This window comes from Oncorhynchus mykiss, chromosome 8 (assembly GCF_057628025.1).
Source record: "Oncorhynchus mykiss isolate SJ-2025 chromosome 8, ASM5762802v1, whole genome shotgun sequence".
Lineage (NCBI taxonomy): Eukaryota > Metazoa > Chordata > Actinopteri > Salmoniformes > Salmonidae > Oncorhynchus > Oncorhynchus mykiss.
The window spans coordinates 57,705,408-57,993,765 of record NC_143029.1 but is presented as its reverse complement, the minus strand read 5'-3'; the positions used below and the strand labels follow the sequence as shown (position 1 = coordinate 57,993,765).

The 288,358-nt window shown below is 42.3% G+C and overlaps 2 protein-coding genes and 3 long non-coding RNA genes across 10 annotated transcripts; 2 read left to right on the top strand and 3 right to left on the bottom strand.

Moving 5' to 3' along the window:
* Positions 1 to 17,635: 17,635 nt before the first annotated feature.
* On the bottom strand, positions 17,636 to 28,935 carry LOC118965531 (uncharacterized). Of its 2 annotated transcripts, none has more exons than XR_005052916.2 (3): positions 28,873 to 28,935; positions 18,425 to 18,571; positions 17,636 to 18,312 (listed from the first exon to the last, which is right to left on the bottom strand). It is a non-coding gene; the product is annotated as an uncharacterized LOC118965531 (long non-coding RNA). The 2 variants fall into 2 exon arrangements; XR_005052915.2 differs by having other exon boundaries at positions 28,877 to 28,932.
* LOC110530183 (polypyrimidine tract-binding protein 2) lies at positions 28,179 to 47,484 on the top strand. 4 transcript variants are annotated; one of them, XM_021613049.3, is made up of 14 exons: positions 28,179 to 28,317; positions 29,014 to 29,044; positions 29,136 to 29,187; positions 30,349 to 30,524; positions 32,622 to 32,765; positions 32,948 to 33,223; positions 33,400 to 33,595; positions 35,611 to 35,688; positions 38,298 to 38,413; positions 41,819 to 41,852; positions 42,404 to 42,496; positions 43,842 to 44,058; positions 45,814 to 45,891; positions 46,060 to 47,484. In XM_021613049.3, the coding sequence occupies exons 1-14, from the start codon at positions 28,310 to 28,312 to the stop codon at positions 46,187 to 46,189; spliced, it is 1,629 nt and encodes a 542-aa protein (XP_021468724.1). In that variant the 5' UTR covers positions 28,179 to 28,309; the 3' UTR covers positions 46,190 to 47,484. The 4 variants fall into 4 exon arrangements, 2 of the variants coding, with proteins under 2 accessions (XP_021468724.1, XP_090038194.1); XR_016482486.1 differs by lacking the exon at positions 41,819 to 41,852 and having other exon boundaries at positions 28,187 to 28,317; XM_090182068.1 differs by lacking the exon at positions 35,611 to 35,688 and having other exon boundaries at positions 28,192 to 28,317.
* A 24,358-nt stretch (positions 47,485 to 71,842) lies between these two features.
* Positions 71,843 to 203,591, bottom strand: LOC110530943 (dihydropyrimidine dehydrogenase [NADP(+)]). Its single transcript, XM_036985742.2, has 23 exons — positions 203,250 to 203,591; positions 192,452 to 192,562; positions 186,601 to 186,683; positions 159,240 to 159,327; positions 158,857 to 159,018; positions 148,655 to 148,851; positions 148,081 to 148,162; positions 146,742 to 146,829; positions 135,344 to 135,451; positions 134,811 to 134,980; positions 130,378 to 130,588; positions 127,135 to 127,319; positions 126,679 to 126,894; positions 111,768 to 111,932; positions 109,472 to 109,540; positions 96,758 to 96,841; positions 88,467 to 88,587; positions 87,969 to 88,088; positions 83,044 to 83,186; positions 81,486 to 81,665; positions 72,951 to 73,100; positions 72,451 to 72,591; positions 71,843 to 72,061 (listed from the first exon to the last, which is right to left on the bottom strand). Exons 1-23 carry the CDS (start codon positions 203,277 to 203,279, stop codon positions 71,891 to 71,893), a joined length of 3,075 nt encoding a protein of 1,024 aa, XP_036841637.2. The 5' UTR covers positions 203,280 to 203,591; the 3' UTR covers positions 71,843 to 71,890.
* On the top strand, positions 188,577 to 196,030 carry LOC149982036 (uncharacterized). Of its 2 annotated transcripts, none has more exons than XR_016482484.1 (3): positions 188,577 to 188,776; positions 194,785 to 195,327; positions 195,453 to 196,030. It is a non-coding gene; the product is annotated as an uncharacterized LOC149982036 (long non-coding RNA). The 2 variants fall into 2 exon arrangements; XR_016482485.1 differs by having other exon boundaries at positions 188,607 to 188,736; positions 195,453 to 195,990.
* Positions 203,592 to 242,085: 38,494 nt separating the features above from the next.
* LOC110530182 (uncharacterized) lies at positions 242,086 to 247,444 on the bottom strand. Its single transcript, XR_002474488.3, has 3 exons — positions 246,888 to 247,444; positions 244,168 to 244,282; positions 242,086 to 243,997 (listed from the first exon to the last, which is right to left on the bottom strand). It is a non-coding gene; the product is annotated as an uncharacterized LOC110530182 (long non-coding RNA).
* Between the last annotated feature and the right edge of the window lie 40,914 nt (positions 247,445 to 288,358).

Here is a 288,358-nt window from a genome sequence, read left to right as displayed (position 1 = left end):
TGGACTGTAATTCTAGTGCTATTAAAACTCTATCGGAAAATCACATAAGCCTCTAACTCCCATTTCCTCCCCTTCTCGCCTTACCGTCTCTTTCACAGTTTCAATTAGAACAAATTGAACAAGAGGGAGAAAAAACGCAAAGACGAACATAAAAAATACACAATTGCTCTCACTCCCTTAGAATTGCCTGTGATGGAGATTGCACTGTAAACCTGCAAGGTACTCCAGAGAAAACATACTCATATAACAGCCACTGAAATCTTGCCATTGTGATTGACATGCCACAAATTTACACAATTGTTCTCCGTGCCTTCGATGGCGTTAAGTTCTGTTAAGCACATTAGGAATTCATGAAACATCAGATCGTAGGTGCATCTGACTAATTACCTGAACACCGTAGTTGGTAAATGGAATGTTTTTCCTCGTTGACAGCATATTTTAATCAAGCACGTAATTTGTTAGCAGGAGTTAACATCAACCTGCTTCACCTTTATCCACCAAGATAAATATATGATGGCGTAACTTTGTCTTCATGGTCAGTGATCGTATTGACAAAAACAACTCTCTCTTTAGACAACATTTTGCCACATTAGTTATCCCAGACGAGCCCCCCAAAAATCTGGAACATGTGTAACATGATACAATGAAGAGAACCAGAGATGTCACCTTATTTTTGCTTGGCTTCTCTTCCACTCATCAATGTGAACTAACATCGCCTACAATTTTGGATGATGTACAGTGTATTCGGAAAGTATTCAGACCCTTTCACTTTTTCCACATTTTGTTACATTACAGCCTCATTCAAAAATGTCCCTCATCAATATACACCCAATACCCCATAATGACAAAGTTAAAACAGGTTGAAAAATTTTAGCAAATGTATTCAAAACAAATAACTGAAATATCACATTAACATAAGTATTCAGACCCTTTACTCAGTACTTTTTTGAAGCACCTTTGGCTGTGATTACAACCTCGAGTCGTCTTAGGTATGACGCTACAAGCTTGGCACACCTGTATTTAAGGAGTTTCTCCCATTCTTCTCTGCAGATCTTCTCATGCTCTGTCAGTTTGGATGGGGAGCGTCGCTGCACAGCTATTTTCCGGTCTCTGCAGAGATGTTCGATCAAGGGCATTCAGAGACTTTTCCTGAAGCCATTCATGTATTGTCTTGGCTGTGTGCTTAGGGTTTTTGTTCTGTTGGAAGGTGAACCTTCAGCCCAGTCTGAGGTCCTGAGTGCTCTGGAGCAGTTGTTCATGAAGGATCTCTCTGTACTTTGCTCCATTCATCTTTGCCTTGATCCTGACTAGTCTCCCAATCACTGCTGCTGAAAAACATCCCCACAGCATGATGCTGCCACCACCATGCTTCACCGTAGGGATGGTGCCAGGTTTCCTCCAGACGTGACGCTTGGCATGCAGGCCAAAGAGTTCAATCTTGGTTTCTTCAGACCAGAGAATCTTGTTTCTCATGGTCTGAGAGTCCTTTAGGTGCCTTTTGGCAAACTCCAAGCGGGCTGTCATGTGTCTTTTACTGAGTAGTGGCTTCCGTCTGGCCACTCTACCATAAAGGCCTGATTGGTGAGATGGTTGTCCTTCTGGAAGGTTTTCCCATATCCACAGATTAACTCTGGAGCTCTGTCAGAGTGACCATCGGGCTCTTTGTCACCTCCCTGACCAAGGCCTTTCCCCCTCGATTGCTGAGTTTGGCTGGGCCCCCAGCTCTAGGAAGAGTCTTGGTAATTCCAAACTTCTACCAAGAATGATGGAGTTCTACTGTGTTCCTGAGGAACATTAATGCTGCAGAATTTTTTGGGACCCTTCACCCAGATCTGTGCCTCAACACAATCCTGTCTCAGTACTCTATGGACAATTCCTTCATCCTCATGGCTTGGTTTTTGCTCTGATACAACTGTGCCTGCCACGCCCTCTACTGCTCATCCTGTGTCTCCCTAACCTGCCGCCGCTCCCCCAGTGCTCTTTCCCTCTTTCTCTCTGTGTGTGGGTGTGTGTGATTTTGTGGGCGGAGTCAGGTGTGCTGGAGTCAGAGCAGATCCCCACCAGCTGCAACCTGTTCCATAATTAAAGACCTCTACAAATATTCAGCCCTGCCATTTCCATGCTGCCAGATCATAACCTCTGCTCAGTCAGTCTGCATTTTTAGCCATTTGTTCCTGCATACATCCAGTTTCCGTGTTGCGGCTGTTTTCCCTTGCCTGAAGCTGCTTTCCTCTCCACTACAGTTCTGTCCTCTCTGACTCTGGTCCCTGTCTCCAGTCCCACATCTCGTCAGTTCTGCTACCCTGTCCTGGACCCCCCCCCGCCACCCCCGCCCACTCTACCGCTTCCTTGGATTCCTCCCCGGGACCTGCTTACCCAGCCCCAACTCCCCTCGCTCCAGCCTCAGCCTCAGCACCTGGCTCCCTGCAACCCGCCCAAGCTTTCCCTGGCCTGCATCCCATCTTCACCCGTTTTTCAATAAATACCTTGGTTACCTTATCCCAGTTTCCTCGTCTGTCTGCTCTTGTGTTCACCTGCGCCACTCAGCGTAACACTGTCAACTGTGGGACCTTATATAGACAGGTGTGTGCCTTTCCAAATCATGTCTAATTAATTGAATTTACCACAGGTGGACTCCAATCAAGTTGTAGAAACATCTCAAGGATGATAAATGGAAAAGGAATTGCACCTGAGCTCAATTTCAAGTCTCCTAGCAAAGGGTCTATATTTATGTAAATAATATTTATGTAAATAAGGTATTTCTGTTTTTTAAATTCAATACATTTGCAAAAATGTCTGTCCAAACGTTTGCCACTGTGGGGTATTGTGTGTAGATGGATGAGGATTGTAACATAACAGGCTGTAACATAACAGCATTTGGAAAAAGTCAGGAGGTCTGAATACCTTCCGAATGCACTGTCTCCGTCCATCAGCACTGATGAAAACTATGTGTGGTCCATAGACAAGTTCTTAGAATGAATGTAGTAGCAAATCAACCCACTCATATGCGGTAGTGACAGGGACATACAGAAGCAAATCCCACACACACACAACCAAAACTCCTACCTCCATGCTCGAGCTGATTGTTTTTGAATGTGATGGATAAATACCCAACGTGTTGAACCACTTTTGGCAGACAAAACTACCAATTTCAAATGAGTCCAAGTGGCACCCATTTCCACTCAAACTCTAAACACTCTTTGGGCCACAAATCTCTGTTTTTCATCTAAGAAATAATCACTCTTGCTCCCTCAATCTCTGAATAGTATTTCCTTGCATGAATCACTTGTAGGCTAGGCACACATATTTGAACTGTATTGTTTAATAGGATTTTGAAGAATGTCTTTTAAATCGTATATGCCCATGATTTAAATATATATCGTCAGTGCGTGCCGACCTTTAATAAACTCTGTGTGAATGGGATACATGAACAGTATAAGGAGTAATGGGAGATATTGTGTGTGCTGTGGGTATTGCTCCTCTCTCCATCAGCAAGGTGGAGTCCCCTCATCATCGTGACCTTTCTATTTCACTGGAAGTGATTGCTTCCTCTGCCGCGATGACTCACATAGCTAATGCACCCGCTAAGTGTGTGTGTGTGTGTCTGTGTGTGCGTGCGTGCATGCGTACGTGCGTGCGTGCATGCATGCATGCATACATGTGTGTACGAGAATAGTACATATGTGGTACATTCTGTGAAAGTCAGCTCTTGTGCACGTGTGAATATGTGTGTGTGTTTTCAGGCGTCCTCTCCTGTGTGTGTGTATCCAGCATCGTCTGTGTGAGTGACACAGGAGCTGATGTGACATGGACTGGCTTGAGGGGCTGTTGGAGGTGTGAGGTGTGAGGTCTGGGTGAGAGGACCGCAGCAGTCAGCCTGCCTGGCAGGACTCAGCCACTGAACACACTCGTTAGAGTCCAGGCCTGGTGAGATGATGTGTGTGAGGCAGAGGATTGCATGTGTGCATGTGTGTGTGTACATATACTGTACGTGTGTGTTCGACTTTGCATGTGTGCGTGCATGTATAAATTCACGGCGCGTGTGTAGGTGTGTGTGTGACAGCAGTGAGGCCCAGTATGACTTTCCTCCACAGTGTCCACTAAGTCAAGGAGGACAGTGACCCCATTTCTCAGGCTGATCTCTATGTCCTCTCTCTCTGTCTCTGCACAGGTTGGAAAACCATAATGAGAGGGAGCAGAGCAGAGGGGGTTGGCTTTGGCTTTATGGGCAGGGTTATGGTGTTATTCACATGGAGTGTCGTGTGTGTGTGTGTGTGTGTGTGTGTGTGTGTGTGCGTGTGCATGCACCAAGGGCCACATAAGCATTTAATTTGATGACATTGTGGTATTCGACATCGATGTTGAAATTATGGCCCTTGGTGCGCAAATACAAATCATGTTTATTACTATGCAGCTTGTGCTGTTCTGTAAAACACACTTCAAAGGACCAGTGCAGTCCAAACATATTTACACTACCGTTCAAAAGTTTGGGGTCACTTAGAAATGTCCTTGTTGTTGAAATAACCAACTTTTTTGTCCATTAAAATAACATCAAATTGATCAGTTATACAGTGTGGACATTGCTAATGTTGTAAATGACTATTGTAGCTGGAAATGGCTGATTTTTTATGGAATATCATAAAGATCATTAGAAAACCCTTTTGCAATTATGTTAGCACAGCTGAAAACTGTTGTGCTTATTAAAGAAGCAATAAAACTGGCCTTTAGACTAGTTGAGTATCTGGAGCATCAGCATTTGTGGATTCGATTACAGGCTCAAAATGGCCAGAAACAAAGAACTTTCTTCTGAAACTCGTCAATCTATTATTGTTCTGAGGAATTAAGGCTATTCTATGCAAGAAATTGCCAAGAAACTGAAGATCTGGAACGCTGTGTACTACTCCCTTCACAGGGAGGCCCCGGTGCACAACTGAGCAAGAGGACAAGTACATTAGATTGTCTAGTCTGAGATACAGACACCTCACAAGTCCTCAACTGGCAGTTTTATTAAATAGTACCTGCAAAACACCAGTCTCAACATCAACAGTGAACAGGCGACTCCGGGATACTAGCCTTCTAGGCAGAGTTCAGCTGTCCAGTGTCTGTGTTCTTTTGCCCATCTTAATATTTTTATTTTTATTGGCCAGTCTGAGATATGGCTTTTTCTTTGCAACTCTGCCTAGAAGGCCAGCATCCTGAAGTCGCCTCGTCACTGTTGACGTTGAGACTGGTGTTTTGTGGGTACCATTTAATGAAGCTGCCAGTTGAAGCTATTTTTTCTTTCTTTTTGACAATTTTAATAGAAAACAATCATAGTTACATACTTGTTACCCAGAAATGATTTGATATTGAGATAAAAACATCTGCATTGGACCTTTAAATAGAGAGGTGTTTTCTTCTTTCTCTGCAATAAAAGGATGATATTATCAAGAGCAATAACCTTACAGTATATGTGACTTACTTACTTCCACAGAAGCGCTGGTATAAACTGTAGTCATATGAAGTTAGTGTTAGATTCTCCTATGACCATAATAATAAAAGGCATGAGGAAGTACAGTATATCTACCATGTTCATGGTATCCTGCCACCAATAGCAAATATTGTATTCCCCTGTGATTGGGTCTTTCTTGTGATAGCCTACAAAGATCTAGTGGACAAAATTACCTTATTACCAGTCAGAAGACAGTTCTGTCAAATGGCACTGGTTTCATGGCAAATAATTCATTTGATACTCCTTGGGGTCCTTAGATCGATACTATATCTAATCAAGTGTTCAGCAGAGATAGGTTTGTTCAAGGTTGTTATGCTATGCTCTTATGTATCTCTTCAGTTTCAGTCAAATAGACGCAAACCTCTGCACTGGACACAGGAAGCTGTCTACCCTGCTGTCTTGGTGCTGAAACCGGGACAAAGCTGAACTATTCAACAGAGCTGCTTAGTTTTTTTACACATATTTTTGATATAATGATTCTTACTTTTCCAAAGGGGTGATTTAGTACAATAGTACATTGTAGTAGTACAATGCTGTAGTACATTCAAAGTACATCAAATAAATAAACAAACATGCAAAAGGAAGAAGTCACAAACACTTGCCCCACACTGTCGATAGTTTCCAGATAATCTCAGCCTGAAGCACAATTTCATCCCTCCATCCATCTTTCCATCCATCCCTCTATCCATCTATCTATGTATGGATCTGCCTTTTTCTGCAGCAGATGGGCCTCTTAGGCAGGATGGGGAGGCATTGCGGTAACACTGAGCTCCTAAGTCACTCCAGTCAATCACCCTGCCACTCAGCCAGCCTGCCGGCCAGCCACCAGAGCCCATTTCTGCTTCTGTTTCTGCCCTACTCCAATCTTCCACCGCCACCGCAAGGGCCTGGTGGAGAGATAAGGGCCCCAGCGAGCAGACAGACTCATCAACACTGCCTCCCAATTAACTGTAACATAACACTGTGTGTGTGTGTGTAAGGTGTGTGTGTGGAAGGTATGTGTGTGCATGTGTGTGGGCGTGCACCCCTCCCCCCCATCCCTAAACCCATCACCGTTCACCAAAGACCCCAGTCAAAACAAATCCAACTTTTGGGCTGCCCCAAAAAAAACAAAAAGCCACAGCACTGATTTAAGCCCTGACAAACAACAGCAGGATATATCAGGACCACTTCAGATGGAGAGATACAAGGCAGAAAGGAAATGAAAGAAGAGAGGGGATGGTGTTTTTTGTTTTGTTTACAACAGTACCTGACGTTTATTAAGAAGTGAAGGCAGGGCTATTGATTCATGAAGACAGAGATAATGTTTGGCACAAAACAACCCTGATATAGCATTACAACTTTATTGACATTGCAATCGATCTATATAAATCAGTGTTTTCTTTCCAAACTGCTAGTTAAATAGTAGATATGCATAACACAGCCTAGCTCAAGGCATTCAGTGAATGTATAAACTGACAAACAGCGGACTGTGAAACGTATGTTTTGCAGGTTTTGCCTGAGGTCGCTGAAACTGTGAAACATGGGGGAGAATGGAAAAGCATTAACTGCTAGGCAACAGCGGAACAGACTGATTTAAATCTCAGGCCCACTAATCAACCATATGTCATGGATTTTACTCCATAAGCTTTAATTAACATTTCCCTCATCTGTGGGTTACCTCCCAGATGCCGGTACATTTCCCTAGAGGCCCAGAGAGGTGCTACTGTTATTTGTTCAGTCTGTTTGGTCCTGGACTTTTCTCTCTGGTGGTTGATTATTATCTACACTACAGCTGTCCATCCCTTGGGTGTCCCCTCCATAAACCCTAACCAACAAACGGAGCACTCCCGCACTCATTCAACAATGATTACGTGTCTGCGTGTGTGTACTTTGGCTAAAACAAATACCCCCAAAAATATACAGTACACAGCCATCTCCATTGTAAGGAAGATAACTTCTGCCATTGCCTTCTACACAGAACAAAACTAGAAGCGCAACATGTAAAGTCTTGGTCCCATGTTTTATGAGCTGAAATAAAAGATCCCAGAAATGTTAATTTTTCTATCAAGTTGTGTGCACAAGTTTGTTCACATCCCTGTTAGTGAGCCTTTCTCCTTTGCCAAGATAATACATCCACCTGACAGGTGTGTCATATCAAGAAGAAGATTAAACAGCATGATCATTACACAGGTGCACCTTGTCCTGGGGACATTAAAAGGTCACTTTAAAATGTTCAGTTTTGTCACACAACGCAATGCTACAGATTTCTCAAGTTTTGAGGGAGCGTGCAATTGGCATGCTGACTGCAGTAATCTTCACCAGAGCTGTTGCCAGAGAATTTAATGTTTATTTCTTGTTTTAGATAATTTGGCAGTACGTCCAACTAGCCTCACAACCGCAGACCACGTGTAACCACGGCAGCCCAGGACCCAGTGGGTGGGCCTGGCTGCCAAGTGTGTGCGCCTATACCCTCCAAGGCCCACCCTGCCCAGTCATGGGAAATCCATAGATTAGGGCCTAATGAATTTATTTCAATTGACAGATTTCCTTATATGAACTGTAACTCTATAAAATCTTTGAAATTGTTGCATGTTGCATTTATATTTTTGTTCAGTTTAGAAATACTGTAGGGGTTTGGGGTCTCCAGAGGTATCCTATTAAGGTCGTCATTAACTCTTCCTGCAAGATCTTTGGAGTTGCATGAGTATACAGGCTAAATGGGCTTTGCAATGAGCTGTGGCCATGTTGGTGTCCCTCCAGTGTAGGTGTCAAACACTAAAGTGTGTCTACGGCGATCTGGACCTGCCCAGAAGAATGTTCCTCCAATTAACTCAACTTCCTGGACCTTTATATCCATATATTTCATCCAGTTCCCCACTACAGTGCTAGTGTTTTCATCCATACAGCAGCTCACAAAGAGAAACCAGAAACCGCCCATGCTTCGAACCCTTCATTCATCTACTAAACGTATAATATGTGTTTTCAAGGGGAGGATGGGTCATCACTGACTATCAGTGGCAGAATTATGACAAAGGAGGCCTGGCTCTCTGCCTTGCCTTACTGATTTAGGGGCCAAGATGTATTCCGAAACTCCCTAAGGAGTGTATGTCACCACGGCAGCTGAGAGTTCGCCCAGGCATTAATGGGTTTCCTCGAGCAAACAGGATTGGCCACAGCATCAACGGCCATGGGCACAGCTCCTGGGAGATTATGGGATGGTCACAACAGGATAACAGGCAGGCAAAGCAGCTTAAAGCTCAGGGTTTCCCCTCTCTGGGAGAACCACTGACCTGTCGTAGGGATGTGGAGATGGGGTGTGTGTGTGTGTGTGTGTGGGGGAGGGGGGGGGGGGTAGGCCAGGGATAGCGGGGGAGTAGGCCGTGTCTTCTTGACTGTGCAACTCCCATTCCCCCTCTGTGCAAGTGCATCACAGGAAACCTTGCCTATACGGGTTAGTGTTTACACCTCATCACACAAACAGATATTCCCCCGCTACTCTCTCTCTCTCTGCCTCTCAAACACGCATGAACACACACACACACACACACCCGTGTTTGTGAGGACTCATCTACTTCAGTGTCTGTGAGGACGCAGAGACACCTTAACAGCTCCTGTTAACAATGATCCTTTATTCCTAACTCTTTTGTTTGGCCGGCTGTGCTTCATTAAGTCTTTGTGGCCCCCGTGGCCCTCCTTAACAAGCTGCCTCGTGTAGCAGGATCACAGTGTGTCACAGCGCAGCTTTAGAAAACCTATCAATGTGGCCTTGAAGGGTTCTCTCTCCTTTCCCCCCTCAACACTCAATAGTTCATCTCTATAATCTATTCTATAACACATCACGTAATCATTTCATTTTTGCTGACTGTCATTGGATTCCACAATGCTGTGCAGTATTTTATTTCGATTTTTGTTCTTTAATTCATAATTATCCTTCGATATTATAGGTATCATCTACATTTCTGTCCTTATTCAACCTTTCCAAAACTGTCATTAATTAACTACTGACTTACAACTCTGGGTGTATACTGTAAAGCTCACTATAGTTAACAAGGACAGATGGGGGAGCAATTAGCTAGGTTTCCATCCAATTGGCGAACAGATTCTCATGCGAATATTCTAAAATCTGCTTAAAAACAAGATGCGCATTTTCCCACCAGAGGTGTGTTTCCATCAAATTGACTTGTTGCGCATGATGATGCAGTGCACGTAAAAATAACTTTAGGTTTTACTGCTCTGGGGTTTGATCACTTACATCTTGTGGTCTTGACTCTCAGATGTGCAGAATTGAAAAGCTTATAGCTGGCTAGCTTATAGCTCGTATAAGCCAAAAATATAGACTTTTCATCCCAAGTCCAGGTAGCAGATAATAATCACATATTTATGTAGTTGCTGCTGCATATAAAAACCATGAAGTCTGCCGGAAAGGCCCGAACCTAAGATCATAATTTTGATGACTGACACAGTGAGCCTACTGTAACCTACTGTACATAAACTGGTGCGCACCAAGTTGTACTTCACGTTATAGTATGGAAAGCGGCTCGTGAGGATTTTTCTACAACATTCACAGCATATTGGCACAATTACAATCTTTATAGAATAAAAATCTAATTGAATCAATTACACGCGGAAAAACGTATTTGAGTGAACATTATCAAGCCAGCAGCAGATTAAACAAAGTGAATTCTCTCCTCGCTCTCTCCCCGGTTTTAGCTTGCAGCTATAACTGTCTAGCTGGCTAGCTTTCGGATATTTACTAGCCCATACCAGTGACAAACTATGTTATTGATATATGGCAGTACATAAACAAAATCTACCTCCCCTCCAAAGAAAGCCTGTCTCCGGGACTTCTCCAAAATGACCCTAGATCCCCGATCAGAACCATGACCAAAGCTACGCATTTGAATTTTGCCTGCAGGCAGGCTCTATAGAAAACTCTCCCGGCGCCACAGACACCATCCAACGAGCCATCCACACACACACTCACACACAGAAAACCCAAGTGCAGACAGCCAGCGGCTTCCAAAACACAACTCATGAGGCAAGCTCCAGAAATAAAACGTTCCCATTGAGCAAAATCCACAATCCACCCCTCTAAAGAAAACCTGTCTCCTTTCTCTTAAATGCCACCAGATCCACGATCAAATACATGGCTGAAGCATGTCTGTTTAGCCAGCCATCAACACACATAGACACGCACACGCAGTTTCGGCCCCAGCCACAGGGTTCTATATAGAACCATTGACCTCCATCACGACCAAAACTACTCTTTTCCTATAGGCTTATACTATCTATAGTATGACAGCACCAGCAGTTAGCTACCAACAGCTGGCAGACATGTTAATATGGTTACTTTAGCGTTCGTTAATCAGTGCTATTTAGATGGAAGACATGAGCTAAATGCAGTAGCTCTACAGCTAGCTAACATTAGCATAGATGTAGCAAACTAGCTCTTTCACTTAAATGGTGACGCCCTGATAATGTTGTCTCTACTGATGCTTCTGGCTGTTTGTGATATCAGCCACACTGTTGGTAGGAACAGAATCCACTTCGAAAAAAGACAGTTTGATGAAGCCCTCCTTCCATTGTTTATACATATAGAAGTTCTCTAGGATGAAATGTGCCCCGCAGATTGACGAGTAGTCCAATTCGGCCGCATGACTCTCAAAAATGGAAAGGGGGATACCTAGGCAGTTATACAGCTAAATGCATTCAATTGTACAAAACAACGTAATCAGCAATTGGATCATCTCTAACCATTCAGAGTAGCAAAGCCAATGACAAACATCCGCTTGACCCACATGTCTTCTGGCTCTGGCCCAACAACACATCGGTTTATGGGACGAATCAGAATGGTTAGAATGATTTGCTATTCTAGAATTCATCATGGAGGTACGTAGATCCAGACTAATTGCGGAGAAGAAACTAACATCCGTGGGTGTGTCGTAGCGTTTGGCTGGAGCAAGGAGTTTGGGTAGCCAGGCAACTGATGAAGAGCTCCAGCCTGTTTGTCAGACTGTCATTGTTTCTTCCTGGCTTTTACAACCCATGCCCTTGCCACTGATGCTACACTGCGCTTCCAATCCAAACTACCTCAACTCCCAACCTTTCCAGCATCTGAAACCCTTACTGACATTCAACCCACTGGGCACACACTGGTTGAATCAATGTAGTTTCCACATACATAATTTCAATGAAATTACATTGAACCAACCTGGAATAGACATTGAATTGATGTCTGTGCCCAGTGGAAATCTTCATCATCTAAATTCACACCTGTTGTTTGTTTGCATTTTGAGATGATTTTTGAGATTATTTTGTGTAATGAAAAGCGCCATGCAAATTAAATAAAGAATTAGAATTGTATGTACCGAATTAAAAATACAAGTAAAATGGGTTTCTATCACATTTTCAACTCTACTGATGGTTTTGGCACAAAACATTTAGTTATAGAAAGAATGTGTCCATTCTGTTCTTGGTATGTGTGCTCTTACCCAACAGCTCACAGATACAGTGCAGGTACAGTGGAGCCTACATTATGAGATTATTATGAACAAAAGAGTGAGATCATTTTTATTTGTCAAACGTCATGCAGCCAAGCATTGATCATCTTGTCACCAGAGTAAAACCCTCAATGAGCATCAAGCTCATCACCGTGCTCTTTTGGACCAAATCAAATCAAATGTATTTATATAGCCCTTCTTACATTGAGCTGATATATCAAAGTGCTGTACAGAAACCCAGCCTAAAACCCCAAACAGCAAGCAATGCAGGTGTAGAAGCACGGTGGCTAGGAAAAACTCCCTAGAAAGGCGAAAAACTAGGAAGAAACCTAGAGAGGAACCAGGCTATGTGGGGGCTATGTGGGGTGGCCAGTCCTCTTCTGGCTGTGCCGGGTGGAGATTATAACAGAACATGGCCAAGATGTTCAAATGTTCATAAATGACCAGCATGGTCAAATAATAATAAGGCAGAACAGTTGAAACTGGAGCAGCAGCACGGCAGGTGGACTGGGGAGAGCAAGGAGTCATCATGTCAGGTAGTCCTGAGGCATGGTCTTAGGGCTCAGGTCCTCCGAGAGAGAGAAAGAAAGAGAGAAAGAGAGAATTAGAGAGAGCACACTTAAATTCACACAGGACACCGAATAGGACAGGAAAAGTACTCCAGATATAACAAACTGACCCTAGCCCCCCGACACATAAACTACTGCAGCATAAATACTGGAGGCTGAGACAGGAGGGGTCAGGAGACACTGTGGCCCCATCCGAGGAAACCCCCGGACAGGGCCAAACAGGAAGGATATAACCCAACCCACTTTGCCAAAGCACAGCCCCCACACCACTAGAGGGATATCTTCAACCACCAACTTACCATCCTGAGACAAGGCCGAGTATAGCCCACAAAGATCTCCGACACGGCACAACCCAAGGGGGGGGGGGGCAACCCAGACAGGAAGATCACATCAGTGACTCAACCCACTCAAGTGACGCACCCCTCCTAGGGACGGTATGAAAGAGCCCCAGTAACCCAGTGACTCAGCCCCTGTAATAGGGTTAGAGGCAGAGAATCCCAGTGGAAAGAGGGGAACCGGCCAGGCAGAGACAGCAAGGGCGGTTCGTTGCTCCAGAGCCTTTCCGTTCACCTTCCCACTCCTGGGCCAGACTACACTCAATCATATGACCCACTGAAGAGATGAGTCTTCAGTAAAGACTTAAAGGTTGAGACCGAGTTTGCGTCTCTTACATGGGTAGGCAGACCATTCCATAAAAATTGAGCTCTATAGGAGAAAGCCCTGCCTCCAGCTGTTTGCTTAGAAATTCTAGGGACAATTAGGAGGCCTGCGTTTTGTGACCGTAGCATACGTGTAGGTATTTACGGCAGGACCAAATCAGAGAGATAGGTAGGAGCAAGCCCATGTAATGCTTTGTAGGTTAGCAGTAAAACCTTGAAATCAGCCCTTGCCTTGACAGGAAGCCAGTGTAGGGAGGCTAGCACTGAAGTAATATGATCAAATTTTTTGGTTCTAGTCAGGATTCTAGCAGCCGTATTTAGCACTAACTGAAGTTTATTTAGTGCTTTATCCGGGTAGCCGGAAAGTAGAGCATTGCAGTAGTCTAACCTAGAAGTGACAAAAGCATGGATTAATTTTTCTGCATCATTTTTGGACAGAAAGTTTCTGATTTTTGCAATGTTACGTAGATGGAAAAAAGCTGTCCTTGAAATGGTCTTGATATGTTCTTCAAAAGAGAGATCAGGGTCCAGAGTAACGCCAAGGTCCTTCACAGTTTTATTTGAGACGACTGTACAACCATTAAGATTAATTGTCAGATTCAACAGAATATCTCTTTAGTGGTCCTAAACAATAGTGGTCCTAAAACGGAACCTTGAGGAACACTGAAATGTACAGTTGATTGTCAGAGGACAAACCATTCACAGAGACAAACTGATATCTTTCCGACATATAAGACCTAGACAAGGCCAGAACTTGTCCGTGTAGACCAATTTGGGTTTCCAATCTCTCCAAAACAATGTGGTGATCAATGGTATCAAAAGCAGCACTAAGGTCTAGGAGCACGAGGACAGATGCAGAGCCTCGGTCTGATGCCATTTAAAGGTCATTTACCACCTTCACAAGTGTAGTCTCAGTGCTATGATGGGGTCTAAAACCCGACTGAAGCATTTCGTATACATTGTTTGTCTTCAGGAAGGCAGTGAGTTGCTGCGCAACAGCTTTTTCTAAAACTTTTGAGAGGAATGGGAGATTCAATATATGCCGATAGTTTTTAAATATTTTCTGGGACAAGGTTTGGCTTTTTCAAGAGAGGCTTTATTACTGCCACTTTTAGTGAGTTTGGTACACATCCCGGTGGATAGAGAGCCGTTTATTATGTTCAACATAGGAGGGCCAAGCACAGGAAGCAGCTCTTTCAGTAGTTTAGTTGGAATAGGGTCCAGTATGCAGCTTGAAGGTTTAGAAGACCATGCAACATATCATCGTGTGGCTCGAAGTTTACTTTGACATGATGGTTATTTCTATCAATATTTGTGCAAAAAGGCATTTCCACCGCCATTTCTCTCATAATTAATTTTACAGACACAACAACAAAAAATCTACCTTGTCTAGCATATTTTGTTTCCATCAGGCCATTTATTTGATTTCTTATCCCGTACTTTACTTGCATAAAAATGTTGGATGGAAACCTGGTTATTGAGCAGTGGTAAAGTACTTAAGTAAAAATACTTTAAAGTACTACTTAAGAAGTTTTTTGGAGGTATCTGTACTTTCCTATTTATATTATTAACAACTTTTACATTCCTAAAGTAAGTAATGTACTTTTTACTCCATACATTTTCCCTGACGCCCAGTAGTACTCGTTATATTTTGAATGCTTAGCAGGCCAGGAAAATGGTCCAATTCACACACTTATCAAGAGAACATCCCTGGTCATCTGATCTGGCGGACTCACTAAACACAAATGCTTTGTTTGTAAATTATGTGTGAGTGTTGGATTGTTCCCCTGGTTATCCACCAATAAATCAAACAAAGAAAATTATGCTGTGTGGTTTGCTTATTATAAGTCATTTTAAATGGTTTATACTTTTACTTGTACTTTAGGTACAAATACCACTTTTACTCAAGTCGTATTTTACTCAGTGACTTTTACTTGAGTCCTTTTCCATTAAGGTATCTTTACTTTTACTCAAGTATGAGAATTGAGTACTTTTTCCACCACTGCTTTTAGACTTTTACTCAAGTAGTATTTAACTGGGTGACTTTCACTTTTACTTGAGTCATGTTCTACTAAGTTATCTTTACTTCTACTCAAGTATGAAAATTGGGTATGTTTTCCACCACTGTTATTGAGACAGAGAGACTGCTATTTATTGAAAGAAATGTAGGAGCTATCACCTCGCGGCGTGCCCTGCTTATGACTTACTGTCTTGCTGACTGCCGTGCTACAAACTTAATTCCCCTGGAGACAGGATTCAGAACCTCTCGTAAATTAAATAAATTAGCACAACATAAAATGCTTTCAAGGTGGCATAATGAGAATAACATTTGAGATGTGGTAGGGACAGCGTTAAAAAAGAAATACCAACAGGTTTGAGGAGTAACTGATCCCTATATGTAATCGGTTACATTTAATCTGATGACCAATTTAGTTTTAACTGTTATCAGTTACATGTAATCTGATGACCAATTATGTTTTAACTGTAATCAGTTACATGTAATCTGATGACCAATTATGTTTTAACTGTAATCAGTTACATGTAATCTGATGACCAATTATGTTTTAACTGTAATCAGTTACGTTACCAGCAAAAATACTGTAATCAGATTACAGAAACTTTTGAAAAACTAGAAGATTACTTCATGGATTACCTTTAAATTCAAAAAGGATGTTTGTGAAAAAAATACATTCCCACCTTTCTGTTTTCTCAATGACTTTCAATTCAGTTTTGAAAAAATGCACAAGTTCATGGTTGCTCCACCGGAGTGAGTCTGACCGCAAGTCAGGGACCACAATGATGACACAGTAAATGCATTTGATTTATCGTTTTTGTCTTCTTCTAATGCCTCTTAAGGGGAAAGTAACTGAAAGTAATCAGATTACTTTAATGAGTTAGGGTAATTCAAAAGTTATGTTACTGACTACATTTTTTGACAGGTAACTACTAACTGCAATGGATTACATTTAGAAAGTAACCTACCCAACCCTGAAAACCAAGTAAAAAGGTCAAGAACACATTCGCTCTTAATAAAAGAAGTCCTAAAGATATCGAGTTCAGGTTCTTGTAAGAATAGCCCTCATTACCTCGGCATGGCAGAGAGGATCACACCACTCATACTGAACACTGCTTGCTGAACCTAGAAGCATAAGTGAACACTTATGTGTAAATTAGATATTTAATTAACTGAAAAGGTTACAGCATTTGTCTATTCAACTAAGCATCCTTGGTATCTTTTGACCAAAGCCGTCTAAAAATCACATTATATGGCTGTGAAGATTGCATGCATATTTCAGTCTGGTATTGACTACAATAGCTACAATATATACAGTGTTTATTGGTTTAGACGGTGCACGCTTCTTTTAAAAGCAAATAGGCTGGCAGAGACCGTGGTGAATGGACACGGTGAATGATGTCTGACATTACTGGCAGACTTTTCAACCTTGCTCTGAAAAACAAGGAAAAATGCTTTCATTCCTAGACATGACCTCACAAAGATATAACCACATCATGATTCTAACTATTGACTGGTATCATCAGTCTGATCTCTTGGCTCACAATGCCACCGAATAAAGAAAGATCTGGGAGAGAAATAGCTCTGGATGATATGATAGACACAGTACAAGTCAAGATAAACTTTGACCAACCCCAGCCCAGCTCCAAGATCCATTTGCAGCCCTTGAGCAGAGCTGCAAACCATCAAACACTTCAAGCCGTCATGGCTGGGGGAAAGTGAGTGGCCATAAGAACAGAACTGTGGACAAAGTGGAATAAGAAGGCCAAATCTCTATGGGCACATAAAACAAGAAGGCCAGTAACCTAGTGTCCTTTTCACACACTCGGCCCACTAAAGGAATCAGGGAGGTAATAAGAGTGGTGCCCTGACATTTTAAAACAGACACTTCACTGACCGAGAGTCCATTTCAAAGGCCACTTGGCTTTGCAAAAAAGGAATGGTTTGTTGACTGAAGTTACAGAGGTCTTCTAGAGAAGCCCTTATGTTATTTGGGAAATGTGTGTTTAATTGATCTAAGGACTGGCTTTGTTCCATTTTGCTTTATTGGTATCTTTATCAATTTGCACCAGCAGATTTCGCCTAATGTTTTGACTCGCTTCTTAAGAAATACTGGCGGCCATGACAGAAGCCAAATGTGAGTTGACTTGGGGGTGTGGTTTGATGTGTGTGTTTCTTGGGTGTATCCTTGCCAGACCCATCTGTTAGAACCTTGCCCACAGCTGTTTCCCCCCAGTCAATAACAACAAACAAACCCCCTGCAGGTTTGAATAGGTTAGGGAGCTTTGAATTGGTCAGTAGCCTACAGAGTCATGAGAAGAATGCAATTGATCAATTTATGTAGATATTCTAAACTAAATGTAGTAACAGGTCCATGTAGAATAAACAACCCTTTACATAATACCATAGAAGCAGGGTTCTGCTAATATAACACTTTTTATTGTCATTCTCAGCCGATACTATGATTATCTGCATTTTGTCTGGTGGTAATGAGGCTACATGTACCTTGGCAAACATGTCAGAGTGGTCATACCTTCCTGTGTGGTGTCCCAACCTCCCAAGGCAATAGCAAAGTCTAGAATCAATACTATTCATCAACAGCTCTCCTGCATTCACTAACGACACAAATTAATATACCTGCCTAACGACACACATCTGTGAAGCAAATTCAACAAATACTTGTCGTACCTTAAAATGGGGGGACCATGTACAAAAGGTGCTGTCATTTCTAAAAGGTTCATCCGATTTGTATGAAAATACCCTCAAATTACAGCTGACAGTTTGGACTTCACCCTCATTGTCAATGTATCCTTTCAAACTCAAAGTGCTAGAGTACAGAACCAAAATAACAAAAAATGGTCACTGTCCAATGAATTATGGTGCTCACTGTATAAGAAAGAAATTCCCTGATCCTCGTGAATACACAGGGTTTCTCCCTCCCCATATTGACCTATACAATTCAATAACAAAAAAAGACAATACAAGTAAATGTTGTCTAGTAAAAATGAAAGGTCTCTCCATTTAGAGACTTTAGTATCAAGCCTGTCACTCCGGACTCCATCTTGCAAGTCTCCAAGTGCTGGCTCCATAAATGCATCTGTGAACACATACACAGTCACTGTTCTATTACCAATGGCAGTTAAGATAGGTGATATTTGACAAACAAACATGTACTATGTTGAAGTTTGAACAGGTCAGACTAAACCTACCCAATTCTGGTCTCCCAATCAACAACCGTTGGTGAGCAGGCAAGAGGTGAGGCAAGGTCTTTGCTAACGCCCCATCTGATGCAGCACTCCATCTCCCTCTTGGTCAAACAGTCTTTACACAGCCTGGAGGTGTGTTGGGTCATTGTCCTGTTGAAAAACAAATGATAGTCCCACTAAGCACATACCAGATGGGATGGAGTGACAGGATTGATACTAAAGACTGTTTGACCAAGAGGGAGAGTGATGGCGTGCTGCATCAGATGACATGGCCTCCACAATCACCCAACCTCAACCCAATTGAGATGGTTTGAGATTAGTTGAACCGCAGAGTGAAGGAAAAGCAGCCAACAAGTGCTCAGCATATGTGGGAACTCCTTCAAGACAGCTGGAAAAGCATTCCAGGTGAAGCTCGTTGAGAGAATGCCAAGAGTGTGCAAAGCTGTCATCAAGGCAAAGGGTGGCTACTTTGAAGAATCTCACATATAAAATATATTTTGATTCGTTTAACACTTTTTTGGTTACTACATGATTCCCTGTGTGTTATTTCATAGTTTTAAGTTATTCACTATTATTCTACAATGTAGAAAATAGTAGAAATAAAGAAAAACCCTTGAATGAGTAGCTTGTCACAACTTTTGACTGGTACTGTAGGGCCTCACTAGTTACCACAGTCACAAAGCCCGGCTATTTCTACAATTTCTCTTTTTAAAATGTGATTTTAAACCTAACCCTAACCTTAAATTGCAATATAGCCTTTTACAATATTCCCATAATTATATGCTTTACAGATGTACTGCAGACTGACTGTAGCTCCAGATTGGATTACATTCCGTTACGGTTTGTTGCTCCTAGTTCACTACATTAGTCAGATTTAAATTAGCTACCACGATAGCTGCATCCATTATTTAGTTTCCCCCTAGACAATACAGAATACACTTGTATGAGTGACGAACTAACTACGCTAACGTTAGCTAACTTGCATCACTATCAAAATATATCTACCTACATAAACAGCAATAACGTTATCTAACATTGTCGTTAGCTAAAATATACCAGAGGTCATTATATCCCAGTTTCTCAGGTTATACTCCCCACAAACGGTTGTTGCACACCAAACGCTAGCATTACTGGTGCAGACTTGGGGACCGACACACTCCAAGCATCTATTCTGCATACTAGATAAGGTCCTTCTTCGGCAGGGCATGCAAACCACAGAACTTTGGCTGTGGAGTCATGATCAATCCGTATAGGGTCCGTTGTCCTTTGAACGCATTGCGGACGATGAAACAACAGAGCCCCCATTCAATAAAGGGAAGTGAAATGGGAGGAGGGGAGATTTGCACGTGGATCTTTACAAAAGGGGGCATGATTTGTTAGACACGGAATTTCTAACAAATATTATCCTATTTATACTTTGTAGACAATTTTGACACTAGAATAAAAGTTTGACTCATATCGATGCCACATTTGCCGTTTTGAAATTGATTAGTTGCTTTTTAGGGGTAGTTGCTCTCTAATGAAAAACATAAAGTTCAGTATAGATTGGAGCAAACTAGTGCTATTATTTAGAGATTGAAATTACCCAGATCAGAAATTAATAATGACCTATCAAATTGAGAAAAATGTGAGCCTAAACTAATGCCTTAATTTGGTCATCAACTCCAGGGCTTTGGAAATGATTACTTAAATGGGTAAAGCCTTAGTTTTATAAAACACCTTCTGAGGAAAGGGGGCTAATGTAATTGGATAGAGAAACTGCCTGGATGAACACCTCTCATTGATTAATGTAGCAATGCTATCTAATCATATACCCACATCACTAAAAGACAACCCTGTGCTGTTTCCCAGTTTAACAGTTCTCACAAAAAAATGTAATAGCTCAGAAATGATAGATTAAACACTTCAACATACAGAGCCACAGCCAATCACTCTATATTCTTTCCTTTGTGGGGAGTGAATTTGCCGTTTTCTGGTAAAATAATTTTAAAAAAGTGTCATACTAAGTGTGTCACGTAAACATACAGTGCTGTAAATCATTAACAGGTCTGTGAATTCTCAGCAGTGAAGGTTTATTTGAGGACATTAATCCACTTGACATTCTCCAGTCCCGTTCATCTTCCCTGGATAAAGAAGTAATCTTCAGCAGTGCCCTCTGAGGTGAGCTGGGGAACCAATGGAACAAAGACAGTGTGGTTTTCGTGAGGCAATAAATGAGAGAAAGCTGTAAAAGGAACTGTGAAAATCTAATTTGGGATAAAATATTAAAATGGTCCAACTCATGAAATGAAAATAAAGCAAGCGAATGGTTTGGAAATTCTGTTGTTCATATGCATTGTATTTGGTTATTTTATGTAATATTATTTTTATGGATTTAGATCACAATAATCAATCTATATTTCCTTGAGTATAATCAGTCTCAAGGTGCATTTTCTGTATCTTGGTAATTAAAACAGAAAGACATTGATTACAAAAAAAATACTGATAATCAATGAAATCCTATTAACCCAGTAAAATGTATTGTTGAGTGGAAACTCCTTCAATTTCTAGGCCTATATGATGTACAACTCTCAGCCTAAAACCTCCCAAGTGACAGATTGCATGGGGGTGTAGACGTAGTGTGTGGGTTTGTATTACCATCTTCGAGGGTACCAGAAATTCTCCCTCGTGGGGACATTTTCCAGGTCCCCAGGAGGACAAAGGCTATTTTAGGACTTAGGGGTTAGAATTAGGGTTACGGTAAGGGTTAACGGTTTGGGAAAATAGGATTTTGAATGGAAATCAATTCTAGGTCCACACAGGGATAGTAAAACATGGTGCTTTCAATACACCGATTCAGAAACAAAAAAGGGTGGACAGAAACAAAAGGGGTGGAATTGCATACTCCCTGTTCACTTTGTGACTCTGCCCCATTGCAATGAGTGTCCTGAAAATTGGAAATCTATTGGATATAATGACCAATGACTTATACACACACACACACACACACACACTGCTGTAACCATTGTGGGCTAGGCCTGGGGTGGTGAGAGAACCCATGGCCAGAAAATGTCAACCAAAGAAAAACAAGTATTATACACTGAACAAAAATATAAATGCAACAATTTCAAAGATTTTACTGAGTTACAGTTCATATGAGGAAATCAGTCAATTGAAATAAATTAATTTGGACCTAAACTATGGATTTCGCAAGACTGGGAATACAGATAGGCATTTGTTGGTCACAGACACCTTAAAAAAAAGGTAGGGGCATGGATCAGAAAATCAGACACTATCTGGTGTGACCACCATTTTCCTCATGCAGCACGACACATCTCCTTCGAATAGAGTTGATCAGGCAGTTGATTGTGGAATGTTGTCCCACTCCTCTTCAATGGCTGTGCGAAGTTGCTGGATATTGTCAGGAACTGGAACGTGCTGTCGTACGCATCTATCCAGAGCATCCCAAACATGCTCATGGGGGACATGTCTTATGAGCTATTGAAGAACTGGGACATTTTCAGCTACCAGGAACTGTGTACACATCCTTGCGACATCAAATCGAATGTTATTTGTCACATGCACCGAATACAACAGTGAAATGCTTACTTACAAGCCCTAACCAACAATGCAGTAAAAAATAAATAACAAATAAAAGTAAAAAATAATTAAAGAACAGCAGTAAAATAACAGTAAAGGCTATATACAGGGGGTACCGGGACAGAGTCAATGTGCGGGGGCACTAGTTAGTCAAGGTAATTTTTATTTTACCTTTATTTAACTAGGCAAGTCAGTTAAGAACAAATTCTTATTTACAATAAGGAACAGTGAGTGGGTTAACTGCCTTGCCCAGGGGCCGAACGACAGATGTAACTTGTCAGCTTGGGGATTCGATCTAGCAACCTTTCGGTTACTGGCCCAACGCTCTAACCACTAGGCTACCTGCCGTAATATGTAGGCAGAGTTTTAAAGTGGCTATGCATAGATAATAACAGAGTAGCAGCAGTGTAAAAGGGTGGGGGGGGGGGGGGGGGGCAATGCAAATAGTCTGGGTAGCCATTTGATTAGATGTTCAGGAGTCTTATGGCTTAGGGGTAGAAGCATAGGGACGTGCATTATCATGCTGAGACATGAGGTGATAACGATGGATAAATGGCATGACAATGGGCCTCAGGATCTCGTCACGGTATCATTAAAATGCAATTGTGTTTGTTATCCGTAGCTTATGCCTGCCCACAGCATAATCCCACTGCCACCATGGGGAACTTTGTTCATAACGTTGACATCAGCAAACCGCTGTCCCAAATGACACCATCTGCCCAGTTGAAATTATTAATCCCTGAAGAGTACACTTCTCCAGATATGACGCCAAACTGCAGTCAGGTCAAGACCCTAGTCAGGATGAGGAGCACACAGATGAGCTTCCCTGAGACGGTTTCTGACAGTTTCTTCAGAAATTCTTCAGTTGTGCAAACCCAGTTTCATCAGCTGTACTGGTGGCTGGTCTCCGAAGATCCTGCAGGTGAATAAGCCAGACGTGAAGGTCCTGGGCCGGTGTGGTTACATGTGGTCTGTGGTTGTGAGGCCAGTTGGACATACTGCCAAATTCTCTAAAACGACATTGATAGAGAAATTTATATTAAATTATCTGGCAACAACTTAAAATTTGAGAGAAATAAGCTTTTCGTGGATCTAAATGTTTTCCTCATAATCCTGGACTATCAGACCACCATCTTATTACGTTTGAAATCGCAACAAATAATCTGCTCAGACCCCAACCAAGAATCATCAAAAGCTGTGCTATAAATTCTTGGACAACCCAAAGGTTCCTAGATTCCTATTTTTGATACTGCCGCAAAGCTAACTAAAAGCAGCATTCCCCAAGAGAGGATGGCTTTCACTTCAGCAGTGATGAATTCATGAACTTCCTTAGATAGCAAGTTACGGACTCCTCTTTGAATCTACGTATTTCTCCAAACTCAGTTGTCCTGAGTCTGAACAGAACTGCCAGGACCTAGGATCAATGGAGAAACTCCAGTTTAAAAAAAAAAATCTTGACACATTCATAAAAATAGCAATGTCCTCTAAACCGGAAAGCTGCATACTGCACCCTATTCCAACTACTGAAAGAGCTACTTCCTGTAGTTAGCCCTCCTATGTTGAAAATAATAAATGGCTCCCTATCCACCGAATGTGTACCGAACTCACTAAAAGTAATAAAGCCTCTCTTGAAAAAGCCAAAACTCCCATTCCTCTCGAACAAAATTGAAAAAGATGTTGCGCAGCAACTTACTGCCTTCCTGAAGACAAATAATGTATATGAAACACTTCAGTCTGGTTTTAGACCCCATCACAGCACTGAGACTGCACTCATTAAAGTGGTAAATTACCTTTTAATGGCATCAGACCAAGGCTCATCTGTCCTCGTACTCCTAAACCTTAGTGCTGCTTTTGACACAATCGATCACCACATTCTTTTGGAGAGATTGGAAACCCTAATTGGTCTACACAGAGAAGTTCTTGCCTCGTTAAATCTTATCTGCTGGAAAGATATCAGTTTGTCTCTGTGGATGGTTTGTCCTCAGACAAATCAATTGTACGTTTGGCGTTCCTCAAGGCTACATTTTAGGGCCACTTGTTTTCACTATACATTCTGCCTCTCTGTGATGTCAAATATATCTGCTGTTGGATCTGACAATTAATCTTGATGATTGTACAGTTGTCTCAAATAAAACTTTGAAGGACCTCAGATTTACTCTGGACCCTGATCTCTCTTTTGACCAACATATCAACAGCTTTTTTCCATCTTTGTAACATTGCAAAAATCATAAACCTTTTGTCCAAAAATGATGCAGAAAAGCTTATCCATGCTTTTGTCACTTCTAGATTAGACAACTGCAATGCTCTACTCTCCGGCTACCCAGATAAAACACTAAATAAACTTCCATTATTGCTAAACACGGCTGCTAGAATCTTGACTAGAACCCCCAAAATTATCATATTACTCCAGTGCTGACCTCTCTACACTGGCTTCCTGTTAAGGCTAGGCCTGATTTTAAGGTTTTACTGCTAACCTACAAACCATTACATGGGCTTGCTCCTACCTACCTATCTCTCCGATTTGGTCCTGCCATACATACCTACATATACTCTACGGTCACAAGATGCAGGCCACCTTATTGTCTCTAGAACATCTAAGCAGCTGGAGGCAGGGGCTTTCTCCTATAGAGCTACATTTTTATGGAATGGTCTGCCTAGCCATGTGAAAAATGCAGACTCGGTCTTGACCTTTAAGTCTTTACTGAAGACTTATCTCTTCAGTAGGTCCTATGATTGAGTGTAGTCTGGCCCAGGGGTGCCAAGGTGAACGGCAAGGCACTGGAGCGACGAACCACCCTTGCTGTCTCTGGCTTGCCGGCTCCCCTCTCTCCACGGGGATTCACTGCCTCTGACCCCATTACAGGGGCTGAGTCACTGGCTTACTAGTGCTCTTCCATGGGTGCGTCACTTGAGCGGGTTGAGTCACAGACGTGATCAGACGTTATATCCTGCCTGGTTGGCCCTGTCCGGGGGTATCGTCCCCCGACCCCCCCCCCATCTCAGCTTCCAGTCTCTATGCTGCAATAGTCTATGTGCCGGGGGGCTAGGGTCAGTCTTTTATATCTGATGTAATTCTCCTGTCCTCAAATCACATTTTATTTGTCACGTGCGCCGAATACAACAGGTGTAGACCTTACAGTGAAATGCTTACAAGCCCTTAACCAACAATGCAGTTAAGAAAAATACAAAAAAATGAAATAAAGTAACAAATAAAGAGCAGCAGTAAAATAACAATAGCGAGGCTTAAAAGAGTAACAGTGACTTAAAAAAATAGTAGCAGCCGTGTAAAAGGGGGGGGGGGGGGGCAATGCAAGTAGTGATTTGATTAGATGTTCAGCAGTCTTATGGCTTGGTGGTAGAAACTGTTTGGAAGCCTCTTGGACCTAGACTTGGTGTGCCGGTACCGCTTGCCATGCAGTAACAGAGAGAACAGTCTATGACTGGGGTGTGTGACAATTTTAGGGCCTTCCTCTGACACCGCCTGGCATAGAGTTCCTGGACAGCAGGAAGCTTGGCCCCAGTGATGTACTGGGCTGCACACACTACCCTCTGTAGTGCCTTGAGGTCAGAGGGCGAAGTAGTTGCCATTCCAAGCAGTGATGCAACCAGTCAGGATGCTCTCCATGGTGCAGATGTAGAACCTTTTGAAGATCTGAGGACCCATGCCAAATCTTTTCAGTCTCCTGAGGGGGAATAGGTTTTGTCCTACCGTCTCACGACTGTCTTGGTGTGCTTGGACCATGTTAGTTTGTTGGTGATGTGGACACCAAGGAACTTGAATCTCTCAACCTGCTCCACTACAGCCCGTCGATGAGAATGGGGGCGTGCTCGGGACTCCTTTTCCTGTAGTCCACTATAATCTCCTTAATCTTGATCACATTGAAGGAGAGGTTGTTGTACTGGCACCACACGGCCAAGTCTTTGACGTCCTCCCTATATGCTGTCTCGTCGTTTTTGGTGATCAGGCCTACCACTGTTGTTAAAACAGCAAACTTAATGATGGTGTTGGAGTCATGCCTGGCCGTGCAGTCATGAGTGAACTGAGCACGCACCCCTGAGGGGCCCCCGTGTTAAGATCAGCGTAGTGGATGTGTTATCTACCCTTACCACCTGGGGGCGGCCCGACAGAAAGTCCTGGATCCAGTTGCAGAGAGGAGGTGTTTAGTCCCAGGGTTCTTATCTTAGTGATGAGCTTTGAGGGCACTATGGTGTTGAACGCTAAGCTGTAGTCAATGAATAGCATTCTCACATAGGTGTTCCTTTTGTCCTGGTGTGAAAGGGCAGTGTGGAGTGCAATAGAGATTGCATCATCTGTGGATCTGTTGGGGCGGTATGTAAATTGGAATGGGTCTAGGGTTTCTTGGATAATGGGTTTGATGTGAGCCATGACCAACCTTTCAAAGTACTTCAAATCAAATCAAACTTAATTTGCCATGTGTGCCAAATATAACAAGTGTAGACTTTACTGTGAAATGCTTACTTACAAGCCCTTAACCAACACAACTCTCTAGGTAGATAGTGTGGTCTACAGCTTATCATGAGATACTCTACTTCCAGCGAGCAAAACCTTGAGACTTCCTTAGATATTGTGCACCAGCAGTTTACAAATATACATAGACCCTCACCCCTTGTCTTACCAGAGGCTGCTGTTCTATCCTGCCGATACAGTGTCATCGTTCAGCCATGACTCAGTGAAACGTAAGATATTACAGATTTTAATGTCCCTTTGGTAGTATATACATGCTTTTGGTTTGTCCCATTTATTTTCCAGCGATTGTACGTTGGCCAGTAGTACAGATGGCAAGGGCAGATTAGCCACACAAGGCAACCCGATCTCTTTCCGCAATGTCTTTTCTGTCTCATCTCTTTCTGGGACGAGGGCCTGTTTGGGTGTCTGAAGTCAATCCCTCTCGTCCGACTCATTAAAGTGAAATTCTTCGTCCAGTTCAAGGTGAGTAATCGCTGTTCTGATTTCCAGAAGCTCTTTTCGGTCATAATAGATGGTAGAAGCAACATTATGTACCATATAAACTGTGAAAAAACAAACAAAATAGCATTGTTGGTCCTCTCCGGCGCCATTTTACACTTATCTGGTGTCCTGTGAGAATTTAAGTATGCTCCCTCTAATTCTCTCTCTCTCCCTCCCGAAGGATCTGAGCCCCAGGACCATGCCTCAGGACTACCTGGTCTGATGACTCCTGGCTGTCCCCAGTCCACCTGGTTGTGCTGTTGCTACAGTTTCAACTGTTCTGCCCACAGCTATGGAACCCTAACCTGTTCACTGGACTTGCCATCTTGTCCAGACCTACTGTTTTTGACTATCATCTATGAACGTTTGATCATCTTGAAGAACAATCTGGCCTTAATGGCCATGTACTATCTCCACCCGACTGGCCACCCCTCAGAGCCTGGTATCCTCTCTAGGTTTCTTCCTTTCTAGGGAGTTTTTCCCCTAGCCACCGTGCTTCTACACCTGCATTGCTTGCGGTTTGGGGTTTTAGGCTGGGTTTCTGTAAAGCACTTTGTGATATCTGCTAATTTTAAAAAGGGCTTTATAAATACATTTGATTGATTATAAATACATTTGATTGATTGTGTATATGGACAATTTCAGCTCATGAAACATGGGTCCACTTTACATGTTACACTTATATTTTTGTTCAGTGTAGTTGTACATTGATGAAGGATCTGAAGTTGCATACGTCATGAATAAGTACTGGTAGTGAGGTCCAGTGGCTTGTGATTGAGTTTTTTTGCAGATGGTTTTATTTATTTAACTAGGCAAGTCAGTTAAGAACAAATTCTTATTTGCAATGACAGCCTAGGAAAAGTGAGTTAACTGCCTTGTTCAGGGGCAGAACAGCATTTTTTTTACCTTGTCAGCTTGGGGTTGTTAGCTCGGGGAATCGATCTAGCAACCATTCAGCCCAACACTAACCACTAGGCTACCTGCCAGCTAACAGCTGAAGCTATTGTTTCCCTTATTTTGTTCCCTTGTTTTCCTTATAATGACAATAAATGCAAGTGCAGGAATGTTTTGTTCAATAAAATGCTTTTAAAAAGCTAAGTAGCAAACAATAACACTTGCCTAAACTCATATTCAAAGAAAGTATATCTTTAAAATGTGGAATTAAGCCATACCCACTGATGCACTGTAGATAAGTGGAAACTCGGTTTTGTTCGGCATTTTCCGTCTCTCCGCACACTTCATGACAGCATTTGCGACCATTTTGCTGACGTGCTTGTGTGTCTGAGTGGAGCTGAGGTTTAAAGAATAAATATATACACGAAAATAAACCTCATTCGGCAATGGACGGGTATGTGTTCACGTTTGCATGTTGCTCTTAATTAGATTCGCTAAAGGTTTTAATGTTGCATGGAAATAGCTATTCAATAACGTTAGCAAGCTAGCTAACTCACTGGGCCACGTTTGCCTTCGTTCTGGACATGGTGCCCGTCTGCCACCCATCTTGTTAGAATTACACTAGCTAGCTAATGCGAGTACAGTAGAATTTGACATCGTGTGTCGATTGGTTTAACTAGCTCCCCAGGAGGTGTGATGACTACGCTAAAATTGAGTAGGGTCAATATTTCTGCAAGTTCGTTTGGCTAACCATTCACAATGTCGTGTTGTTAGTCTCAGTATGTTCGCTACTACCTAGCTAGGCGTGCAGGCACCCCTGCGCTTTGTTATGGTAGAATGGCAGGTTTCCTTTGTCTCTTCCGATGAGTTAGGTGGGCACTAGCTATCGTGTACCGCAAGGTCTGATACTCGAATATACTAAAGTAGAATTGGCAATGCGCTTTTATATTCAACCTGTAAATACGATGAATACACATTTAGCTAAATATAACTGAAAGCCAAAACTCACGCACTCTGGAAGCTGGTTTTAGCCTGGATGGATAACGTTAGCAAACCGGTTGGATAGTAGGCGTAGCTAACTTGATTATTAATTGCACACACCCTAGCAATATATATTTTTGTTCCGTTAATTTTCATGTTTCTTATTCAGCATTGCCACTGATGTTGCAGTTGGCGTGAAGGTAAGTTTGCACTTTAGCACCTGACAGGACACTTTCATCAATTGGGAAATGATGTACCAAATATATTAATGTATGCATTCTTATTTTACAGAGAGGCTCAGATGAATTAAATCTCTACAGCACCAGCCCTAACTCTGTGACTGGTGAGCACTTTTTCTCTCCCACCCAGGCATATAGGAAAGTAAAGCTAGAGCCATTCACATTCTAACATATTACCCAGTCAATTGTCATTGACATGTTTTAAAGGCTCAGTGCAAACAAAAATGTGATTCCTTCCCCTGTGTTTTACATATATATTTCCACATTGCGGTTGGAATAATACTGTGAAAATTATGATGCCCTTTTTGTGTAAGAGCTGTTTGAAAAGACCGCCTGAAATTTCAGCCTGTTGTGGTGTGATGGAGTGGCTCCCGAGTGGCGCAGCGTTCTAAGGCACTCCCTGGTTCAAATCCAGGCTGTATCACATCCAGCTGTAATTGGGAGTCCCATAGGCAGGCGCACAATTGACCCAGGGTCGTCCAGGGTAGGCCAACATTGTAAATACAAATTTACCGCCTGAGGCAGTAAATTAGTTAAACTAATAAGAGAGTTCCAAACTGCTCTGCCAATAACAGCTAGTTTCCCCCTCCCCACTTGTTGCCCAGAAATGATTTGATGTTATGTTTAGTATTGTTGCTGCATTGTTGGGTTCAGGCCACTGTACTTGCAGTAGAAATAAAGATACCTTAATAGAAAATGACTCGAGTAAAAGTGGAAGTCACCCAGTAATATACTACTTGAGTAAAAGTCTGTTTTTACATATACTTAAGTATCAAAAGAAAATGTAATTGGTAAAATATATTTAAGTATCAAAAGTATAAATCATTTCAAATTCCTTATTAAGCAAACCACACGGTACTATGTTTTTATTTAATTTACAGATAGCCAGGGACACACTCCCAACACTCAGACATCATTTACAAGTGAAGCATTTGTGATTAGTGAGTCCGCCAGATCAGAGGCAGTAGGGATGACCAGCAATGTTCTCTTTTTAAGTGTGTGAATTGCACAATTTTCCTGTCCTGCTAAGCATTCAATATGTAACTAGTACTTTTGGGTATTGGGAAACTGTTTGGGGTAAGCAGTACATTTATTTTCTTTAGGAATGTAGTGAAGTAAAAGTTGTTCAAAATATAAATGGTAAATTACAGATATTCAAAGTATTTGTTCTTAACTGACTTGCAAGTTAAATAAAAATAAAAATTAAATTTAAGGGCTGAGGACAGCTGATGCGATATATTCATGCATGATGCTTGATTTCACAGCTAACGGCAATGACAGCAGTAAAAAACTGAGAGTAGAGGACAGGATGGAGAGTCCCCCATCCCGGGTGCTCCACATCCGGAAGCTGCCCAGTGAGGTGTCTGAGACGGAGGTCATCGCCCTGGGCCTACCGTTCGGCAAGGTCACCAATATCCTCATGCTGAAGGGCAAAAATCAGGTGAGTTTTGTGGCGGAAATTGTCTTGGGTATTTTCTTTTATGCCGTTATTGTAGTGGCATGATTAAGGCCAGGAGTTTGTCCTTACCATAAAAAGCAGGGGTATGCAACTATGGAGCGGATGTTCGGGGTGCGGAATAATATTAAAAGTTGTTCACTGCAAATTGACCATAACTATGCACAAAAATGAGATTTTTTTTTTTTAAATATACAGAACAAAAATAAGAACGCAACATGTAAAAAGATCCCAGAAATGTTCCAACTTATTTTTCTCAAATTTGGTGCAAAAATTTGATTGCATCCCTGTTTAGTGAGCATTTCTCTTTTGCCAAGAGAATTCATCCACCTGACGGGTGTAGCATATCAAGAAGCTGATTAAACAGCATAATCATTATACAGGTGCACCTTGTGCTGGGGACACTAAAAGGCCACTCTGAAATTTGCAGTTTTGTCACACAACACAATGCCACAGATGTCTGAAGTTTTGAAGGAGCATGCAATTGGCCTTCTAACTGCAGGAATGTCTACCAGAGTTGTAGCCAGAGAATTGAATGTTTAATTTCTCTACCATAAGCTGCCTCCAACATCGTTTTAGAGAATTTGCCAGTACTTCCAACCGGTCTCACAACTGTGTAACCACACCAGCCCAGGACCTCCACATCCTGCAAGATCGTCTGAGACCAGACAGCTGATGAAAATTCTGTCTGTAATAAAGCTCTTTTATGGGGAAAACCAATTCTGATTGGCTGTGCCTGGCTTCCATGTGGGTGGGCCTGTGCCAACCCATGGCTGCACCCCTGCCCAGTCATGTGAAATCTGTAGATTAGGGCCTAATGTATTTATTTAAATTAACTAATTTCCCTATGATCTGTAATTCAGTGAAATCGTTTACAATGTAGCATGTTTAGTTCATATTTTTTGTTCAGTATACAATCATTTCATACATTGAGACACGAGCACATATTTTTTTCTAAACTTTTATGGGAAAACTTGGTGAGCAGATATCATAAATGGAACCCATTTTTTGCTGAATTCCTGGTGATTTTAGTCTTGAGTTTTTTTTAAACCAAAACAAACTTGGGGCTGGTTTTCGGTTTGTGGTCCGCCTGTTGCCGATCCCAAATGAAAAGGGATTTTTTTGCATTGATTTTGGCCCTTTGCCTACTTCCGCAGAGTTAGAAACTTGTGTATATACCATTTGTATGTGTCTGCGTCCAGTATGAAGGGAGTTTCGAGGTAGTTTCTCGTACCAATAACTAACTAATGTTAGCGCGATGACTGGAAGTCAACAGCAACAGCTAGCATGACTTTTGCGCTACTGCTAATTAGCAATTGCGCTAACCCTAGTTAGCAATTGCGCTAACCCTAGTTAGCAACTTCCTTCAAACTGAAGCAGAGCGGGAACATGGTATGAGTTTCTGACTCATCTAGATGAAGGGCTTCATTGACAATTTTGAAGTTTCCCTTAGCCTCACAATTGTTTTACCATTTTCTTTTCAAGACAACCAGGGCTACAAGTAGAACACAAAACATTTTGACAAACGGTTGCATTCATGACTTTTATTTACAAATAAGGTCCACCAAATCAAAAACTGATGGAAATGGATTCATATGAATGCTGTAAGTACAGAAATTGTTTGCTCACTGGAAAATGAATATCCAACTACTCAGTAACAACTGTGTGGAGTTTGACTGCAACTATGTGAGATTAGTACATTATAGACACTATGTCCTAAGATTTATGTAGAATAACCCCTTACCTTCTCTCAAACCCTGCTCTAGCTAAGCCCTCGTTAATCAGAGGCTAATAGTTGGTATCTACGGATGCAGTAGAAATGGACAAATCCAATTAAATCTGTAGCTCAAACACACAGTTTAAAAGGAGTTAAAGACCAAAATGCGCCTGCGTTACGGTGGGACTCTTGTGTTAAACCTCGCCCGAGCATTCCCTGTTCAGGACAAATGGTCAGGAACTCCTGACCCTAAGGTTTTTTTTTTTTTTTTTTTTTAACCAAGCAATTTAATATTTTAATACTGGGTATAGAACAAATGTTTCCTCTTTTGTCTTTCTTAAAATTTTCCTTTGACCATGTGCAAGGCGTTCCTCGAGCTGGGTACAGAGGAGGCAGCCGTTACAATGGTGAACTACTATACGGCAGTGACGCCTCAGGTCCGCAACGTCCCAGTGTTCATCCAGTTCTCTAACCACAAGGAGCTCAAGACAGACAGTGCTCTCAACCAGGTGAAATTCTGTCCTTTCCCAGAAAATACACCTGTGCATGACTAGTATTGAGTCTCTAGTGTAGACACACAGAAATGTTGTACTAGGCAGCCTTGGCATTTGCGACTAAATCTATAAAAGTGCAGACTGCCATCTTAATTTCTTATTTTCTCTCTTCCTCTCTTTCATACATACCCGCCCAGCGTGCACAGGCTGTCCTCCAGGCAGTGTCGGCGGTTCAGGAGGGTGGCTCTCCCAACTCTGACACCAGTGCGCTGGATAGTGTTCTTGCGCAGGCCCCGAGCCCCGTGCTCAGGATAATCATTGACAACATGTTCTACCCCGTCACTCTGGACGTCCTCCAGCAGATCTTCTCCAAGTTTGGAACAGTCATGAAGATCATCACGTTCACCAAGAACAATCAGTTCCAGGCCCTGCTTCAGTTCAGCGAACCAGTCAACGCCCAGCAAGCCAGGCTGGTGAGCAGGCATTCAAACAAGTAGTATATTCAGTTCTCAGTCAATTTACCTGTTAAAATGAAGGTTGATAACAATTCCGTTTGTCTCCTGGGCTCTCTCTCCAGAATATCACAATGTTGAAAACAAAAATTATAAAAACAAAAAGCTATTTATATTTCATTCATCACTTTTTCCAGTCCCTGGACGGCCAGAACATCTACAACTCATGCTGCACACTGCGGATCGACTTCTCCAAACTGGTCAACCTCAATGTCAAGTACAACAACGACAAGAGCCGCGACTACACCCGGCCCGAGCTGCCCGCTGGCGATGGCCAGCCCTCCCTAGACCCTGCCATGGCTGCCGCCCTCAACAAGGACTCCTCCCTGCTTGGTAAGACCTGCCTCCACCTGTCCAACCATCTTCTCTCTTCTCTTTCCCTCTGTTCTCTCCTCTTTTTTCAGACCTGTCCGGTCAGCTCTCTCCTCTGTATAAAAGTCAATACCACTAAGTGTTTTCTCTCAATGGGAGGCTGGGTATATGCAGTTGAAGTGGGAAGTTTACATGCACTTAGGTTGGAGTCATTAATTCATTTTTTCAACCACGCCTCAAATGTCTTGTTAACAAACTATAGTTTTGGCAAGTCAGTTAGGACGTCTACTTTGTGCATGACACTAGTCATTTTTCCAACAATTGTTTACATACAGATTATTTCACTTATAATTCGCTGTATCACAATTTCAGTGGGTCTGAAGTTTACATACACTAAGTTGATTGTGCCTTTAAACAGCTTGGAAAATTCCAGAAAATTATGTCATGGCTTTAGAAGCTTCTGACAGGCTAATTGACATCATTTGAGTCAAATGGAGGTGTACCTGTGGATGTATTTCAAGGCCTACCTCCAAACTCAGTGCCTCTGTTTGACATCATGGGAAAATCAAAAGAAATCAGCCAAGACCTCAGGAAAAAAAATTGTAGACCTGCACAAGTCTGGTTCATCCTTGGGAGCAATTTCCAAACGCCTGAAGGCACCACTTTCATCTGTACAAACAATAGTACGCATAAACACCATGGGACCACGCAGCCGTCATACTGCTCAGGAAGGAGACTCGTTCTGTCTCCTAGAGATTAATGCACTTTGGTGGGAAATGTGCAAATCAATCCCAGAACAACAGCAAAGGACCTTGTGAAGATGCTGGAGGAAACGGGTACAAAAGTATCTATATCCACAGTAAAACGAGTCCTATATCGACATAACCTGAAAGGCTGCTCCGCAAGGAAGATGCCATTGCTCAAAAACCGCCATAAAAAAGCCAGACTACGGGTTGCAACTGCACATGGGGACAAAGATTGTACTTTTTGGAGAAATGTCTTCTGGTCTGATGAAACAAAAACAGAGTTGTTTGGCCATAATGACCATTGTTATGTTTGGAGGAAAAGGGGGGGGGGGCTTGCAAGCCTAAGAACACCATCCCAACTGTGAAGCACAGGGGTGGCAGCATTATGTTGTGGGGTTGCTTTGCTGCAGGAGGGACTGATGCACTTCACAAAATAGATGGCATCATGAGGCAGAAAAATTATGTGGATATATTGAAGCAACATCTCAAGACATCAGTCAGGAAGTTAAAGCTTGGTCACAAATGGGTCTTCAAATGAACAATGACCCCAAGCATACTTCCAAAGTTGTGGCAAAATGGCTTAAGGACAACAAAGTCAAGGTATTGGAGTGGCCATCACAAAGCCCTGACCTCAATCCTATAGACAATTTGTGAAATAGCGTGTGCGTGCAAGGAGACCTACAAACCTGACTCAGTAACACCAGCTCTGTCAGGAGGAATGGGCCAAAATTCACCCAACTTATTGTGGGGCGCTTGTGGAAGGCTACCCAAAACGTTTGACCTAAGTTAAACAATTTAAAGGCAATACACTCAATTCGTTTTTGAAAGCATGTAAACTTCTGGCCCACTGGGAATGTGATGAAAGAAATAATAGCTGCAATAAATAATTCTCTCTCCTATTACTGACATTTCACATTCTTAAAATAAAGTGGTGATCCTAACTGACCTAAGACAGGGAATTTTTACTAGGCTTAAATGTCAGGAATTGTGAAGAATTGAGTCTAATTGTATTTGGCTAAGGTGTATGCAAACGTCCAACTTCAACTGTACATATCTAATACTTTGTAGAGCTAGTAGGTGGATAATAGAAATCTCTACCAGTCCAGTAACACACCACGAAGTGACAAACAAAAGGAGGAACGAGAACAAAATGGGTCACTATATTATCAGCAGTCTGTTCTAAGCCATAAAAGGGCCTTGTCGATTTGCTTAAGCTTGTCTACATTATAACTACTCTCATCCTGCCCTACCCAACGTCTATATTTTAGCCTTTTCCTGTACACTCTGTAGGTACCCCCTCAGGAATGGTAGCTCCCTACTCTAGCGGTGGAGGGTTTCAGTCTTCTCTTTCCTACTCGCAGGGCGGAGGTAACTATGCTTTACATTATCTTTTCTTTCTTTCACTCTCAAGTCTTACCTGGTGTGTCTTGTCTCGGGGCGAAAGAGACAGAAATAGCTGGTGATATAGCAACCACTCCTGTCAGACCAAGGAAGAAGACAAAATGTCTACTAGCATGTTTGACTTGTTTGAAATACACTGAACAAAAATATAACCGCAACAATTTTTATGATTTTACTGAGTTACAGTTTATATATTTGGAAATTGAGAACTTCATTAGGTCCTAATCTATGGATTTGATATGTTTGGGAATACAGCTATGTATCTGTTGGTCACAGATACCTTTTTAAAAACAAAAAAAGAGAACCAGTCAGTGTCTGGTGTGACCACCATATGCCTCATGCAACGCGACACATCTCCTTTGAGTTGATCAGGTTGTTGATTGTGCCCTGTGGAATGTTGTCCCACTCCTTTTCAATGGCTGTGCGAAGTTGCTGGATATTGGCAGGATCTGGAACACGCTGTCGTACATGTCGATCCAGAGCAACCCACACATGCTCAATGGGGGACATGTCTGGTGAGTATGCAGGCCAGAAGAACTGGGACATTTTCAGCTTGCAGGAATTGTGTAAAGATCCTTGTGACATGGGGCTGTGCATTATCATGCTGAAACATGAGGTGATGGTGGAGGATGAATGGCACGACGATGGGTCTCAGGATCTCGTCACGGTATCTCCCTTGCATTTAAATTGCCATCGATAAAATGCAATTGTGTTGGTTGTCCGTAGCTTCTGACTGCCCAAACCATAACCCCACCGCCACCATGGGGCACTCTGTTCACAATGCTGACATCGGCAAACAAGCATTTCGCTACACCCACTATAACCGCTGCTAAATATGTGTATGTGATTTGAAACCACTCGCCCACACAACGCCATACACGGTACGCTGTCTGCCAGGTACAGTTGAAACCAGGATTCGTCTGTGAAGACCACACGTCTCCTGCGTGCCAGTGGCTATCGAAGGTGAGCATTTGCCCGCTGACGTTTGTTATGATGCCGAACTGCAGTCAGGTCAGGACTCTTGAGGACGACGAATACGCAGATGAGCTTCCCTGAGATGGTTTCTGACAGTTTGTGCAGATATTCTTAGATTGTGCAAACCCACAGTATCATCAGCTGTCCGGGTGGCTAGTCTCAGACGATTCTGCAGGTGAAGAAGCCAGATGTCTCGGTCCTAGGCTGGCATGGTTACACGTGCTCTGCGGTTATGAAACCGGCTGGACTTACTGCCAAATTCTCTTAAACTACGTTGGCGGCGGCTTATGGATGAGAAATTAATATAAAATGATCTGGCAACAGCTCTGGTGGACGTGTCTGCATGACAATTGCACGCTCCCTCAATTTGCATCATCTGTGGCATTGTATTGTGTGACAAAACTGCACATTTTATTTTGTTAAAAAAAATATTTTTATTGTCCCCCGCACAATTTGCACCTGTATAATGATCATGCTCTTTAATCAGCTTCTTGATATGCCACACCTGTCAGGTGGATGGATTATCTTGGCAAAGGAGAAAAGCTCACTAACAGGGATGTAAACCAATTTGTGCATAATTTGAGAACAATTTTTTTTGTGTATGGACATTTTTTGGGTTCTTTTATTTCAGCTCATGAAACATGGGACCAACACTTTTACATGTTGGGTTTTCATATTTTTGTTCAGTGTATATGATAGTTGCTTGAGAATAACCAAGGATGTCGTTATGAACGGACTTAGAACATGTGGAATAATGAAAGGTTAGCTTTAGAGTTGACTAACCTTTCGTGTGTCTTGAATATCTTTTGACGGGGGTTGTGTGTGCGTGAGCACGTGTCTCCGTGTGAGTGCACGTGCTCCTGTGAGCGTGTCCGGCCCAGCTGATGATACTGTGGGCATGTAATGCACACTAGCGCATCGATTCCCAAACTAGGGGTTGCAACCCCACGTGGGGTCGCCTGGTTTGAAAATGGAGTCGTGAGAGAAACTCGACAAAAACAAAGTGCTCGGTTCATAGAACCTCGGTACGTCAGTAACCTCTGGTACTAGCCGCTAGATGCGGTTGTAATAAACAGTGGTGCCTGTTTTCCTACTACCAATATGTCTTTATTTTTAGAACAGTTTAATACTATGACCCCATCACTGAAAGAGAAGACTCTCAGGAACACGCCTGTCTTCTGTTGTGCTTTACAATGCCCACAAGCCGCGCAGAACTCATTAAAACAAAGTGGGCAAGACCAGGCACTAAATCAGACTTGGGGGGGGTGGGGGGGTGGGGGGGGGTATTCCCTATTGCCTGATGATCTTCTAAACTTCCCAGTACCTTTCTGGTGCATTTCAGTCATTTCAAACCACACTTCCTTCAGATTAGAAAAAAAGCCCCAATTTAAAAAAAGATAACATTGGCTGTTGATTGCTTTAGTTTTTTCTTTAATTATTATTATTGATTTATTTACATGGCGGGGTTGTGAACAATGTTTATCAAAATTGGACCAACCCCTGCTGTAGCAGATGGTTGTGTGGTGTGCTTTGCCTGTGCTTGCTCTCTTGTGTCCCCATTTACCATGTTAACGTGCCTGGCTCTCTGGCCATTCCTCCAGGAGCCATCAGTCCTCTGAGTGCTGCGGCCGCAGCGGCGGCTGCTGCGGGGAGGGTGGCGCTCTCCGGACACTCTGGCTGCAGCGGCGTGCTCCTGGTCAGCAACCTCAACGAAGAGGTCAGTAACATCCCCCTTTTCTCTCGCTCTCCTCATACAGGAGGATCTCATGCTTCGCTGGCGTTACACACTTGTTCATTGTTTCTGACATGGACTTAGAGCAGACATTTATTATGGTTGGTATGACTGGTGTTATTTCATGAGTGGAAAGGCTCAGAAGTTTGGCGGGAAATATCCCCATCTGTACAATTTGGCTATTTAGTCCACCCTCACATTTAGTTGCACAAGTACTCAATACCTGCATGGCATTATCTATTACACCCCTTGATCAGTACACAGATCTGAAAATATATTTTATAAGATGGCTACGACTTAAATGACTACTATATTCAGTGTTGCTCAGTATTCCTTGACTGTTATTCTATAAAGCTCTGCTGCACACACATCTAGTTTAGCCCTTAGAAATGGAGACCCAGTTTTCCTTGCATAACATTTTAAGTGATTAAGACTGTCAAGAGACCCCTAATAACCTATTTCTGGAAAAAAGTATAATTGACCTGATTTTGCCATGCAAAACACATTTTGCAACAATTAAAAAATATATATATATTTTTCCCTGCATAAAGACTGACATACACGACGGGTTAGCTGACAACAAATAAACCTCACAAACGATGCGCACGATTCAATGGGCAGAAGTCTATGTTGTGATTCTGGAGGAACGGATAGTTAGCAACAGTGACAATAAGTGGCTCGTCTTGGATAGCATATATTGTTTAGACGTCACGTCTATGCAATAATTCGCTAGCTAACCAACAACTTTATCAATGTGTTTTGAGACAAGTGCTCATTGTGCAAATGTATTTGTTTTCAATAGACATGGGCGACAAATATAGTTTACATGTTGTCAACAATCGAACAGGCTAATAACTACACCGTGCGTGAGCGTTGCAAAATACATTTTGAAATCTGTTTAATTATTGCACTAACACTGCTCGCGCACGCCAACGAGCGTCTGCGTTGCCAAGGGCTAAAATAGAAGTCAGTTCTATTTCTGAAGCAGATCGCGCTGCAAGTTCTGCCTCTCCCATCTCCTCATTGGTTTAGAGAAGCAGGTACCCACGTGCCATCTCCTCATTGGTTATACCCACGTGGGTGATTGAAAGACGCATTACCGCCACTGACCTCATTCATCTAATTTATTAAATATGCCAATCGCAATATAAAGTCAAGAGAAGGAAAAGGCCTGGAAGGAAGAGAGATGACTAGAAACAATCCGGTTGACCGTTTTGTGTGTGGATTAATTGGCGGAGTAGAAGACCTTGTGCATTTCAGGTAAAATAACAACTCAATGTTTATATCCCAGGACAAATGAGCTAGCAACAGCAAGCTAGCTAAATAGGACAAATTAGCTAGCACGTGCAAGCTAATTAGCTAAATTGCCATAAATGTTTAATGCTTCTTGACCTGTCCCCAAATTAATATAATTGGTTCAAAGTTTGTTTTTTGATATTTTAACCTGCATGTCGTGATCGCGTTTGGTGTAGGGGGACAAAATACATTTATGCATGATGGAGCACGCGTGCAGCCGGTTTGGGTTCCGTGTAAACCAACCCAGTCTGTTTTGCCCCATAGTTGCGCACACTGTTCTGTTGCTAAGCAACCAATCCATCTATATAGACAGGTTAGCTTACAACGTCATGAAAATGATGCGTGCGAATCAGTGTCCAGAAGCCGCACGGTATGATTCTGAACGGTCAGATAGCTAGAAACAATGACAAACAGCCATGTGGGGAATCGTAGGTGTCTCGTTTCAGCTCCTTGTATCCTGTTAATGATCTTGTTTTTGACTGATTTCATGTCAATGCTAATATGGCTAAAAATTGCTAGCTAGCTAATCAACAAAGGTAATGATGTATTTATGCTTTCAATAAACATTTGGCGGCAACAGTTAACATGTCAACAGTCGATAAGCCAACCCTGTCTGTTTTGCCCCATAGTTTCGCTGCTAAACAACCAACCCGTCTGTCTATAGGACATCAGGCTTTAATTGAAGGGTTAGTCTGAGGGTGTAAGTACCAAGATGAGTGGATTGTGTTTCTCTGTCAAGCGTCATTCACCATGAGGAAAGACCGAAGGTTGGGAATGAACGAGGTTGCACATCCAGTCAAGAGATGTAATGCGAGGGATGATGATAATGATGATGATGCATTCTCACATCGGTGCTCATTTATGTGAATTTTATGTTAGCCTCAGTGCTTGCATATGTTTTTTGTCTCCATAGCCTAAGTCAACTGAACTGCAGTTACTTCTCAGGCTCTGTCTTAGTGAATGGAAGGGCTCCGTTCACTCTCTCTCTCTCTCTCTCTCTCTATCTATCTGCTATGCATTCTGTGCAAATTTTAACCACTGTCTCCTAAACTCTTTCTCTCTTTCTCTCCCTCCCTCCCTCCCTTTCTCCCTCTTTCATGTCAAGTGATAGTCCTTCCTAACTGTCGTTCTTTTCTTTCAAGCCCCCCCTCCTTCACTCCTCTCTCCCAATGCCTTTCTCTAAGCTATGTCAAGTTGGTATGAACTGTGGGGGCTGTACCAACCACTCCCACCCCAAATTTTCTCAGCCACTGTCTCTCTATCTATGCTATATCTATAAATTCTCGACAGAAGTAATATTCTCTGATCATTTCTCTCTCCAAACACTGGGTTTGTGGACTTGAACATGATAAGTTCTGTTTATGCCATAACTTTGTAAGGTGGTTTTCATGTCTTTACCTGCATGCCCCAAACGCTCCTCCTTTGGAAATTGATAGAGGGTAGCGCCCCTGCCACCCGCTTTAACCAATATTCCTGCATTTCATATGCTATCAAGCCTACTTACGTTACTAAAACCTTAACTTGAGACTCTTCTGCATGCCCAATCCATGCCCCCCCCTCATCACTATTGGCCACAAACTAGGCTTGGGTGTAAATGTACTCTGCTCCCCCTTTGGTCTCAGGTGTTGACATTTGGCACTATTATTTCCTTGTATGTTTGGGATTAAAGCCCCCCACAGCAAAACCAAATCCAGCCATTTTCTGACCAAACTCCTGCATTTCCAATGTACTGACCTGTTTTTATTTTTGTCCCCCACCCCAACTCTTTGTTTTTGATTTACTCCGCATTGCTGCCCCCTCCCACCCCCCTTCCCCTCGTTCATTCCCACCCTTCCGTGTTTCCCCCTTTGTGTCCTGTCCGCACCCTCCTCCTTTCCTCCCCCCTCCTTCCACACGTTCATGCTTTGTGCCTGAACAAAAATGTTCCTCCTCGGACCAACTTCCCCAATTAACTGCCTTGAACCCATGCTCCATGACCACCTCACCATTCTACGGGAAACCACCCTCCGTTATGGATGATCTGTCCATCTCCGCTCTACCTCCGACTCTTCTCTCTACCTGTCTTACGCTGCTTGCTCTTCTCTCCTTCTAAAGATGGTTACGCCCCAAAGTCTGTTTACCCTCTTCGGTATGTTATCGTTAGCACTCTACCTTTTCCGTTTTTAGTTGTTTGTTCTTTTTACTCCATGTTTTTTGTTTTCTCTATCTCATTTGATTTATGGTTAGTATTTCCATAGTTGAGTAACTGTTTCATGTTTTTCTTTCACGTTTTGTTTAATCGCACATATTGATTCAGTTGAGTACAGATTTTGGCCTTCAAGGCCTCTAGTCTCATCTCTCTCCATCTCACTCCATGAAATAATTACGCTAATGCATGGTTGATTATTTGGCATGTTTTTATTTTTCATTTCACCAAGCTTGTTTTTTGGAGGGATTTTATCAGCATATTCTCTCTATTCTCTCTCTCTCTCTCTCTGTTATAAGGCTATTGTTCGAAGACTCTCTTTTGATTGGTTTAAATCATATGGATGATTGCTCCATCCTGTTTCACGTCTCATATTTAAACTCCCTAAAGCACTAACTTTGTCCTTCATGGTTCACTCCTCCCTCTCCTCTGCCTGCCTTTTGCTCTCTCCTCCTCTCTCTTCCTCCCGCCGTCTGCCTATCATTATAATGAAGGGGTGTACGGTGATGCTCAGCGCGTGAAGATCCTCTACAATAAGAAGGACAGTGCTCTCATCCAGATGTCGGACGGGAACCAGGCCCAGCTCGGTGAGTGGGTTCCCATTTGCCTTTCACATGCGTAGGCAACGGTTGGCAGGCTTCAGAGCGTCAGGCATCATGCATCTTGAAAACACGTCATTTAAAAAAATAAATAAACTGATTTCATATTATGAGGCGTCTTACCTGGCTTGAAAGTAGCATGAAGCCAAAATCCGACCATATCGTGGAGGCAATTATTGACTTCCATATGCCATTGCAACCAGTAGCCTCTCTCTCTTATGTTCTATTGGTTTTCAAATCCCCTTTCTTTCATTGTCCGGTAGTCATATTAGTAACCCGTGCTAGTTGTTGCATCTTTACTTGTCCTTTATTTGAATAAATATTTTGAATGGATATTTTTATCTGTCAGATTAAACCCCTCCCATGTGCGGTGTGCTGTTGACAAGTGTTTTCCTGCTAACTGCGTTATGGAATGAACATTTGCGCGGCGTAACCAATTGCTTTTTGCGCATTGCCTGCGCTTATAATGTGAAGACATTAAGCTAAATGTTCTGATCTGTTGCATCAGCCTCAAAGCTTTTTAAAGTTGTTTTGTATGTATCCTAGGCCTGCCTACTGGTTGTTTTGAATTTGGATCTATCGTCCCACGACTGTCCCAGAGTCTGTTTGGAATAGTCATTCTTTCTCGCACAGAATGACTCGTCTTTGCTCATCTTGTTGTCCGAGGAAGAATAACGGTCCACATTTAATTTATCAGGTGCGCATCGAAATGTCGTAAGGACGCACACCGTTGCATCCCGTGCATCTTCGAGTTGCATGTTCTGTTAAAATGAATTTCCACAATTTCAATGTAATTCATTTCTGTCATTCTGAGCAGCACCCCTAATCGGGTTAAGTACCCAATGCATATTGATCCGATACATTTCTCAAATTTCCAGTGAATTCAAATCCTGCTGGTCAAATGTCCGGGGCCACATTTTCCTGACGGAAACCCTGTTCCTAACTAATCAGTTAATGAATCAATCAAGTACGAGGGAGGAGCGAAAGCCTGCAAACACTCGGCCCTCCATGGAATGAGCTCGACATGTCCTCCTAGGTGGATCCTAAAGCAACTCTTAACATTTCTAATACATGGTAGATATAAAGGATATAGACATTTGTATACTGTTAAAAAAAAAATTTCTTTTCTTTTTTCGACAGTGTGCAGGCATCTATCCTTTCTATTAGGCTGTTTTTTAAACCTACGCACTTGTGATTGACATTATTTTGAAATAAGGACTATAAAAGAGCAGACGGCGTGTCATTGTTTCTAATTAATGGCAGAGAACCATCTCCACATTAACCACATGAGAAACATGTCACTGTACCATGTTTCCTATGTGCTTTTCCTCAGCAATGAGCCACCTGAACGGCCAGAAGATGTACGGGAAGATAATCCGTGTGACGCTCTCCAAGCACCAGACTGTGCAGCTGCCCAGGGAAGGGCTGGATGACCAGGGCCTAACCAAGGACTTCACCAACTCCCCCCTGCACCGCTTCAAAAAGCCAGGCTCCAAGAACTTTCAGAACATCTTCCCTCCGTCCGCCACGCTCCACCTCTCCAACGTCCCGTGAGTTTGTCTTGTGGTTTGGCTTGATTCTTGTTTGATTCTGTCTAACATTTCATGTTTGTTGTGTGCTAGCTAGTGCATTAGCATGGTCTATGGAGTTCCTCAAGGCTCTGTTCTCGTACCACTACGGTTTTCATTATATGCTGCCTCTGTTACACTACATGACCAAAAGTATATGGACACCTGCTCTTCAAACATCTCATTCCAAAATCTTGGACATTAATATGGAGTTGGTCCCCCCTTTGCTGCTATAACAGCCTCCACTCTTCTGGGAAGGCATTTCACTAGATGTTGAAACATTGCTGCGGGGACTTCATTACATTCAGCCACGAGCATTTGAGGTTGGGCACTGATTTTGGGCAGTTAGACCTGGCTCGCAGTCGGAGTTCCAATTCATCCCAAAGGTGTTCGATGTGGTTGAGGTCAGGGCTCTGTGCAATCCAGTTAAGTTATTCCACATCTATCTCGACACAACATTTCTGTATAGACCTCTTTGTGCACGGGGGAATTATCATACTGAAACAGGAAAGGGCCTTCCCCAAACCTTTGCCACAAAGTTGGAAGCACAGAATTGTCTAGAATGTTATTGTAAGCTGTAGCGTTAAGATTTCCCTTCACTAGAACAAAGGGGCCTAGCCCGAACCATGATAAACAGCCTCAGACCATTATTTCTCTCCCACCAAACTTTACAGTTGGCACTATGCATTGGGACAGGTAGCGTTCTGCTGGCATCCGCCAAACCCAGATTTGTCCGTCGGACTGCCAGGTGGTGAAGCGTAATTTATCACTCCAGAGAAAGCGTTTCCAATGCTCCAGAGTCCAATGGCAGCAAGCGTTACACCACTCCAGCCAACGCTTGGAATTGCACATGGTGATCTTAGGCTTGTGTGCAGCTGTCTGCCAAGGAAACCCTTTTCATGAAGCTCCCGAGAAAAAGTTATTGTGCTGGCGTTGCTTCCAGAGGCAGTTTGGAACTCGGTAAAGTGTTGCAACCGAGGACACACAATTTTAACGCGCTTCGCGCTTTAGCTCTCGGCGGTCCCGTTCTGAGAGCTTGTATGGCCTACCACTTTACAGCTGAGCCTTTGTTGCTCCTAGACATTTCCACTTCACAATAACAGCACTTACAGTTGACCAGGGCAGCTCTAACAGGGTAGAAATTTGACTAACTGACTTACTCGAAAGGTGGAATCTTATGATGGTGCCACGTTGAAAGTCACTGAGCTCTTCATTAAGGCCTTTCTGCTGCCAGTGTTTGTCTGTGCTCAATTTTTATGCACCTGTCCACAACGGGTGTGGGTGAAATGGCAGAATCCACTAATTTGAGGGGGTGTCCACATACTTTTGTGTGTATATATATATACACACAGTATGTTATTTGTTTGTAGTTTTGCTACTGTATTTAAAGGGATACTTTGAGGTTTTGGCAATGAAGACCTTTACTTCCAGAGTCCGATGAACTTGTGGGTACCATTTTGTATTTCTCTGCGTACAGTTTGAAAGATGTTGCTAACTAAAGTTAGCGCATACTGGATACAGAGACCTAAAAATGGTATCCACGAGTTCATCTGACTGGGGAAGTAGATAAAGGGCCTCATTGCCAAAATCCAGAAGTATCCCTTTAAGGGTTGGCTGTAGTGCTGGTTAGGTCTTGCAATACAAGTAAATTGAAGTAGTTTAAAGTGTATCATTGCATTGACATGGCTGAATGTGCTTGCGTTGAGTTTCGCACACTGTTGATTTTGGATTCGACAGGGAGGACGTGACTGAGGAGGATCTGAGACAGCTGTTCTCTAACGCAGGTGGCACTGTGAAGGCATTCAAGTTTTTCCAGTAAGACACTATCTTTTAACTGCCTGTAACTTCTTATCAAATTTAGTCCCAAGGCTGGACCTTGGAACACCATTTGGAATATGCCATCATAATTTTACCACCTGTGTGTGTGTGTGTGTGTGTGACTTGATCGTGGTTATCTGATCACGTTCTTCTCCCCCAATATAGAGGCCACAAAATGGCGCTACTCCAGATGTCTACAGTCGAGGAGGCCATCCAGGCCTTGATGGACCTCCACAACTACGACATGGGCAGCAACCACCACCTGAAGGTCTCCTTCTCCAAGTCAACCATCTAGATGAACCACGCCATCACAACCCACCCCAACCCCTTCTCTGACAAATCTCAATGTGTGGTGCTCACCTGTTCAGTCCCCTCGGGGAGACCACAATGATACTCACCTCCTAGGGAAAACATTTGAACCAGTCATTCCTTTTTAGACAATATTGATTATCAAAAGCCCCCCACTCTAGATGTGACTGTAGTTTCTACGATGTCATTGACGTAAAGCATCACCTGTCTAGGTCCCCTTATCCCTCTCCACCTTAGTTTGTGTGGTTGGCAAGCTCCCTCCCTATGTTCTTCACGAGAATGAATTGGATTCCCTCTTTTTCTTAGAATGAATCAGCGAAAATGTGCCTTACTCAGCAAAATATTCTCATCGTTTTGCCTCCTTAAGTTTCTAAAAGTGATAGAGGTCTAGGCACATTCTGTTTGGTTGTGGTTTCTGTTTTGTTTTCCCCTCCCCTTTTACGTTACTTGATGTTCACCCATTTGAAATGTAGATTTAATAGTTTTGCTTTTGCGCTTTGTTGATGATTAACCTGATTTAGCGGACTTAGATAAGGAAGCCCATCTCTATTCAGTTGGTTGGGTTGTTTAATCCCAAACAAGTCAAGGCAAGGCCATTTTGTCCGGGTTGAGAATGATTACTGTAAAGGCTGTTGACGCCATTGTACACTTCACCTGCTAAGGATGACTGCTTAGATGTTCCCTTACTGACTGTAAATGCTGTCTAAATGTTTTTCAAACCTTACTTGCGTATGTCAATGTTCCCCTTTTTTGGTCATTTTTTTTTTTTTTCTTTCTTTGATTGAAAATGGCAGTGAATCTTTTTGAGCATGTACTAATGGGTCATGGTAGTAGTGAAGACATGTTGCTGTTGCATGCGTCCTACATCCAGATGGGCAATGTGTTCACTGGTCAAAGTGAAGTATGATTTTACATGAGGACGGACTACCTGTTGGGACCAAAGTAAATGTGCCTATAGTCCTACTTTACAATTTAATTTAAAAGAAACGTATTTTACAAAAACAAATGTGGATTATGTGTTTGAGAGGGGGAACAATACAAATCAAAGTCGAACCCTCGCAGAATGTTTCTCCTTGATTTCAATAATCTTCTGTGGTGTTTTTTGGTCAAGAATTACCCTTAAACTACACAGCTTCAGTTGAAGCAACAACGACAACAAAAAGATTGGAATGTGTGGGGAAAAGTTATCAATATTTTCTACATGGATTGAGTTTTTACATCTTAATTGTAATTATCAATATAGTTTGGAAAAGGCACGATTAAAAGCTCATTTTCTACCGAGTGAGTCCATGTTTGATGGTTCCTGCTGTGTGTACCTACTCTGATTTACATCTGTAGCATGCTCAATAAACTTTCCTGTAGCTCTATTCACCCTCTTCTGTCTCTATGCTCTCGCTTTCTTTCTCCTCTACACCTCACTCTTACTGTTCTGATTTTCTCTGCCCAGGGTGGGAAATCAAAATTAGTTTGTGGCACAAAACTGCAAACCAGAAGATGACTACATTTTAAAACATATTTACTCAATTTGAATTTCCCACCCTGCTTTCCACTCTTGCTTTACTGAGGTCTCTCTGACTCGACTGTCACTGTATGTTCTCTAACCTCTACATTTTCAGCATGATCTCCTGTCTTTTGCTCGCTCTTTTATCTAAATCTCTGAAATTAATATTATATTTGCCTATTTTAATTGAACTGTACAGTCCTGGCACGAGTGTCATACTGGACCATACTCAACCGTAAGGGATGGAAATCCATTCTCTAACATTGTAATCTAAAGATGTGCAAGGAAATGACCTAGACCTGTGGTCTTCAACCATTTCTTGCCCAGGGACCCCCTTCATGCGTTAGTAAAATGTCTCGTCTTGTCAGGTCAATGATAATGGGAAGGAGAAGTAATCAACATTTTAAAATGAATAGATGTGGTATATAGTTTATCATTATTTTCACCTCCACATAATTGTAAGTGGAAGTGTAAACTATTAGCTAGAAAGGTAACTCCAAACCATAGAGATAAAGGGACTCATTATAGACATAGTGTCTGATGGCATGGGCAGCGCCATTGAGGCAATTTTGAAGTAGTCCATTTTCTTCACGATTGGTTGATCCCTCCTGGTGATCACGTTCGAAGTCCCACCCAGTTGACTACATTAAAATGATGGAAGACCTCAGTGGCACTGCTCAGCTAGTACATTCATTCTCTATGGTCAACACATTTTCTCTAACAGGAGCTGCCTTGCTCATTAATCCATAAGAGTCTATTCTAAGTAACATTAAAATAAAGTTAACTAGAGATATGTTTTTGTTGTTGCATGGGCTGTGTCTTAATCCACCGCATCTGCCTATGTCGGCCTTCCATATCTGCGGTGGAAGGTGGCCGAGCTACAGCGGAGTTTGTCAGACCAGGAGACATCCCGAAAATCAGTCTTCTCACCTAAACCTCTAGCGTCCGAACGGTTTGGCTAAACTAATATGAGCACTCTATTGAAAGATGAGACTCGCGAATACAACGGTGTTCTCCGTTTTTCACTACGACTCCTACAAGCCTCGGGACTTGTCTGACGATAACACATACAAATGAATGGAAGAATGGTGGTAGTTTTGTGCTGAGACAAATATGTATCCAAAAAAACATTTTCTGAGCTTTCTTATATCTCCTTCAAAATCTTATTCCTTATGATTTTTTGAATGTATTTTTTACCATTTATGAATGTGTTAGTCAATTTGTTTCTATGGGCTATAGTAGTAAAGCCTATAACCCTATTTGGATGGGATTCATTTTAATCTGAGAGGTAGGGTAACATTATGTGCACGAGCCCAAAACACCACATCCTTCAATTTTTGTCACTTGCTAATCTGCCATGTCAGTAATATTCACATGGGAGAGTAACAATTCCAGCCAGAATAGTTTACTGTTTTTCAGCAAACATAGGTCCTCTGATAGTACTTACTGCGTGTAAATTCAGTGGCCTTGTGGTTAAAGTGTCAGCCCTGCGATTGGAAGGTTGGGAGTACGATCCCCGGCCGAGTCATACCAAAGACAAAAAATGGGACCCAATGCGTCTCTGCTTGGCACTCTCCATTAAGGAGATACTGTAGATTGGGAGTAAGGAGTTAGATTGGGGTTACGGCCCTTCGATAGATTAGCATCCTGTCCAGGGGTGTACTTGTACATCAAGGTGCCTCATGCTACAGAAACAAGTTATACTGTTGTACCATTGAGAGCATTGTGACTGGCTGCATCACTGCTTGGTATGGCAACTGCTTGGCATCCGATCGCAAGGCGCTACAGAAGTTAGTGTGTATGGTCCAGTACATCATTTGGGTTGAGCTCCCTGCCATCCAGGACCTCTATACCAGGTGGTGTCAGAGGAAGGCCTTCACATTTTTTCAAGACTAGCCACCCAAGTCAGACTGTTCTCTGCTACTGCGTGGTACCAATTCACCAAGTCTGGAACCAATAGGACATTGAATAGCTTCTACCCTCAAGCCATAAGACTGCTAAATATTTAACCAAATTGCTGGGTAAGAACATGGGAACAAATTGATCACTCAAAAATCTGTTGCAAAAAAAACTGTGATATGAATGCAGCCGACAAATGAATGATCTGTGCTGTCATATATCAGCTTTACAGTGCCTATTTCTCTTTTAAAAGATGAAGCTGATGACATTGTGGCAATGAATTGATAAATTGCCAAATACATCAGTTAATTAAATGTCTGCATACAGTTCATGGTTCTTATTGAAATAATTTGGACTTTCTCCAAATATTCACATCTAGAACAGCCTCCAGGCTTCCGTTGTCACGGTCAATTTTGAATGAGACATTTTCTGGGGGGACGGGTGAGTTTGGTAAAACTAATCCCGTCCGAATTGTCCTCTGGAAAAACAGATGAGCTGGGGTAATAATTAAATAACCAACGTTCTATAGTAATACAAGTCCCACATACTCCAGTGAGTGTAATTTGCTCAATATTAGGAGTTGAGAATTAAAGTTGATATCATTACAAAGAAGATATTCTCATATTTTCTACTGTAGGTATGTAATTCAAGATGTGTTTATTTTGTTGTTGCTAGCAATATTCATATACACTTTTGGACCCCCTGCAATACCTCAGACCCCCGGTTGAATACCCTTGATGTAGACACACTCCCAATGGACCTCCAGAATTGTAATCTGGCGGTCCAAGAAACAATTCTAGAAACATCCAATGGACCCCCAAAAAGGTAATCTCGACCAATGACTATGGGCTCTTTTCAATCTGTAGAGTTGAAGCATACAAATTCTGCGATAGAAATGTAAATGTTATTTCCGATTGAGCCGATATAAGAAGCGTTTGCCGTGAATACAAACCCCTCTTTAACGATGCGGATTGAATAGAGACTTAAGTATCAACTGTTAAGCAACCCCCAAGAGGTTTATCCAAGTCCAAGAAGTGTGTCCTAAATCTAGCTATTGGCTACTGTAAGTGATAGCAGGTGGACGTTTATGAGTCTTGTCCTGGAGGCAGAAATGATCGATTTCCCCTCAGATAGACCAGCTGTAAAGTCAAAATGGTCTACATTTGCTTTTTGGTCATAATTTAATGTTAGGGTTAGGCAATACGGTTAGCAGTGTGGTTAAGGTTAAGTTAGAAATCAGATTTTATGACTCTGTAAAACGTTAACTTGCTAAGTGGTATTGCAATAATTTGGAACCGATTTTTCAAGATTATGCAAATTGCTAATATTTCTTCATCGGTTTTAAACATGGTTTAAAAATCGAATACACGTTTGTGGAAACAGCGCCACTGTTTGCTCGAGCGCCTTTGTTATTGTTTTTGTTTTGTTGATTAAAATGGAGAGGAGTGTCCGGCAGCATGGTCAAATAAATGGAGGAGCACTAAAGCGCTTTAGATACATACATGTGCGCAGAGGTTGCTTAAAGTAAACTGCATTCTAATGTCACCTTTTATGGAAAACAAGCCAAGAGTTTTACACATGCTCTGTTCTTGGGTCTCCAGTGCTGCGTGAGTGAAAAGTTGAAATGGAAGTTATGGACTCCCTCGCTTGCTTCTTTTATGGGAAAAAGTCCACAATGAAACTGACATTAAATGTGGAGAGTTATACCTTTGCATCTGTTGGCCAGCAAGTAGGCTCATAATTTTGATGCCATTGTAGGCTACTGTAGCCTACCATTTGATGAAATGACGATATCACTGGAGTCATTGTGAATCGATTTGTGCCACTTGTGTAGCATACCTGGAGCAGGCAAACGGATAAAACAAATTGCCTATAACTTCAGTTTGTTGTTGTTGTGGCCTTGTGTCATTATGCTATTATTAAGGGCCATGTTTAATTAATTAAATTGGAAGTTAAATTGTGATCATCGTCACAGCTCTATCGCAAATGTATCATTCTCCACATTAAATGTCAGTTTCATTGTGGATTTATCCCTGAAATTAGATGTTGGTTTATCGGGTGCTATAGGCTACCTGCATCTAGCTCAGCATCTAACTCAGCAAACCATAGCAAAATTGAATTGGAATTACAATCCCAGATTAGCTTCAGCAAATTGAAATAACAAGTCAATCTCGCAAATAGGCCATAATAACAGCCTATGATAATAACATACGTTTTACTGTTCTAATTACGTTGGTAACCAGTTTATATATATTTATACAACAGGTGGGTCTAATCCTGAATGCTGATTGGTTAAAACTGAATTCCAGACGGCGTCTATTCCATAAATTGCCACCGGCTAAATCTATGACATTAAAATGCCTATTTTCTCATTTCCATCTGACTGCGCAATCCATTGTCCATCAACCCAACCAAGCAATTTATGAGCTTGATCTCCAGTATAACAAGCATCTAGACATTATCTCACATTTCTTTTAGACTAACATTTAGTTTTCAACAGCAGAGATTTGTATAAAATCTGTCTCTCCGATATTTGCAACATTGTTTTAATATTCAAATTCGATCTCCTGCTGTCCCATAGTAAAGAACGTTTCGGGAGTCGAGTAAAGAGACAGAAAGGCAGGCAGCGTTTCTCAGCCAGTCAAAAATCATGAATCAGCTGGCAACAATTTTCTGGATATATACAACAAAAATATACATTGAAAAAAGGTAAAATGAAACGCAGGTAATTTGCAGTCTTTCCAGCATCAGTTTGAAGTGATTGTGTTACAGTAGCTGTGTTGTTGGCTAGCTCATCTGAACAACAGTGTCCTGACGAGTGAGCACATTTTCTATGCCAGGCGAAATCGCGCCTCATTAGCTTCTTGTTATGGATGCAATCTAAATAAATGTCACTAGAAAACAAATGCAATTGCAGCTATTTTGCTGTTATTCTGGCTGCACTTTTTGACGTAACTGTAAGGTAGCCGTAGTTGGCATGCTAGCAATCAAGGGATAAGAACGTTGCCAGCCAGTAGGTCAATTGAACATTTAGAACGAACGACTGAGTCGCTTCCATAGATACAGAACAAAAAGACTGAACGACTGAGTCGCGTCTCTAGCAACCATAGATGTGTGTCTGGACTATATCTTCTGGAAGGATGAAATGGTATGAATAAATTCATCACAATATGTCAATTATTATTTGGATATGTTGGTAATCCATTGTATAATAGTGATAATGCCCTTGAAGCCGGTGTTTGGAGGATATATTGGCAGGGGTGTGGTTAGGCCCAAACACCGCCTTCGAGGGCATTATCACTTATATATATATATATATATATACACACACACACACACACACACAGTTGAAGTCGGAAGTTTACATACAATTTAGCCAGCTAAATTTAAACTCAGTTTTTCACAATTCTTGACATTTAATCCTAGTAAAAATTCTCTGTCTTAGGTCAGTTAGGATCACCACTTTACTTTAAGAATGTGAAATGTCAGAATAATAGTAGCGAGAATTATTTATTTATCTTTTATTTCTTTCATCACATTCCCAGTGGGTCAGAAGTTTACATACACTCAATTGGTATTTGTTAGCATTGCCTTTAAATGGTTTAACTTGGGTCAAACGTTTCGGGTAGCCTTCCACAAGCTTCCCACAATAAGTTGGACGAATTTTGGCCCATTCCTCCTGACAGAGCTGGTGTAACTGAGACAGGTTTGTAAGGCCTCCTTGCTCGCACATGCTTTTTCAGTTCTGCCCACAAATTTTCTATGGGATTGAGGTCAGGGCTTTGTGATGGCTAGTCCAATACCTTCACTTTGTTGTCCTTAAGCCATTTTGCCACAACGTTGGAAGTATGCTTGGTGTCCATTGGCCATTTGGAAGACCCATTTGCGACCAAGCTTTAACTTCCTGACTGATGTCTTGAAATGTTGCTTCAATTTATCCACATAATTTTTCTTCCTCATCATCTATTTTGTGAAGTGCACTAGTCCCTCCTGTAGCAAAGCACCCCCACAACATGATGCTGCTACCCCCGTGCTTCACGGTTGGGATGGTGTTCTTTGGGCTTGCAAGCCTCCAACTTTTTCCTCCAAACATAACGATGATCATTATGGCCAAGCAGTTCTATTTTTGTTTCATCAGACCAGAGGACATTTCTCCAAAAGTATGATCTTTGTCCCCATGTGCAGTTGCAAACCATAGTTTGGCTTTTTTTATGGCGGTTTTGGAGCAGTGGCTTCTTCTTTGCTGAGCGGCCTTTCAGGTTATGTCGATATAGGACTTGTTTTACTGTGGATATATAGATACTTTTGTACCTGTTTCCTCCAGGATTTTCACAAGGTCCTTTGCTGTTGTTCTGTGATTGATTTGCACTTTTCGGACACCAAAGTCCTTTCATCTCTAGGAGACAGAACGCGTCTCCTTCCTGAGCGGTATGACAGCTGCGTGGTCCCATGGTGTTTATACTTGCATACTATTGTTTGTACAGATGAACGTGGTACCTTCAGGCGTTTGGAAATTGCTCCCAAGGATGAACCAGACTTGTGGAGGTCTACAATTTTTTGTAATTGTGATAAAGTGAATTACAAGTGAAATAATCTGTCTATAAACAATTGTTGGAAAAATTACTTGTGTCATGCACAAAGTAGATGTCCTAACCGACTTGCCAAAACTATAGTTTGTTAACAAGAAATTTGTGGAGTGGTTGAAAAACGAGTTTTAATGACTCCAACCTAAGTGTATGTAAACCTCCGACTTCAACTGATATATATATATATATATATATATATATATCCCTTTTTTCTCCCCAATTGGTAGTTACAGTCTTGTTCCATCACTGCAACTCCCGTACAGTCTTGGGAGAGGCGAAGGTCGAGAGCCATGCATCCTCCGAAACACGACCCTGCCAAGCCGTACTGGTTCTTGACACACTCCTCGCTTAACCCGAAAGCCAGTCACACCAATGTGTCAGAGAAAACACTGTACAACTGGCGACTGCAGTCAGTGTGCATGCGCCCGGCCCGCCACAAGGTGTCGCTATTGTACGATGGGACAAGGTCATGCCCGATCAAACCCGGGTCTGTAGTGATGCGTCTAACACCGCGATGCAGTGCCTTTGACCACTGCCCCACTCGGGAGGCCTCTGGTAACCAGTTTATAATAGCCATAAGGCACCTCAGGGGTGTGTGTTATATGGTCAATATACCATGGCTAAGGGGTGTGTCCTAAGTATTGTCCTTAGCCGTGGTATATTGGCCATATACCACAACTCCTCGGGTCTTACTGCATAATCATAATCAGTCAAAACCTGTTAAATCAACATACATTGATGGAAAATTATCTGGCTAGTTTAATAAGGGCAAATTAATTTTCTTTTGCGACATATTTTTAAACTCACAATAATAATTATTTTGATGGAAAATCGTATTTTACAAATTACGCCGATAAACTCTTAGGCTAGTTTTCCGACCTGTGCGGGTTTTGAGGGGTCATTGGCCTAGAAACTTGCGCTAGACCTGGCAACCCTGCAGATAGACATTATTCCAACTATGGGGCAAAACAGATGTGGTTGGCTTAGATTGTTGACATGTAAACTACAGTGCCTTGCGAAAGTATTCGGCCCCCTTGAACTTTGCAACCTTTTGCCACATTTCAGGCTTCAAACATAAAGATATAAAACTGTATTTTTTTGTGACGAATCAACAACAAGTGGGACACAATCATGAAGTGGAACGACATTTATTGGATATTTCAAACTTTTCACACCAGGCAGGTCCGAGATACTGTTGTGAAGAAGTTTAAAGATTTTGTGTTGTGTTGTGTAAAGTTTTTAAGATTTCCCAAGCTTTAAACATCCCAAGGAGCACTGTGCAAGCAATAATATTGAAATGGAAGGAGTATCAGACCACTGCAAATCTACCAAGACCTGGCCGTCCCTCTAAACTTTCAGCTCATACAAGGAGAAGACTGATCAGAGATGCAGCCAAGAGGACCATGATCACTCTGGATGAACTGCAGAGATCTACAGCTGAGGTGGGAGACTCTGTCCATAGGACAACAATCAGTCGTATATTGCACAAATCTGGCCTTTATGGAAGAGTGGCAAGAAGAAAGCCATTTCTTAAAGATATCCATAAAAAGTGTTGTTTAAAGTTTGCCACAAGCCACCTGGGAGACACACCAAACATGTGGAAGAAGGTGCTCTGGTCAGATGAAACCAAAATTGAACTTTTTGGCAACAATGCAAAACGTTATGTTTGGCGTAAAAGCAACACAGCTGAACACACCATCCCCACTGTCAAACATGGTGGTGGCAGCATCATGGTTTGGGCCTGCTTTTCTTCAGCAGGGACAGGGAAGATGGTTAAAATTGATGGGAAGATGGATGGAGCCAAATACAGGACCATTCTGGAAGAAAACCTGATGGAGTCTGCAAAAGACCTGAGACTGGGACAGAGATTTGTCTTCCAACAAGACAATGATCCAAAACATAAAGCAAAATCTACAATGGAATGGTTCAAAAATAAACATATCCAGGTGTTAGAATGGCCAAGTCAAAGTCCAGAACTGAATCCAATCGAGAATCTGTGGAAAGAACTGAAAACTGCTGTTTACAAATGCTCTCCATCCAACCTCACTGAGCTCGAGCTGTTTTGCAAGGAGGAATGGGAAAACATTTCAGTCTCTCGATGTGCAAAACTGATAGAGACATACTCCAAGCGACTTACAGCTGTAATCGCAGCAAAAGGTGGCGCTACAAAGTATTAACTTAAGGGGGCTGAATAATTTTGCACGCCCAATTTTTCAGTTTTTGATTTGTTAAAAAAGTTTGAAATGTCCAATAAATGTCGTTCCACTTCATGATTGTGTCCCACTTGTTGTTGATTCTTCACAAAAAAATACAGTTTTATATCTTTATGTTTGAAGCCTGAAATGTGGCAAAAGATCGCAAAGTTCTAGGGGGCCGAATACTTTTGCAAGGCACTGTATATTTAGTCTCCAATGTTTATTGAAAACACAATTAAAGTTGCACAATGAGCACTTATTGTCTCTCAAATACATCGTTACAGTTGTTGGTTAGCTAGCTAGCGAATTTTAGCCATATTTGCATAGATTTGACATCAGTCAAAACACCTCAAAACAAGACATGGTATCAAGTACAAGACAAAACTAACTGAAATGAGTCACCTACGATTCTCCACTTGGCAGTTTCTTGTCATTGTTGCTAGCTATCTGGCCATCCAGAATCACAACACACAGCCTTCTGTCCCATTGAAGCGTGTGCATCATTTTCGTGACATTCTGAATCTCAGCCAACCCATCTTTTCTGCTATGCTATCGCACGTGTGATGATGTCAAAGTGAGCGAAAAAAAATACTGTTGTTTACAGTAATTTATTTGTTGCTGTAATATCCCAAACAGATGTGACAGTTTCACCAATTAAGGATTCTAGATTTAAAGTAGCCTCTGGTGTGGCCTCTTGGAAAAAAGAACAAAAACTGCAAAGAGCTATTGCTATGTCCTGTGGCAGATCTAATAAATGTAATTTGAGCACCATGGGGCCAATGTGTACCTTACCAATTTCACAATATCAAGGTGATTTCCAAAAGATTGTAGAACATTTATCTAAGACAAAGATGTTCATGGCACCATCTTGACTTGGGGAAATTGCTGTCTGTCTCAATAGTTGTCAAAGACTGAATAATTCAACATCCCGTTCACTGAGCATATTTCATTAGTGCTGACCTCCATCTCGATCACATAATGTCAACAGGAGTGAAACAGGTGTCATTTCATTACATACAGGTCAAATTCTCCTCATTTTCAATACATTGTGTTTGTTAAGGTGCATTGCAGAAGCATCAGAGTAGTTTCTTAAAAAACCTTTTGGAGAAACAGCTGGTGGGCAAGACCGCCCCATGCAGTAAGGGCCCATCCACTACTTCTACGTTGTTGACAGTTTTAGTAGAAATCCCGCAAACCCTTTCTTCTTCAGCAGACATCTTCATTCTTCTGCCTCTGACAAGCATTGGTGCTGGTGGGACACACTGCATACATTTATTCACAGATTAAAGCCGAAACGTGGCGAATGGCCCTTTTAAAACAAAATCGAATGGACTTTTATCTATATGCAAATGACTCCTCTCTCATACGTGGTTTCAATAATTAACGTGGATGACGGTTGACACTGGGGCCAGGATGTCTTTTGTCTCACTAGATAACCTGCTCAAGCTGCCTCTCATCTCTGATCGGAAACAATTAGTTTTGTTTGGAGACACAAGCTGGGCTCCCATGTTGCTGGTGTGCTTCTGTATACCTGAGCTATGAAAATAAGACTGCATCACTCTGTACGGCTTTTGGGGCTTTGTAATTCCCCATCAATACTGTATCGAGACATAATATTTTCTTGAGCACGTTTTTTACATAAAAAAAAAAAATGGCCTTGACAGGACAAAATAAAATCACATGAACATCATATATACACCGTCATTTGAAAAGGATCCAACAGCATGAATTTGACATAGTGAACTCCCGCATCTCATTAAACTGAGCTCTTCCAGCTGTGTCTGAATAGATCAATGAAAAGACAAAGCAAAGCAACAGAAGAGCTCTCTAATTCAGAAGCTCATGAGTTCCTTTGTGTTTGTCTGCAGATGTTCATGTAAAACATTAGTGACCATCAAAGCAGAGGGGCGTGGTTTGAGGCTGCAGGCTTCAAACATCACGAGACAAAGACGGCTACATTGAATTGGGATCTCTTTCTGCATACAACCGTGTCTTCCCCTCAGTACCTCCTTAGTAGGAATTGGGAGTTGCTGTGTTTCTTTGGAGTATGAAAATAGGGAGATAGTGGTGATGAATTCTCCCACTCCTCCTTTCTCTTCTCTTTCTCACTCTCTCGGCCCACACCCCCCCCCTCTCTCGAACTGTTTCTCTATCTCTCTCACTCACTTAACCTGTTTCCCTCCCTCTCTTCTCTCCCGCTCTCCCTGAGCTGCTGACAGTGTGTAGCTGAGAGAGCCTTTTTTTCCACAGTAAAAGTAATCACCTCCATTACCATCTATCAGGGGACCACCATTTAACAGCTGTTTCAGGCAGGCCTCTAAAAGGGAAAATATCTCCTGTTTTACACAGCAGAGTCTTGGACTTAAAACAGCAGGGCAAATGCCTGAGATTGGAACTGGTACATATCGTTTCTTTGGAGCTGATGCTTAGAAAATCCTATTCACTCTACTTCCACAGGACTATTAGAGAGGAATTGTGTTCACCCCTGGAAATGTGGCAGAACAATTAACACACTGATGAAAATGCTTATTTTGCCAATATCATTAATTGGTAATTAATTAGTGTAAGGAAATGGGTTTGCTTCGGGAGAGGTACTTATGCCAAACCCTCTTCATGTTTGGCTGGCACACTGATGCCCTCCTGTTTGGTTTTTCCAATCCCCTGGCACCCAGCGCTGCCTGCCATTCCCGCTCCAGAGATCCTCAGTGGGCATAAGCCCAGGCCTGGCATTGCTACAGACCCAGAGCCAGGACCAGATCATGCTTACGAGCTGGTTATTGTTGGATGCCCCTACCATGCACGTCTTGGATGCCCTGCCATGGATGCTCTAGCTCGCTCCGACAGATTGATTCAATTAAGGGCTCTATTCAATCAGATCAGCTTTAGCTGACATCCGCATAGCGGTTGTTTTGATGGTGTCGGAGGTGGAACTGTGTTTGAGCTGTCAAATCCACAACTGGCTCCCGGCATTATACCTAAAGTGGACATTGCCATTGGCTGCACGGAGTCGCATTAACAGAAATACCATGGAGCCTTGTTTACAAGTTCCAACACTAGAATGTGAAATGTAATTTGAGCGCAATTATTTCTACATAGCCTACACTTTCTCTTTCTGAACTTCTAACGCAACATCCGCTATGCAGGTGTCTGCTATTGCTGGTTCACACTTGATCTGATTGAATCTTGGCCTAAGAGAATGAACATCCCGGTTCTACTTGGGAGGAAGCCATTTCTTAAAGCACACGGATTAGATCAATTATTGCTGGGCTTAATGTGAGGAGAGGTAAAATAGCATTATAGGATAACATTGTAAAACTCACTTTGATAATACTGTTCAAACTAAACATGGAGGTTTGTTTTAAAGACTAACTTCTCTTGATGGGAAGCACAAACCACGAGTAAGATGGATCAGTCAGCATTAGATACTTTTAACTCACACTAATGAATATTCAGGTGTACTGTGGCTAAAACAATACAAATAGTCACTGTTATGCATGTGTGCTACGCCTAACAGTCACACCATTACCCGTCCAATCACCACTAGTTGACACGCCTAGATAACTATTCAGTTGAGTTGAAGCCATCTAGCATTTACAATAAATGATCAGTCACGATGGCTCTCTCCTGTTGTCCTTCTAATTTGCCACACGCCACCATGGAGGAGCATGAACACCTCTCTTTGAGCTTCCTGGTAGTACCAATTACCTGAGGTCAAAGGTCAAGATGCTATACACAGCTCACCGGCAGCTCCAATTTAACACTGTGTCAATATAATTCACTGACAATGGTGATTGGTCAGACTGCAACTTGCAAATGAGTTAACAGGAGCAGTGGTACAATTCCTATTTCCTACTGGTGTTACTGGGAATTATTAGGGAAAGTTTTGATGAAGAATGCATGTCCCCTGTCAAACATCAATGCAAATACAATGAATATCTATTACACAATTACCGTACCATTTTACAGTGCTTTCAGAAAGCATTCAGACCCCTTGACTTTTTCCACATTTTGTTACGTTACAGGCTTATTCTAAAATTGATGAAATCCTTTTCCCCCTCATTGATCTACACACAATACCCCATAATGACAAAGCAAAACGTTTTTGTTTTGTTTGTGCAAATTTATTACAAATAAAAAACAAAAATACTTTATTTACATAAGCATTCAGACGATGATAAATGGAAACAGGATGCACCTGAGCTCAACTTCGAGTCTCATAGCAAAGGGTCTGAATACTGTCAATATGGTATTTCTATTTTTTATTTTTAATACATTTGCAAAAACCTTTTTTCATTTTGGTATTATGGGGTATTGTGTGTAGATTGATGAGGAAATGTGGAAAAAGTCAAACGGTCTGAATACCTTCCCAAAGGCACTGTATTTAAAAAAGAAAACATTTAATATCATAAAGTGGATGCCTATAGGCCCATGCATGCAATGCCCTGATGCATTTCGTGCTCAAATCTCAGACAACTGAATCTTGAGGTGGAAAATTATTGTTTTAGGAAAGTAAAAACCAGTAGCCTAAAACAATAGCTTTTGCATATGCTACACATTGAAACACAAGGAATAGTGTTTTTTGTCATATGTTTTAGTTTTTAAGGACATTTAAATGAGGCTGATTTCGTCATTATCCATGATAATCCCTGATATATATATATATATACTATACGGTATACAGGACAGACTACAGCATGTTACAAAATAAACTTTCCAGTGACACTGACTCACCCAATGATGGTGAAGCATAAGCTACTCATCCTTGTGATCGTGACAATATCTCAAGATAAACTAATTTGAAAAACATTGTTGTTAGCTCAGACAGATTAGTCTGTTTTTCCCGTGATTGTATTTTTAAATATTGGAAAGGCAAACTGACAGCCGCAACCAACCATAGAAATTGAATCCATAGATTGTAGTTCCCATTCAAGTCAGGGCTAGCAGCTATTGCTAATGTACCCATGAGTTTAACCTTTAACTGCAGTGGTCTTAATAAGGGTTACACTGTGTTTCTTGGTAGTCTTTAAACAAATCTACTTGGAAAACAAAAGTATACACCTCACATGGTTATGGTCTAAAAAAAGAAGACACCTGTAACATGTCAGATATAGAGTTGAAATGTATTCATTTTGAGTTTGCATCCCAATGTTTAACCTCATATACTGTACAGTTGAAGGCGGACGTTTACATACACCTTAGCCAAATACATTTAAACTCAGTTTTTCACAATTCCTGACATTTAATCCTAGTAAAAATTCCCTGTCTTAGGTCAGTTAGGATCACCACTTTATTTTAAGAGTGTGAAATGTCAGAATAATAGTAGAGAGAATGATTTATCTCAGCTTTTCATCACATTCCCAGTGGGCCAGAAGTTTACATATACTCAATTAGTATTTGCTAGCATTGCCTTTAAATTGTTTAATTTGGGTCAAACGTTTTGGGTAGCCTTCCACAAGCTTCCCACAATAAGTTGGGTGAATTTTGGCCCATTCCTCCTGACAGAGCTGGTGTAAACCTGAGTCAGGTTTGTAGGCCTCCTTGCTCGCACATGCTTTTTCAGTTTTGCCCACACATTTTCTATAGGAATGAGGTCAGGCCTTTGTGATGGCCACTCCAATACCTTGACTTTGTTGTCCTTAAGCCATTTTGCCACAACTTTGCAAGTATGCTTGGGGTCATTGTCCATTTGGAAGACCCATTTGCGACCAAGCTTCAACTTCCTGACTGATGTCTTGAGATGTTGCTTCAATATATCCACTTAATTTTTCTTTCTCATGATCCATCAATTTTTTTTAAATTTAATTTTACCCCTTTTTCTCCCCAATTTTGTGGTATCCAATTGTTGTAGTAGCTACTATCTTGTCTCATTGCTACAACTCCCGTACGGGCTCGGGAGAGACGAAGGCTGAATGTCATGCGTCCTCCGATACACAACCCAACCAGCCATACTGCTTCTTAACACAGCGCGCATCCAACCCGGAAGCCAGCCGCACCAATGTGTCGGAGGCTACACCGTGCAACTGGCAACCTTGGCTAGCGCGCACTGCGCCCGGCCCGCCACAGGAGTCGCTGGTGCGCGATGAGACAAGGAGATCCCTACCGACCAATCCCTCCCTAACCCGGACGACGCTAGGCCAATTGTGAGTCGCCCCACGGACCTCCCGGTCGCAGCCGGTTACGACAGAGCCTGGGCACGAACCCAGGGACTCTGATGGCACAGCTGGCGCTGCAGTACAGCGCCCTTAACCACTGCGCCACCCGGGAGGCCGATCCATCAATTTTGTGATGTGCACCAGTCCCTCCTGCAGCAAAGCACCCCCACAAAATGTGTCTGCCATCCCTGTGCTTCACAGTTGGGCTGGTGAACTTCGGCTTGCAAGCCTCCCCCTTTTTCCTCCGAACATAACAATGGTCATTATGGCCAAACAGTTCTATTTTTGTTTCATCAGACCAGAGGACAACTGTCCCAATGTGCAGTTGCAAACCGTAGTCTAGCTTTTTAATGCCAGTTTTGGAGCAGTGGCTTCTTCCTTGCTGAGCGGCCTTTCAGGTTATGTCGATATAGGACTCGTTTTACTGTGGATATAGATAGTTTTGTACCTGTTTCCGCCAGCATTTTCACAAGGTCCTTTGCTATTTTTCTGAGATTGATTTGCACTTTTCGCACCAAAGTACGTTCATCTCTTGGAGACAGAATGCGTCTCCTTCCTGAGCGGTATGACGGCTGTGTGGTCCCATGGTGTTTATACTTGCGTACTATTGTTTGTACAGATGAACGTGGTACCTTCAGGGGGTTGGAAATTGCTCCCAAGGATGAACCAGACTTGTGGAGGTCTACAATTTTATTTCTGAGGTCTTGGCTGATTTATTTTGATTTTCCCATGATGTCAAGGAAAGAGGCACTGAGTTTTAAGGTAGGCCTTGAAATACATCCACAGGTACACCTCCAATTGACTCAAATGATGTCAATTAGCCTATCACAAGCTTCTAAAGCCATTACATAATTTTCTGGAATTTTCCAAGCTGTTTAAAGGCACAGTCAGTTTACTGTATGTAAACTTCTGACACACTGGATTTGTGAGGCAGTGAGTTATAAGTGAAATAATCTGTCTGTAAACAATTGTTGGAAAAATGACTTGTGTAATGCACAAAGTAGATGTCCTAACCGACTTGCCAAAACTATAGTTTGTCAACAAGAAATGTGTGGAGTGGTTGAAAAACAAGTGTTAATGACTCCAACCTAATTGTATGTAAACTTCCGACGTAATATTTCTAATGATTTTATTTTTGCCTGTTCAGGCAGGAGTAATATCATTTTGGGGGATTGTTTTCATAGCCTAGTTTTGCAGCATCCCTACTTCCCGTCTTTAATATGTTTTGTTTAGTCTCGTCGGAACGACGTGATGTGGCCATCCGATAGTGTTGCCCGATTAGAGAGACACCTAGATGTTCTATTTGGGCACCAAAAATCTATTTTTATGGTTACCTTGTAACCTAACTCGATGACATGGGTTACAAGGGAAGCCGTGTCTTGCACTGCTTGCTCCTGTGTCAGGGAGCAAAGCAGCTAATCATCTATGTCTATGATTCTCAGGAGTGCAAGAGCTGCCTCCACACACTTGTTGAACGTCCGGGGGGCTAGCGCTAGCCCGAAGGGGACAGCGAGTTAGACTGTGCCCTGAAAAGCAAACCTGAGAAACCTGTGTGATGGCAGAATACTTGTGAAAATAAGCGTACTGTAGGCCGACTGAAGTGAACCAGTCGCCTCGGATAGAGTGCGACAGCATGTTGAACGCAAGCATACAGAACGTGAACTTTCTCAGATGGGTGTTGAAGACCCATAGGCCCAGAATGGGGTGCATCCCCCCTCCCCTTATTTTGGGAACTGGGAGTACTGGGAGTAGAAGTCAAAATGGCTGTCTGACGCTGGTATTGCTTTGATTGCCCCTTTACTCATTAGAGAGGACATTTCCTGCTCTAGTAAGAGAACTGGGTGACACCCTACCCAAACAGTTGTTTTGATCATGTGGACTGGGATACAGTGGGGCAAAAAAGTATTTAGTCAGCCACCAATTGTGCAAGTTCTCCCACTTAAAAATATGAGAGAGGCCTGTAATTTTCATCATAGTCTACTTCAACTATGACAAAATTTTTCCCAGAAAATCACATTGTAGGATTTTTAATGAATTTATTTGCAAATTATGGTGGAAAATAAGTATTTGGTCACCTACAAACAAGCAAGATTTCTGGCTCTCACAGACCTGTAACTTCTTCTTTAAGAGGCTCCTCTGTCCTCCACTTGTTACCTGTATTAATGGCACCTGTTCGAACTTATCAGTATAAAAGACACCTGTCCACAACCTCAAACAGTCACACTCCAAACTCCACTATGGCCAAGACCAAAGAGTTGTCAAAGGACACCAGAAACAAAATTGTAGACCTGCACCAGGCTGGGAAGACTGAATCTGCAATAGGTAAGCAGCTTGGTTTGAAGAAATCAACTGTGGGAGCAATTATTAGGAAATGGAAGACATACAAGACCACTGATAATCTCCCTCGACCTGGGGCTCCACGCAAGATCTCAAAATGATCACAAGAACGGTGAGCAAAAATCCCAGAACCACACGGTGGGGACCTAGTGAATGACCTGCAAAGAGCTGGGACCAAAGTAACAAAGCCTACCATCAGTAACACACTACGAGGCTAGGGACTCAAATCCTGCAGTGCTAGACGTGTCCCCCTGCTTAAGCCAGTACATGTCCAGGCCCGTCTGAAGTTTGCTAGAGAGCATTTGGATGATCCAGAAGAAGATTGGGAGAATGTCATATGGTCAGATGAAACCAAAATATAACTTTTTGGTAAAAACTCAACTCGTCGTGTTTGGAGGACAAAGAATGCTGAGTTGCATCCAAAGAACACCATACCTACTGTGAAGCATGGGGGTGGAAACATAATGCTTTGGGGCTGTTTTTCTGCAAAGGGACCAGGACGACTGATCTGTGTAAAGGAAAGAATGAATGGGGCCATGTACTGTGAGATTTTGAGTGAAAACCTCCTTCCATCAGCAAGGGCGTTGAAGATTTAACGTGGCTGGGTCTTTCAGCATGACAATGATCCCAAACACACCGCCCGGGCAACGAAGGAGTGGCTTCGTAAGAAGCATTTCAAGGTCCTGGAGTGGCCTAGCCAGTCTCCAGATCTCAACCCCATAGAAAATCTTTGGAGGGAGTTGAAAGTCCGTGTTGCCCAGCAACAGCCCCAAAACATCACTGCTCTAGAGGAGATCTGCATGGAGGAATGGGCCAAAATACCAGCAACAGTGTGTGAAAACCTTGTGAAGACTTACAGAAAACGTTTGACCTCTGTCATTGCCAACAAAGGGTATATAACAAAGTCTTGAGATAAACTTTTGTTATTGACCAAATACTTATTTTCCACCATAATTTGCAAATAAATTCATAAAAAATCCTACAATGTGATTTTCTGGATTTATTTTCTCATTTTGTCTGTCATAGTTGAAGTGTACCTATGATGAAAATTATAGGCCTCTCTCATCTTTTTAAGTGGGAGAAATTGCACAATTGGTGGCTGACTAAATACTTTTTTTGCCCCACTGTATGTTCCGGTCAGCCTCAGATAACAACATCGACCTATATGCTGACTCAGTGAGTGAGTTTATAAAGAAGTGCATTGGAGATGTACCCACTGTGACTATTAAAACTTACCCTAACCAGAAACTGTGGATGGATGGCGGCTTTCGTGCAAAACTGAAAGCGCAAACCACCACATTTAACCATGGAAAGCGGTCTGGGAATATGGCTGAATATAAACAGTGTAGTTATTCCCTCCACTGTCGCGGCCCACTATCAAGGATGTATGCTCCCCTGCCCCCTCCTTCTCCGTGGCCAACGTGAGTAAAACATTTAAGAGTGTTAACCCTCGCAAGGCTGCTGGCCCAGACGGCATCCCTAGCCACGTCCTCAGAGCATGTGCAGACCTGTTGGCTGGTGTGTTTCCGGACATATTCAATCACTCCTTATCCCAGTCTGCTGTCCCCATATGCTTCAAGATGTCCACCATTGTTCCTGTACCCAAGAAGGCAAAGATAACTGAACTAAAGGCCCCGTAGCACTCACGTCTGTCATCATGAAATGCTTTGAGAGACTAGTCAAGGATCATATCTCCTCCACCTTACCGGCCACCCTAGACCCACTTCAGTTTGCACACCGTTGCCATCCAGAAGGCGTGGTCAGTACAAGTGCATCAAAGCTGGGACCGAGAGACTGAAAAACAGCTTCTATCTCAAGGTCATGAGATTGCTAAACAGCAATCACTAACTACATTGAGACCCAATCACTGGTCACCTTAACCTGTCTACGATACTGGTTCCCAATTGGGAATCAACCCTCCCACGTTCAGCTGAAACGGTGGCGCATGGAACGCAAAAATATTCTTAAAAATATTTAACCTCCACACATTAACAAGTCCAATAGCTCAAATGAAAGATAAACATCTTGTTCATCTAGCAGATTTCTAAAATGTTTTACGGCGAAAACATAGCACATATATATGTAAAACCACCACCAGACACAGCTCATTTCAATAGCCAAAACATGCAATCAACAAACGCAGGATTAAAAAATAAATCGCTCACTAACCTTTTGAAAATCTTCATCAGATGACAGTAATATGACATATTACACAGTACATATTTTTTTTTCTTCAATAATATGCCATTTATATCCATAAATGTCCATTTACAGTGAGTTCACCTTCAGAAATTACTCAAAAATGCCCGCAGGAAATCTATGTAGCGCGGCAAGATAACGTAAATAGACATCATAAACTTTGACTAAATATACATGTTCTACATATAGTTAGAAAGATACACTGCTTCTTTATGCAACCGCTGTGTTAGATTTATTTTTAACGTTACAGAAATCGCACACTATTCCATATGCTGAGACAGCGCTCAGTTCCAAGCTACATTTCCACGTAATGTTGGAGTCAACAGAAACACAGATTTAAGCATAAATATTCCCTTACCTTCGATGGTCTTCGTTCAGAATGTTCTGGAAGGCTTCATACTTACCCAATACATCGTTTGGTTTCAAGTCTTGCGTCTTTGTATTAGCTACTGCTAATAACATCAGCTGAAATGCACCCAAAACGTCCTCTGGTCCGGATAAGTTGCGCATCAAAACTTCAAAATTACACATTATATGTCGACTAAACAGGTCAAACTAAGTGCAGAAGCAAGCTTTATGATGTTTTAGACGTGCAAAACAAACTTCAATTCAATCGGCCATCGTCTGCCCTTCTCTTGAGTGCTGGAAACAAAGGAATGGCTGGGACCAATTCGCGCCCATACGCACAGCCTATTCTCTCGTGGCACGCACTAATTTTACTCCCATAGGGTCAATTCTCGCGGGATTTGAACGGTTTGAAGCTCTAATGAAAGAGGACATCTAGCGGAAGAGATAGAAAGTGTCCCCAGAATCATAGCTGGTTGGGAAGGGTGGGGGCCATGACGTCAAAGTTGCTCCAACTTTCATGGCCACAAAAACTAGTTTGGAAGAATGCCTGCCCTGTGAGTTCTGCTATACTTACAGACATAATTCCAACGGTTTTAGAATCTTTAGAGTGTTTTCTATCCAATAATAATTTTTATTTGCATATATTAGCAATTTTTGACAGATTTTTTTTCCAGTTTACTAGGGGTACCCAATCTCTCCAAAGGGGGCGTATGTCTGCCATATCCTTAACAGGTTTTAATAAATGGATCACTAGTCACTTTAAACAATGCCACTTTAAATAATGCCACTTTAATAATGTTTACATATCTTACATTACTCATGTCATATGTATATACTGTATTTTATACCATCTATTGCACCTTGCCTATGCCGCTTGGCCATTGCTCATCCTTATATTTATATTCACCCCTTTAGAATTGTGTGTATTAGGTAGTTGTTGGGAAATTGTTAGATTACTTGTTAGATATTACTGCACTGTCGGAACTAGAAGCACACGCACTTCGCTACACTCACATTAGCATCTGCTAACCATGTGTATGGTGACCAATAAAATTGGATTTGATTTGATTGGACAAGTCAATACATAAGCAAGAAGGGCTCTGCCAATGAACATTGAACACGAGTGATTAAAGGGCACGTCCAGACACATAATTTCCTAGTTATAATCAGGGAGGGAAGGGGAAGTTATCTGGGACGCTGCATGAAGGCGGTGAGGGAGAGTGGATGCGTGGCTGGGTAGGGAATGTGAATGGCTGACGGATCTTACCAGATGGAGACGGGAGACTCGCTGCCGGAACAGAGAACAGGGCCTCGGGTGTTAGTTTGAACTTTAGGCTGGTGCCTCCGATACCAGCTCATTGAAGAAATAAAAGCCATGTAGATTCATAAAGGGTTTCTGGACACACCCATTTTCCTGGAGCAGTACTGGATAGACTGCAATGTATATGTATTTGAAGGGTGCACACAGTATACTGGGAGCAAGCTACATTGTTGTCTTTTGAATAGTAATGGTAAACAAACCCGTTTTCTCTTAATGTCAATGTTTCCATATGGTATCCGTATAACCCTCAGTGCAAGGCAGGTACATTTTCAGGACCAAGGACTGAATATTGCTATGTCAAACGTGGTCATCTTGTGAAATGATTAACGTCGGGTTAAAACATCTAAAGTATAGAGATGCTCCACTCTTTTAAAATGGTTTACGTTAAGACATCCGAAAATATGAAATGCCCAATTTCAGCATGTCTGTCCACTCTTTCAAATGAGTACACTTAATAGTTTTCAAATAATACCCTTTCGTTGAGCGACTACCCTTATCCAGAGATGGCAACGATAGCATTTTAATTAACTCAAATTTAACGCTTTACCCAAATACACAGAACTGGGTGTTTGTTTGTGAATTCATTTGGAAAAATGAAGAGAGAAAAGAAGGGGGATTGTGGAGAGATTGCATTAGCATAACAGAGAACACTCGTTGCATTGTTTTGCTTTTTATTCCAATCATAAACAGACAATGTTTTGTTTTTCAATTCTGTTCACGAATTATGAATATGAAATTAGCTTTCAGAATTTTCTCTAAAAGAGCTCACATATAATTGAGTAGGTATCTGGGTAACACTTTATTTAGAGTCTGTAGAGCATCTGATGATGGACTATCAGTAACATCTCAACTAACTATTTACTAACCCCAACCTTAACCCTTACCCTAGCTCTAACCTTAACCCTTACCCTAGCTCTAACCCTAACCCTTACCCTAGCTCTAACTCTAACCCTTAACCCTTACCCTAGCTCTAACCTTAACCCTTACCCTAGCTCTAACCCTAACCCTTACCCTAGCTCTAACCCTTAACCCTTACCCTAGCTCTAACCTTAACCCTTACCCTAGCTCTAACCCTAACCCTTAACCCTTACCCTAGCTCTAACCCTAACCCTTAACCCTTACCCTATCTCTAACCCTAACCTTAACCCTTACCGTAGCTCTAACTCTAACCCTTAACCCTTACCCTAGCTCTAACCCTAACCTTAACCCTTACCCTAGCTCTAACCTTAACCCTTACCCTAGCTCTAACTCTAACCCTTACCCTAGCTCTAACCCTAACCTTAACCCTTACCCTAGCTCTAACCCTAACCTTAACCCTAACCCTAGCTCTAACCCTAACCCTTAACCCTTACCCTAGCTCTAACCTTAACCCTTACCCTAGCTCTAACCCTAACCTTAACCGTAACCCTAGCTCTAACCCTAACCCTAGCTCTAACCCTAACCTTAACCCTTACCCTAGCTCTAACCCTAACCTTAACCCTTACCCTAGCTCTAACCCTTACCTTAACCCTTACCCTAGCTCTAACCTTAACCCTTAACCCTTACCCTAGCTCTAACCTTAACCCTTAACCCTTACCCTAGCTCTAACCTTAACCCAAACCCTAACCTTAACCCTTACCCTAGCTCTAACCTTAACCCTTACCCTAGCTCTAACCTTAACCCTTACCCTAGCTCTAACCCTAACCCTTAACCCTTACCCTAGCTCTAACCTTAACCCTTACCCTAGCTCTAACCTTAACCCTTACCCTAACCTTAACCCTTACCCTAGCTCTAACCTTAACCCTTACCCTAGCTCTAACCCTAACCTTAACCCTTACCCTAGCTCTAACCCTAACCTTAACCCTTACCCTAGCTCTAACCTTAACCCTTACCCTAACCCTAACCCTAACCCTTACCCTAGCTCTAACCTTAACCCTTACCCTAGCTCTAACCCTAACCTTAACCCTTACCCTAGCTCTAACCCTAACCTTAACCCTTACCCTAGCTCTAACCTTAACCCTTACCCTAACCCTAACCCTAACCTTAACCCTTACCCTAGCTCTAACCTTAACCCTTACCCTAGCTCTAACCCTAACCTTAACCCTTACCCTAGCTCTAACCCTAACCTTAACCCTTACCCTAGCTCTAACCCTAACCTTAACCCTTACCCTAGCTCTAACCCTAACCTTAACCCTTACCCTAGCTCTAACCCTAACCCTTAACCCTTACTCTAGCTCCAACCCTAACCTTAACCCTTACCCTAGCTCTAACCTTAACCCTTAACCCTTACCCTAGCTCTAACCCTAACCCTTACCCTAACCTTAACCCTAACCGTAGCTCTAACCCTAACCTTAACCCTAACCCTAGTGTCACAGAGAGGAATAAGTTATATTAAACCAGTCTACACCTATAATGCAACTGAACAGTATTTGTGTTCTAAAGAGATATTTTACTCTCATTAATACAACCTAAAAGGCATATGATTGTCTAAAAGGATATATCGCATTAAAATAAATTCCTAAACAATGTCACCAAATAAGACATTAAAACTACACCTAAACCTTTGCTATAAACCCTTAGTTCATTTATAACTGAACTATAACCATTACATCATTATTGCTTTTCATCCCTCTTTGATCAGTGCATTACAATTTCCACTGGTCCAAAAGATAATAATCAATGAACATGATTATCAATACATGTACCTTGAAGCATGGCCGCTTCGCCACACAATGTCCATCAACTCCCAGCAGGGCAGACAAAAATGTAAACCCCACATAGCGAGCCATTGTTTTAGAAATAACACAAACTATTTTGCGTCCGGTATAATTATTTCAGGATAATTGGCTTGGGAATATAAGGTAATTACCGCTTCTGGCTAATTATTCGTTTTCATAATAAAGGTAATTTTTCACTCTTTGCAATTACATAGCCAATCAATGGTGTAAGGTAGACATCGGGTCCCCTCTCTCTCTTCTCCCCCCTCTGTGGTGGCCAGGTATTGCCTGGGTCGTATTCATTAGAGCATGCACAAAAAATACACTTGAAAACATTTTGCAACGGGAAACAATATGACAATTTGTCATTGGTCGAGCCCAGGTAGTCCCTCCCTGTTTCAATTATTTTTCTTCCATTTGGCACATTATGAACACAGACCTGTTGTCTAGCCTTTAGCAAACGGGATTAACAGCTTGAGGCAGCCCCCTCTTAGGCACGTACGCCGTTGGCCTGGTAACCATTTTGATGCAGTCGATGATGGGGCAGACACTGAGGCAGAGAGTGCAGCCGGTACAGCTGTCAGTGATTACTGGGAAATGGGTCTCAGGGTCAAACGTAATAGCCTGCAAAAGAAGAGGAAGCAGAGAGACAGAAAAAAAAGCTATTACATTAGAGCAATTAGTGACTCTCCATCGGAGAGAGAACTTATCCTCTCGATCTACTGGGTGGACAGAGAGAAAAAAAACGAGTCCGCAACACGACCACAACGGTGCAGCAGCATCCGGCCATGAGAACAGGTTACTCAAATAGAGTTTTACAGCACTGTGTAAGTATATCTCGCTCCAGTTGAGAAGATAGTTACCTAAACAAGAAAAGAGAGCTACATTCAAGTTGAGGGGACAAACAAGACAACGTCTATTTCCCAAACAGAACACTATGTAAGCCATAGGATGCCCTTTTGAGAAACACCACATTCCCAGAAGGCTGTGTGCGTGTGCGTATGTCTCAGTACCTGGTATCCTGAGTCGTTGCAGGTCATGTAACACTTCCCACAGTTGATGCACATCTCCTCGTCGATCAGAGCTATCACCTGCTCCTGGTTGTCCAACTCCACATAGGCCCCGATGTGCTTCAGAGCCCTGGCGATCACATCCTGCAGGGGACACAACAACAACAACAATTACAGTTAGTTACTACTAGTCTGGCAATAACAACGAGCAACAACAAGCAAAGCTAGTTAATGTACTAGTCTGACTGTAGGACAGGAAACGACAACAACATGCTCTGGAATGCTTTATATTCTTTATATAACTAGATATAAGTGTTACCCATGTTGTTATTGGTTTGAAATGACCTTAGAAAGGTCACAACACCCCTTTCATTAGAAACAGATGTACTATCACAAACACTAAAGCGGGAGTCTCAAAACTGCCGACCTGCCAGTGGCCCTATATAAATATATATAAAGACATAGCAAAGTATTATTTGTAATCCAGACAGCCCCTCTCTCACCTTCACAGCAGGAACTGGTTTCTTGGGCATGAACACGCGGGCAACGTTGGTGTCACCCACAAAGTTGTCGTTGACATCCTGCAGTTTCTTCTTGTACTCAGCCAGCACTTCTGTCTTCTCCAGGAGGTAGGGTCCAAAGCTAGGCAGGCTCTGAGAGAGAGGGACAATAGTGGTTTGGTCAGAGGGTATCAGAAAAATGATGGTTTCTTGAGTATCTATACTTAAAAGGTGAGAGCGTCCTTGTATTTCAAAGTATTTTATATACCAAAAAGTGTTTATACTGTGGTACAACTTCAAACAAATAGAGAGAGAGAACTCAACATGGGCTACAGCACACCAAATAGCCTTGTCATAGTAGTGTCAACACATTTGTACCACTATCAAATAAACGATTGGTCTACTATTAATTGAAAATTATAAAAAAAATATATAGTATTTTTCCCAATTGAAGAACTTTAAAAAGATGGAACGTGCCACCAGGAAGCTGAAATCAATTAAAATGTTGCCAAGACAGGGTTCTGGAGGATGTCTGTGTAATTTGAAAATAATAATTATAAAGCATTACAGCAGCCTGTGTAGTGATTGTTGCTTCCAGCCATCCCAATTCAAATGAAGACAAATGGAAATCAAATATGATCTAAAACATGCAAGTCAGACAGAATGAATCAAGTCATCATCACACTGATTACTATGACCACTGTTTTGCACGTGAATTAATCGGGTAGAATTCTAACATTTACCATCAGAGAAAACTCAATACTCTTGTCTGTTTGAACATTTCCTTTAAAGTGGAAATGTAGACTGAGATAACTCCCCTGCCCTCACGCACAGACACAGCCTACATCCGGAAATATATTCACCTAGTCTAGCGAACCCTCCTCTCTAAAGAGCCATTCCTATTCACAGTCACACTCCATGGCTACATGGCGGCTATGGGAGGAGGAGAACAAGAAACCAGGCTCCAGCCACTCCACTCAGACTCCACTGAGAGTTGAGGGAACGTGCCCTAGAAACGCACCTCACCACACACCACTCTGGATGGGCTGGGATATGCTGGTTGGGGTTGAATTTTTTTTATTTTTATGGCAGGCTGTCCACATTGGCATTCAATGTGAGTGCATCGTTATCATCGCCACCACCATTACTACGAAAACCCCAGGAGGAACTTGAATGGGAAGCCATATAATAGTAATTTGAGGCACTAGGTGGTGTGACAGGGAAATTGTGATTTCCTGGAAGGATGATTCATCGTAGAGGGATAGTTTCCTGTCAGTTGGACACTAGCGAAGACTGACTGGCACCAAAATGGCTGCCTCTTTGTCTAACCAAAATGGCACCTCAGTCCTAACAAAGGCTGTCTGTCGGAACTGAACTTTTTTGTGTCGCCGTCTTCACTCAAGGAGACATCTCGATAGAACCTGACCCTCACTTTTCACACGGTCAGCTGTCACTCGCTAGTCTGCCACTAAAAGGACCTAACAAGCCACATTTATTTATCAGTCAGCTCCAGTAAAAAAACTCCTCTCTTGCCTTTGTCTTTTGTTTTTTTTGCGCCACTGACACAACAACAGCGTGAGAAAAGCATAAAAGCCGGAGCCATTCGGAGCTGGGGGCCGGGGCCATCAAAGGCGTCAGGGTGACAAACGCTGGAATCTGTGTGAGCAGTGTTTATTCTCCGGCTAATGGCTGGGTCTGGGGAACGAGGAGACGCAGTAGCAGCCTTGATGTATTTATGTCCCTGTAGCGCTAACACCAGTGGGCCTAGCTACTCTGACTGACTGAGGCTCCGAGTAAAAGCATAACATCAGCCATGCAGGCAGGCAGCAGCAGCCATACTTGGACAGCCCTAATGAATCAGCTGTTATAGCCTCAAACCAGAGCGGCTTGGCAATGGGAGACCAGAGGTTTTAATCATGACAAAGAACAGCTACTGAAATACACACATGTGCACACACGCACGCATGCACGCACGCACGCACACACACACACGCACGCACGCACGCACGCACGCACACACACACACACACACACACACACACACACACACACACACACACACACACACACACACACACACACACACACACACACACACACACACACACACACACACACACACACACACAAACTCAACTCAGAGACGGGTACAAAGCTAATTAGTTGGATATTTAGCTGGAATCGGAGCTACTGCAGAGGCAGAGCGAGTCACTGGGTTCTTCAAACGCAGAGATTGAAATTCATTTCGAGAAAAAGCTATGAATAGAAGTCTGAGACAGGACGATTGATCAATGTGAGTTTATGGGGAATTGATATATATATATATATATATATATATATATATATATATATATATATATATATATATATATATATAAAAAGGAATTAAAATAAAAACTTCAGCAAAATTTCTCTGTGGTTTGTTGGCCCCAATGTGTGAGCCAGGGAGGCCACTCCTTAGTTTCTCTGTGAAGTGTTGCTGCTGCTGGTGGTGGTGGTGTGTGTGGAGCTAACAGAGATGTGACAGAGTGCTTTCAGCAAATGAAATTGTGTGTAAACACCCAGGGAGCATCGTTCAGTGGAACACTTAGGGAGAGCCACGGCCATTTAGAGGAGGGGAAATATCCTCCAATGTAACAGGGAAGAGAGGAACCACAGTCGGAGGCGCTCTGTGAGTGTGTGTGTGTGAGAGAGAGAGAGAGAGTGTGTGTTTACTCAAGTACTGCGCTATTTCTCTATGGCCATTCAAAATGCCCAATGGATTACAAAACATTCATATAAATAACACATTTCCCATCATGCTGTTTCTGGGAAAATACCCAATCTTTCCTTCACCTGATAAGAATAGGTTACTGAGACCACAGAGCTTCTTTTAACGAAGACAGCAGCCAAAAATGAATCTACACTTTTCTGTTTAGGAAACAACAGCTTTTTATTGGAATATCTAGCCTATGTGGCGTCTATATCTAGCTACTGAAGGTGTACAGGCACAGCCAAAGCCCCCATCCTCCTGGGAAGCACCATGTCTAATTACAAACACAGCTCTCCAAAACACAGGGCGGGTCAATTATCTCACTACCCCTCTAGATGGTAAATCAAACAGCAACTGTTAAAGAAGGAAATTACTTGTGTACTTGGCAGGGAAATGTAGCCATTAAAAGGCAACACTTTGTATGTTGTGAGGAACACATATCTAATGCCTTTATAAGGATGTGTAAAATACCTTAGGAGGCATTATTGTGCATTATAAAGCTTCTAAGAATTTTGCAGGTATTCTGACTTTATGGATAATTAACCTCTTTGAAAATGTCAGGGGCAGAAATTTGCCTCGGAGGCGCTCACTGTTCCGCTAGGAAACAATTCAGACTTTCCGGACATCGTAATAGGCGAGCAGTTAGCAACAGGTGGGCGTTTGGTTTGGGTTTGTTTGTGTGGACATTGATCAAATCGTCCTTGTCCGCACATGGGCTTTTAGCTCACGTCAATTGGTCGTTGTTTGGAGAACATACGTTTAAGGTCTATTATGCCTATTGTGAGCCGTTTCAGAGTGGCCTTTCGTAATTGACTGTGGGCTGATATGAAGGTCAGTTAAGTGCCTCTTGTAGGAAGCCAAGTCGTTCAAATGAAACCTTTCAATATACGGTTCAGTTCCACATTTCTGCTCACTCCTCGTCCTTTAACAGCTCAAATGTGAACGCTGTAAAGGCACACACACACACACACACACACACGCACACGGATAGACAGATGCACGCACTCATCATTAGCCTCCTTATAGCCATGGAAACCACTGCACACTCACACACACACACACACACACACACACTAGACCCCCCGTGGAACCAAAGCTGCAATTCCTACCCCAATCCCCCTTCAACCTACCCTACATAAAGGCGGTTAGGGGACATGCATCATGGGAATGTAAAGCTCTTAAATATGTGTTTGGCTGTGTGAGCCCCTCGGCCCTGTGCCTGGCTAGCTGTGGGGATCTGGCAGCCTAGCAGAGGTAATGAAGCTGTGTCTATCCTCTATCTGCCCCGCCTCAGCAGCCTGCCTCTCTCGCTTGCTCTTTTTCCACTCTCTCTCTCTGCTGCGGAGCATGCTACTGTGCACTGACCATGGCTGAAGAGGAGAGGAGAGTACAGGGGGAGGGGATCAAGCTGGGAAGGAGGGGAGCTGGGAAGGACGGAGGGTTAGGAAATGGCAGAGATTTGGTTTGTGAGATCTTCTTCAATATTTGTGTATTTGTTCAAGTATTAGGGCTTGTGTTTGTGTGTGTGTGTGTGTGTGGTAGAAAATGGAGCCTTCATATAGGGTAGGTTGAAGGGGAATTGGGGGTGGAATTGCAGCTTTGGTTCCACGGGGAGGCTGTGTGTGTGTGTGTGTGTGTGTGTGTGTGTGTGTGTGTGTGTGTGTGTGTGTGTGTGTAGTGGTTTTCATGACTATAAGGTGGGTAATGATGTTCTGCTCAATAGAATAGTAGCTCATCTGTGATTCAGGGATGATATGAGGTATGGGGGATTCACAATGGTGTGCTACACGGCAGACTATCCATGTTAATACACGCATACAAACAAGGCAGAAAAATAGGGTAGTGGTAACAAGTAGAGAAATGTTGCTCTCTGCTTTAAAAGAGAATGCATTGAAGCTACAATAAAGACAATTAATTATATTATATTGATAAATCAATATCCGTAATAAGAAATGAGGGTGTTCATATGTATATAATTGAAGTGATAAACGAATGAGTGCCTTTCTGGGAGTATTTCTTTCCCTCAGCCACAGTCTCTCTCTCTCTCTCTCTCTCTCTCTCTCTCTCTCTCTCTCTCTCTCTCTCTCAAAACACATTTCCTCTCGGCAGTCCCTCCCTCTCTCTCTCTCTTTCTTTCTCTCTCTCGGCAGTCCCTCCCTCTCTCTCTCTCTCTCTTTCTTTCTCTCTCTCGGCAGTCCCTCCCTCTCTCTCTCTTTCTCTTGCTCCTCTTGAGGGTGCATGAGGGTAATGCAATACCTTTTCTTCTGTCGCTTGTCTTGCCACATCATAGCCTGTTCAAAATGACCCTCTGCTTGTCCCAAAGTGTGTTTTCATCTATGTGTGTTTGTGTGTGTGTGTGAATGTACTGTACTTTCGACTGTGCGTGTTAATACCTGTATGTGTGTGTGTTGTCTTCCCGTGTGTGTGCGTCGGTGAATCTATGTGTGCCTGTGTGTGTTAGAGCGTGTGTGTATTCATTGAAGGCTGGGAGCTGAGCGGGTCAGCTGTGTGTTGTTTTCTCTGTTGACAGGCGTCGTGTCAAGGTAAGCGAGGCCTGGCTATAGAGACACTGTGAGAACAGCCTTTCCTCACCTCTCTCAATTAGCAGACCGAGGAAATGCCAGCACTGCCGAGGGAACAGTAGCAGGATAGAGAGAGAGAGAGGGAGAGAGAGAGAGAGATACAGAGAGAGAGGGAGAGAGAGAGATACAGAGAAACAGAGAGAGAGGGGGAGAGAGAGAGATACAGAGAGAGAGACAAGTAGAGAGAGAGAGAGAGACTGGATGATGTACAGTGTGTTTATCATGACGTTAATAGTATTGTATTAATATATGTAATGTCCTTGGTTTTCAGTGTCCAGACTGCTATTTGTGCGTAATGGCTCAAATTGAACTAGGTTCTCGACACTTCTCCTATTCTCAATAACTGTGACCGATTTTTCCCATTTTCCCCAACAATACAATACAAAACATGTTATCTAAACCAATCTGTCCATTTTCTATCATATGAGTCTGTGGCTGTGAGTCTCTTTCTCTCCACTTGAGATCACACTGTACAGACTCACACATTGCCCCCTCACCACATCTCCAATCTTCGTCCATGTATATATACTAGAGGTCGACCGATTAATCGGAATTGCCGATTAATTAGGGCCAATTTCAAGTTTTCAATCGGAAATCTGTATTTTTGGGCGCCGATTTGACGATTTTTAATTAATGAATTAATTAATTTTATTTGTATACCTTTATTTAACTAGGCAAGTCAGTTAAGAACACATTCTTATTTTCAATGACGCCCTAGGAACGGTGGGTTAACTGCCTTGTTCAGGGGCAGAACGACAGATTTTCACCTTGTCTGCTTGGGGGATACAATCTTGCAACCTTACAGTTAACTTGTCCAACGCAATAACGACCTGCCTCTCTCTCGTTGCACTCCACAAGGAGACTGCTTGTTACGCGAATGCAGTAAGCCAAGGTAAGTTGCTAGCTAGCATTAAACTTATCTTATGAAAAACAATCAATCATAATCACTAGTTAACTACACATGGTGATATTGCTAGATATTATCTAGCGTGTCCTGCGTTGCATATAATCTGACTGAGCATACAAGTATCTAAGTATCTGACTGAGCGGTGGTAGGCAGAAGCAGGCGCGTAAACATTCATTCAAACAGCACTTTCGTGCATTTTGCCAGCAGCTCTTCGTTGTGCTTCAAGCATTGCGCTGTTTATGACTTCAAGCCTATCAACTCCTGTCACTCGCTCTGAGCATTCTAGTAGTTGTTCCCCTTACTTTGCATGGGTAACGCTGCTTCGATGGTGGCTGTTGTCGTTGTGTTGCTGGTTTGAGCCCAGGGAGGAGCGAGGAGAGGGACGGAAGCTATACTATTACAATGGCAATACTAAAGTGCCTATAAGAACATCCAATAGTCAAAGGTTAATGAAATACAAATGGTATAGAGGGAAATAGTCCTATAATTTCTATAATAACTGCAACCTAAAACTTCTTACCTGGGAATATTGAAGACTCATGTTAAAAGGAACCACCAGCTTTCATATGTTCTCATGTTCTGAGCAAGGAACTGAAACGTTAGCTTTCTTACATAGCACATATTGCACTTTTACTTTCTTCTCCAAAACTTTGTTTTTGCTTTATTTAAACCAAATTGAACGTTTCATTATTTTCTTGAGGCTAAATTGATTTTATTGATGTATTATATTAAGTTAAAATAAGTATTCATTCAGTATTGTTGTAATTGTCATAATTACAACTAAATAAATAAAATTCGGTATCGGCTTTTTTGGCCCTCCAATAATCGGTATCGGTATCAGCGTTGAAAAATCATAATCGGTCGACCTCTAATACACACACGCACGCAGGCACGCACACACGCACACACGCACACACACACACACACACACACACACACACACACACACACACACACACACACACACACACACACACACACACACACACACACACACACACACACACACACACACACACACAGAGAGAGACAAATGACAGACTAATTGTATACTTATCCCCTATTCTCCCTCTGCCTCTATCCTTCATTCATTCGTTCATTCTTTCCACTCTGTCCCTGGTGTGGCGTTGCCATTGAAGCTAGTTGAGGCCGGCCACACAAAGACACCCCGTTGACGTTAGAATAAAGAACTCTCCAGCGACAACATGTTTGAAAGCGCACGCAAGCCTCCCTCGTCTGCCGTGTCGGAAGAATAGCCCCGCATCAGATAAAGGCTTTTCCAATTTCAAATATTCCTTCCACTTTGAAGGGTGTTTATCGCAAATCCAATAATTTGCATATTATTTTCTAAGTGTGTTTTCTGTACTTACTTCTTTTGTCACGTAAAAATGAATGAAAGTGTGGAGGGATAGAGGTGGAATCACACCTTTGTCTGGTTATTGTTTGCTTCTTTTCTCAAGGAGAACTGTAATTGCTTGCGTTATCCTTGCGTTGTTTTAAGTATTGTTTTGATGTCGACGGCATTCGGTTTTACTATGAAGGGTAAATGCGCCATCAAACAACAGAATATGGAATATATGCAAGGAATATACTGTATGGAAATGAGTCAGAAATTGAGGTTGGATTTATACATGTGTGTGTGTGTGTGTGTGTGTGTGTGTGTGTGTGTGTGTGTGTGTGTGTGTGTGCATGTGTGTGTCTTCGCCTTCTGCGAGGCAGTATAGTGCAGCCCCTGTACAATATCTTAAGGTTGGCATGCGTGACCTTTCGTGTTTTCTTATGAATTTACACTTTGAGGAAATCCGGGTGGTGACATTTCAAAAACACCTAGCTCAGTCCAATCACAAACAACTAGCCACGAGCCACAACTACCCCCCCCCCCCCCCCCCCCCCCCCCGCATCTCACAGTATACTGGTACACACTAAAACTAAACTTTGAGGAATTCTTTTGGGAATTTATCTGATCAATAGTTTTACAGCTGTTGTCTGCATACAATATCAAATGGATAAAATGTAGCTACGGTGTATCAGTATTCTGAAGTGCATTTGGTTGACTGTACACTCACTTCTGCAGGTTCAGCTGAAAGAACCAATCTATCCTAAACCATGCTGCACCCTAACCTTTTCGCCTTATCTTTTTTTGGGGGGGGGGTAGAAAATCGCTGACGTAGACACTGGCACGGCGCTGGAGATAATTAACATGGAGTTTAGTAGTGTCCCTTTAAGGTTGGATGAGGAAAGGGTTGGGGAGGGACTATCCTGTAACGGCAACCCATGGTGATGATGGTTGGACTCACCTTACCCACCAGTTCCTCCACGCTGGTTACAGGTTTGCCCTTCTGGTGGCGAAGGGTGGGGGGAGACTGTCCATCCCAGCCAGTCAGCTCCTCAATGCTCTTCAAGTAGAGCAGAGCCTTCAGGCCCAGGCAGTAGTCCTCGATCAGAGTGAAGTCTTGGTTCTGCACCGCACTACAAATCTGGAGAAGATGCATGCAGTGGAATGCATTTGTGTATTTGCTAACACACCCAGACAGTTGTGTCGTTGTATTCATACACACGTGGAGGTACAATTGTGGGAAATAATACGTTTTCACAGGTTTTTTGCGACAAACTATTGCCAGTAGACACTGGTAGTGCTGTGACGCGTACACATTGCGGGAAAAAAAAAATCTGCCAATACCGACCTTAACATTTTAGTGCCCGCAACTGTATACCCACACACACACACGTACACTAAGCGATGTGTCTGTCACCAGGAGGCTATATTTCTAAGAAGTAGCAGAGAAGACACACAGCCGTATGCAGCCTAATGTGTCAAAACCACCGAGGCTTTCACCGAGGGTGTCATCTATTTATGCTACATTATTTGGTGGCATAATGAGTGTGTTCACATTTATTTATTTATAAACAGATTTCTGAGGCTCGGACCCCCCCGCTGAGATAATAGGTTTATTTGCTCTAGCAACTTGTTCATTGTATTATATTAGGATTAGGATTTACATGAAGCTTGTTACTGGCAATCTGTTGCCATAGCAGCCGGGGGTATACACAACCAAAGCGTTGGGTAAATTCCTTATTAGGCAGTGACAAAGCTTTGTGTGAAAGAAGATCATGTTTTTTGTGTTGAGGAAGGGATGGAGAGGGGGGAGGAGGGACGAGGGAGAGACATAGAGATCGAGAGAGCCGAAAAAGCTCTTTGATGCGATGGCTTCATCTTTCGTAAAAACAAGGAAGTAAATTCCCTGGGAAGGCGATTGATGTCGATGACGATCACTAATAGACTAATAATCATATAGAATGTAATGCAAGCTTGGAGTTAAATCCTACTAAAAATGGATCAGTGTTGAATATCAGACAAAAGACACATCGACACTAACATGAATGTTCCACACTGAGCTGTTCTCAAGACCTGCTTTAGCCCTCATTTCCCTCATGTCCCTGTGTGTGGTTGAATATCCAATAAGTGTGATTATACTGAAAAACAACATACTGACACACAGCTGGGTACCCAGATGTGTAATCCGATCTGTTTGTGCATTTTTATCATTAGTCCTCATTTGTCATCTGACAATAAATGTTAGCACAACCTAACTCTATCACAAGTCAACTACAGTACAAGTTGACTAGGTACCTATGACAAGCAGATTTAGCTACCAGGCTAGTGGTTAGTGCACTTAAAAAAAAAAAGAAACCATTTTGATCTTGTCTCATCCGCTGCAACTCCTCAACGGGCTCGGGAAGCGAAGGTCGAGTCATGCCAATTGTGCGCTGGGCCAATTGTGCGCCGCCCTATGGGACTCCAGATCACAGCCGGTTGTGATAGTAAGTGCACTTTTTGTTGATGTCTCTGCTTACTTGTAGAACAGAAGCTCCAGCGTGGAGGAACTGCAGGCCTGTCTCAGCTGAGTCGATCCCACCAGTCGCTAGGATGGGGAACCCTGGCAGGGCCCTGCCGATGGCGGATACAGCGCGCAGGGCAATGGGCCGGATGGCATTTCCTGTAGAGATGGATCAGAATTCATGTGGAAGGATTAACGAAAAGACTTCCTCTTTAAAAACACATTCTTAGACCTACCTTTCTTATAGAAGATGAGATTAAACCAAACGCATATGTTGTGCAGAGTTTGTCTGTTTCTCAATCTCGCCAGAAATAGATACAGTGTAACATATGAAGAGTACATATGGACAATCATCCAATCTCTATTTCTCACCCACACATGCAGTCATGCAGGCACACACACACACACATACATAAACACACACACACACACTTGATGTATGCACAACCACACACACGAACGCACACAAACGCACACACACACACACACACACACACACACACACACACACACACACACACACACACACACACACACACACACACACACACACACACACACACACACACAGTGTAAACACACTCCCCAATGGGGTCCAATCCAGGCCACTCTATCATTAGTTGGCCGTCATGGGGTCCCTACAGGATGGGGTTGGCTGTGCTCTGTGATCAGGCAGACAGATGGAGACATTTATCACATTACATTTAACCTGGTTCCCCCACTAGGTTCTCGCTCATTGATCACAGTATAGCCTTGTACACATGTATTTGACCAGAGAGGCTCATACGTACACACGCTGGCAACACACAGACACATCCATATATACTTGAACATAACACACACACACGCACACACACACACACACACACACACACACACACACACACACACACACACACACACACACACACACACACACACACACGCCCACTAGGTTGACAGATAGAGACAGCACCCTCTCTCTCCTCCCATGCTAAATGATCCTCATTAACTAATGCCAGCCTCTGAAATTGGGATGATGAATTGAATCAAAGCATACATTTTTGCATATTCTCCATGGATGGTTAATTGTATACATATTCATGGCTCTTGCTCTCTCCGCCCTCTTTGTTCCTTGGCGCTTTTACTTTCCTTCTCCTCCTCCTCTTCTCTCCCTCTTCCGACTGAAGTCTCCTAAATTGATGCTCTTCTACTTTTGTCTCCTCTCACCCTCTCTGGCTAAAGTCTCCTAAATTGATGCTCTTCTACTTTTGTCTCCCCTCACCCTCTCTGGCTAAAGTCTCCTAAATTGATGCTCTTCTACTTTTGTCGCCCCTCACCCTCTCTGGCTAAAGTCTCCTACAGAAAATGTATGATGGTTCACACTCCCTTTTCAAGCATTTCTTCTTAGGTAAAATTTGAAATAGGCAATCATTTTTGGTTAAGGGCCACATCGTGATGTAAAAAATCAGGTGAGTTATTTTAAAACTTATAGGTCCATACAAATTTCTACATAGGCTACTTTCTATCTAGTTTTAGACATGAAAGAGTGGCCTGGAGTCTTTTTTAAACCAAAATATGAATTTCCCAAAACCTCCCGCGGACCAGATTGAATGGGCTCGCGGGCCGGATCTGGCCTGCGGGCCGTTTGTTGCCCACCCTTGCTCAAGAATATACTTCTTCTCTTCCTTTACAACCGAAAACAAGACTCCCTAAATTTTATCAGCATATCGATTGCGCAACCAAGGAAGGAAAGACCTTGGATCATTGTTACTCTAACTTCTGCGACGCATATAAGGCCCTGCCCTGCCCCCCTTTCGGAAAAGCTGACCACGACTGCATTTTGTTGATCCCTGCCTACAGACAGAAACTAAAACAAGAGGCTCCCACGCTGAGGTCTGTCCAACGCTGGTCCGACCAAGCTGACTCCACACTCCAAGACTGCTTCCATCACGTGGACTGGGACATGTTTCGTATTGCGTCAGACAACAACATTGACGAATACGCTGATTCGGTGTGCGAGTTCATTAGAACGTGCGTTGAAGATGTCGTTCCCATAGCAACGATTAAAACATTCCCTAACCAGAAACCGTGGATTGATGGCAGCATTCGCGTGAAACTGAAAGCGCGAACCACTGCTTTTAATCAGGGCAAGGTGTCTGGTAACATGACCGAATACAAACAGTGCAGCTATTCCCTCCGCAAGGCTATCAAACAAGCTAAGCGTCAGTACAGAGACAAAGTAGAATCTCAATTCAACGGCTCAGACACAAGAGGCATGTGGCAGGGTCTACAGTCAATCACGGACTACAGGAATAAATCCAGCCCAGTCACGGACCAGGATGTCCTGCTCCCAGGCAGACTTAATAACTTTATTTCCCGCTTTGAGGACAATACAGTGCCACTGACACGGCCTGCAACGAAAACATGTGGTCTCTCCTTCACTGCAGCCGAGGTGAGTAAGACATTTAAACGTGTTAACCCTCGCAAGGCTGCAGGCCCAGACGGCATCCCCAGCCGCGCCCTCAGAGCATGCGCAGACCAGCTGGCCGGTGTGTTTACGGACATATTCAATCAATCCCTATACCAGTCTGCTGTTCCCACATGCTTCAAGAGGGCCACCATTGTTCCTGTTCCCAAGAAAGCTAAGGTAACTGAGCTAAACGACTACCGCCCCGTAGCACTCACTTCCGTCATCATGAAGTGCTTTGAGAGACTAGTCAAGGACCATATCACCTCCACCCTACCTGACACCCTAGACCCACTCCAATTTGCTTACCGCCCAAATAGGTCCACAGACGATGCAATCTCAACCACACTGCACGCTGCCCTAACCCATCTGGACAAGAGGAATACCTATGTGAGAATGCTGTTCATCGACTACAGCTCGGCATTCAACACCATAGTACCCTCCAAGCTCGTCATCAAGCTCGAGACCCTGGGTCTCGACCCCGCCCTGTGCAACTGGGTACTGGACTTCCTGACGGGCCTCCCCGGTGGTGAGGGTAGGCAACAACATCTCCTCCCCGCTGATCCTCAACACTGGGGCCCCACAAGGGTGCGTTCTGAGCCCTCTCCTGTACTCCCTGTTCACCCTCGACGGCGTGGCCATGCACGCCTCCAACTCAATCATCAAGTTTGCGGACGACACAACAGTGGTAGGCTTGATTACCAACAACGACGAGACGGCCTACAGGGAGGAGGTGAGGGCCCTCGGAGTGTGGTGTCAGGAAAATAACCTCACACTCAACGTCAACAAAACTAAGGAGATGATTGTGGACTTCAGGAAACAGCAGAGGGAACACCCCCCCCTATCCACATCGATGGAACAGTAGTGGAGAGGGTAGCAAGTTTTAAGTTCCTCGGCATACACATCACAGACAAACTGAATTGGTCCACTCACACAGACAGCATTGTGAAGAAGGCGCAGCAGCGCCTCTTCAACCTCAGGAGGCTGAAGAAATTTGGCTTGTCACCAAAAGCACTCACAAACTTCTACAGATGCACAATCGAGAGCATCCTGGCGGGCTGTATCACCGCCTGGTACGGCAACTGCTCCGCCCTCAACCGTAAGGCTCTCCAGAGGGTAGTGAGGTCTGCACAACGCATCACCGGGGGCAAACTACCTGCCCTCCAGGACACCTACACCACCCGATGTCACAGGAAGGCCATAAAGATCATCAAGGACATCAACCACCCGAGCCACTGCCTGTTCACCCCGCTATCATCCAGAAGGCGAGGTCAGTACAGGTGCATCAAAGCTGGGACCGAGAGACTGAAAAACAGCTTCTATCTCAAGGCCATCAGACTGTTAAACAGCCACCACTAACATTGAGTGGCTGCTGCCAACACACTGACACTGACTCAACTCCAGCCACTTTAATAATGGGAATTGATGGGAAATTATGTAAATATATCACTAGCCACTTTAAACAATGCTACCTTTTATAATGTTACTTACCCTACATTATTCATCTCAAATGCATACGTATTAACTGTACTCTATATCATCGACTGTATCCTTATGTAATACATGTATCACTAGCCACTTTAACTTTGCCACTTTGTTTACATACTCATCTCATATGTATATACTGTACTCGATACCATCTACTGTATCTTGCCTATGCTGCTCTGTACCATCACTCATTCATATATCCTTATGTACATATTCTTTATCCCCTTACACTGTGTACAAGACAGTAGTTTTGCAATTGTTAGTTAGATTACTTGTTATTACTGCATTGTCGGAACTAGAAGCACAAGCATTTTGCTACACTCGCATTAACATCTGCTAACCATGTGTATGTGACAAATAAAATTTGATTTGATTTGAACCGAGCGGGGGCCAGCTATGTTTTATGTCAGTTGGACTCCAGTCCTTTTTTTCAAATTTGAAAAATCTAATGAGTGTCACTTATGGAGGTCCTCCTGGCCAAAAGTAGAAATGTGTGACCCCCCCACTCCTGGCCCTTTAGGACAATAATGTTCAATGACCCAGTCGAAAGGGAGGGGAGGGAGCTGGACTGCCCCCAGCTAGGGGACTCCTGAGAGTATGGAGCTACAGCCCTAGCCATATACAAAAGTTACACCAGGAGAACTACACTATGACAGCTGGTACTTCTTGCATGAAATACTGCCTCAATGGTCTCAATCCTCATAATGAAATGCAGGCTGCTTTCTTGACCCTGCGACTGGCTCAGAAGGTGTGTTGGCAGCTGAGAAGGAGGGAGGGAACAAGCAGGGAGAAGAGCGGAGGTGAGCCCGCAGAGAGAGAGAGAGAGAGAGAGAGAGAGAGAGAAAGAGATAATCATACTACGCACGCACACACACACACACTCTAGTATACACACAGGGGCTTTACACCTACAGACTTGAACACACGATAGCGGACTGTAGCTGTAAGGTAATAGCACTGCTTACAAGACAAAGTGTTTGTGTGTGTGGGTGCGTGTTACTTACCAGACACTCCTCCGTAGGTGGTGCGCTTGCCCTTGCCGATGCCAGGCCAGGGGGTGCTGTCAGCTTTTAGGCCCATCATTCCAGACACTGTGTTGGTGGCAGTGACTCCATCTGCCCCTCCTATAACAACAAGACCACAGTCACTATTGAGCTTGATATTGCTGAAATTCCAGTCATTCAAAAATGGTTGTCTGCTGCGCCTTCCCCTCCACCCCCCATTCTAGAAATACTTCAACCTCCCTTCACATCCTTTCCCAACATGAGGAAAAAAAGGAACAAATGAGAAAAAAGAGGATGGGGGGCAGGGATTTGAAGCTAGGTCTCGTTTCATTTCGGACAGACAACGTCAACAGCCGATTACATTGGATTTCACATAGTCTCACAGTAGGAGTGCTGATCCAGGATTAGGATTCTCCTGTCCACATAATCATATTAATGTCAAAGGCAAAACTGATCCTATATAAGCACTCCTACTCTGAGACTCTGGACTGTCGTTACCTTCGTGTGCAGCCTTCGCAATGTCCACGATGTTGGTGACGTTGGGCGTGAGCTTGGCGAAGAAGGGGATCTTGGCGGTCTGTCTCACCCACCGACAGATGTTCATCACCATCACAGGATCCTATAACAACAGATTCAGGATCAGATTGAGGAAATAAATACAATATTTCACTTCTAGTATAGTATAATAAAGTTGTCCTCTGAAGAGGGGTGTTGCTGGCTCAACATTTTAAAAAGGATGATCTCACCCATTTTTCACGAGTGCTAACTTGTGAAGTTTCGAAAATGTTGACGTTTGTGAGGAATTAGGCCACTAAACCAACCTCCATCTGTTGTAGCATTGAAATGTTTGACAGGTTTTTGCAAATATACCCTTTTTGTCATAATGTAAGCACGCACGCGCACAAACACGCACGCACACACAGCTCTGTCTGAGTTCCTCCTTTAAGCTCTGATGGGAAAGAAAAACACTGTTGTGTCCATACAGGTTCCTTCAAAGACCCTGCAGCTCCACTGTTTTCATAGCAGCTCAGTTGCTCTTTCTCCCTCTGTCTTCCTCCTCCTCTCTCTCCCTCCCTCTCTCCCTCGCTCTCTACCTCTCTCTCTACTTACTACCTTCTTGCCCTTTGTGCTGTTTCAGTGCCCAATAATGTTTGTACCATGTTTTGTACTGCTACCATCTTGTGCTTCTGCCATGTTGGGTTGCTACCATGTTGTTGTCATGTTGTGTTGCTACCATGCTGCGTTGTCATGCGTTGCTGCCATGCTCTGTTGTTGTCTTAGGTCTCTCTACCTAGTGTTGTGTTGGCTCTCTTGATGTATGTTTTGTCCTATATTTTAATTTCATTTATTTTTTATTTTTAATCCCAGCCCCCGTCCCTGTAGGAGGCCATTTGCCTTTTGGTAGGCCGTCATTGTAAATAAGAATTTGTTCTCAACTGACCTGCCTAGTTAAATAGAGGTTAAATAAAAAATAAAACATTTATCAAACTCCTCTCTCTCTCTACTTTTCTCTCTACCTCTCTCTCTCCCTCTGCCTCTCTGTCTACCTCTCTCTCTCCCTCTCTCTACCTCTCTCTCTACCGCTCTCCCTTCCTTATTTCTGCCTCCTCCCTCTCTCTTTCTTTGCACCCTTTCTCAGGACACAGTTCTACTTGTTGGCACATATTGTTCACCCATTGGCAGTGGTATTTTGTTATCCTGTGTTAACTGAAGTGAGATTGATGATGGCTGAGCCATATCCCCAAGGTACTGTGGTAAAGGCTGCCTGTCTGTCCACACCAAAGTTATTGACAACCTTGTTAAAGATGAGCAATCATGGCTGTATAACATAAATAATTAAAATACTGAGTTGTTTTGTATGCAAAAAAAGGGGGAAATTATATTACTTCATACTAATACAATTGCTCAAAGAAAGACAAGTAATATTTGTTTTTCTCAAAAAGGTAAGGGTCAAAATAATTGACAACCCTAAAGATTCTTATAAATAAAGTAGTCAAAAGTTTGGTATTTGTGACCCATTTCAGGAAACTAGGCGTATGTCACGGGTCACTACTTCACAGGAGAGCCATTTGAACGTAACCTTTTTTTAAATGATCAAAATGCGTTCTTTGGCAGAAATGCCATCTTGAACATGTGAACTTTCATGTGCCTTAATAACAAACTTGTATGCCATCTGTAAATACAAATACAATTGTTAAATTACGAGCCTAGTTGTTTTAGCCACAGAAAAAGTCATTAACCTTACCGCTAGCCATGATTGGCTGAACATGGCGAGAGATGACTTTGGATTGGTCTGCCGTATAGCACGCTTCTGTCTATTTGAGCAGGTCAGTATGAGTAGGTAATCCTATCTAAAAATACTTGTAGTAAAACTGCATAAGTGTTGCTCTCCACTTTCTGGAAGACCGAGTTTTGAAATCTGTGGAATTATAGTATGATAGTTTAGGAGATGGAGAAAACACCTGTCTCCGGATTACATCTTCAACTAAGGGCAACCATGTCATCCGACAGGAAACATGTCTGTCCATGATGTATACGGGTAAGATAGTCTAGCTAGCTACATGTTCATATATTACACATTTCTAATTTTGACAGAAAAGGGGTTTCATTTCAAGTTAAAGTGTACTGTTAGCTAGCTAACGTTAGCTGGCTGGCTCGCTAGCTAACGTTACGTGTATGATCTCATTATTCATATCTCAGAGCCATTTGCTTGGCTAGTTATAGCCTAATGTTAGCTAGCTAACATTGAACCTTGTTGGTTAGCTATCTGCAGATTTGTGCAGTGTAGTAATGTCATGAGTTGGGATTATGGTTCATTGTTTAGCTATCTACATGTCTTAACAAAAGACTCCACTATGTAAGCAACCATTTCAGGTGAGTTCAATTTCAGAGCACTCTCGTCTGAGTGTGCCAGAGCGCAGAATATCTGATGAATTTACGAACGCTCAACACCCGTTGAATATGGCTGGAGTCAGTAAACATTGGCAAAAAAAGCCAATTTGCCGTTTGTTTAAGTTTTGTTTCAGATCATTTTCTTCCAGCGGAATATGTTTTTAGGGCCTCTCGAGTGGCGCAGCAGTCTAAGGCATTGCATCACAGTGCTAGAGGCGTCACTACAGTTCAATCCCGGGCTGTATCACAACCTGCCGTGATCGGGAATCCCATAGGGCGGCGCACTATTGGCCCAGTGTCGTCCGGGTTAGGGGACGGTTTGGCCGGGGGGGGCTTTACTTGGCTCATTGTGCTCTAGCGACTCCTTGTGGCGGGCCGGGCGCCTGCAGGCTGACCTCGGTCGTCTGGTGAACGTTTCCCCTGACACATTGGTGCGGCTGGCTTCCCGGGTTAAGCGGGTGGATGTTAAGAAGCGCGGTTTGGTGGGGCATGTTTCGGAGGACGCGTAACGCAATGAGACAGGATCGAAATTGGGGAGAAAAAAGCTGTAAAAAAATGAATCAATATTTTTTTTTAACACTTCCCCATTAAATGTGGATGCTACCATGGTTACGGATAATCCTGAATGAATTGTGAAAAATTATGAGTTACAGAGGGACAAAGATCATAACCACAAGACATGCTATCCTCCCCTGTTATTGGTAAGAGTTTAGCATGTTAGCATGTCTTCGGGGTATGATTTTTGATATTTTTTTATAGTGATTGGTGCCACTATTATTATAGTGACTCAATCTGTGTTTGTGATACTTGTATATGGCAATGTGATTAGCCTGAGGTAGCATTTGTCCGTTGAAACCATTAAAATCTGGGTGATGCACAGCATACTAAACAGCTATTTAACAGTGCAGGTCTTCTGCCCAACGAGAGCCTTTCTCTGTGGTTCTCTAAGTGTGAACTCTGTTCCGCTGTGTGTGTATGTGATCATTAGTGTATACGTGTGCGAATACACTTATATTTGTGTGTGTGTGTGTGTCTGTGTTTGTGTGTCCACCAGAGTGGGTCGTGGGAGGGATGTGGGCGGCATGTGTTTTTAACAAGGCTGGCAGCGAAACACAAATGAGAAAGCCTGACTGGGGGAAGAAACTGGAATGTATATGGATGGGAAAAACTGAGTGATGGAGAGAACACAAGTGAAAGAGGGAGAATGGCTGATTTTATTGTCGATAGTAATGTATTATTCAACATGGGATCATGCAAATAAAGCTTCTTTGAATTTGAATGGCAAGTGTGAATAAAAGTTAACAAATACACTGAGTGTACAAAACATTAGGAATCATTTTTAAGCCTTGAGACAATTGAGACATGGATTGTGTATGTGTGCCATTTAGAGGTTGAACAGGCAAGACAAAAGATTGAAGTGCCTTTGAACGGGGTATGGTAGTAGGTACCAGGTGCACCGGTTTGATTGCAATGCTGCTGGGTTTTTCACACTGAACAGTTTCCTGTGTGTATCAAGAACGGTCCACCACCCAAATTGACACAACTGTGGGAAGCTTTGGACTCAACATGGGCCAGCATCCCTGTGGAACGCTTTTGATACCTTGTAGAGTCCATGCCCCGACGAATTGAGGCTGTTCTGAGGGCAAAAGGTGCAACTCAATTTTTTTGGGGTGCACTCAGTGTATATGGCAAGAAACAGAAAATTAGAGATGACGGAGGGAGAGATGAAGGAGGGATAGGAATCGAGAGAAAGGAAGAGGAAGGGAGAGAGAGGCTAAACAGTGTAAATAGCTATGTCAACAGCTGGAGTAATGACAGAGGATTGACAGATCAGGGGAAGAAACAGCCTTTCATGTCCATAATGTGTAGGGATGTTGGAGAATGGGGTGCATCTGCAGTTTGCGAGAAGAAAGGAATAGGTGTGTGTGTGTGTGCATGCGTGCGTGCGTGTGTGCGTGCGTGTGTGTGTGTGTGTGTGTGTGTATAAAAAACACTAGTAAGCCTGTCCTGGAAGGCTAAGACTGTGTGTGTTTTAACAGATGATGCGGTAAGAACCTAATGTCCTCACAGAAGGGTGTGATGCTGGTCTGTGAAGCAGGCACACACACTCACACGCACACTCCTGTGACAGCTTATAAAAGACTTTGGGCTGCAAGTGTGTGCTGCAAGTGTGTGCTGCAAGTGTGTGCTGCAAGTGTGTGCTGCAAGTGTGTGTGCAGCAACCAAAGCCCCTGGCCTGCGAGGACCTCTCTCAGCAATGTGGATGTAAAGTACTGCCTCCTGCACCAACCTCCCTTTAGGCCTCCCCTAACTCATCATACCCCTCCCACACGCCACACAAGCCCAGAGAGAGGTGTCCTCCTTGGGAGAGCTTTACATTTTTGATCCAGTGCAGCCTGCATGGGCCAATATGACATATGCTTCCCTTTGTCTCTTTTACAGGGTGGTGGGTGGTGCGGTGAGGCCCAGGAAGACCATCTCGTGGTGTTGAGGGACATTAAGTGCCACTGTATATCAACGGCTCCATAAAAAAAGAGCCTGTGCAGCAAGGCAATAGCTCTGATCCTCGGGCACATCGTCTACTTTTGATCTCGGGGGGGCTTTTGTTTCGGTTTTAACACAATACTTCAATGTGACTCCTGTATTGAGGGAAAGGCCCATCAAAGTGACTGGGGCAGAAGTAAAAGATGGTTTCCTTGCACTGAGCTGGAGAGGGATCTATCCGCGCAGAACAAAGCATAGATCGAATAGAGGAGGGGGGATAGAGTTTTGGAGGCTTTGTGGGCTATGCCTTCAGAGGAGAGGGAAAGGGAATAACAGGAGAATGAGAAGCACGACCATGGACAGCTCCTAGGCCTTCAGAGGAGAGTGAGAGGGAATCGCAGGAGAATGAGAAGCAGGACCATGGACAGCTCCTAGGCCTTGGGGAAGGCAATATGAAGGCATGGTTTTGTATGTAACTATGTACTGCTTTCTTTCTTGGGCCGAGGCTGTGATACCTTTAATTATATGTGTGTGTATACCGTGTGTGTATGCATATGTGTGTGTCTGCACTCAGTACACTATATATGTGTGTATATTCTGTGTGGGGGATGTAGTATCAGTGGACACACACACACACACACACACACACACAGAGAGAGACAGAGAGAGATATGTTTATTGGACTGCTGATGGAGAAGCGTGCCACAGCCAGCCCCTCTCCCCGTGAGGATCACTAATTTGTTTTCTAAAATTAAAACTGACCTGGGGGCTGTGGTTAATGGCCACGGACATAACACATTAAAGTAGCACACGTCTCCAAAACCCACAAAGCTAACTAATTTCAGTTATCTATATTTTCTCTATTCTTATCGATCTACATTTGAAGTCGGAAGTTTACATACACCTTAGCCAAATACATTTCAACTCAGTATTTCACAATTCCTGATATTTAATCCTAGTAAAAATGTACTGTCTTAGGTCAGTTAGGATCACCACTTTATTTTAAGAATGTGAAATGTCAGAATAATCGTAGAGAGACTGATTTATTTCAGCTTTCATTTCTTTCATCACATTCCCAGTGGGTCAGAAGTTTACAAACACTCAATTAGTATTTGTTAGCATTGCCTTTAAATTGTTTAACTTGGGTCAAACGTTTTGGGTAGCCTTCCACAAGCTTCCCACAATAAGTTGGATGAATTTTTGCCCATTCCTCCTGACAGAGCTGATGTAACTGAGTCAGGTTTGTAGGCCTCCTTGCTCGCACATGCTTTTTCAGTTCTGCCCACAAATTTTCTATGGCATTGAGGTCGGGGCTTTGTGATTGCCACTCCAATACCTTTGTTGTCCTTAAGCCATTTTGCCACAACTTTGGAAGTATGCTTGGGGTCATTGTCCATTTGGAAGAACCATTTGCGACCAAGCTTTAACTTTAACTGATGTCTTGAGATGTTGCTTCAATATATCCACATAATTTGTTTTTCTCATGATGCCATCTATTTTGTGAAGTGCACCAGTCCTTCCTTCAGCAAAGCACACCCACAACATGATGCTGCTACCTCCGTGCTTCATGGTTGGGATGGTGTTCTTCGGCTTGCAAGCCTCCCCCTTTTTCCTCCAAACATAACGATGGTCATTATGGCCAAACAGGTCTATTTTTGTTATGTTTTTTTTTTGTTTTGTTATTAGTCCAAAGGACATTTCTCCAAAAAGTACAGTCTTTGTCCCCATGTGAATTTGCAAACCGTAGTCTGGCTTTTTGGAGCACTGGTTTTGGAGCAGAGGCTTCTTCCTTGCGGAGCAGCCTTTCAGGTTATGTCAATATAGGACTTGTTTTTACTGTGGATATAGATACTTTTGTACCTGTTTCCTCCAGCATCTTCACAAGGTCCTTTGCTGTTGTTCTGGGATTGATTTGCACTTTTCGCACCAAAGTATGTTCATCTCTAGGAGACAGAATGTGTCTCCTTCCTGAGTGGTATGACGGCTGCATGGTCCCATGGTGTTTATACTTGCGTATTATTGTTTGTACAGATGAACGTGGTACCTTCAGGCGTTTGGAAATTGCGCCCAAGGATGAACCAGACTTGTGGAGGTCTACAATTTTTTTTCTGAGGTCTTGGCTGATTTCTTTTGATTTTCCCATGATGTCAAGCAAAGAGGCACTGAGTTTGAAGGTAGGCCTTGAATTGTGATACAGTGGATTATAAGTGAAATAATCTGCCTGTAAACAATTGTTGGAAAAATGACTGGTGTCATCCATAAAGTAGATGTCCTAACCGACTCGCCAAAATACAGTTTGTTAACAAGAAAGTTGTGGAGTGGTTGAAAAATAAGTGTTAATGACTCCAACCTAAAAGTATGTAAACTTCCGACTTCAACTGTATGTTGTAGTCTTAATAACATCCACAGGCCTAGCCAGCGTAATGATATAATTGTGGTTCTAGTCTTTGTAAGATCTTAAATTCGTGCCACCTCCAGCAGTGAGCTCTGTTTTCAGATGGTAGCTTTTTAATAGGTCATTCCCTGTGGTTAGTTTCTGTAGCATAGCTTTTGTGCTGGGAGGTCAAAGCTTATTGTTAGCATTCCTGGAAGATGTACCAGCAAAGCAGCCGTAATCCCATGCTTATGTGTCATTAAATAATTTCCCTTGCATTGTCTTAGAATCTGAAAAAGATGTCATCCTGTGTGTGTGTGTGTCTCCCTCTCTCTCTGCGCCTATATGTGTGTGGCCACTGTCGGTGTGATTAAATGCTATTTCCTTGCTTTAGTTCACGCAGAGGTTACCTGCCAGGAGGCAGAGGCCTGTGATTAGCCTTGTGTCCTTACAGAGGGGGGATCCACACACAGTGCGGTGCCCCCTGCAGTGCTCATCATAATTTATGAGCACTGCAGGGGGCACAATGGTTCTGTCTCGTGTTTAAAGGGAAACAGGCCCAAGTCCCCTGGCGATCGTAAACTGCCAGGGTAAGAAGGCGGCAGATGGAGGAAATCAAGTCAAATCGCAGCATTGCTGTTAGAAAAGCCACCAAGTGCTACATTTGTGGTAGTGATTGGATTTTTTTTGGTTAAGGCCCATTTTGGGGATTTTGACACATTTGTTTAAATCATTTTAATCTGTAACTTTTAAGGGTCTATTACAAGATGAGTGTATGTATTCATCAGAGTGTTTCTCTGAATCTAAAGTGGAATTCTGTAAGAAATATTTTTGGGGTGTAACAAAATTGTATTTTCAAAGCAATTGGCTATGTGTATTGAGTGCATATGAAAGAATGGCGAACGATCGACCCAGGACAGAAAGAGTTGGATGTGGTTCAGCCGTGTTCCACGATGAATTTAAAGGTCTAAGTAATGAAATGGGTTTGCCAGAGTGTGTGACACTGGTGGAGTGTGTGTGTCAGTGTGATGGTAGATACCTGTCCACAGGCCAGTCCCATGCCCCTTTCTCCCATTCCATGGGGACAGGAAAGGTTGAGCTCCAGTGCATCCGCCCCGGAGTCCTAGACAGAAAAACACACACACAACCATCAGCTGCGTCTGCATCGATGTCAATGGGACATTCAGTGACAATTCGACTTAAGAGTGGAGATTAGGGTTCTCCCTGATGTGATTTCTCTGTGATAAAAGGAAACAAGGGAACATCCCAGCTCGGTTCCCAAGAGTTGTTTTGAGTACATTTTACTGTGACATGTTAAAATCTTCGCATAGCATAAATGATGACTACCGAACATAACAGTTCTCAAGTACCTGTCATGCCATCTGCAAAGAGACAAGTAAAGAAACGACACGACACATCTACATTAGTACCAATGGCGACAGAAATAAAAAACACTGCATGCATGAGCACGGGGATACCGCAGAAAAACACATTTCAAAGACAGACTCAACTGAGATGCGAACCGAGCATTGCAAAGGGAAAACGAGAGCCTAACACCTTTTTTTAAAAAAACCACTCTTAAAATAGCTGTGGAAACTTGTTGTTGACACGTCAAAGAAGCTATAAAATAATGGTGCTGGTGGATGGGATGGGAGAGGAAAAATGGGTAGCGGTGGTTCATGGGAGGAAGGAGAGTAAGAAATAAGGCATTCAACAGGCAATTACACTGTGGAGAAGCGTTCTGACAATGAATCAAAATGGCGGAAGCATCGGTACGATTTCCAGAGACCCTTTATTTCTCAGTCCCATCCAGCATGCTTGCAGAATGTCAGGCCAGCACAATCTATGGCCTTCCTCACAACTGACAGCCATTAGAGAGCAAGAATGAATAATAAGGGTTTTAGCCGTTCTAAAGGAGAAGGGAGAGAGAGTGGTTGGATAGCTGGGTATAGCTATTTATCATAGTCAGCTTTCAGGAGAGGTGGGGGGGGGGGCATGTTGGTCGTATGGACCTCAAACTAAACTCCATGGTTAATTAAGCTAAATGGATGGGAGAGGGGAATGTAATTGAGCCAAAAAGCAGAGGAGAGAGGACAGTTTTCCTAAAATGGGCTGGCGGATTTCCTAAAAGCGTGCTTTCATCTTTCTCTGTGGGGGAGGGCCTATTTTTGAAAACGGAGGGCAATGAGTAACAAAGTCTGTATACCTGTGGGTCATCGTTCAGGCAAACATAAAACATTGACTGTTCTTATGGACTTGCTCATGCCAAAAAGAATTGTGTGAAAGACAGCATTGCTGCATCATTTGATCGCCTGCCACCCCTAACATTTCCACATACACTAAGTCATTAATGTTGACTAGTTAGTACACCCTGTGGCCGTGAGCTCACCTGATTGCGCCAGTCAACGTAAATGTTATCAGACAGCCTTGGATAGTGCTAAACACTAGACATCAACATTCTAATAACCAAGACAATAGAAGGAAGGGAAGCGCTGCTAGGGTGCACAACAGTATGGCTTGGGAGATAGAAGGTGCTCTTTGGTAAAAGGGGTTAATTGGTCATCAAAAAACAAAGAGAACCAAGGCACTCCTCGTATCCTTAAAATGCTTTTATTTGTATGGCATGTCGAATGGAAATCGAGATTTTAGAACTCGTCTTCGTCAGGGAGTACAACGACTGCCTTGGTCCTACTCACATGTGACCTTGGCGTACAAAGACAGTTACCACTGAATTAACAAACGTTTCCCCATTGGCACAAGTGAGCCCTACTGTCTGGTGTCACACAGTACATCTACGTTGAGTTCTCTGAAAGGCTCCGATTCACTGCTCTTCATCTTTACGCATTAAGTTTAAGCTGTCCAGAATGATGGACGCTGTGTGTGTGTGTGTGTGTCTGTTTATGTTTGTCTGTGAGAGCAGGTGTATCTCATTTTGCCTGTGAACATCTCAGGGCTCTGCAGATACGCTCCACTTCAGAGCCAGAGGCCTCAACACGCACGCCCGCATGCCCACACGCACGCACACACACACACACACACACACACACACACACACACACACACACACACACACAGCTCATTTATTAGGGCTGACGTTAACTTCGACAGAGTTTAAGTACCCCAGCTTGATCAAAGCTAAACTAGCCCTCACTATCGAAAATGTTATCACATCAAGGCTGCTTTGATAGACAATTAATCTGGGAAAATAAAAAGCATTTTTGAATGAATTCAAGGCTGACATTAATAAAGGCCTCTTCAGTTGGAGAGACTCAAAGCTGAAAGACAGTTTGATTAAGTCTTGTTGGAGAATATCTGTTTGAGGCCTGCTGGCAACAGTACAGCCCCTTACCAGCCCATAAGCTCTAGTGGTTAGCAACAGCCTCACCAGGAGTAAGAGTCTGGCCATGATAGGCATAACTCACCTCTGTAGGATGTCAAGTGCTTTATAGCTAGCTAACAGTCCCATGTTGGAGGGAATCCATCCGTTACAGTTTTTCTCAATCACATACAAGCAATTGTTGGATCTGTGTTGAGACGTACAACGGAACGGCGATGATCAAATGCTCAAATACATTTTCAGAACTTCTGATCTTGCCTTAGTACCTGACTTGCACATCTCACATTTAGCAAAACTTGAAATACAAATGTTCTCGGTGAACACAAAATTCATTGTTAAGTGTTTGGTTCACAGAATATAAACACGTTGTTTTCACCAGAAGAGAAACGTGTGAAATTATGTTCTCTGTTTCCAGTGCAGTAGTATCAGTAAATGCTACTGCACAAAATTCTAAATCACCCCGTCAGTATCACACTATGTACAATATATGGAAAGATCTAGGCATTGGGGACTGTCTAATTGTTTGCATTTTTTATAATATTGGGGGCACGCAGAGATTGAAGTTGGGTTACTCCTAAGTCATCAGGTTCAACACTGTGACCTTCTAAGCTTTACTTAGGTGTGGATTAAGGCCTGTACAGTGCCTTCGGAAAGTATTCAGATCCCTTGACTTTTTCCACATATTGTTACGTTACAGCCTTATTCTAAAATGTATTAAATGAAACAATTCCTCATCAATCTACACACAATACAGCCTAATCGAAAAAGCGAAAACAGGTTTTTAGAAATGTTTGCAAAAACAGAAATACATTATTTACATAAGTATTCCGACCCTCTGCCGTGAGACTCAAAATTGAGCTCAGGTGCATCCTGTTTCCATTGATCATCCTTGAGATGTTTCTACAACTTGATTGGAGTCCACCTGTGGTAAATTCAATTAATTGGATATTATTTGGAAAGGCACACACCTGTCTATATAAGGTCCCACAGTTGACAGTGCATGTCAGAGCAAAAACCAAGCCATGACCAAGGAATTATCCATAGAGCTCCGAGACAGGATTGTGTCGAGGCACAGATTTGCAGAAGGGTACCAAAAAATGTCTGCAGCGTTGAAGGTCCCCAAAAACACAGTGGCCATCCATCATTCTTAAATGGAAGAAGTTAGAAACCACCAAGACTCTTCCTAGAGCTAGCCGTCCGTCCAAACTGAGCAATCGGGGGAGAAGGGCCTTGGTCAGGGAGGTGACAAAGAACCCGTTGGTCACTCTGACAGAGCTCCAGGGTTCTTCTGTGAATATGGGAGAACCTTACAGAAGGACTACCATCTCTGCAGCACTCCACTAATCAGGCTTTTATGGTAGAGTGACCAGACGAAAGCCACTCCTGAGTAAAAGGCAAATGACAGCCCGCTTGGAGTTTGCCAAAAGGCACGTAAAGACTATCAGACCGTGAGAAACAAGATTCTCTGGTCTGATGAATCCAAGAATTGAACTCTTTGGCCTGAATGCTAAGCGTCACGTCTGGAGAAAACCTGGAACCATCCCTACGGTTGTAATGGGTGTAGCTGGTGCAGAGGAGTTTGGCACAGGACAGCAGAGATGCGTAACACAAGTAACTTTACTCAAATATTCCAATAACATGTCGTAATACCGAGCCCACAATAACGGACCGAACATACATAAAACAATCACGCCCAAAAACCATGGGGAAAACAGAGGGTTACATAATAAACATGTAATTGGGGAATTGAGACAAGGTGTGTAAAACAAAGACAAAACAAATGGAAAATGAAGAGTGGATCGGCGATGGCTAGAAGGCCGGTGACGCCAACCACCAAACGCCGCCCGAACAAGGAGAGGCATACTAACTTTCTGTTTGGTCTGCTTGGACTGAAGAGATAAGTATGGTACATCTACATCTGTATTGCTTGCTGTTTCTGTATAAGCACTTTGTGACAACTGCTGATGTAAAAAGAGCTTAAAAATACATTTTGATTGATTGATTGAGTGATTGGTTGTGTTAATCTTGTTAAGACAACCAATCTTGGTCTTTCGATTAATGTACTTGCAATTTTTATTATATTATATGGTTTTGATTAATGTATTTATATTGAGAGAAATCAACAACATTTTGAAAACGCATTTACTGTTTTGCAAAAGGCCACAGAGTTCTATGTCTTGTGAACTCTGTTTGAAAATTGTCAACATTGTTCCAAAAAATGCTTTAATGAGATTGAGAAAAACTGTAAATGTGTGTCAAGTGTGCTACCTCTCCGGCCTCTAGGTCACTAGGCTGCTCGTTATGGCGCACACCTGTCACCATCGTTATGCGCACCTGCATGTCATTAGACTCACCTGGACTCCATCACTTCCCTGATTATCTTCCTTATATATGTCACTCCCTTTGTTTTCTTCCCCAGCCGTAATTGTTTCTGTTTCAGTTTCATGTCTGTTCGTTGTTCGTGTTTCTTGTTTTGTATTATGTTTTCATTTATTTATGAAATGATTCACTCACAGAACTTGCTTCCCGACTCCCAGTGCACACATTACAATGTGACTCGTGTCGTTTTAGGAAACTAGGCGTATGTTGCAAGTCATCACTTCACAGGAGAAGCACTTGAACATAACGTTAAAAAAAAAATCTAAAAGCGTTTTTCGTCAGAAATACATTCTGGAACATGTGAACTATCATGTGCCTTAACAAGAAACTTGTATGCCATCTGTAAATACAAATACAATTGTTAAATTGCGAGCCTAGTTGGTTTAGTCATGGAAAAAGTCAGGAACCTTCCCGCTAGCCATGATTGGCAGAGATAATGGATGGGCTGGACATGCCAAGAGATGAGGTCAGATTGGTCAGCCATGTAGTACGCTTTTGTTTATAACATGAGCTGGTCAGTATGTGTAGGTAATCCTTTCTAATGCAGCGTTTAAAAAAAGATATATCACATAGTAGAACTGCATAAGTGTTGCTCTAAACTTTCTGAAGGACCAAGTTTTATAATCAGTGGAATGCCCGGTGGAAATAGAGTGTGATAGCTAAGGAGATGGAGAAAATTCTGGCGTTTGATTGCAAATATGCAGAGGGATTCGGAAAGAGAACACAGAAGGCTGTTGTATGAAACCTGTCTCCAGATTATATCTTCAAACTAAGGACTACCATGGTATCCGTGACAGAGAGGAAGAAGTGTCCAGCCATGGAAGATAGTCTAGCTAGCTACATTTTCAGATATTATACATTTCTAATTTTGTCAGAAATTTGTTTTCATTTTAAGTTATTAAAGCATACTGTTAGCTGGCTGGCTCGCTAGCTAATGTTATGTGTATGAACTGTGTATTAATATTATTCGTATCTCAGAGCCATTTGCATTACTAGTCAGCCTAATATTAGCTTGCTAACATTGGTAAGCTACCTGCAGATTCATGCAGGGTAGTAATGTTATGAGTTGGGATTATGGTTAATTATTTAGCTAGCTATCTAGCTAGCTAACATTTTTATTTTTTATTTTTCCAGGTAAATTGACTTAAAAACACGTTCTCATTTACAGCAACGACCTGGGGAATAGTTACAGTGGAGAAGTCGGTGATGAACGAGCCAATTGTAAACTGGGGATTGAACCTGGATTGAACCTGGTTGGTTAGCTACCTGCAGCTTCATGCAATGTAGTAACGTTATGAGTTGGGATTATGGTTCATTCTTTAGCTAGCTAGCTAGCTAGCTACATGTTTAAACAAAAGACTCCACTATGCAAGTAACCAGTTCACTACACCTTCTGTATCCTGTGCATGTGACAAATAAACTTTGATTTTATTTGATGTAGTATATGTTTACCAGAGACAGTAATGTGAAGAACATGACCTGCACCAAAGTCAAATTAGGATATAACATTAGGCCAGAGAGTATCCAAGTTAAAAAAATTATCCGGAAGAATGTCCTGCTTTTGTTTCGTCACACTCACAACCATAAATTATTTTCTGTAATTGGCTCGTCATTAACTTGTAAATAATGATCTTTTGTGAGTTTATTTTCCTGTTATAATGAAGGCAAATGAGCGAAAGTGAAGATGTTGTCAGCTATATGATATGGTCATTATTTGAACTGACAAGCCAGCTAACTTAACATTAGCTAGTTAACTAACAAGCTAGAAACGAACCCAAAGATAGTTTAGAAGGTTGCTTTTATTTGCATGGTTTGCTAGGTTGACATATACAGTACTCCATTCATTCTTAGAGTTTATTGGTGTTAAAATACACTAGTTATGCTATTTTGGACCACCAGGCTGCTGATGTCATGTATTTATACTTTTTCATAAGGACAACGATAAGTTTGATGTCAGACGACAATAGAATGTTCATGATGTCATTGCGACAACTGTCAATAGACATATTATAAACCAGCCTTTAGTCTTGAAATCGTTGGTTGTTCGGTACATGCCTCATGTGAATCCGGAGCAAAGGCTAAACGGGTGTAGATAAAAAGTGAAGTTACAAGTTTATTAACTTTCAAAGCAGAATTACTTTCCCATTGTTCCTCAACTGTAGTGTATGATATACCATTTTCCATTTTCTAGCTGTCTGTACTTTTATCCAAAAAACAACATTTCAAATTTTGCTACTTAATTAAGACCGAATCGAGCCACAAACACCATTCCCTAGCAATGAAATACTGTGCCACTACTACTACCATTATCAATCACCACAGTGGATTTAGCATGCCTGATGCAAACACAACAGTGTTGGTTTCACATCAATAACCACGAGTTCAATAGGGCTATGTGAGGTGACAGAGCAAAGCTGAGAAGGAACGATAGAATAAAAGATAGATTTCAGAGGCAAACATCCACATCGGAGGAGAAAATTAATAAAAAAAAAATTTATTTTATGATTTCTTTCTTTCTCTTTCTTACACTCCCTTACTCTTTCTCTCTCTCTCTCTCTCTCCTTTCTCTCTCACTCTTCCCCTCACTTTCTCCCTTACTCTCTTCCTCCCCTTCTCTCCCTCATCTTTCTCCATCTCCCTCCCTCCCTCACTCACTCACTCAAATTCTCCCTCCCCTCTCCCTAAAATTATGTATTTTTTTTACATTGGATAAAAATGAACTCTGAAACATTGTTCCAAAAAATGCTTGTATGTGATTGAGATAAACTGTAAATACCATTCCCTAGCAATGAAATACTATGCCACTACTACTACTATTATCAATGATCACAATGTTTTTAGCCTTCCTGATGCAAACACAACAGTGTTGGTTTCACATCAATAACCATGAGTTCAATAGGGCTATGTGAGGTGACAGAGCAAAGGAACGACAGAAGAAATGAAAAAACATTTTATGATTTATTCCCTCTCTCCATTACTCTCTCTCTCTCTTTCCATTACTCTATCTCTCTCTCTTTATCTCTCTCTCTCTCTCTCTCCATTACTCTCTCTCTCTCTCCCTCCATTACTCTCTCTCTCTCTCTTTATCTCTCTCTCTCTCCATTACTCTCTCTCTCTCTCTCTCCATTACTCTCTCTCTCTCTCCATTACTCTCTCTCTCTCCATTACTCTCTCTCTCTCTATCTCTCCATTACTCTCTCTCTCTCTCTTTATCTCTCTCTCTCTCCATTACTCTCTCTCTCTCCATTACTCTCTCTCTCTCCATTACTCTCTCCCTCTCTCCATTACTCTCTCTCTCTCATCTCTCTTTCTCTTCCTCTCTCCATTACTCTCCCTCTCTCTCTTTATCTCTCTTTCTCTCCCTCTCTCCATTACTCTCTCTCTCTCTTTATCTCTCTTTCTCTCCCTCTCTCCATTACTCTCTCTCTCTCTTTATCTCTCTTTCTCTCCCTCTCTCCATTACTCTCTCTCTCTCTCTTTATCTCTCTTTCTCTCCCTCTCTCCATGACTCTTTCTCTCTCTCCATAACTCTCTCTCTCTCCATTACTCTCTCTCTCTCCATTACTCTCTCTCCCTCTTTATCTCTCTTTCTCTCTCTCTCTCCATTACTCTCTCTCTCTCATTACTCTCTCTCTCTCTATTACTCTCTCTCTCTCTCCATTACTCTCTATCTCTCTCCATTACTCTCTCTCTCTCTCTCTTTATCTCTCTTTCTCTCTCTCTCTCTCCATTACTCTCTCTCTCTCTCCATTACTCTCTCTCTCTCTTTATCTCTCTTTCTCTCTCTCTCTCCATTACTCTCTCTCTCTTTATCTCTCTTTCTCTCTCTCCATTACTCTCTCTCTCTCTCCATTACTCTCTCTCTCTCCATTACTCTCTCTCTCTCTCCATTACTCTCTCTCTCTCTCCATTAATCTCTCTCTCTCTCCATTACTCTCTCTCTCTCTCTCTCCATTACTCTCTCTCTCTCTCTCTCTCTCTCTCTCTCTCTCTCTCTCTCCATTACGCTCTCTCTCTCCATTACTCTCTCTCTCTCTCTCTCTCTCCATTACTCTCTCTCTCTCTCTCTCTCTCCATTACTCTCTCTCTCTCCATTACTCTCTCTCTCTCCATTACTCTCTCTCTCTCTCTCTCCATTACTCTCTCTCTCTCCATTACGCTCTCTCTCTCCATTACTCTCTCTCTCTCTCTCTCTCTCTCCATTACTCTCTCTCTCTCTCCATTACTCTCTCTCTCTCCATTACTCTCTCTCTCTCCATTACTCTCTCTCTTTATCTCTGTTTCTCTCTCTCTCTCCGTTACTATCGACCTCTCTTCCTTACTCTCTCTAAGAATAATAAGAATAAAAAATAAAAGTAATTAAAGAGCAGCAGTAAAATAACAATAGCGAGACTATATACAGGGGGGTACTGGTACAGAGTCAATGTGCGGGGGCACCGGTCAGTTGAGGTAATATGTACATGTAGGTAGAGTTATTAAAGTGACAATGCATAGATGGGGGGGCGATGCAAATAGTCTGGGTAGCCATTTAATTAGATGTTCAGGAATCTTATGGCTTGGAGGCAGAAGCTGTTTAGAAGCCTCTTGGACCTAGACTTGGCGCTCCGGTACAGCTTGCTGTGTGGTAGCAGAGAGAATAGCGTAAGACTAGGGTGGCTGGAGTCTTTGACAATTTTTAGGGCCATCCTCTGACACCGCCTGGTATAGAGATCCTGGATGGCAAGAAGCTTGGCCCCAAGCTTGGTGATGTACTGGGCCGTTCACACTACCTTTTGTAGTGCCTTGAGGTCGGAGACCGAGCAGTTGCCATACATGGCAGTGATGTAACCAGTCAGGATGCTCTCAATGTGCAGCTGTATAACCTTTTGAGGATCTGAGGACCAATGCCAAATATTTTCACTCTCCTGAGGGGAATATGTTTTGTCGTGCCCTCTTCACAACTTTATTGGTGTGCTTGGACCATGCTAGTTTGTTGATGATGTGGACACCAAGGAACTTGAAGCTCTCAACCTGCTCCACTGCAGCCCGGTCGATGAGAATGGGGGCGTGCTCGGTCCTCTTTTTCCTGTAGTCCACAATCATCTCCTTTGTCTTGATCACCTTGAATGAGAGGTTTTTGTCCTGGCACCACACGGCCAGGTCTCTGACCTCCTCCCTATAGGCTGTCTCGTCATTGTCAGTGGTCAGGCCTACCACTGTTGTGTTATCGGCAAACTTAAGGATGGTGTTGGAGTCATGCCTGGCCGTGCAGTCCTGAGTGAACAGGGAGTACGGGAGGGGACTGAGCATGCAACCCTGAGGTGCCCCTGTGTTGAGGATCAGTGTGGCAGATGTGCTGTTACCTACCTTTATCACCTGGGGGCGGCCCTTCAGGAAGTCCAGGATCCAGTTGCAGAGAGAGGTGTTTAGTCCCAGGGTCCTTAGCTTATTGATGAGCTTTGAGGGCACTACAGTGTTGAACGCTGAGAGGTAGTCAATTAATAGCATTCTTAGATAGGTGTTCCTTTTGCCCAAGTGGAAAAGGGCAGTGTGGAGTGCAATAGTATCATCTGTGGATATGTTGGTGCGGTATGCAAATTGGAGTGGGTCTAGGGTTTCTGGGATAATGGTGTTGATGTGAGCCATGATCAGTCTTTCAAAGCACTTCATGGCTACATACATGAGTGCTACTGGTCAGTAGAGCTTTAGGAAGGTTACTTTAGTGGTCTTGGGCACAGGCACTATGGTGGTCTGCTTGAAACATGCTGGTATTACAGACTCGGACAGGGAGAGGTTGAAAATGTCAGTGAAGACACTTGCCAGAAGGTCAGCGCATGCTCGCAGTACACGTCTGACTCTGCGGCCTTGTGAATCTTGACCTGTTTAAAGGTCTTACTCACATCAGCTGCAGAGAGTGTGATCACACAGTCTTCCGGAACAGCTGGTGCTCTCATGCATGTTTCAGTGTTATTTGCCTCGAAGCGAGCATAGAAGTAGTTTAGCTAATCTGGTAGGCTCGTGTCACTGGGCAGCAAAACAGTCCTGTAGCTTAGCATCTGCTTCATCTGACCACTTTTTATGGATCTAGTCACTGGTGCTTCCTGCTTAAATTTTTGCTTGTAAGCAGGAATCAGGAGGATAGAATTATGGTCAGATTTGTCAAATGGAGGGCGAGGAAGAGCTTTGTATGCATCTCTATGTGTGGAGTAAAGGTGTTTCAGAGTTTTTTCCCTCTGGTTGCACATTTAACATGCTGATAGAAATTTGGTAAACCAGATTTAAGTTTCCCTGCATTAAAGTCCCCGGCTACTAGGAGCGCCGCCTCTGGGTGAGCGTTTTCTTGTTTGTTTACAGAGGAATACAGCTCATTCAATGCTGTCTTAGTGCCAGCCTCAGTCTGTGGTGGTATGTACACAGCTACGAAAAATACAGATGTAAACTCTCTAGGTAGATAGTGTGGTCTACAGCTTATCATGAGATACTCTACCTCAGGTGAGCAATAGCTTGAGTCTTCCTTACATATCATGCACCAGCTGCCCCTTGTCTTACCAGACGCCGCTGTTCTTTTCTTCCTGTACAGCATATAACCAGCCAGCTGTATGTTGATAGTGTCGTCGTTCGGCCACGACTCCTTGAAACATAAGATATTACAGTTTTGAATGTCCCGTTGGTAGTTTAATCTTCCGCATAGGTCATCGATTTTATTTTCCAAAGATTGCACGTTTGCTAGCAGAATGGAAGGAAGTGGGGGTTTATTCAATTGCTTACGAATTCTCAGAAGGCAGCCTGCCCCCTGGCCCCTTTTACATCGCCTCCTCTTCACGCAAATCACAGAGATCTGGGCCTGTTCCCGAGAAAGCAGTATATAATTTGCGTCGGGCTAGTCAGACTCGTTAAAGGAAGAAAAAAGGATTCAGCCTGCCCGTGGTGAGTAATCTCAGTCCTGATTTCCAGAAGTCATTTTCGGTCATTAGAGACAGTAGCGGCAACATTATGTACAAAATGTCCTTTTAAAGTCTATATAAACTAGAGACCTGCAGTGTTTGTCTCTATACCCTGGTGAAGACAGCTTGGCTGTCAAAACTTTGGTATTCAGTTATTGCATCTGAGCTCCTAGATTGTGAGGCTCTCCTTTTCTTTTTCAAGGTTTCACATCAATAACCATTAGTTCAATAAGGGTTATCTCTCTCTCTCTCACATACTCTCTCACTTCTCTCTCTCTCTATGATTTAGTCCCTCTCCCTCACTCTCTCCCTCGTTCTCTCCCCCTCTCAATGTCTCTCCCCCATCTCTCGCTTGTTCTCTTTCTCTCTCTCCCCCTCTCTCCCTCTCTTTATCTCTCTCTCTCTCTCCCCCTCTTGTGAACTCTGTTTGGAAGATCGACAACATTGTTCCAAAATTTTTTTGTATGAGATTGAGAAAAACTGTAAATACCATTCCCTAGCTATGAAATACTATGCCACTACTACTACCATTATCAATCATCACAGTGGTTTTAGCATGCCTGATGCAAACACAACAGTGTTGGTTTCACATCAATAACCATGAGTTCAATAGGCCTATGTGAAGTGACAGAGCGAAGCTGAGAAGGAACGATAGGAGAAACGATAGATTTCAGAGGCAAACGTCCACATCTGAGGAGAAAAAGAACACAAAAAATAGTTTTATGATTTATTCCTCAGTTTGTGAGCACAGTGGGTTTCTGTTGCCTCTGAGACGTAAATCCGATGCTATCTAATGCAAATTTAATGTAAGAAGCTGCTTTTTCTCAAAGAGACCAATGAGGCTTTAAGCCATGAATATGGATGCCGGTCTATTTCAGAGTTATATTCTTTAAGGTATCTGTTAAAGCATTTTTTTTTTTTTACATATTGACATGCATGTTTTTAGAGAAGACAAAGGAACTCATTTAAATCCATTTGTTTTGTATAAAACAGTTGGCCCAAAAGAATGTGAATGGATCAAATTGAACACTCACTTTCTTGACTCTTTCTTGAAGTCCAGCCCTGTAAAGTCAGGTTATATTCTGAACCAACAGACAACACAAAATGGACTCACCTCTGCCATTTTAGTAAGCTCAACCCAGTCGGCTTTGTTGTAACCGCACATAATGCTCGAGATGACAATCTGAAAAAGAGAGAGAGCGAAAGAGAGCGAGAGAGAGAAAGAGAGAAATAATGAGAGAGAGATTAAGAGAGAGAAAGGGAGAGAGAGAGAGGGAGAGAGAAAGAGAGAGAGAGGGCAAGTAACAACTGTGATTTTACCTGCTGTGCCTTATCTTGTCTGAGAGCCTGAGAACACATAGTGGTTTCAAAGACTACACAAACATCTGAGAGAATAACAGAGGAACAATATAATGTGTCTTTCGCCCATCAGTCCTCCGCACTCAATCCTCAACGGTCCTCAGTCCTGTTGTGGAAACTATAATCTAACCATAAAGTAGGGGAGATATAACTCTCCCTTTCATTGCTTTGGATTTTAAAAGACACAAATAGGCTGATCTGTCCACAATGCACAGAGGGACATGCCTGCCTGTGATGTAATTGTGTGTTTGATTTTATAGATCCTGCATCTTTCCATGTCCGTATTGTTGGAGACTTGTGATAACCCTTCATCCTCTTTACCATGGGAGTTGGCTACTGAACTGCAAATATTGATTACGGGCCAGTTGAAGTGGAAATGAATAGCAAACAATGCTACGTTTCTCCCCCTGATCCACTCTCAAGTGGCACATGCTACGTACAGTGTCCAGACTATTGTTGGTGAAAACGTCTTTAGTATCTACACACATTGTTTGAAGACAGAAGGAAAGGGACAAGACAGACAAACGTACATGCAGACGTGCCGACAGACAGACTGACAGGCGGTGTGCATGGCAGTAGAACCGTTCTAGCTGGACCTCATCCCGAGGAGGCGGTTTACGGGGCAGAGTGAATTGCAGCGATAGTGGGGCATGTGTCTGTCTGTTTGTCCGTCCATCCGCCGGCTTGCCTGTCTGTCCGTCTGCCTGTCTGTCTGCGAGGAGCAGAGCCGAGCCTAGCAGGGGGATCCTCCTGTTATCTCTTTAATAATGGAGTAGTGTGAGTAAGTGAGCCCATCCACCAACACCCTCTACACTGCCTCTCCAGGGACCCCCGGCAACACGGCAACTGTCAATCACCGCTGATATGGAGATATTAGAAGAGGGGAGGGTGGGGCTGCACCTTTTCACTTTCTTCCCGCTCCCTCTTTCTCCCTTTATTCTGTCTCCCTCCTGCTCCCTCTCTCTCTCTCTCTCCCTTTCTTCCTGTCAATTTGTCCCTATGTTTCCCTGGTAGTCTCTCTTTCTCTTCCCTTTTTTACAATTCCATTCCTCAGGTGCAGCATTATTACAGGCATGCCCGCTGCCTGTAAAACCTGACACACACACACACACACACAGACCACTCCACTCCACAGTCTCAATCAGTCCCCGCAAGGGAGAGGTGTCTCAATCTCCCCTGCCCCTACAATTTCACATCATTTGGGGAGGGCTTTTGTTATTAATCACTCCCCTTATCTGAGTATTCATTTTGCCGAGCGGAATACGCCGGTGACCTTTAACCTCCGGGAGGCACGCGCTGGGATGAGTTTGGCTCTGCCTTCACCAAGGCCCCTTCAAAGCAACACAGGTGGACCGAGGATGGCAACCCACAAGGTCACGTCATGTTGAAGATGAGTGTAGAGGAAAACAGGAATAATGAATGGGAATAATGGGGGAGGGAGAATGGCCTTGACCTCCCTGAAATCAATGAAAAAAAATTAATGGATGTCTCTCAATGGGAACTACATATTTATGTTTTACTGCATTGGTAAGTAATTTGGGGAGGATGGAACAAGGGGATGGGCTCTGGCAACCAGGTAAAGGAAATAACAGGAGGATGAAGGTCGGAAGAGATCAATTGTGAAGAGGATTTCTGGACCTGAGCTTGGTGTAGAAGCACAGCAGTGTAATACAGTGTAATCACTGTAGACTAAATGGGACAGTCTGACATGGATATACAGTAAATACCCCTACAGGAAACACAAATAATCCCTGAGGAGGTGGGTATTATGTTCAATGAGACAGGCTCACTGCATTTTTCACTGTAATTCATTCTGGACTAAATAAACGTTTGAGTGACATTTATTTAGCTGAAAAAGATTGGTTGAGTCTTCAAATAGTAAACTACAGAACCGAACCAAGCTAAACTGAGCTGTACTGTGCTGGCCTGGTTACGCATCCACCAAAGTTGTTACTGGAAGAAAGCTGAAAAGACTATGTGAGAGTATTGTAGCACAAATCGGTTCCAATAGATAGTGTGAAATGGGCATTTGTGGAAAAGAGTGAACTCACATTCTTGGGAAAGTCTGTCTTCAGCTCTTTGACACCCTGGCACCAGTAGGCAGCCGTCTTCTCACTGATCAGTTCGATGTTGAGGAAGGAGCCCTGTCCGGGGCCGAACACATGACCTGACGTGGTGCCACGCACGATACGGGGAGAAACATTAGTCACCAGGTCCTGTGGGAAGAATCATAGGAATGAGAGAAATGACACTCCAAGAAACAAAATAGCTGACTGTTTTGTTAGGTCAGGCCAGTGATGGAACAAGCGAGATTGATCCATTACCATGAGATTCATGATTTTTTCCTGGCTATAACCGTTCAGTATAATTCAGGCTGTGGTGGAATTATTGTAATCAAAAGGAGAAACTTTTAGATTTCTTCAAAACAATCAACTTTATTATTTAATTACTGCACCCCTGGAGGTGATCACTGAGAACTCAACGAGCTGGTCACAGCATTTTATAGCAAAGTCCATCCTCCTTCAGTCTACATGACAAACAACAGATGTATGGAATGGGTCACAAGGTTAAGATTTGCATGAAAGATACAGCAGACATTATCTGCTGTAAAAACAGTTCTCATTGTGTAAAGACCAGGGTCTGTCCCCCAACTCCATACTGGAGCCATCACTCCCTGGTACCCCAGTACAGAAACATTAACTCATGTTCTGGAATGCGGTGTCACCCAAATACATTGTAAATCTTCTAGAGGCCCATCCTCAGTAGAACACACACAGATGAGCATTCTAACAACCCCTTATTCTGTTTCATAAATCAACCATTTGATGCAATAACAGCATTATAACATAATCTTGTAATTTCCACCATAGAGCTCAGAGTTTTTCCTTGTCAGGCCAATTGGTCAACAAAATCACCTGCTAACATGACTCAGCTGCATGAACAACATGACATTACATCTTATGAATAAGAGGGAGGTGCGTGGTCAATATTTGATAACTATAATGTCACTTAAAAAATGCTGGCTTCAATTGTGAATCTGAATGTCATGTTTGAGTCAAAGCCATTGAGAAGAGCTGTTGAATCTAAAGAAGCACCACTCATATTCATGATATACAGTTACTTATAAATTCACCACGGAGACATTGATTTTTCAAGATGTTTCATTCTGCTCTGGTTACTATTACCAATTAGTAGAAACCAATTTGCATAATCTAATAAAAAAAACGAGCCCATATCAAACAATTGCAACAATAACACACTAATAGATGTAATGATATTTGGTTTATGTAGTATCTTTAGTGACAAAAAGTAATGCAGACATAATCTGCAATAGGTTTAGAATCCTAAACTCCTAAACGAATGCTATCGTGGAAAAAATTCAAGAGAGCATCACAGCCAACAGTAGAATTCATTGTGATCACGCATTTGTTTCCCTGTGACATCTGCTGTGTTCACTGCTAATAGCTGGGCTTTATCCACAGGGCAATGTTTGAAGGATTTAGCTCAGCGCTGCACTGTGAGTTCAGTCAACTATGAAGGCAGCTCCTCGCTAGCTAACCCTGATGAAGTGCAAGACAAGTCAGGACAAATTGTTTGAAGTCGGCGAGTAGAAAGGAATACGAATGAGATTAGATAAAGCTCTGGACAGACGTGGGAGCCACGTCTTTCGATGAACAAATACAGGATGATGGGTGAAGGGTTCGGTGCGTTTGCACATACGGAATCAATCACATGAAATAGTAAAGTAATCCATAACTCCAAAACACATAGGCTAGGCTACAGTACCACACACACGCACACGCACACGCAACCACGCACACACACACACACACACACACACCACCACCACTTAATACATGCACCTGTGAAGAAAACATGGCCAGTAATCTCTGTAACAACATCAAATCAAATCAAATTGTATTTGTCACATGAGCCAAAGGGGGGGAGCGTCAATGTAAATAGTCCGGGTGGCCAGACTATTTACCACCAATCCACATGTATTATTGTCCTCAACAAGGATTTAGATGCTATAGGTTACCGGGTCCTTTGTGTCTGGTTTTCTGCTAACCATTAGGCTATCACAACAGTCCAGGTCAACTAATCAATCCCCACAACCTAGCACCTTTATGAACAGACGTGATAAAGAGTGCTCAGATATCACAGCCACGGCTCTAGCTCCTCCAACACAGAGACAACCAAAGATTGGCCGTCGGCCATGAGAAGGCACATTCCAGGTGATTACCGAACAGCGGTTAGTTACATGGTCTCTTCCCTCAAGACACTATTCTTTCTTTCTGCAGGGAGGAGAAGCGAGAGAGAGAATGATGGAGAGAGATAGAGAAAAAAAATATATATATGTTTTTCAGTTGCACACCGTGCGGCCCTGGCTATTTTTAAAGCTGACACAGAAACCATTCGACCACAATTATCTCTATTACTACATCCATCATTATCGCCGGAGGGAGGAATGTACGTGGCCAGGGGTGGTGGTGGATGCTAGTAAGTGAACAATTCTCTCTCTCTCTACCTCCCTCTCCCTTTCTCTCTACCTCTACCTCTCTCTCTACCTCTCCCTCTACCTCTCTCTTTACCTCTACCTCTCTCTCTCCCTCTCTCCCTCTTCCCCTCTCTCTACCTCTCTCTCTCTCCCTCCCTCACTCCTTTTTCTCTCTCTCTCTCCTACTCTTCATGGTGAATTTAAATCCCTCTCTTTCCCCCCTCACCCCTCTCTCTCTCTCTCTCCCTTTCCCCGCTCCCTCCCTCTCTTTTTTCTCTCTCTCTCTCTCCTACTCTTCATGGCGAGTTTAAATCCTTCCCTTTCCCCCCTCTCACCCCTCTCTCTTTCCTTTACTCACCCTCTCTCTCTCCCCCCTCTCCCTGCTCCCCGCTCCATCCCTCTCTCTATCTCTCTCTCACTCTTCATGGCGAGTTTAAATCCCTCTCTTTCTTCTCGACCTCTCTTGGCAGATGTTTTTAGTAGTCCACTTGTTGCCCTGTCCTGCCCTGTGCTGGTGGCTGACTTGCCAGCCGGGTCAAGAAGACCAAATGGAACATCACACAGCTCAATCATACCTTCAGCTATAGCTCTGGTGCCACCATGTTCTATCTGTAGGTTAATCACCATGACCCTCGATTGAATGTTAAGCCATTTTATTCTATGTGACATTAGAGGGAGGGCAGCAGGCATATCATATATTGGGAGGTGATTCTACCTACTTTGTTCTGATTTCTTTGGTCCAGACAGGGCAAGTGACCTGCGTGTTAATTTACTTAGAGTTTTTTTTTCTTTCTATTTGCCACTTTGATCTATGCATTTTTCATAAACAATCTGAATCTAATCCTCCTCCCATTTGTCATCTTAAGTGGTTTCATGACCCTGTAAGTTCCGTTTAGAGGGAGAGGCATGCATACTCACGGTCTGGGCAGAGAACAGAGTTCCTAAGGGCTGTGGCAAATTGCTTTCAATATCTCGTTTTTCTCTTTCAATCAGAGCCACTACAGTGCAGCAGCTTTCAGTGCCTGAAAAGGCATGTCTTGGGTATGACCTAAAATTGTCATCTTTTAAAATCAGTCCCTTTATCACTCTGGGAGATGCATTCATGCTCCCTGTGTTTCAAACTTTTTTGGCTCATTTTGGAAATATTCTTGAGATATTCACATATTTGGAAACTATAGGCAAAGAAATGCATCTAGGAATGCCATTTTGTGGCAAAGTGCTGAAAGTGTACAATTGAGCTTCACATATAATATGAAGCGTTTTCTTGCCAAACACGATGCAAAACTAAAAGGTAGCAACAATAACAACGAGAGTGTACTTTGAGTGAAAATGTCATTTTGTGACCTACTTCCCTAACGGTGTTATAAACAGCGACATACCATGGGCAATTTAAACTATTAATTAAAAATGGCCTCCGGCGATTGTTTTACTTTTACTGTTGAAAAGTGATATCCCATTGAAGTACCAAGTCATTTGAAAATGACTGCAAGAGAAATATATGTGCCCTTGCCAAAGGGACTAAGTGGTCATAGTTAACACATTAGACAGAATGAACGCATGCTGACTTCAGTGATAAAAAAAAAAAAAAAAATGGCGCCTGGTGCTTGAGAAGAATAAATAACATTGCTGAATTCAACCCCTCAGAAGGTAAACATCAGAACGACACTTCAAAAACGACGTCAACAAAGTTTGTGTATCACGAGATAGGTAAGTTTGTCCTGAGAATAGTAAACCAAGATTGACATGATTCTTGTTTTTTTTAATTCATGTGATGCAAATAATGAGCTTCACACAATTACCATAAACAACAAGCAACCAGGCAATAAATTAGCTTCTCGTACAAAGAAGGCTAAACTCATAAAAATAACACCCACTGGTAATAGACAAGCATTAAAAAGTTTTTTGTTACTGTAAATCTATAAAGTTTTGACATCTATAAAGTTCTTCCCACACACTGGTAAGTAGGCAGACTTTCACAAACATAGAATGACCAATTACATAAATCTCTCATCTGTAAATTTAGACCTGCTTTTCTTATAATGATTTAAGTTTCACACATAAACTATGAGACAGGGTTCAGCTGCCAGACAGTTGTTTTAATTAGCAAACAAAGCGATTTAACTCTTCAGTTTTCAGGGACATGGAAAAAGTGACCCTTACATAAAAGGCCCTATTTTGACAAGGCAAGAAAGGCGCTAGTTTCGTTTCAACAAGATCCTAATACTCAGTGCTTGTAGTGGAATCAATTGAGATGCCTAATTATGTGGTGTGTGTGCGTACGAACACATGTTCTTTTGTGTATTTAGGTAACGCTATGGAGTTACTCTGGCCTGTACCTGAATACCTGTGCTACACCAGCAGCAAAGGCCTCTGGGAGGGGGAGGAGCCACCCACACTGCATCCCCTATGAGATCACACATAACAAATTGGCACTAATTTCAGGAAGATGGCCGCCTAGTCTCTGGCCCTGTATCGATTTCCCGCCTCCTTCTGCCTTCTGGACACATGCGGCCATCAGGGACAGAGTGGGAAGATGCTCACTGCTCACGTCTGATGAAGAGCAGGCAGCAGACGGACAGTACAGATGGGAGAGGCTTAGCTATAAATAGGGATGACATCTAGAAGCCGGATGGTTGACTGAAGAACAACACTGAGATCCCACCACCAGAAACGGAAAACCTTAAGGGGTCAAGTTGAATTAAATACGAATAAGGATACGTTATACATTTAAACAACCAGGCGGAGGTTGAATGAAGAGAGGATGATCTTCGTATCTATCTTATATGCACGGATGGTAATCCTGACATAGCGTAAGGTACGTTTTCATTATTGAGTATGAGGGAGTTCTTGCTACCTGTGACTGAGAAGTATATGTTCATTCTAGAGTATGAGGGAGTTCTTGATGACTATGACTGAGAAGTATATGTTCATTATTGAGTATGAGGGAGTTCTTGCTACCTATGACTGAGAAGTATATGTTCATTCTAGAGTATGAGGGAGTTCTTGATGGGAGTTCTTGAGTTCTTGATGACTATGAGTGCAGAGCTATTTCCACATTATTGTTACCTTCTGAGGGCGGCCTTTGTGACACTTGTAGTTTGCAACAGCTAATTTGAGATACACATACAGTATTTCACATTATTGGTTAGAGCAAACAATATCTATTATTGTTTCTCAGCCCTGCCATCCTCTGCCTTTCCATATCTCTGCAGTGCATCTCACACTTACCCCTGTTTCTTCTGCCTATCAATGACAGTTTCCTATCTATACCACCTAGCTAACACCCAAAGAGACAAAACAACGGGAATGAATCCATTCACCAACCACTGCCTGCTATTCTAGGCGTACCCCTAATTAAGCATCTAGCTTAATTAGACAATTTACTGGGTAATTAGTAGGCAATTAGCTGACATCTCTCTGATCTTTGCAGTACTGACTGCTTTGACAGCTCGGGCTCTGTGATATACGCTCTGGGTCCTCGCCAGCCTATGGCCATTTTCACTTATACTGCAGCTCAGTGGGGCGGAAATGGCACCTTGGTGCTTTGCCTGATTAAATATAATGTAACTGCAGGGGATACACATCTGTTTCATGGCCTGGAACATCCTTCCCATCCCATTTCACCGGCTCCACCGGGAACAGTTTTGACCACTGTTGACAGTCTGACAACGCCATCAAGAAATGCCAATGATCATCCAGCATAATTGTGCTGTAATGACAGGGGAGATGGGGAGACGAGGAAATGTAGAACGAAGCACTAGCACTTCCAAAATGGCCTTTTAGGTACGTTAATGTTTGGAGGAAACGTCTCCATCCTTACTCATGTGATCAAGTAGGTTGATTCTTTGACCTGTCTATGCTGTGTGTGAGAGACTATACTATACTGAACAACAATTTTAATGCGTTACAGTTCATACAGTTGAAGTCGGAAGTTTACATACACCTTAGCCAAATACATTGAAACTCAGTTTTCACAATTCCTGACATTTAATCCTTGTTAAAATTCCTTGTCTTAGGTCAGTTAGGATCACCACTTTATTTTAAGAATGTAAAATGTCAGAATAATAGTAGAGAGAATTATTTATTTCAGCTTTTATTTCTTTCATCACATTCCCAGTGGGTCAGAAGTTTAAATACACTCAATTGGTATTTGGTAGCATTGCCTTTAAATTGTTTAACTTACGTCAAACGTTTTGGGTAGCCTTCCACAAGCTTCCCACAATAAGTTGGGTGAATTTTTGCCCATTCCTCCTGACAGAGCTGGTGTAACTGAGTCAGGTTTGTAGGCCTCCTTGCTCGCACATGCTTTTTCAGTTCTGCCCACAAATTTTCTATAGGATTGAGGTCAGGGCTTTGTAATGGCCACTCCAATACCTTGACTTTGGAAGTATGCTTGGGGTCATTCTTCATTTGGAAGACCCACTTGCGACCAAACTTCTGATGTCTTGAGATGTTGCTTCAATATATCCACATAATTTTTTTTCCTCATGATGCCATCTATTTTGTGAAGTGCACCAGTCTCTCCTGCAGCAAAACACCCCCACAACATGATGCTGCCACCCCCGTGATTCACGGTCGGGATGGTGTTCTTCGGCTTGCAAGCCTCCCCCTTTTTTCTCCAAACATAATGATGGTCATTATGGCCAAACAGTTCTATTTTTGTTTCATCAGACCAGAGGACATTTCTCTGAAAAGTATGATATTTGTCCCCATGTACAGCTGCAAACAGTAGTCTAGCTTTTTTTGGCGGTTTTGGAGCAGTGGCTTCTTCCTTGCTGAGCGGCCATTCAGGTTATGTCGATATAGGACTTGTTTTACTGTGGATATAGATAATTTTGTGCCTGTTTCCTCCAGCATTTTCACAAGGTCATTTGCTGTTGTTCTGGGATTGATTTGCACTTTTCGCACCAAACTGCGTTAATCTCTATGAGACAGAACGTGTCTTCTTCCTGAGTGGTATGACGGCTGTGTGGTCCCATGGTGTTTATACTTGCGTATTATTGTTTGTACAGATGAGCGTGGTATCTTCAGCCGTTTGGAAATTGCTCCCAAGGATGAACCAGACTTGTGGAGGTCTACAATTTTTTTTCTGAGGTCTTGGCTGATTTCTTTTGATTTTCCCAATGAGTCAATGAGGTTGAAGGTAGGTCTTGAAATACATCCACAGGTACACCTCCAATTGACTCAAATTATGTAAGTTAGCCTATCAGAAGCTTCTAAAGCCATGACATAATTTTCTGGAATTTTCCAAGCTGTTTAAAGGCTCAGTCAACTTAGTGTATGTAAACTTCTGTCCCATTGGAATTGTGATACATTGAATTATAAGTTACATAATCTGTCTTGTAAACAATTGTTGTACAAATGACTTGTGTCATGCACAAAGTAGATGTCCTAACCGACTTGCCAAAACTATAGTTTGTTAACAAGAAATGTGAGGGGGGGTTGAAAAACAAGTTTTAATGACTCCAACCTAAGTGTATGTAAACTTCCGACTTCAACTGTATAAGTAAATCAGTTAATTGAAATAAATTAATTAGGCCCTAAGCTATGGATTTCACATGACTGGGCAGGTGCACAGCCATGGGTGGGCCTGGGAGGGCATATGCCCACCCACTTTGGAGCCGTGCCCAGCCAATCAGAATAAGTTTTTCCCCACAAAAGCGCTTTTTTAAAGACAGAAATACTCCTAAATTTCATCAGCTGTCCCAGTGTCTGGTCTCAGATGATCCCACAGGTGAATGCCAATTGCACGCGCCCTCAAAACTTGAAACATCTGTATCATTTTGTTGCGTGACAAAACTTCACATTTTAGAGTGACCTTTTATTGTCCCCAGCTAAGGTGCACCTGTATAATGATCATGCTCTTTAATCAGCTTCTTGATATGCCACACCTGTCAGGTGGATGGATTATCTTGGCAAATGAGAAATGCTCACCAACAGGGATGTAAACAAATTTGTGCAGAAAATTTGAGAGAAATAAGCTTTTGTGCGCATGGAACCTTTCTGGGATCCTTTATTTCAGCACATGAAACATGGGACCAACACTTGTTGCATTTATATTTTTGTTCAGTATATGTGATCATGTGTGCAGTCTGCGGTCAATCCATGTTCTAAACAAACATATCCACCTTTACTATTGCAATCATTCAGTTCGGTTTGATCAATCGCAAGGGGAGAGAACCTTGGATAGGTTTGTGTGTGTCTGGTGAGTGTGGTGTTGCATGAACTCCAGTCAATGACCCGCACATGAAACAACATCAAACCTAATTCATTATCTCTCTTTTTTTTTTTAAACGTGTCGATGAAAGCCGCTCATGACTCCAGTTCAGTTTGATTAGTGAGACCTCCTGGATGGGAGCCAAGGCAGCCCTTAAGTTTGTATTATATTTATCTAACCTTTATTTAAATAGGCAAGTCAGTTAAGAACAAATTCTTGTTCAGAATGACGGCCTACCAAAAGGCAAAAAGGCCTCCTGCGGGGACTGGGGCTGGGATTAAAAATAGAATAGAGATATAGGACAAAACACACGTCACGACAAGAGAGACACCACAACGCTACATTAAGAGAGACTAAGACAACAACATAGCATGGCAGCAACACATGACAACAACATGGTAGCAGCACAAAACATGGTACAAACATTATTGGGCACAGACAACAGCACAAAGGGAAATAAGATAGAGACAACAATACACTTTGAATGAAGAGATGGAGATAAAACTGTTAATTTTGACTGTTTTTTTGCAGCTCATTCCAGTCGTTAGCTGCAGCGAACTGAAAAGAGGAGCGACCCAGGGAATGTTCGTGCTTTGGAGACCTTTAACAGAATGTGACTGGCAGAACGGGTGTTGTATGTGGAGGAGGAGGGCTGCAGTAGGTATCTCAGATAGGGGGGAGTGAGGCCTAAGAGGGTTTCATAAATAAGCATCAACCAGTGGGTCTTGCGACGGGTATACAGAGATGACCAGTTTACAGAGGAGTATAGAGTGCAGTGATGTGTCCTATATGGAGCATTGGTGGCAAATCTGATGGCCAAATAGTAAAGAACATCTGGATGCTCGCGTGCACCCTTACCTGACGATCTATAAATTACGTCTCCGTAATCTAGCATGGGTAGGATGGTCATCTGAATCAGGGTTAGTTTGGCAGCATGGGTGAAAGAGGAGCAATTACGATAGATGAAACCAAGTCCAGATTTAACCTTAGCCTGCAGGTTTGATATGTGCTGAGAGAAGGACAGTGTACCGTCTAGCCATACTCCCATGTACTTGTATGAGGTGACTACCTCAAGCTCTAAACCCTCAGAGGCAGTAATCACACTGGTGTGGAGCATTCTTCTTACCAAACCACATAACCTTTGTTTTGGAGGTTAAGGGCAGAGAAAGCTTGTTGGAGACTAAGAAGACTTTGTTATAGAGCGTTTAACACAAAATCCTGGGAGGGGCCAGCTGAGTATAAGACTGCATCATCTGCATATAAATGGATGAGAGAGCTTCCTACTGCCTGAGCTATGTTGTTGATGTAAATTAAGAAGAGGGTGGGGCCTAGGATCAAGCCTTGGGGTACTCCCTTGGTGACAGCCAGTGTCTGAAACAGCAGATTTTCTGACTTTATACACTGCACTCGTTGAGAGAAGTAGTTAGCAAACCAGGCCAAAGACCCCTCAGAGACACCAATACTCATTAGCCGGGCCCACAATAATGGAATGGTCTACTGTATCAAAAGCTTTGGCCAAATCAAAAAAATAGCAGCACAACATTGCTTAGAATCAAGGGCAATGGTGACATAATTTAGGACATTTAAGGTTGCAGTGACACATCCATAACCTGGGAAACCAGATTGCATACCAGAGAGAATACTATCAAGAAAGCCAGTTAGTTTATTATTTACACGTTTTTCCAACACTTTTGATAAACATGGCAAAATAGAAATTGGCCTATAACAGTTAGGATAAGTTTGATCCCCTTCTTTAAATAAAGGATGCACCGTGGCTGCCTTCCAAGCAATGGGAACCTCTCCAGAAAGGAGAGACATATTAATAAGGTCAGAGATAGGCGATGATAGGGGCAGAAACCTTAAAGAAGAAAAGGTCTAAACCATCTCACCCAGATGTTTAAGCAGCTCCTTTAGCACCTCGGACTCAGTGACGGCCTGCAGGGAGAAACTTTGTCGTGGGGAGGCGGAAAAATAGGGAGGAGCATAGGGGCTAGTCGCATTAGAAGGGGTGGGAGATGAGGAAATGTTGGACAGGCATGGTGGCATGGCTGAGTCAAATAGGAATCCTGTCTTAATGAAGTGGTGATTAAAGAGCTCAGCCATGTTCTCCTCAGTAACAACCACATCATCAACCTTAAGGGACATGTGCAGCTGTGAGAAGGAGGGTTTATTCTACAGGTCTTTAACCGTTTTCCAGAACTTCTTGGGGTTAGACCCACAGAGAGAGAACTGCTCCTTAAAGTAAGTAACTGTGGCCTTCCGGATAGCCTGAGTGCACTTATTTCTCATTTGGTTGAGTGAGAGCCAATCAGCCTGAGTATGCGTGTGCCAAACCTTTTGCCAAATTTAGGTCTTGGTCAGGTGGTTTAAGCATGTCCCAATTTAGGTCACCTAATAGGACACATTCAGACTTCTTGTAAGGGGCCAAGAGAGAGCTTAGGGAAGGTAGGGTGCAGGCCGGTGTTGATGGTGGACGATAACACCCAGCAAGAGTCAACAAAGAGCTATCTGAAAGTTTGATGCTTAAAAACAGCAAATCAAATTGTTTGGGGACAGACTTGGTGGAGACAACCGAGCACTGAAGCTGTTGATTGGTAAAGATTGATACTCCACCACCTTTGGAAGATCTGTCTTGCCAAAAAAGGTTATAACCAGAAAGGTTAACATCCGTGTTCAAAACACTCGTTCTTAACCACATCTCAGTAATGACCAACATGTCTGGATTTGAGCTGTGAACCCACATTTTCAATTGATACATGTTAGGTAATAAGCTACTAGTGTTAACGTGCAGAAAACCCAGGCTTTTACAAGAGCAGAAATCAGTGAAGAAGATATCAGAGCACAAGTCAGAATTGGTGCTAGCAACAGTAAATGGGCCAGGCTGTACATGCACATTTCCAGATATCATAAGCAGTAATACAATCAGGGCACGGCAGAGGACAGGGAGAGCTCTGCAGTGTTGATTTATGACATTTAAATGACATTTGAAGGGCAACAAGATGATATTGTACAGCAATTTCATCAGGTAACATGAATACAAAGCCAGTGAGAGGTGGTGAGAATACAATGGAAGGCCAAGAGTCCATGTAAGCAATAGAGAGTCAGAGTCCCGAGTGTGGGAACAAACATAGTCTGTCCCACGGTTGGGTAAACAAGCAAGTTTAACCAACTCTCCCTCCTTGGGAGACGTAAGTCACACACACACACACACACACACACACACACACACACACACACACACACACACACACACACACACACACACACACACACACACACACACACACACACACACACACACACACACACACACACACACACACACACACACACACACACACACACACACACACCAGTTAGAGAGGCTAATTGAGCCGTAAGGGTTCAAACCTCTTCAGATCCATGTGCTCCAGCTTCACAAGACGCAGTGAATCTACCTGGGATCGTCTCATCACATCAATCGAGGATAGAACTGGTCAGTGTTCAGGACCGCGACCGTGACCCCTTCAACAGCAGCCCAAGCTGCTTGACTGTCATGTCACTCAGTGATGAGATGTGGTTGAGACAGGGTTTACCAACAGGTTTACCAGGACTCTGGTCTGATCCCTATGTCCTTGATTTACATCCCACGGTAGAAGCAATCCTCGCCAGAAGGGAAAAAAACATTTACATATGCAATGTAGTTCATTAATTATAATGAATGGAAGTGCCGCCTGCAAGTTTAAGCGAGTGGGCTTCCGCTGTATCGCGCCATACGGCAATTAGCTATTCCGCACACGCACACCGTGTTAGGATATTTCCATATCCACTGTGACAATCAGGCCATGCGCCCTGAATGCTATCGACGCGGAGCGGCTGGGGTGTTGCGATCAGGGGGGGAGGGGGGGGGGGGGGGTTTGCTTGGCGGGTAGGGGGAGAACAGGATATTAAAAAGAAGTCCCTCATGTTTAGGGTATAATGATGGAACAGAGGAGCACTGTTGACACAGTACTTTCTTTATCCTTCTCAGGGAGAGAGACAGGAGAGGCTCAGTGCAATAGTTTGACATACAAAGCACACAATAGAGTGCAATATGATTTCTGTTTACAGAGATATGAGCTGGGGGCGAGCTGCTGGGCTGCTGGTAAGCAGGAGCTATTGGGGAATAGTAAGGCACATGGCACTGACATTGACCAGTATGAAGAGCAAAAGAGCGGTAGTGAGTGAAAAATGTAACACAATGCTACTGTACACATTCCAAATCAAATCCAATTTTTATTTCGAGAGCACATTTCTGACGGGGGGCTGTATTTCAAAGTGCTTGACAAATAAAATGAGTCATTGAGAGGGAGGAAGTGAGGTTAAAAATATAGATTTTGGCCAAAGGCTAACTTGCAGAGTCCAAGGTGTTTTAATGTATTTGTCCTGAAAATACATCTACAGGTTCCATGTGAGTAGGGTGTTTTTCAATGCTCAAGGACATGTACAGGTTAGTGAAGTAGTAAAGCCTGCACAGCAGGATCTGTACAGCACATGCCTTGGAATGTGGACCCAACTTTAGAACACTTTCAGGTTGGAGGAAAATGCCTGAAAAACATTGATACTCGTTGAACTATCCCTCTAAGTAGTGTTTAAAGGGATAAACAGACATGATGTTTAGAGGCAGGCTAGTTGCAACTGTAATAATCACTTTGGATTTTAAAAAATTAAAAAAAAAAAAAAAATACAAATAAATCCAATGTCTATTGAATTACTCTTAGTAGTTGGACCATCATCCAGGAGTGTGCTTCTTGAAAAACTGTCACTCTTAGCACTATAGATTCAAGTCCTTATTTATTATTTTTCAGGCAGAAACCAATTTCTTAATTGAATTTGAAAGCTTGGTGAGACTTCCACCAATTAGTCATAATAGATTTTTTTTTTTAAACGTTCGGAAAAAGCATGGCACCTTTTGGCCTAACCAAATACTCTAACAAATTCTCAACCGTCTGGTAACAGATTTCCACTCAATTTCACACGAGATAATAATTTCTTCACCATAGTCGGAGAAAAAAAAACCTTAATGTGAGGCTGCACCTGATGCACTACCCTAATTGTTGCTATAGCGATGCCTTACACAACTCCGAACAAGCGCTCCTTGTTTGGTCTCTCTTTTTTTCAGCAAATGTCCATTTCTAACTTCACTAATAAAGAGCTGCCAGCGAGAACAGAGCAAACAGATGTTACTGATTAATTTCCCCATCACTAGAATTAGAAAGTAAATTAAAACAAAAGATTTTCTGCTGGAGCTCAATAAGCAACTAATGGCTTTCGCTCTCTCTCTCTCTCTCTCTCTCTCTCTCTCTCTCTCTCTCTCTCTCTCTCTCTCTCTCTCTCTCTCTCTCTTCTTTCTCTTTTTTTCACTCTCCTGTCAAGAGCAAATGTTACATTGCTAACAAGGCAGATGCATCTTGTTCTAATGGGAGCGTGTTGGTTTAGCTGGAGTGTCTGCCACCTGATGGTAGCTCATTACCGGGGAGCGTGAGGAGCGCTTTACTGCATTCCTTTATGAGTTATTAGGGCTTTATTAATGCATACGCCTGTGGATGGAGGCTGCTTTTATGTGCTACCGTTATGACTTAGCGGAGCCTTGGCCAAGGTTAGACAGGCTCAAAGACAAGGCACAGAGACACGCAACGGTCTGTTCATAACGCTTAGATGCTCAACACTGCTGTAACACTGTGAAACATTTGCATGCACGCCTATGTCAAAAACGTCAGCGTTGCCAAAAACGTCAGTGTCGCTCCTGGATTTGTCGCTAGAAGTCGCTAGATGACGTTTTGCCGTTGCTGCGATGACGTCACGGCACCAATTTGCCTTGCTGTGGCACAACTGCAGTCCCCCGATGTAGCGTTTTCGCTGCACACCACCTCTCCTTGTGCTTCCATGCCTACATGTGCGCCCTTGCTGCAACTTCTGTTGCACAGACAGCTTCTCCCACTCTCGTTTGCTGCAGAATTGCGTGGGGAAAGTTTCTAAATGCTATCAAAACCATAGAAATCATCTGTTCCAAAACTCCCCAAAGGCAACCTGAAAAGTAGCTGGATTTGTCGCTAGTCTCTTTTACCAATAAGAGTCGCTGGAGGGGTCTGAAAACTTGGTAAATATAGCGACAATGTCGCTAAATTGGCAGCACTGCGCGCACACACACACACACACACACACACACACACACACACACACGCATGCATGTGTGCATCTCTCTCTCTCGGTCTCTGTTTGTCTGTACCTTGTCCAGTCCAAAAGTCTTGGTGAGAGCGAAGCCCCAACCCTGTTGGAAAGCCCTGCGGATCATGGCCGTGCTGGTGGTGGGGGGAGCACTGGCCAGGCCAAAGGGGTTCGGGAAGGTGATGCCACACATCTCTACACTGATGTCCACCATGTCGATGGCACAGTTGAACAGAGGCAGAGCGGGGGTGCTGTCCACTGTCTGGCTGTGGAGGGACTGTAGGGAACAGAAGCAGAATTGCAACAGGTTTTTAGGAAGGCATCATCATTATTGTCTGTGCGGTATTCATTAGGCACCAAATAGGGTAAACACAGACAAACAGGGAGGGACTAGCTGGACATGTCCAACAAGAAATGTTTCCATTCTAAAACGTTTTGCTACGGTGTGCAGTAATGAATACGACCCATGTATAATAGCCCATTCAACTCTGCAGCTGGTCATAGTTGTCCCACCCACCTGGAGGTACTTGTGGATGTGCCAGGAAGCCTGCTTTCCGTCATTGACAGACTCCACTGTGGTGTTGGCCAGGCCTGCGATGTCTCCGCCAGCAAACACCCAGGGCTCACTGCTCTGCATGGTCTCAGGGTCTAGGTCTGGAGTGCCCCAGCGGTTCAGCTTGATGGGAGCCATGGCATCCTGGACTGTTTAGAATGAGACATAACAGACATGGTTAATATGACATTATTACAATAGAAAGAAGTCCCCAAAGTTCAGGGGTCAGCACATAGCAGCGGGAAGATGTTTGGGGGTTGGGGTGCTGAGAGGGATGTTTCTCGCCGTGCTGCAGATGGCCGTATCAGTTTGCTAATACAGGAGTAGTAAAGGCCCAGTGCACCACTTTTGTGAAAAACTTTTTTTTATTATTATTTTTTTCAGGGGGTGCTGCAGCACCTTGAGCACCCCTAGTTCCTGGGTCAGCAGGTCGTGTTATGTTTGTAAAGGAGCAGAATAATGAATGTGTGTACTGTATAAGACATCACAGGGGGGATATTTGATATACTGTAACTTATTCTTTATTGATACTGTCCTCTTGTTGTCCCTCATGGTACTGCATTTGGACTGACAGTTCAATGATCATTGTAAGTGGAGGGTCCATCACACAAGCACCCTCCCCCCCCCCCCCCTTTACTGTAGGAAGGCTGTGGAGTGTGACATGTCAGAGACTCCTGAGATCTTCTCCTTAAATAACATCACTTCTTCCACAGACCTCCACTCTATCTCTCTGGAGATAACTCCACTGACAGATGCTGATTGCTGAGCTCCATTAGTGAGAAGAATCCATGCTGTCATATGGGCCTCTGCCAGGCAAGACTACACACACACGCACACACAAGCACGCACACACACACACACACACACACACACACACACACACACACACACACACACACACACACACACACACACACACACACACACACACACACACACACACACACACACACACACGTAGATAGACAGACAGACAGACAGACAGACAGACAGACAGACAGACAGACAGACAGACAGATTGACTGCCTCCTCTGTGAGCTGGTGATTCATACTGTACATCTACTAGCTAGGTAAGTATATAGTGGTATTTATCAATTAATCCACTATCTGCCACTATCTAATATGCTATCAGCATTTATTAGTCCTCTACTTTACTGTACAATGACTGAGTTGAAACTCACTGTATCGGAGATTTTTGATGACAGATAGTGATACCGAGACACTGGTCAAGGCACCTTCCTGTAGGCTATGTAGCCAACTATACAGTATATGACATACAGTGAGCTCCAAAAGTGTTGGGACAGTGATACTTTTTGTTGTTGTTTTGGCTCTGTACTCCAGAACTTTGGATTTGAAATGATTCAATCCATATGAGGTTAAATTGGAGACTAACAGCTTTAATTTGAGGGTATTTTCATCCATATCGGGTGAACCGTTTAGATATTACAGCAGCTTTTGTGTATATTCTCCCCATTTTAGTGGACCAAAAGTATTGGGACAAATTCACTTATATGTGTATTAAAGTAGTCAAAAGTTCAGTATTTGGTCCCATATTCATAGCACCTAATGATTACATCAAGCTTGTGACTATACACAAACGCACAAATATCATACCTCCCCCAACATTGCTAACCTCCCCTGTTATTGAAATGGTGAGAGGTTAGCATGTCTTGGGGGTATGATATTTGTGTGTATGTAACTTTCTCACTCATCATTATTCATGATTAATTCAGGAATATCTATAATCATGGTAGCATGTGTTTACAATAAAAGGGACTCCAAAATGACACTACATGATTTACCATAAATGTCTATTGTGCACAAAATTAACTGAAACACAACCAAAACAAACAGCAAATGCATCCAACAAGTTTGTAGGAATATGGGACCAAATACAAAACTTTTGACTACTTTAATACACATAAGTGAATTTGTCCCAATACTTTTGGTCCCCTAAACTTCTGTAATATCTAAACGGTTCACCCGATATGGATGAAAATACCCTCAAATTAATGTTGACAGTCTGCACTTTAACCTCAAAGTCATTGTATCATTTCAAATCCAAGGTGCTGGAGTACAGAGCAAAAACAACAACAACAATTGTCACTGTCCCAACACTTTTGGAGCTCACATTGTACATTATGCAAAATACATGACATTCAACAACGATTCATCTATGCAAGTATTAATATAGTATGTGAGTGTCACATATTGTCAAGCGAATGGTCTAAACCATTCTAATAGCTGCCTCCTGTTTAGGCTAATATTTGGTTGTCCGTAGACTAGGTTCAATCACCCAAAAGGTCTGGATGATCTTAACAACATACACAATAATCAACACGATCCTCTCATTTCCAGCTTATGGGTTGTAACCAGCCCTCCTCCCTCTGTGGGTGATTCGTACCACACACCCTGCTGAAATCTTCAATCTGCATAAGTACAGATAAGTGGAGCCACAGAGAGGTCAGAGATCTCAAACTCAATTCCTGAAAGGGCTGGTGTTTGTTTTTGTTCTAGCCCAGCACTAACACATCTGATTCAGCTGATAAAGGTTTTTAGTGAGGACAAATTCTTTGTTTATTAGCTAGATGAAGCGTGTTAGTGCTTGGTTATAACAAAAACATGCACACTCACTGGCTCTCCAGAAATGACATTTGACACCTCTGAATGCTCTATTTCTCTATAGATTGGTGTGAAAGAAATCCCATACAGAGTTTCCAGATACGTGACAGGCCACCATACAGGCAAAGGGAAGTATGGAGAATGGATTCTGGGGAGAGCGATGAGTGCCCTGTCCCGGCAGGCTGTCTGCTGGGGCACTAACACTGTAGCTAATCTCTTACAAGACCTTGGCTGCCACAGATGACAGAGATCGCTTAATGCGAGGCCAGTGTGGATTTGGATGAAATGCCTGGCACGTTCTTGTACGGCACGTTTAGTGTAGAGGTGTTCGGCGATTGAGAAATCTTGATTAGACCACACCTAAAGTGGAGCTGTATTTCAAAGTAATGTACTGTCATGTATTTTAATGTAATACATATTTAGGGTCTGATCATCAACATTCTGCCAGTACTCTGCCAGTTATGTAGGTACTCTGTTTTATCAGGTCAATCCTTCAACAGTCACTTCTAAGGGTACTTCAATGAAGGGGGCATGTTTGAACATTCCCCTTCTGTCAGACCTGATTCGCCTTCTATCAGACGTTACTTTGAGGGTCAGTCAGCATGGAGCCGAAGGCGCTGATGATATAATCGGCTTTGAGCCGGACGATCTGGTCCTCGTCCTCCAGCCAATCGCCGCGCTCCGTCTGCTCGGTGCGGCAGAACTGCAGGCCGGCCACTCGGCCGTTCTTCATGATGACCTCACGGGGGAACAGGAAGGGAAGAAACTCACACTTCTCCTCCTTGGCCAGCTCCATCTGAGGAAATGGAGAATTTTTATTTGTATTTTTACATTGTCCTAAGTTCTCAACTTCACAGCCTGCAGAACTTTCAAGGATGACATGTGTTTTGAAACATGACAAAAGACGTTTAGATGGGATGTTGATGCCACATTTAATGCGGTTTAATATATCCCTTAGTCTAAGGGCCCGGGGCTGGGTTTCTACTAAGCAAATATTTGGAATTGTTTTAACATGGCCATACCAAGGATAATTTAGCTTTTTGAATTTACAGACCCCTGTAGCCACATAAAAAAATACAGCACTTTCTACATAATTCTGTAGTAAACTATACTGTAGTTTGCCTCGATCGAGTAGCGCTTACTATAGAATTCTGTAGTAAACTTGTACTATACTGTAGTAAAGCCTCGATCGAGTAGCGCTTACTATAGAATTCTGTAGTAAACTTGTACTATACTGTAGTAAAGCCTCGATCGAGTAGCGCTTACTATAGAATTCTGTAGTAAACTTGTACTATACTGTAGTAAAGCCTCGATCGAGTAGCGCTTACTATAGAATTCTGTAGTAAACTTGTACTATACTGTAGTAAAGCCTCGATCGAGTAGCGCTTACTATAGAATTCTGCAGTAAACTTGTACTATACTGTAGTAAAGCCTCGATCGAGTAGCGCTTACTATAGAATTCTGTAGTAAACTTGTACTATACTGTAGTAAAGCCTCGATCGAGTAGCGCTTAATATAGAATTCCGTTTTTTTTCTATACGCCACACTTGTCATATAGAGGTCATATTAGTTGGTCGCTCAAACCGTTTGAACGCTACACACAAGTTGGCACATCGGCAGTACTGACTTCAGACAAGTCCGTTGAGTCTGTGAAGCTTGTGGGGGGGGTGGGGGGGGGGGGATCACAGAGCAAAATGAAGAACAGCATCGTGTTTGTGAAAGTCTCATCTATCCATAGAGGGGTATTCATTTGTAGGCCAAACGGTATGAACGATAGATGTTTCTATGAGATTTTGGGGACGTCTCCTGGTCTGACAAACGCCGCTGTAGGTTCTGCCACTTTTCTTCACAGATGCAGAAGGCCGACAAATTGACTCAGCCCATGCCAGAAAACAGATATCTCTGAAACACTGATTTTCACGGGGATTTGTTTTATTATGCTAATTACATTTCTGCGCGGGGGTGGACATCAACTGGAGGGGTAAGGTCAAAACCTCTGAATCGCTGAATCTGTTGATAACCCAAAACAAAAACATACTTTATTTACAGGCTATTTATGTTCATCCAGAGCCAATTTTCACATCTTTCTCCCATTCCCCCAGCTATGGCTTTCTTTGAATTCATGATCAAACTTGAGGAATTCCGCAGAGCAGCTTAAAACCAGTCAACGACACAGGTCTAATTACTGTGTCTGTCCACAGCGGGTGCACAGTAGGGGGACAGACAGGCTGCTATAATGGCCATCGTTCCCCCCTGCTGCTGTTAAGCAAATGAGTTCAAAATCCTGGGCTCACGCGGTATAGTCACCTCACTGCCACCCCTGGTATAAAAACCTTGGCCGAAGATGTCTCTGTTCTATAATATTGGATGTTACGTATGTTTGAGGCCTATACAGCTATGTGAGTGCCTTCGGAAAGTATTCACACCCCTACACATTAAAAATACACCTGAAATGTCTTGAGTCAAGTATTCAAGCCCTTTGTTAAGGCAAGCTTAAATATGTTCAAGAGTAAAAAATGTCACATCAGTTGCATGGATTTCAAACAGATTCAACCACAAAGACCAGGGAGGTTTTCCAATGCCTCGCAAAGCACTATTGGTAGATGGGTAAAAAGAAAATAGCATTGAATATTATATGGTGAAGTTAATGGCACTTTGGATGGTGTATCAACACACCCAGTCAATACAAAGATACAGGTGTCCTTCGTTGCCGGAGAGGAAGGAAACCGCTCAGTGATTTCACCATGAGGCCAATGGTGACTTTAAAACAGAGTTTAATGGCTCTGATTGGAGAAAATTGTGGATGAATCAACAACATTGTAGTTACTCCACAATACTAACCTAATTGACAGAGTGAAAAGAAGGAAGCTTGTATCGAATACAAAATATTATACAACATGCATCCTGTTTGCAACAAGGCACTAAATTAGTACTGCAAAAATTGTGGCAACGCAATGAACTTTTTGTCATGAACACAAAGTTATGTTTGGGGTAAATGAAATACAACACATTACTGAGTACCACATTCCATATTTTCAAGCACAATGTTGGCTGCATCATGTTATGGGTTTGCTTGTCATCGTTAAGGACTGGGGAGTTTTTCAGGATAAAATTTTTTTAAAAAAATGTAATGGAACTAAGCACAGGCTTAGAGGAAAATCTGGTTCAGTCTGCTTTCCACCAGTCACTGGGAGATGAGTTCCCCTTTCAGCAGGACAATAACCTAGAACACAAGGCCAAATCTACACAAGTTGCTTACCAAGAAGACAGTGAATGTTCCTGAGTTACAGTTTTGACTTAAATCTGCTTTAAAATATATGTCAAGACCTGAAAATGTTTGCCTGGTAATAATCAACAGCCAACTTGACACAGCCTGAAGAATTTTGAAAAGAATACTGGGCAGATGTTGCACAATCCAGGTGTGGAAAGCGCTTAGGCCCCGATTGCCGACCCGAGTAAAAGGTGTGTAAATGGAATGTAGTTCCTTTTTTTATGAGCTTTTCTCAATAAGTTTTCTGACTTTGAACTTAAGCATGAGAATAGCATGCTATTCACCCACTATTCGTTAGAGGTGGAGTTAGAATAAATGAAGGCGTGGCAGAGGTGTGTCTACAGATACGTCGTATTCTGACCTTGACTTAAGGTCAGAGGGAACCATAAATAAGCTGGCGCGAACCAGTCAGTTCCAAGTGGAAAACGCATTTTTATTTTTTCCCCACCAGACATAACAACATTCTCCATGCACTGTCATTTATAAATTAATAAGAGCTATTGATAAGAGCTAGGTAAATTAGTAATCTGTATGGAGAAGGGGATTGTAAATACACATAGCAATTGTTTTAGATCATTTTTCTTTAAGATCCCTGGAGACAAACTGAAAATCACATCAACAATGACATGAATTGTGGCCCCTTTTCCAATGTGAAACCGCATGAGAAAATCTGTTGGCCGGCAAGTGGGAGAGTTTTCAGCGGTTTAATTATATTTATTCAGAGCCCGCAAGGTAGCCACAACTGCAGAGCCCGTTTTGGGACTGAATAAGATAAGTCTGACTACCAAATACTGAGAAGTGCGTAGGAAAAGTGTGCCTAGGAAAGGCATAAATTCCTAAGTCATTATGATGTATTGTGTGTCGACGGGTGATGGGGAAAAAAATCCATTGAATCCATTTTGAATTCAGGCTGTAACACAACAAAATGTGTATTAAGTCAAGAGATATAAATACTTTTCTGAAGGCACTGTATGTACCGTATGTTTGAAACTCACTTTAAATTACCTTTCTTTCTTAGTATCCTTATTTTTATTATGTTCTTTCTGTTTCCATGGTATCAAGGCTAATGACGTCACAACCGGCTGTGATTGGGAGTCCCATAGGGCAGCTCGCAATTGGTCCATCGTCGTCCGGGTTAGGGTTTGGCCGGGGTAGGCCGTCATTGTAAATAAGAATTTGTTCTTAACTGACTTGCCTAGTTAAATAAATGTTAATTTAAAAAAAAAAATGTAAGTGATTGTTCAGAACGATTAAAAAATATATATTATTGTTTTGTGGGAAAATTCCAGTTTCATAATCCACTCAAGTTGTTTTTTTCTTTTTCTTTCAATTAAACAAGTAAGACATTTTTTTACAGTGCAATAAGTTGTATTACTTTTTCAGACTTTTTCCCAGGTAAGACAGAGGACAATGTGAATGGCCATGAGCTAATATAAAGGGAAGATTAAAGCCACCATAAGCTTCCTATCACTATACAACAATCAGAAATAGTTTTGTGAGTAATTGAACGTGGTCAGGTTCTAGGTGTATGCTTTTAGGGACACGTTCTACTGCATAATTCATGCACTGAAATCAAAGGAAGAGTTTGGGCTAAAATAAATCTCAAATTATAATGCTGCCCAGGGCCCGTTTTCAAAAAGCATCTCAGAGTAGGTGGTCACAATCAATACTGTGGTCAAAGGAGCATGGGTCAGAAACAACTAAACAACTAAAGCCAGGGTCTGAGAAGCTCTAGCTTCATATCCACCTCTTCGGGGACGGCACGGATGTTAGTGAAGCCCTTCCTGAAGACCACAAAGACCCGGCGAGCACCGCAGCGCAGGGCAGAGGTGGCACAGTCGAACGCCGTATCACCGGCACCTAGGACAATGACCACGCCACGGAGCTCGGGCAGTTGAGACTTACAGCTGCACATGCCTGAGGGAGAGAGAGTGGGGGAGGACGAGGGAGAGAAAACAGAGAGAGAGAGAGAGACAGAGACCGTGATGGACAGAGGGAGGTTGGAGAGAGGAAAGAGAGAGCAATAAAACCAGGTAGCTCTTTTACCCTGCTCTTACGTTTCCAAACGCCAAACATGTTTTCATATCAGTAGTACTGATATGCGTTTGCTGTCTGAACACTTATTATTCCTGAACTGACTGCGCCATTTTTGATTGTCAGACAGGCATCTGATTTCATTTATTTGAGTCTAAGTACACACCTGCGGAACACAATGACAAGTGTGCCTAGCTCTGTGTGACTATGGAAGTCACTTTCTTTATCATTTCCTTTAAGATGTACCGGCTTTACTGGCCTTGGCCACCAGTGGCAGGAAGTCCTTGGATGTGTAGAATCCCTGGTCCACTGTCAGCCCCTGGAAGATCTTAGCCTTGTTTGCCTGGGGCAGACCTGTTCCAAACCAAAACCATCACCAAGAATGAGCTGGTTAACATAGCAGACATATCCATCCATCCCTGAACCCAACCATTTCCAACGTTCAGTCATTGTTGATGAACTCCTGGAGTAAATTATACAACATTGGATTTTAACAGATCATGACAATGTAGTGAGGAAAAAGCATTTGTCAATATTGTACTGAATCTATGTGTTCAATATGACTTTCATAAGCCCCTTCATTATGAGATGAGGACAGTAATAGTCAAACTCGTGTTCATAAAACCCACCATTTGAATCAATAAATTATTCCAGTGAGAGAAGTGGAACAGTAAATCAGAATTACAGACTAATAATCTCTTGGTTAATCATTTTCATGATGTAGGGTTATAATCGTTGTAAAATATACAATGGGATTCTCTAGTACCTTGTGATTGAGCCAATGAGAGCCAATAACGGCCCACTTATGAACTGGAGCAATAACTAGGGAATACTGTTATCCTATAGTCCTCAAACGACATAGCTATAATATACACTGAATGTCCAAAACATTACGAACACCTTCCACAGTTGTGTCAAGTTGGCCGGATGTCCTTTGGGTGGTGGGCTATTCTTGATACACATGGGAAATTGTTGAGTGTGAAAAACCCAGCAGTGTTGCAGTTCTTGACACTCTCAAAACCGATGCGCCTGGCACCTGCTACCATACCCCATTCAAAGGCACTTCAATCTTTTGTCTTGCTCATTCACCCTCCGAATGGCACACATACACAATCCATGTCTTAATTTTCTCAAGGCTTTTTCCTCCAAAAATTTAAAGTCTCCTCTCCTTCATCTACACGGATTGAAGTGGATTTAACAAGTGACATGAAGGATCATCACTTTCACCTGGATTCCCCTGGTCAGTCTGTCATGAAAAGAGCACCTGTTCTTAATGTTTTGTACACTCAGTGTGCATTATACTCTATGTAGGGTTTCCCAAACTTGAGGGGCGGGGGGGTGCTCCACAAATACCATGGAATACTCATTACAGCTCTGTCATTACAGAGTGCATTCTCGACAGTTGCCATGTTCAATCGTCAGTGCACAGTGTAAATGATTGCAAAAAATTGAATGGTATTTTTACTTGACTGCTAGAATACATTACCTCTAAGAAGTTTATAATCAAAGACATGTTCAATCAAATTTTGTCCAATTTTCCCTTTTAATATATATATATATATATATATATATATATATATATATATATATATATATTTTTTTTTTTTACATACAATATGAATAGCTTACAGATAAAAAGGTGTTGTGTTAATTGTATTGACTGTGCCAATTACTGGTTGATGAATAGTGATGAACGGTGATTGATGGGCTGTGAGTGATAGTACATCAATGCTTGAAGGTCAATCTGGATGATTACCTCAGAACCCAGAGTCACTTGGTACCGCTGACTGCATGTGTGTGCTGTCATTTACAATGTCAAAGGTCGCTAAGAACCAATCCGATCTCTTTATGTACATATTCTTGTTCAATGTATTTCTTCAAATCAAATAGGAAGACTGGATAACCATGGCAGGTCAATTTTTGATTGCGATGGTATATTTCTGTGAGTGTTTTTTTATGTTATCTATCAATGCTGCAAATGTTTCCTTTCCTTCATCCGCTATTCATTACTTGACAAACCTTTCTCTAATACATAAACAATCCAAAATGTTAACCCCCAACACCCTTTTATGTTGTAATTAAATTCCATGAAGTTATCTTTTTGTACAAAATAATCTGCAGTTTAAATTTAAAGACCTTGCCTGGGGTTTCAGTTATTAGGAACGAATATTAATGATCTTAAATATCATAGTTTATTCAAAGAAAGACAACCTGAGATTCACCTCATTCAGAACACAAGCGTTAGAAAGAAGGCATCATTCTGGAAATGTTTTAAAAAAAAAAATCTAATAAAGTATTTCTGAAACTACAAAGGATGACATTTGTCCTTCAGACAAATAACTGTATACAAAGCAAACTGGATTTTAGTCGTGTCTGTTGCTGCAAAGGCAATTTCCTGACAAAGAACTCAATTACCCCCTGGGTAACTCTGAATGCTTTAACACACATACGGTATATCACTTATCAAACAGAGACAACAGTGTCCGTAACAACATCTGTCCAAGTGATATTTCTTCACCTTCTTTGGTATAGCACCATCTTCAAGGAACTTGGTAACACTTTTTCTACGAGCAGCTCGTTAGACGATGTTACCAACACAAGCGTTAGTGCATAAAAAACAAGCTCGGGAGGACAGGAAGTGGAACTCTAAGAATGTTACATGTCTATATACTTTTCAATAAAATAACAGTAATTAAAATACATAACCGTGTCTAGTATGTAGACTACCTACCTACTGTACTAGAGAACATAACACAATGTGCCACTGCTAACTGTGCTTAGGACAGAGAGATCCTCCAGCAGAGTAACAGCATGTTCACCCTCCTCGGTGGCAACACTGACAGATGCTCCATGCTCACTCAGTTGGTTTTATACACCAGGGTGTCCATTTGCATTCTGTGCCAAGATAAATAAAAAAAAAAAAAGAAGAAAAATGCTAAGAAGGGAATGACAAAGTGGACTTTCACAATAACACCACTGCCGGTGACATCTACTTCATGAGTAATGCCACCTCATTTTTCAGGTGTGTGCATCCCATTTGACTGGGGAAAGATGCTTTGGCTCCGGAGTCGGGCGGAGAGATTCTGAAGTGAAGGGAGGTAATGCCTCTGAGGGTCATACATCATCGCCTTTCAAGTGGCTTCTCGCTCACTCTGAATATCTCCCTCTCTCTCTTTGTCTCTTGTCTCTCAGTGCTGGGCTCTGCTTGGCCAGCCCTCGTTTATCACGAACTATCGCCCACTGTGGCTTTGGCTGACGGTGGGGAAACAGCAAAGAGAGTAGTGATACTACTGTAACGTTACTGCCATTTCTCTGTAGTTCTGTCAGGTCAGGTACCCATGAGTATTGGGCGAGTCACTGGCCTTGTGTGAACAGCTACTATGTACTGTATGTTTTGTTACACTAAAAAACAACTCATTTTATGCTATGGGCTATGTTTACTTAGGCTATACGGTAAGCATAACGTCTGTTCATAACCATATTTTTGACTCTTTTTGTGGTGCACAGTAACAACAATATTTGCCAAAAACAGCAGCCCCTCCATACCTGCTCGAAACCTGTTCGATGGACTTTATTTCTTTATTTTTTACACCAAAGGCTCTTTTTCTTAATTTGATGTCCTTAATGCACCTCTTTCATGCTATTTCCAGCCACAGCACATCCGTGTGCTTCCTTTGAACCTCACTGTTGAGAAGAGCTCCCATCAAAAGCTTGTTTTTATGGGAAATGACATTGGTTCGTACAAAGTAACATTGCGTGCATTGCAGAATTTGTAGTCTGTACAATCTGCCTGGCTTTATGCCTTTGAAGCAAGCCATTTTTGAATAAGCGCCATCTGAGAAAGGATCTTGAGATTTGAACAATTGGAACAAGAGAGTGAATCACACAAAGATTCCACTGCTATAACCACCATCAGGACCATCAGCAACACAACAGCAGTGGTAGGTAAAACACTGCACGTGTTAGCCAGCGCACTTAACTGCCAGAGAAATAACCCTTTGCTCTTCAACCTGCTCTAACATTCTGAACAGTGGGGAACATTTGCATGTCAATCTCAGTAGGGGTTTTGACATTTAGAATAAAAAACAGAACTGGTAAAAAATTTCACAGAAACAAGACTTTCATTTTATTTCTGAATTCCAATTTCTTCACGTTCTGCTATGAGAGAAGAAAAAAGAGAAATCCCCGAATAGTTGAAAGGTAACTCCATGCTCTAATTACCAAGCCACGCACCAAAAGGTTCCAAACATAATAAATACTATGCAGCTTCTTTTCATTACAATAAAGGAAAGGCACACACACCACATAGCTAGGCCTCCCACCAGGGTTATTTGAATTTCCTAAAATCAAATCAATATAGGCATGGCAGAGTGTATTCTCTTATATCTCTAAATATAGAATTTCATTTGAAACCAAATTACTTCCGCCTAGCATCTCCCTTCACTTGTGTGAGTAAGAACAAGGTATTTCATGAGATAAGGAGCCATACTGTTAACTATGGTCACCAGACTGTGCAGAGGAAGAGAAGGAAAGTGACAGCGGCAACAGGAGACTATATAGAAGTGAGAATGAAGCCCCTTGTTATACTGTCTTGTTACGAGAATAAGGGAGACAAAAAAGAAAGGAGAGAAAAACTAATGAGGCAGATAACAGAGGTGTGGACTCAAGTCCCATGACTTGGGACTTGAGTCACATGACTTGCGATTCGAGTCTCATGACTTGGAACTCGAGTCACATTACTTACAAATGTAATGACTTGAGACTTGACTTGATAGAAAATAAAATGACTTGAGACTTGACTTGGGCTTGACGCCTCAATATACTGGACTCAACTATGACTTGAAATTGATGACTTGAAAGGATCTAGCCAGATTTTACAACACAGTCTCTGTGGATTACTCTCCACGCAGCCATAGACATTAGCCTAGACAGTAGCCACACCATCGCACCTGAAAAAAAAAAGGATATTTGTGAGGAAGACAGGGGCTATCCAGTTGGCAATGAGAACTCCTGTAGGCATGCGGCCCTCCAAAGTGATAGCGCGTGGTGCAGGTTTTACATCCGTCTTCTGCAACCTCCACAGCAAATCAGGGCCGTAGCCAGGGTGTAAGTCCCATTTCAATACATTTTAAGAAAGTACAAGCTAATTTACTGCATTTCTATACAATTTCAAAAAATCTAAAATGCTATTTGGAGAACAGCAAAAAAATGACCCCAATCATTATCAAAATGGTTGCTGTAGTTTCATCACCTCAGTTCATCCACAAACACACAGCCTATGAGCTATACAATTAGCCGCTACACATTATTACCTCACGTTAACTCATTAAACACTATAATTTAATACATAGAGATGGTTCTGTTCGCAGAAAAAGTATATAAATAACAAAAGGTAAACAAATATCTTTGCTTTACAGAACTTTTTGTTGTTGCAAATTTACAGCTAAATTCTTGCAATTCTACACATTTTGCCATGGGGTGGGGAAAAAATGGTGTTCTCTTTTAGAGTTCCACTTCCTGTCATACACAGCTTGTTTTATATTCTAACGTTTGTGGTGGTAACACTGTCTATTGAGTGAGAGTGACTAAAAAAAATCAATGGTGGGACCCCTGGAGGTTAGGGCTCCTGGGCTCGTGCCCTGCGTGTCTGGTCGGTATTCGGCCATGATTACTACGTTTAGATAACTAGACTAATAACAATCAAAACAAAATACGGACATGGGCTAACTGAGTGACTCAGTGAGTGACATATACATAACAAGAGGAAAACGGTTGATGCACAACTCAATTTTGAAATGGCACATTGTGTATTCTACTATTCTAACTTTCAACAATTGAGACCCCGACTGAGTTCCTAACATTACCAGACCTCAGTGTCCTCACATGCGGCTTTGGCTGTAACGACAAGCTACATTTAAGCAGCGATTGCACGTGTTTGCGCGGATGGTCGCCAGCTTGGCACCACTCCATTTTAGGGGTCGCAGGTCAAAAGGTTTGAGAACCACTGAGCTAGCGAACGTATTGCTGATTTGCTGTACAGCTATAGAACCGGGTGCAGCACAAACATCCAATCGTAGAGAGAGAGAACTGCCATGACTAAACATGCAGCTCCAAAAAATGGTTTGGTGATCAAGAATATTTACTGTTTACCTTGTAAGCTCACCAGCAATGTGGCATCACGCTACAATTACTAGCGTTGGCCTACCGGTCTGTTGGTATGAAACTGGTTCAAATGTAGAATTGACTTATGAAGCATGCATTTGAAATTTGTTGTTAAAATGTATTATCACATAATTAAAATATGTTGTAGACAAAATAATGTAAAGGGCAGCCTAGCAGCCTCAATAAATAGACAAAGATTTGTAGTTGAACAAGTTATTGCATGGATAGATTATTATAATTATTTTTTTTACTTGACTTCAAAAAACTTGTGACTCGACTTGACTTGCTCTTAGAATGCACGACTTGGACTCGAGACCTGACCCATTCTACTTGGGAACCCATTCTACTTGGGAACCCATTCTACTTGGGAACCCATTCTACTTGGGAACCCATTCTACCTGGGAACCCATTCTACCTGGGAACCCATTCTACTTGGGAACCCATTCTACTTGGGAATCAACTTGAGACTTGGACCTTGTGACTTGAATAATAGGGACATGGTCTGGCAGATAAATATATGAAGTAGACAAAGACAGAAAGATAGAGCACCACAACTGTGGGTTTCACTACAGCATTCATTGCTACAGTAAGTACTGTGCAGGAAGTAGCTCTGTCTCACTTTAGTCCCATTGAACACCAAATGGAACAGACAGAAATGTCAGTCTGGTGAAATGGGAAAGGTAGTGTTAAGAGGATAACTCCCACTCTCTCAGACAGACCCTTCATCGTGATTGCAGAGGGGCACCGTGGCACAGTGCGTGACTTATGTAGCTGGCATACTGGAGATTTTAAGAGCCTCCGGTGCCATCCGTGTATTATCAAGTCAATCAACCTCCTGTACATATATAGTACCTTCCGGACGTATTCACACCCCTTGACATTTTCCACATTTTGTTTAGTTACAGCCTGAATTTAAAATTAACAAACATTTAAAGTGGATTTATGTATTTCGAAAAAGAAAAAAAAATCATGAAAACTGAAAAGCTGAAATGTCTTGAGTCAATAAGTATTCAAACCCTTTGTATGGCAAGCCTAAATAATTTCAGGACGAGTCACATACGGTATGTCACAAATAAGTTGCATGGACTCACTCTGTGCACAATATTAGTGTTTAACATGATTTTTGAATGACTACCTCATCTCTGTACCCCACAAAAACGGGGTCCCTCAGTCGACCAGTGGATTTCAAACACAGAATCAACCACAAAGACCAGGGAGGTTTTCCAATGCCTCACAAAAGACACCTATTGGTAGATGGGTAAAAATAGAAACAATGAACATTGAATATCCATTTGAGCATGGTGGAGTTATTGATGACACTTTTGATGGTGTATCAATACACCTAGTCACTACAAAGTGATGGTGTCCTTCCTAACTCATTTGCCGGAGAGGAAGGAAAACCCTCATGGTTTCGTCATGTCCAATGGTGACTTTAAAACAGCAACCACAGCTAACAGCAACCCCAGCTAACAGCAACCCCAGCTAACAGCAACCCCAGCTAACAGCAACCCCAGCTATCAGCAACCCCAGCTAACAGCAACCCCAGCTATCAGCAACCACAGCTAACAGCAACGACAGCTAACAGCAACCCCAGCTATCAGCAACCACAGCTAACAGCAACCACAGCTAATGAAGTCACTGAAACCCTTAACAAAGAGATACAGTCTGTTTTGGAATGGGTGGCCAGTAATAAACTGGTCCTGAACATCTCTAAAACTAAGAGCATTGTATTTGGTACAAACCATTCCCTAAATTCTAGACCTCAGCTGAATCTAGTAATGAATGGTGTAAGATGAACACGTTGAGGAGACTAAATTGCTCATTTGATTTAATTTATTAGGATCCCCATTAGCCGACGCCAATGGGGACAGCTAGTCTTACTGGGGTCCCACATATAATGAAAAGGACATGACAGACAGAAGACTTTTCAATTTACATACAGTACATTAACCAGATTATAAACTGTCATGGTCAAAACATAGGTTCAATGGTTGTAAAGATGGGGAGGTCTGTCCGTAATAAAGAGATGCTCTGTTTTGTTGACACCCCACTCCACAAAGCAAGTGCTGCAGGCTCTAGTTTTATCTTATCTGGATTATTGTCCAGTCATATGGTCAAGTCCTGCAGGCTCTAGTTTTATCTTATCTGGATTATTGTCCAGTCATATGGTCAAGTCCTGCAGGCTCTAGTTTTATCTTATCTGGATTATTGTCCAGTCATATGGTCAAGTCCTGCAGGCTCTAGTTTTATCTTATCTGGATTATTGTCCAGTCATATGGTCAAGTCCTGCAGGCTCTAGTTTTATTTTATCTGGATTATTGTCCAGTCATATGGTCAAGTCCTGCAGGCTCTAGTTTTATTTTATCTGGATTATTGTCCAGTCATATGGTCAAGTCCTGCAGGCTCTAGTTTTATCTTATCTGGATTATTGTCCAGTCATATGGTCAAGTCCTGCAGGCTCTAGTTTTATTTTATCTGGATTATTGTCCAGTCATATGGTCAAGTCCTGCAGGCTCTAGTTTTATCTTATCTGGATTATTGTACAGTCATATGGTCAAGTCCTGCAGGCTCTAGTTTTATTTTATCTGGATTATTGTCCAGTCATATGGTCAAGTCCTGCAGGCTCTAGTTTTATTTTATCTGGATTATTGTCCAGTCATATGGTCAAGTCCTGCAGGCTCTAGTTTTATCTTATCTGGATTATTGTCCAGTCATATGGTCAAGTCCTGCAGGCTCTAGTTTTATCTTATCTGGATTATTGTCCAGTCATATGGTCAAGTCCTGCAGGCTCTAGTTTTATTTTATCTGGATTATTGTCCAGTCATATGGTCAAGTCCTGCAGGCTCTAGTTTTATCTTATCTGGATTATTGTCCAGTCATATGGTCAAGTCCTGCAGGCTCTAGTTTTATTTTATCTGGATTATTGTCCAGTCATATGGTCAAGTCCTGCAGGCTCTAGTTTTATCTTATCTGGATTATTGTCCAGTCATATGGTCAAGTCCTGCAGGCTCTAGTTTTATCTTATCTGGATTATTGTCCAGTCATATGGTCAAGTCCTGCAGGCTCTAGTTTTATCTTATCTGGATTATTGTACAGTCATATGGTCAAGTCCTGCAGGCTCTAGTTTTATTTTATCTGGATTATTGTCCAGTCATATGGTCAAGTCCTGCAGGCTCTAGTTTTATTTTATCTGGATTATTGTCCAGTCATATGGTCAAGTCCTGCAGGCTCTAGTTTTATTTTATCTGGATTATTGTCCAGTCATATGGTCAAATCCTGCAGGCTCTAGTTTTATCTTATCTGGATTATTGTCCAGTCATATGGTCAAGTCCTGCAGGCTCTAGTTTTATCTTATCTGGATTATTGTCCAGTCATATGGTCAAGTCCTGCAGGCTCTAGTTTTATTTTATCTGGATTATTGTCCAGTCATATGGTCAAGTCCTGCAGGCTCTAGTTTTATCTTATCTGGATTATTGTCCAGTCATATGGTCAAGTCCTGCAGGCTATAGTTTTATCTTAAGTGCTGCAAAGAAAGACCTAGTTAAGCCGCAGCTGGCCCAGAACAGAGCGGCATCTTCATTGTAATCAGAGGGCTAATTCTAATAATATGCATGCAAGTCTCTCTTGGCTAAGAGTTTCGGAAAGACTGGGTGGCCAGTAATATGCGGAAACACTTCATGTTTTTATAAGAAACATTAAGGTGTTGGAAATTCCAAATAGTTTGCATAGTCAACTTACACACAGCACGGACACACACACTTACCCCACTAGACAGGCCACCATGGGTCTTTTCACAGTCCCCAGGTCCAGAACAAATTCAAGGAAACGTATACAGTCTTATACAGAGCCATGAGCGCATGGAACTCCCTTCCATCTTAAATAGCGCAAGTGAACAGCAAACCTGCTTTCAAAAAACAAATAAATCAACACCGCACGGCACAACGCCTCTCCCCCATGTGACCTACTTGTTGTGTGTATGTACTGACATGTACAGCATGTGCAACTGATCAAATTCCACCAAATCAAATTGTATTTGTGACATGCTCCGAATACAACAGGATACAACCTTACCGTGAACTTACAAGCACGTAACTAACAATGCAGTTTTAAGAAAAGAAAGTAAAGAAAATATTTACTGACTAAAATTATAAAAGGAACACAATAAAATATCAATAACGAGGGTATATACAGGAAGGTACCAGTACTAAGTCAATGTGCAGGGGTACAGGTTAGTTCATTGATGTAGTATGTACATGTAAGGTAGAGAGAAGAGATGTAAGGTAAAGTGAAAGATGCACACACACACACACACACACACACACACATTACATGTTAATGTTTTTAAAAGTATGTCAATGACTAAGTATTTTGTCTATAATGTATTTTTCCTTATGTGTCAGTAAGACTAGCTGTTGCCATTGGCGTCAGCTAATGGGGATCCTAATAAATCAAATCAAATCAAAGCAGTTACAGAGTTTAATGGCTGTGATAGAAAACTGAGGATGGATGAACAACATTGGAGTGACTCCACAATACTAACCTAAATGACAGAGTGAATAAAAGGAAATCTGTACAGAATTAAACATATTCCAAAACATGCATCCTGTTTGCAACTAGGCACTAAAGTAATGATGCAAAAAAAATGTGGCTATGTTGAGCACAAATCCAATACACCACATTACTGAGTAGCAGTTTCCATATTTTCAAGCATAGTGGTGCCTGCATCTTGTTATGGGTATGCTTGGGGAGTTTTTCAGGATAAAACATTTATGGAATGGAGCTAAGCACAAGCAAATCCTAAAGGAAAACCTGGTTCGGTCTGCTTTTCACCAGACACTGGGAGATGAATTCACCTTTCAGCAGAATAACCTAAAACACAAGGCCAAATCTACACTGGAGATGCTTACCAAGAAGACAGTGAATATTCCCGAGTTGGCCGAGTTACAGTTTTGACTTAAATGTACATGAAAATTATGGCAAGACCTGAAAACGGTTGTCTAGCAAAGATCTACAACCAATTTTACAGAGCATGAAGAATTTCTGAAAGAATAATGGGCAAATGTTGCACCATCCAGGTGTAGAAAGCTCAATAGACTTTCTTAGAGACCCAGAAAGACTCACAACTATAATCGCTGCCAAAGGTGATTCTACAAAGTATTGACTCAGGGGTGTGAATACTTATCAATACATTTTCAAAAATGTCTAAAAACACGTTTTCACTTTCCCATTATGGGGTATTGTGTGAAGACGGGAGCGAGAAAAATATACATTTAATAAATTTGAATTCAAGCTGTAACACGACAAAATGTGGAATAAGTCAAGGGGTCTGGATACTTTCTGAAGGCACTGTACATCTGAAAGTCGTTGAATTTGAGTAATTCGTCCTACTCTTAAAAAAAAGAGAGTTGCTTTGCACAACAAGCTACACTAGATCACAACACATTGTATGTAAGGTAAGAAATGATATGTGCAAGTGACTGACCAATTCCAATGAAGACAGCCTGGAATCCCTCGTCTTTCAGAGAGGTCAGGCTCATCCCGTTCATACCCAGTCCCTTCTCTAGGACAACCTGAGAGGAGAAAAGTAGCACGTTAGACATTTTAGGGATTTTGTGCATTTGCCACTGTATTATTAGCTGTAAGTTAACTTATTTACTGTAAGTTAATAATCAGTGACATTTGTAATTACAACTAGCTTAAATAAATAAACACAACGAAATAGAAGTACAAAGACAATAGGACAATGGTCGGATAGCATTAATCTGGGGTTAAGTAACTACATGGAACAGGGACAGAGGACACAGTCACAACAGCGGTCTATTTGTTTGTGTTTGTCACTGGTGTAATAGAGTGAAGTCCTTCTCATTTCCCCCACACTCTTTCTCTCAATTCAATTAATTGAGAGGCCATCGTAATGGGATTCATTTCTGGAGATGAATAAAGCCTTGAAGTAATTGGTCAGAACACAAGAAGAAATATCTACCTCCCCTCCCTCCATCCCTTCGCTTCGATCTAGCCAACCTCAAGGAACGCTGTCTCCCTCGCTCGCTCTTTCTTTTCCCCATGTCTCTCTTTCCTTTCTCTGTCCGTCTTTCTTTTTCACCCCTTTCCCTCTCCACCTTCTCTCTCTCTCTCTCTCTCTCTCTCTCTCTCTCTCTCTCTCTCTCTCTCACTCTCTCTCTCTCACTCTCTTCCCTTCTCCTTCTCTCTCTGTCCCCTGTCAAATAAATAAACAATTAAGAATAAATCAAATTAATCACGGTCAGGTGAGCTGGATGAGTAGTATTGATTGGCCCTTTCCCAGGCCGTGGCATTCAGACAATGACCAGATGGATGCCACTCGCCGGAGGAAGTCTCTTTGTCACTTAGCTTCCCCCACCGTGGCTTCTAATTGTCTCCTTCTGCCCTGTCCCTGTTTGTTTGTTTGTTTAGGGCTTTCTATTGTCGTTATTAATGTCACTGATATTTTCCTGGTGAAGGGTTCATAGCTCTTGACAGTGAGAGTGAGACTGCTGCGTGTGAGTAAGCATTGTGTGTCTGTGGTTGGGTGAATGTGCGTGCAGTCAAGTGTGTACCAGCGATGAGGTGTGTGTAAGCAGTCAGGTGTGGTGAGATGGTGTGTGTAAGCAGTCAGGTGTGGTGAGGTGGTGTTTGTGCACACGTGTGCATTCGTGTGTGCTTGCGTTCTTGCTCGTGTGTGCATGTGCTTTCGTGTGTGTGTGTGTGTGTGTGTGTGTGCGCGCGCACATGCATTCGTATGTGCACGTGTGCTTGCTTTCATGCATGTGTGTGTGCGTGTGCGTGTTCCGCGGGCTTATTACCTTCACCCCCAGGTCTTTCATCAGCTCAATCTCAAACTGCACCACCTCATAGGGCAGTCGGAACTGAGGGATCTCTGCAGTACTGAAACAGAGGAATAGAGGAAGAAGTGAAACATTACCAGTTATTAATCACTAGCTATCAATCAAGTAAATAAATCATCAATACGAATAATATCTGGTCCACTGGATAACTTAGCTAAGGCTTTTGTACAAAGGTCTTATCTCTGAAATGGAGTGCCACGGTGTCAAAATGGTTGTATGTAAAATAATTACCAACAGGATTGTGCATCCATTGGTCACATCCTGTATAATGCGTTGAGTTAATGTAGAAGCAGCATAAGGAGTTCATACGCGTACACAGTATTCCATCATGAATTGATATGACCAGGCATTATGTACAGGATGTCATCCTTATAGAAGTGTTATGTGAGCATCACGACTGTGGCTCCAAGTAGAGTGCATTGCAATTTCCCCCTTCAACATTGAGTGACCTCACACACAGTACAGATAGACTCACATCTAATTCAATTCCTAAGTCTCGGGAAATGAGTAATAATGAGTGCAACCCATCTACCTCAAGCCGCCGATATATTTCTGTTTCTCGAACACGGTGATGTTGTCATATCCCAGTCTGGCCAGGTAGGAGGCACAGCTGATGCTCGCCGGGCCGCAACCAATCAGAGCGATCTTGGCATGAAAGCTCTCCGGCATGTCATCCGGAGGCGGCAGGTCAGGGTTCCGCACCTGAGGAATTCCCATTTTGCTGAAAACCTGGAATGAAAAACGACGGAACGACGTCTTAAGAAGAAGAAAACAAAACATTTCCAGTATCCGTTTGACAGGCCAGGAAGAAGTTCATATGGACTTGACATTTATGGTTGTCACATTGGACAAAGGTCAGAGCCCTGAGTGGGCTGGGATTTTAGTGTGAGGGGCATTCCAAAAGAGGAATTGCACATTAATATGTGACATTTGATATGAGAGGAACTGACAAGTTGAAATTGAACAAAATGATTACAGTCCATCTTTAACCCCACTGCTACTTGTTGAGATGGAGGACTGATGCTCTCGATGGTGGTTCTGTCTTGAGCCATGCTAGCCAGTCTGCAGTAGTTTACAGTATCATAACTCTATTTTCCAGGGAACCTCTGACACACTATGGCAGTTGTATTATGTGGATACTATGATAATGGTGCATCATTTATGTGCAGCTACAGAATGTGAGCTGAATAGCCTGCATATCGGATGAGCAAAGTTGGCAAAATTACATACGTGTATTTTCAGAATGTTTGGGTATTTTTTTAAATTCTGCAAGCTTTCTCCTGTACCTTTAGGGAATCTGGGTACTATAGGCGTCCAGCCCGGTATCAGCATATAAGCGTCCATCTGGTACGATTTTGTTAAAAGATTAGCTTCAAGGAACATGATGCCAAAGTGAATACATTGCATTCAATGGGGTGAAGATTAGCCTCACATTATTGATGCCTAGGGAAAGGCACCACGGGACATGATGCATAAATGAATACATTGCATTGAATATTTTTTAAGATACTTTTGTATGTTGCCTGTAATAAATCATAATTCACGTACATGTTATTCAATAATAAGGAAAAACTATATTCTCCGAATGCATTAGATCAAACACTGAATGGAAGGGAGCAGTCTACTGTAAGATATTATGGCATAAATACAAACAAAATACTGGTTGACATCTTTGAAATAGAATCAAGCTAATGTGAAACGGCCCATCCCAACGGGGGCTTACGTGAAAAATAATTAAAAAATGCTTGTTTTTACAGATGACAAAAGTTCAGATTCTGAGCTGCAAAATGGTATTTCAAACAATGATGTTCTGCACACCGTCTCCATGGTCAACCCCTATATTATCTCAGCCAATCATGGCTAGCTAGGAAGGATCCTGTCATTCACCCTATATAGCTCAATGTTTTCTCCTTGGCTAAACGTGTCTCATAATTTAAAAATGTTCATGTTTGTATCTGCTAAGACCCGTCCCCTTTGTTACTGTTGCAACATTGGACAACATTGTCTGTTTAAGCGAAAGATCAAGTGTATTTTTGTGCATCGGATGCATCTCAATCCACCGCATCCACCTATGTCGCACTTCCACATCAGCGGTGAAAGGTGACAGAGCGAGAGCGGCGTCTTCTCGCAAGATCGTCTGCAGTGTCCGAGCGGTTTGGCCTTGAAACGGTTATGACCCCTCTATGGAATGATGATACTGCCCCGGTACCAGTTGAAAAAAATGGATGGAAGTATGTGGAGACTGTTGAGGGCCAAAAATAAGGATTTAAATACACATTAAAAAACATGTCTAATGTTTCCTGATCTTTCTTATACAGTATCTCTCAGATAAAGGACAGACACTTTTTTTGGGGGGGGGGGGGGGGGGACTATCTGTTGTTCCATGTAGTGAATCTGTTATTCAATGTGTTTGTATAGGCAAATAGCAGTAAGGCCCAACATTTAAAAAAAAAAAACATTTGTATCAAATAATATATATATTTTTTATACTTCAAGGGCTTAAAATTCAAAATCAATAGCTAAATTATCCTTCGTATGACCTTCTTAAAACAATTCCAGCCCCCCCACCCAAATAATTATTCACAATGACAGCCTACCCCGGCCAATTGCACGCCGCCCTATGGGACTCCAATCTCAGCCGGTTGTTATCCAGCCTGGAATTGAACCAGGGTTGGATAACTCTAGCAATGAGATGCAGTGCCTTAGACCACTGGGCCACTCGGGAGTAGGGGATTAGAGAATGGGGAGAGAGAGAGAGAGAGAGAGAGGGAGAACAGCTATAAAAACCGACAGTGTTACGCAACTAATAAACGTTGGTTTGATTTTGTCTGTCTGTCTCTCTCTCTGTCTGTCTGTCTGTCTGTCTGTCTGTCTGTCTGTCTGTCTGTCTGTCTGTCTGTCTGTCTGTCTGTCTGTCTGTCTGTCTGTCTGTCTGTCTGTCTGTCTGTCTGTCTGTCTATCTGTCTGTCTGAGTATTTCCCCAATTTACCCATTGCAGCTTTATCACCACCGTTTTTGCCTTCAATGCATTGTCCTGATTTATGTTAACTCCCTTTACACACATCTATGCATCAATACCTTTACTCATATATTTTTGTATTGACTTAAGCATCATGCCACGTGACTAATCACCCTCCATTGAAGGCAATGTATTCACTTAGGCATCATGTCCATGATACCTTTCTCTAGGCTTCCATAGTGTGATGCTAATCTCTCCCCCATTGTAAGCAATGTATTCACTTAGGAGTCATGTCCGTGATGCCTTTCTCTAGGCTTCCATAGTGTGATGCTAATCTCTCCCCTACTGAATGCAATGTAATCACTTGGGAGTCATGTTCCTCGAAGCCTATCTTTTTGCAAAATCATACCAGATTGATGCTTATCAATGATATCATGTTGTGGCGTCCCACTGTCCCTTACTCAGCTACACTGTTGACCTGGGATGTCCTGTGACAACTACTGTGATTTGGTGTTCTTGGAAGCAATGTTTCTTCTGGCAATTGGACCGCTTGAAAAAAGATTTAGACAGGACCCGTAACAGGTATCAGTATTGGTAAACATGAATATACGGAGACAATCTCCGGGTATACCTGACCAATATTGAAAATTCAAAGCCCCTTTGCTAAAAATATTTTTTGAATACTGTAAAATCTAAGCATACAAAAGGAACGCAGAAAATATCAATATACTGTTGAAGTCGGAAGTTTACATACACTTAGGTTGAGGTCCTTAAAACTCGTTTTTCAATCGCTCTACAAATTTATTGTTAACAAACTATAGTTTTGGCAAATCGGTTAGGACATCTACTTTGTGCATGACACAAGTAATTATTTCACTTATAATTCACTGCATCACAATTCCAGTGGGTCAGAAGTTGCAGGAAATGATATCATGGCTTTAGAAGCTTCTGATAGGCTAATTGACATAATTTGAGTCAATTGGAGGTGTACCTGTGGATGTAGTTCAAGGCCTACCTTCAAACTCAGTGCCTCTTTGCTTGACATCATGGGAAAATCAAAAGAAATCAGACCTCAGAAAAAAAAGTAAACCGCCACAAGTCTGGTTCATCCTTGGGAGCAATTTCCAAAGGTACCACGTTCATCTGTACAAACAATAGTACACAAGTATAAACACCATGGGACCACGCAGCTGTCAAACCACTCAGGAAGGAGACACGTTCTGTCTCCTAGAGATTAATGTACTTTGGTGCGAAAAGTGCAAATCAATCCCAGAACAACAGCAAAGGACATTGTGAAGATGCTGGAGGAAACAGGCACAAAAGTATCTATATCCACAGTAAAACGAGTCCTATATCGACATAACCTGAAAGGTCGCTCAGCAAGGAAGAAGCCACTGCTCCAAAACCGCCATTAAAAAGCCACACTACAGTTTGTATCTGCACATGGGGACAAAGATTGTACTTTTTGGAGAAATGTCCTCTGGTCCGATGAAACAAAAACAGAGCTGCTTGGCCATAATGACAATTGTTATGTTTGGAGGAAAAGGGGGAGGCTTGCAAGCCGAAGAACACCATCCCAAAAGTGAATTCATCGGGGTGGCAGCATCATGTTGTGGGGGTGCTTTGATGCTGGAGGGAGTAGTGCACTTCACAAAATAGATGGCATCATGAGGCAGGAAAATTACGTGAATATATTGAAGCAACATCTCAAGACATCAGTCAGGAAGTTAAAGCTTGGTTGCAAATGGGTCTTCCAAATGGACAATGACCCCAAGCATACTTCCAAGGTTGTGGAAAAATGGCTTAAGGACAACAAAGTCAAGGTATAGGAGCGGCCATCACAAAGCCCTGACCTCAATCCCATAGAAAATTTGTGGGCAGAACTGAAAAAGCATGTGCAAGCAAGGAGCAAGGAGGAATGAGCCAAAATTCACCCAACTTATTGTGGTAAGCTTGTGGAAGGCTACCCAAAACATTTGACCCAAGTTAAACCATTTAAAAGCAATGCTACCAAATACTAATTGAGTGTATGTAAACTTCTGACCCTACTGGGAACGTGATGAAAGAAACAAAAGCTGAAATAAATCATTCTCTCTACTATTATTCTGACATTTCACATTCTTAAAATAAAGTGGTGATCCTAACTGACTTAAGACAGGGAAGGATAGGATTAAATGTCAGGAATTGTGAAAAACTGAGTTGAAATGTATTTGGCTAAGGTGTATGTAAACTTCCAACTTCAACTGTAATGGCAATAGGAAAAAGAAGAAGAATAGCTCATGATCTACAGCAATCCTATAAGTGGACCACAAAAAAATATGAAATACCTAGGATGCTTAATAAGTGACAACAAATACACTGTATGAAGATATAACTGTAATCCAATTAAATGGAACAATCTTCACATAAATCATACAGGCAGAATAAACCTTTTCAATGTTTTTGTATTTATCGTCAGTAATACCAATTACCCCACCAAAGACCTATACTTGGTCATAACAGACTTCATATGGGAAAATAAAATGTATAGAATAAAAAGGAAAGTTTTACATCTTCCTAAGTCTGAGGGTGGTTTTAGCCTTCTAGAATTGTATCAACTCCTTACCCAAGTCTTTAACTTGTGACATATAGTCTAATACACCAAAGAGGAACAATCGGAACATATTGAAGATGTGCATATCCCCAGAATATTTGTACGCGTCTATTTTCAACGGATAAAGCTAAGAACATTAACAACGTCATATTTAACAACACTATAACAATATGGAAGAAAATGAAACATATTCTACAATAACCAATATTACTCTCTAAAAACACAAACCTATGGAACAGTCCTTGGATTGCTATTCAGAATTCACAGATAAATTGGTCCACGTGGAAAACTAATAGCATAGAAACCGTAAATGACTTGCAAACAGGAAAAACATTTATTTCCATGACAGAATTGAAAAGCAATGTTGGACTGACCCATGTAGACATTTTAAAATACATGTAACTTAAAAGTTACATGTCATGAAAATTATTTTTGAAATCTTTTGGACATCAGAGCAACCTTCTTTGAGTCAGAAAAGGTAAGATAGGTAAGATATACAAAACCTTGCGGAGAGCATATCAAATTGACAATCTCTTAGATTATTTTATTTTAATTTATGGAACCAAGACTAAATTTAAAGGAACCGATGTTGGCACAAGGTGGAGGGAATGTTGTAGCATAACTAACGAAATTACAGTTGATTAAAATGTATGCTTAATCCAGTATAAACTAATGTATAGAATTTATGATACAAGAGACAGAATTCACAAATTCTACAGCACAACCTTGGAGTCATGTGTAAAACTAGTAATGACTCGATAAGCCATGCTTTCTGGGAATACTATAAAGCCCAAAAGTTATGGGCGGAGCTGGAAAGTTGTCAGACGTATTACAATATAAACATATTTTTAATTTGTCTGTTTGCATATTTCAAGACATGGCATTATGGGGGTGTAGTGAGATACCCAATGGGCTGGACGATTCTCTTCTCATCACTCATCTTGAAAAACGTGTACTAAAACCGTGGAAATCAGTCAATCCACCATCATTATTAACACAATGTCAAAATGGAATAATTTATTATTGAAGGGTTTGAAATAAAATAGAATGGGCGACCGAGAAAAACTAATTGGTACAATTTAATTTGAATAAACAATAACGCAGGCACTAGGGAGGGGGGTGTGGCCAGGCACTAGGGATAGGGGTGTGGCCAGGCACTAGGGATGGGGGTGTGGCCAGGCACTAGGGATGGGGGTGTGGCCAGGCACTAGGGATGGGGGTGTGGCCAGGCACTAGGGATGGGGGTGTGGCCAGGCACTAGGGATGGGGGTGTGGCCAGGCACTAGGGATTGGGGTGTGGCCAGGCACTAGGGATGGGGGTGTGGCCAGGCACTAAGGGAGGGCGTATGAACATGCAGGTCTGGGCAGAGAAAATGGATTCGTTGTTTGTGTGCGTCTGTAAGTTGTTGATCAAATCTGTATGTTCGTATGTGGTGTGGATATTTTTGTATTTTTAAAAGTTTAAAATAGATAAACTCTACCAGTCAAAAGTTGAAGAACACCTGCTCATTCAAGGGTTTTTCTTTATTTTTATACATTTCTACATTGTAGAATAATAGTGAAAACATCAAAACTATGAAATAACACAGGGTGGCTATTTGAAGAATCTCAAATATGGAATCATGTAGTAACCAAAAAACTGTAAAACAAATCAAAAAGTATTTTATATTTGAGATTCTTTAAATAGACACCCTTTGCCATTATGACAACTTTGCACAACCTTGGTATTCTCTCAACCAGCTTCACGAGGTAGTCACCTGGAATGCATTTCAATTAACAGGTGTGCCTTCTTAAAAGTTAATTTGTGGAATTTCTTTCCTTCTCAATGCATTTGAGCCAATCAGTTATGTTGTAACAAGGTAGGGGAGTTTACAGAATATAGCCATATTTGGTTAAATTATTATAGCAAGAACAGCTCAAATAAGCAAAGAGAAATGACAGTCCATCATTACATTAAGACATAACAGCAACTCAATACGGATAATTTCAAGAACTTTGAAAGTTTCTTCAAGTGCAGTCACAAAAACCATCAAGTGCTATGATGTAACTGGCTCTCATGAGAACTGCAACAGGAATAGAAGACCCAGAGTTACCTCTGCTGCAGAGGATACATTTATTAGCGTTACCAGCCTCAGAAATTGCAGCCCATTTAAATGTTCAAGTAACAGACACATCTCAACATCAACTGTTCAGAGGAGACCAGAAAGAAACCACTACTAAAGGAGACCAATAACAAGAAGAGACATAATTGGGCCAAGAAACACAAACAATGGACATTAGACTGGTTGAAATCTGTTCTTTGGTCTGGAGTTCAACATGGAGATTTTTGGTTCCAACAGCTGTGTCTTTGTTAGACGCAGTGTGGGTGAACAGATGATCGTCGCATGTGTATTTCCCACCGTATAGCATGGAGGAGGAGGTGTGATGGTGTGGAGGTGCTTTACTGGTGACACTGTCTGTGATTTATTTGTAATTCAAGGCACATTTAACCAGCATGGATACCACAGCATTCTGCAGCGATACGCCATCCCATCTGGTTTGGGATTAGAGGGACTATCATTTGTTTTTTAAACAGGACAATGACCCAAAACACACCTCCCTTCATGCTGTGTAAGGGCTATTTTATCAAGAAGGAGAGTGATGGAGTGCTGCATCAGATGACCTGGCCTCAACAATGCCCCGACCTGAACAAAATTGAAATGGTTTGGGATGAGTCGGACAGCAGAGTGAAGGAAAAGCAGCCAAAAAATGCATATGTGGGAACTCCTTCAAGACTGTTGGAAAAGCATTCCAGGTGAAGCTAGTTGAGAGAGTGTGCAAAGCTGTCATCAAGGCAAAGCGAGGCTATTTGAAGAATCTCAAATATAAATATATTTTGATTTGTTTAACGCTTTTTTTGGTTACTATATGATTCCATATGTGTTGTTTCATAGTTAAGATGTCTTCACTATTATAATACAATGTATAAAATAGTGAAAGTAAAGAAAAACCCTTGAATGAGTAGGTGTTCTAAAACTTTTGACCGGTAGTGTATATTATTTATTTTAAAAGCTCTGTGTCTCCATCAGACCTCAATCGAGGAAATGCTGTTTCCTGTGTGTATTAGAGAGCTAGCCTGTGGAGCAAGTGTGTGTGTGTGTGTGTGTGTGTGTGTGTGTGTGTGTGTGTGTGTGTGTGTGTGTGTGTTTGTGTGTGCGAGAGAGAGAGAGAGTGAGAGAGAGAGAGCGAGAGAGAGAAAGAGAGAGAGAGAGAGAGATACAGTACATTTAAACATTCTTGCAAATGTATCAAAAATAAAAACAGAAATACCTTATTTACATAACTATTCAGACCCTTTGCTATGAGACTCGAAATTGAGCTCAGGTGCATCCTGTTTCCATTGATCATCCTTGAGATGCTTCTACAACTTGTCTGTAGTCCACCTGTGGTAAATTAAATTGTTTGGACATGATTTGGAAAGGCACACAACTGTCTATATAATGTCCCACAGTTGACAGAGCAAAAACCAAGCCATGAGGTTGAAAGAATTGTCCGTAGAGCTCCGAGACAGGATTGTTTCGAGACAGATCTGGGAAGGGAAACAAAAGATTTCTACAGCATTGAAGGTCCCAAGGAAACACAGTGGCCTCCATCATTATTAAATGGAAGAAGTTTGGAACCACCAAGACTCTTCCTGGAGCTGGCCACCCGGCCAAACTGAGCATTCAGGGTGAAAGGGCCTTGGTCAGGAAGGTGACCAAGAACTCAAGAGTTCCTCTCTGGAGATGGGAGGACCTTCCAGAAAGACAACCATCTCTGCAGGACTCCACTAATCAGGTCTTTATGCTAGAATGGCCAGACGGAAGTCACTCCTCAGTAAACGGCACACGACAGCCCGCTTAAAGGAACCAAAAGGAACCTAAAGAACTGACAGACAATGAGAAACAAGATTCTCTGGTCTGATGAAACCAAGATTGACCATAAAATAGCTGTGCAGCGACGCTCCCCATCCAACCTGACAGAGCTTGAGAGGATCTGCAGGAGAGAAGAATGGGAGAAACTCTGCAAATACAGGTGTGCCAATATTGTAGCGTCATACCCAAGGAGGCTTGAGGTTGTAATCGCTGCCAAAGGTGCTTCAACAAAGTACTGAGTAAAGGGTTTGAATACTCATGCAAATGTGATATTTCCATTTTAAAACATTTAAAACAAAAAATGTCTAAAACTGTTTTGCTTTGTCATTATGGGTTATTGTGTGTAGATTGATAAGGGAAAAAAACAATTTAATACATATTAGAATAAGGCTGTAATGTAACAAAATTTGAAAAAGTCAAGGGGTATGAATACTTTCCGAATGCACTGTATATAGAGAGAGGAAGAGCGAGAGAGGGAGACAGTGAGAGAGAGTGTGTGTCTTCGTGAGTGTGTGTGCATACATATGTGTTTGTGTGTGTGTCTGTGTGTGTGTGAATGCATGTGTTCCTGTGTGTCTTCTAGCGTGTGTGTGTGCGCAAGCGTTTGTGTGTGTAGAGGCAGGATAGGGATCTCAGAAGGGGTTATCTAATCATCAGTCTGATAAACAACCGTGACCTTTCGCATTTGGGGAGAGAGGAGCTGTCACTCTGTTGGAGACACACGCTTTACAACCCTGAGAAGGAAGGAGAGGGACATGGGAGGGGAGGAGAGGAGAGGAGAGGGGAGAGGAGAGAGGAGGGGAGTGGAGGGGGGAGGACAGGGGAGAAAGGAAGGGGAAGAGGGAAGAGGAGGGAGGCGGACAGGGAATAGAATGAAGCAGGAACAGCGAAGAGAGAAAGGAAGCAGATGGGGAGAGATGACTGAGTGTTTTTGTTCCGACTACTGCTGTGGGCTCAATGGAGAGCAATGGAGAGCAGTGGAGTGTAGGGGTTGGAGGAACCTTACATAGAGAGCTGTGGTGGCTATATCTGGACATTTGATACAAGCATCACTTCACAAATTGTAATGCAATATTGTAGCTGAAAGTTCTTAGCCTGGGTACTAGTCTGTTTGTACCAACAAACATTTGGCATATGACACAGAGTGGAATGTTAGCAAAAAACAGGTCTGGATTTCAGTCTACAAGGATTTTTGCCTAGAACAAAAATCTGCAAATGGCTTTTTCTAAAGGTTCAATACTGAGGTCAAAACTCATTTTCCCTAAATATATTAGGGCAGGCTACGTTACCTCCACAGCAAACTGCTGCAGGCCCCCAATGTTGATAGGTCCTTCCTCGGAGGCGAAGAGGTTGCAGCCCCCCACACAGAGCTCCGAGGTGGGGCACACCATCCCACACGTCAGCCCCAGGGGGTTGTCCGACAGGATGGCCTTGGCCGCTCCATAGTAGTTCTGACAGAAACAAATACACACACAGGCATGTTGATATTGCAGCAACACAGTGGAGGTGAAAGAAAGGTACCGGTTGAATTGGCCAACTCTAGAGTAACTATACATGCAGTTAAAAACGCATTCATCTTTGTGTTAAGGTAAATCATATAAAGGAATTTGACGATATACAATGTCTATGCATTCCTATGCTGTATGTCCATCAAGAGAAAGTGCTTTCTTGCCTTGTTTGAGATGCTGGTGATGAAGGACTTGATCTCCAGGTTGGTGGGGCAGCTCTTCTGGCATGGTGCATCAGCACATTTCAGACACCTGTGGGGATGAAAACATGATTACATTCACAATATACCACTCACCTAAAAATGACAGTAAATGATTGTTCCAAAGCATTTCAGATACCTCATGTATAATATTTGACTCCAAAGAGTTTCTCTGTTATGATATGCCCCAATAATAAGAACAGGCACCACTTTTTGCATCAAAGGCACAGATGATACCATTGCATTACTATTGTATTGATACCATTGTATTAGTAGCCTATGTGAGGTTGTGAAGAGTAACCAATCATCCGACAGTCCTGACTGGACGAAAGAGATGTTGTGTGTGTGTTCAGTGGTAGCCCATGTCTCTGATGCTGTCTGGACCAAAAGAATATAACAAGTTGCCACCGCAGCATTTGATTGATTGATGACAGCAAGCATTAGGCCTCCCTTGATAAAACAATCGTCAAAGAATTAGCCAATCAGCCTACGCTTTCCTACGCCATGGCTGGAGATGAGGATTTGGATTTATTTCTCTGTACGGGCCGATGCTTATGACAACGAATCTGAACTAACCATAAATGAATATGTTGTGCCACTGGCTGAGATGATTGAAGTTCAATATGTAGCCAAGATGTAGCCTAGTAGACTCTCGTTAACTAGCTCGCTAGCTTAGCTTGTCCATGAGAGGAAGTTAGTCTAGCAAGCATTTTAGCTAGGTAGCCTATGACAACAAAAACTACAAGTGCACTGTATGACAGAGCCATAGACCGCTTTGCCAACGTGAAAGAGAGACATTTGTTGTTTTACTTGCGCCCGCACGCACGCACGCACGCGCACACACACACACACACACACACACAAATCAGTACCATGGACAGCCACATGATATTTAGAAACATTGATTGGACTGAATTGTTTTCGGCATCTTGACATTTGCTTTCAGTGTATTAAACTAAGCCTGTACACTGAGTGTGAAAAACATTAAGAACACATGCTCTTTCCATGACATAGGTGAATCAGGTGAATCTATTTTAAAACCAGTGTAGGTGAAGGGGAGGGGACAGGTTAAAGAAGGATTTTTGGACATGGATTGTGCATGTGTGCCATTCAGAGGGTGAATGGGCAATACAAAATATTTAAGTGTCTTTGAACAGGGTACGTATTATGTGCCAGGTGCACCAGTTTGTGTCAAGAACTGCAACACTGCTGGGTTTTTCACACTCAACAGTTTCCTGTGTGTATCAAGAATGGTCCACCACCCAAAGGACATTCCAGCCAACTCAATGAATCGAGGCTGTTCTGAGGGCAACTCGGTATTAGGAAGGTGTCCTTAATATTTTGTACACTCAATGTAATCGCCTTGTTGATTTGATGATGTTTAAATGTTTAAATTGAAATGGTACTGAAATAGCGGAGGCAGTGCTCCTGAAGTCTTTGTGCTGACTTGCGATATCTCTCGGGTTCTAAATCAATAGTTGTTTAGTAAGCTGTCAAAAAACATTAACTTGCTTGACCATACTGTAATTGATATAACGGTTTGTTACATGCAATATTTGCTTTGTGGACTTCACTGGACAGGTGTTGCTCTCCGGTTTTGTGATGAAATAAATATATGTTTTCATTGAATTTATTCCTCCACTGTGTGACTGTCATCTTTTTGTTGTCACGGCCTTATTGTATGTCACGTGGCATGTGAACGAATGGAATATAGAGCAAGCAACGCAATTATCACAACGTCGTTTTTTTTTACTGGCTTGGCTCAGTGATTTTACCCACACACCGCTACTGGATGCAACTCTAATAACGATTTGAAAAAAGTTGCATGAAAGGCATGTGCTCTGCTCTGTTTCTTGCACAGGCTGCACACACTTCATCAGTCTCTCATTCACAATTTGACACACACTTTTTTAATAATCTCACCAATCAGAATATCGTCAATTTAATCTGGTCTTTACATACAGCCTACTAATACATGTGTGGAATTATTTTTGACTCAGAGTGGCCCACCACAACAACAACAAAAAGAACTCGAAGTGAATGGAGAAAGCGCTTCCTGTGGTTACGTTTTTAATATACCAGGTAGGCTATACCAGTTGTAAAGTGTATTAATGCGCTTGATTTGAAGAGTTTAGCAATAGATAGGCTATAGCAGCATGAGAAAGCTGGGATCCTCCTTTAAATAGTGGCCAGTCAAAACTCAGTTTTTACACACGATTGTGCAATGACTGGCCTTATAAGAACACATGTATAGGCTCCGTAGGCTACAGGCTCTCCAACCTCGTTCAAGGATGTCCTAGGCATATATGCAACACTTACGGTTATCTAGCCACTACATGATGCATGGTGCATGTTGCATGGTGCATGTTACATGATGCATGGTGCATGTTGCATGGTGCATGTTACATGATGCATGGTGCATGGTGCATGTTACATGATGCATGGTGCATGTTGCATGGTGCATGTTGCATGTTACATGATGCATGGTGCATGTTGCATGGTGCATGATGCATGGTGCATGCGATTTGAAAGAAATCACACAAAAATGCATGCACTCTTTCTTGCCTTAGTCTGCACACGCTGGGCATCATTCACAAGTGATAATATTCTCACCAATCAGACTATCCTCAATGTAATCTTGTCTTTACATATACTAACTAATGTATATATATATATATATATATATATGAAATGAAATTAGTTTTGATTTAGAATGGGCCATTGTCATGTACCATGGACAGGGGAAAAATACATCCGTATGCACTTGGACGGCGAATAGAGGACCCTTTACCTGCGGTTCATTTTCGTTCAAGCCAGGTTGGCTACTCCGGTTGTAAAGAGAAGCAATGTGCTGAGTATTAGGAAAGTTGAGAAATATAAAGAGTAGGCCTTGTTTACAAAAGGCTGATGGGATTCTCCTCTTTTTAATAGAGGCCATCACAATTTTCTTACACAATTGCATAGCCTATATACATTTTATACAATTCATGCATCAACCAGCTATGAAGAGCTGGCTCTCTCTGCACAACATGCGACCCTATTCCGCTCATTCTTTGAATGCCAGGGCTCTCATGAAGTGTTTGATTAGATTTTCTATTGCATTTGCCTTGATGTCAGAGTGATTAGAGGGACAATAGAGAGCTGAGTACCAGGCCATTAGCGATTGGCCGTTAGGAAGTTTGGTAGGCTACTAATGACCATCAGCGGCATCAGAGCGCAGTTTTGGAGAAGCCTAGTTACCGTGACTCAAAGGCCAATGTAGAATTTGACTGCGGTCAAGATTCATGACTGCCGGTGTGGCGGTAATACGTCACCGTAACAGCCTTAAGCCCTTTGTCTCCATGGAGACAGTGGGGTCCAAAAACAAACGACTCCGTAATGGTGGTGGAGACGCCATATTGGTAGACAACAACACGCTGTCGCTAAATTATACATAGGTTAATTTGGCTGGGCCTGATGAAATATTCATGAAGTAACAAAATGGATGCAGCGCTGCCAGTCCTGTCAAACGACAAGACCTCAGAGAGATAGAAAGAGGAAAAGAGAAAGAAAGAAAGCAGGAGGCGGGACTGAGCATGTGTGCTGCCTATGTGAAGCTTGTTTTGTGTTTCCCCTACTAAACTAGTCAAAGTAAACAGCCTTTAAAAATTGACAGGCTTTGGTGAGGATGCATTTTGTGTTTTTTTGTTTGTTTAATTAATTGCCGTTTCTCTTTACTTTTACCTCATCAAATAAAGATGCATAATTTCGAACACGGGAAAACTTGCAGATGAAATATCCTCTCTATCCCTTTCTTTCTTTCCCTCTACTTTTCACTCTCTCCCTTTTTCTTCCACCCCCCCCCCCCCCTCTCTCTCTCTCGCTCTCTCTCTCCCTCTCTCTTTCTATTTGTATGGAAACATTGAAACATTAAAACCGCAGATGACACAGCCACAGCAGTCACTTCAGCTTTCCTGACCAGCGGCTCTCCAAAATGTCAAGTGAAAATAACTCACAGGCAATCCTATTTGATCAGGAGTTGTAAATGGTCTGTGGCAGTGCGTGCCAGGATCCTGAGTACCACTAACAAAGGGTCTTTCTCTGAGCCACTCTGAGTAGAACACCTGTGTCTTTTCAGGTCATGATTAAAGGCAGGCACAACACACAGACTTCCAAATGCATTCTTAATCACATTAAATACGAGAGAGAAAATGTGTACCCACAAAGGGTATAGTTCGATGGTTTATCTGGAATCCATCCTTTGTAGTGAACCTGTTGTGAGTGCTCAATAAACATGTAGAAGTGGGGACTGAAATCCACTAATATGACCTCGTAATCAGGGCTTGGTTCAAAGTCGATAGATTTACACGGATGTCGCAACTCCCTCAATGTAAACTCCTTAGGTTGAACTTCAAAGGACGAGTTCGCTGAGTGGTTAAGGTGATGGACTACTAATCCATTGTGCTCCGCACACGGGTGTCCGACTCCCATTCCTGTCACACAACATTTGCTCTTTAGGGGCTGCAGGTAGCCTTGAGGTTAAAGCGTAGGACCAGTAACTGAAAGATTGCTGGTTTGAATACTGGAGCCGACAAGGTGATTTAAAAAAAAACAATGTTGCTGTGCCTTTGAGCAAGACACTTGCTCCAGGGGTGCTGTACAATGGCGACTCTGGCTGTGACCCCACTCCCTGATGGTGTCTCAGGGGGAGTTTCCATTACAGGACAAATATAAGCACCCCCCCCCCCCACAAATTAATATTAAATGAAATCACCCTCAATTCAGACAAACGCCAACTTTTCAACTTTCTAGAACTATTATAGATTACTCTCATAGGGATTGGAGCACACACAACACTATCACAAACAACCTTGAGCAGAAACATAAACAAATTCTATCCCAAACTAACCCGGGAGAAAACAAAGACGAAGACAGCGTCATAAAACGACAGAGAAGCGTCCACCCTTAAGGCTGTACTATATCTCAGCACACCAAGGCAATAATACTACAGCCTTTATTACAGAGTGGTAACTATAGCTAAGCCCCCACAGCTTCTTGCACACACACACACACACACACACACACACACACACACACACACACACACACACACACACACACACACACACACACACACACACACACACACACACACACACACACACACACACACACACTATAGGTGAGCCCCCTCCCCAGCTTCTGCCTGTCTCAGGACGTCTGATGGATGTCTTCTCACCGCTGCCTCCAGTCTCTTGCATTATTAACCGACCAACCGGGGAATCTCCTCAAACATCACCACTCAAGGGTACCAGCCTTATCTAACCAATCAGAGACAGAGATACAACAGCCTCAGTCACAGTCATAGGAGTAGTCCCGGATCTGGATGACACAGAGCTCTGGATGACAAAAAGCCTATAAAATATTCACCTGATATTGGTCTAATATTCTGAGGGGCCCTACCAGAATTGTATATTACAATTGCTTAAAAACTCAGTACAGAGGGGGGGGACACCCAAGGACACCTATTTCCATGCTGCACACCTAACTTCCAACGCTTCCCATTGCATCTCTAAACAACTCTTCTCTTTCCTGTGAACAATCAAACAATTCTAGGCTCGTCCTCTCCTTGTTCTCTTTGATTCAGCAGCCTGTTCTATTATTTATGGTGGCTTTGTTTTCAGGTCTTAAGATGTGTGGCAAATGAGCCACAGAGGGAGGTCAACTGGCTCCTGACCCACCATTATACATTCAACTCAGGCTCCTGCATTAGACTCCAACACCTTGTTAGGTTGCCATTGTGGCGCCATCTCCAACTGTTGTCCTGCACTGTCTCTGTGTGTGTGTGTGTGTGTGTGTGTGTGTGTGTGTGTGTGTGTGTGTGTGTGTCTGTGTGTGCGTGTGTGTGTGTCTGTGTGTGTGTGTGTGTGTGTGTGTGTGTCTGTGTGTCTGTGTGTGTGTGTGTGTGTATGTGTGTCTGTGTGTGTGTGTGTGTGTGTGTGCGTGTGGGCGTGTGTGCGTGCGTGCGTGCGGTACTCTATACCCTCAAAGTGCATTAACATGTAGCACGTTATGCTATCTGGCTATCTGATACTATTTTGGCTTAGCCCTGGGGATTTGATGGAAGAGAGAGAGAGAGATTATGGCATGTTTAAGGGATGTCAACGTAGCTGTCAGAGCTGTCAGGATGCAGTAGACTGGAGGTCCATAGAGGAAGAAGGTCTACCAGCTGCACACAACGCCCACTAAGCCTGGCCCTGCCATAGGAGACACACACCGTCGATTCTAATGCTAGGACCAACCCCACACCTGCTACCCACAAGGGAGAGCTGTGGTGTGTGGGGAGGCGGGTGGTTGGGGGGGTCTGTGTGTTGGGGGTGTGCGAGGTGTGTGTCTGTGTGTATGTGTGTGTGTTCGCCTACAGCAGTGCCTTAATAAAGCATATTTAAAAGGCAGCTATCCTTTATTGTTCAGCTTTAAATATTCCGTAGGCTGTATGAGGAACGTGTATGAGGAACATCACAAACCATACTCACAGTTTTTAGGCCACATAATGAGACATTACAAAAACAGATGTATATCGCCACATTTTCTCACTTACATTCCTTGAAAGCCATTGAAATGAGTAAGGCACACTTTCTTTCCACAAAAGTATCATTCCACAATAAACAAATACACCATTACAGACTAGTACTTGGACATGAATGAATTAAAGTGCTACACAACCTCTTAGAGGACCAAAGACCCTGGGGAAACCCTTCACTCCTTCAGATGGGACAGGGGACACATTATAAAAGCCATCGTCACCAATCGTCATAATGAGAGCCCTGGGGAACACGCGTGGAGGGACGAGACCGTCCACTCCAAAACCAGGCGCTGTCATCATAATTACACAACCTGCCTTACGACGTGACCAATTAAGACTGGCTTCAGTATAAAATAAACCCTCCTCTTTCTCTCTGTCTGTCCTGCTGTCTATAGCTACTCGTGCTGGGTACTAGGGAAGGGGGAAAATCAGTGGAAAGGGACACTTTTTCTTCTCTTCTTGTCATAATGAATCCACCTTCCTGGTGTGATGCCGAGGAGAAGAGAGGTGGGGGACTTCAGTCGCAGCAGTAATGGAGTCTTTGAGGAAGACGAGGTGTTGCTCTTCCTAATTAGTGACAACGTAATGTCTCAGGGACTAATGATGGCACCTTACTTCAATCACCAGGGATATCAATGCCTTTCAGTGTCTCTGTGTTGAAAGCCTTTTTGTCTGGTCACAACTCACAAGTCTCTGATGGGTCCTTAGCAGCTTCAAATGCTCACCGTCAATTTTTATAAAGGAAAAAAAGATGTTCAAAAACCGAGCCAAATGGCAATCCCTCTGCAAAAATACAGCAAAATGCTGAAAATAAACTACACGTCAGTGCACATAAGACACACATATGAAAATACACAGAAAACATCAAAATACACAGCTAAAAGCAACAATGCGATGTCAAAACAAGCTGACATTGAGGTTAAAGAAAATCAATTTATTTACTTTTGGACAAAATCTAGATGTCAATATTCTTGTAATGCTTTTTGTATAAAAAAATTTAAAAGTCTCAATTTGAGCACATTCTGAATTTGCGGTTAATCGGGATTCATCACAGTAAATTCTAATCGTTCAACAGCCCTAGTATGTAAGGAAGGATAGACTCCTTTATCCCGTTTCTGTTCTGTTTCCATACTGTTCTTTACTAAATAACCCATGTAAAATCCACCTCACCTTTAATTGTACAACCCTGTTGCAGGCAGTGGCGGCTGCTGTTGGTTGAATACCCGGTGCTAGGAGAGGAGGGGTGGTGGTTGGAGTTTATCAACAAAACAGCATGACAGAAATATGATGCCAAGTTTTCAAACTACCAATTGTTTTTGTGAAGATATATAAAGCGATGTGTACATTTGAACATAAATGCATCTATTTCACGTTTGCATGTCCAAAACCGAATGACCACTGCTGCCTATGCTGCCACTGAATAGATTAGATTATAGTTTTTAGAACAAGCAGCCAGCTCACGAACAAATTAGTGCACCAGAAGCAGCGAAAATACATGATCTAACTAGGGTATAGATTATCGTAATGTCACAAAGCATGATGCACTAGTAACATAACTTTCATTCTCAAATAACTTAATTTTGCAGAGTTAGTCAATAAAGTTAGTCAATAAAAATAATAAATACATACATACAGTGCCTTGTGAAAGTATTCGGCCCCCTTGAACTTTGCGACCTTTTGCCACATTTCAGGCTTCAAACATAAAGATATAAAACTGTATTTTGTTGTGAAGAATCAACAACAAGTGGGACACAATCATGAAGTGGAACGACATTTATTGGATATTTCAAACTTTTTTAACAAATCAAAAACTGAAAAATTGGGCGTGCAAAATTATTCAGCCCCTTTACTTTCAGTGCAGCAAACTCTCTCCAGGAGTTCAGTGAGGATCTCTGAATGATCCAATGTTGACCTAAATGACTAATGATGATAAATACAATCCACCTGTGTGTAATCAAGTCTCCGTATAAATGCACCTGCACTGTGATAGTCTCAGAGGTCCGTTAAAAGCACAGAGAGCATCATGAAGAACAAGGAACACACCAGGCAGGTCCGAGATACTGCTGTGAATAAGTTTAAAGCCGGATTTGGATACAAAAAGATTTCCCAAGCTTTAAACATCCCAAGGAGCACTGTGCAAGCGATAATATTGAAATGGAATGAGTATCAGACCACTGCAAATCTACCAAGACCTGGCCGTCCCTCTAAACTTTCAGCTCATACAAGGAGAAGACTGATCAGAGATGCAGCCAAGAGGCCCATGATCACTCTGGATGAACTGCAAAGATCTACAGCTGAGGTGGGAGACTCTGTCCATAGGACAACAATCAGTCATATATTGCACAAATCTGGCCTTTATGGAAGAGTGGCAAGAAGAAAGCCATTTCTTAAAGAAATCCATAAAAAGTGTTGTTTAAAGTTTGCCACAAGCCACCTGGGAGACACACCAAACATGTGGAAGAAGGTGCTCTGGTCAGATGAAACCAAAATTGAACTTTTTGGCAACAATGCAAAACGTTATGTTTGGCGTAAAAGCAACACAGCTGAACACACCATCCCCACTGTCAAACATGGTGGTGGCAGCATCATGGTTTGGGCCTGCTTTTCTTCAGCAGGGACAGGGAAGATGGTTAAAATTGATGGGAAGATGGATGGAGCCAAATACAGGACCATTCTGGAAGAAAACCTGATGGAGTCTGCAAAAGACCTGAGACTGGGACGGAGATTTGTCTTCCAACAAGACAATGATCCAAAACATAAAGCAAAATCTACAATGGAATGGTTCAAAAATAAACATATCCAGGTGTTAGAATGGCCAAGTCAAAGTCCAGACCTGAGTCCAATCGAGAATCTGTGGAAAGAACTGAAAAATGCTGTTCACAAATGCTCTCCATCCAACCTCACTGAGCTCGAGCTGTTTTGCAAGGAGGAATGGGAAAAAATGTCAGTCTCTCGATGTGCAAAACTGATAGAGACATACCCCAAGCGACTTACAGCTGTAATCGCAGCAAAAGGTGGCGCTACAAAGTATTAACTTAAGGGGGCTGAATAATTTTGCACGCCCAATTTTTCAGTTTTTGATTTGTTAAAAAAGTTTGAAATATCCAATAAATGTCGTTCCACTTCATGATTGTGTCCCACTTGTTGTTGATTCTTCACAAAAAAATACAGTTTTATATCTTTATGTTTGAAGCCTGAAATGTGGCAAAAGGTCTCAAAGTTCAAGGGGGCCGAATACTTTCGCAAGGCACTGTATATACTGTGCCTTCAGAAATTATTCAGACCACTTGAATTTTTACACATTTTGTTACATTACAGCATTATTATAAAATGGATTAAAAAAAAAAGAATCCTCAGCAATCTACACAATACCCCATAATGCCAACGCAAAAACAGGTTGTTAGAAATGTATGCACATTTATAAAAAATAGAAAACATTAGACCCTTTGCTATGAGACTCGAAGTTGAGCTAAGGTGCATCCTGTTTCCATTGATCTGTAACGTCTGCTTCCAGCTCACACTCTCAAACACGTAGATCCCCTGAACACAGCTCACTTTCCAGCCCACTTTCCAGCTCACACTCTCAAACACGTAGATCCCCTGAATGCAGCTCACTCTCCAGATCCAAATCACCTGAATTATGATCACCTGTTCACACACCTGTATGTCATTATCACACACTAGTTAGTTAAGTTATTTGCCCCCCATCATTGTGAGGTATTGTTTGCTTTGTGACACACTTCTATTCAGAGTGCTAGTTTTCCGTAATTTAATCCTCCCATGTATGATAGTGTTGCATGCCTCACTAATGGAGCCTTTTGCCTATTCCCTACCTGTACTTTAGCCTATCGGATTTCTTGTTATCAACCTATTGCCTGATCTCCAGGACGACGTTACTAGCCTTTTCCCTGCATGTACTGTTGCCTTTTTGGACCCCCTGTGTATGACCTTCTGCCTGCCCCTGGACCCAGCTACCTGCCTCCTCCTGTGGTCCTTTACCAATAAACACCTGCTGTGCCCTGTGCTTGAAACCGGCTCTCTGTCTCCCATCGTGTTCATTACAGAAAACCTCACCAAAAACGACAGATGGACTCAGCGGAGCTACAGCTACGTCTAGCCCGACAGGAGGGACGAATCGATGAACTGCGACCTCCTTCACCAGTCCATTCCTGCTTCACCGATATCAGGTGCCACAGCCTCCTCTTGTTCATCTCCCCCATATCCATGCCTAATAAATACTACAGCTCCCCAGGGACTTCTCATGCAATGTAACCTGTACATAGACCATCACCCCGATGACTTCAGCACTGACAAAGACAGGGTGGACTTCGTCATCTCCCTACTCACAGGCAAAGCTCTGGATTGGGTCACAGCCCTGTGGGCCGCTCAAAGTTCTGATCTGTTCTCTGAATCACGTTTCCATGCCCTCTTCAAGGAGGTGTTCGACCATTCAGTTTCAGGTCGTCACATCGGGGACCTGTTATGTGAGCTGCGACAGGGCTGTCGCTCCACCACTGAGTATGCCCTTGAGTTCCGTACCATGGCTGCTGGCAGTGGATGGAGTGAACCAGCACTCCTTACAGTCTACCGGAGGGGTCTTAATCGGGAGTTACAGATCGAACTGGCCTGCAGAGGAGATTTAACAGACCTAAATCAATACTCCCGGATGTCCATAGGCAACCTACTGGTGGACCGCCGACCTATACAGTCGCCCATGGCCTGTGAGTCTTCCACTCCCTTCTCTCGTCCACCATAGTCTAATAGCCCTGAACCCATGCAAATCGGCCGCGCCCCTCTCACACCTTCCGAGAGACATCAGAGGTTACGTGAAAACCTGTGCCTCTATTGTGGAGAGAGTAACCACCTACTCAATAGCTGTCCGATTTGCCCCCCCACGAAGGGGTGTTCACAGCCCCTCCACTTCCAACAGGGTAAGCATCTTTACATTTTTAAATATTACCAAAAGGCAGTTTGGTATCCCGGCTCTTCTTTCTGCTAATGGGACCACTCAGTTTGTGGAGGGACTAGTGGACTCTGGGGCCGCAGGTCATTTCATTGACGAACAATTGACACACCACTTAAGAGTCAAACTAATCCCTGTTAATCCTCCCATTAGGATTAATGCGCTGGACTGACAACCTCTCGGAACTGGTCTCGCATGACCGAAAGTATCACCCTTCAGATTGACCTCCTTCACTCTGCGGTCATTCAGTTAATGGTGTTGTCTTCGCCTAAAGAACCCCTCATCCTCGATCACCCATGGCTAGGCCTTCATGACCCTGCCATCTCCTGGCGGAAAGGGGAACTGCTGTCATGGTCTCCTGCCTGTTTTAAGAACTGCGTCAATCTACTCTGTCGAGCCACCTCCACAGAAGGATCGGAGTCTGCCATTCCAACCCACATCCCACCTGTATAAGCCCAGTTCCAGAGTGTCTTCAGCAAAAAAAGGTGTCCATTCAGCCCCCTCATCGCCCGGAGGACAGCTCGATCGACCTCCTTCCTGGGGCATCGCCCCCTAAGGCTCGGATCTACCCCTTGTCCATCCCAGAGAATGAGGCTATGGACATCTATATAGAAGAGGCCCTCAACATGGGATTCATCTGTTCATCGATGTCACCGGCTGCATCCAGTTTCTTTTTTGTGAAAAAAAATGATGGTAGTCTCCGTCCCTGCATAGATTACCGACCCCTCAATGGCCTTATCATCAATAATCGCTTCCCTCTTCCTTTGATTCCGGCTGCACTAGAACAAGTTGGACAGGCTACCATCTACTCTAAACTGGACCTACGTAGTGCATACAACCTAGTCCGTATCTGAAGTGGGGATGAGTGGAAGACGGTGTTCATCACCGCTAGGGGTCACTACGAATACCTGGTTATGCCCTACGGTCACACCAATGCTCCCGCAGTCTTCCAGTCCTTCATGAATGAAGTTTTCCAGGACATGATCAACCAGTTCCCCATCGTGTACATTGACGATATCTTGATCTACTCTCCCTCCATTGCAGAACACGTACAGCATGTGCAACAGGTCCTCCAACGGCTACAGGACCACCCTCTTTATGTCAAGGCTGAGAAGAGCGCATTTCACGTCACTACGGTAACCTTCCTAGGTTTCGTGTTGACACCAGGAGGGGCCAACATGGACGAAGGCAAAGTCACGGCTGTGCTTAACTGGCCCAAACCTACCACCGTAAAGTAATTACAATGTTTCCTAGGATTTTCCAACTACTACCGCCGGTTCATCCAAAACTGCAGCAGCACAACTGCTCCTCTCTCAGCTCTCACCAGTCAAAAAAACCATACCCTCCAATGGACCGACACCGCCCTTACTGCATTTCAGACCTTGAAATGCCTCTTCACCTCTACACCCATCCTTAGGCAGCCAGATCCTACCCTTCCTTTTGTTCTGGAGGTTGATGCATCCGAGGTTGGCGTAGGAGCGTTTCTCTCTCAGCGTGTACGGACACCTCCCAAATTACACCCATGTGGCTTCTTTTTCAAGAAACTGTCACCCTCAGAGGAACTATGATGTTGTGAACTGAGAGCTCCTCGCCATTAAGCTGGCTATCAATGAGTGGCGCCACTGGTTAGAGGGAGCTTATCACCCATTCCTTGTTCTTACCGACTACCTCAATTTGGAGTACTTAAGAAGTGCTAAGAGGCTCAACCCCAGACAGACTCGCTGGGCACTCTTCTTCACCCAATTGAACTTCAACTTCACCGTCAGCTATCTGCCTGGCAAGAAAAATGTGAAGGCTGATTCCTTATCCCGTCTATTTAACTCCCCCTTTTCTATTCCAGCTCCCGATCCCAACCTGACTCCGTCTTGTGTCGTGGGACCCATACAGAGGGAAATCCAATCAGCCGTCCAAGAGGCCCTACGTCACAACCCAGCACCTCCCGACACCCCTGCAGGTAAGACCTACGTTCCGGCGTCCATCAGGCCCCAACTAATGCAGTGGTGCCATACCCCGCTGAGTTCTGGCAATCCCGGGATCTCCCGATCCACGGAGCTACTGACACGCAAGTTCTGGTGGTCATCCCTAACAGCAGACGTCTGAGATTACGTTCTTTCCTGTCCTGTCTGTGCATGGGCGAAGAGCCCTCGCCAACTATCTACCGGTAAGCTCGAGCCGTTACCTACACCACACAGACCATGGTCCCACATTGCCATGGATTTCCTCACTGATCTACCAGACTTCGGGCTTCATTACTATTTTAGCTGTAGTGGACCGGTTCTCCAAGATGTGCCGCCTCATCCACCTACTTTAGCTGTACAGGCAGGGAATCGGATTTCCTGTTATCAACCTATTGCTTGATCTCCCGGACAACGTTACTAGACTTTTCCCTGCCTGTACTGTTGCTTTTTGGACCCCCTGTGTAGGACCTTCAACAGCCTCAGACCATTTTTCCTTATCCACCAAACATTACAGTTGGCACTATGCACTGGGGCAGGTAGCTCCTGGAATCCGCCAAACTCAGATTTGTCCTGTGGGAATGTTAGATGGTGAAGCGTGATTCATCATTCCAGAAAATGTGTTTCCAATGCTCCGGAGTCCAATGGTGGTGAGCTTTACACCACTCCAGCCTACGCTTGGCTTGCTGATGGTGATCTTGGGCATGTGTGCACCTGCTCAGCCATGGAAACCCTTTTCATGAAGCTCCCCACTTTTGTTAGTAAGTGTTGCAACCAAGGATAGAGGATTTTTAAGCGCTACCAGCTTCAGCACTAGGTGGTCCCGTTCTGTGAGCTTGTGTGGCTTACCACTTCATTGGCTGAGCCATTGTTGCTCCTAGACATTTCCACTTCAAAACAACAGCACTTACAGTTGACCGGGGCAGCTCTAGCAGGACAGAAATTTGACAAACTGACTTGTCCTATGACAGTGACACGTTGAAAGTCACTGAGCTCTTAAGTAAGCCCATTCTACTGCCAATGTTTGTCTATTGAGATTGCTTGGCTGTGTGCTCGATTTTATACACCTGTCAGCAACGGGTGTGGCTGAAATAGCCGAATCCACTCATTTAAAGGTGTCACGAGTCCGACCGAGGGTGTTTCCCTTTCCCGGGCAGGTGGCGCTCGGCGGTCGTCGTCACCGGCCTATTAGCTGCCACTGATTGTTTTTCCTTCCCCTCCTTGTATGTTGAGTGGTAGCACCTGTGGATGTTTAATTAGTTTGTCTTTATTAGACAGCCGGCCCGCCTGGTTGTTGTGCGGGATTATTTCTATGTAACCTTCGGCTCTGTGGTATAGGCACGTGTTAGTGTCCGGTCGGGATTGTTTTCCCATTTGTACATTTTGATTCCCTGTGTTTTGGGAACGTAACTTTTTTGTGAGCACCCTGTGGTGCGTTGGTGCGATTAAAAGACGCGCAGCATTGAACTCTCTGTCTCCTGCATTTGACTCCACACCCACGACACCCGGAGCATTACAGAATCCCGCACCTATCAAATTGAATGGAGTCAGCAGGCGCAGCAGCCAACCCTCTCCCATCGATGGAGGAACGGGTTCTCCACCACACCACCGTCCTTCATCGGATCGGATCCGCGATGGATAAAGTGATGGAGAGAATGGACAGATGGGAGAGGAGTGGGCTCCTCTCTCCACCTTCGGCACCCACGGTTCCGGACTTCCCATCTCCCGACTCGAGCACCCTCCGTCTGACGCTACCGAGGGCTTATGATGGAGCGGCGGCGGGTTGCCAGGGGTTTTTGCTCCAGCTGGAGCTATACCTGGCCACCATCAGACCCACTCCCTCAGGAGTAGAGAGGGTGAGTGTCCTCATTTCCTGCCTCACGGGTCGTGCCCTGGAATGGGCGAACGCGGTCTGGAATGGTCCAGACTCAGCGCGGGAGCACTACCCAGAGTTTTCCCGCCGCTTCCGTGCCGTGTTTGATCACCCTCTAGACGGCGGGAGAACGACTATTTCACCTGAGGCAGGAGAGGAGGAGCGCCCAGGATTACGCGCTGGAGTTCCGGACCTAGGCAGCCGGATCTGGGTGGAACGACAGGGCCCTCATGGACCACTACAGGTGTAGTCTCCGAGAGGACGTCCGCCGGGAGTTAGCGTGTCGGGACACCACTCTGTCACTGGATCAGCTGATTGACATGTCCATTCGACTGGATAATCTGCTGGCTGCCCTCGGGCGTTCAGAGAGGGTCCTGTGCGTTCCACCACCCAGCCCCTCCGCTCCCATTCCGATGGAGTTGGGAGGGGCTGCGCCGAGGGGTACCGGAGGAGGAGGCCTTCCCTGCACCAACTGTGGTCGGAGAGGACACACGTCTGATCGGTGCTGGGGGGGTCCGTCTGGGAGTAGAGATGGCAGGCGGAACGCTTCTCGGTCACCCCAGGTGAGTCAGCATCAAACTCACCCAGAACCCCCTGTTGGCCACATGTTTGTCTTAACTTTTTTCCTTCGCTTTTTCCCATCTTCCCAGCATAGGGCGCTAGTCGATTCAGGCGCAGCTGGGAACTTTATGGATTGCGGACTCGCCCTTAAGTTAGGGGTTCCGCTGGTGCCGATAGATTCTCCTTTCCCCGTGCACTCCCTAGATAGCCGGCCATTAGGGTCAGGGATGGTCAGGGAGACCACGGTCCCACTGGACATGGTGACGCAGGGGAATCATAGGGAGCGGATCAGTTTCTTTATTATTGATTCGCCTGCGTTTCCAGTGGTGCTGGGGACTCCCTGGCTGGCCCGGCACAATCCTAAAATTTCGTGGAGACAGGGGGTTCTCCAGGGGTGGTCAGAGGAGTGTTCTGGAAGGTGTTTGGGAGTTTCCATCGGTGCCACGTCGGTGGAGAGTCCAGACCAGGGTTCCACGGTGTGCATTCCCCCCGAGTATGCCGATTTGGCAATCGCTTTCAGTAAAGTGAAAGCGACTAAATTACCACCTTATCGACCGGGAAGGGATTGTACGATAGATCTCCAGGTAGACGCTGCGCTTCCCAAGAGTCACGTGTACCCGCTGTCCCAGGAGGAGACGTTGGCAATGGAGACATATGTCACGGAGGCGCTGGGACAGGGGTACATTCGGTCCTCCATTTCACCCGTCTCCTCAAGTTTCTTTTTTGTGAGGAAAAAGGAGGGAGGCTTGCGTCCGTGTATCGATTATAGAGGTCTAAACGCCATCACAGTGGGGTATAGTTACCCTCTACCTCTCATCGCTACGGCGGTGGAATCGTTCCACGGAGCGCAGTTCTTCACAAAACTGGATCTCAGAGCGCGTATAGTTTGGTGCGTATTCGGAAGGGAGACGAGTGGAAAACCGCATTTAGTACTACATCAGGCCACTATGAGTACCTCGTCATGCCGTATGGGTTAAAGAATGCTCCAGCCGTTTTCCAATCCTTTGTAGACGAGATTCTCAGGGACCTGTGCGGGCAGGGAGTGGTGGTTTATATCGATGACATTCTGATCTACTCGGCCACTCACACCGCGCATGTGTCTCTGGTGCGCAAGGTGCTTGGTAGACTGCTGGAGCATGACCTATACGTCAAGGCTGAGAAATGTGTGTTCTCTAAACGAGCCGTCTCTTTTCTGGGATATCGCATTTCCACCTCGGGGGTAGTGATGGAGGGTGACCGCATTAGGGCCGTGCGTAATTGGCCGACTCCGACCACGGTAAAGGAGGTGCAGCGGTTTCTGGGTTTTGCCAACTACTACCGGAGGTTTATCCGGGGTTTTGGCCAGGTAGCGGCTCCCATCACCTCACTGCTGAAAGGGGGCCCGGTGCGTTTGCAGTGGTCAGCAGAGGCGGACGGAGCATTCAACAAGTTGAAGGCGCTGTTTACTGATGCGCCCGTGTTGGCACATCCGGACCCCTCTCTAGCATTCATAGTAGAGGTGGACGCGTCCGAGGCTGGGGTGGGTGCCGTGCTATCACAGCGCTCGGGTACGCCACCAAAACTCCGCCCCCGCGCTTTCTTCTCAAGGAAGCTCAGCCCAGCGGAGCGTAACTATGATGTGGACCGGGAGTTGCTAGCGGTGGTTAGAGCTCTGAAGGTGTGGAGACACTGGCTTGAGGGGGCTAAACACCCCTTTCTCATCTGGACCGACCACCAGAATCTGGAGTATATTCGGGCAGCTAGGAGACTTAACCCACGTCAGGCAAGGTGGGCCATGTTCTTCACCCGGTTCCGATTTACTTTGTCTTATAGACCGGGCTCCCAGAACGTGAAGGCTGACGCACTGTCCCGCCTTTATGACACGGAGGATGGGTCCACCGAACCTACTCTCATCCTTCCCGCCTCGAAGCTGGTAGCCCCATTGGTATGGGAGGTGGACTCGGACATCGAGCGGGCGTTATGGGCTGAACCCGCGCCTCCTCAGTGTCCAGCGGGGCGAAGGTACGTGCCGCTTGGTGTTCGGGACAAACTGATTCGGTGGGCTCACGTCCTACCCTCCTCGGGTCACCCTGGGGTGACGAGGACAGTGGGGAGCCTTCAGGGGAGGTATTGGTGGCCTACGTTGGCTAAGGACGTTAAGGGTTATGTCTCCTCCTGTTCAGTGTGCGCTCAGAGTAAGGCTCCTAGGCACCTTCCTAGAGGGAAGCTACAACCCCTCCCTGTTCCACAGCGGCCATGGTCACATCTGTCCATAGATTTCCTAACCGATCTCCCGCCGTCTCATGGGAACACCACGGTTCTGGTGATTGTGGATCGGTTCTCTAAGTCCTGCCGTCTCCTCCCGTTGCCTGGTATCCCTACAGCCCTACAGACTGCGGAGGCGTTATTCACCCATGTCTTCCGGCACTACGGGGTGCCGGAGGACATCGTTTCTGATCGGGGCCCCCAATTCACGTCCCGGGTATGGAGAGCGTTCATGGAACGTTTGGGGGTCTCTGTCAGCCTGACCTCCGGTTATCACCCCGAGAGTAATGGGCAGGTGGAGAGAGTGAACCAGGAGGTGGGTAGGTTTCTGCGGTCGTATTGCCAGGATCGGCCAGGGGAGTGGGCACGATACATTCCCTGGGCTGAAATGGCTCAGAACTCACTACGCCACTCCTCTACTAACGTGTCCCCTTTTCAGTGTGTGTTGGGGTACCAGCCGGTCCTGGCACCATGGCATCCGAGCCAGACCGAGGCTCCTGCGGTGGAGGAATGGGTACAGTGTTTGGGTACAGTGCCCCCGTGTTTGTACCGGGGGACAGGGTCTGGCTCTCGACCCGAAACCTACCTCTCCGCTTGCCCTGCCGGAAGCTGGGTCCGCAGTGTGTAGGGCCCTTTAAAGTCCTGAGGAGGATAAACGAGGTGTGTTATCGATTACAACTCCCTTCCTATTATCGTATTAACCCCTCGTTTCATGTGTCTCTCCTCAGGCCGGTGGTAGCTGGTCCCCTGCAGGACAGTGAGGTACCGGAGGTCCCTCCCCCCCCGCTGGACATCGAGGGGTCCCCGGCGTACACGATCCGGGCCATTCTGGACTCAAGACGCCGGGTGAGGGGCCTGCAGTACCTCGTGGACTGGGAGGGGTACGGTCCGGAGGAGAGGTGCTGGGTGCCGGTGGGGGACATCTTGGATCCCTCCATGTTGAGGGATTTCCATCGCCTCCATCCGGATCGCCCTGCGCCTCGTCCTCCGGGGCGACCTCGAGGCCGGTGTCGGCGCGCTGCGGGAGCCGCGCGTCGGGGGGGGGGGGTACTGTCACGAGTCCGACCGAGGGTGTTTCCCTTTCCCGGGCAGGTGGCGCTCGGCGGTCGTCGTCACCGGCCTATTAGCTGCCACTGATTGTTTTTCCTTCCCCTCCTTGTATGTTGAGTGGTAGCACCTGTGGATGTTTAATTAGTTTGTCTTTATTAGACAGCCGGCCCGCCTGGTTGTTGTGCGGGATTATTTCTATGTAACCTTCGGCTCTGTGGTATAGGCACGTATTAGTGTCCGGTCGGGATTGTTTTCCCATTTGTACATTTTGATTCCCTGTGTTTTGGGAACGTAACTTTTTTGTGAGCACCCTGTGGTGCGTTGGTGCGATTAAAAGACGCGCAGCATTGAACTCTCTGTCTCCTGCATTTGACTCCACACCCACGACACCCGGAGCATTACAAAAGGGGTATCCACATACTTTTGTATATACAGCAACAATTAAAAGTTTGGACACACCTTTATTTTTACTATTTTCTACATTGTAGAATAATAGTGAAGACATCAACACTATGAAATATCACATATGGAATCATGTAGCAACCAAAAATGTGTTAAACAAATAAATATATTTGAGATTCTTCAATGTAGCCTCCATTTAACTTGATGACAGCTTTGCACACTCTTGGCATTCTCTCAACCTGGAATGCATTTCAATTAACAGGTAATCTTGTTAATCCCACCACAGTGTCCGATTTCAAATAGGCTTTACAGGGAAAGCACCACAAACAATTATGTTAGGTCAGTGCCAAGTCACAAAAACACACACAGCCATTTTTCCAGCCAAAGAGTGGAATCACAAAAATCAGAAAAAGAGAGAGAATTAATCACTAACCTTTGATGATCTTCATCAGATGACACTCATAGGACTTCATGTTACACAACACATGTATGTTTTGTTCGATAAAGTTAATATTTATATCAAAAATCTCAGTATACATTGGTGCGTTATGTTCAGTAGTTCCAAAAACATCCGGTGATTTTGCAGAGAGCCACAATTTACAGAAATACTCATTAATAAATGTTGATGAAAATACAAGTGTTATGCATGGATTTAAAGATATACTTCTCCTTAATGCAACCACTGTGTCAGATTTCAAAAAAGCTTTACGGAAAAAGCAAACCATGCAATAATCTGAGTACGGCGCTCAGACAACAAATACATATATCTGCCATGTTGGAGTCAGCAGAAGTCAGAAATAACATTATAAATATTCACTTACCTTTGATGATTTTCATCAGAATGCACTCCCAGGAATCCCAGTTCCACAATAAATGTTTGTATTGTTCGATGATGTCCATCATTTATGTTCAAATAGCTACTTTTGTTAGCGCGTTTGGTAAACAAATCAAAACTCACGACGCACGTGAGACCAGACAACTAGTTGCAGACGAAATGTCAAAAAGTTTGTTACAGTCCGTAGAAACTTGTCAAACGAAGTATAGAATCAATCTTTAGGATGTTTTTTAACATACAACTTCAATAATATTCCAACCGGATAATTATTTTGTCTTCAGAAAAGCAAAGGAACGGGAGCTACCTCTCATGTGAATGCGTGTGACCAGCACGTGACTGCTGGCAGACCTCTGACTCAATCCCCTCTCATTCGGCCCCCCTTCATAGTAGAAGCCTCAAACAAGTTTCTAAAGACTGTTGACATCTAGTAGAAGCCTTAGGAAGTGCAACATGACCAATATCCCACTGTATCTTCAATAGGGGCTGAGTTGAATATCGACCAACCTCAGATTTCCTACTCCCTGGTTGGATTTTTTTCTCGGGTTTTTGCCTGCCATATGAGTTCTGTTATACTCACAGACATCAGTCAAACAGTTTTAGAAACTTCAGAGTGTTTTCTATTCAATACTACTAATATTATGCATATATTAGGAAAAATGACTGAGGAGCAGGAAGTTTACTCTGGGCACCTTATTCATCCAAGCTACTCAATACTGCCCTCAGCCATAAGAAGTTAAAAAGTTAATTTGTGGAATTTCTATCCTTCTGAATGTGCTTGAGCCACTCAGTTGTGTTGTGAGAAGGTAGGGTTGGTATGCAGAAGATAGCCCTATTTGGTAAAATACCAATTCCATATTATGGCAAAAACAGCTCAAAAAAGCAAAGAAAAACAATAGTTCATCATTACTTTAAGACATGAAGGTCAGTCAATACAGGACATTTCAAGAACTTTGAAAGTTTCTTAAAGTGCAGTCACAAAAAAACAATCAAGCGGTATGATGGCTCTCATGAGGACCGTCACAGGACAGGAATACCCAGAGTTACCTCTGCTGCAGAGGATAATTTCAGTAGTGTGACCAGCCTCAGAAATGGCAGCCCAAATAAATGCTTCACAGAGTTCAAGTAACTGACACATCTCAACTTCAACTGTTCAAAGGAGATTGCGTGAATCAGGCCTTCATGGCTGAATTGCTGCAAAGAAAGCACTACTAAAAGACACAAATAATAAGAAGAGACTTGCTTGGGCCAAGAAACACAATCAATGGACATAAGACCAGTGGGAATCTGTCCTTTGGTCTGATGAGTCCAAATTTGAGATTTTTGGTTCCAACCGCCATGGCTTTGTGAGACGCGGAGTAGGTGAACAGATGATCTCCGCATGTGTGGTTCCCACCGTCAGACATGGAGGAGGAGTTATGGTGTGCGCTTAGTGGGACTAGCATTTGTTTTTCAACAGGACAACAACCCAACACACCTCCAGGCTGTGGAATGACTATTTAACCAAGAAGGAGAGTGATGGAGTGCTGCATCAGATGACCTGACCTCCACAATCAACGACCTCAACTCAATTACGATAGTTCGGGATGAGTTGGACTGCAGAGTGAAGAAAAAACAGCCAACAAGTGCTCAGCATATGTGGGAACTCCTTCAAGACTGTTGGAAAATAATTCCAGGTGAAGCTGGTTGAGAGAATGTCAAGAGTGTGCAAAGCTGTCATCAAGGCAAAGGGTGGCTACTTTGAAGAATATGAAATATAATTAGACTTGTTTAACAATTTTTTACTACGTGATTCCATATGTGTTATTTAATAGTTTTGACGTCTTCACTATTATTTTACAATTTAGAAAATAGTAAAAAATAAAGAAAAAGCCTTGAATGAGTAGGTGTGTCCAAACCTTTGACTGGTACTGTAAGTATGCAGACCATTTACGCAATACTTTGTTGAAGCACCTTTGGCAGCGATTACAGCCTTGAGTCTTCTTGGGTATGGCGCTACAAGCTTAGCACACCTGTATTTGGCGAGTTTCTCCAATTCTTCTCTACAGATCCTCTCAAGCTCTGTCATGTTGGATAGGGAGCATCGCTGCACAGCTATTTTCACGTCTCTCCAGATATGTTAGATCGGGTTCAAGTCTGGGCTCAGGCTAGGCCACACAAGGACATTCAGAGACTTGTCCCGAAGCCAGTCCTGCATTGTCTTGGCTGTGTGCTTAAGGTCATTGTCCTGTTGCAAGGTGAGTCTTCGCCCCAGTCTGAGGTCCTGAGCGATCTGGAGCAGGTTTTCATCAAGGATCTCTCTGTTCTTAGCTCCGTTCATCTTTCCCTTGATCTTGACTAGTCTCTAAGTCCCTGCCGCTGAAAAACTTCCCCACAGCATGATGCTGCTGCCACCATGCTTCACTGCAGGGATGGTGCCAGGTTTCCTCCAGACGTGATGCTTGGTATTCAGGCCAAAGAGTTCAATCTTGGTTTCATCAGATAATCTTCGTTCTCATGGTCTGAGAGTCTTTACGTGCCTTTTGGAAAACTCCAAGCGGGCTGTCATGTGCCTTTTACTGAGGAGTGGCTTCCGTCTGGCCACTCTACCAAAAAAAAGGCTTGATTTGTTGGAGTGCTGCAGAGATGGCTGTGCTTCTGGTTCTCCCATCTCCACAGAGGAACTCTGGAGCTCTGTCAAAGTGACCATCGGATTATTGGTCACATCCCTGACCAAGGCCCTTCTCCCTCGATTGCTCAGTATGGCCCGAGCGGCCAGCTCTAGGAAGGGTCTTGGTGGTTCCAAACTTGTTCCATTTAAGAATGATGGAGGCCACTGTATTCTTGGGGACCTTCAATGTTGCAGACATTTTTTAGTACCCTTCCCCAGATCTGCGCATCGACATAATCCTGTCTGAGTTCTACGGACAATTTCTTTGACTTCCTGACTTGGTTTTTGATCTGACATGCATTGTCAACTGTGGGACCTTATATACTGTAGACAGGTGTGTGCCTTTCCAAATCATGTCCAATCAATAGCATTTACCACAAGTGGACTCCAATCAAGGTGTAGAAACATCTCAAGGATGATCAATGGAAACAGGATGCACCTGAGCAACATTTTGAGTATCATAGCAAAAGGTCTAAATACTTATGTAAATAAGGTATTTCTTCTTTTTTTTTTAAATCAGTTTTCGGTTCATCATTATGGGGGATTGTGTGTACATTGATGAAATCCATTTTGAATTCATTTTAGAACAAGGCTGTAGTGTAACGTAACAAAATGTTGAATAAGTAAAGGGGTGTGAATACTCCCACGACTGTTATAATTAGTGACATAAAATGCAATTACAATGAGCTTTTTGCTTTAGCTCCATCTGCACATGACAGAGAAGATCTAGGCTCACGTGAGGAAGTAAGCCGTCTGGCATGAGAGACTCGTTGGGAGGGAGACTAGAGCAGACCCCAGAAGTTCTGACTGAGTGCATATTTGAGCGCCTCAGGACGGTCCACTTACTTTCTGCTGTGGAATCCTGCGATTTCATTGGGGGGTAGTTCCCCCGCATAGCAGCCAAAACAATCCAAGCAATGTTTGTACGGCTGGGCACCCTGCTGCTGTTGCTAGCAGAGTCACTGAGTGGTAGAGTAGTAAGTAACTGAACACAGCTTGTTTTGAACAATATAGTTTTCAAACAGAAATATGTGCACATTTACCACACTTATGTGCATTTAAAACAATCTATGAATGATATAATACTGTACATCAAGGGTTGGATCCATTTCAGGGAACAGAATCAAAATACAGAAAATAACAAAATGATTTGTGGAACAGAACCCGAACTGAAAGTGATCTATTCTGTTCCGGGAACAGAACTGTTATTTTAAAAGCATGGGAACCAGTTATTATCGCTACTTTACATTCCAGACATTCATTTCCAGTCCCACAAAAATTGCAACAGTGCATCTATGCAAAGCCCTCACTCTGTCATTCAGAAAGGTATACCAGCATCTGCTTGTCAGCCCGAAATGTTGTGCCAGTGGGTGTGTGTGTTTGTGTAAGCTACCTCCCCCTCCCCTCTGAAGCACAGCCTCCTGACAACGTTACAAGCGTAATTCAGAAATTAGGGAGATGTTTAATTAGAGAAGAATGGATTTACTTTTTCAATGCTAATTAAGGATAATATAGTTATCATGTTTCACATTGGATTTCTTAACCACGATACAAAAAGGTAAGACGTGTTTTGAATTCTAGTGTTGCTCTACACACAAAAGCCTGTTAGTTAGCTAGCTAACGTTTGCTCTTGTCCAATGGTAAACCAACTCGGAAGTTCAAAGATTTTCAAAGTTCCTCAATAGAAGCTGCTCTGCCATAGGTATAATTCTGTGGGCCAAATTCAGACAATGCATGTCAAAACATGATGCCCTGCGCTTCAAAGCAAGCTTCCTCCATCCTCTCTCGTTCTCTACTCACCCTCAAAATGTTAGTTGCATCTCACGCTCTACACTGTGACTGACAGCACAGTGTGTGTGTGTTTTTCTTTTGTGATTAAACCATGCTGTTATTGCAAAATACAATTTGCTCTTAATGACTTCTCTATACAGATTAAATCACTTACCCTCTACAGAGCAAGCTCTATCAGCACTGATTGGTGGAGTAAATTAATGTTGAGCTAAATTGTAAAAATACACTACCGGTCAAAGGTTTTAGAACATCTACTCATTGCAGTCGCAGTAAACCATCAAGCGCTATTACGAAAATGGCTCTCATGAGGACCGCCACAGGAATGGAAGACCCAGAGTTACCTCTGCTGCAGAGGATAACTTCATTAGAGATACCAGCCTCAGGTGGAAATGTGTCCTTTGGTCTGGAGTCCAAATTTGAGATTTTTGGTTCCAACCGCCGTGTCTTTGTGAGACTCGGTGTTGGTGAACGGATGTGTATTTCCCACCGTAAAGCATGGAGGAGGAGGAGGAGTTATGGTGTGGGGGTGCTTTGCTGGTGACACTATCTCTGATTTGGCTACTTTGAAGAATATAAAATATATTTTGATTTGTTTAACACTTTTTTGGTTACGATTCCATATGTGTTATTTCATAGTTTTAATGTCTTCACTGTTATTCTACAATGTAGTAAATAGTACAAATAAAGAAAAACCCTTGAATGAGTAGGTGTTCTAAAACTTTGGACCGGTAGTGTATATATATACTTCAGAGGTTTTAAAAGGAACAGAAAGGAACGATATAAACCGGTACTGTTTCTGGTTCAAACCGGTTCATAACTTTAATTGCAGTGGAATGGAACAAAAAAAAGAATGGTTCTGTTCAGAACAAAACTATTGGGGAAAATATGATGTTCCAACCCCTGCTGTATACATCACTTCCTGGATCCTGGATGACTCAACATAAGTAATGAGAACAGGATGTCAGCAAGCTGCAGCAGTCCGTGGCCACTGACAACACACCCCACCAGCCCTACCACCCACCCACCCTCCCACTCAACCCCTCATCTCCTACCCTAGGAGGTACACGCACACACACACACACACACACACACACACATACACACACACACACACACACACACACACACACACACACACACACCCTCCTTACCCTAGGAGGAACACTCCCCGTCCCCTCCCTCTCCGACTCTCCAGCCCTTCCTTTGCCTTTTACTGTGATCGTGTTGAGATAAAGGCACGGGCTGGACTTTGATGTCAGACGTTATTAGCTGTCAGGGAACCTGCATCTTTCACTAGCATTGCAGGGGCCCTCGCCCGCTCTCACATGTAGGGAATAGTGGGGTATGTTGAGCCATTTTTTTTTACATTAAGCATCACTCTGTCAAGGCAAATATAGTATTCTTTCTAATAAAGATATCTACATTTATTTTTTAGGATGTTGTCTATACCTGGAAATAATCAGAGTTCATGTAAACATAATAGTGTTGAAAACATAGCTCAGAACATAGAAAACATAGTGGACAAGGTAAGTTGAGCCGTAACAACCCAACTGACCTTACAACTATGCTGGCTGTGTTGACTCAGCAAACAGAGGGAAGCATAGACCAACAGAATAAAGTTCACTTTCACTGTTTCAAAATAGTTCCGAAAGGTATTGATCAAACACACTCTGTTAAAAGAACTAGTGTCATCTTGTTTCAAACCTGTGAATCTTATTGGCTGCTCAAACAGAACTCACAATGATAAAATCTTAACCGTATACAGTACTTTATTCTAGTAAAATGGCTTATGGAACCATTATTATAATTATTATATTTCAGTACAGTCTATCTATATGTATGTTTTGGTCATGTAATGTACTTCTACTTATGACAGACTTTGAGATGTATGCATGTTATTTGTCACTGTGGAATTAAATCGGTCCTTGATGTAGCTAGCCATGTGGTAAAGCAAACATCTTCAGACAAGAGAACAGATTGGCAATCTTGTCACAATGTCAAAGGTCTCCCTCCTGTGATTTCCAATGACTGCTAAATAAATCTTCAGCTCTAATTGCAAACACCCTTATGAGTCAACGCTTAAAGTACTCCAATACTGCCTGGGGACTCCCATAAGCATTATTTTCTAGCGAGCAGCAACAAATGAAACATTTACATTTTTTCCCAGCGTGCAGCCAGGCTTGGCGTTTCCTGTGTTTAAGAGCCAAGACGCTGGCCTCGGGGGAGGCCTCCCCTTCAGACAAATGCACCCCTCCGAGAGGGAGAGGCTGAATGGTGGCTATGAAACTCATTTGTTCCTCCAATAATGAGGAATGACTTAGAACCCACCCCCACCCCCCACCCCCCATCCCCATCCTTCCATCACCACTCCTGTCATGGCAACGGGGACGTTTCCATGGTGATCCCCCCTCCTCTCTTCTCCTCGCTTCCTCCTCTCACCTGAACGCCTCGCGGAGTGCCCCCCGTTCGCTCAAAGTCGTGTGCTTGATGTCGTCGAAGTTGTTCTCCAACTTGACGCAGCTCTGGAGAGAGAGAGAGAGAGAGAGAGAGAGAGAGAGAGAGAGAGAGATTCTATATTAAATACTGTAGCATGATGAGATGACGAGTCCATCCTTTGAAACAGAGCCATGAAAATACTATAACAGCTGAACACATTCTAAACTAATACATTACCATAGAGATTAACTACGATTTATATATATGACCTTAGGAGGATTAGACCACTGACTAATGCACTATAGCTACAGACCTCTTATGAATTACAAGCATTTCACTGCACTCCCATTAACATTTGCTAACCATATGTATGTGACAAATTAAATGTGATTTGATTTGATTTAAATTCCCTGTTTCAAATAAGGAGGATTAATTTGTGCTATTTAACATGGTAACACGACACGGTTTACATTATCTGGGGGGATTTTTTATTGAGATCCATTTTATAACGTATACAAAGTCCACCATACGCCGTTTCCTTCATCCAATAGCCTAATACAGTTCAGGCCCAGACTCAGTTCACTGACTTAATCCTCTTGATGACGCACAATGGGAGAAAAGACTTGAGAGAGAAACCCTTCAAGTAAATACAGCCATCACACTAGGCCCATTTTTGATTAAAGAGCAGGGAGAAGTTTGTGTAGGGAGTGGAGAGGAGTTGCGTAGGGAGTGGAGAGGAGTTGTGTAGGGAGTGGAGAGGAGTTGCGTAGGGAGTGGGGTGGGAGACTTTATAAAGCTAATGCATATATCATTTTCTTCCTCCTGTCTCCTACCATTAAAAACACCGGAGGCACTCGGGTAATCGATATGCACGGTGCCTAGTGAAAGTCTACACACCCCTTGCATAGTCTTCACATTTTGCTGCCTTAAATCTAAACAGGGATCAAATTACATCCCCCCCCCCCCCCCCCCCCCCCAGACTACACAAGATACCCCATAATACCAAAGCGAAGACACGTTTTTAGAAAATGTTGGAAATGTATTACAAATAAAAAACAGAAATACCTTATTTCCATAAGCATTCAGACAATTTGCTATGAGACTTGAAATTGAGCTCAGGTGTATCCTGTTTCCATTGATCATCCTTGAGATGTTTCTACAACTTTTTGGAGTCCACCTGTGGTAAATTCAATTGATGTGACATGATTTGGAAAGGCTCACACCTGTCTATATAAGGTCCCACAGTTGACAGTGCATGTCAGAGCAAAAAACAAGTTCGAAGGAATTTTCCGTAGAGCTCCGAGACCGGATTGTATCGAGCCACAGATCTGGGGAAGGGTACCAATCAATTTCTGCAGGGTTGAAATTGGCTTCCATCATCCATTCTTCTTAAATGGAAGAAGTTTGGATCAACCAAGACCCTTCCTAGAGCTGGCTGCTTGTCCAAACTGAGCAATCAAGGGAAGAAGGGCCTTTTTCAGGGAGATGACATGGTCACTCTGACTGAGCTCCAGAGTTCCTCTGTGGAGATGGGAGAACCTTTCAGGACAACCATCAATCAGGCCTTTATGGTAGAGTGACCAGACGGAACCCACTCCTCAGTGAAAGGCACATGACAGCCCACTTGGAATTTGCCAAGAGGCACCTAAAAGACTCAGACCATGAGAAACAAGATTCTCTGGTCGGATGAAACCAAGATTGAACTCTTTGGCCTGAATGCCAAGCGTCACGTCTGGAGGAAACCTGCCAACATCCATGTATGAAGCATGGTGGCAGCAGCATCATGCTGTGGGGATGTTTTTCAGCGGCAGGGACTGGGAGACTATTCAGGATCAAGGGAAATAATAACGGAGCAAAGTACAGAGATTGATGAAAACCTGCTACAGAGAGCTCAGAACCTCAGACTGGGGCAAAGTTTCACCTTCCAACAGGGCAATGACCCTAAGCACATAGCCAAGTCAACGCAGGACTGGCTTCGAGACAAGTCTCTGAATGTTCTTGTGTGGCCCAGCCGGAGCCGGGACCGATCAAACATCTCTGGAGAGACCAGAAAATAGCTGTGAAGCAACGCTCCCCATCCAACCTGACAGAGCTTGAAAGGATCTGCAGAGAGGAATGGGAGAAACTCCCCAAATACAGGTGTGCCAAGCTTGTAGTGTCATACCCAAGAAGACTCGAGGTACTAAGTAAAGGGTCTGAATACTTATGTAAATGTTATATTTCAGTTAAAATGTTTGTAGAAATGTGCAAAATTTTAGGTTGATGAGGTGGTTGATGAGGGAAAAAAACGATTTAATCCATTTTAGAATAAGGTTGTAACATAACAAAATGTGGAAAAAGTAATGGGGTCTGAATACTTTCCAAATGCACTGTTCGTCCGTTGTTTTTGTCAAAATTGCTCAAGCTCAGTAAATTTGGTTGGGAATCATTAAATGGACAGCTATATTCAAACATTGTCTCTGGGTTACACTCTGTGTTGTGTTGTATAGGATTTGACCCAAATCTGTAGTTTTTAAATCAGAATAAAAAGTGAATATTTCTACTGTGTTGTCTTGCCGTATTACTTAACGGTCTTGATGCAAACAGAATGGAAGATTTAGAGTGTTTTTTTAACACAGGCTAGAGTGAATGCAATATTGTTGATCCATTTGTATTTCTAAGTATTGTGGTGGCAGCATCATGTTATGAGTCTGCTTGTCACCAGCAGGGACTGAGGAGTTTGTTAGGAGCAAAATAAATATGAAAGGAGCAAAGCCCAGGTAAACCCCCCCTAACTCATCTGAAGACCTAACCCTGGGATAGAAGTTAATTTTTTTCTGCGGGACAATTACACACATTTGAATGGCAAAGAGGTGTGGAGTGTTTCTGAATGGTCCAGACTCCGCCCCGACTTAAATCTGCAAACAAGGTTTGAATATTGCTGCCCATCAATGATTCCCAACCAACTGAGCTTGAGGAATTCTGATAAAAAACAATGGATATACAGTGAGGTCTGACATTATTGACAACCTTGATAAAGATGAGTGAAAATGACTGTATATCATTCAAATACTGAACTGTATTGTATGCAAGAAATGAAAGTGAAATTCAAATCAAATGTTATGTCACATGCCCTAACCCTTAACCATCAATGCAGTTTAAAGAAAAAATAAGAGTGAAGACAAATATTTACTAAATAAACTAAATAAATAAATATTAGAGCAACAATAAAATCACAATAACGAGGCTATGTACAGGGAGTACCGAGTCAATGTGCGGGGTTACAGGTTAGTTGAGGTAATTGAGGTAATATGTACATATAGGTAAGGGTAAAGTGACGATCAAATCAAATTTTATTTGTCACACGTGCCGAACACAATAGGTGGAGTAGACCTTACCGTGAAATGCTTACTGACGAGCCTTTAACCAACCAATGCAGTTCAAGAAATAGAGTTAAGAAAATATTTACTAAAATTATATTATTTTATACTAATACAATTGCTTGGAGAAAGAGACTTTGTTTAACAAGTAATATAATATTTGTTGCGAAAAGGTAGGGGTCAAAATGATTGACACCCCTGTTTTCAATACCTTTCAATAACTCACCTTGCGAGGATAATGGCACTGAGCCTTTTTCTAAACTTTTATATGAGATTGGAGAACACATTGGGATGGAGCTTAGAACAGTCCTCCATACAGAATCCTTCCAGATCCTTGAAATCCTTTGTCTGCTCTTATGGACTTCCCTCTTCAATTCAAACCACAGGTTTTCAATGGATTTCAAGTCCTGGAACGAGATTGCCACTGCAAAATGTTGATTTTTTTTGTGACCAATTAAACATTTCTTTGTGGATTTTGACGTGTTCTTGGGGTGATTGTGTTGCTGGAAGATCCACTTGCGGCCAAGTTTCAGCCTACTGCCAGAGGCAACAAGGTTTTTGGCTAACATATCCTGGTACTGGGTAAAGTTCATGATGTCATTGACCTCAGCAAAGGCCCCAGGACCAGTGGAAGGATATTAGCCCCATAACATCAAAGCTCCACCACCATATTTTACAGTATGTATGGGGTTCTTTTCTGCTCATGCATTCTCTTTTCGACTCCAAACCCACCACTAGTGTGTGTGGCCAAAGTGCTCTATTTTCATGTCGTCCAACAAATGTAAATGGCTGGAGTTTGCTAAACGGCATTGACACTTGGATACGAACCGGTGCTCTGGTCAGATGACTTGAAAATAGAGCTCACTGTGTTGCTCTAAGATTCGTTTTTTTGGATGGTAGAATGATATTTAAAATTATTCACAGCTGTATTGGCTGCCAAAGGTGCTTCACCAAGTATAAACTCAAGGCTGTGAAGACGTACGCAATCAATACATCCTCATTTAGTATTTAGTATTAGTATTTAGTATTTAATATTAGTAAGCGATAGGAAAATGTTCTAGAATTGTTCTTTCACTTTGAAAATGTGGAGTAGGTTGTGTACATCGATAAGGGGGAAAAAAAATCTAATTTAATCCATTGTTAGATTTTCTTTCCTACCCCACATTCAAAGTGTAATATATTGAGCTTTGTCGTGGTGCTGCTAGGAATAACATTAAAAGCTGCGTTAACAGTACTTCAATTGTGACTATTATATTATGTTTGTGCTTTAGGATGAACTAATAATAACGTGTTTGGAAAAATCAACACCAAAACACTCCATGTGTTCCCGTTCAAACATCTTGTTGCTCTCGCTCTCTCATTCCCTTCCCTCAGGGAACCCATATTAGTCTGCATATTGTAATCAGCTGTTTTGGAGGGTCCTGCTATTGCTGTGCTATCCTGTTATGGCAGGTAGAGATTTTCTTCCCATGTGCAATTACCTCCCCCCCCCCCCCCAATCAACCTTGCCCTCTGACCTCTTGGATAACACAATGAATACACTTGCCAGTCTGCCTTAATAGAATTAGCCCTTACAAAACCAACACCTCTGTGACATCTCGCCCGGGGGGGTTACAAAGAGGCACAAGCTTTTCATTTAAAAAAAAAAAAACATTGCCAATGCCAATTTAACATGTTGAGAGTGAAGTGCGGTGGACAGCTGAAAAGGCTGTAATGTTTATGATTTAGGGCTTGATTCTGTAAAGTCTAACATGTTAGCCGAGCTCATTTGTGCTATACAATACAATATACTGTAATTACATTTCCAATTACAACCGCCAGCACAGGTCGCCACTGGGATAACCAATGACATTTTCACTGAAATTACCAGTGTTGCATTTATAGTCTGCAAAGGATTTGTCTAATCCAACATCTAGAGACCCTATTATTAATAATTAGACAAAATGCTTAGTGTTGGGAATTGCCGACATAATATAAGCATCTTATTAATATGGGTTTCTATGGAAACGAGATTGTTCTATTTATTAGAACAATCGCCATACGGCAGAGGGGAAAAGCATAAAAAATGTGAATTTGAAAATGGTTTTGAGCCTTGACTGAGGCTGGAGCTATGAGACGATAAGCAGAGGAAATGTGCAATATTTAACCGATTTAGGGCAGCAGCTGCTGGGTATGGTCTTTCTGATTCATGTCCCATTAAAGCTGATACTTCAGGCTGTTGATAGGCACTCCAAAATATTTCAATGAGGACTGAAGAGGGAAGCGTGACATTAAGAATGATTGGGATATGAATGTAACTACATCATCGGATCAGGGCTTTTTTTTCTCACTAAGTGACCTCTCCAGAAAAAACTTTGGGCCCTAGTTATTTTTCCTGGGCCTACAGTTTTTTCTGGGGTGGGTCACAGGGTCAGGAAAAATGTCTGGCCCTAGAGATGAACATGGAGCATAATGAAAAACAGTTTGTATAGAGGAAGGAAAGATGTCAGACTTACATCACAGCTCTTCTCTGGGTTTCTCTTCCAGTGTTTCCTTTCTGTCTTCTTGGCGCCCGTTGAGTGGATGGCAGCGTGGGTCTGCACCCTCGGGTTCAGAGACAGGATACTCTGTGGCACATTGAGCATGGCTCATTAACACAGGGCGGCTTATTGACCCAACACACTATTGTGAAATAGACAATTCGTGTCTGATTCACAATAAGCTGTGAGAGTGGGTTGCAACACCACAAAGGTCTCAGTCTTGAGTGGGTTTGAGAGTAGTACATGTGAGGAAATGCAGGTTATATTGGAAGAAACAGAGACGTAAAAAGGAGAGAGCATTGAGGCACATAGGAATTGTTTTAGGCCGAATCGTTAATGGTAAGAAGGATTTTTTGTGTGTGTTTTAGTATAGCATATGTTTACCTTTAGGCTACATGTTTATATGGAGAGAAAATGTCAATTTCTACACTAAAAAAAAAATCATAAAGTAAATCATTTTAAAATGTAGCCTGTGACACTTTGCTTCTTGAAGGTCCAATATCTTGAAAACTTGACTGCTGACATGCAAAATATTATGGGACTGTATCAACAGTGGACTAATACAAAAATGCTCAAAGACAGTTCTTTAATCGATTTTCCCTTTAACACTGATTGTGCTAAAACACCATCGGATTGTAATATCAACCTGTATTAATTACACAACACATTCATCTAATCCATAATTCCCAAGCAGGCAAATGCACCGTGAAACAAGACCCACATTGAGGCTGAGTACTAGATTCTCATCCTGTGAGGTATCGTTCTCTGACACCCATTGCCCATTGATTCACGGTTGCCAGTCAAATGATCATGGTATGAGCAAGTCTTTCAAGATGGACACAAATGTAGAGCAGGGTCCTCTGTTCAGATGGCAAACACAATTAACAGCCAAGCTAACTGAGGGAGAGGAGGGAAGTGGGGGGCATAAACAGAAAAGGAAACAGCTATCACTGGCACACTAATACTCATGTCATGCTCTTTGTAGGGTGAAGGGGAACCATGTCTGCATTAGTTTCAGTACACACGACTAGCACAATCAGATAAAGGGAAGAACAGAAAGGCCAAGCGCAAATTGAAATGAGCCACTTTTGGTCCTGGTGCTGAACTGAGACTTGAAGGCAGCTTGTGAGGCGGGTGCCAGCCGGATAATACCATTAAAGCTTGAAACACAAAGCAAGCAGATCCAAGATGTCATTCAACAGAGACCCGCATACCAATGAACTCGGATGAAAGCCCTACAGCTCTTAGTACGTTTATAAGTAGAGTGTAAATTGTGGTACGCTGTTATCAAATGTTTCAGAAATAACTTTTTTGTCTTGTCAATGTCTGAATGTTTTTCAGGTCATGACACACACAACAACAATGAAACGGGGCTGCTATCTGCAAGTTATTTTCTTTCTTAGGTTTCAGTGGGGGAATGAACAGGTCAGCCAAACCTGAAGCAACAAGTTGCACTTCAGTGAGAAACTGAAGTGAATCTATTATTAAAGCCACTATCAATGTATGTCAGGGACGTATAGAGAGTACACGCTGTATTCTGCCTATGGCACAGTGCCTGTTGTGTGGAAACAGTTGCATTATCTTGAGATGCGGGGCATTTGTTGTATTCTTTATCAGACTTTGCCTATGATTCAAGTTTCATTCATTTCTATAGTTAGGCTACACCCTAAAAACACCAGAAAATGAACCAAGCACAGTTATGAAAATAGCTTTCATTAATATTATATGATATTGATAACAGCCCTCTATTTTATTAAAGAGTAAGAATACATTATCAAACAAATAATTTGGGGAAGTGTCTTGCTATGCCTTTAGGGTAGAGAAAACCATTCCCGCAGGAGGAATCCAGATACAATTTTAAACACAATTATATTCTCCTTTCCTCGCAGTCCCATGAGGAGCAGTGGAGGCTGACTTTATCAGTCTCCACTGATCACACCCGGCACCCACATCACTAATTCCACAGAGTCAGTAAAATCACAATCACACACTGCAGAAATTAGGAAGCGATGTCAGCCGTTTAGCAGTGGTATTTAAACTCTGGACTGCTGATGCTAATGTTTCGGCCATTGAGCGGCTTGAAGCCACCAATCGGCCATATTGGCACTCCATAGTAGGAGCAGTCCTCCATAGGAATGAATGGAATTCTACAGTATTTCAAATAAATGCTTCAAGGACAAAATCATAAGTATTTAAGTATTTTTTTGTTATTGTAGTGGGAACAGTAACATTAACATTATCTCAGAATGCCATTTCGCATCGATTGTATAATAATGCTAAAATATATGTATCTGGAACTTGTCTTTCAGCATCAGTAGAACACGCCTGACTCTCCTCCACCAGTCAAACCCAAGAAGAATGGTCTAATGCCTCCCATCAAAAAGAGAGCTGGCCCATGCAAGCAAAGGCAGCAGCGCAGTCATCAACGACAGTACATGCACCATTTCTTCACCAACTACGAAATTGGGGAAATACGTGTGCACCTGAATTGCGAGTGCACCTGAATTGCGATAACTGCAGTGGCCAAAACAATAACAAGTTTGTGCTCTGGTATTGTGCCTGGCGGACAATGCACAAGCTCCACCGCAGTCTGGACCTTCACTTCCTGATCACAGGCCACACCAAGTTTGCCCCCGACTGGTGCTTCGGCCTCATCAAGCAGCGCTTCAGAAAGAACAGAGTGAACACTGTCTGAGATTGCTGTTGTTGTGAAGGACAGCACTGTGACAGGGGTCAACATCCCACAGCTGGTTGGACTGGAGGATGGTACGGTGCTGGTGGAAAGCTACGGCTGGCAACAACACTCCGTACTTCAGGCCGCTGCCACAGATCAAGCAGTACCAGCACTTCAGGTGAAAATAATTTTCATTGCATTGCATGAGGTTATTCTTCTTATCTAAACTTGTGAGGTGAATTGATGTTGTGCAGGATTGTAATGCCTTCTGATTTGTTGTTGTTGTTATTCCCTGTTTTACAGCTTTGTAGCCTGGTGTTGTCGCCAAGGAGATTTCGGACTGTCGGGACCAGGTTTCAGCTGCTGCGCAACGCTGACATCCTTCCTCCCATAGATGACATCCTTCCTCCCATAGTCTCCCATAGACCTGTACAAGCACGACCTGAACTGGACACAGCTAGACAAACTTATATTTTTGAGAAGATCAGGGAGTTTTGCAACTAAGTCAAGGGCAGGACAGAAACAGGCTCCCCGAATATAGATTCCCTTGTTCATTCGTGGTTCGGACGGACCAGTCATCAGCACTATCTGCAGTGCCTCTATTCAAATGACTCTCTCCTAACACGTAAGTTGTTGCTACACTTTTTTTTGTTATCCTGCTGCTCAGCCACTTTACCCCTGATTTTATGCATATACAGTAACTACATCGTCCATCACTGATATCGTTATTGATATTGTTCTTGTACATACTGTATAGTTGATTTTGACGTGATCTATTTCTGATATTGCGATTATGCAAGTAACCATTTGGCTGTACCGTTTAAACCTTCTGTAGAGACCCATCCACTTAGCAAGACTTCTAAATATAAAATGAATATTGATATGTGTGGACGTAACATGATTTTGTGACATACCACAACAATATCAAGTGTCCACCACATAAATATATGGTGCATCCACATAAATATATGGTGCATCCACATAAATATATGGTGAATCCACATAAATATATGGTGCATCCACATAAATATATGGCGCATCCACATAAATATATGGTGCATCCACATAAATATATGGTGAATCCACATAAATATATGGTGAATCCACATAAATATATGGTGAATCCACATAAATATATGGTGAATCCACATAAATATATGGTGCATCCACATAAATATATGGTGAATCCACATAAATATATGGTGCATCCACCTAAATATATGGTGAATCCACATAAATATATGGTGCATCCACATAAATATATGGTGAATCCACATAAATATATGGTGAATCCACATAAATATATGGTGCATCCACATAAATATATGGTGAATCCACATAAATATATGGTGCATCCACATAAATATATGGTGAATCCACATAAATATATGGTGCATCCACATAAATATATGGTGAATCCACATAAATATATGGTGAATCCACATAAATATATGGTGCATCCACATAAATATATGGTGCATCCACATAAATATATGGTGCATCCACATAAATATATGGTGAATCCACATAAATATATGGTGCATCCACATAAATATATGGTGAATCCACATAAATATATGGTGCATCCACATAAATATATGGTGAATCCACATAAATATATGGTGCATCCACATAAATATATGGCGCATCCACATAAATATATGGTGCATCCACATAAATATATGGTGAATCCACATAAATATATGGTGCATCCACATAAATATATGGTGCATCCACATAAATATATGGTGCATGCATTTGTTTATGTACACCTCACTCAGGTTTCAACTCAGGTTGCATGGCCTTAACTTATGTATGGAATACTATGTGATAAGTGCGTGTGTAACAGTATATAAAGTATACTAATGTACTGGTGTGAAGGCATTTGGGCAGTGGTCAAATACTTTTAAGTACTACTTCATTTTTTTTGGGGGGGGGGGGGGGGTATCTGTTCATTACTATTTATATTTTTGGCAACTTTTACTTTTACTTCACTACATTCCGAAAGAAAATAATGTACTACTTTTTACTCCATACAATTTCCCTGACACCCAAAAGGACTTGTTACATGTTGACAGGAAAATTGTCCAATTCACACACTTGTCAAGAGAACATCCCTACTGCATCTGATCTGGCAGACTCACTAAACACAAATGCTTAGTTTGTAAATGATGCCTGAGTGTTGGAGTGTGCCCCTGGCTATCAGTCAATAAAAAAAGAGAGAAAATAATTGTGCCGTCTCGTTTAATCTAAGGAATTTGAAATGATTTATACTTTTACTCAAGTATGACAAGTACTTTTTCCACCACTGGATGTGGCTGGGGGTTCTAGCATTTCTTTCACATGACCCATCAATTTAGACAAGTGTGTCTGGGTAAGTATTATCTAATATTTATAAAATATTTTTATCTTAACACTTTCTGTTTACCTGGAATTGTTCTTTATTATAGGCTACTACCACTTTTAGTCTTAATCTTTACTACAATACTCACTGTTTAGCACATGACCTCATGTGAATCTTTAAAGAGATGGGTGAGGCTGGCTTAAGAGGGTGTGAACAATGCAGAATGGGTGTAGACAAAGGAGAGCTCTCCAGTAGGTACCAAAAATATTCAAATGCCCTTTTCCCAAAGGTGAGTTGACAACTGTATCAACTTTCAGAGCAGAATTACTTTTCCATTGTTCCTCAAAAATGTTGTGTATGATATACCATTTTGTCTGAGTCTCTCTTTTTATCCAATGTAAAATATTTTGCTACATAAGACTGAATCCAGTTGGTGATTCACATATATAGTGCCAGTCAAAGGTTTGGACACACCTACTCATTCAAGGGTTTTTCTTATTTAAAAAAAAAATACATTGTAGAATAATAGTGAAGACATCAAAACTACGAAACAACACAAATGGAATAAATGAGTAAACAAAAAAGTGCTAAACAAAATAAAATATTTTCAATTTGAGATTCTTCAAAGTAGCCACTCTCTGAGGGATGACAGCTTTGCACACTCTTGGCATTCTCTCAACCAGCTTCATGAGTCTTGAACAGTCTTGAAGGTGTTCCCACATATGCTGAGCACTTGTTGGCTGCTATTCATTCACTCTGCGGTCCAACTCATCCCAAACCATCTCAATTGGGTTGAGGTTGGGTGTTTGTGGAGGTCATCTGATGCAGCACTCCATCACTCTGCTTCTTGGTCAAATAGCCCATGGGTCATTGTCGTGTTGAAAGAGAAATTATAGTCTCACTAAGGACCCATCAGACCAAAGGACAGATTTCCACCGGTCTAATGTCCATTGCTTGTGGATCTTAGCCCAAGAAAGTCTCTTCTTATTATTGGTCCTTTAGTAGTGGTTTCTTTGCAGCAATTCGACCATGAAGGCCTGATTCAAACAGTATTCTCTGAACAGTTGATGTTGAGTTGTGTCTGTTACTTGAACTCTGTAAAGTATTTATTTGGGCTGCAAGAGTTAACTCTAATGAACTTATCCTCTGCAGCAGATGTAACTCTGTAACTCCTGTGATGGTCCTCATGAGAGCCAGTTTCATCATAGCTCTTGATGGTTTTTGTGACTGCACTTGAAGAAACTTTCAAAGTTCTTGACATTTTCCAGATTGACTGACCTTCATGTCTTAAAGTAATGATGGACTGTCGTTTCTCTTTGCTTATTTGAGCTGTTCTTGCGATAATATGGACTTGGTCTTTTACCAAATAAGGCTTCTTCTGTTTACCACCCCTATCTTGTCATAACACAACTGACTGGCTCAAACGCACTAAGGAGGAAAGAAATTCCACAAATTAACTTTTAACAAGGCACACCTGTTAATTGAAATGCATTCCAGGTGACTATCCCATGAAGCTGGTTGAGAGAATGCCAAGAGTGTGTAAAGTTGCCATCAAGGCAATGGGTGGCTACTTTGAAGAATCTCAAGAATAAAACATATTTTGAGTTGTTTAACACTATTTTGGTTAGTACATGATTCCATATGTGCTATTTCATATTTTTGATGTCTTCACTATTATTCTACAAAATAGCAAAATAAAGACAAAACCTGAGTAGGAGTGTGTGTGTTGGCAGGGGGGGGGGGGGGGGGGGCTCAACACTGCGACCCCTATAAGTAATTTAGTGTATACATAAGTCATTGTTCACTCATAGGTGTAGCCTACATACATTCAGAGATAATTTTAGTTGGACACCAATGATCCTAGTAATAGGCTATTGCAGTATGGTATTTTTTATCTTACTTTTAGGTTCAACTTCATGAAACTGAGGGGGTATGAAGAATAGCACAGTGCAAACAAAGAGCTCTGTCAGTCTCCCTCCAATTTCCCCGAATGCCATTTTGAATCATACTTCAAACAAACTTGACTAAGGTCTCAGAATGCCCAGAGATCAGTACAAGAGACCCCAGCCACTCCCTCAGAGATTCTAGTCTTTCATAAAAGTAGCATATTTCCTCCCCGGAGCTGGATAGTTAAACATCAGCTGGCAATTCACTGTCTTATTGCCCTGTGTCTTCACCTGGAAATCGATAGATGAATTTCCACATATTGATCCGCCATGGGTGAGATAAAGCAACAGTATCCTTCTGCACTGCACTGGGGGCATTCAGCAATATTAATTCAGTTCCAACATCTGATGCAGTGATACAGGTTATGGGGAGTGTAGGCTGTCCTGCTTGGGTTCATCCCTGAATATCGCTGTATTTAACTAGAAATTAAATCTAACAAAATCGCACAACTAAAGGACATGGCCCAAGGCCAAAGGCCCAATTCGATTGAAACCAGTTTATAGGCTAAAGCAACGTAGCATTTCTCGCCTAGGGGGAGAAAGCATGCTTGAATCAATATTAAGTTTGTTCTCTCCAGTTGCACATAGTAAAATATAGTGGCTCTATTATTGTAAACAGAAATCCAAATATACTCTTTCAAATTGCAAGAAAAAGAACATGATTGTGATTGGATAAATGCCCCAGCCAAGGGGACCTTATCTTGCATGAGGAGGAGGGCTGAGTTGAGGGTGGGAAGAGTTGCGGTGCAGAAGTTCAGAGCACCACACGTCCCTGACCTCACAAGCTGGGCCAGAGGGTACTTAAACACACGATACCGGGAGGAGGAGGAGGGCTGTCACCTGTGTTCAGGGGAATTATTTAACTAAAGGAAAAGGGGACAGCAGAAGACGGATTATGTGTGATTTAGCTCACTGTTGGGCGGAGAGAGAGAAAGAGAGATAAGAAGATGGGCGGAGGAGTGGGAGAGATGGGGTGATGGGGGGGGGGGGGGGCAGTCTCATGTTGGCAAGTCCTGGAATGATCTGTGACTTGCTGATTGATTAACAGAGCAATCAAAGTGAACTTACCCAGGAGCTACATTTGCTAGGCCATCTATTTACATGTCAGTGGTTCTTTGGCGCTGCACACAATATAGAGCCACTGATTCCAATAGGTTAAAAGTTCTGCGATAGGTAGAGCGAGATTAAGAGAAATAAGTGTATGTGTCAGGTAATCACCATGAAGAATCACGTTTAAAAGGGATAAGAGGAGAATCATTGACAGAATCACTGTAAAAACTTCCCAGCAAACAGTGAACGTTCCTGCAACAATTGTTTGGGTGCATTTCTAGAATGGGTTATCGGAACGTTCAAAGAGAAAATGTTACATCCATGTCATGGTACCATCCCTAGCTGGGAACATCTGTCAAATGAGAGACTGTTAGAAAGCTATTTTGACCTTGTCAGAACGTCCCTAATGCCAAGGTAAGCAGATAGTTCTTGGGGTCTTTATAGTGTCAAATCATGTTCAAACCTCTACAAACAGGTCAGCAGACACTTTTATGACGATCACAACGCCACAATACGCCCGAAACAGAACATTCCAGGAAATTAAAATGTCCTCTTGGTTATTGTTGAAGAGATAAGATAAAGATTAGCTTGGCTATCGGTTCATGACCTCTTATCTCCAAGCACACTCTGATGCAACGCCTGTACATCCCGCCTGCATCACCTGAACCTCAACTAACATTCTCTCTTTCTGACTTTATTCTCTTTGACAAATGTGTAAGATGTGTAAGTTCATGTTTTTGTGATAGATTCCCACCCTATAGCCCTATGCTATGCTTTACTCAAATGGTTAAATCACTGGGTTACATATCCTTGGGATCCTTGGGATACAACACGTCATGGGTATAGTGTCACCATTGCCATACATTATCAATGAGTGGCATACAATAAGCTGAAGGGAGGGACGTTGTGGAACATTAAGCTTATATTGCAGTAGGCCGACATTAAAAGTGCGGTATATATATCACGTGGGTGATCACTCAGCTGGGGTATAAAACGTGCAGTGCCTCCAACACTTGTAGGATTATTCTAAGGGGTTTCATGCTTAGACTTACAGCCGTTAAAATCCTAGACGTTGACACTGAGGCGGATGTCTGCGAGACACACGTTTCCTTGTCATAATTTAAATGGCAATTTTTGGTGCCTATGTTGCCAATATCCTGTCCCTGCACTTGACATGATAGTCCTGTTCTGTAGGCTGGCCTGGCAGGGTTCAGGGCCAGACATAAAGTGTATAGACCTTTCTGTAAGCGGACACATTAATCTCATTTCTAACGAACACTGATGGCCATCCTAGACATTTTTAATGAATCCATGAGCACACACAAAGGTGCACGTTTAGCTTTCTCACAAAGGCAGGATATTAAAACGAGACGTCTCCAGCGCAGCACAAGATGAACGGCCGGTTTAATTGCCCCGCAGACGGCCGTTATGATGACATTTAGTGGGGTATTTTCGACAGCTGACAGGAGTCATTTAGACCACGTCTTAAGCGCACCCTGACACAGCCAAGGTCACATGAGTGTTGTCATAACAGCCATTATAGAAATGCTAATGGAGGCCGTCACTTACCCCGGCACACTCTCCATTCAAATGTCTTCAATAAAAGGAAGTCTACATGTCACCTAGGCAGAGGTGTAGGTATTGTCAAAGGATGTTATGCATGCCCATCCAGCGGCATGTCTTGGGTTGGTTTAATACAATGACGTATTCAGTAATACCAGATATTATTGTATAAAGCTCATATTTTTTAGAGGTTATGTAGGCCTATGTCCCATCATTGATTACAGTATTTGCAAGGTGAGTCATACTAATTTACAGGCATGGATTATACTCGGCCTTCTGGTCAAATGGCAGATACAAAATATCCTTATTCCTGTTTTTTGTTGGTTCAGTCTACATAAGCTGTTTTGCCTTTAGTAAAAGTGGCCTATGCATGGTATTGATAAAAATAAAATAAAATGTGTAGGCTATCGAAGTAGTGGAATCCCCAATCGACTATTATTACAATGTTTAGGACAATTCTTAAAGCAACGGTTATTGGTTTGTAAATATTTTTTCCCCCATCAAAATAGATAGGCATAATGTAATCATGCATCTGGCTGCCCTTGCGCAGTCCATGGTGCTGAAACTGCAGTGGTAGCTACAGAATGATTGGCTAGTATGAGAAGGAAGAATGAATTCTCGTGCTAGCTGATGAGAAGCTGTAGCATTGTAGCTGGTTTATTCATTTATTTTTTACAATTGCATTGCCTGAACAAGGAAAATAGGGCAAAGTAGTCGGCAAACATCCGCGCAAAGCTTGCATGTGCTCTCTTAGACTGAAGAAAGGGTCTCGTGGTGTTACTTGATCTAACACCTTGCTCAAAATAACACTACTTACTACCTTACTTACTGACTGACTTTATTGTCCCCATGGGGACATTTTGTTGCAGTGTCATGTACACAGTATACTAGTTTAAGGTAAGTTCTCTTTCTCCATGCAGCCTAAAAAAACAAGTAATAAAAAAATCCCCCCAAAAAATACCTCCATAAATTGTCAAACCTGAAGAGTAGGCTAATTTGTAAATTCCTGCTCGCTGCTCCAATCTATCTAATTCTAACAGTTTGTCAACCCAGATTTATTTACAACATGGCTCAAGCCGGTAGGCTAAACACTGCGCATAAAAAGTAAAGCAAAAAGACACCTCACTCCCAAAACCAGGGGTCGCAAATTGAGATTGCAAGTGAATAAAACAGATGAACAACTATAAAATCATGTACCTCAATGTCCGGAAGGTCTTTACTCAGCATGTTTCTCTTTTGGTCATTTGTCTGTCAGGTAAAAGTTCAAATAAACCGTCAGGTTTGTGTGTTCAAAACTTCTCTTGCGCTCTGTAGTAGCTTATTCCCGGGCAGACTATTCCATTCGGAATTCGAATGCGCTGTCTGAAACATCAAATATTTATTTCAAAAATGTGCATCCAGTTAAACACAGCAGCACATATGTTGTCCATAAAGACTGTTGTGTTTCTTTGGACCAATAATCATTTTGTTAGTTTGAAATGGTGGCGCCAGACATGTAATCACACTGATAAGGGAGTTTGAAAGGTTGAAGTTTGTTATGAGTCCATTATAAGGCGAGGAGGGGGCACATAGCACACTGGGCAAAACACACACACACACACACACACACACATATACATACTAATACAAGTGGATGCTTTGTCCAGGGTCACATGTGCACCCATTGGGCAAAAACGTTTTTTTTTCTGCTTCATTTCAACCTAAAAAGTAAATGTGATGACTGTTCAAACAAGGTGGAAAACCTAAAGTAAGGGAATTTAGTCTTTTTTTTTCACCCGACTGTTTTACCTAAATCCAATGACATGGTGACATGGTGAATTTACATTAGTTGACAACTCAACCAAATGTAAATCAGAACTAGACTTTGAACTGACATTCGTTCCCAGTTGGTAGGCTACTGTAGGTTGCTGCGTTGGTTGCTGCCTTTCACCACCACGGTTTTCAAGGACAGTTGTGCAACCCTGGCCATGTGCAATAAAAGAGCTGTGATTTGTCTTTCAGCTGCAAACAAAGATATTGGAGGAGACACACCGTCCAGGGGCCTCATTTATAAACGTTACGCTCATTTATAGCGTAAATGTCACACATTTCTGCATGCACCATTTCTGAAAAGTCTGCTCACATACAACAATATTAGGAATTATACACTTGGCACATACCATACCATACATAAGCATGTTTCCGGTTATAAATCAGACCTATCATAAAACTGTGCGTGGGTGAACGAGAAAAACTCCCTGCATTTACCTTTTATGTTGACAATAACGTCCTTGGCTTTATTTGCGGTATTATTTGGAACTATTGGCATTAGGCCACGGCATGCAAACAACTAATTGTTGTTCAATATGTAGTATAGATTACTGGATAGATTACTGGGTTTCTATGGTCTGCCTTGGTATACGTTCTAAGATGCGCAAAGATGTCATGTTCCTATAGCACACCACACGTAGCCTACCCATACAGTCAACTATTTCACGTAAACTATCGGTCTATTTACTGTGTTGTTAGAATGTTTTACTCTTCAGCAGTAATGTATGCTGTATCTGGGAAAGGACTGTCCGTTTCTGAAAGAGCAAGTTTCTGAAAAGCAACTGCAAATGTTTTGGACCTGTTACCAGAACGTTTGAATTCATGGACTGATGGACTGCCAGCGAATTCTGAAACATTGTCTAAGGCAGGCTACTAAAATAGAAATGCAATTACAGTACTGACAGTAGGTTACTAGTAGTGATGCACCGATATGACATTTTTGGCAGATACAGATATCCGATATTTAACATTTTAGTGGCCTTTTAAGCATTCTAGTACAGTTAAATAGTTAACACACACACATGGATGCAGCGGTCTAAGGCACTGCATCTCAGTGCAAGAGGTGTCACTACAGTCCCTGGTTTGAATCCAGGCTGTATCACATCAGGCCGTGATTGGGAGTCCCATAGGGCGGCGCACAATTGGCCCAGTGTCATCCGGGTTTGGCCGCGATAGGCTGTCATTGTCAATAAGAATTTGTTCTTAACTGACTTGCCTAGTTAAATATAGGTCACACACATACACACACACCACACTGACCAAAAAGTTATTTTGTTGTAATGTCTCCATTACCAGTTAAGCATAATCAAAACCTTTCACTTACTTGCTGTGCTGTTTCATTGTTCATTTGTTCAGTAATTTCATCCTCAACCAGGATTTCTATGGAACGCTGTTTGGGTCTTTGCATGTCAAAAATAACCCTATTTGACGTGTCAAATATGCATGTTGACGAATCAGGACCTGAATATGACTGCAAGTCACATAATCATTTAACGTGTTCATCAATTTTTTACGTAGTTATTACACATTGATTACACTATCACTCGTATTTCATATGTCACAATGATATACAGCTATAATGCTGGTAAAGTTGTCTTGTGCATCTACAGTGCTGGTCATTTGGTTAGATGCAAGCAATGTTCTTCACCCCAAAACAAAGCAAAACTACATAATCTAGGTGTCATCATCTAAAATAACCCTAATTTATAAAACAGTTATTGTTTGATAAATGGTGGTCGGACCCATCTATGTGAAGCTAGACACAATAAGGATTAGCCACAATTAGTGGTTAGCCTTCAAAATAAAAGTATGGCATAATTTGACTATTTGTGTTCATTTCTATCACTGTCAATAACATACTTTTATTATGAAGGCAAACCACACATTCCACTATTGTGCCTAATCCGTATTGTGGCTAGCTTCACAACACATAACCCGGTCCGGTTGACCCTTACTAGTCAGATGAAGCTAGCTGGCTGCTTATAACGTTAGCTTTGGGCAACAGTTTTAAGTAGCTGGCTAGCTATTTATTTTCATGAAAATAAGTTCAATTTCAATAGGCGAACAACAAGTGGCAACCTAGCTAATACTTCCTAAGCAATTCCTAAATCATTGCTAAGAATAATGAAAATTACTGCAGTTTCTACTGGTCATTGTTTTCATGCTGGTTGTATTGGTGCTAGCTAGGTACCAAGTTAAAGCTAGCTACCCCAGAAGTTGCAGGTCGAAAAAATGATGCTTTATTACCAATGCGGTATTGTAATCACATCATTCGTGACCGGTTTTTGCTTGTTTGCAGACTTTTTTGTACAGCTTTGACAGTGCTACTGTATATTTTTTGACACACAAAGACCCAAACGACATTTCATAGTATGTATGTCATGAAACCATTAGCAGTAACGCTATTACTGTGTAACTCCGGTAGGGTAACATCTGAAAAATAGCGCACTTGGTAGTGTGTACCGGTGCTCGACCAGTTGGTGAAAGCCAACATCACCCACAACAGAGAACGGTTGATTGTCAAGGGCAATGAATTCCATTATCTTGGCTTTCATGGATTTTGCCTTTGAGTGACTGCTCAAATGACTGCTCGACTTGTTGACCGCTCGATCCACACAGCAGACATTGTGGGCTAGGTTAGGAATGATGTGTTGCACGTGTAGCACAACATTTTACGTGGCGTCATTACGTCATTATATAGGTATGCACGGTAGCATTGACGTTTCTAATCGGTTTTTAACATTTTCAACAGGTACAAAGTATCTATATCCACAGTAAAATGAATCCTATATCGACATATCCTGAAAGGCCACTCAGCAAGGAAGAAGCCACTGCTCCAAAAACCGCCATAACAAAGCCAGACTACAGTTTGCAACTGCACATGGGGACAAAGATTGTACTTTTTGGAGAACTGTTCTCTGGTCTGATAAAAAAAAATGGAACTGTTTGGCCATAATGATGTTTGGAGGAAAAAGGGGGACACTTGCAAGCTGAAGAATACCATCCCAACCGTGAATCACAGGGGTTGCTGCATCATGTTGTGGGGGTGCTTTTCTGCAGGAGGGTCTGGTGCAGTTCACAAAATAGATGGCATCATGAGGTAGAAAAATGATGTGGATATATTGAAGCAACATCTCAAGAAATCAGTTAAAGCTTGGTTGCAAATGGGTCTTCCAAATGGACAATGACCCCAAGCATACTTCCAAAGTTGTGGCAAAATTGCTTAAGAACCACAAAGTCCAGGTATTGGAGTAGCCATCACAAAGCCCTGACCTCAATCCTATAGAAAATTGGTGGGCAGAACTGAAAAAGTTTGTGCGAGAAAGGAGGCCTAAAAACCTGATTCGGTTACACCAGCTCTGTCAGGAGGAATTTCCTAGGCAACTAGGTCTACTTAAATTAGAGATGCGGATGATCATTTGTTGTACGGCTCCTTCCGGATTATGAACCCATCACGGCCAAAAAAGGTAAATACTTTATTCTGAAATGGTTAATAAAATAAAATAAATAACAACAAGATCACTATGTCTAATTATTTTAGATTCTAAAAACAAAACACAAATCTTCGCAGTAATGGAAAATGGCTGTTCATTCCTGTTCATGTGTTTTTGTGTTTTTTGTTTTTCATCAAAATACTTACATGCCAGCTTGCAATACAATATTTCAACCAATAGCAGATGTGCATACGCATGGTGTAACGTTTGCGGGGAGGTGAGCACATTCTCACTGTATCAATGCCAACTGTTGTGTACAAACTGGTGAATACACCGTTTAAGTTATGTTTTGTATATGTGCGCAGTTTATAAATGAATCCCATGGACATTGTTTGAACGATGAAGGTATCTCTAAAAGGCAAACATTCAGGTGCCTGCAGTTACATAGGTCTGCTCTATATTATACAGTAGGGAAACACTGGAAGAGCTAGACGATTGTATACACATGTAGCCTATCAGACAATACAATTCAATAAAATACAACTTTATTATTCATTTCAGGGCTGTAGCAGGGCATTAAACATTTAGAACAACACACAAACAATCTACACATTGACAGAATGTTATTCAATCCCTGTAAGTGCAGTGAATGTCACAAAAGAGATATATAAAAGTATAAAGTCTAAAATAACCATGCCCAACTGATCATCTTTAAGAGGACTCCCTCATATGTTTTGATAATTACCAAGAACCTCTAATGATATCCACACATAAAAGAAGTATCTGAGCATTGCAAGTGTGTGGAACGGTGAATATAATTGAATTTGATGACAGAGGTATGAACTGCATATCAGGACAGTGCAAGTGGGTCATTGTGGTGTGTTACTGTACACTGGCTCTTGAACACACACACACACACACACACACACACACACACACACACACACACACACACACGCACACACACACACACACACACACACACATACACACACACACACACACACACACACACACACACATACACACACACACACACACACACACACACACACACATATACTTACCTCATGCCATTAGTTGTACATTTTTACTTCATGTTAGCAGCTGACTCAGACAATCCCATTGGTCAGTGTGGTGTGAAATTGTCCCCTCCAGAAAGCTTTAATAGATTTGCTTACAAACAGTATATTCATATTGTACACCAGCCAGCTCAAGGTCAAAGACTGGGTCAGGAGTTGATTGATTGATGTGCATGCTCAACCAATCCGGTCCACTGTCCTAGGCCTGACAAACATGGATGTGATGATTCAGCAGGAATTCTGTCTGGGGGAGATGTCATTCAAAGTGAGTTGATTTACAACTCCTGGCTCTGGCTGGCACACTGTCGGCTGGTGTAAACCCTAATGCATCCATCCCTTAAATACACATGATTAAATTACGAGAGAGAGCAAGGAAGAGAGAGAGAGAGAGAGAGAGAGAGAGAGAGAGAGAGAGAGAGAACGTAAAAACAAAGACAAAATGTATTGATTTTAAATAATGTATCCACTATGCAGGATTGTGTACCCTTCTTTTCTTACACATTGCTCATATCACATTCTGAGGTTGTTCTTTGCCATCTGTCTTTTTTCCAGCGAATGCCAGGGCTCTCCGGTTGGGGACTGTTCATGTTGTGTTGTGAATTCACTGAGGGGCTGACACCTGGTTGTGGACAGAAGAGATAAGGAGCTGAGATGGTGCTGAGCTAAAAGAGACAAATAATGTACAAGAGATCAGGCAAGTATACTCTTATCTTAAAGTTATTGTAATATAATATGCATATTATACGTATTGCATACTCTTTATTCATCAGAAGGATTGCAGTTGTTATGAGTGACGACTGTGGTCAATATTCCCAAGGTTTGACCAATATTCTTTTTTCCTAACAGAACTGTAGATGAAGGTTGATGTTTATTGGGATGAGTCTTGTCCTGTAGGCAGGACTGAGAAATTTCCACTAGATGGGTTTGTTTTTTCCACTAGTCGAAATTGTCTACAGTCAATATATTTTTTAAAATTTTTGGTCTTAATTTAAAGTTAGGGTTAGGCATTACGGTTAGCAGTGTGGTTAAGGTTAGGCTTAAGGTTAGGTTTAAAATCTGAGTTTATGTCTTTTCAGCTGTGCCAGCTAGTGACCACTGCAGAGCTGCCTTCAGAACAAGATTCATTACAAGAAACGCAAACCTGCGTAGTAGGCTTACCTCCATCTAAGTCTAAGGGATGGTAAGGAGAAACACTGGCTCATATACTGTACAGTGCCTTCAGAAAGGATTCACACACCTTTACTTTTTCCACATTTTGTTGTTTTACATCCTGAATTAAACAGTTATTCAACTGAGATTGTGTCACTGATCTACACACAATACCCCATAATATCAAAATGGAATTTTGTTTGTAGACATTTTTTTTATTAATACAAATTTAAATCTGAAATGTCTTGAGTCAATAAGTATTCAACGGGTTAACCCCTTTGTTATAAGTTCAGGAGTAAAAATGTGCTTAACAAATCAGATACAGTATACATACTAGAGGTCGACCGATTATGATTTTTCAACGCAGATTATTGGAGGACCAAAAAAGCCGATACCGATTAATCGGACAATTTTTATTTATACATTTGTAAAAATGATAATTACAACAATACTGAATGAACACTTCTTTTAACTTAATATAATACATCAATAAAATCAATTTAGCCTCAAATAAATAATGGAACATGTTCAATTTGTTTTAAATAATGCAAAAACAAAGTATCGGAGAAGAAAGTAAAAGTGCAATATGTGCTATGTAAGAAAGCTAAGGTTTCAGTTCCTTGCTCAGAACATGAGAACATATGAAAGCTGGTGGTTCCTTTTAACATGAGTCTTCAACATTTCCAGGGAAGAAGTTTAGGTTGTAGTTATTATAGAAATTATAGGACTATTTCCCTCTATACCATTTGTATTTCATTAACCTTTGACTATTGGATGTTCTTATAGGCACTTTAGTATTTTCAGTGTAACATTATAGCTTCCGTCCCTGTCCTCGCTCCTCCCTGGGCTCGAACCAGCAACACAACGACAACAGCCACCATCGAAGCAGCGTCACCCATGCAGAGCAAGGGGAACAACTACTAGAAGGCTCAGAGCGAGTAACTTTTGAAACGCTATTAGCGCCCGCTAACTAGCTAGCCATTTCACTTCGGTTACACCAGCCTCATCTCGGGAGTTGATAGGCTTGAAGTCATAAACAGCGCAATGCTTGACGAACAACGAAGAGCTGCTGGCAAAACACACGAAAGTGCTGTTTGAATGAATGTTTACGAGCCTGCTTCTGCCTTCCACCGCTCAGTCAGATACTTAGATACTTGTATGCTTGTATGCTCAGTTAGATTATATGCAACGCAGGACACACTAGATAATATCTAGTAATATCATCAACCATGTGTAGTTAACTAGTGATTATGATTGATTGTTTTTTATAAGATAAGTTTAATGCTAGCTAGCAACTTACCTTGGCTTACTGCATTCGCGTAACAGTCTCCTTGTGGAGTGCAACGAGAGAGAGGCAGGTCGTAATTGCGTTGGACTAGTTAACTGTAAGGTTGCAAGATTGGATCCCCGAGCTGACAAGGTGAACATCTGTTATTCTGCCCCTGAACGAGGCGGTTAACCCACCGTTCCTAGGCCGTCATTGAAAATAAGAATGTGTTCTTAATTAACTGAGTTGCCGAGTTAAATAAAGGTATAAAAAAAATAAAAAAATAGGCAAATCGGCACCCAAAAATATCAATTTCCGATTGTTATGAAAACTTGAAATCGGCCCTAATTAATCGTCCATTCTGATTAATCGGTCGACCTCTAATACATACAGTGCCTTCCGAAAGTATTCAGACCCTTTGACTTTTTCAACATTTTGTTACGTTACAGCCTTATTCTAAAAAAAAATATATTTTTATTATTCAGCAATCTACACATAATACCCCATAATGACAGAGTGAAAACAGGTTTTTAGAAATGTTATTTACATGAGTATTCAGACCCTTTGCTATGAGACTCGATTCTGAAACAGGTGCATCCTGTTTCCATTGATCATCCTTGAGATGTTTCTTCAATTTGATTGTAGTCCTCCTGTGGTAAATTCTACTGATTGGACATGATTTGGAAAGGCTCACACCTGTCTATATAAGGTCCAACAGTTGAGAATGCATGTCGGAGCAAAGCCACGAGGTTGAAGGAATTGTCCATAGAGCTCTGAGACAGGATTGTGTCAAGGCACAGATCTGGGAAAGGGTACCAAAAAATGTCTGCAGCATTGAAGGTCCCCAAGAACACAGTGGCCTCCATCATTCTTAAATGGAAGAAGTTTGGAACCACCAAGACCCTTCCCAGAGCTGGCCTCCCGGCCAAATTGGGAGAAGAGCCTTGGTCAGGGAGGTGACCAAGAACCCGATGGTCACTCTGACAGAGCTCCAGAGTTCCTCTGTGGAGATGGGAGAACTTTCCAGAAGGACAACCATCTCTGCAGCACTTCACCAATCAGGCCTTTATGCTAGAGTGGCCAGATGGACGTGGCCCGTTTGGAGTTTGCCAAAAAGCACCTAATGACTCTCAGACCATGAGAAACAAGGTTCTCTGGTCTGATGAAACCAAGATTGAACTCTTTGGTCTGAATGCCAAGCGTCATGTCTGGAGGAAACCTGGCACAACCCCTACAGTGAAGCATGGTGGTGGCAGCACCATGCTGTGGGTATGTTTTTCAGCGGCAGGGACTGGGAGACTAGTCAGGATCGAGACAAAGATTCGGGACAAGTCTATGAATGTCCTTGAGTGGCCCAGCCAGATCCCGAACCTGAATAAACTTCTCTGGAGAGACCTGAAGATAGCTGTGCAGCAACGCTCCCCATCCAACCTAGCAGAACTTGACAGGATTTGCAGAGAAGAATGGGAGAAACTCCACAAATACAGGTGTGCCAAGCTTGTAACTTGTAAACGCTGCCAAAGGTGCTTCAACATAGTACTGATTAAAGGTCTGAATACTTATTTAAAGGTGATATTTTTTTTATTTTTTATAAATTTGCCAACATTTCTAAAAACCTGTTTTTCTTCGTCATTATCGGGTATTATGTGTAGATTAATGAGAAAAAAACGAACATTTTAATCAATTTTAGAATAAGGCTGTAACGTAACAAATTGTGGAAAAAGTCAAGGGGTCTGAATACTCTCCGAAGGCACTGTATATACAAAAGTATATCCCCTTTCTGGATTCGGCTATTTCAGCCGCACCTGTTGCTGACAGGTATATAAAATCGAGCACACCGCCATGCAATCTCCATAGACTAACATTGGCCATATAATTCCTTTACTGAAGAGCTCAAAATGGTCTGTTCTCAGTTGCAACACCCACTACCGAGTTCTAAACAAAAATACTCACAGCTGTAATCACTGCAAAACGTGCTTCTACAAAGTATTGACTTGAGGGGTCTGAATACAAACATGTTTGCAAAAATGTCTAAAAACATGTTTTCACTTTGTCATTATGGGGTATTTTGTGTGGATGGGGTGAGCTGTTTAATTTATTTAATCCATTTTGAACTCAGGCTGTAAATCAATAAAATGTGGAATAAGTCAAGGGGTATGAATACTTTCTGAAGGCACTGTATACAACTGTAGCTGGTGCATCCAAAAGACTTCTCTGACAAGTCAGTATTTTGTATTCATGTACAGTGTGTTTATTCACTAATAATAATCCGATATGTATTAAGAGTTTCATAATTTATATCCATTTTCAGAAATGTTGGTAAATTAGCTTTTATTTGTTATGAAGAGAGAGAGTGGTGGGTTTTTTCACTATCTAATCATGGCATGGAGTTGTTCAATGACAAAACATGTATTTGTTTAAAAAATCTATTACATGATGCTTTATTTTCTGATAATGTTGTTTTGGAAAATGCTATATATCTGCCTCACTCTCAGATAAATAAATAGTACTGCTCACTTTTACACAGCCAAATGTGACAAATAATGACATGTTTAATAAAGAACTGTACAAATGATACATTTGTGACATAAATATATTTTTTAAAAGTTTGACAAAATTCTAAATCAATAACATGAGATCTGTATGTAAAACATGTACATTTTGCCATTATACACATTTAGTAGATCTTATCTAGTGCGACTTGCAGTAAGGGCATTCATCTTCAGATAGCTACAGTAGGTGAGACACATGTGACAGTCAAATATACAGGATAGAAACAAATATACAAACAAATATATATGATACGAACCTTCCATTCCAGCTAAAAACATTAGGTATACCGCCCCATTCACGGAAATGATACGCTCCTACAGACAGTAAATCACGTGGCTTTGGCTTGCTAAATAAAGCAGGCAGACAGGCATCGAGGCATTCAGTTACTATTCGGTTGAACATTAGAATAGGTAAAACGATTGACATAAGCAACTTTGAGGATGGTATGATCGTCGGTGCCAGGCGCACAGGTACCAGTATCTCATAAATGGCCAGCCTCCTGGGCTTTTCATGCACGACAGTGTCTAGGGTTTAACGAGATGGGGGGGACAAACGAAAAACATCCAGTCAGCGGCAGTCCTGTGGGTGAAAATAGCTTGTTGATGAAAGAGTTTGAAGGAGAATGGCAAGAATCGTGCAAGCTAACAGGGGGGGGGCACAAACAGGCAAATAACGGTGCAGTACAACATTGATGTGCAGAACGACATCTCGGAATGCACAACTCGTCAATCCTTGTCACGGATGGGCTATTGCGGCAGACGACCACACCGGCTCCAGTGTGTACACAATCACCAACACTGGACAGTTGAGGAGTGGAAAAAACATTGCCTGGTCTGACGAATCCTGGTTCCTGTTGTGTTATGCTAATGGCAAAGTCAGCATTTGGCATAAGCAGTCCATAGCCCCATCCTGCCTGGTGTCAACGGTACAGGCGGTCTAACGTAGAGGGGAATGTTTTCCTGGCACAGATTAGGTCACTTGACACCAATTGAGCAAAGGTTGAACGCCACAGCAATATGATTTTTTTTTGCTAACCAGGTGTATCTCTTCATGGCTACAGGGGGGTCCAACCCGGTACTAGATGGGCATACCTAATAAACTATCCACCTAAAATGTATAGATAAAAAATCTGAGAACAGTAATATTTTACACACACATGAAGGTACCCATAAGCAATCTTTTCTGATGAATATATATGTTTTATTGCGGATGTAGCATTTAGAAATAAATTCTTCATATATTATATCACCAGCATCACATCACATAATTTACAAAAGTGTTTTATTTTGAAGACAAAATCCGTGTGTATCTGAGGATAGGTAAAAGAGTTTCACCTGCAAGTTGGCCTCTTTTCCCCCCTTAAACCTAAAACATGATTTCACATGAAATTTCACATGTGAAATCATGTGAAAACATGTTTTTGGAACACTTCACATGATCACATGTTTCACCATGTGTAGTTTCATGTTGTTAAATCCCACTGGGAACAGCACATCATTTCAAGTGGATAATTGGGCAATATGTGGTTGATGCGTTGATAAATTAGATTACAATCTATATTCACCTACTCAAAAAGACTGCAGAAAATTAGTTGAATTCCCAATGTTTCATCACTATGCTTTCAACCATCTAAAAGTACAACCAAATTCCAATGAAAAAACAATGTCTGATTTCTCATTTAGTTGTCACCCAAATGCCTCTCACGGCGCGCTCAACCATTTAAAAGCAAAGTTCAAAGGGGAACACAATATCAGATGTTTGTTTTATCACTGGTCTTCTCATCTAATTTGTGTATTTATTATTATGTATTTCACTTTTCTATTATTTTGATATTCTCTCTACATTGTTAAGAAGGGCCATAAGAAAGTGCACTGCTCAAAAAAATAAAGGGAACACTAAAACAACACATCCTAGATCTGAATGAATGAAATATTCTTATGAAATACTTTTTTCTTTACATAGTTGAATGTGCTGACAACAAAATCACACAACAATTATCAATGGAAATCAAATTTATCAACCCATGGAGGTCTGGATTTGGAGTCACACTCAAAATCAAAGTGGAAAACCACACTACAGGCTGATCCAACTTTGATGTAATGTCCTTAAAACAAGTCAAAATGAGGCTCAGTAGTGTGTGTGGCCTCCACGTGCCTGTATGACCTCCCTACAACGCCTGGGCATGTTCCTGATGAGGTGGCAGATGGTCTCCTGAGGGATCTCCTCCCAGACCTGGACTAAAGCATCCTCCAACTCCTGGACAGTCTGTGGTGCAACGTGGCGTTTGTGGATGGAGCGAGACATAATGTCCCAGATGTGCTCAATTTGATTCAGGTCTGCGGAACGGGCGGGTCAGTCCATAGCATCAATACCTTCCTCTTGCAGGAACTGCTGACACACTCCAGCCACATGAGGTCTAGCATTGTCTTGCATTAGGAGGAACCCAGGGCCAACCACACCAGCATATGGTCTCACAAGGGGTCTGAGGATCTCATCTCGGTACCTAATGGCAGTCAGGCTACCTCTGGCGAGAACATGGAGGGCTGTGCAGCCCCCCCAAAAAAATGCCACCCCACACCATGACTGACCCACCGCCAAACCGGTCATGCTGGAGGATGTTGCAGGCAGCAGAACGTTCTCCACGGCGTCTCCAGAATCTGTCACGTCTGTCACATGTGCTCAGTGTGAACTCTCTTTCATCTGTGAAGAGCACAGTGGCGAATTTGCCAATCTTGGTGTTCTCTGGCAAATGCCAAACGTCCTGCACGGTGTTGGGCTGTAAGCACAACACCCACCTGTGGACGTCGGGCCCTCATGCTACCCTCATGGAGTCTGTTTCTGACCGTTTGAGCAGACACATGCACATTTGTGGCCTGCTGGAGGTCATTTTGCAGGGCTCTGGCAGTGCTCCTCCTGCTCCTCCTTGCACAAAGGCGGATGTAGCGGTCCTGCTGCTGGGTTGTTGCCCTCCTACGGCCTCCTCCACGTCTCCTGATGTACTGGCCTGTCTCCTGGTAGCGCCTCCATGCTCTGGACACTACGCTGACAGACACGGCAAACCTTCTTGCCACAGCTCTCATTGATGTGCCATCCTGGATGAGCTGCACTACCTGAGCCACTTGTGTGGGTTGTAGACTCCGTCTCATGCTACCACTAGAGTGAAAGCACCGCCAGCATTCAAAAGTGACCAAAACATCAGCCAGGAAGCATAGGAACTGAGAAGTGGTCTGTGGTTACCACCTGCAGAACCACTCCTTTATTGGAGGTGTCTTGCTAATTGCCTATAATTTCCACCTGTTGTCTATTCCATTTGCACAACAGCATGTGAAATTTATTGTCAATCAGTGTTGCTTCCTAAGTGGACAGTTTGATTTCACAGAAGTGTGATTGACTTGGAGTTACATTGTGTTGTTTAAGTGTTCCCTTTATTTTTTTGATCAGTGTATTTCAATGTTAGTCTACACCTGTTGTTTACAAAGCATGTGACAAATACATTTGTATTTTATTTCAATTACAGAACCAAATTACCTATATTGCATTTCAACGTTTGAGATTCTGCACAGACTATTACAGAAATTGTGAAAATCTCCACAGACCTGCGTTGATCTATGCATGCTATCTTAAACATGCATGCTTTATATGATTACATAAGAAGGAATGTATAGTAACAGAAACCTCAAAATGTGGCCATTGATGAGTTACAGTACTCATTTTAAGATTCAATGTTGCATTAGTTTGTAAGATATTCTTAACTTTAGGCTGTTTACTGTAATATACAAATGTAATATTGAATTGTGTTTGGTTGACAACACAACCAAATATCAGCATTTAAAGGAGATGTATCTACTGCTTGGATTAGTTCCAGCTGAGCCACTGGCTTAATCCCATTATTTAACGTCTATTTGTGGTATACAGGTAACAATTGTGAGAAGCATTGGAGTCAATTTAGGCCAGCATCCCTATGGAACACTTTCGACACCTTGTAGAGTCCATGCCTGGATGAATTGAGGCTCTTTTGAGGGCAAAAGAGGGTGCAACTCAATATTAGGAAGGTGTTCCTAATGTTTCGAACACTCAGTGCAGATTCCATATCGCAGAACGTTGACAAATTACGTTGCAACAACGTTGATTCAACCAGTTCGTGCCCAGAGGGTTGTTGCTTTACATGTTGCGACATGTTATCACATTAACTTCACGTAAGATCATGTGATCACATGAAAATATGTGTTTTTGGAAAGCTTCACGCGTTCACATGTGAAGTTCCTGCAGTTTTCCATTAGGACCTTCTCTGCTTCCTTGTTTCTACTTCTGTGGCTACATTCAGAGCTTGTTTCATCCCAGCACACAGCAGGTGAAATGCTCTCGCAGAGCTTGACGTTCAAACACCTGCGTAATTGTGCAGGTTGGTTTTAGTAATGCGGGACACTGGTGTGCATTGTACTCCCTCTCCTAGCAGGTGTGTTAGTATTACTGTGTGTGTGGAGGAGGGGGGGGGGGCTGTGTGTGTTCGTGAGAGCATGCATGTGTGTGTGTGCGTGCATGTGTGCGTGCGTGTGTGTGCGCGTGTGTGCGTGCTCACTCCTGTGTAGTAGCTGTTGTGGCTCATGTCTTTTAGAGAAATGCTCCACTATTGTCTTTCCACACACGTTCTTGGCATAACAATCAATAACGGGCAGCATTTATTGATTTATTGGAACTTTTGCAAGATGGGATCTCTTGAGATTAACCATCTCGTTTTCAGGCGTGTCACCCCAAAAAACAAGAATAATGTCAACTAGTGTCTGATAACAATAACAATGAAATAATTAAAAATTAAAAATTAAAACATACATTGCCCTACAGTGCTTCAATACATAATTATTCCTTAGAAACTCATTTGAATATCATAAAACATTTGTTGCAGCGACAGGGTATTGTTTTAACACTCTCATTCCATTAAAACACTCTAAGATCTTATTCTAATAAGGCAAACCTTAGGCTAATAGTTTTTCTCCACATTAATATTAATGTTTGGAAAATGTAACTGTTGTTGTAGCTAAGTTGTTCCTGCTGACAGCTCAAAAGCTTAAGGCGCCACACTGATCAGAGAGTGCACTTGATTCCGGGGCAGCATCAGGTCTACAACTGAAATGTCTGCTGTTGGGGGTACTCAGCACTATTCAAAGGAAGTGCTTTGTAACACCAAAACCAGTGGCAACTGAGCTGCCACCAACTTGAAGGAGACGAAACCCTAACTTTGCTGGAGTATTGGAACACATCATCCTGAGAAGTTTTGATACATTACATGCTGTGTTGTAACACCTTGCCAGGGTCTGGGAGCACTACCGGAAAAGATTGAAAACACTATTTTGGTGTTCCGAGTCTTGTTCAGTGCAGATTTAGATACGTTCTCTTTTAGTGTCGTTTCCTCTGTTTATAGCTTCTATACACCATTATAGTGTTTCAAATCCTGTCTAGTGCAAAGTTAGATCACTTCTTCTGGAGTATTTCATGGTTAACATTGGTTTATACATCTGATCATTTGCCAGTTTAACCCATTTTGGCAGGCAGTGTCTAGAGGTTTTACAGTAAGAATTGCAGAATACTGTATTTGCCTCTACCAGAAAAAGTTAGAAATGTGGGAATGGGTCGTCTCATCATTGAACGTAATTTAGCCTGCCGGTTTTCATATCATTCATCATGATCCATTACACCTCATGGCACAACAAGCTGCTTAGTACTAATACAGATGATACATTTCTTTCTTCAAACATGGATACAACATTTTGTAAAATAATCATTAAGTAAAAAAAAAATGGAATTACCCTCAGTCCTCTGAAGACAGAGCCACGTGGCAAGATAGGAAGTGCAATGAGATTAAAACCAGACTTCCAATGGGTTCAATCACAAAATGTCCTCTATCTTTGGTTATCGTCATAAAATATACTTAAATTCATATTAACTTGGTTTTTATTCTTAAATCTTTTGGTGAAATGAAATGAACAAATTATTGAAACGCCTTGCAATAATTTGTAGTAACTTCTGCCTATCTTTTTATGTTTGTTTTTGTTGTAAATTTCAATTCACCAAAAATGACTTTTTACAGTGTGGATTTGTGGTTGCGTGTGTCAAATTCCAATGAAATGTACCATCAATTGCCCCAGAAGATGGGGTTCAATTCCTGCTTCCGCCTGTCTTTCACTCCTTCTCTGTCTCCCCGTGTTCCTAATCTGTCCAAATAAAGCATTACAAAACGTATTGTGTATCATAACAATTACATTGGGTTCGAAAAACAGATCTCAGGTGAGGTGCACTACTTTTCACGGCTTTATTACACAATCTCGGTGTTCTGAATCGTTCTATTTTTACAGTGTAGGACCGGATTACAATTGAACAAATATGCAGGGAAACTTTCATAGTTAACATTCATAACATTCATAAAAAGTCAATCTCAATAGAAAACAATGGCACAGGTGTCATGCAAATGCTAGTAATTAGACATTATAATTATCATGCGTGGGCAGAAATTTCTATTTTTTAGGCAACGCTCTTCAGTAGTCATAATCTCTTTGGGGTGAAAAATGAATAACCGTTAGCAGCCCTATATCAATTGAAGGACATTTACCGCCCTCCCATGCGACTGTGTTGATTATTTGCATTGGGTCACACTGTACTGTACTATATACATCCGCCATAGAGTTTTGCCGCTATTCACCATGACTAATTGGAAGTTAAAGAGTTATTAGTGTTGTGCAGCAACCCATGACTCACCTCCCACCACGCTTTGATCCCCAGAGAAAAAGGACTCCGACGGAGTTAGAGTTGAAGTTAGTTCGAAGAACGCATAAAAGCCACATTGTGGGCCACTCAAACAGAGTTCTGAGATACTAAACGCTAGAGTTCTGAGATACTAAACACATTTGGAGTCGTCTATAATGCATTACATCATCTATACATCATTGCTATCGGTTGTTATAAATGATGTAATCGACACACGTGTGCATCAACAAAAACTAAGTAGAGTGGAAAACTGGACATTTTGGTACTTAGAAAGAAGTTCTTCGTTGGAGGATAATGTGGCAGGCTTTGGCACAGGCATTTACACGATTGTTACCTAAATAAAATGGCACACAATTGATTATTTTCGTCCACAGTTCAACGTTAAAACTGTCATTATGGCTAGACAGTTGATGAAAAAGATCATTCCTAATGCTGTTGTGTAACCCACAGTAAAGCAAAGGCTTCAGCGTCTGTGGAATGGAAGCAAATCAAATCAAATCAAAGCTAATTTGACTTGTCATATGCGCCAAATACAACAAGTGTAGACTTTACCGGGCTTACTTACAAGCCCATAACCAACAGTGCAGTTCAAGAAGAAGAAAATATTTACCAAGTAGACTAAAATAAAAAAGTAATAATAAAATTAACACAGTAAGAATAACAATAATGAGAATATACAAGGGGCACAGGTACCGAGTCAGTGTGCGGGGGTACAGGCTAGTTGAGGTAATCTGTACATGTAGGTGGGGGAGAAGTGACTATGCATAGGGAACAAACAAACAGCAAGTGTAAAAAAGACAACAGTTGTAGCTATGCTGTTAACTGGTGCTTCTTGTGACAGCCTAAAATGTCATCAAACGCTTCCACCTGCTTGGCTTAGTGTTTTCCATGGTAACGTCTTGATAAAAATACCTTAATACCTTCATACAATCCATATGTCAACTCCCATAGCCAAGAGGGGAAAGGAAATTAGTGCTTGCTTTAAAAAAATACGATTTAATACCATTTTTGGGGGGTTCTTGATTTGTGGGTTTGCTGCTTGCATTGACATAGAGGAGATGTACTGTATGTGATGTCTTGTGTTTTTATGGCAATAGAAACTCGTCCCACATTCATCCCGGTTGGATTAAGGCTTGAAAATGAACATACTGTATATCAGGGGCAGGCAACCATGGACCTGGAGTGATGCAGACACTTCATGTTTTTGATTTTACCGACCTGGAAGCTCAGCTGTGATTAATTTAGGCAATCTCTGAACTAATCAATTAGCTCAGTTGGTCAGGTGTGGAGCGTAGTTGGAACAAAATCCTGCAGTACCTGCGGCACTCCAGGAACAGGGTTGCCTACACCTGCTGTATGTCATGCTTGAAATTCTGCCTGTACGTTCCAGTGCTCTAAATTTTGGTTTAAAATGCCGTCTGGCATCTCTGTGTTTGTAGCCGCAGACCGACCTCCAACACTAACAAGATTCAAGGAAGCCTAAACCCATGATGAAATAACAGCGTAAGGCACTGCAATCATGTAACTTAAAGTTCCAATGCAGCTGTTTTTATCCCTATGTCAAATCATTTCTGTCTAACAATGAAGTACACTACTGCGATTGTTTTAAATTCAGGTGGTCAAAAATTAACAAAAATGGCTTCATAGTAAAGAGCAAATTCTCAAGCAAGAATTTTACTGCGAGTGGTCTGAGTGGAGAGGGGGAAACTGAAAATGAGCTGTTATTGGCAGAGACATTAGGAACTCTTTCTTATTGGTCTATTAACTCATTTACCACCTGGTGATGTCAACGGGCAGGCGAAAAACTCCATCCCACCAAAACAGGCTGAAATTTCATGCTTCCTTTTCAAACAGCCATGTGGCATATTTCTTTCAAAGATACAGTATTTATAACAAAAATTCTCATTGGTCTGTCTGTGCTTCTGTCTTTAATGAGCTGCGCAGTATGTGTAGGTATTTCTTTCTAATGCAGCATTTTTCGAAGGTATCATGAAGAACTGGAAAACTGTTGCTAATGCTCTCCACTTTCTGGAGGACGATTGCTGAGTCTCTCTGACTCTGAAAATGTATAATTGAACCAGACATTGTAGAGTCTTCTGTAACGGTGATCAACAGTACTGTTGTCATGGAAGAAGTTGACTGAGTTTTGAAATCAGTGGAATGCCCTGTGGAGGCAGAGTATGATAGCTTAGGAGATGGAGAAAATTCTGGCAAATTCTGGCAAATTCTGGCATTTTATTGTAAATAGGCAGAGGGAGTCAAAGAGAACACACAGAAGGCTGTTGTACAAAACACCTGTCTCTGGATTACATCTTCAAACTAAGGGCAACCATGGCATGCATCGGTGACAGATGGAGATTTCATCCATGTATAATACAGGTAAGAGAGTCTAGCTAGCTACATTTTCAGATAGTATTCAGTGCATTCTGAAATTATTCAGACATCTTGACTTTTTCCACATTTTGTTGCGTTACAGCCTTATTCTAAAATAGATTAAATTGTATTTTTTCCTCATCTACAGTATCTACACACAATATCCCATAATGACAAAGCAAAAACTGTTTTATAGAAATGTGTGCAAAAAATATATAAAAAAATATCACATTTACATAAGTATTCAGACGCTTCACTTAGTACTTTGTTGAAGCATCTTTGGCAGCAATTACAGCCTCAAGTCTCTTGGGTATGACACCACAAGCTTGGCACACCTATATTTGGGGAGTTTCTCCCATTCTTCTCTGCAGATCCTGTCAAACTCTGTCAGGTTGGATAGGGATCGTTGCTGCACAGCTATTTTCAGGTCTCTCCAGAGATGTTCTATCGTGTCCAAGTCCAGACTCTGGCTGGGCCACTCCAGAGACTTGTCCTGAAGGCACTCCTACATTGTATTGGCTGTGTGCTTAAGGTTGTTGTCCTGTTGCAAGGTGAACCTTCAACCTAGTCTGAGGTCTTGAGCTCTCTGGAGCAGGTTTTCATCAAGGATCACTCTGTACATTTCTCCATTCATCTTCCCCTTGATCCTGACTAGTCTCCCAGTCCCTGCCGCTGACAAACCTTCCCACAGCATGATGCTGCCACCCCCATGCTTCACCATAGGGATGGTGCCAGGTTTCCTCCAGATGTGATGCTTGGTTTTCAGGCCAAAGAGTTCAATCTTGGTTTCATCAGCCCAGAGAATCTTGTTGCTCGTGGTCTGAGAGTCCTTTAGTTGCCTTTTGGTAAACTCCAAGTGGGCTGTCATGTGCCTTTTACTGAGGAGTGGCTTCTGTCTGGCCACTTTACCATAAAGGCCTGATTGGTGGAGTGCTGCAGAGATGGTTGTCCTTCTGGAAGGTTCTCACATTGCCATGTCCAATCAATTTAATTTACCACAGGTGGACTCTAATCAAGTTGAAGAAACATATCAAGGATGATCATTGGAAACAGGATGCACCTGAGCTCAATTTCGAATCTCGTAGCAAAGAGTCTGAATAATTACGTAAATATGGTATTTTTTAAATATATATATTTTTATAAATTTGCACAATTTCTTAACATGTTTTCTACTTGTGATTATGGGGTATTGTGTGTATATTGATGAGGAAATGTTTTTATCTAATACATTTTCAGAAAATTGCCTTTGTGTAGCAAAATGTAAAAAAAGTCAAGAGGCCTGAAAATTTTCCGAACGCACTGTACATATACTCTGGTGGTTCACTCACAATGAAAGTCTTTAAAAGGCGAAGAATGTCGGAGAACCTGAACAGTTTACTCAGCCACCTCTAAGCAACTTCATACCATAGCAAATCCCCCCCAAAACGAAACAGGAATAATGTTTTTCCTGAAGAGTTAAATCCCTCAAAGCTTGCTTTAGATCTCAGATGTCCAGTTTGAGCTTTCCACACCTCTTGAACTTGATCTAAATTAGTCTGTAGTTTTTGGGGAAAGAGCATTGGCTTAAGGCAGCCTATTGATTTTATTTTACCTTTATTTAACTAGGCAAGTCAGTTAAGAACAAATTCTTATTTTCAATGACACCCTAGGAACAGTGGGTTAACTGCCTGTTCAGGGGCAGATCGACAGATTTGTACCTTGTCAGCTCAGGGATTTGAACTTCTTCTCCGGTTACTAGTCCAACGCTCGAACCACTAGGCCAATTGATTGTATGACTCTTTTTTCTTTACACGCTTTTATGCTTTTCTGTCCATAAAGTTAGCCACATTATTGTGAACATCGAAACTTTTCCCAGATTGATTCATTCATTTTATTTGCCCGTTTTAAAATACATGTACACACAGTACATACATTTAAATACGTGACATGCATAACACAATGAAGTCAGAAATGTATTTTCAATAAAATATCTATGGCCCTATGTTGGAGTGGAATAGCTTTCAGACAAATCTCTTACCTTGGAATTGCCGTGAACCATACATATACTCTGGTGGTTCATTCCCAATGAAAGGCATAAACATGACTATTGAGACACTGAAATTAAATACAAAGGCCACATTTTGCAGCTCAACCTGTTTGCCCTGTATATCCGTCAATATATCCCAGTCCAGACAGGTCTGTTCATTATCTGACTGGTATAAACACAGCTTTGGGCCGTATTGACTCGGCAGGGATTCTCTCTTTTACCTTTTGTTCTTTGCAGGAGCACTGTCAGAAAGCACAGGGATTAAACACTCTCTGCCTGCTTGCCTCTACCGCTGTGGTGGTAAGGAAGGAGAGGATTACCTTGGAGGAAAGGGGGGTACAGCCAGCTACACCGCTACACCTTTGAGTCTGCTCGGGGCTGTTTGGGCCACTGGTTGAAGTCCTTTATAGACTCAAAGAAGGGAATAGTACTAGGCGCCGGACAGCTTTCACCTCTAAACTGGATTGATGGGCCCCTGTTTTAGCGGACCACTAGGTTGCCTGTAGCTTTGCAACGGTCAATGTCGGGCTCCTGTCGCTTCTTATAGGAGTTTGTTTCCTCTGCTTGGAGAAGAGCAGCCCAGGTTCCTACTCTACATTCGACAGGTTGACCCTATTTGGATGTAAGACAATGTGACAAGGAGTTCTCAGTCTTGTTCCTTGTCCCAGGATCTGGTATGAAGCTACACCATTCAGAGTCGGGTGTCCATCGCCTCGGGAGGTAGAGTGTAAAGAAATCACAACAGCGTGACATACAGTTGAAGTCAGAAGTTTACGTACGCTTAGGTTGGAGTAATTTAAACTTGTTTCTCATCCACTACACAAAATTCTTGTTAACAAACTAGTTCTGGCAAGTCGGTTAGGACATCTACTTTGTTCATGACACAAGTCATTTTTCCAACAATCGTTTACAGACAGATTATTTCACTTATAATTAATTCATTGTATCACAATTCCAGTGGGTCAGAATTTTACATACACTAAGTTGACTGTGCCTTTAAACAGCTTGGAAAAGTCCATAAAATGATGGCTTTAGAAGCTTCTGATAGGCAAATTGACATCATTTGAGTCAATTGGAGGTGTACCTGTGGATGTATTTCAAGGCCTACCTTCAAACTCAGTGCCTCTTTGCTTGACATCATGGGAAAATCAAAAGAAATCAGCCAAGACCTCAGAAAAAAAATGTAGACCTCCACAAGTCTGGTTCATCCTTGGGAGCAATTTCCAAACACCTGAAGGTACCATGTTCATCTGTACAAACAATAGTACACAAGTATAAACACCATGGGACCACACAGCCGTCATACCGCTCAGGAAGGAGACGTGTTCTGTCTCCTAGAGATTAACGTACTTTGGTGCGAAAAGTGCAAATCAATCCCAGAACAACAGCAAAGGCCCTTGTGAAGATTCTGGAGAAAACATGTACAAAGTATCTATATCCACAGTAAAGTGAGTCCTATATCGACATAACCTGAAAGGCCGCTCAGCAAGGAAGAAGCCACTGCTCCAAAACCGCCATAAAAAAAGCCAGACTATGGTTTGCACATGGGGACAAAGATCATACTTTTTAGAGAAATGTCCTCTGGTCTGATGAAACAAAAATATAACTGTTTGGCCATAATGACCATCGTTATGTTTAGAGGAAAAAGGGGGAGGCTTGCAAGCCGAAGAACACCATCCCAACCGTGAAGCACGGGGATGGCAGCATCATGTTTTGGGGGTGCTTTGATGCAGGAGGGACTGGTGCACTTCACAAAATAGATGGCACCATGAGGATGGAAAATTACGTGGATATATTGAAGAAACATCTCAAGACATCAGTCAGGAAGTTAAAGCTTGGTCGCAAATGGGTCTTCCAAATGGACAATGACCCCAAGCATACTTGCAAAGTTGTGGCAAAATGGCTTAAGGACAACAAAGTCAAGGTATTGGAGTGGCCATCGCAAAGCCCTGACATCAATCCTAGAAAAAAATCTGTGGGCAGAACTGAGTAAGCTTGTGTGAGCAAGGAGGCCTACACACCTGACTCAGTTACACCAGCTCTGTCAGGAGGAATGATAATGCACCCAATTTATTGTGGGAAGCTTGTGGAAGGCTACCCAAAATGTTTGACACAAGTTTAAAGGCAATGCTACCAAATATTCATTATATGTAAACTTCCGACCCACTGGGAATGTGATGAAAGAAATAGCTGAAATAAATCATTCTCTCTACTATTATTCTGACATTTCACATTCTTAAAATAAAGTGGTGATTCTAATTGACCTAAGACAGGGAATTTTTACTAGGATTAAATGTCAGGATTTGTGAAAAACTGTGTTTAAATGTATTTGGCTAAGGTGTATGTAAACGTCCGAGTTCAACTGTACCAAGGTGTTAGTCTATACTGGAAGACTGGCCACCACCCTTCTGAACTCCTGCCAGGAACCAGGAGACCCAGGGCCCTCTGGCGTCCCACTATCTTGCCAATTTCGTCATTCTGTTGGATCACTGTTCTCCCCAGGCGGATGATCGGCTACAAAAGCCTTAATAAGGTCATCAGAAGTGTGGAGAAAGTTGCATCAATAGCGCCATCAGAGGCATTGTAGATGAACCCTCTCTGACCTTACAATGATACCAGCCAGCATGGCACAGGGTGGCGTGTGGGACACATTGACCCCGCAGGTGACAGATGGCAAGGTGCGAAATAGACACAATCTGAATCTGCAGGAGCACCATCCAAGCCGAAGAGAGATGGAGGAGTCACAGAGAGGGAGTTGGGTCGACAACCATCAAGCTGTTAGTAAAGCCCTCCGGTCCATTTCACATTGCATCGTTTCCGTTCTGTTTTGTTTTCTTTAGGAACTCAAGAATTTAGTGCCTGTCACTTAATGAAATTAGTGACATGTGACTCGAGGCAACAGCTGTGAGGAGCATTGCATTATATTCTCCTATAGCATTGGTTCAATCTACACTAGAGCTGGTCAGAGTTAATCAGTTAACTCAAGTTCACTTTTTATCATTTTAGTGCATTCATATTTTTTATTGTTTGAAAGCATTCAAAATACACTGAAAACATCCCAACTACATAATCTATACAGCAAATGCAATGCAAAAACACATATACATTGAGGTTAAAGAAAGCGTGCTTTCTCAATTCACTTACTTGAGAAAACTGTTACTTTAGACAAAATCAAGAAGTCAATATTATTGGAATGTTTTGGTTGTACGAAAGATCTTAAATTGCAGTTTAATTTGAGAAAATTCAGAATTTGCGATTAATCACAGTAAATCCTGCGATTCAACTCAATAAAATAATTGTATCGTTTGACAGCCCTAATCAACACTAATACTGGAAGCCAGTGTGAAATGTGTACAATACATTACACACTAGATGTTCTCTGTAGGTCCTGGCAGGAGCATGTTTTACATAAAAGACCTGCTGTAGGATTAGCAAAGACAATCATTTCCAAAACCATGACCAAGCCAATACATGCGCTTTAAATAAAACAATTTGTTCTGCCAACCGAACGCTATCCAAAAGCTCTCAGTCGCCGAGTGCAGAAGTGTTATTGTGATGCTGTGAAAGAAACTGGTGAAAGCAGAAGAAGGCACTCTTTCTTTGATCTTGGAGACGGCCCTGGCTTGCCAAGCCATTTGTTAAACAGAAGGATTCACTGCTATGTGTGTCAATGTGTCAGTTCAGTGCAAACAAATCTGGCAACTGTTGATTTAGAATTCCAGCGAGCGTGTCAACTTTTTTCAAAAGACAAACAAAGAACTCTGGGAGAGCATCACTCTGTCTGTTTATTTTCACGCTTCCCGTCAGAAGGCAACGAGGTGCAGCGTGTTGTATATAGACGAAATATCTGCTGGCCATGCAGGCAGCACGCAAAGCTATACAAGTTATTTCCGAAGAATATGCTAAAATATTGATGTATTGTGGGAAAGCAATACACAATACATACATTAACTATCAAATATCCCTTTGACATCCATCTGAGAAAAGAAACACAGGATATGTGTACATACACTGATGAGGAGCATAGAACCAACAGGGCTGGAGATATTCAGGTTGAAGTGTATAGCAAGACGCAACACCTCTGTAAAATGCCTCCAATAACACCAAGCCGAAAAACATAAAGCAAGCCGAAGGTGTCTGTGAATGTGTCACAAAGCTTTGGATTCTCAGAACAGGAAGAGTTTTGACAGTAAGAAGAACTCCACAGCACCACATTTCTCTCAAAGCTCTCATTCCAACAGACCAGTGGCCCCGACTTTGTTAAACACACACAAACACATTCTTACACAGTAGATGCACACCGGCTGCGAAACATTTGTAATTGTACCTTTTTAGAGAGCACTACAGGGTATCGTTTTAGTGGTGTGTGTGTGTGTGTGTGTGTGTGTGTGTGTGTTTATCAATGCAGATGAAAATTCCCCGATGGTCTAATTATCACAGAATAATTAAAGATACGGAGCGAGAGAGAGAGCGACGGGGGGGGGGGGGGGGGGGGAGGGAGAGAGGAGACCAGATGATGGAGTAAACCAGGGTCTGTGTGCAGCCTCCAGGAGATGATTATGTTCCAAGAGGTCAGGGCTTCCACACAGAGAGAGAGAGAGAGAGAGAGAGAGAAATTCTGCTGTGGCATTAGTGTGGTGTACATGGTCATTGAGTTCCATATTGTGTACTATTTATTTTTCAGCTCTTTAGATTGGAATACATCGCAAATCATTTTTGGTATTAAGAGATTTTTAAAAACAGCATCAATGGAACATGAATCAGAATAAAGGAACTATTCCAACGATGCATTTACAGAAGGTGACGTCTTTTGTACATGTTTATTCAGTCTTCTTTTTATGGTCTTTTTTGTGTGCAGTCCAAACGAGCCTTGATTTAAACATCCAAAGACATGTCTGTTTGGTTCAGATTTGGTGCCTTGATTTGGCTCAGACAAAGACGTCTATAATTGGTTCAGATTTGTCCAGTCCAGACCAAATCTGAACGAATCGTAGACATCTACAGTACCAGTCAAAAGTTCGGACAGACTTACTCATTCAAAGTTTTTTTTTTCTCACTATTTTCTACATTGTAGAATAATAGTGAAAACATCAAAACTATGAAATAACACATATGGAATCATGTATTAACCTCTCTGCGCACTAAACCCGTTAGTGGGATTAAATTCGACATCATACGGTGAATGCTACATAAATAGTCATTTTAAACATTCATGAAAATACAAGTGTTTCACATGTTTCGAAAGCCTATAATCTTGCTAATCCAACTGCGTTGTCAGATTTAAAAAATTATTTACTGCGAAAGAATACGATGCGATTATCTGAGGACCCATAAAAAAAACTATTTCAACTAGCACAGGCGTAACAAAATCACAAATTGCAATAAAATAAATTGTTTACCTTCTTCTGTTTGCAATCCCAATGCTCATTGTTACACAATGAATGGTCTTTTGTTTGATAAAATCCATTTTTATAGCCTAACACGAAACATTTTGTGAACCGCTTGTGTCATGAATTCCGTCTCATTCAAAACATTTTTTTGTAACACAACCAAGCGTGATGGGTCATTTCGCGGGACGTATTGACTGAAAGAAACCGATTTGAAGACAACAAGTAATGAAATCATTGTGCACCAATTATATGACCGCTGTTTCGTTGATTGACTGTATTTTAACCCAATAACCACTGATCGTCTTGAAATCTAGCTGGGTAGATAGCCAATGAGCTGAGGTGAATGGCAATATGAAATGGTTATATGTTGGAAGACCAACCCATGTAGTAAACTCCGGCGTAAAGAGGGTCATTCACCATTGAAGATTCATACTGGAAGGAGCGCATGTTACGCACAGCACTATTTGGTTAAGTGCATCTTCAGCTGTTTATATATCAATCAGTATGGCGACTAAGTCAGGGAAAGCTAAATCCAAGTCTAGATATACAGATGTACACACAATTTTTGAAGAAATTGATCGGGAAAGTGAGACAGAGATTGTTGGAGGACGATTCATTTAGCTAGCATAGCTTTGATTCCCAAATGGAGGAATATTTTTTGAACGGAGAGGACATCGTTTTGGACTGGTAAGTTCCTCTCATGCTAATGCTGTTGTTTGAAATTAATACTATAACATATTATTTGTGATTTAATTTAATTTTAGTAGCAATATATACAAATGTAATGAAATGTGTAAAGTACACGTTGGCTATACATTGTGGGTGGGGGTGTATGTGTATGACCCATAGCCTATGTTTCTATGTATGTGTATGACCCATAGCCTATGTTTGTGTGTGTGTATATATGCATATTGTGGATTAGAGGGAGCATGGCCGAGATGCGTGTGTCTGCCGCTCCACCCCACCCCACCCCCACATGAAATAGCCTATTTGAGGCTGTTGAGGGGAGGGCAGGCCCACAACAATGGCCCAAGTGAAATGGATACAGTAGATACAGCTGGTCTGTTATATATAATAAAGACAGTAGATCTAGCTGGTCTGTTATAATATAATAGAGACAGTAGATCTAGCTGAAATGTCATAATAAAAAATAGACAGTAGATCTAGCTGGTCTGTCATGATATAAATGAGACAGTAGATCTAGCAGGTCTATAATAATATATTCAACCTTATGTTCCCTGTACTCTATATATATATATATGTTTACTATACCTGTTGATACAGGGCTCATATGTGAAACTATTTTAACTGAACATTTTCTTTCACAGTGACACTGACTCCGAATGGGAGCCCCCAGTGCCAAGGTGTCCATCCCCCACTGAAACTGGTTCATCCAGCCGGACACCTGTTGTCTCAGCGCTACTGGGGCATGGACCGCAAAAAATGTCCCCATTCCAACTGCAATAAACAAGAGCATGGGAGGTGTGGACCTGTCAGATGCGCTGATAGGCTATTACAATGTTCTCCATAAGACGAGGAAATGGTACAAGACCTTCTTCTATCATTTCATCGACATTGCTGTGGTGAATGCATTCATCCTACACAAGGAAATTGCTAAGAGCTGTGGAATTCCCCTCTACCTCTGTCCCTTCTGCTCCTGCCACAAGTGGTGTTCATCTGCCCAAATGTATTTCTGCAGGCATGGATGTGCCTCAGGGCCAAAAGGGCACCGCATGGAGGCGTCACTGTGTTCTTTGCAAAATTAAGTCCCCCATCACCTGCACCAGATGCTTGGTGACCCTCTGCTTTACAGCAGAAAGAGACTGCTATGGCACCTGGCATCAGCAGCACAATATTGTGTAGAGGACTGAAGGTCTTCCAAATATTGAAAGTGTTATTTTGTAAATGTATATTTTTTTCTTCTTCATGTTTTTTCTAAATTTTTTGGGGGGGTTGTGTTAGAATACCATTTTGGTATTTTGTATATAGTTATTCCATTCAAAATGTACCCACTTGGGTACAGTTGGGCTACTTGTGTGGGACAACTGGTTGACTCCATGATAAATGTCATGTAGCACACTCATTTTGGAAGTTATCATTCTGAAACTTTGCACAAGTTCTGTTGCCCTCTTATGTTTTTCACTGAAATTGTCCCCATCACCCTATCTGAATGTTTGTTTTGTCTTGTTCATTTTAAAGATGATGATACAACAATAAAAATAAAAAACATATTTTTTCATTGTATTATCTAAACCAGATCTATTGTGTTATATTCTCCTACATTCAATTCACATTTACACAAACTTCAGAGTGTTTTCTTTCAAATGAAACAAAGAATATGCATATCCTTGGTTCTGCGCCTGAGCTACAGGCAGTTAGATTTGGGTATGTCTTCAGGCGGAAATTGAAAAAAGTAGGGGGGTAGCTGTAAGAGGTTTTAAGTGTGACTTGAATTCAAAATAAATCCCTGACAGTGTCACCAGAAAAGCACCCCACACCATCACACATCCTCCTTCATGCTTCATGGTGGGAACCACACATGCGGAGATCATCCAGTCACCTACTCTGCGTCTCACAAAGACACTGCGGTTGGAACCAAAAATCTCAAATTTGGACTCATCAGACTAAAGGACAGAATTCCACCGGTCTAATGTCCTTTGCTCATGTTTCTTGGCCCAAGCAAGTCACTTTTTCTTATTGGAGTCCTTTAGTAGTGGTTTCTTTGCAGTAATTCAACAAAGAAGGCCTGATTTACGCAGTCTCTGTTGAGATGTGTCTGTTATTTTTTGCATTTATTTGGGTTGAAATTTCTGAGGCTGGTATCTCTAATGAAGTTATCCTTTTTAGCAGAGGTAACTCTTGCTTTTCCTGTCCAGTGGCGGCCCTCATGAGAGCCAGTTTCATCATAGCGCTTGATGGTTTTTGCGACTGCACCTGAAGAAACATTCAAAGTTCTTGAAATGTTCCGCATTGACTGACCTTCATGTCTTAAAGTAATGATGGACTGTCGTTTCTCTCAACTTATTTGAGCTGTTCTTGCCATAATATCGACTTGTTCTTTTTCCAAATACGGCTATATTCTGTATACCACCCCTACCTTGTCACAACACAACTGATTGGCTCAAAATGCATTAAGAAGGAAAGAAATTCCACAAATTAACTTTAACAAGGTACCCTTGTTAATTGAAATGAATTCCAGGTGACTACTTCATGAAGCTAGTTGAGTTCTGTGTCCTACTGTGCTCTGTGCTCTACAGTACTAAAATGTGACGTACCATACAGTGATATTCAAAATTGTAAGACCTAGACATCTATGATTAGTCGCAGATTTGAATTTGGGCCCAACAGACCAAATTTGTACTTGTTTGTGGTGAAGCTCATTGGAATAATACCCGGCATGCTTTTCAATTGTTTGTGTTAACATTTACATTTTGGTCATTCAGCAGACATAATTATCCAGAGCGACTTCAACTGAAGAATAATTGTTTTATCAGTAACCGTTACTGAGAATGTTATTGTAGTTGAAGTGGTCTGTTAATTTATTCTGTAGGTTGGACTATTGGAACATCACTGCTGCCAGTTTAAAGCTTCTTAAAAGCTAACAGATGGGATCAATAATAAATATTCTGTTGCACTCTTGAATTGGCTCTTCTTTCCTATATTAAGATGCTTGAAAAAGTATTGTTTTGATTTAATGCTTACTTTATTGAGAATGTGTGTGCAGTTAATAAAACTTGGCCATATAAAAAATATATTGTCAAATACACCAGATAAGTGCAGTGAAATGTGTTCTTGTTTTAAGATGAAAATACTGTAGTTGTTCTATCATTCAGCCTACAGTAGCAGCCAATGTGTGGTGTTCAATGTAGGCCTACATTCCATGAGACTTTTGAAAAAACATGCAGCGTTTGACATGAACCTGTTCATCCACTTGTCCTTCAGACAAGGAGGTGCCTGAAAATGTTGTGTTGTTTGATGCAAGAAACCCCTTCACAAAATGAAATGCATTATTACTCCCATACCATTATCACAGAGAATCAGACAAATGATGCTACCGTCTGCTTATTGGCTACTTAGCTTATTCAAGCCTGTCTCAAAATACAACAATAACCCTTTAGATAAAAAAAAGCTCTTTACCTGACTAGCTTTTCAAATATGTGTAGAAATGTACACGTTTTGTGCTCTTGTAGGAAGCAATCACTCCTCTATTGCTGACTACAAATGATCTATAACTGGGCTAATAACTCACTAACTAGCAAAAGTTATGAACAAAATGTGCACACGTGGCTACATGCAGCTTTGATCTCAAAACAAGCACATCTACTCATGAGCACAGGTGTAAACACGGTCCAGTTCAAAGTAAATGGCATAGATCCATATACGGCAATGGTCTATTTGCATATAAGCCTACTGCAGCTCTGATTGGCTATGCCGCACTGGTCTGTGTGGAGTACGGGCATGAGTCGTGGGCAATAGAATCCTACTCTGATGCGTTCTGCCTACAACAAAAAGCTATTGCATTGTTCGTTTAGTTTCGGAATGTTGCACTGAAAGTGGCTAGTATTGTGTTGACTCAATCACAATTGCCACAGTGAAGGGAAACGTTGATAGTGTTAACTAAGAGGGGAAAACTCGAGAAAGTTGAGTGAAGATCAATCTCAGGCTGATTTTTCTTCTAAGCTCTGCTTGGCTATCCTGGGGAGCTGCTCGACAGTCTCGGGGCTACTGCACGCCCACGTGCAGCTTAAAGGGGACATTGGTGCTGGCCCATATTGACTCCAATGCTTCCCACAGTTGTGTCAAGTTACCTGGATGTCCTTTGGGAGGTGGACAATTCTTGATACACAAGATACATGGGAAGATGAAAAATCCATCAGCGTTGCAGTTCTTGACACAGTTCTTGCACCTGGCACCTACTACCATTACCCGTTCAAAGGCACAAAAATCTGTTGTCTTGCCCATTCACTCTCTGAATGGCACACATACACTTGTCTCAAGGCTTAAAAATCCTTCACTTATCTGTCTCCTTCCCATTATCTACAATGATTGCAGTGGATTTAACAAGTAACATCAATGGGATCATAGCTTGCACCTGGATTCACCTGGTCAGTCTGTCATGGAAAGAGAAAGGCTTCTTAATATTTTCTATACTCAGCGTTCAACATCTGTAAATTACGTCTTTTCAGCATCCGGAAAATACTTTTCTTCGACTTCAGGAAAATATGTTTATTCACCTTTCCATTCAGCACCTAAAATGCACCTGACGTAAAGATGTATTTTCCGGACCTAAAATGCACCTGACGTCAACATCATTTTGCTTCCTGGGAGGCCTCAACTCTATCAACCTGACTTGGGTTGTGGATGCACTATGATCATATTCAGACAATCCCAAGCATCTCAGTGCAGTCCAGCGGATCATCAATTGATCGAAGGACTCCAATACGCTTTTCACAGTACTGTGGCAAACTGAGCTGAACCAAGCCAAGCTGTACTTGGATGGAAAGGTTGCATATCCACCATAATTGTGGAAACTGTGCTGGAATGGACAGTGTCAAAAGAAAATATCAGAGTCAGCACAGTACGGTTCAGGTCAGGCTTTTACTGTGAACCAGGAACATGACTTGTGTTGTGTAGATGATAGAGTACTGGTAGATATCGTGTAGATGATAGAGTACTGATAGATATCCAGTACTATAGCAGATCATCTCCAGCCTCCTCACCTACACACAATAATGTCAAATTGGAATTATGTTTTTACTAATTTTTACAAATGAATAAAAAATGAATGGCTCAAATGTCAAGAAGTATTCAACCCCTTTGTTATGGCAAGCCTGACTAAGTTCAGGAGTAAAGAATTGCATAACAAGTCACATAATAAATTGCATGTACTCACTCTGTGTGCAATCATAGTGTTTAACATGATTTTTGAATGACTACCTCATCTCTGTACCCCACACATAAAATTATCTGGAAGGTCCCTCAGTCGAGCAGTGAATTTCAAACACAGATTCAACCACAAATACCATGAAGGGCCCATGAAGGGCAAAGAAGGGCACCTATTGGTAGATGGGCAAAATGAAAAAAGGCAGACATTGAATATCCCTTTGAGCACGGTGAAGTTATTAATTGCACTTTGGATGGTGTATCAAAACAACCAGTCATTACAAAGATACCGGCGTCCTTCCTTCCTAGGGATTTCACCATGAGGACAATTGTGACTTTTAAACAGTTACGGAGTTGAATGGCTTTGATAGGATAAAACTGAGGATGGATCAACAACATTGTAGTTACTCTACAATAATGTATATATTTTTGTGTTGAACCTTTATTTAACCAGGCAAGTCAGTTATGAACAAATTCTTATTTTACAATGACGACAAACCCCAGCCAATCCCTTCACTAACCCGGACGGCGCTGGGCCAATTGTGCACCTTCCTATGGGACTCTCGATCGCGGCCGGTTGTGATACAGCCCGGGATCGAACCAGGGTTTGTAGGGACGCCTCTAGCACTGAGAAGCAGTGCCTTAGACCGCTGTGCCACTCGGGAGCAATACTTACCTAAATGACAGAATGAAAAGACGGAGGCCTGTGCAGAATACAAATATTCCAAAAATATGCATCATGTTTGCAATAAGCCACTAAAGTAAAACTGCAAAGACATTTTCTTTATGTACTGGATAAAAGCGTTATGTTTGGGGCAAATCCAACATAACACATCACTGAGTATCACTCTTCATATTTTCAACGATGGTGTTGGCTGAATCATGTTATGGGTATGCGTCTCATCGGCACAGACTGGGGAGTTTTTTTAGGATAAAAATAAATGGAATAGGGCTAAGTACAGACAAAACCCTATAGGAAAACCTGGTTCAGTCTGCTTTCCAACAGACATTAGGAGACAAATGCACCTTTCAGCAGGACAACAACCTAAAACACAAAGCCACATATACAGTGCCTTGCGAAAGTATTCGGCCCCCTTGAACTTTGCGACCTTTTGCCACATTTCAGGCTTCAAACATAAAGATATAAAACTGTATTTTTTTGTGAAGAATCAACAACAAGTGGGACACAATCATGAAGTGGAACGACATTTATTGGATATTTCAAACTTTTTTAACAAATCAAAAACTGAAAAATTGGGCGTGCAAAATTATTCAGCCCCCTTAAGTTAATACTTTGTTGCGCCACCTTTTGCTGCGATTACAGCTGTAAGTCGCTTGGGGTATGTCTCTATCAGTTTTGCACATCGAGAGACTGAAATTTTTTCCCATTCCTCCTTGCAAAACAGCTCGAGCTCAGTGAGGTTGGATGGAGAGCATTTGTGAACAGCAGTTTTCAGTTCTTTCCACAGATTCTCGATTGGATTCAGGTCTGGACTTTGACTTGGCCATTCTAACACCTGGATATGTTTATTTTTTAACCATTCCATTGTAGATTTTGCTTTATGTTTTGGATCATTGTCTTGTTGGAAGACAAATCTCCGTCCCAGTCTCAGGTCTTTTGCAGAATCCTTCAGGTTTTCTTCCAGAATGGTCCTGTATTTGGCTCCATCCATCTTCCCATCAATTTTAACCATCTTCCCTGTCCCTGCTGAAGAAAAGAAGGCCCAAACCATGATGCTGCCACCACCATGTTTGACAGTGGGGATGGTGTGTTCAGCTGTATTGCTTTTACGCCAAACATAACGTTTTGCATTGTTGCCAAAAAGTTCAATTTTGGTTTCATCTGACCAGAGCACCTTCTTCCACATGTTTGGTGTGTCTCCCAGGTGGCTTGTGGCAAACTTTAAACGACACTTTTTATGGATATCTTTAAGAAATGGCTTTCTTCTTGCCACTCTTCCATAAAGGCCAGATTTGTGCAATATACGACTGATTGTTGTCCTATGGACAGAGTCTCCCACCTCCGCTGTAGATCTCTGCAGTTCATCCAGAGTGATCATGGGCATCTCTGATCAGTCTTCTCCTTGTATGAGCTGAAAGTTTAGAGGGACGGCCAGGTCTTGGTAGATTTGCAGTGGTCTGATACTCCTTCCATTTCAATATTATCGCTTGCACAGTACTCCTTGGGATGTTTAAAGCTTGGGAAATCTTTTTGTATCCAAATCCGGCTTTAAACTTCTTCACAACAGTATCTCGGACCTGCCTGGTGTGTTCCTTGTTCTTCATGATGCTCTCTGCGCTTTTAACGGACCTCTGAGACTATCACAGTGCAGGTGCATTTCTATGAAGACCTGATTACACACAGGTGGATTGTATTTATCATCATTAGTCATTTAGGTCAACATTGCATCATTCAGAGATCCTCACTGAACTTCTGGAGAGAGTTTGCTGCACTGAAAGTAAAGGGGCTGAATAATTTTGCACGCCCAATTTTTCAGTTTTTGATTTGTTAAAAAAGTTTGAAATATCCAATAAATGTCGTTCCACTTCATGATTGTGTCCCACTTGTTGTTGATTCTTCACAAAAAAATACAGTTTTATATCTTTATGTTTGAAGCCTGAAATGTGGCAAAAGGTTGCAAAGTTCAAGGGGGCCGAATACTTTCGCAAGGCACTGTACATTGGAGTTGTTTACCAAGGCAACAATGAATGTTCTTGAGTGGCCTAGTTACAGTTTTGACTTAAATTGGCTTGAAAATCTATGGCTAGACTTGAAAATCTATGTCAAGACTTGAAAATGGTGGTCTTGCAATGATCAACGACCAACTTGATGGAGCTTAAAGAGTTTTTAAAAGAATCCAGTTCTGCAAAGCTCTTAGAGACTTACCCAGAAAGACCCACAGCTGCAATCGCTGCCAATGGTGATTGGAACATGTACTGACTTAGGGGTTTGAATACTTATGTAAATGAGATATTTATGTATTTATTTTTTAAAATGTGCAAAGATTTGTTGAAACATGTTTTCACTTTGTCATTTTGGGGCTATTCTGTGTAGATGGGTGAGAAAAAAAGATTTGATCCATTTTGAATTGAGGCTGTAACAACAAAATGTGGAATAAGTCAAGGGGTATGAATACCTTCTGAAGGCAGTGTACATATTGTACTACAACTTCTGTTCTAATGTTCTGCCTGCTCTATAATCACAAAGATGGTAGGAAACATAGCATCCGAATTCTAGAATATCAGGTAAGGTTAACACACCCTTGATTACGGAGGTAGATAAGGACAAAAAGACAAACAGAACATTAAGCCCAGGTCCTGGAAGAAAATAAACATCTGCTTATTTTGGGGGGGACGGGGGGGGACGGGGACGGGGTAAATTACTTTTCAAACCATTACCTTCAGCCACGCCACAGTGTACTACATACAGACTTGAGATAATTGGATCGTTTGAACACTCACAAGTGTGTGTTCATTCCCTATCTCCTTTCTGTCTTTCTGTATTTAACATGGGTCTGAAGAACTGCTTGAATCAACGTTGTTTCCATTTCATAAAAGAAAAATGCTATGTGATGACGTTGAATCAACGTGGAAAACTGATTGGATTAAGTCATCAACCTAAGCAATTGTTGTCTTTTTTCAACCCAACTTTTAACTTAAATCCAATGTCATGGTGATGTTTTGTTCTTGTTTATTTCATGTTGAATGCACGTTAGTCGACAACTCAAGCAAATGTAAATCAAAAATAGATGTTGAACTGACGTCTGTGTCCATTGGCTACAGATTGCCGCTGAACTACACTGACCAAAAATATAAACACAACATGTTTCATGAGCTGAAATAAAACATTCCAGAAATGTTCCATACCAACAAAAAATGTATTTCTCAAACATTTTGGCAACACATTTTTTACATCCCTGTTAGTGAGCATTTCTCCTTTGCCAAGATAGGCACATCAAGAATCTGATTAAACAGCATACTGAGGACTGGGTGGGCCTGTGCCCTATAAGGTCCACCCATGGCTGCACCCCTGCCCAGTCATGTGAAATCCACAGATTAGGGCCTAATTAATCTATTTCAATTGATTGATTTCCTTATATGAACTGTAACTCAGTATACATGTGGAAATTGTTGCTAGTTGCAGTTAAAAAAAATTCAGAAGATCGTTCTGACAGACAACTCTACATCTTGAAGGAGTGGATGATCTATCTGGTGTATGATTTAGGCGTGGTGCGTTACACTGTGTCATTAATAAAGTCTGTGTGTTAGCCTTTGCATAGAAAGTCTCTGAAGTTCTCCATTTGCAATGCATTGTTAAATCTAGCCAGGCATAACTACAGTGGGGAGAACAAGTATTTGATACACTGCCGATTTTGCAGGTTTTCCTACTAACAAAGCATTTAGAGGTCTGTCATTTTTATCATGGGTACACTTCAACTGCGAGAGACGGAATCCAAAACAAAAATCCAGAAAATTAATTTGCATTTTATTGCATGACATAAGTATTTGATCACCTACCAACCAGTAAGAATTCCGGCTCTCACAGTTTTCCTTAAGAAGCCCTCCTGTTCTCCACTCATTACCTGTATTAACTGCACCTGTTTGAACTTGTTACCTGTATAAAAGACACCTGTCCACACACTCAATCAAACAGATTCCAACCTCTCCACAATGGCAAGACCAGAGAGCTGTGTAAGGACATCAGGGATAAAATTGTAGACCTGTACAAGGCTGGGATGGGCTACAGGACAATAGGCAAGCAGCTTGGTGAGAAGGCAACAACTGTTGGCGCAATTATTAGAAAATGGAAGAAGTTTAAGATGACGGTCAATCACCCTTGGTCTGGGGCTCCATGCAAGATCTCACCTCGTGGGGCATCAATGATCATGAAGAAGGCGAGGGATCAGCTCAGAACTACACGGCAGGACCTGATCAATGCCCTGAAGAGAGCTGGGACCACAGTCTCAAAGAAAACCATTAGTAACAAACTACGCCGTCATGGATTAAAATCCTGCAGCGCACGCAAGGTCCCCCTGCTCAAGCCAGCGCATGTCCAGGCCTGTCTGAAGTTTGCCAATGACCATCTGGATGATCCAGAGGAGGAATGGGAGAAGGTCATGTGGTCTGATGAGACAAAAATATAGTTTTTTGGTCTAAACTCCACTCGCCGTGTTTGGAGGAAGAAGAAGGATGAGTACAACCCAAAGAACACCATCCCATCCGTGAAGCATGGAGGTGGAAACATCATTCTTTGGGATGCTTTTCTGCAAAGGGGACAGTACGACTGCACCGTTTTGAGGGGAGGATGGATGGGGCCATGTATTGCGAGATCTTGGCCAACAACCTCCTTCCCTCAGTAAGAGCATTGAAGATGGGTCGTGGCTGGGTCTTCCAACATGACAACGACCGGAAACACACAGCCAGGGCAACTAAGGAGTGGCTCCGTAAGAAGTATCCCAAGGTCCTAGAGTGGCCTAGCCAGTCTCCAGACCTGAACCCAATAGAAAATATTTGGAGGGAGCTGAAAGTCCGTATTGCCCAGCGACTGCCCTGAAACCTGAAGGATCTGGAGAAGGTCTGTATAGAGGAGTGGGCCAAAATCCCTGCTGCAGTGTGTGCAAACCTGGTCAATAACTACAGGAAATGTATGATCTCTGTAATTGCAACAGAGTTTTCTGTACCAAATATTAAGTTCTGCTTTTCTGATGTATCAAATTCTTATATCATGCAATAAAATGCAAATGAATTACTTAAAAATCATATAATGTAATTATCTGGATTTTTGTTTTAGATTCCGTCTCTCACAATTGAAGTGTACCTATGATAAAAATTACAGACCTCTACATGCTTTGTAAGTAGGAAAACCTGCAAAATTGGCAGGCAAATACTTGTTCTCCCCACTGTAACTCTTTTAAAATTGCAACACATCTTAGTTACCAAACTAGGGCTCTGGTTCTACAACTAACAGTTTAAACACCCCTCAAAAAAACTGCCAAAGTCTTTATCTTTGTCTGGCCACTGCGGAGGAAATGGTGCCTTGCTAATCGAGAGGAATTGTCTATCGATTAAGGGGAGCTTATGTGTGGAGACGACATTATTCTCTTGGAGGAGAGAGAGCAGCCAGTCAGACAATCACAGGGGAATAATTGAAGAGTAAACATCGAAGTGTCCTGGGGTCAGATTTAGCCATAACACTCCAAAGGCATGAATGAATATCCTCTCATTTGTTTTGTATTACAGAGATAACAATCAAAAATAATAAAAAACGATGGACATGATTAACATGATAAAATCACATAAGCTGTCACATATTTCAAATGGTTTGTTTATTGTTTGTCATATTGTTTTCGGACCACAACATTTTACAGATTGTCTGGGTTTTCAACATGCCATAAAAATAGATACAGTCAATTCACGAAAATATCTGATGAGAAAATGATGTTCAAAATGTCATAAACGGAAATGACAGAATGTCAAAAGCATGCCCATTTGTCCTGCCAAACACACAGCTTTGCTAACAGTTCATTGAGTTCATTGTCTGACTGTGAGCTACAGGGCTCCCCTACTGGTAGGATCCAGTTATGACAGTACAAATAGATTCAATAGAGGCTCGAGCCTCTCTGCCTTCTCCTTTCAGTCTTAGATAAGCTTGAGATTGATAGGATCATTAGATTCATAGCAGACTCAAGAGATGTCATGGTAGCATTTTTAGAGGAACTTCAATTATTTTATTTATTTTATGTGATCTCATCTAATGCAATCAAACGTAAGCTCTCTGGCCAAATTGATAAGTCGGTGGATGATTTGTCGAAGGGCAAGAAATTAAACAGCATGATTCAGCAGAAAATGACCGTCACAATAACACTGTAATGCAGGCCTCATTGATTTCCACCAGCGTAAGCTAAGAGAGGGTCATTTCCCGACACCATTAAAGCGTAATGACTCTTCTTGATGTGCAAATCATTTTGGATGAGAATGTCCCTTTGTCGCAAACACATTAAGTCAGGGAATAATGTTACTGGGCTTGCAGAATTTATCTTCAGAGGGACGGCCTGTATGGCGCAAGATTGTGGAATAAATTAAATGTGCCAGTGCAGTTTCTCTGAGTATTGATATTTACTCTGTGATCACTAACAACCAGCTCTCTGTAATATAATTTCCTTTAGTATTGATACACAGGACTGAGGTATAATATACATATGTTGGGTTCAAATTCAGTTACTCCTTCATAGTTTTTCCTTCTCCTGACATATTCTCCCAATCTACTCTTTCACTCTCAATGAGGTATCCGCAGGCAATATGGCCATCTCTGGGCAGCAGTCCTGAGGCCAGAAACCGTGTTACCACAAAATCTATTTGTATGCAAGCTAAATGTTGCGTAGGAGGTCTTTTGTATTTTTTAAGACCAATACAAATGTCCATTACTGCACCAAGCAAGCCTGTAGTACCAAACACGACTCCCTAAAGTGAAAACGAACATAATAGCCTGTTTCATCCGGAAAGGCAAAATGAACAAATTGTACAAAATGCTAAATAATAAATAAACACTGGTGGAGTCGATACACAGAAGACACAACATTCGTCAGAATGGTTAATCAAATCATATTACACTGCACCATAATACGATACTGTGAAAAAAAACATCCTGGGAGAGGTAACTGTAAGAGTTTAATATCTCTCTCTCTCTCTCTCTCTCGCTCTCTCTCCTTGCTTTCTCTCTCTCTCGCTTTCTCTCTCTCTCGCTCTCTCTCTCGCGCTTTCTCTCTTCTTGCTGCTAGCGTCTATAGAGGCTGGAAAGCGTAGCTGAAAGCCCAGTAAAGTAATTAGGCTTTGTTAATCTGTCCAGTTACATGATAAATGGTCCTGGATATGGAAACCAGGCAGTCATCCTGGCTCTACTTTGGCTCATGCAGCGGGACGTTAGCTCCTTTAGCTCCTCCAAGTCAGTGTCGAGAGGACTCTCCTCAACTACGCGTATTCTTAAGCAATAACAACGTGATCCGTATTATCCACCCAAGAATACCCGTCACCGAAGAGAGTCACAGAGGAGGGGGAGGAAGAGAAGAGAGGGCATTGGGGACAGCAGCAGGGGAACTCAAGAGGTCCTCAATAGTAGTGTGAGCCTGAGTGATGTCATGTTCTCTATGAGTTGAGTGATTGATTGAAGATAGCCTGCTGCCCGAGGATGGGGCAGGTGGGGCCCTCCATGTCAGATGTGTTCTGCAAACAGAAATGAAGACACTGTGCATTTGTGAACCGGGACTGTGATGGGAGGGGTGAGTGTGCCTGGGCGGGTGTGTGTCTATGTGTATATTCACGTGTATGTGTGTGTGTGTGCGTGTACAGAGGGAGGAACTAGGAAGTTGATGTCTCATTAGTGGAGCTCTTACCTGCAGGCACCAATCAGACCATTCTTCTCCTCGGAATTCCCTTCATTCGATTGCACTCCTCTGTGGCACTGGGCAATCAGCTTTTACTGACGCAAATCCAAGCAAAATGAGAGCCCTGGAACAAAAAGAAAGATGCCAGTTAGACAAACAAACATGCATAAACAAATAAGTAAATAAACACAACTGGATAAATGAGTGGCAAATGTTTCGAGGGCTTGCTATGGAAACCATGGCCTTTCAACCCCGCCTTTAACATCACGATTGCCAGCTTCATTAACAGTGAACTGTGCTCTAGCCCCACTACATTCAAGTACACACACACACACACACACACACACACACACACACACACACACACACACACACACACACACACACACACACACACACACACACATACACACACACACACACCAAAGAACACGCAGACACACACACATGCACACATGAACGCACACACACACATATTGCACAAAAGACAGGCATAGAGGAGAAATCCATTAGCAGCAGGAGGCAAATTACAGATCGTTTGGAAAAAAGAGGAGGAAAAAAAGGGACGGCCCTGCAATGAAGGCTGTCAGAAACAGGAACAATGACTGTTATTAGAGCTCTCATTTTCTGAGGGGGGCAGAGGCTTTCTGTGGCCAAATGACAGAGGGGAGTAGTGTGTGTGTGTGTGTGTGTGTGTGTGTGTGTGTGTGTGTGTGTGTGTGTGTGTGTGTGTGTGTGTGTGTGTGTGTGTGTGTGCGTGTGTGTGTGTGTGTGTGTGTGTGTGTGTGTGTGTGTGTGCATGGGCGTGTGTGTGTGTGTGTGTGTGTGTGTGTGTGTGTGTGAGAGTGAGTGTGTTTCACAATTTACCGTGTGAATGTACCGCGTGAATGTGTGAATGGAATTCACTCAGGCTATGTCTGCTCCTGTGATTTGACAGTGCACAGCATGTGTTTTTGGATATCTTTTTTTGTTCTGCTGTTGAACAGTATCATTACTGTTGAGTGGATATGTACAATTATGCATCTCTTGTTTCTGTCCAAAAAAAGAGAAAGGGCAATTTGAACATTTATGATTAGTACAAATGTCTACTTGATAAATAGTAATACTTTAAAGCATTTGCTGAGATAATACTGTACGTGCCCCGCTTACCATTTTGTGTGAAACTAAAACACAAGACGTGGCTGTGTAAAGGAATTGAACAAACTAAAACACCAAATGAACACTACTGAAAACTAACACTTGGACTTGTATTACCATGTCAACTGGACATTTGACCAGTTCACACACACACACACACACACACACACACACACACACACACACACACACACACACACACACGCACACACTCTAAAATCACTCCAAAATGATTTAACATGGAAAGAAATATTCAGCTTTAAAATGAAAAAAGTTTAAAGCTCTTTCCCATTTAGTAATCCGGTAATTGTACTGTATCAATGAAACTCTAACGTTAGGGTCATCTACCTGCAGTTGACAACAAGAACACCTTAAATGTCAGCAACATTGCACCCCTGAGAGCAGTTATAGCCATACTTTACATTTAAACTCAAACACAGTCATATGCTCCATTGAGCACAGAAGCACTGCAAATAGGAACCACCATACACAGAAACACCAATAAAAACCTGAGATACCGACAGCTGTCCCATCAAACTGACACACATGTCACCTCATTCAAACAACTATTTTTGGTCATCTTGTTCAAACAACCCAAAAGCGAACCTATAAGGGATGTGTGGTCTACCAACTCAGTCCCAAAATTGATTCCCATAACACGCCTGATACTAGAGAAGTTATATTACTAACAGAGCCCCTATTGCTCTCTGACTTGTCTTTCTCCAGTGCGGTGTCCATACTAGGGCTGATCACATCCTGCCACAGCCCTTCTACTGAGACAACACAGAGAGAAAGCAGACAGAGAGAGCAAATCGAGGAGCAGATTTCAGCACCACCTCTGTGGACAGCTCCGCTACAGTACTGTAGCAGCCATCTACAGCTCCACCAGAGTATGGCAGGGACAGAGAGAAGGCAGAACGCCCATGCAACAGACAACCTGGGTTACGATACAGAGACTACTCTTTGATGTGATTTGAATATTTTCAGTGGTAGCAAGAAAATACTTTGTAACCCTCCTACAAGAGCCTAATGACAACTAGGGTGTGATACTATAAACAGAGTGATACAAAAAAAAGAGGTGCCACAACAATCTGTAAAACTGAGGAATAATGATAGAGAGAGTTGTCTTTCTCCAGATCTGTCTTTGGTCGGTACTTTCCGCCTCTCGTTTACCCACACACACACACACACACACACACACACACACACACACACACACACACACACACACACACACACACACACACACACACACACACACACACACACACACACCATGACAGTAGCTCCTTGACAGGTCACCTCACCGTCAAGCAATGATTGTCCTTTAATTGCAGAATGGAGAATCCCATGAATATGTTAATGGTTAACCACACACTTTACAAATCCATAGCAATCCACCAAACCAGACACTGACAATGACAAGATTTACACACTCGTCATGCTTCACTCTGACACAAAATGTAAAACAATAATAATAATAATAAGAAGAAGAAGAAGAAGAAGAAAGAAAGAAAATCTCCCCTCATAGAATTTCAAGGGAAAGTTATGGTGAATCTGCATGAAACCCTCATCCGCTGAAGTAGGCTTACCCTTACATTCCTGTTCCTCCTGAGAGAGAGCTTCCCTTCCACTGTGCACAAAGCCGGAGAGTCAGTCATCTGACGTCGCCTCGCCTGCGAGGAGAAGACTGGGATCGTTTAAGGCTGCAGTTGCTGCCGACGGCGCCGTGCGGCCCCGTTCCACGCTTGATTCATGTGGTTTACCATGCTAGTGAGAGCAGGGAGCACAGAGGATAGAGTGCAGGGAAACATGTGCTCCTACTGCCGTCGCTGGTGCATTGAAACAGGCGGAACCCCCCCTGTATATCTTCAGCCTCTATGCTGGACGCCACAGCCCCAAAGCACCCAAGACCCACCGAGTCTGTCAGTCAAACAGTCAGTAAGGCAACCAGCCAACCAGCCAGCCAGTCGTTCTAGTCCCGGAGATGCACTCTTCCAGTATGGTAGGTGGTAGAGAACTTAGGCACAGCTCACTCATTAAGGGGGGAAAAAATAAAATAAAAACAAGAAGATTGGAAAGTCACTGATCGAAGCCAGTTGTTGCACTCGCCAAGGCAAACAAACTCACGGACGGATAAAGAGGGACTGAGAAACTGAGGGAGAGACAGCGAGAGAGGAGGAGAAAGAGAGGGAGAGAGAGAGGAGGAGAGAAAGAGAAAGGGAGCAATAAAACGTCCAACCACAGGGCTTCTAGGAGCAGAGGACCGTCATTTGTTCTGAGGAGAAGAGAGAGAGAGAGAGAGAGAGAGAGAGAGAGAGAGAGAGAGAGAAAGAGGGAGGGAGGGAGGGAGGGAGGGAGGGAGGGAGGGAGGGAGGGAGGGAGGGAGGGAGGGAGGGAGGGAGGGAGGGAGGGAGGGAGGGAGGGAGGAGGAGTGGAGGAGAGAGTAATTAGATTTGAGCAGCAACACAGTTACCAAAAGCAGTGAGTCGTGAATCGGTGGCATCTAATGGTGGATTAATTGAGGGAGATCCGCCTTGCAGTCTCGCATTGGTGACATCCCATCAGGGAGACCAATGCTCTCTGGAGACCAGGGCTAATACACAACCCAGCTAGCTGCTATTCAAGAGACGTTATTCAAATAGATAGATGTAAAATAGCCTTAACCAGCAACTGAGAGTAACCCATCTTTGAAGTTAAATGTTGTAAGTGTCTATGATGTTGCATATATCCATCATCACATAGAGAGAAAATTAACCCTCAGAGTTAAAGGATATTTTAATTATTAAAAGTCTAAGCTGCTGAATGGTCATTCCATGGACCATTTAGCTATTTGATTTGGAATTTTAGGACCCCTTTAGGTATCAAAAAAACCCAAATATGATTTGATAAAATATAGAATTTGACCATTCCTACTATAGCCCATAGAAATGCATTGAATAACACATTCATAAATGGCCACAAAAGACAGTAAAAAAAATAATCCTATGGAATAAGGTTTTTAAGTGTCTGTCCTATATCTAGGATATATAAGAAAGCTCAGGAAATATATATATATATATATGTTTTACACATTTAACCCATTTTTTAGGGTACACACAAAACTACCTCCATACTTCCATTCATTTTTTACACCGGTACTGGTTACCGTCAGACACGTTTCGTGACACTTGTGGTAGACGGAGAGCAAAACGGAGAACACCGTCGTCTTTGGGAGAATCTCACCTTTCCATAGGCCAAACCGTTCAGACGAGACAGATGTTTTCTTGAGAAGAACGATTTCCGGGATGTCTCATGGTCTGACAAACATCGCTTTAGCTCGGCCACCTTCCACCACCGATGCGGAAGGCGGATTGAAAAAACAAACATATCTCAACAACAAAAAGAAAAGATATCTCTAGATTAAATTGACAGATTTTGGATGGGGATTTTTATTTTTATTTTACTTTATTGACTCACCAGTGCACCAATAGACTCTAGGGGGTTTTAAGGGTACAAATAATTATTAGGTTGAAGAGGTGATTTAATTTATTCAGCCCCTTTGTTTAGGCAAGACTAAATTAGTTCAGGAGTAAAATGTGTCTTAACAAATCATATAATAAGTTACATGGACTCACTGTGTGAAATAAAATGGGTTGACATGATTTTTGAATGACTACCCCTTCCTCTGTCCCCCATTCATACAACATCTGTAAGTTCCCTGAGTCAAGTATTGAATTTCATACACAGATTCAACTACAAAGACCAGGGAGCTTTTAAAATTAAAAAGCCTCAAAGAAGGGCGGTGATTGGTAGATGGGTAACAACAAAAAATAAGACATTGAATGTCTCTTTTAAGCATGGTCAAGTTAATAATTATGCTGTGGATTATATATTAAACCACCCAGACACATTAAAGATACAGTCCTCCTTCTGAACTGAGCTGCAGGACAGGAAGGAACCTGCTCAGGGATGTCACCATGAGTCCATTGGTGATCGTAAAACAGAGTTCAATGTCTGTGAGGTTAGAAAACTGAGGATACAAAATGTACATGCATCTAGTATGCAAAAAGGAACTAACGTAATACTGCCCAAAAAAATGACCTAAATGCAAATGTTTATGTTTGGGGCAAATCCAACACAACACATCACTGAGTAAGTGCCACAACACATCACTGAGTAAGTACCTCCTTATTTTCAAGCATGGTGGTGGCTGCATCATGGTATGGGTATGCTAGACATCGGCAAAGACTGGGGAGTTTTTCCGGATAAACAAAACGTTATGGAGCTAAGCACAGGCAAAATCCTAGATGAAAACCTTCGTTAGTCTGCTTTACACCAAACACTGAGAGGAATTCACCTTTCAGCAGGACAATTACCTACAGCACAAGGCCAAATCTACAGGGGAGTTGCTTACCAAGAGGTCAGTTCAAGTTCCTGAGTGGCCAAGTTACAGTTTTGACTTAAATCTGCTTGAAAATCTACGACAAGACTTGAAAATGGCTGTCTTGCCGCGATCCCCAACATCTTGACAGAGCTTGAAGAATATTTAAAAGAATAATGGACAAATATTGCGCAAACCAAGTGTGCAAAGCGCTTATAGACTCACCGCTGTAATCGATGCCAAAGGTGTTTCTAACATGTGTTAACTCAGGGAGCAGAATACTTACGCAACGACTATACTCTAGTTATTTCATTTCTATTTTCTTTCTTTTAACGAAATGTTCTTCCACTTTGACATTACAGAGTATTTTGTGTAGATTGCTGCCAAAAACGGACAGTTAAATGGGTTTTAATCCCACGTTGTAACACAATAAAAATGTGAAGAAATCCAAGGGGTCTGAATACTTTTGCAAGGCACTGTATGTTGGGTGGCCGTGACGACGTTGTCATTTCAAAAGTACTTTGAACTCTATTCGGTGAGAGTGACTTTCAAAGGCCGCCATTTTCAATCACTCCCAGTTGGAAACGATTTAAAGCTGTAGTAGGTTAATTGTTTGATTTAAGGGCGGTAATGCGAAGAAGTGTCTCCCTGTATCAAATATACCTGTAGCCTACAAAGCCTTTGCATACATCTATGAAACACAACCCTTTACCTTTACAATGACTCCATATTAAACGCAATCATGTCGTGCATTTGTCTTGATTTGACATGCAAGCGACTCTTCATTTCACGGCTGACACACAGTTGAACTCGCAATATTCACCACAAAGCAAACAAAAAAATGATTCAAACACCAGAAAGGTGCACCTTGGGGCCCAAAGGAGATACATTATCTTGACTAATGTGGCACCTGATCATATTACGAAACACTGTATTGTTATAGCACCAGTTCCTCTGCTGCAATATTTCCATGTCCTCTCATGGTGATATTTCGAGAATGACATCTTTACACTTAAAAGAGCTATTGTTTGAATACGTCATTGAGATATTTAATAAAGCTTTACTAAACCCATGTCTCAGGGGAGGTGGGAGTCGACATGAGCAAACACATGTCAAAGGCCGGTGCTTTCACTTTCTATGGAATAATCATTCAACTTTCTGGTAAACATTTTTATGTATATTTAAAAAAATATATATTATTTTAATCCGATAGAGGCAGATCGCTGCACAAAAGCAACGTTTTAGCTCTGACAATTTCCATGGTAAATAGTAAATAATAAAACACGTAGAGTGGTGGAGTTCAGAGAAGACAAAGGGGATTTAGCTTGTTTCCTGATGGGTGGAAATCTACTGACCCCTATTGGTCAATTCGATTGGTACTTCCTCCTCATTACAATATAATTGATTGGGGAAGTAAGACATTGTCTTTCATGTGGTCCTCGTTACAATGTAATATCGATAGAGTTTTTACCCCAGTAGTGTTATATATTTTTTAAATCGTATATAGCACTGTATATCCTTCTCTACTCCATCACGAATGAAGAATATTCAGTGATTACCTGGTAGTGGTTTGAAGTCTCTCTATGGCATTGCCATAATAACAGAAATCATACCAGCTGACTAAAGCAAAATAGTTAATGTACTACTAGTGTGTAAAGATGTACGACAGAATTATAGGAAATATGGCTGAGCTATAGAAGAAACACTGTATATCACATGGATCTCTCTTCTCTCCCCCTATTCTCTCTACCTCCTCTTTCTCCCCCCCCCTTCTCACTCTCTCTCCCCCCTCTCTATCTCTAGCTGAGCTGACACAGTCGGTTGGAGGAGGTCCTGGAAACGGCCCATCCTGTCAGATTAAAGAGAATTGGAGGGGAACGGGAAGCATTTCCCCCCATCTCTCCCCCTTTTCCCTTTTCATTACCCAGCTATACATGCTAATGATGCTCTCTTTTATGCAAATCACCAGCTAGTTTGGAGAGGTGCATGTTGCTGCTGCCGCTGGGACAGCTCTGTTTTTGTATAGTCTAATAGGGCCATGGGAAGTGGTCGACATGAGGGAGCAAATGAAGCACACATGAGTAGATTCGTTAACAAACACACACACACACACACACACACACACACACACACACACACACACACACACACACACACACATGCCCATACGCATGCACACACATGCACGCGCAAGTGCCGACACACACACAAAACAAACAGTGATTTTTTTGTAAATTACAGAATTTTCTGTTTGATATCATGCTAAGACAAACCAGGTGAAAAAGTAGAAACATTCTCAAATATACTATTCACCAATTCTCCGAACAAAGTGTCAATGCCTCTGTCCCCAATGCTGTTCTCTATCTATAATGCAGCTCTTTTTGTCAGGAGTCTCCAGCTCTTTGCCAGTTAGCTGTTTTTGGCCAATACACCAAAGAAAAAATATTTTCAGCGTAATTCATCATACATCAGACTTCCTTGGGGGGAAGTCACATTTGTTGCACTGTATCGGTATATGTTGAGCATTACTTAACTTATACGGGCCAACCCTTACATTATATCTGGGCCCCGTTCACTGTAGTGGAGCAGAGGTCTGATGTTTAATATCATGTATGCGGGAGGTACCAAGCCTTTAATCAGACCTCTGATCAAATCCTCTGGTAGATGGCAAGACGCAGACCTCAAAGACTGTAAATGGGGCCATGCACTGTGGATCAAAACATACAGTCATTACTAATTCCGATCACAGCAAACACACGCATGTATGTTTAAATTTAAAATCAACAGGTGCAGTTAATCTGCTTTGCATTGCAGCACACACAGGCCTAGTCAAGCTGAAAGAGTGTGTGCCAATGGGTGGTGTACCAAATCATGTCAAACATATGAGCTCTTGATTGGGCGTCCACTTCAGCATGAGCTCCCCAGCAGCACAGCGGCGGTGTGCTAGCAGACAGTAGCTGATGGGCTGTTGACACATTCTCATTATATCAAGCCCACGTCGCTTTCTGACCCTAGGCAGCCTGGCCCCAGCTGTGGTTATTTTTAAACATCCTCACCCATGTCATTATCAGGTCTGTTTTAAATGTCTTTAAAATGTATTTTATTTGGGTTGTTGCCCCTTAGCTATGTGTGAATTAGGCTGTTTCAGATTCTGAATGATATAAAGAAATGAAATGTATGGTTTTGGAGATTTGTGTTGTGATGATTGGCGGATGAAACCCAACGGTGCCTTAAGATAAGAAGTGGCTGTTAAACTAGTCCCCTCAATGAAATTGTATTTTAGTCAATGTGTTTGCTAGAGTACAGCAGAAAAGGGGTTTCTAATTAGACAGAGTGACAGACAGACAGACAGACAGACAGACAGACAGACAGACAGACAGACAGATTTTTTAAATAAAACAGAACATCCCAAAAGCTTGATCCCGCATAATGCCATTAATAAACTGGAAAACCATAGAAATACAGATTACCCTGAACTGATGCTAGTGTCTATCCTATTCAGTCTTCCTTTAGCCTAGTCCAGTGAACCTCAAATGGCTTCGGCGAGACGTTTCGTCAGTAAGAACGGTAATGACCAACAGGCAGTGTGTTGGAATGGACTCCAACCAGGCTAGAGTTCAATAGTGTGGGTACATCGCCGTAATATTGCCCCCTCAACCCGCTGGCATTTGGAGAGATTTCCCTTGGACCAAAATCAAATAATGCTTTATTTGGACTGTCCGTGTAAACCGCTACATAACCCGCCATTACACTATTATTTCCAATTTCCAGATTGACTTCTCTATCAACCCCGAGAAAGTAAGGGTCATTGAGCAAAATTACCAATAAGTTTGAACAAAAGGAGGCCTATTTTAGACCTGAATAGAAATTATTGACGAGGTAGCGGCTGGTGGTATCTTTTGTTACAGTTGGGAGAGGGGGGAGAAGACGGGAGAGAGGGGAGGGAGGTAGAGGGAAATTGATAGATACATTCGCAGACAGACAGAATTAGAGAAATAGAAATAGAGAGAGTTAAGACAACGATGAGAAAGAGAGCACAATGATAAAGAAGCATGCCTTTTGAATGTTGATTTGTCCAAAGCAGTTCTCAAAAAATGGTGTACTTGGGGTAGAAAGGTTGGCTTTCGGGATATTAATAATAAGGTATTATGAAAATTGCCATGATATTTTTCATGGCCATTTTCATGATACCTTATTATTAATATTAATGTTACTAAACCTTTACTAAAGATGAATGGCCTGGATCGAAGAAGGAAACCACCATGACTTTGCCAATGCATTGCCAGACTGTGCCAGTGCATTGCCTATTCAGCAGGACCATATAGGTCTCCCCACCAGAGCCAGATCGTGTGCCAGGTGGTGATTGATCCACTTTGTTTTATCATCTCTAATTAAACATTCACACCCACAGGCTTCTCCCCATCGCCAAATCCAATTTCCTCACAATCTCAGTTCCAAACGCTGAGAAATCTCTGTTAGTAACAATAAACAGAGCAGTGTAATGAGTAAATAGGATAAAACGGCTCATTTACCATATCGCAGCTGACTTGATCATTTGTATTGGTGAGCATATTGAGAGAAAAGGGGGTGAGTGAAATGAAAGAAGGGCAAGTGAAACACTGTGCACACTGATACAGCTAAAGTCATTCCGCTACCTAAGAATGGTAAAGCGCCCTTTACTGGTTCTAACAGCCGACCAATCAGCTTGCTGTCTCTTAGCAAACTTTAGGAAAAAATGGTGTTTGACCAGATACAATGATATTTCTCTGTGAACAATCTTTCAGCATACTTATAGAGAAGGACACTCACCATGTACTGCACTGACACAAATTACTGATGAATGGCTGAAATACGTTTATAATAAGAAGATTGTGGGAGCTGTATTGTTAGACTTCAGTGCAGCCTTTGATATTATTGACCATAATCTGTTATTGGAAAAACTTGTGTTACGGCTTTACATAATCTGCCATATCATATCTTCTTATTATAAACGTGAGTTGAGAGCTATATATCCAATAGAACACAGAGGGTTTTGTTTAATGGAAGCTTCTCTAATATAAAATATGTAAAATGTGGTATCCTGCAAGGCAGCTCTTTCGGCCCTTTACTGTTCTCTGTTTGTACCAATGATCTACCACTAGCATTAAACAAAGCCTGTGTGTCTATGTACACTGAAGATTTAACATTATACACATCAGCAACCACAGCTAGTGAAATCACTGCAACCATAAACAAAGAGTTGTAGTCTGTTTTGGAATGGGTGGCTAGTAATAAACTAGTCCTGAACATATTTAAAACTAAAAGCATTGTATTTGGTACAAATCATTCCTTACCCAGCAAAACTATTGGTTCCGTGAAAGTTCCCACAACATTCATTAGGTTACGGCAAATATTCTCATAACACAAACATTACAGAATGTTTGTTGAAAACGTTCACCTGATGTTGCAAGAACATTCCTAGAACACATTTAATCTGCTCATGAAAGGTTCCCTCAATGACTCAATAAGTTGTGGGAACAGTCTGGTGAGAACATTGTGTGGACATCAGAAAAGACATGTTCCCGAAAACACAAAAACTGTCCACTTGAACATATGATTCTACTATGTATCTTTTAGGGTGCAAAAAAACATTCATCTGATGTTATAGGAATATTCCCAGCACCCATTTAGTCTGTTCTTTCAAGGTTCCCAGAATGTTTCATTAGGTTGTGGGAACAGTCTTGTGAGAACATGGTGGGGACATCACAAAATATGTGTTCCCAAAACACAACCTGGCACTCCCATGTGGCGCAGTGGTCTAAGTATATATACAGCTCTGGAAAAAATTAAGAGACCACTGCAAAATCATCAGTTTCTCTGGTTTTACTATTTATAGGTATATGTTTGGGTAAAATTAACATTTTTTTGGTTTTATTCTATAACCTCTCTGGTACACCTCGACAACAGCCAGTGAAATTGCAGGGCTCCAAATTCAAAACAATAGAAATCCCATAATTAAAATTCCTCAAACGTTCAAGTATTATCCACCATTTTAAAGATAAACTTCTTGTAAATCCAACCACAGTGTCCGATTTCAAAAAGGCTTTACCGCGAAAGCACACCATGCGATTATGTTAGGTCAGTACCTAGTCACAGAAAACCATACAGCCATTTTTCCAGCCAAAGAGAGGAGTCACAAAAACAGAAATAGAGACAACGTTAATCACTAACCTTTGACAATCGAGATGAAAACATATTTGTGATGTCCCCACAATGTTCCCGCCAGACTGTTTCCAGAACCTAATGAAAAATTCTGGGAACCTTGAAAGAACAGACATAATGTGTTCTAGGAATGTTCTTGCAACAACAGGCAAATGGTTTATGCAAACATTGTATAATCATCAGAACGACTGGATAGTTTTTAGTGTTATGAGAACATTTTCCGGTAGCTAACAAATGTTGTGGGATCTGTCACAGAACCAATTTTGATTTGTTAGAAGAACATTCCAAGGATATTTAATTTAAAACACAAATATATATATACAGTACAAGTCAAAAGTTTGGACACACCTACTCATTCAAGATTCTTTCTTTATTTTTACTATTTTCTACATTGTAGAATAATAGGGAAGATATCAAAACTAGGAAATAACACATATGGAATCATGTAGTAACCAAAAAAGTGTTTCTTCAAAGATTCTTCAAAGTAGCCACCCCTTGCCTTGATGAAAGCGTTGCACACTCTTGTCATTCTCTCAATCAGCTTCATGAGGTAGTCACCTGGTGTCACGACTTCCCCCGAAGTCGGCCCCTCTCCTTGTTCGGGCGGTGTTCGGCGGTCGACGTCACCGACCTTCTAGCCAGTCTTCCTTCACACCTGGTTCCAATCCCATGAATTACATGTTGTGTATTTAACCCTCTGTTTCCCCTCATGTCCTGGTCAGAGATTGTTTGATTGTATGTTTGTGTATTATGTGTTGGTGCGCAATGGGTTTTGTACACACTTTGTAATTTTGGAGTTTTGTGAAGCACTGATTAAACAACTCCGTTTATGCCAAGTTTGATTCTCCTGCGCCTGATTTCCCTGCCACCAACACACACCCATTACACCTGGAATGCATTTCAATTAACAGGTGTGCCTTGTTAAATGTTAATTTGTGGAATTTCTTTCCTTATTAATGCATTTGAGCCAATTAGTTGTGTTGTGAAAAGGTTGGGTTGGGATACAGAATATAGCCCTATTTGGTAAAAGACCAAATCCATATTATGGCAAGAACAGTTCAAATAAGCAAAGATAAATGGCAGTCCATCATTACTTTAAGACATGAAGGTCAGTCAATACGAACTTTGAACGTTTCTTCAAGTGCAGTCACAAAACCATCAACAGCTATGTTTAAACTGTCTCTCATGAGTACCGTCATAGAAAAGAAAGACCCAGTTACCTATGCTGCAGAGGATAAGTTCATTAGTGTTACCAGCCTCAGAAATTGCAGCCCAAATAAATGCTTCACAGAGTTCAAGTAACAGACACATCAACTGTTCAGAGGAGACTGCATGAATCAGGCCTTCATGGCTGAATTGCTGCAAAGAAACCACTACAAAAGGACACCAATAAGAAGAAGAGACTTGCTTGGGCCAAGAAACACAAGCAGTGGACATTTGACCGGGGGAAATCTGTCCTTTGGTCTGATGAGTCCAAATTTGAGATTTTTGGTTTCAACCACCGTGTCTTTGTGAGACGCAAAGTAGGTGAAAAGATGATCTCCACATTTGTGGTTCCCACTATATGAAGCATGGAGGACGAAGTGTGATGGTGTAGGGGTGCTTTGCTGGTGACACTGTCAGGGATTTATTTAGAAGTCAAGGCACACTTAACCAGCATGGCTACCACAGCATTCCACAGTGATATGCCATCTCGTCTGGTTTGCGCTTAGTGGGACTATCATTTGTATTTCAACAGGAAAACAACCAACACACCTCCAGGCTGTGTAAGGGCTATTTGACCAAGAAGGAGAGTGATGGAATGCTGCATCAGATGACCTGGCCTACACATTCACCCGACCTCAACCCAATTTAGATGGTTTGGGATTAGTTGGACTGCAGAGTGAAGGAAAAGAAGCCAACAAGTGCTCAGCATATGTGGGAACTCCTTCAAGACTGTTGGAAAAGCATTCCAGGTGAAGCTGGTTGACAGAATGCCAAGAGTGTGCAAAGCTGTCATCAAGGCAAAGGGTGGCTTCTTTGAAGAATCTAAAATCTTGTAATTTGTTCAACACTTTTTTGGTTACTACATGATTTCTTATGTATGATTTCATGGTCTTGATGTCTTCACTATTATTCTACAATGTAGAAAATAATACAAATAAAGAAAAACCATTCAATGAGTAGGTTTTGACTGGTAATGTATATGTACTGTATTTTGTTATCCAAAACATTATTTTAACATTTTTGGGATGCTATCCTAATGTTAGATAAAACCCTAGCTAGAACTTAATGGGATTCTTAGCAAATGTTTTGGGAATGTTCCCAGTTTGCTGGGTAAGTTCTAGACATCAGCTGAATCTGGTAATGAATGATGTGGCCATTGAGAAAGTTGAGGAGACTAAAGTTCTCGGTGTCACCTTAGACTGCAAATTGTCATAGTCACGGAATTTTGATTCTATTGTTGTGAAGATGGGGAGAGGTCTGCCTGTGATAAAGAAATGCTCAGCTTTTTTAACACCACAGTCGACCAAACAAGTCCTGCAGGCTCTATTATTATCTAATCTTGAATATTGCACAGTGATATGGTTGAGTGCTGCAAAGAAGGGCCCAGAAAAGCTGCAGCTGGCCCAGAACAGAGCAGCACGTCTTGTATTTCAATGAATACAAAGGGCAAATGTCAACCGTATGCATGTCAGTTTCTCTTGGCTCAGAGTAGAGGGGAGCTTGACTGCATCTATTCTTTTTTTGCGAGAAATATTATGTTGAATATTCTAAATTGCCTGTATAATCAGCATATAGCACTGACAGACATACTTACCCCACCACGGGTCTCTTCACAGTCCTCAAATCCAGAATGAATTCAAGGCCATGCACAGTATTACATAGAGCCATAATCACATGAACATCCTTCCATCTCATATTACTCGAACAACAAACAGCACAACGACTCTCCGCAATCTGTGCTAATGTACGCGTGTGTGAATGTCTGTAGGACCTTTTTTTTTGTTTCTATAGTTAAACGTGTGAAGTTCTGTCCTTGAGCTGTTCTTGTCTGTTGATGTTCTGTATTATGTCATGTTTTATGTCATCAGTGGACCCCAAGGAAGAGTAGCTGCTGCTTCAGCAACAGCTAATGGAGATCCTAATAAAATACAGAACAAAAAGACTAACAGCAGGGTAACCCTCCTCATACACTTCACAGGGACACTAATAACATGAATATGCCACGTACAGTTCACTGCTGTATTTGCGTGGCACCGTTGGCACCTATTATCACCTACTCATGCCTGTGTTGTATTGACTGCTATGCTGCCTCAGAGTTTGGTCTTTTTTAGCCTCTTTAATCTTTAATGTAGATTACCAGGGTTAAATATATCTTAAAATATATCAAAGAGAATGCCAGCAGCTTGTATAGTGTAATTGAAATCGATAGCGGACAAGGTCTCATTTGATTTTCCTACAGGTCTCTCCCCGCTTCCATTACTCATTGTCAAGCATGATATTCTACAAACACCATGCATCCAATGGAGGCAAGGCAGCTTTTCAACCCAAGGCCAATATATCATTATTAATAAATGGTTGTTATAAGTCAAATAGATTGGAGTGGAGACTTGTCTGTCTGTTATGCTGATTCCAGGGTAAAAACACTTGTCTGCGACATGTATTTCTTGTCCATATCCAAATGAATAGGGATAGATTGACTAGACAAGTTTTATTCTAATTAAGATATTGATTAGAAAGTGTAATATTACATAGATGAGGGACTGTATGCTGTATACATGTATTATTACATTTGTAATACTATTACTATATGTCAAGCTAAAACTGATCATCTATTAACGTCCTTTCATAACTTCTCGTCACTAAGCAGTGGCACTGGCAGTAGACAAGTATTTTATTGGTTACATGCGCCTAATACAACAGGTGTACACTTTACCTTGAAAAGCTTACTTACCAGCCTATTCCCAACAATGCAGAGATCAAATAAAAATATTTGCTAAATAAAAAAGGAAATAGTAAAACAATAAAAACAATAACGAGGCTATACACAAGGAGTACCAGTACTGAGTCAATGTGCAGGGGTACGAGGTAAGGTGATTGAGGTAATACAACATTTAGATGTAGGTAGGGGTAAAAGTCACTTGGCAATCAGAATATACACAGAGTATACCAAATATTAGGAACACAGTCCCAATATTAAGTTACCCCCCCACCCCCACTCTCCCTTTTGCTCTCAGAACAGGCTCAATTCAACAGGGCATGGACTCTACAAGGTGTCGAAAGTGATCCACAGGGGGATGCTGGCCCATGTTGACTCCAATGCTTCCCACAGTTGTGTCAAGTTGGCTGGATGTCCTTTGGGTGGTGGACCATTCTTGATACACACAGGAAACGGCGTTGCAGTTCTTGACACAAACCGATGCAGTTCTACTACCATACCCATCCAAAGGCGCTTACGTCTTTTGTCTTGCCCATTCACCCTCTGAATAGCAGACATACAGTCCATGTCTCAATTGTCTCAAAGCTTAAAAATGATTATTTGACATGACTCCTCCACTTCAGCTACACTGACAGAAGTGGCTTTAATAACAAATGACATGAATAAGAATCATAGCCGTTCTGTACCTGCCTGACTTTGACCCGTTTACGAACCTCTGCCTGTCCTGATCCCGAGCCTGCCTGCTGTTCTGTACCTTATTGACTCTGTCCTGGATTACGGACCTCTGCCTGCCTTTGACCTGACTTTGGCTGAGCTGAGTCAGAGCTGTAGCTGTAGTCAGTGAATAGCATTCTCACGTAGTTGTTCCTTTTTGTCCAGGTGGGAAAGGGCAGAGTGGAGTGCAATAGAGATATATATACATATCCCAATCAATTATAGGCAACATCTGTACATCTTGCGTCATCTGTGGATCTGTTGGGGCGGTATGCGAATTGAAATGGGTTCACAGTTTCTGGGATGATGGTGTTGACGTGAGCCATGACCAGCCTTTCAAAGCATTTCATGGCTACAGAGGTGAGTGCTACTGGGCAGTAGTCATTTAGGCACGTTACCTTGGCGTTCTTGGGTACAGGGATTATGGTGGTTTGCTTGAAACATGTAGGTATTACAGACTCGGTCAGAGAGAGGTTGAAAATGTCAGTGAAGACACGTGCCAGCTGGTCAGCACATGCTCTGAGTATGATCTCTGGTAATCTGTCTGGCCCTGCGGCCTTGTGAATGTTGACCTATTTAAATGTCTTACTCACATCGGCTAGAGAGAGTGTGATCATACCTTCCTCCGGAACACCTGGTGCTCTCACGCAGGGTTCAGTGTTGCTTGCCTAGAAGGGAGCATAGAAGGCCTTTAGCTCATCTGGTAGGCTTGTGTCATTGGGCAGCTCTCGGTTGGGTTTCCCTTTGTAATCCGTAATAATCTGAAAGCTCTGCCACATCCGATGAGCGCCAGAGCCGGTGTAGTAGGATTCAATCTTAGTCCTCTATTGACGCTTGCCTGTTTGATGGTTCATCGGAGGGCATATTGGGAATTCTTATAAACTTCCGGATTAGTGTCCCCTCCTTGAAACCAGCAGCTCTAGACTTTAGCTCAGTACAGATGTTGCCTATAATTGATTGGGATACGTATATAAATTCACTGTGGGGATGACGTCGTCGATGCTTTTATTAATGAAGCCAGTGACTGAAGTTGCAAACTCCTCAATGACATCAGATGAATCTCAGAATATTCCAGTGTGTGCTAATGTCACAGTCCTGTAGCTTAGCATCCGCTTCATCGGACAACTTCGAATTGAGTGTGTCACTGGTACTTTCTGTTTGAGTTTTTGCTTGTAAGTAGGAATCAGGAGGATAGAGTTATGGTCCGATTTGCCAAACGGAGAGCTTTGTATGCACCTCTGTGTGTGGAGTAAAGGTGATCTAGAGATGATTTCCTGTAGCTGCACAGGTGACATGCTGGTAGAAATTAGGTAAAACGGATTTCAGCTTTCCTGCATTAAAATCACAGGCCACTAGGAGCGCTGCCTCTGGATGAGCATTTTCTTGTTTGATTATGACTCAATACAGCTTGTTGAGTGCTGTCTTAGTGCCAGCATCGGATTGTGGTGCAACAACAATGGCGCTGCACTGGAAAGCAGCTGTTTTACGTGCTTTACGGGTTTTTACAGACTCCTGACCAATGTTGTGTATTTTTTGGCACTGATCTGAACTTTTTTTGCATACTGTTTCCGAAAGAGCTTCTGGACATCAGAACAGCTTTCACTAACCTCAATTTGGACAAGGGCTTTTACTTCAATGAGTCAGAGGCGAAAGACATATTGATTTTTCCGGACCAGGCCTAAATCCCTAAAACTCGAAGAAGGAGTAGACGGCGCTATAGAGGTTGCACACTGCACACCCTAATGAGACTACACACCAAGATGTCCACATTCAAGGCCAACACTCCACATCACTGTTTACATTATTGAGCATTTCCCTCCATGGAACCAAAGACTGACCAACCACCTGTCATCATCACTCCAAGTACTAAATACTTCAGAACCAATCAATACCTCATAACCAATCGAAATGATCCAAGGATCAATCACAAGGAACTGTAGAACATTAGAATACTTCAAGCCTCCGAACCTTAATAAACTGCAGTTCAGATTTGATTGTCATTATTTGACAGTGATAAAATGTAAAGTCGTACATTTCCTGACCATAAATATGTTTTTAATAACCACTAAGCCTTTTGTTCTTATAGGAAATTGACAATATAGTACATTTAGTTATTTCTGGCAAGGCCATTGAGTGATATCCAGCTAAGGTTCAGCCACAACCTTCTACCATTACTAGGAAACATGATGCTGCCTGATTATAGGGTGGCAGGTAGCCTAGCAGTTAATGAGTGTTGGACCAGCAACTGCAAGGTTGCTGGTTCGATTCCCCGAGCTGGCAAGGTGGAAACATCTGCTGTTCTGCCATTGAGCAAGGCATTTAACCCCCAATGGAGGGGTTTGGTTAAATGCGGAAGACAGATTTCAGTTTAATGTATTCAGTTGTGTAACTGGCTAGGTGTCTCCTAACCAATGATCTTCTTCCACAACCCCCTTTGAAGATTTCTTTATCCGTTTTCCCTCACAATGACAGCATGCATAACCAAAGGTCGTGCGAGTGGCTGCTTTGGCGTTAAGTAAAATAGACGAATGTCAGAGCAGCAAAGGTCAACATGTAATCTCCTCTTATTGTCTCGTCCACATTGGCCCACCGAGTGCCGAACGCCCAGCAGTATCGACATGTTTACAGTAACGATTTATCTTCAGGTTTATTATTCACCTCGTTGGGTCCAGTTGTAATTACAGAAGTATGTTTCTATAGTAACTAGAACTGACACAGAACACGTTTGACATAAATACTATGTTTGTTGTCAGTGGTTGTCAGTGGTGTACATTGTTGTTTTACTAGTTATTTCTAATCATTGTTTTGTCCATGCTGAATGAATGATACGTTTACACCAAATATAGTGTTTGTGATTCTTTAATAGTAATTATCTCATATTTTCAAATAAACAACATTATGATTGTTGATCATTGACTACCGTTTCATTTCAGAAGAGTGTCCACACCTGATACTCTCTGTTATCTGCTTGAATAGTCCTGTCCAGACTAATTAATAACTGATCTGGGATTTCAGAAAGCATTTTAAAGACTACTCAGTGATATTAAGCCTCACAAAGTAAACAACATTCACGATTGGACTGACTAGGTGGGTGCCTTAGCTGTGAGGCAATAGCCAAGTCTCCAGCAAAAAATAACATATTGTTTGATTACGGATATGAGTAGGGGAAGATCGGACACCACAACGATGTCTCCAATAGTTTTATAATGAGTACTATCTCTTCTCTGACCCTGGTTCAGCAGTATCGACCATTATCCGACCACGCGTCGTGTGATTTGTATTTTAATGGCTGCGGTAGTGACAGTGTCAGGGAACCCAATAGCCAATAGCCATTTACAGTCATTTGTAAACCAGATGGTGACAAAGTTTGCCTCTGTGAAGTAAGTCTAAATGTTGCAACAATTAACTACAAAATACATTGAAATCCATTTGACAGAACTACAAATGAAAGAACAGTTCCCTGATGCTAACTATTGACTATGATCTACTTCATAAATCACTCATGGGGAAAATTGCTCATCTGGAAATAAGAACGATGGCGTTCAACGGTTTAGTCTGCGACAGTTTACTACCATGTGTATATGGTTTAAAATCATCTGTTAAAAACCTGAGTAGATTCACAGTTCATCCTGGCAGAATCATAAATGATAAAAACAGAGACGTTTGAATCATTTTCCTTTTGGCTGTATCTGCTGTAAATAATTCACACAAGCTATTCTGACACATTTCAATTGAACAAACAGAGTATCGAACACAGTGCAATCATTAATATCTAGTCACAGTGTCCTTGTGGACACATACCATACACACTGTCCAATGAAGTCTTCTCTCACCAATCCACCGCCTATCATCATCATAATGTCCATGCCAGTTCATACAGTGAGGACATTTTGATCATTCATGTTCTTCGGTTAGAAGCGGGGGTTTGTGGCACGCATCCAATCAACCCCCACTGTTCCTGCACGGCTCTCTACTCAGCAGGTTACCCCCGCTATGTGGCCTGCATCCATTTTGGTCATGTCCTGGGGTGTGGACTGTGTGTGTGGTGGGGGAAGGGGTGGGTTTGCGGTTGGGTTGGGTGGGTGGGTGGGATGTGTGGTGTGTGTGTGTTTGCACAAGTGTATGTGTGTATTTTTCCCAGCCCCTGGACTGCTTGGCACTAAGCTCAGTCTCCTCTCCTGGCTGTTTAGAATCATTAATGTTCTCCAAACGGCTCAGTGCTCCCGCATCCTGCAGAGTACAGTGGACTGTAACACATAGCCTGTTGGGAAGCTGATAAAAACCCAGGGAGCTGGGGGATTTGGAAATAGAATCAAAGTCCAGCTTAAAAAAAAAGACTGCATTCGATCTTTCCTGCACTGCTCCTTATGAAGATGTGAGAAAAATAGAGAGGAGGAGGAAGAGGGAAAGCGGGAGATGGAAAACATGAAGTTGGTCAGATACGCTTGGTTGACTGTTTGGGGAAGTCATATCAGACTCTGTAATGGGAATTTGTGATGGGACCCAGAGATGAGCGAAGAGCAGAAGTCTGTTTTCTCTCTTTCTCTCTCTCTCTCTCTCTCTCTCTCTCTCTCTCTCTCTCTCTCTCTCTTTTTCACACTCACAGATGGACCTCCAAATGTTTTGGGGGAGGAGGACGCTCATCGTGTTGGTAGCGAGGGTATATTTGGAAGTGAAACAGACAGTGTGGGACATGAAACAGACCACTGTTGTTGCTCACTGCTGATGCACAAGGGACCATCATGCAGACTGTGGCTTGTTGCTCATCATAGCCACTCATTCACCGCCCAGCATAACAAACTTCAGTCAGAGTCAGGATCATTAGTCTAATGGTTGATTTGATATACTGATTGTAAATAAAGGACAGATTGATCAGTGGGCTCATTTTGTGTCCTTTAGGGCTGCTATATTATTGCACCTTTCACATATACTACTGAAACCAGCCAAGTATGGGTAGCTGCAGCCCAATATGGCGACCGGAATATGGCCGAGTGGTTGTGTTGAAAGGAGTGGGTGTATGGAAAGCAAATCAGCTAATTGGGCAGATTTGTTGCCACTCAAGACCGTTTTGAGTGGCTGATTGGGCTGCACAACTAAAGTGGCCATCTTTTTCCCTCCCATGATTTTATTTCAAGTAGGATAGCAGCCTACACAAGAAATAACTAATATTGATAACCATCTAGTCATCTTGATACACACATACAGTCTACTACTCAATGGGGAGGGCATGAATGTCAAGAACACCTGGACACAGTGCCCTTCACTCCCACTTGCCAAGTACTGTTAACAGTGTGGGAAGTAACAGTATACCCATAATCAGTACTTTAAATTTTTTTTTTTTAATTGTCAGTTTTATAACTGAAAATTATTACAATTATTTGTGTAAAACGTACAGTGAAATAGGACTCAGAATCCTGTGGCTTCAAAAGTCCAAACTCTTGTGCTCAAAAAAAAAATCTAAATAAAACATAGCTCAATCAAAACCGTCTAACCGATAACAGAGTCTTTTTGACACACCCACTCCTTTCCACACGCCCACAACTTTCCTTGACTCTCAAAGCACTTCGTGATGATGGAAGTGAGTAATACGCCCCGTAATACGCCCCGTAGTCGTTTAGCTCAGTTACCTTTGCTTTCTTGGGAACAGGAACAATGGTTGAAGCATGTGAGAACAGCAGACTGGGATTGACTATGTCCGTAAACACACCAGCCAGCTGGTCTGCGCATGCTCTGAGGACGCGGCTGGGTATGCAGCCTTGCGAGGGTTAACACGTTTAAATGTTTTACTCACGTCGGCTGCAGTGAAGGAGAGTCCGCAAGTTTTGGTAGCGGGCTGTGTCAGTGGCACTGTATTGTCCTCAACGCGAGCAAAGAAGTTGTTTAGTCTGTCTGGGAGCAAGACATCCTGGTCCGCAACGGGGCTGGTTTTCTTTTTGTAATCCGTGATTGACTGTAGACCCTGCCACATACCTATTCTCTACTTGGTCTCTATACTGACGCTTAATATAATGTTTACATACCCTACATTACTCATCTCATATGTATATACTGTACTCTATACCATTTACTGCATCTTGCCATCTTTATGTAATACATGTATCACTAGCCACTTTAAACAATGACTGTTATATGTTTACATACCCTACATTTCTCATCTCATATGTATATACTGTACTCGATACCATCTACTGCATCTTGCCTATGCCGTTCTGTACCATCACTCATTCATATATCTTTATGTACATATTCTTCATCCCTTTACACTTGTGTATATAAGGTAGTTATTGTGAAATTGTTAGGTTAGATTACTCATTGGTTATTACTGCAGTGTCGGAACTAGAAGCACATGCATTTCGCTACACTCGCATTAACATCTGCATGTAACAAATACAATTTGATTTGATTTGACACACCCACTCGCCCATACTCCGGTCGCCATATTAGGCTGCAGCTACCCCCTTCTCAATCCAGCAGGAACCACTAGCAGAAACCAGATTTCCATATCAGAGGTAGGTAAGGGCCCTGGAGTTCTTTTGACATGGATGCTTCTAGGCTGATTTCATGCAAGAGAGGGAAGCTGAGGAATGGACATGTTTGGCAAGGGATAGTGTCATGATGAGTACTGACAGTGCTACTGACTAAATACAGTAACAAGAGTTTGGTTAGGCAATTGAATATGACTATGTTCTCTTACCACAGGAACAAGCCAAGCCATGCTGATGTGTCCCGACAGATGACAGGTCTCTGATCAGTGCGGTTATGGGCAGACCTGCACAGCAGCTTCAAAACTTCCCTCTCTACTGATCTGGTGTCAGGGGTCTGGGATGAGAGGATGAGGGTAATTTAAGGCAGGGGGAGGTGGGTTACAGAGGGTAATGGCACACATGGGACTGCCAGACACACACACACGCACGCGCATACAAACACACACAAACACACACACGTACAGACCCCCCCCCCCCCCGCCACACACGCACACACACCAACACTTACTCCTACATACTTTGCAAGCACTGCACGTTTGGCCACGCGCTCCCTCTGCCCTCTGACATAAAACAATGGCACCCTTGTTGCTGCTCACAAGGGGGAGTCATTAAAAGTGAACACTGCTGTGACAAACCAGGTGGAGATCAATGGAGGCTGCAGCATACAGGAAGAGATGGCAGCTCAATGGAAACACACTCCTAGCTTTGAAGCTGACACTGTCAGCTACTGCATACAGCTGAACCAGGCGACATTGTAATAATTTTTTTAAATATATTTTTTTACAGTGAACCCAATGAGCAAGGTGCAGTATAAAGACCTGCAATGCCTTTTAAATTCAGCCTAGAGTTCTTTAGGATATGGTTTCTATTGTAAAAGAGAATGACTTAGAGACCTGGTTAAACAAAGATTATACAGTGTCCAGGATGTACAATGTCAATGTGTAATACTGTTGCCACAAAACTGCTTAGATAATGTTATATCCTTCCTTCTCAAGTGTCTTGTTGTATAAAGCCAGTGGAACCATGCCATTTCGAAACTGGTGGAAGGTGCGCCCAGTTTAAGTCTAATCTCCTGTGTGTTTAGGCCAAATATTGTCCCCTTCTTCCAATCCACACTCAGGGGTGGACAGCTCCATTACAACTCCCATAGCCGGAGGCATTGTCTCTCCCCAGCCGTCCACTGCACTCTGTAGACGTAAATAAAAGCACAGGTTTTTATTTCGACTGGGGATGAAATATTCATGGCGTATATTTTATTCACAGGCCAAGCCGCTACTGCTACACCGGTGCAGCTCTACAGCTGTTGCAGTCAGGTTTTCGGGAAAGGCTGTGGTTTCTCTCTCTCTCTCTCTGTGTGTGTATTGTTTACATATGCCCTTAAGAGACAATACATTTCACTTCAAAAACTGCAGGATGTATCAGAATATATAAATATCTCATTCATGTGTATGTGCTGTACAACTACCTCCCTCCCCCCAACGCATACAAACACACACGCGCGCACATGCACACACACACACACACACACACACACACACACACACACACACTGTGTTCACAGCCTTTGAAACAACCGCAGAGCGATACAAAACTGTGTTTTTATTCAAGACCTGTATGCATTTAATTCTGTCTTGCGTTTTTTGTTGTTTTGTGGTATTTTTAAGGAGTATTGTCTGGAGAGGGATGTTTTGACACTGTATACAGTCACTCGTATTATCCCGTTTTTAGGAGACTTTACAGGATATTTTCAGATCTGAAAGACTGTATCAGGTTATTCACACTATCCCACCGACCATGGGGTTTGATTACTGGCATATAACCTCAGTGACTGTAAAGAGACAAGACCAATAACTGGCTTGTTTTGTTTCTATTTAGAATTTAAAATATGACAATTGCTTCTCCACTTGGAAAACCAACGTTATTAACACCCCTGGGAAAATACAGGGAATTACTCAGATGGAAGCAGAGTAGAAATGATTTACAGGATTCACCTTTACTTTTAAAATGTTTTGTTACTTTACAGCCTTATTCTAAAATGGATGAAATCGTTTTTTCCCCCCTCATCAATCTACACACAATACCCCATAATGACAAAGCAAAAACAGTTTTTATTTCAATTTTTGCAAATTATACTAAAAATAAATGGAAAAATCACATTTACATAAGTATTCAGACCATTTACTCAGTATTTTGTTGAAGCACAGCGATTACAGCTTCAAGACTTCTTGGGTATGACGATAGAAGCTTGGCACACCTGTATTTGGGGAGATTCTCGCATTCTTCTCTGCAGATCCTCTCAAACTATGTCAGGTTGGATGGAGAGCAGTGGTGCACATCTATTTTCAGGTTTCTCCAGAGATGTTCGATCTGGTTCAAGTCCGGGCTCTGGCTGGGCCACTCCTGCGTTGTCTTGGCTCTGTGCTTAAGGTCGTTGTCCTGTTGGAAGAAAAAACATCACCCCAATCTCGCTCTGGAGCAGGTTTTCATCAATGATCTCTATGTACCTTGCTCCGTTCATCTTTCCCTCGATCCTGACTAGTCTCCCTGTCCCTGCTTCTGAAAAACATCCCCACAGCATGATGCTGCCACCACCATGCTTCACCGCAGGGATGGTGCCAGGTTTCCTCCAGACGTGACGCTTGGCATACAGGCCAAAGAGTTCAATCTTGGGTTCAACAGACCAGAGAATCTTTAGGTGCCTTTTGGCAAACTCCAAGCCTTTTACTGAGGAGTTGCTTCCGTCTGGCCAGTGTACCATAAAGGCCTGATTGGTGGAATGCTGCAGAGATGGTTGTCCTTCAGGAAGAGTCTCCCATCTCTACAGAGGAGCTCTGTCAGAGTAACCATCCGGTTCTTGGTCACGTCCCTGACCAAGTCCCTTCTCCCCTGATTGCTCAGTTTGGTCGGGCGGACAGCTTTTACAGACTTCCTTCTTTTCACTCTGTCATTTATTGTGGAGTAACTACAATGTTGTTCATCCATCCAACCAGTTTTCTCCCATCACAGCCATTAAACTCTGTAACTGTTTTAAAATCACGATTGGCCTCAAGGTGAAATCCCTGAGCGGTTTCATTCCTCTCCGGCAACTGAGTTAGGAAGGATGCTTGTATCTTTGTAATGACTGTGTGTATTGATGCACCATCCAAAGTGTAATTAATAACTTCACCATGCTCAAAGGCATATTCAATGTCTGCTTTTATTCCATTTTTGCGAGGCATTGGAAAACCTCCCTGGTCTTTGTGGTTGAATCTGTGTTTGAAATGCACTGCTTAGACGAGGCTCCCGAGTGGTGCAGTGGTCTAAGGCACTGTATCTCAGTGCTAGAGGCATCACTACAGACCCTATTTTAATTCCAGGCTGTATCACAACTGGCTGTGATTGGGAGTCCCATAGGGCGGTGCACAATTGGTCTGGGTTTGGCCGGGTTAGGCTGTCATTGTAAATAAGAATTTGTTCTTAACTGACTTGCCTAGTTAAAGTTAATTGTATGTGTGGGGTACATAGATGAGATTGATTAATAAAGAAAACAAACGTGTTTTTTTTGTTTTTTTTGTAATACTAGTCAACTAGTAGTTGACTTCAGCTAGCCAGCAAGATAGATTCCCAATTTCCCAACCTCATAATTAGCAACCAAGCCATTTCAGGCTATCAATCAAGTTAGAGTAGCTTGTCTAACTGTAATGGCTGGCATGCCTGCTGGCAAGGTTGCTAGACTTTTAAAAAAGCAAGCAATTACTAAATGTACTGAATAAGACTCACGTTCCTTTAAATCTTTTACCCAGATTTTATCAGAGACGCAAAGAGGAATATTGAGTTTCTTAAAAAAGAGAACAACCAATCAGGAGGATACAGACAGCTCAAGAGGTATGCTTAGATATGCAGAAAAAGACTTGGTTTAAATGTAATCTGGCACCTTATGATCATACCATGATATTTGTGTATTAATATTGATTCCGTGATATGTGATATGTGTATTTATGAGGTGTGATATAATCACCATGTACTGGGTTGAAATGTGGACATAATATCCTGGGCATGTTAGTGTAGTATATTGTGATGTGTGATATACAACAGTCAGAATGACAATTCAACAGGTAAAGAGGTATGCTTAGGTAACCCGTGCAGAAAAATAGACTTATATATTATTACATACATTAGGCATAATGATTATGGCTCTAGATTGCAAGAAAAAGCTGTTTCAGGTTTTAGATTTTTTTAAAGTTCTCTTCCATCCCCCCACTCCATCCTCCCATACTTCGTGACCCCTCTAAAATAACGGGTGCATGACGCCCCTGGACCAGCTGGTCATCGGTGGCACTGAAAACAGAACAGCAGAGCAGCACTCTGCGTAGCATCTCTGATTAGCTAAACCGGTGCAAATGGGCATCCTGTTCTAACAGTGCATGATAATGAGAAGTCTAAATCAATATCAGAGAGGCGAGGGCGAGCAGAAGAGCCCTGAAACAGGGCCAAATCACTGCTCCTTCACAATGGGCTCATTAAAGCCTTAGGTTACTGCAGGCCGTCATCACTGGGATCTATAGCAGCCTGCCCACCCACCCAGACTCTCACACACACAGGCACACACACACAGGCACACACATACGCATGCACGCACGCACGCGCACACACACACAAACACACACACACACACACACACACACACATACACCCTTGTTCACCCCCACTTCCCCATGATATACGTGGCTATGCGAGGTCATAGTGGTCAGGCTGATGCTGATACTCTCCTATGCAGTGGAGGATGCATGCAGAGGTGATGTGGAGGATAGAGCATCCTCGCTGCAACCCTGTCTTTTGACTAGGGTTGAATTAGGAAATGAAGGGAATTGGTTACAGCAGCGTGTTCACATCATACCTATTCTGTTCATAGTGGAATGTGTGAGTTGTTTTACAGCATTTGTGTATGTGACAAGTATGTGAGTGAATATGTGTATATGCATAAATCTGTCTGTGTAAATGCCTTTCAGCGTGTCACATACAATTGCTAAAAACGTTAACATGGTCAGCCTTAACAGCACAAACAACAACTAGCTAAATGCATTGAGTGAGGGATTTGGCATTAGGTCAGAAAATTATGGGGAGAATGGGAGAGTATGCTCGGTGAAGCTGCCATAAGCCTAATTATTTAAATAGGCTCAGTCTCCTCTGTACAGACGAGTAGCTGCTCCCCGTTTGGAAAAACTCATCTCTCTTTCTCTTTAAGTCTGTCTATCTCGCAGTATGTATGTGTATTGTACAGTATAGTAAAATACTGTATGTCTCTCTGTGTGTCTGTGTGTGTGTGTCTTGCTCTCTCCCTCAGTCACGCCCTCTCAGTCTCTCTGTCTGTTTCTGTCTCTATCCTCTACCCTTCCAACCCCCTTCCCACATCCCCTCTCAGTCCCTCTGTCTGTTTTGGACTCAATCACTCTCTACCCCTCTATTTTGTTTTTGAGCTTGCCTCTGACTTCCATTATGTGTTCTCTCTTTTTTTTTTTTATCCACTCTCTCCAGTGATGGAGCCTCGTTACTGGAACGACATCCGTGCTTGTTTACAATAATACAGGTGCAATATCCTCTGTTTCAGATGCTGGGGAAATCAGTGTGGCACATGGCTGACAACTACCTCTGCTGAGATGTCACGTCCAGCTTGCCTTCCCATCAGCACGGTGTCAGAGAGTTCACCAGTGTTTCTGTATGTGTGTGTGTGTGTGTGTGTGTGTTACTGTGGGTGTGTGCGTGTGTTTCTAAATTGTTTTACAACTTTATAAATTGTATTTCACTTGACCCTTTCTTCTGGGAGCCATCGGAAACCCCCACTGATCACTGTAACACCAGTGTACTGCAACATATTCTCACTGTAGTAAATGAGAGTTGGTCTTTGTGTGACTCCAGTGGAGGGAGGGAGAGGGTGAGTGGGAGAGCGAGAGAAAGTAAGAGAGAGAGAGGAAGATAGAGCAAGAGCGTGTGAGAGAGAGTGAGAATGAGAGAGAGAGAGAGAGAGAGAGAGAGAGGGAGGGAGAGAGACTGGAGAGAGAGAGAGAGAGAGAGAGAGAGAGAGAGAGAGAGACTGGAGGAACAGAGAGGATTATGAGAATGTGCTGAGATAAAGTGAAGCGAGAGATCTGAGGAAAAGACAGTCAGAGAACAGAGGAAGAGATACAGAGAACACAGGAGGATAAAAGAGTGGCGACACCCACCATTACAGTACAGACTGTTAGGGTGTATGTGTATGTGTATGTGTATGTGTGTGTGTGTGTGTGTGTGTGCATGTGCGCATGTGCATGTGCATGCGTGTTTATGTGCATTTGTACATGCACGCCTGGGTGTGTGCCTGCGTCTGTGCATAAGTGTCCTTGCTGGTGGATTCTTCATTGAGTGTGTGTGCGCCCTGACTTACATCATACGCAAGGGCACCTTTGAAGTCCATACAGTCCAATCTTGGGTACACGTATCTACCAAAGCCTAAGAAACTTCCTGGCCACTTGCTACAGAGATAGCATGTTTATATCCACCTTAATCTCTGCTTAGGAGCAAAGCATTATTCAAGAGACTATCTTCTTCCAAACACTGGTATGGGCTCATTGGTAGCACAGTTACAGTCCAACAGGCTGCAACTCTATCAACTGGGTGAATAAGGTTATCTCAGGTGCATTGGCTATTCTAATACAGACTACAACATTATTGTACACCCGCACCGACCATCACCGTTTAATGGACATCTATCTACATTCATTTTGGGGAATCCTTAAAGGGTGACCACACTTCCTGATTTGGCCTCGTTTTAGATTTGGTTAATTAAGAAACGCTATCGGCCATGACAGAATTCAAGTGTGAGTTGGTTTCAGGGTGGGGTTTGATGTTGGTGTCTTGTGTGTGTCCGCTGGTGGGAAGAGTAAGCCAAACTATTTAGCCAATTAGCTTCAGCTGTCTGGTGTGCAACCGTGGCAAAGTTGGTTTGGCTTTGGATACCCTATCTCTGGGGCTAGTTAGAGTGTCAATAAATGAGACAATATAAATACATGTTCTACACCTTTTAGTTTTCTCATTAAATGCTTTCAATATTTGTATATGAATGGTTCCTTACTAGACCCATAAGGATATCCAAACCAAATTTACCACAACATTACGATTGGGTCGTGTGCAGCTGCACTCCAAACTGAGCATTACTTGTTTGCTGCCAGCTATGGGCATGTTGACAGAATTGATAACAAACCCAACCTTCACTTACATTGTAATGCAGTCATGACAACAAGCCTCACAAAACTCAGTTTTGGATGAAATTGACATTATGACAAAATAAATCCTATTTGCACTTTGTAGTCAATTTTGACCATAGAATATATATTTTATATCGACGCCACATATATTGTTTTCTAAATGAGAAGTTGGTTTTTAAGGGCAGTTGCTCTTTGACATAATCGATAATAGCATTAGCCATCAATTCACATCCTTACTCTGACCAAGCCTTTCTCCTCTTACTCTCTTGGAATAAAGGTGCTATCTAGAACTAAATAGGGTTATTCGACTGTCCCCATAGGATAACCCTTTGAAGAACCCCTTTTGGTTCAAGGTAGAACTGTTTTGGTTCCAGATTAAGTTCTACCTGGAACCAAAAAGGGTTCTCCTATTGGGACAGTTGTAGAACCTATTTGGAACCCTTTTTTTCTTAAAGGGATCAAAATTTACCGTGGGGGAGGGGTGGTCCAAATTAAGGGGGAGGTTTGTCCAAAAAAAATTGTCGCTTTGGGGAGGGTTGTGTGTTTGGTTTTTTGGACATGACCAAAAGTTTAAGAGCAGCTACTAATTCAAGGGTTTTTCTTAATTGTTACTATTTTCTACATTGTAGAATAATAGTGAAGACATCAAAACTATGAAAAATAACACATAAGGAATCATGTAGTAAACAAAAAAGTGTTCAAATGTATTTTATATTTGAGATTCTTCAAAGTAGCCACCCTTTGCCTTGATGACAGCTTTGCACACTTGGCATTCTCTCAAACAGCTTCATGAGGTAGTCACCTGGAATGCATTTCAATTAACAGACATGCCTTGTTAAAAGTTAATTTGCGTAATGTCTTTCCTTCTTAGTGCGTTTGAGCCAATCAGTTGTGTTGTGACAATGTAGGTGTGGTATACAGAATATATCCCTATTTGGTAAAAGACCAAGTCCATATTATGGCAAGAACATAACAAATAAGCAAAGAGAAATGACAGACCATCATTACTTTAAGATATGAAGGTCAGTCAATCTGGAAAATGGCAAGAACTTTGAAAGTTTCTTCAAGTGGAGTGGCAAAAACCCTCAAGCGCTATGATGTTACTTGCTCTCATGAGGACTGCCACAGGAAACGAAGACTCCTCTGCTGCAGGATAAGTTCATTACAGTTAACTGCACCTCAGATTGCAGCCAAAATATATGCTTCACAGAGTTCAAGTAACAGACACATCTCAACATCAACTGTTCAGAGGAGACTGCATGAATCAGGCCTTCATGGTCAAATTACTTTAAAGAAACCACTACTAAAGGACACCAATAAGAAGAAGAGACATGCTTGGGCCAAGAAACACGAGCAATGGACATTAGACCGGTGGAAATCTGTCCTTTGGTCTGATGAGTCCACATTTTTGTATTTTGGTTCCAAACTCCATGTCTTTGTGAGATGCAGAGTAGGTGAATGGATGATCTCCACATGTGAGGTTCCCAACGTGAATCATGGAGGAAGAAGTGTTTTATTTATTTATTTATTTATTTATTTTACCTTTATTTAACCAGGTAGGCAAGTTGAGAACAAGTTCTCATTTACAAGTGTGATGGTTTGGGGGTGCTTTGCTGGTGACACTGTTGGTGATTTCCTTAGAATTCAAGGCACACTTAACCAGCATGGCTACCACAGCATTCTGCAGCGATATGCCATCCCATCTGATTTGCGCTTAGTGGGACTATCATTTGTTGTTCAACAGGACAATAACCCAAAACACACATCCAGGCTGTGTAAGGGCTATTTGACCAAGAAGGAGAGTGATGGAGTGCTGCATCAGATGACCTGGCCTCCACAATCACCCGACCTCAACCCAATTGAGATGGTTTGGGATGAATTGGACAGCAAGGTGAAGGAAAAGCAGCCAACAAGTGCTCAGCATATGTGAGAACTCCTTCAAGACTCTTGGAAAAGCTTTCCTTGTGAAACTGGTTGAGAGAATGCCAAGAGTGTGCAAAGCTGTCATCAATACAAAGGGTGGCTACTTTGAAGAATCTCAAATATAAAATATGTATAGATTTGTTTAACACTTTTTTTCGATTACCACATGATTCCATACGCGTTAGTTCACAGTTTTGGCTAAAACGTAACAAAATGTGGAATAAGTCAAGGGGTCTGAATACTTTCTGAAATGCACAGTATGCAAGTGTATATGTATTTATGTAAAAGAAAGTAGGGACCAAAATGGAAATAAGTCCCCAACTTTGTTGTTCAATCCCAGTCACTTTTTAAAATATGTTTTATCTACACACAATACCCCATAATGACAAAGAAAAGACAGGCTTTTTCATTTTTTAAATAATATCGCATTTACATAAGTGTTCAGACAATTTACTCAGTACTTTGTTGAAGCACCTTTTGCAGCGATTGCAGCCTCAAGTCTTCTTAGGTATGATGCTACAAGCTTGGCACACCTGTATTTGGGGAGTTTCTCACATTTTTCTCTGCAGATCCTCTCAAGCTCTGTCATGTTAGATAGGGAGACTCTTTGCACAGATATTTTCTCACCAGAGATGTTCGATCTGGTTCAAGGCTCTGGCTGGGCCACTCAAGGACATTCAGAGACTTGACCCGAAGCCACTCCTGCGTTGTCTTGGCTGTGTGCTTTGGTCATTGTCCTCCTGGAAGGTGAACCTTTGCCCCAGTCTGAGGTCCTGAGCGCACTGGAGCAGGTTTTCATCTTTCCTCGATCCTGACTAGTCTCCCAGTCCCTACCACTGAAAAACATTCCCACAGCATGATGCTGCCACCACCATGCTTCACCATAGGGATGGTGCCAGGTTTACTTCAGACGTGACACTTGGCATTCAGACCAAAGAGTTCAATCTTGGTTTTAGGTGCCTTTTGGCAAACTCCAAGCGGGCTGTCATGTACTTTTACTGAGAAGTGGCTTCCGTCTGGCCACTCTACCCTAAAGGCCTGATTGGTGGAGTGCTGAAGAGATGGTTGTCTTTCTGGAAGGTTCTCCCATCACCACAAAAGATCTCTGGAGCTCTTTCACTTCCCTGACCAAGGCCCTTCTCCCCCGATTGCTCAGTTTGGCCGGGCGGCCAGCTCTTGGAAGAGTCTTGTTGGTTCCAAACTTTTTTAATTTAAGAATGATGGAGACCACAATGTTCTAGAGGACCTTCAATGCTATTTGCAAAAAAAATATTGCTTTGTCATTTCCTCTTTGCCGTTATGTGGTAGTGTGTTTAGATTGATGAGGAATTGTTTTTTTATAATCCATTTTAGAAAAAGTCTGTAACTTAACAATATGTGGAAAAGGTCAAGGGGTCGAAATACTTTCCGACAATTTTTTTTTTACTGACAATTCAAATCTATCAATCAATTCAAACTGTGCAGCGGTCAATTGATGAATGGAAAGAGACACCTGTTACAAAACATCAAAACGTTTAATGACCCTCGGAGATTGTCAAGCCAAGCCTTCTGTATTGGTTAAGCTTACGAAGTAGGGAGGGAAGTATTATTTTCTGTTCAAAGAGATTGACATAGTTTATTTTTTTGTGGTGTTAAATGCAAACCATGGTACTGAAGTGCCTGAAGTAGGTATGCTTTGTTTATTGGTTGTGATGTGCATTGGCACAGAAACCTGTTGCTGGAAAATGGATATAATTATAAATATGGCAGCCAAATTTTGAAAATCTGATTTCCCCCATGCTGATCATTTTCTGCAGCCAGCTCTGATGGTAGTCTAATGAAACAGGCAAGGAGAGTGAGCTCATCTATGGAGGTCAGCAAACCCCCAACATTCTGGCTTTTAGCCCTGCGTGGCCTCGACTGTGCTACAAAAGCATGCTGAAGTGGCAAAGTCGATATCCATGTCTATAAACAAAGGGTTGCTACAGTTATTGTTATTTGTGGCCATTAACATTATTTTTATTTAATTTGGTGAAGGGGATGGGTGTTCAATTTATTTTATTGTACAAGGAGAGGGTGATGTGGAAATATTTTTAATGTCAGGGAGGGGGGTGCATCTTTTATTATGACACCTTGAGTTGGACCAGACCCTCAACCCCAGTAAATTTGTCCCTAGGAGTGTACAATACCATTCTATCCAGACAGGGTATCTTGAGGAGCCTTCACAGCAGCCAGCCTGACCAATGACACTAATGTATCCCACTGTCAGGGAGATAGGATGTGACATTAGGGAGGGCTGATCTATGGAACCTGCTGTTGAGTGGGCGGCTAGGTTAGTGATAGCTATAGCGTTAACCATGATGAGTGGGTGGCTAGGTTAGCGATAGCGTTAGCTATGATCTGATTACCAGCTTGCATTGATGGAGGTCTGGGACAGCCACATCAGCATCACCAGCCCCCAATTCAGGACAGGATGCATGGCCTTCCTTCTCACTACAGGCAAATGCTGGAGAGCAGCTAAGAAGGCATTTATCTTCATGGCGTTATGGGGTTTTCTGTCTCCCTGCATGTGTTTGGAATAAAGTTGTGTCTCCATGTTGTCTAGCTAGCAGGCTGACTTCCATCATCTCTAAACGTATTAGACCCAGGGTTTTGTTCTCCTGCTTTTATGCAATGCCATTTATACATTGTGCCAATGCCATCAAAGTCGATCTTTAATCAATGTACAACGATTGTCATGTTAGAATTTTTGATTTCTTTATCTCTGTGTAATTCCATTTTTTTTTTTGTGGTTTCAGATTTCTGTTTTCAGGTATACACGCTTTTATCTGGGAATACGTTTCAGATTTGAAATTAATCGGGTTTGAATGAATCTTATATAATCTGATAAAGAGAAAATGCCATTATGAAGTTAGTTGGATGAATAGGGTCTGGTTTACTTGACCTTTTCTGTGTCTGTTGCCACAGCAGGCTGATATCCCACCAGTGCCAGGGCTGACCTTTGTCAAAATGCCCTGATGTCACCCAGTCTGAGGGGAGGGCAAGGCCCAACTCACTTCCCTATAGCTTGTCTAAAAGGTTAGAGACAATTTGACAGTGACAATGAAAGCAATCAATGGCTGCAGCAAACACCACACACCAAACCATAGCCCCTATGCCCTATCCCCTACTCTCTACGCACCACAGTAGATCAGCAAGGATTAGACAGGGAGAAGAAAAAGCTCTACCTGGTCTATTAGAGGGCAAGGTGGAGACATTACCATATTGATTATACCTGGTGTATTATATAGGTGTTGCATACATGTTTTGACCTTACTGTACCTTACCCTAAATACGCCATTGGAAATGCTTAAAAATATAGGTGTATAGGAAAAACATGGGATCGTATGAAACACATAATCCATTTGCCAATAGAACCATGCTCTAATTATTTCAGTACATTATGGAAATTATACATTAAGCCAAAAGTATCAAGTGGATTAGTTTGACCATGTTACACAAAGGGTTTCCCTTATGGCATGACATGCAGACGCACCAATAAACTCCCAGAACAACAGTGACACCTTTTGGATGAATCACAGAATAAAGACACAACATAATCTGACCAATGATCAAGGATCAGTCTGCAGCATTTACAGAAATTCTGGGTGGACGGACACTGGATCTCAGATGAATCGGTAATGTCATATAGGATAAGTATGGCCTCTGTACCAAACGATTGATGATCAATTATTGTATTTACGGCAATCGAAATGGAGGTAGTACTCAAAAATGTGGGGCAAAAGATCAGAATTGGCTGCCTGTGTAAACGCAGCCTTATACTTACTGTGCTTCAAATGATATTTCAGGGATCGCGTAGCAAATATCTTGGAGTTCACTTCATACCTCTTAAAATGTTCCAATTAGGAGTAGATTAGAGCTGTTTTCCTGGAGCTGTTTCGGCAGGGTACATGTGAGCCCTGTTCCTTTGTGAGAGGAAGCCAGTCCTGTGCCGTATCTGCCGGTGCTGGATGGAGAGGCCTAAGACAGCTGGAGATGGGGAAAGTCAGCCGTCTGACAAAAGCCTCTAATTTCTCTCTCATTAGAGTCACTCATTCACCCAATAGGTTTATAGTCCCTTTGGAGTACATTTAAAAAATATATATTTTTAAGGATTCTCTTCCTTATCTTTTTTTTGTGAAAGTGGATTTTTCTACTGGTGTTATAATCACTGTCCTAAATCCACGGAGGGCTTGTTCACATTATGGGATAATCCAATTGGAACTCAGCATTGAGGAGTAGGCTCTCACACCCTCAGTGATGTATCCATTTTTTTTTCTCCAGAAAATGTCCAAATAAATATATGCATAAAACATTAAAAGAAGCATGAATCGTGTATACAAACCTTTTAATATGTGTAGAGGATGTATGTCTATCGTATGTAATGTTACATCTATTTGAATTTGATGGTGCATTTCAACCTTATGGATCTCCTCTCCTCTACTATTCCTGTACAGTGTTGAGCTGCTGGCAGCTTTGACCTGAAAAAAAGGTCGGCGAAAAAAAATCCAAAGAGGATAAAGAGGTGATGATGAAACTGATTAAAAAAAACACAGGGTTCATTAGCTTGTACAGCTCATATTGTGGCGTCTTACCTCACCCTTCCTTCTCTGCAGTAAATGAAAAAAGACTACGGATTGTTTGATTTCAATTTGATTTGATTTTCAAAACAACTATAGTATCGTTAGTCATTAAAGCTGCTGAAACATTCCACAAAGCAATGCAACCACATGATTTCAAAAAAACTTCCTGAGAGGTAAATGACCTTTTAAATGAATACCATAATATACCAAAATATTGAGTTTCTAGCCATGATATTGGGTATTGGAGACCTGCGCCATTTAAGGCACAATGTTTGTTTATTTGCATGTGGAGCTGCACAACTGTCCTACCTGATGCAAATCAAATCAAAACAAAGGTGTACTAACAGCTTTAATCCAATAGGTGGGGGCATTGCAATAACAAAATAAGTACCCACTCAGAAAAACCATCTTGCTCTTTTCCTGATTTACCTTGGGAAAGCAGAAATGTTACAATTAATTAGCAAATAACATAGTATATTTTAGTTAGCAATCAATATAATACACCCAAATCAATTTTGAGTCCACTTAGGGAGTTTTGCCTGACAACTGACAACTTCCTAATATGGAGGCCATAAAAAGCCAAACAATCTAAGGGAGTTCACCAAGTTCACAGTGGCTCAGTTGGTGTTTAAAAAATATATATTTTAGTGTTTCCACGGCAATGTTGTTTTAACAGCAGGCTTAGTCATTGTAACTAATAAGATGACCTGGCTAGAGAGAGAGACAGTACCGGACACAGAGATCACTGAGAACAGTATGCACAACCCAGCAGCTAGCACATTTGGTTCCTTGGAAGTTGTTGGAACGTAGGTTTTTGGTTTCCCATTGGTTCTGGGAATGAAGCCACAAGTTTCCTGACCGGTGAAACTGAAAGTTTAAAAAAATATATATAGAACGGAAGTGAAAATGTCACCTGTTCTCGGAAAGTTAAAGCTGCAATATGTGACTTTTTGGATTATCCGACCAAATTCAGATAGAGATGTGAGTTATAGCTTTGCCATTCTTATTGAAAGTAAGTCTAATAAACGGTAGATCTGTTCTATGTGAGCTATTTCTATGTTTCCCGTTCTTAAATTTCATTTTCGCATCTTTTGCTTTCGGGTTTGTACACCAGCTTCAAACATCTAAAAATACAATATTTTTGGTTATGGAAAATATATTTTTCTGGGATTTAGATGGTACAATGATTCCCTACTACACCATACTGCCATGTTTTGTCACATAAACTGAAATTAGGGGAACTGTTTACATTTTTGCAACCAGGATATGGTGGAGTGATTTCTATATAGTGCAAGCTTAAATGTTTTGTTTGCAGGGAGGTTCTGAGAACGTTTCATTATAACATGTTTCAATAACAATGCACACTTAGTTTAACTGTTTTTAATTTCAAGCACAGATACAAATTCATTTGTTTAGACATTATTCATGCAAACACATTATTTTCTTAATGTGACACAGCATCAGTAAGATTCAAATCTATAATCTGTTCTCTGTCCATGGAATTAGTCCACTGCGCCACTAGGTTGGAGCTACTGTAGCATGCCACGTTTTTTTAAAACTCATACAAAGCTGTTCATTTTAGTCTATTCAAACAGACCTTATTTCAAAGGAAACAAGCCCTCATTAAGATTAGGTGTGGCCAATTACTGGGCGCGGGCAACACACCTGAACACACTTAACAAGATAGAGGATAGAGAGAGTTTTGTTGACACTGAGAACGGAATGTATATGTTTTAAAATAACATTCTTAGAATGTCCTTTCAACATTACTAATGTTTTCTTGTGGGTTTTTTTAGAACATTTTCTTAGTGTTCTGAGGACATGACTTTGAATAGAACCACGAGGAAACCTCTAGAAACATTATGCTGAAGTACTGAAATTTCTCTTAACGTTCTCGGAACAATTTGAGAACATTACTCAGAGGAGGATTGGCCACTGGCAATTCTGGCAAATGCCAGATGGGCCGGACAATTTTTCTGTTGGGTGGGCTGGTCGAAATTGACACACACACATTTTTTTAAATATATAAAATTAAAAAACTAAAACGGTGACATGGCCAGAAGTTCATGGGCCTGTTAATTAGGATTTTTGTTTTAAGATTTTTGCTCAATTTCTCTGTTACGCGTATCTATAATGACCCCCTACCATGATGGGCTAGGCTGAGTTGAGGTCACGCAAGCTCACATTCAAAGTCAAACGCAACATCCGCCTAGAAGACCTGCTCCGATTCTGTTATCAGTTAGACAGCCAAGATCGTGGATCGTAAAAAAACGAAATGCATTTAACCAAAATGCGTCTTCCGCATCTAACCCAACCCCTCTGAATCAGAGAGGTGCAGGGGGCTTCCTTAATCAAGCTGCCTGGGGATAACTGCCTTGCTCAAAGGCAGAACAGATTTATCCAGCTTGCCAGCTCGGGGATTTGAACCAGCGACGTTTTGGTTCCTTGTCCAATGCTCTTAACCACTAGATTACCTGCTGCCCGTTCTACATTGACACCTCAATGTAGGGTGGCTAAACCCATGTTTTGGTCAAACAGGAAAGTGTATTATCCTCATGATTCCTGTAATGAAAGTGGGATCCTGCCCCTGAGCCTGTTTCGCTGTGGCCTGCTGCTGTATGAGCGAACCACTCTCCTCTCTCCCCATGCGATGGCGAGACCATTTAGTTCAGATTGTATAACATTTCAAAATGCAATTGTGGGAAAACACTGCTTTGGAAGGTTCATCCCCTTGTCCCTGTCGAAGTGAGGAGGATCTCAGCTTTCTGTAGGTATAATTTTTATTCCTCAACTGTCAATATTCAGGTCAATAGCAACTATTTTAATACCAAGATATTTGATGTGGCTTTGAGATATGGAGCTCGGAATGCGCACTGGCCATTGCAAGGGCATAGGCCCATAGGTCTCCAACTGCCATTTCTTTAAGGACATTCAATTTACCGTTACTAGCAGTGGAAATTGTGTTTAGAGTTAGTGATCTAATTAATGTGTTCGTAGTTTACACTTCCTCAGGTGTTGAACCCCAAAGTAATTATCCGATGATAGTTGGTGCACAAAAAGATGTATACAATTCAAATCAACTGAACAAAATAAAAATATGGAAATTCTGGAGTCCTATTTTGACAGTAAAACATAGCAAAATTCATGACAATCATTAGATTAGGTTGTACGAAATAGCTTTAGTCATGCATTCCTGCTTGGACGTGTTAGATGAAACAACGTATTTCTTGAATACCTCAGTAGTCTATTCATTACACTTCTTAATAAAGTACTATGAAATACTTTATACGATGATTACTCATGATTTGGGTCTGATGGTGAGTTGGTGGCAAGCACGGTGATGTGGGCTCGGTTGGATAAAATGCCAGGGCCGAATGATTGTACCAGTCCGCCCCTGACAGTACTTTAAATAGAGGCAATCTGTAGGAAACTTTATGCTGAACAGTGGTGTAAAGTACTTGAGTAAAAATACTTGAAAGTACTACTCAAGTAGTTTTTTGGGGTATCTGTTCTTTACTTTACTATTTATATTTTTGACAGCTTTTACTTTTACTCACTACATTCCTGAAGAAAATAATAAAGAAAACAAAGATAACTAAGGTCAGGGCGTGACAATGTTGGTATTTGAAGTCGGTCTTGTTAGCGTTTATTATGTATCTATTTCATGTTGCACTGTTCCACAAGTAGGCTAAAATAGTGTTTTTTCCATTATTTTATTTACCTATAGCAAGGGGCACGCTCCAACACTCAGACATGATTTAAAAACAAAGCATGTCTTTATTGAGTCCGCTGGATCAGAGACAGTATGGATGACCAGTTCTCTTGATACTGTAAGCGTGTGAATTAGATAATTTTCCTGTCCTGCTAAGCATTCAAAATGTAAAGAGTATGCTACTTTTTGGTGTCAGGGAAAATGTATGGAGTAAAAAGTACATAATTTTGGTTAGGTCAGGGTGTGACGAGAGTGGTATGTGTGTTTTTGACTGTTTTTTTTGTGTATCTATGGGGTTTTTGTTTGTCTAGGTAAATGTAGGTCTGTGGTGGCCTGAATTGGTTCCCAATCAGAGGCAGCTGTTTATCGTTGTCTCTGATTGGGGATCCTATTTAGGTTGCCATTTTCCATTTTGGTTTTGTGGGTTATTGTCTATGTGTAGTTGCCTGTCAGCACTCGTGTTAAATAGTTTCATGTTCATGTTCGTGTTGTTTTGTTAGTTTGTTTAGTGTTCTTCGTTAATTAAAGAAGAATGTATGCTTTTCACGCTGCGCCTCGGTCTCCTCGTTATGACGAATGTGACAGAATAACCCACCAAATAAGGACCAAGCAGCGTGTGAATGAGGAGTGGACATTCTGGGCCCAGGAGAAATATGAGTGGAGGACATCCTGGACCTGGTAGGAGGTAATGGCAGGGGACAAGACCCTGCCATGGAAGCAGGTGGAGATAGCACAGGAGGAAAGGCGATGATACGAGGAGTCAAGGCAACCACAGAAACTCCAAGAATTTTTTTGGGGGGGCACATGGAGCAGTCGGCGGTGCCGAGGAGTAAACCAGTGCCAGTCTGGGAGAAGAAGGAGAATTCGGGGGAGAGAAATGAGGGAGTTGTTGAGTTGGTGGAGGACGCACAGATTTGGAATAAAAGAATGTGTTGTCAGTTTGGTGCCACCTGAGTCAGCTCTCCGTACTCATCCTGAAACGTGTGTTAAAGTTCCGTAACAATTGATGCCGGCTATACACACCAGGTCTCCATTGTACCTTTAAGACCCAGTGCGTCCTGTGCCAACTCCTCGCACTCTCCCTCCAGTGCGCCTCCACAATCCAGTACGTCCTGTTCCTGCTCCTTGCACTCGCCCTGAGGTGCGTGTCCCCAGACCGGTACCACCAGTGCCGGCACCACGCACCAGACCTACAATGCGCCTCGGCAGTCCAGAGCGTCCGGCGACAGTACCCAGTCCAGAGCGTCCGGCGACAGTACCCAGTCCAGAGCGTCCGGCGACAGTACCCAGTCCAGAGCGTCCGGCGACAGTACCCAGTCCAGAGCGTCCGGCGACAGTACCCAGTCCAGAGCGTCCGGCGACAGTACCCAGTCCAGAGCGTCCGGCGACAGTACCCAGTCCAGAGCGTCCGGCGACAGTACCCAGTCCAGAGCGTCCGGCGACAGTACCCAGTCCAGAGCGTCCGGCGACAGTACCCAGTCCAGAGCGTCTGGCGACAGTACCCAGTCCAGAGCGTCTGGCGACAGTACCCAGTCCAGAGCGTCTGGCGACAGTACCCAGTCCAGAGCGTCTGGCGACAGTACCCAGTCCAGAGAGTCTGGCGACAGTACTCAGTCCAGAGCGTCTGGCGACAGTACCCAGTCCAGAGCGTCTGGCGACAGTACCCAGTCCAGAGCGTCTGGCGACAGTACCCAGTCCAGAGCGTCTGGCGACAGTACCCAGTCCAGAGCGTCTGGCGACAGTACCCAGTCCAGAGCGTCTGGCGACAGTACCCAGTCCAGAGCGTCAGGCGACAGTTCACAGTCCGGAACCTCCTACGACGGGCCACAGTCCGGAACCTCCTACGACGGTCCCCAGCCCGGGGTCTCCAGCGACGGTCCCCAGTCCAGAACATCTGGCGACGATCCACACAGCGAGGGTCTCCAGCCCGGGGCCAACGGCGAGGATCCGCAGTCAGAGCCTCCGATGATGATCCATGGGTCTGTGCTACAAGAGCGGACTCTGTAAAGAAAGTGGGCGGCGTCCAGAACCAGAGCCGCCACCGAGGTTAGATGCCCACCCAGACCCCCCCATATAGGTTTAGGTTTGCGGCCGGGATTCCGCACCTTTGGGGGTACTGTCACGCCCTGACCTTAGTTATCTTTGTTTTCTTTATTATTTTGGTTAGGTCAGGGTGTGGCGAGGGTGGTATGTGTGTTTTTTTCTTGTCTAGGGTTTTTTTGTGTATCTATGGGGTTTTGGTTTGTCTTGGTAAATGTAGGTCTGTGGTGGCCCTGAATTGATTCCCAATCAAAGGCAGCTGTTTAACGTTGTCTCTGATTGGGGATCCTATTTAGGTTGCTATTTTCCATTTTGGTTTTGTGGGTTATTGTCTATGTGTAGTTGCCTGTCAGCACTCGTGTTATATAGTTTCACGGTCGTGTTGTTTTGTTAGTTTGTTTAGTGTTCTTCGTTAATTAAAGAAGAATGTATGCTTTTCACGCTGCGCCTCGGTCTCCTCGTTATGACGAACGTGACAAACATCAATGTGAAAGTAACCAGAGCATAAAATAGCTGACAGTGAATGCAAACTATACCAGATAAATCCTACATATGCATTGAAATAAAAAACATAAATCAAATGATTTCTGAGGCCTACAGCCGACAAGGACGCGTAGAGACAAACAAACTCGACCATGGAATGAAGAAAATCATGAAATACTAAAGGACAAAATGTAGATTAAGGCCGTACCCTTGATTCAGAAACTCCTCGGGAACAGGTAGGCATGGAGCTCCATGGCGTATTACTGAATGGACAGTGTCTCTCTACTAGCCAGCTAGAATTAGGCTATGCAGTTTGTGGGCAGTTATCTTTTTTTTTTTTGTGCACAGTTGAGTAGCCTACAATGCTTATACGAAAATCACAAATTGTTGGATCAATTGTAAATTGCCACTCATATAAAAAAAAAGGTGTGCCACCCACTGCTATAGGCTATATGAAGCCCCCCTTGTGGAACGGCGAGTACAGTGCACTACTTTTGTGAAAATAAACGTTTTTCCAAAAATATATTTTTTATTATTCAGATTTTTCATCACCCTTACTTCCCGCGGCTATGCATAGAACATAGATCAATGAACACAGGAAATAGCAATATACAGTAGGTACCTAATGTACAGTACCTACATAAAATACAGAACAAAGGCTAGATATAATACTTGAACAATGAACAGCAGGGAAGCCTGAATACAGAACGAGAACAATGAGTCACATAGGGCGGCGCACAATTGGCCCAGCATCGTCCGGGTTAGAGGAAGGTTTGGCCAGGGTAGGCCGTCATTGTAAATAAGAATTTGCTCTTAACTGACTTGCCTAGTTAAATAGAGGTTAAAAAATAATAATAATAATGAAATTGAAAGCAAAGTACACAGAACAATGAACACAACCCGGCCACTGAGCAATTAGATGATTATGTCAGTGCCCCAGCTGTGTTCAGTGAAGTCTCCTTCTGTTGGGCCACGGGCTGGAACAGCCATTTACACAACACAGCACACATTGTCAAAGTATCCAACACGCAACATACGGTATCCATATTAGGAAGTCCCTCAGTTGTCAGACTAAATGAGTTTTGTCTGACAACTAAGAGAACTTCATAATGTGGATACTATACACACATCGAAACTGAAAGAGACGGTACCTATAAGGATTTATTTTGCAGGCAGTAGCTCTTTAAGTTCAGAGGTGGGTGGGAAATATTTGAGCTATTTTTATTATCACTATCATAATTATTTGAAACAAATAAAATGGGACGTTTAAAAAAAAAAACTTTTATGTGTACAGGCACCAGAATCACATGCACGTATGGGTAGTGTGTGTCACTGCTGGATACACTGCGTTTCAACCGTCAGAATTCATTCCATAACCAGCTGCATTACTGCTAAAACC

Coding starts and splice junctions, on each gene's coding strand:
- LOC110530943 (XM_036985742.2), bottom strand. CDS start 203,279: ATGCTGAGTAAAGACCTTCCGGACATTGAG. Junction 127,320..130,377: donor CATGCTGACTGACCCTCAAA/GTAACGTCTGAT, acceptor CATTCTAAACAG/TCCAGGATGCCATGGCTCCC. Junction 96,842..109,471: donor AGCTTACTAAAATGGCAGAG/GTGAGTCCATTT, acceptor TTTTCTGTCTAG/GACTCCGGGGCGGATGCACT.
- LOC110530183 (XM_021613049.3), top strand. Junction 33,224..33,399: donor ACGCCCAGCAAGCCAGGCTG/GTGAGCAGGCAT, acceptor CACTTTTTCCAG/TCCCTGGACGGCCAGAACAT. Junction 45,892..46,059: donor AAGGCATTCAAGTTTTTCCA/GTAAGACACTAT, acceptor CCCCCAATATAG/AGGCCACAAAATGGCGCTAC.